The sequence below is a fragment of the Mus caroli genome, unplaced genomic scaffold, assembly GCF_978045245.1.
Source record: "Mus caroli unplaced genomic scaffold, Mus_caroli_1 scaffold_2, whole genome shotgun sequence".
Lineage (NCBI taxonomy): Eukaryota > Metazoa > Chordata > Mammalia > Rodentia > Muridae > Mus > Mus caroli.
In genome coordinates this window covers 4,216,018-4,504,375 of record NW_028227257.1, presented here as the reverse complement: position 1 = coordinate 4,504,375, position 288,358 = coordinate 4,216,018, and the positions used below count along the sequence as shown (strand labels likewise).

The following is a 288,358-nucleotide window of genomic DNA, read 5'->3' as shown; positions in this document are numbered from 1 at the left end:
GCTCCATCCAGGGGTAAACAGTGGAACTATTAAGGCTGGGGGAGGAGAGGCTACAGGTGGGGACATCCATGTGGAGACAAGTGGTGGGGAGGAGGTATGGGATGTGGAACAGTTGGATGGTGTATGGGGGGTGGGGTGTATAAAATCTGGAGTGTAAAAAATAAATAAATTAAAAAAAAAAAAAGACTACCAAGAGCCTCAAATCCAGACAAATTGCTGAGGTGCCTATTTAACATATCAAAGTGAACCTGGCTGTCAGGTTCTCCCAGCATCCCTGGTCTCTACTTGTTACAGGGTATGACTAGCATACCTTGCCCCCACTCTGAACTCCCCAGTCCAGGAGCTGGGGTGCCCTTTCCCCAGACTCTTGGTTGGTGACTCCCCTCTTGCTCGACCTCCCTGTCTCCCAACATGGCCCAGCACAGTTTGGCCATGTTCACTCTGGTCTCTCTCAGGTGTCTTTGCCTCTGGCCATGTTCTCCCTTTTATCTACAACAAACTTTCTCCTCCACCGTAACTAGGAACAGTCATGTTCTTCTATTTCTTATTTTCTTTTTCATTCAGAGACTAAACTAAGAAGGTAATGCGTTAACTTCTTTGGGGGAAATTCCATAGCATTGAGTCTGTGGAAATGGTTATTTTTACAACTTGTACAACCATTCTGGAAATCAGTTTGGTGGTTTCTCAGAAAACTTGGAATACTTCTACCTCATGACCCAACTCATGGCATTTCATTTTTAATGATTTATGGTGATCAAACACCACTAATCGTATGGTGAAATATGTTCAAACAGTTGCATTGGAAATGAATTCTTTCCCAAAAGTATTCTTAATACAAACACATCAGAAAATTGGACATGGTACTACCGGAGGATCCCACAATACCTCTACTGGGCATATATCCAGAAGATGTTCCAACTGGTAATAAGGACACATGCTCCACTATGTTCATAGCAGCCTTATTTATAATAGCCAGAAGCTGGAAAGAACCCAGATGCCCCTCAACAGAGGAATGGATACAAAAAATGTGGTACATTTACACAATGGAGTACTACTCATCTATTAAAAAGAATGAATTTATGAAATTCCTAGGCAAATGGATGGACCTGGAGGGCATCATCCTGAGTGAAGTAACCCAATCACAAAAGAACTCAAATGATATGTACTCACTGATAAGTGGATATTAGCCCAGAAACTTAGAATACCCATGATATAAGTTACAATTTGCAAAAAACATGAATCTCAAGAAGAATGAAGACCAAAGTGTGGATACTTTGCCCCTTCTTAGAATTGGGAACAAAACACCCATGGAAGAAGTTACAAAGACAAAGTTTGGAGCTGAGACAAAAGGATGGACCATCAAGAGACTGCCATATCCAGGGATCCATCCCATAATCAGCCTCAAAACCTGATACCATTGCATACACTAGCAAGATTGTGATGATAGGACCCTGATATAGCTGTCTCTAGCAAGACTATGCCAGGACCTAGCAAACACATAAGTGGATGCTCACAGTCAGCTATTGGATGGATCACAGGGCCCCCAATGGAGGAGCTAGAGAAAATACCCAAGGAGCTAAAGGGATCTGCAACCCTATAGGTGGAACAACATTATGAACTAACCAGTACCCGGAGCTCTTGACTCTAGCTGCATATGTATCAACAGATGGCCTAGTCAGCCATCACTGGAAAGAGAGGCCCATTGGACTTGCAAACTTTATATGCCCCAGTACAAGGGAATGCCAGGGCCAAAAAATGGGAGTGGGTGGGTAGGGGAGTGGGGGGGGGAGGGTATGGGGGACTTTTGGGATAGCATTGGAAATGTAAATGAGGAAAATACCTCATAAAAAATAAATAAATGGGTACTCTTACAAAAGCTAAAAAAAAAAAAGAAAAGAAATTCTAATTCAAATATAACCAACCATTGTAATAATTTCAATTATAAAGATTAAATCAAACATGTGGGTAAAAAAAATACAAACACAATTTTTTTTTTGCTCAAAATGAATCATATAGGCAGATGAATTTGTATGATTGTCAAAAATATTGGTGTTGCTTCTTTTTCACATCAAAATTGGTGAAGAGGCAGTAACCACGTGTCTTAGGGTTTTACTGCTGTGAACAGACACCATGACCAAGGCAAGTCTAATAAGGAAAACATTTAATTGGGGCAAGCTTACAGGTTCAGAGGTTCAGACCATTATCAAATCAGGAACATGGCAACATCCAGTCAGGCATGGTAGTAGAGGAGCCGAGAGTTCTACATCTTCATCTGAAGGCTGCTAGCAGAATTCTGACTTCTAGGCAGCTAGGATGAGGGTCTTATAGCCCATACCCACAGTGACACACTTACTCCATCAGGGCCACACCTTCTAATAATGCCACTTCCTGGGCCAAGAATATACAAACCATAACTCCACATGTAAAACCTTCCACAATGCATGTAAGGTTGTACTGTATATAACAAATCAGCTGTTATAATAAGTATTTTAGAAAGCTAACTATGTAAACATATCAACAAACACATACATTCAACATTGACTGCAGCAAGGCAGAAATAATACCCATTTACTTATGAATTTTGAACTGAGATCATATTTTTGAACTAGGAGGATGTGGAGACCTGCGTGGTTAGACAAGGCAAAAATGAGACTCTCAGTGTTTGGTGAAATGATGTAACCTGGAGAGGTTGCTCTAAATCAACTGGCAGCACTACTTAACAAGTGCTGGAGACCCCAGAGAACATAATGTTGAGTTGTGAATGGGGTTCAAAAAAGGGCATTTGGCAGACTTTGTAGAATTGTAAGTGATACCTGACAAGAGACTTGTACCTCTTAGAAATTTACCATCCTGGTTGTTTGAAATATCTCTTTTAAATTAATCAGGAGAGTCAGGGAAGGACACTTCATACTCATCAATATATATATATACCAAGATGATATCTTAATTCTGAATATCTATGGCCCAAACACAAGAAATTAAAAGAATCATTAGGTCATACTTCAAAAACCTGTACTCCACAAAATTGGAAAATCTTAATGAAATGGAGTATTTTCTAGACAGATACCACTTACCAAAGTTAAATCAAGATCAGGTAAACTGTTTTAACAGCCCTATAACCCCTAAAGAAATAGAAGCAGCCATTAAAATTCCCAATCAAAACCAACCAACCAACCAACCAAACAAACAAACAACCAAACAAAACCAAACCCAGGGCCAGCTGGTTTTAGTGCAGGATTCTACCAGACTTTCAAAGAAGAGATAATTCTAATACTTCTCAAACTATTACATAAAAAAGGAACAGAAAGAACACTGCCACACTCATTCTGTGAGTCCCTCAGCCATGCTGATACCCAAACCATAGAAAGACCCAACAAAGAAAGAGAACTTCAGACCAATTTCTCTTATGAACATTGATGCAAAAATACTCAATAAAATACTCACAAACCCAAACCCAGGAACACATCAAAGACATCATCCATCAAGATCAAGTAGGCCACTATCCCTGATCTCAAGCTGTTGTACAGAGCAATAGTGGTTAAAAATGATAATAATAAAGCTGCGAGGTATTGGCACAGAAACAGACATTGATCAATGGAATGAATTGACGACCCATAAATAAACCCACACACCTATGGACACTTGAGTTTTAAGAAGGCAAAACTATATACTGGAAGAAGGGAAAGATCTTCATCAAATGGTGCTGATCTAACTGGATGTAGAAGAATGAAAAGAGTCATCCTTATCACACCGCACAAAACTTTTAAGCCCAAGTGGATCAAGGACTTCAATATAAAACTGGGTACACTAAATCACATAGAAGAGGAAGTGGGAAGTAGCCTCGAGCACATTGGTACAAGAGATTTCCTGAACAGAACACCAATGGCTCAGGCTCTAAAAACCAACAATTGTTAAATGGGATCTCATGAAACTGAAAAGCATCTGTAAGGCAAAGACACTGTCAAAAGGACAAATTGGCAGCCCACAGATTGGGAAAGGATATTCACCAACCCTACATCTGACAGAGGTTTAATATCCAAAATTTATAAAAAAAAAAAAAAACAAAAAACCTTAAGTTAGACACCAACAACCAAAATAACCTAATTTTAAAAATGAGGTACAGAACTAAACAGAGTTCTCAACAGAGGAATGGCCAAGATGCACTTAAAGAAATGTTCAATGTCTTTAGTTATCAGGGAAATGCAAGTCAAAACAACGCTCAGATTCCATCTTATACCCATCAGAATAGCTAAGATCAAAAACTCAAGAGACAGCACATGCTGGCAAGAATGTGAAGAAAGGGGAAACACTCCTCCATCGCGGTGGGAGTGCAAATTTGTACAACCACCTTGGAAATAAATTTGGAGTCTTTTTAGAAAACTGGGAATAGCTATACCTCAAGACCCAGCTATACCACTTCTAGGCATATACCCGAAAGGTGCTCCATTATGCCACAAAGACACTCGCTCAATTATGTTCATAACAAGAAACTGGAAACAACATAGATGTTCCTCAACCAAAGAATGGGTAAAGAAAATGTGGCACATCTATACAATGGAATATCATTCAGCTATTTAAAAAAGAAATCATTATTTTTGAAGGCAAATGGATGGAACTTGAGAATATCATCCTGAGTGAGTTAACTGACTCCCCCAAAGGACATGCATGGTATGTTCTCACTTATAATTGGATATTAAACATAAAATACATATACCAGGTTACATTCCATAGACCCAAAGAAGCTAAACAAGGAGGAAGGCCCAAGGAAGGAATCTTGATTCTCACTTAGAAGGGAGAATAAAATAACCATAAGAGGCAGATGGAGGGAGGGAAATGGGAGGGAAGGTGATGGGGATGGGGATGGGGATGGGTTCAGGGTCAGGTGTATGGAAGAACAGGAGAGTGACTAGATGGCCATGAAAATAAATGGGAGTCTGTAACTAATGGGGGTGTATATATAAATGGCATGAAGTGACTGCTCCCAGCCTGCTAGCTGTGAGATGATGAGGATATCTGAGAATCTCAGCATGCAGAGACAAAGGGAAGGCATACTTTTTCATCAGAGGATCCTGATGTTCTGCGAAGTAAGCTGCATGCCTGAGGAAGTAGCTTTCATTATCATATGATCATTTCCCCCTTTCTCTTTCTTTATTTTCTTTTCCTCTTTCTTTCTTTCTTTCTTTCTTTCTTTCTTTCTTTCTTTCTTTCTTTCTTTCTTTCTTTCTTTCTTTCTTTCTTTCTTTCTTTCTCTCTCTCTCTCTCTCTCTCTCTTTCTTTCCTTTCTTTTCTTTCTTTCTTTCTTTCTTTCTTTCTTTCTTTCTTTCTTTCTTTCTTTCTCTCTCTCTTTCTTTCTCTCTTTCTTCTCTCTCTCTTTCTTTCTCTCTTTCTTCTCTCTCTCTCTCTCTCTCTCTCTCTCTCTCTCTCTCTTCCCTCCTCTCTTGTTTGGAATTATCTTTAATCATTTCTTTTTAGTCTATAGTCATTATCCCCTCCTGGTCAGCTCTTCAACATTTCCTCATCCTATTCCTCCTCCCCTGTCTCCAAGAGATTGTCCCCATACCCCCACCCCACTCCACCCTGCAAGGCCTCCCCACTCCCTGGAGTCTCAAGTCTCTCAAGAGTTAGGTGCATCTTCTCTCACTGAGGCCAGACCAGGCAGTTCTATGCTGTATATGTGTTGGGGGTCTGTACCAGCTAGAGAATGCTGATTGGTGGCTCAGTGTCTGAGAGATCTCAGGGGTCCAGGTTAGTTGAGACTACAGAGACAGACAGGCTGATCAATGTAACAGAATTGAAGAACCAGAAATAAAACCACACACTTATGGACACTTGATCTTTGACAAAGAAGCCAAAAATATACAATGGAAAAAAGAAAGCATTTTCAATAAATGGTGCTAGTCGAACTGACAGTTGGTATGTAGAAAAATGAAAATAGATCCGTATTTGTCACCTTGTACAAAGCTCAAGTCCAAGTGGATCAAGGACCTCAACATAAAACCAGATCGAACACTGAATCGAATCGCAGAAAAAGCGGGAATAAGCCTCAAACTCATTGGCACAGGGTGGGGGGCAAAGTGGCATTTCCTAAACAGAACTCCAATGGCTCAAGCTCTGAGATCAAGAATTGATAAATGGGACCTCATGAAACTGAAAAGCTTCTGTAAGGCAAAGGACATAGTCAATAGGGCAAATTGGCCACCTACAACTTGGAAAAAAGATCTTTACTAACCCCACATCTGATAGAGAAAATTCTTTTAATTAAACTGAGCAACATTTAAAAGAGTTGGACCACAGGCAGATTTCTCAGTCTGTAAGGAGGCTTAGGTCATGTTGAACCCAGATAAAATACTGTTTGAGAAGCAGAAGCTATTGATAATTAGAAGCTGTGAGAAATCTTTATTCTACCCAGAATTGCTCCTGTCTAAAGGAAATGCAGGGACAAAAAGTGGAGCAGAGACTGAAGAAAAGGCCATCTAGAGACTGCCCTACCTAGGGATCCATCCTATCTGCAGACACCAAACCCAGGCACTATTGCTTATGCCAAGAAGTGCTTGCTGACAGGAGCCTGGTATAACAGTTCCCTGAGAGGCTCTGCCAGAGCTTTACCAATACAGATGTGGATGCTTGCAGCCCACCATCAGACTGATCCTGGGGACCCCAATGGAGTAGTTAGGGAAAGGATGGAAGGAGCTGATGGGGTTTGCAACCACAGAGGAAGAACAAAAATATCAACCAACCAGATATTCCAGAGCTCTCAGGGACTAAACCACCAACCAGAGTGTACATATGGAGGGACCCATGGCTCCAGTTGCATATGTAGCAGAGGACTGCCTTATCTGGCATCGATGGGAATAGAGCCCCTTAATCCTGTGGAGGCTCAATGCCCCAGCATAGGGTAATGCTAGAGCTGTGAGGTGGGAGTAGGTGGGTGGGTGGATGACAACACCTCATAGAGGCAAAGGGCAGGGCCATGGGATATGGGGTTTGCGGAGGGGAAACCTGGAAGGGGAATAACAATTGAAATGTAATTAAATAAAATAATTAAACATAAAATTAGTACTTTTAAATTAGTAAAAAAGTAATTTTTAATTGGTAAAAAATTAGTAATTAAAAATGGTGGAGTATTCAATAAAGGATGCAATGGTTCACGTTACTCTGCATCCCTTGTGTCCTGATTGCTGTGACCCTACTCAGGGACCCCAAAGCAATAGACATTGACAAGTGGTACCTGAACCCGAGAAAGAAAGTTCTCAGGAGGGTTGGAATCTTTGGTAAGTAAACTTTTATTACAGAGAAATGGGACAAGCTAAATCTATTCCTTATATTTCTCTTTCACAGCACTTGCTTAAAAGTCATGGTGCTCAAGTTACACCATCCATTCAAATGTGTTTGTCTGTATGTTTGTGTGTAAGGTATATATTATGTATGTAAACATGCATGAATATTTGTGGAGTTGATTGTGATAGCCATAGTGTGGGTGTTTGTTTGAATGTTTGAATGTTTTAAATGTATATGTGTCTGTGCATATTTGCTTGTATGGAAGCTTATTAGTTCATTTCCTTTCTTTCCTCTCTGTTTCATAAAGAGTTAACCAGCTTAGCCAGAGAGGCTTCTGGCTGATTCATCAGAGAAAGGAGCACCAACAATAAATCCTTTCATTGAATTCCCCAATTCTAAACAGTCTGTGTTACTTGCTAGATACCAACACTTATAAAAGTACAGGTAGAGTTACGTTCTTAGCACAGAACAGCAAGAAAGAGTTAAGTTTCCCTCGTGCTTATTTAAGCATAAGGAGTTAAATAAAGCACAGAGAGTTATAACGTTTAATAAAGAAGAGCTAAAGAGGAAAGAAGTCAATGTTTGTTTGTTTTTTTTTTTTTTTTAACCATAGAATAAGCAAGAAAGTTTTTCGAACCTTTGAGAAGTTATCAGCGGGCATTCAATATAGTTAGAGAGCTACTAAAAGACCAGAGACTGTCAAGTAATAGTAATAGTCAAGAAACAAACATGGGAAATGGAAACAGCCATGAGCTTTTTGTATGAATGCTTCTTGTATAATATGCTCCGTTAAAATAGAGAAACAGCAATCACACAACTTTTTAGATCTTGCAGGGAAGATTTGTTCATGGTTTCCTGAGGAAGGGACAATAAATTAAGCAACCTGGAAGAAGGTTGGGATAAGACTTCAAGTTATTATAATGTGTATGAAACAGGTAAAGTGCCTGTAGGTACCTGTCTTAGTTAGGGTTTTACTGCTGTGAACAGACACCATAACCAAGGCAAGTCTTATAAAAACAACATTTAATTGGGGATGGCTTACAGGTTCACAGGTTCAGTCCATTATCATCAAGGTGGGAGCATGGCGGCATCCAGGCAGAGCTGAGAGTTCTACATCTTCATTCAAAGGTTGCTAGTGGAAGATTGACTTCCAGGCAATTAGGGTGAGGATCTTAAGCCCACATCCACAGTGACACACCTACTCCAACCAGGTCACACCTATTCCAACAAGGCCACACCTCCAAATGGTGTCACTCCCTGGCCCAAGAATATACAAACCATCACAATACCTTTAGTCTTTGAACCTTGATCAGGGCTAAGAGAGAGTAGTGGGTTTCAGGGAAGCTAAACCAGTCAGGGATGCTTTGGTGAAAGAAGAAAAGTGAAAATAAGCCGTTCCTTTGACTGTGGGCGTAGTCTCCAGCAGGCCCCACTCCAGGCCCTGATGCTCTGTCTTCAAGGCCTGAGTGCCTACCTGCTGACCCCCAGAGGGGCAGAGACATTGGTGGTCCTGTGGTTCAGAAGCAGGGAGAGAGATGAAGTGCTCTCACTCCTCCCTTCTCTGGTGGCTCCCTCCCTTCTCAGGAGCTCCCCAGCAAACAGTACAGCCTTTCAGACTTACCACTCTGTCAGGAGTAAATAGTTAGGATTCCTGGTTTTCATAAAGATGGCTTCAAACTTAGACTATACAAACTAACATATGTTATACAAATTAAATATAAATATAGACATTGAATATAATTTATATACATTAATATATTATATACAGTAAATATAAGTCAGCTGTGTTAAATATTAATTGTATATTTTAAATGAAAAATAGTATACATTAAATATAAAGTATACAGGATAGATGCAGATTATGTGCATTTAATATAAATTATAACACTGAATCTGACTTATATATGTTAATGTATACATGATACACCGTGAATAAAAATTATATGCATTAAATATTAATGATATACTTTAAATAAAATTATATGTTAAAATATAAATTAAATGAGTTATAGCTATAGAATATGAGTTATAATCTATATAATTTACATAATTGTGCATGTCCACAAGAACAGGAATTATGGATCCAGCCCTTGGGGCTCTAAAAATCAGATGTATATATAAAAAAAGGGGGGAGGTATTTCATGTTTCCCCCACATACTATAGTTACTTCAAAGTTCAGAATTTTAACATTGATCAGTGGAGCTTTGATAAGTTAATGGAACACTGGCAGTTTAAAATTCAGTCACAAACTCAGGATTTTAATTTCTCTTTGGTTGTTTTCTGAATATAAACTTAAAGATGCTTCTTATCATGATAAAAACAACTCTGTTCGATCTGTATATTCATAGCTGTGAACCTATAGCTTTTAAAACAGATATCTGTCAACTAAATTTCTAAAATATGGATTTCAATACAGTGGTAAATACTAATGTATATTTGTTTGTAAACTAAAGTTCACATAAGCTTCAGGGACTCAAGATTCCTAAGACTTGAATCCAGCTATTGCAGATCAAATGGACTCCAGATAAGTACACCTGCCTGTTCTTGAAAATGGGATTTTCCCTTGGTCTTGAGATTTCCTAGCTTCTACAGTTGTTAGACAAATTTAATTTCTGTTCCTAGTCCATATTTGACTCAGTAGATTTTCATCTGGCTGACAGACTTCATCCAGGGATCAGCTGTGGAGCTGTTCAACTCTGGACTTGCTGAAAGCTGATGTCAGCTAGTTCATCTGATGGGATTGCTCCTTGCCTTTCATCTGGATTAGCTTATTGGATGCTTTTCATAAATTCTCCATTGCCCAACCTTCGACTAGCATTTTAACCTGCCTGGGATTTTTCAGTGTCCTAATATCTTCAGGAAACAGATATAGAAGAGGGATTTGGCATACATTGTTCCAGTTTACTGGGTGAAATGCAAGGTCAAAAAGGAATCCCTGGGCATACTCTGAAAACAATCCCATGTCTCTTGTCAAATTTTGTAATGGCATATGTATCCTTGCCTCACATATTGACGATTGGGCAAATGAATGTTTCTATGTCTTTGAGAAATGGGGTGCTCATTTAACCTTTTAATCCTCTATAGATGGAACCTATAGAAATTGTATAGAAAAACGAAACCCCATTTGGATTGAGCAACGGCCTTTAACAAAGTAGAACCTGGATGCTGGCATTTACACAGATCCTTAAGTCACCTTGCAGATAGAAGCTGGGAGAAGTTATCTCATGCCATTTCTCTACAAAAATTCCAACACACTGGGAAAAAGAGAAAGCATACTTGTTTACCAGAGAATTCTGATATTCTGCTAAGTAACCTGCATGACTGAGGAAGTGGTCCTTAATGTAGTAGTAAATAATCAGTTCTGAGTTATTGGTGAATGTGCACTTCTCACCACCTGGATGCACAAGTAAACACACACACACACACACACACACACACACACACACACACACACACGCATGCACGCATACACGCACACAAGCACAACCTTCATATTTTAAATGCCTAACATGTTCAATGGTTGGACACTTTCAAATCTTCCTGCAGCCAACACAAACTCCCCTCCTGTGTTCCTGAGTTAACACTTTCTCAATCTATATTTTATCTTTGCTGTCCTGTTTCCTTCTTGGCAGTCCTCGAATGGGGCAGCTTTCCCTTTACACCTACATTTTGGCATTCTCACCCTCCTGCTCCTTCAAGGCACTGTCCTTCCTATACCCCACTCGTGGCAGATTCCCTTCTTCTCCTCTCCTGTGTTCCTTGCCCGGGAATCCTAAAAGTCCCGCCTCTTTCCCCTTGCCAAACATTGGCTGCTGACTTGTTATTGACCCATCAAACAACTGTTGGGAGCCTTCTGGTTTCTCTGGTTACTCTGCCACAGGACTCCATACCCAAATAGCGCGGGGAGGGAGGGAGCCTCCCAGGAATATGGACAGGCCTCTGAGTGCAGGTAGGATCACCACTGCTGCTCAGAGGAACCTGCCCTGAACCCTCAGGACACAGGAACTTAGGGTTGGCCTAGGACAGGGGTCTTCACGTCTCTATTTGTGCTGAGAGTTGATCCGGTGCCACAGAACCACATACCTAAATTCTTCCCAAAGAGAACTGGTCTCCCAGGAGTACTGACACACAAGCTTGGAAGAGGGACACTCCAAAGTCAGAGACAGTAATACCAGCTAACACCAGAGATTAAAAAAAAGGGTGAAAGGCAAACACAAACATAAGCAACAGAAAATAAGACTACTTGGCATCATCAGAACCCAGTTCTCCCACCACAGTAAACCCTGGTTACCCCAGCACACCAGAAAAGCAAGACTCTGATTTAAAATCACATCTCACGATGATGATAGAGGAATTTAAGTAGGACATAAATAACTCCCTTAAAGAACTATAAGAGATCACAGGTAAACAGGTAGAAGACATTAGAGAGGAAACAAACAATCAAAAAAAAATCCCTTAAAGAATTACAGGAAAACACAACCAAACAGGTGAAGGATCTGAACAAAACCATCCTGGATCAAAAATAAAAAATAAAAATAAAAATAAATAGAAACAATAAAGAAATCACAAAGGGGGAGAACACTGGGGATAAAAAACCTAGGAAAGAGATCAGGAGTCATGAATGCCAGCATCACCAATAGAATACAAGAGATAGGAGAGAGAATCTCAGGGGACAGAGATACCATAGAAAACATTGACACAACAGTCAAAGAAAATGCAAAATGTAAAAAGCTCCTAACGCAAAACATCCAGGAAATCCAGGACACAATGAGAAGACCAAACCTAAGGATAATATGTATAGAAGAGAGTGAAGATTCCCAACTTAAAGTGCCAGTAAATATCCTCAACAAAATTATAGAAGAAAACTTCCCTAACCTAAAGAGATGCCCATGAACATACAAGAAGCCTACAGAACTCCAAATAGATTGGACCAGAAAAGAAATTCCTACCATCACATAATACTCAAAACACCAAATGCGTAGAACAAAGAAGGAATAGTAAAAGTAGTAAGGGGAAAAGGTCAAGTAACATATAAAGGAAAGCCTATCAGAATTACAACAGACTTCTCACCAGAGACTATGAAAGATAGAAGATCCTGGACAGATCTCATACAGAACTCAGAGAACATGAATGCCAACCCAGACTACTAACCCCAGCAAAACTCTGAATTACCATAGATGGAGATCCCACGATATTCCATGACAAAACCAAATTTAAACAGTCTCTTTTGATAAATCCAGCCCTACTAAGGATAATAGATGTAAAACACCAACACAAGAAGGGAAACTACACCCTAGAAAAAAGCAAGAAAATAATCTTTCAACAAACCCAAATGAAGATAGCCACACAAACATAATTCCACCTCTAACAACAAAAATAACAGGAAGTAACAATCACTTTTCCTTATTATCTCTTAACATCAATGGACTCAGTTCCTCAATAAAATAACATAGACTGACAAACTGGATATGTAAATAGGACCCAACATTTTGCTTAACACAGGAAACCCACCTCAGTGTCAAAGACAGACACTACCTCTGAGTAAAGGGCTGGAAAACAATTTCCCAAGCAAATGGTACCAAGAGACAAGCTGGAGTAGCCGTTCTAATATCGGATAAAATTGACTTTCAACCAAAAGTCATCAAAGAAGATAAGGAAGGACACTTCATACTCATCAATGAAAAAAAATCTACCAAGGTGAACTCTCAATTCTCAACATCTATGCTTCAAGTGCAAGGGCACCCACATTCATAAAAGGAACTTTACTAAAGCTCAAAGCACACATTGCACCTCACACAATAATTGTGGGGGACTTCAACATCCCACTCTCATCAATGGACAGATCATAGAAAGACACAGTGAAACTAACAGAAGTTTTGGACCAAATGGATTTAACAGATATCTATAGAATATTTCATCCTAAATCAAAAGAATATACCTTCTTCTCAGCACCTCATGGTACCTTCTTCAAAATTGACTGTATAATTGGTCACAAATCAGACCTCAACAGATATAAGAAGATTGAAATAATCCCATGCCTCCTACCAGATCACTACAGATTAAGACTGGTATTCAATAGCAACAAAAACAACAGAAGCCCACATACACATGGAAGCTGAACAATGCTCTACTCAATGATTACTTGGTCAAGGATGAAATAAAAAAGAAAAGAGTTTTTAGAATTTAATGAAAATGAAGGAACAATATACCCAAACTTATGGAAGCAGTCTTTTTTTTAAATTTTTAATATTTTTATTACATATTTTCCTCAGTTACATTTCCAATGCTATCCCAAAAGTCCCCCATAGCGCCCCCCACTTCCCTACCCACCCATTCCCATTCTTTTGGCCCTGGCATTCCCCTATATTGGGGCATATAAAGTTTGCAAGTCCAATGGGCCTCTCTTTCCAATGATGGCCGACTAGGCCATCTTTCGATACATATGCAGCTAGAGACAAGAGCTCCGGGGTTCTGGTTAGTACATCATGTTGTTCCGACAATAGGGTTGCAGATCCCTTTAGCTCCTTGGGTATTTTCTCTAGCTTCTCCATTGGGAGCCCTGTGATCCATCCAATAGCTGACTGTGAGCATCCACTCCTGTGTTTGCTAGGCCCCGGCATCGTCTCACAAGAGACAGCTATATTTGGGTCCTTTCAGCAAAATCTTGCTAGTGTATGCAATGGTGTCAGCGTTTAGAAGCTGATTATGGGATGGATCCCTGGATTCGGCAGTCTCTAAATGGTCCATCCTTTCATCACAGCTACGAACTTTGTCTCTGTAACTCCTTCCCTGGGTGTTTTGTTCCCAATTCTAAGAAGGGGCACAGTGTCCACACTTTGGTCTTCATTCTTCTTGAGTTTCATGCGTTTAGTAAATTGTATCTTATATCTTGGGTATCCTAAGTTTTGGGCTAATATCCACTTATCAGTGAATACATATTGTGTGAGTTCTTTTGTGATTGTGTTACTTCACTCAAGATGATGCCCTCCAGGTCCATCCATTTGGCTAGGAATTTCATAAATTCATTCTTTTTAATAGCTGAGTAGTACTCCATTGTGTAAATGTACCATAATTTCTGTATCCATTCCTCTGTTGAGGGACATCTGGGTTCTTTCCAGCTTCTGGCTATTATAAATAGGGCTGCTATGAACATAGTGGAGCATGTGTCCTTTTTACCGGTTGGGACATCTTCTGGATATATGCCCAGGAGAGGTATTGCTGGATCCTCCGGTAGTACTATGTCCAATTTTCTGAGGAACCGCCAGACTGATTTCCAGAGTGGTTGTACAAGCTTGCAATCCCACCAACAATGGAGGAGTGTTCCTCTTTCTCCACATCCTCGCCAGCATCTGCTGTCACCTGAATTTTTGATCTTAGCCATTCTGACTGGTGTGAGGTGGAATCTCGGGGTTGTTTTGATTTGCATTTCCCTGATGATTAAGGATGTTGAACATTTTTTTCAGGTGCTTCTCTGCCATTCGGTATTCCTCAAGTGAGAATTCTTTGTTCAGTTCTGAGCCCCATTTTTTAATGGGGTTATTTGACTTTCTGGAGTCCACCTTCTTGAGTTCTTTATATATATTGGATATTAGTCCCTTATCTGATTTAGGATAGGTGAAGATCCTTTCCCAATCTGTTGGTGGTTTTTTTGTCTTATTGATGGTGTCTTTAGCCTTGCAGAAGCTTTGCAGTTTCATGAGGTCCCACTTGTCAATTCTCAATCTTACAGCACAAGCCATTACTGTTCTATTCAAGAATTTTTCCCCTGTGCCCATATCTTCAAGGCTTTTCCCCACTTTCTCCTCTATAAGTTTCAGTGTCTCTGGTTTTATGTGAAGTTTCTTGATCCACTTAGACTTGACCTTAGTACAAGGAGATAGGAATGGATCGATTCGCATTCTTCTACATGTTAACAACCAGTTGTGCCAGCACCATTTGTTGAAAATGCTGTCTTTCTTCCACTGGATGGTTTTAGCTCCCTTGTCGAAGATCAAGTGACCGTATGTGTGTGGGTTCATTTCTGGGTCTTCAATTCTATTCCATTGGTCTATTTGTCTGTCACTATACCAGTACCATGCAGTTTTTATCACAATTGCTCTGTAGTAGAGCTTTAGGTCCGGCATGGTGATTCCACCAGAGGTTCTTTTATCCTTGAGAAGAGTTTTTGCTATCCTAGGTTTTTTGTTATTCCAGATGAATTTGCAGATTGCACTTTCTAATTCGTTGAAGAATTGATTTGGAATTTTGATGGGGATTGCATTGAATCTGTAGATTGCTTTTGGCAAGATAGCCATTTTTACAATGTTGATCCTGCCAGTCCATGAGCATGGGAGATCTTTCCATCTTCTGAGATCTTCAATAATTTCTTTCTTCAGAGACTTGAAGTTTTTATTATACAGATCTTTCACTTCCTTAGTTAGAGTCACGCCAAGATATTTTATATTATTTGTGACTATTGAGAAGGGTGTTATTTCCCTAATTTCTTTCTCAGCCTGTTTATTCTTTGTGTAGAGAAAGGCCATTGATTTGTTTGAGTTAATTTTATATCCAGCTACTTCACCTAAGCTGTTTATCAGGCTTAGGAGTTCTCTGGTAGAATTTTTAGGGTCACTTATATATACTATCATATCATCTGCAAAAAGTGATATTTTGACTTCATCTTTTCCAATTTGTATCCCTTTGATCTCCTTTTGTTGTCGAATTGCTCTGGCTAGGACTTCAAGTACAATGTTGAATAGGTATGGAGAAAGTGGACAGCCTTGTCTAGTCCCTGATTTTAGAGGGATTGCTTCAAGCTTCTCACCATTTACTTTGATGTTGGCTACTGGTTTGCTGTAGATTGCTTTTATCATGTTTAGGTATGGGCCTTGAATTCCTGATCTTTCCAAGACTTTTATCATGAATGGGTGTTGGATCTTGTCAAATGCTTTTTCCGCATCTAACGAGATGACCATGTGGTTTTTGTCTTTGAGTTTGTTTATATACTGGATTACGTTGATGGATTTCTGTATATTGAACCATCCCTGCATCCCTGGGATGAAACCTACTTGGTCAGGATGGATGATTGTTTTGATGTGTTCTTGGATTCGGTTAGCAAGAACTTTATTGAGGATTTTTGCATCAATATTCATAAGGGATATTGGTCTGAAGTTTTCTATCTTTGTTGGGTCTTTTTGTGGTTTAGGTATCAGAGTAATTGTGGCTTCATAGAATGAGTTGGGTAGAGTACCTTCTGTTTCTATTTTGTGGAATAGTTTGTGAAGGACTGGGATTAGATCTTCTTTGAAGGTCTGATAGAACTCTGCACTAAACCCATCTGGTCCTGGGCTTTTTTTAGTTGGGAGACTATTAATGACTGCTTCTATTTCTTTGGGGGATATAGGGCTGTTTAGATCATTAACCTGATCTTGATTCAACTTTGGTACCTGGTATCTGTCTAGGAACTTCTCCATTTCATCCAGGTTCTCCAGTTTTGTTGAGTATAGCCTTTGGTAGAAGGATCTGATGGTGTTTTGGATGTCTTCAGGATCTGTTGTTATGTCTCCTTTTTCATTTCTGATTTTGTTAATTAGGATGCTTTCCCTGTGCCCTCTAGTGAGTCTGGCTAAGGGTTTATCTATCTTGTTGATTTTCTCAAAGAACCAGCTCCTTGATTGGTTGATTCTTTGAATAGTTCTTCTTGTTTCCACTTGGTTGATTTCGCCCCTGAGTTTGATTATTTCCTGCCGTCTACTCCTCTTGGGTGAATTTGCTTCCTTTTGTTCTAGTGCTTTTAGGTGTGTTGTCAAGCTGCTAATGTGTGCTCTCTCTAGTTTCCTTTTGGAGGCACTCAGAGCTATGAGTTTTCCTCTTAGAAATGCTTTCATTGCGTCCCATAAGTTTGGGTATGTTGTGGCTTCATTTTCATTGAACTCTAAAAAGGCCTTAATTTCTTTCTTTATTCCTTCCTTGACCAAGGTATCATTGAGAAGACTGTTGTTCAGTTTCCACGTGAAGGTTGGCTTTCTATTATTTATTTTGTTATTGAAGATCAGCCTTAGTCCATGGTGATCTGATAGGATGCATGGGACAATTTCAATATTTTTGTATCTTTTGAGGCCTGTTTTGTGACCAGTTATGTGGTCAGTTTTGGAGAAGATACCATGAGGTGCTGCAAAGAAGGAATATACTTTTGTTTTAGGATACAATGTTCTGTAGATATCTGCCAGATCCATTTGATTCATAATTTCTGTTAGTTTCACTGTGTCCCTGTTTAGTTTCTGTTTCCATGATCTGTCCATTGGTGAAAGTGGTGTGTTGAAGTCTCCCACTATTATTGTATGAGGTGCAATGTGTGCTTTGAGATTTACTAAAGTTTCTTTAATGAATGTGGCTGCCTTTGTATTTGGAGCATAGATATTCAGGATTGATAGTTCCTCTTGGAGGATTTTACCTTTGATGAGTATGAAGTGTCCCTCCCTGTCTTTTTTAATGACTTTGGGTTGGAAGTCAATCTTATCAGATATTAGAATGGCTACTCCAGCTTGTTTCTTCATACCATTTGCTTGGAAAATTGTTTTCCAGCCTTTCATTCTGAGGTAGTGTCTATCTTTTTCTCTGAGATGAGTTTCCTGTAAGCAGCAAAATGTTGGGTCTTGTTTGTGTAGCCAGTTTGTTAGTCTATGTCTTTTTATCGGGGAGTTGAGTCTATTGATATTAAGAGATATTAAGGAAAAGTAATTGTTGTTTCCTGTTATTTTTGTTGTTAAAGTTGGCATTCTGTTCTTGTGGCTGTCTTCTTTTAGGTTTGTTGAGGGATTACCTTCTTGTTGTTTCTAGGGCGTGGTTCCTGTCCTTGTATTGGTTTTTTTCTGTTATTATCCTTTGAAGGGCTGGATTCGTGGAGAGATAATGTGTGAATTTGGTTTTGTCGTGGAATACTTTGGTTTCTCCATCTATGTTAATTGAGAGTTTGGCTGGGTATAGTAGCCTGGGCTGGAGTTTGTGTTCTTTTAGTGTCTGTATAACATCCGTCCAGGATCTTCTGGCTTTCATAGTCTCTGGTGAGAAATCTGGTGTAATTCTGATAGGCTTGCCTTTATATGTTACTTGGCCTTTTTCTCTTACTGCTTTTAGTATTGTGTCTTTATTTAGAGCATTTGTTGTTCTGATTATTATGTGTCGGGAGGTATTTCTTTTCTGGTCCAGTCTATTTGGAGTTCTGTAGGCTTCTTGTATGTTCATGGGCATCTCTTTCTTTAGATTTGGGAAGTTTTCTTCTATAATTTTGTTGAAGATATTTGCTGGTCCTTTGAGTTGAAAATCTTCATTCTCATCCACTCCTATTATCCGTAGGTTTGGTCTTCTCATTGTGTCCTGTATTTCTTGGATGTTTTGAGTTAGGATCTTTTTGCATTTTACATTTTCCTTGATTGTTGTGCCGATGTTCTCTATGGAATCTTCTGCACCTGAGATTCTCTCTTCCATCTCTTGTATTCTGTTGCTGATGCTCGTATCTATGGTTCCAGATTTCTTTCCTAGGGTTTCTATCTCCAGTGTTGCCTCATTTTGGGTTTTCTTTATTGTGTCTACTTCCCTTTTTAGGTCTAGTATGGTTTTGTTCAATTCCATCATCTGTTTGGATGTGTTTTCCTGTTTTTCTGTAAGGACTTCTACCCGTTTGATTATGTTATCCTGTTTTTCTTTAAGGATTTGTAACTCTTTAGCAGTGTTCTCCTGCAATTCTTTAAGGGATTTTTGTGCTTCCTCTTTACTGTCTTCTACCTGTTTACCAGTGTTCCTTTGTATTTCTTTAAGTGTGTTATTAAAGTCCTTCTTGAAGTCCTGTACCATCATCATGAGATATGCTTTTAGATCCGTGTCTAGCTTTTCCGGTGTGTTGGGGTGCTCTGGACTGGGCGAAGTGGGAGTGCTGGGTTCTGATGATGGTGAGTGGTCTTCGTTTCTGTTAGTAAGATTATTACGTTTACCTTTCGCCATCTGGTAATCTCTGGGGTTAGTTGTTGTCGTTGTCACTGTTTAAAGATTGGAGCAGAAGCTGTGTTCCACTCACCAGCAGTCTCAAAATCCTGTGGCTGGGGTCCTGGGTAGCTGGCGGGTGTCAGCCGACCCTGCGCTCTAGCTACCCTGGTGCTGGTCCGGCCGGAAGAGGCCTGTGGTCCTACTCAGGCTGGGTTTTCTGCTTCCCTAACTAATGCAGTCTCAGGTCCCGCGCGCAATTGGATTGGAGCAGAAGCTGTGTTCCACTCACCAGAAGTCTTAAGATCCTGTGGCAGGTGTTGTGGGTAGCTGGCGAGTGTCAGCCGACCCTGCGCCCTAGCTACCCCGGTGCTTTTCTGACCGGAGAGGCTTGTGGCCCTACTGAGGCCGGATTTCTGCCTCCCCAACCAAAGCAGTCTCAGGTCCCGCGTGATTGGACTGGAGCAGAAGCTGTGTTCCACTCACCAGCAGTCTCAAAATCCTGTGGCGGGGGTCCTGGGTAGCTGGCGGGTGTCAGCCGACCCTGCGCTCTAGCTACACTGGTGCTGGTCCGGCCGGAAGTGCATGGAAGCAGTCTTAAGAGGAAAACACATACCTCTGAGTGCCACCAAAAAGAAACTGGAGAGTGCATACACTAGTAGTTTAATAGCATACCTGAAAGCCCTAGAAGAAAAAGAAGCAAAGAGGAGTAGATGGCAGGAAATAATCAAACTCAGGACTGAAATCGGCCAAGTAAAAACAAAAAGAATTATACAAAGAATAAACAAAACCAGGAGCTGGTTCTTTGAGAAAATGAACAAGATAGATAAACCCTTAGCCAGACTAACCAGAGAGCATAGAGAAGTGTCCAAATTAACAAATGCAGAAATGAAAAGGGATACATAACAACAGAAACTGAGAAAATTAAAAAAAAAAAACATCAGATTCTACTACAAAAGCCTATAGTCAACACAACTGAAAAATATGGATGAAATGGACAATTTTCTGGACAGATACCAAATACCAAAGTTAAATCAGGATCAGATAAACAATGTAAACAGCCCCATAACCCATTAAAAAAACAAAACAAAACAGAAATTGTCATTAATAGTCTCCCAACCAAAGGAAGTCCAGGACCAGATGGTTTTAGTGCAGAATTCTATCATACCTTCAAAGAAGACCTAATACTAATACTCTTCAAACTATTCAAAAAAATAGAAACAGAAAGGACACTACCCAACTCATTCTATGAAGCCACAATTATGCTGATATCAAAACTACACAATGACCCAACAAGGAAAGAGAACTTCAGACCAATTTTCCTTATAAATATTGATGTAAAAATACTCAATAAAATTCTTTCCAAGCAAATCCAAGAACACATCAAAATGAACATTCACTACTATCAAGTAGGCTTCATCCCAGGGATGCATGGATAGTTCAATATAAGAAAATATATCAATGTAATCCACTATATAAACAAACTCATAGGAAAAAAAAACACATGATCACTTCATTAGATGCTGAAAAGGATTTGAAAAAATGCAACATCCCTTCATGTTAAAAGTCTTGGAAAGATCAGGAATTCAAGGCCCATACCTAAACATAGTGAAAGCAATATACAGCAAACCAGTGGCCAACATTAAACTCAATGGAAAGAAATATGAAGCAATCCCACTAAAATCAGGGACTAGACAAAGCTGCCCTCTCCCTCCCTATCTATTCAATATAATACTTGAAGTTCTAGCTAGAGCAATTAGACAACAAAAGGAGGTCAAAGCAATACAAATTGCAAAGGAAGAAGTCAAACTATCACTATTTGCAGATGATATGATAGTATACTTAAGTGACCCCAAAAACTCCACTGGAGAACTCCTAAACCTGAAAAACAACTTCAGCTAAGTGAAAGATCTATATAATAAGAACTTCAAGTCTCTGAAGAAAGAAATCAAAGAAGATCTCAGAAGATGGAAAGATCTCCCATGCTCATGGATTAGCAGGATTAATATAATAAAAATGACCATCTTGCTGAAAGCAGTCTACTGATTCAATGCAATCACCATCAAAATTCCAACTCAATTCTTCATAAAGTTAGAAAGAGCAATTCACAATTTCATCTGGAATAATAAAAAACTGAGGATAGCAAAAACTATTCTCAACAATAAAAGAACTTTTGGGGGAATCAGCATCCCAGACCTTAAGCTGTAATGCAGAACAATAGTGATTAAAACTGCCTGGTACTGGTACAGCGACAGACGACAGGTAGATCAGTGGAATAGAATTGAAGACCCAGAAATGAACCCACACACCTATGGTCACTTGAACTTTGACAAAGGAGCTAAAACCATCCAGTGGAAAAAAGACAGCATATTCAACAAATTGTACTGGTTCAACTGGCAGTTAGCCTGTAGAAGAATGCAAATCAATTCATTCTTATCTCCTCTACAAAGCTCAAGTCCAAATGGATCAAGGACCTCCACATAAAATCAAATACACTGAAACTAATAGAAAGCAAAGTGTAGAAGAGCCTCAGCACATGGGCAAAGGGGAAATTTTCGTGAACAGAACACCAATAGCTTATGCTCTAAGATCAAGAATTGACCCTCTAATCTCAGCACTCGGGAGGCAGAGGCAGGCAGATTTCTGAGTTCGAGGCCAGCCTGATCTACAAAGTGAGTTCCAGGACAGCCAGGGCTATACAGAGAAACCCTGTCTCAAAAAACCAAAAACAAACAAATAATTGACAAATGGGACATCATAAAATTACAAAGCTTCTGTAAGGCAAAGGACACTGTCACTAGGACAAAATGGCAACCAAAAGATCTTTACCAATCCTACATAATAGAGAGCTAATATCCAACGTATACAAAGAACTCAAGAAGTTAAGAACTCCAACATGTAATAAGGACACTTGTTCCATTATGTTCATAGCAGTTTTATTTATAATAGCAAGAATCTGGAAAGAACCTGGATGTCCCTCAACAGAGGAATAGATACAGAAAATGTGGCACATTTACACAATGGAATACTACTCAGCCATTAAAAACAACGAATTCACGAAATTCTTGGGCAAATTGATGGAACTAGAAAATATCATCCTGAATGAGGTAACCCAATCACAGAAGAACACACATACTATACACTCACTGATAAGTGGATATTAGCCCAGAAGCCCGGAATACCCAGCTCAGAATACAATTCACAAACCAAATGAAGCTCGAGAAGAAGGAAGACCACACTATGGATACTTCAGTCCTTTTTAGAAGGGGGAACAAAATACCCATGGAAGGAGATACAGAGACAAAATGTGTAGCAGAGACTGAAGGAGAGACCATCCAGTGACTGCCCCACCTGGGGATCCATTGTGGATGCCAACAAGTGCTTGATGACAGGAGCCTGATATAGTTGTCTCCTGAGAGGCTCTGCCAGTGCCTGACATATTCAGAGGAGGATGCTCTCAGCCAACCATTGGACTGAACACAAGGTTTCCAATGAAGGAGTTAGAGAAAGTACCCAAGGAGCTGAAGGGGTTTGCAGCCCCATAGGAGGAACAACAATATGAACCAACCAGTACCTCCAGAGCTCCCAGGGACTAAACCACCAACCAAAGAGGGACCCATTGGCTCCAGCTACATATGTAGCAGAGGATGGCCTTGTTGGACATCAATCGGAGGAGAGTCCCTTCATCCTGAGAATGGTCAATAACCCAGTGTAGGGGAATCCCAAGACAGGGAAGTAGGAGTGGGTGGGTTGGTGAGCAGAGGAAGAGGGGATGTTTTCAGAGGGAAAACTAGAAAAGGGGATAACATTTGAAATGTAAAGAACATATCTAATAAAAGAAAGGAAGAAAGAAAGAAAGAAAGAAAGAAAGAAAGAAAGAAAGAAAGAAAGAAAGAAGAAAGAAATAAAAAGAAATCTAACTGTTGGCAGGGACATGCAGTGGCCATGTGAATTCCCATGTAAGCACAAATCAAACCTCCAACATCTCACCCCTTTTGTCCAATAAAAAAGGCTCTTTTCTCTCAGACATGCATTGAGCACGCATATAACAATTGTGTAAATTATAAAGTATGATAAATAATTAACATCTAGCCTATCATATTTGTCAACTTAGATAGAGTATTCTACCATCTATATTGACTTAAATAATTTACAATTCTATACTTGAGTTATGTTCTGACTTTAACTTGTATTACCATCTGAAGAACATCCTTTCTAATCTAAAACATCTTCTTCAATACTAAACAACTTAAGTTTGATTTCGAGACTATAATTAGTCTTCAACTCTATCATAAATCCAAGAATGAATTAAACATTAGGTGAATATATAGGAAAAAAAAACCCATAGCTCCCAAAACTTGTAGATACAAGCTGACAACCTGAACAGTTCCCTTTTCCTCAAAATGTTGGAGCATCTGACTTTAGCTTTTTGGCCTAGAATTGTCTAACAGACCTTGAATGAGGTAGGAACTATGAAGGACTAGCTCACTCTGTATTGGCAGAGCTAAGCTGTCCTTTCCTGGAAAGTATTTTTGTCTGTAGATTATTTTTAATTAGGACAATTTTTGTCCAGTGGCTATCTTGCCATAACTGGAGGAACTTCATATGGAGTTTTTGATGCTCAGTTTCTTTGAACCATGAAGAGGGTGCTGTCAGGAACACAAATGCCTCTAGTCAAATAATCTTTAATAATGAATATATATTAAATGTCATATTCTGTAGATCTCTTTAACTTCTTCCGGCTGAATTGGAGTGATAAAATTTTTAAGGAACTGAGGATGGGTAGAAAAATTAGCAAATTTTGTTAGACTTGTGAAAGCTAGTTTTAGCATCTGTTATACAGTCTCTGTATGCTTAGAAGGCTCAGGGTTTGACTGAAGTTCTGACTAAATATGTCTGAAAACCTGGAAGAACTGAGTCTATTGGGAATCAGGAGCCATTCCTGAAGATGTTCTAGAAGCAAGTCTCTGGACAGCATCAGACAGCAGGGAGCTGGAACAGCAGGTCATTTCAGTGTTCCCACAGATGAATCTTGTCAGAGCTGCAAATTCTGCAATATATTAATCTTCAAAATTTCAGTACTATTAAGGTATTTGTACAGATTGTGCAAGGTGTACATATCAGTTAAGGGTGAATTTTTGTTCCTTATTTGAGCAGGTGAAAGGCAACTATCTTTTTATGAGTCATATTATCAATAACCAATTTTAATATGTCTTCATTTATGTCATGTGAATGCTGGCACGATGAATCTTAAGGATTCTATAACCAACAAGATTTACTGTCTAATTTTAGCTAAAGTTTCATCTAAGAGACATTTTATGTTTAAGTCAGTTATAGGGCTGTTCCCATGTGAAGGAACCAGCAGATCATGTTACCTGTCCCAAATGATTTTTTTTCAAACTTTTTGTTGTTGTTGTTTTTGTTTGTTTTTTGAGACAGGGTTTCTCTGTATAGCCCTGGCTGCCCTGGAACTCACTCTGTAGACCAAGCTGGCCTCGAACTCAGAAATCCACCTGCCTCTGCCTCCCAAGTGCTGGGATTAAAGGCGTGTGCCACCACTGCCCGGACTTTTTCAAACTTTTATTTTTTGTAGCCAAGATCTTCAGGAGGTCTTCCTCTGTCAATTCTGATCCATATCCCTCTGGAAGGGGTTCAAAGCCTTTTCTCCTTTCCTGTCAACACAAATACAGAGCCTTTCTCCCAAAATAGCATGTCCTTGGTCTTGTAACCTGAAATTATTAATGGTACAGATTGAATTAAATTAATACCTTGACCTCTCTCCCAGAGGAATTTTAATATAACCACCAGATTTATAACCACATGAATTTTGATAATTAAAACAATTAAACGCAATTAAAACAATCTAAACAAATATTAATACCTTTTGAGATAGTGCTCCCACACCATCTCCTGCCCTGATCTACATGATATCAAGGTCTAAGTTATTTATTCATCTGCATACATAAACTCTCCCTTCTATGGAGATTGATATCTCTGTGAATACATATGTACCCTTTGTCTTTATATAACTTGAATTAATATGTTTTTATTATCTGTCTGAAATAAGGTCTTTTCACTTATCCCCTGCTTTTTGATCTATAATTTAAGATCAAAGGCTTCAATTATTTATTCATCTATTTATTTAACTTCAAATAAATTCCCTCTATTTACTGTATAAACCTATTTCCAGGTTCTAATTATTCCATAACAGGCTATGCAACCCCAGAAATCCCATGTAGACCACATTCACATTCAAAGATTCCGAGTATTGAAGACAAGACTTTTAATTTTTTTTTTCCTTAAAGCATTTTTCTTAATCACTCTTCCTTCTATCTCCCTTCTCTCTCGAATCTTTCTACATTTGAGATCAAAGGCCTGGATTTCTTTATGTATACTTAAAACCACTTAAACAATTCCCCTTATACTCCCCTTTTATCCTTAAAACTAATTAAATCAAATTTCATTCATCTCTATTCTTTGATTATCTACTTGTAGGAGGCAGGCAGCCTCTACCATCTGCCTCTCTTTCTGCCTTGACTAGGCTGTCTCTGCACAGCTGGAGCTCCTAGTGCCTCTGAGCCCAAACTCTTTGTATTAGTTCTGAACTATGGAAAGAAATCCCCACGTGGCTCAGGAAAAAAAATCGGTAGTCTCCTAAGAAGCCAGTTCTCCCCAACTCCTAATCTTACATCGAGGTGAGTGTGTATTCCATTTGGGAATCCCCAATTATTTTTTTAAAGTGAGTTCTTGTAGGGTTATGAGTCTGCTCTGCCACGGGGCTCGGCCACTCTGGGAGGCAGGATTCAGGAAATTGAACACACTTACCCCACCATGTCGCTGCACAGGTGTTGGGCCATAGGGCAACCCTGGGACACCGTTCTGGGGGTGGGGAAGGGCCTTCGATGAAGCCAGGGCTATTTGATTCTCCGGCTCTCAGACACCCAGACACCACTGGGAGCCGTAGAAAAACTGAGAACGGAGTGGGGGCGCTCAGGCTGGATCTGGCCCGGGGCCAGAGGGGGAAAAGGGGAGCTCCAGTTGGTCCTGCGGGGAGAGTTCTTTGGCTTGTAGGTGGTTGGCTTGATCTTGATGGCGGCTGTGGCTGGGATTACGGGAGATTAGATGGCTGTTCTGTAGGCGAAGGCTTTCCCCATTGTTCCCCACACCAAATTCCGATGAGAAGAGGCAGTCCATGAGTTTAAGGCATTTATTGTCATGGCAGAAAGTGGATGAGTAAAACCATACCCCACTTCTCATGGTGGACCTGAGGTTAAATACCTTTTGCAGGTGCCCACCATTTCGCCTGGTGCCCAGGAACAGGCGAAATGCCTACGTCCCTTCAAGGTCTCTGAGATTTCAAGCCTTAGCTCAGTTTGAGAACAAGGCTATCTTTAATGGTCCCACAAGTACTTCCACCAGGTTGGATTGCCATCTGTAGCAGTAATTAGTTAAACTGCTCTGAGCTCCCAGTGGGTGCCCATGCCTCTGCTACACCTGCCCAAATGTTTTGTTGGAGTCTCCATATGAAAGACACATGCACATCATTATTTTTAATATGCTTTACTTGATCAATGGCCAGGACACTCCTCAACTTCCATGTGGTTAACACACTTTTTCTTCTGATATTCCTGAGTTAATACTTGTTAAATCTATATTTTATCTTTTCTGCCCTGTTTGCTTCTGGGCAGCTTTCCCTTTACACCTACATTTCAGCCCTCTTACCCTCCTGCTCCTTCATGGAGCTTGTTCTATGCCCCTGTCATGACAGAATCCCTTCTTCTCCTCCCCTGTGTTTCTTGCCCGGGAATCCTAAAAGTCCTGCCTCTTTGCCCTTGCCCAGCCATTGGCCACTGGCTCTATATTGATCCCCCTGCCAAAAAAAAAAAAACAAAAAAAACAAACAAAAAACCAAAAAAACCCCCAAAAAACAAAAAAACCCAATCCCCCAATACCCCCCCCCCAAAAGAAAACCACCACAACTGTTGGCTGGCACTTGCAGCAGACATGCAAATTCTCATGTAAGCACAAATCAACCCTCCCCCACCTTCATGATTATTTTCTGGTGAGAAATATCTTTTAATTAACCTGAGCAACACTTAAAAGAATTGGTCTGCAGACAGATTTCTCAGTCTGTAAGGAGGTTTAGGTCACCTGGAGCCAGATAAACCCAGATAAACTACTGTTTGAGAAAAATAAGCTGTTGAGAATCAGATTTCTCAATCTTTGATCTGCATGCCTATAAAAGATGCTGTAAAATTCAATAAAGGATGCAGTGTTTCATGATTACTCGGCATCCCCTGTGTCCTGATTGCTATGACCACATCTAGGGACCCCAACGCCCTAGACATGGATAGGGATATGGAGGTGGGGGCATCTCTAGAAGGAGATAGAGACCTGGGATAATGGAGGCACTCAAGAATCAATGGAGGTGACCTTAGCTATGACACACTATACTGGGGATGTAAAGCCTGAAGAGGCCACCTCCTATAGCCAGACAGAAACCTAGTGGGGTGATAGAGACACAAACCCACCAAATAAACTTCTAAGCCAAAATTTATCCTGCTACAAGAAATGAAGGCACAGGGGATAGGGCAGAGACCAAGGGAATGGTCAACCAACAGGTGGCCCAAAGTGAGAAACAGCCCATGGGCGGGCACTGATTCCTGACACTATTGATGACACTCTGTTATGCTTGCAGGCAGGAACATGTTGTCCCCTATGAGGCTCTACCTAGCAGCTGACTTAGAAAGATACTGGCACCCACAATCAAACAGTGGAGCTTGGGTCTCTTATGGAAAAATAGGATGAAGGATGTGGGCCCCAAATTGGATAGGAACTCCACAGGAAGACCAACAGTATCAGCTAACCTGGATCTTTGGGATTCCCAGAGTCTGAACCAGCAACTAAAGAACATACACAGGCTGGATTTGGTCTCCCAGCTCATATGTAGCAGATGTGCAGCTTGGCCTTCATATGGATCCCAAACAACGGGAAAAGGGGTGGGGGGCTATTCCAAATGCGGTTGCCTGTACTTGGGATACGTTCTACTAGCTGGGCCGCTTTGTCTGGCCTCAGTGGGAGAGGAAGCACCTAGCCTTGCAGAGACTGGAAGTGCCTGGGTGGGGGAGGAATACCCAGGTGCCCCCACCTGATCAGAGGAGAAAATAAGGGGGGATGGAAGAAGGACTGTGGGAAGGGGTGACTTGGAGGTGGTCAGTGAGTGGGCTGTAAAGTGAATAAATAAAACAATAAAATTAAATTAAAACAAGAAAGTGTGGTTCATTTATACAATGGAATATTACTCTGATATTAAAAACAAGGACAACAAATGGATGCAGCTATAAAATATTATCCTGGGTTAGGTAACCCAGACTCAAGGATACTCATTTATAAGTGAATTTTAGCCATAAAGTATAGGGGACAACCATGGTACAATCCATAGACCCAAAGAAGCTAAATTACAAGGAGGGCACAAAGGAGGATGCTTGAATTCCACTCAGAGGGGGAAATAACAGTCTTCAGAGGTGAATGGAGAGAGGCAACTGTGTGGGAGATGGGAAAGTGGGGGGAATGTTGGGAGATCCTGTGCGCAGAGTGAAGGTGGAGAGAGAGAATTTGAAACAGAGGCAGGCTGTGGGATGGCATCTCTAGAATGTGCAAGAGACCTAGAATGGGGGAGGCTCCAAGGAGTCTATGAGGGTGACTAGCTGAGACTGATTCCTAGCAGTGGGTGATATGGAGCCTGAAGTGACCACCTCCTGTAGCTGGCAGGACTCCCAGTGAAGAAATGATGATATTAACTCATCTACAAAACCTTGTCTACAGGAGTTTCAGGGACAAAGGAGGAGCAGAGTCTGAGGGAATGGCCTACCAATGATGGGTCCAACTCTAGACCTATCCCATGGACAAGCACCAATCCCTGACATGATTACTGCTACTCTGTCATACTTACATACAGGAGTATAACCTTAATTTTTTTCAAGCCTTATTTTTAATGATGGTTCTTAAACACTTTAACCTCCTGTGTAGCCTACCACCCACCAAGCACCTGTCTTGCCTCATCATGTGCATCCAATCAGCCTGTGTCTTCAGAATCCCAACAAATCAAGCTCAACTATGCAATGCAAAGAGTACTGTATGCATGTCAGTAGCGAAGACTCCTTCATCACATGTCCTTTTATGTACTTGCTTTAGCAGAACATCCTCTCTCCTGTGTCTGCTTCACTGAAATATTTCTTCATGAGTCTGCCTTAGTCTTTCACCTGTGTCCACTTTAGGAAAACACTCCTTCATGTGTTTGCCCCAGCAAAACACCATCCAACCCAACTGATTCTCCAAAGAACCCTTAAGTTTGCACGTCACAGGAGTCTAGCATAAATGTCTTCTTAGAGGCTCCAGACAGCAGCTGACCAAAATGAAAGCTGCGACCCACAGCCAAACATTGGAGGGAGCTCCAGGAGTCTTGTGGAAGATTTGCAGGAAGGATTGCGGGTACTGGAGGGGATAAGAACTCCACAAGAAGACCAACAGAGTCAACTGACCTGGACCATTGGGGGTTCCCAGAGACTGAACAATCAATCAAAGAGCATTCATGAGCTGGACATGAGCCACCACCCCCAAATGTGTGTAGCCTATGTGCAGCTTGGTATTCATGCATGTTCCCCAACAACTGGAGCAGAGACAGTCCCTGAATCTGTTGCCTGTCTGTGGGGTTTGTTCCCCTAACTGAGCTGCTTATTCTTACAGAAATGATAGTAGCAGGAAAAAAGACTTGCGATTTATAATCTGAGAAGACAGTATTTTACGAATGCAATGTTTCAACTAATTTTATTTGTGCATCAGTGAGATGGCTCAGTAAGAATGGTTTACAGTGTGCAATGCTGGCAACCTGACACTGGTCACTGTATACACTGTATAAAGATGATCAAAGTAGACTCTACAATGTTGTCATTCAGTCTCCACATACCTTTCATGGCTTAAAAACCCATAATTACATTTTACACGTGCGCGCGCACACACACACATACACACACACACACACACACACACACAAACCAGAAATGCTTTAAATAAATTTAAATTATTTATTTAAAATAAATCTCATTGCTGTAATATTATCCAGCATCTCTAGACAACCCCCCTTTGATGGTATAATTCAAGATGAAGTGCCTAATGGGAACATAAAGAAGCATGGAACATCCAATAACATGTACATAGCCATAACAATCAAGATATGCTGTGAGATACACAGTTGATTACTGATTATCCGATTTTTATTTCACCTCTATCAGATACATGAAAATGTTGTTTTGGATACATATGAAGCATTTCTTGTTTGTCATATTCTCCTTCACATTAACATTGTTAAAATGTGTTCACAAAACAGGACACATCGGAGTGCCTCTTCTATGCTTTAACTTGTATTCAGCAGGCTGACACAGGAGAATCAAGAGGTAAAATGTAGCCTTGACTAATGACTGACATCCTAGCCAGGCTACATAACAAATCATAATATCTGAAGGGAATTTGTGACATGTGTGTTGTCACCTTCATGGTGATCCCACACCCCACTAAAGCCATAAGCCAAATTAAATTCTTTTATAGGCTGCCTTAGCAATTGAGTTTTATCACAGCAACAACAACAAAAAATGCACTAATACACATCCACAAAGTTCGACACCTGCTTGAAAATTTTCATGAAATTGAAGAGAACTTTTACAATTGCAAACAAAATACAGAGGGACATCACATCATACAGCCTCCACAGATTGTTGGCATTTTTTTTCTCCATAAACATAATCTCATGTGACAAATGCTTTACCCGAAAATCTTACTTTAGTATTCATCAGAAATTCATACAGGAGAGAAACCTTACAAATGCAGTGAATGTGACAAATGCTTTACCCGAAAATCCCACCTTAGTATTCATCAGAGAATTCATACAAGAGAGAAGCCTTACAAATGTAGTGAATGTGACAAATGCTTTACTGACAAAGGGTGTCTGAGAATTCATCACAGAATTCATACAGTAGAGAAACTTTACAAATAGTTAGTATGTGACAAATACAATACTCACAATGTCAGGCTGAGAAATCATCAGTTATTTCATACAGTAGAGAATCTTTATAAATGAAGTGAACGAGACAATCCTTTACCAAGATACATCATCCTAAAATTCATTAGAGAATACAGAAGAGAAACTTTTCAATTATATTGAAGGTATGACTCCTTTACTCTTGGCCTATTTCTTAGAATAACGGTTAATACTTACAGGCTAGAAACTTAACGCATGCATTATATGAAGAAATATTCTTGACTTCATTTCAGTTTAGACAAAACATCTAAGAAAGGGAAAGTATTTTAAGGGAAAGTATTTCTGTTGGGGAAAATGTGGCATATGTTTTATTCACGGTGTATTCTTGACAACACTTGAGGCTCCACACTAGAGAATTAGTATGATTATGAAAATCTTTCATTTTATTCATTGCATGAAAACTTTCATGCAATGTTCACATCTTAGGTAATGTCAACTCTTTATGCTGTGAGAAACTCTGAACATGTGGAAATGTAGAAAGCTTTTCATGACACCTTTTTATTTGTTCATCCTCAAATGTTACAAGATGAAGACAAGTTGTGAAGTCAGAAGATAGTATTGTGTAACACATTCATTGAGACAGAAAAAATCCATTTCAAAAGGGAACTATTTAAGGTCTTTAATACAACCCTCAAAATATCTAATAAAACTGGTAACACTCTGCATATTTAATTCAAATGAGCCAATTCAGAAAAATTTTACTTAAAAGATTATCTGGCAAACTGAGCCACCCAGACAGCATATTCTTTATCCTATAAGTATGCTTACAGATGTGGAGTGTGCTTCGAGTATCCAGTAATCATAATTCTTCTCAAATGCTTGCTTCACATTATAAGATAGCAACTGACTATGAGTCTCTTGTGATCTGGTCAACAAGTCCTTTCCTATTGTCCTGTAACTAACTCCAATAAAGCTGAAAGATTCTAAAAAAAAAAAAAAAAAAAAAAAAAACAAAACAAAAAAAAAACAAAACAACTTGTATAACTGAATGTGTGTTGCCTATAGATCTTACCAAATCTTTTATAGTCAGAGTCCCTTCAGTGTGGTTTGTTAGATCCTCAAAGACCACTGTGATATGCAAAGGATTTAAGATTGTTTACATACTGAACATTTTACTCTTATATAAAGAAACATAGAGTACAAAGTGTTGCCACACTGAGTACAATTATGGATTCCTCTGCAATATGACTTTTTCTCATAATATCTGAGAATATTGCTACATGCAATGATTTACCAATTTCATTTTCATAGGATTTCTATCCAGTATGTGTTATATATTTGTGGATAACTTGTGAAAGGCTTAGTCACATTGATTACATTGGTTTCTCTCCAATGTGGATATATATATATATATATATATATATATATATATATAACGACTCATAAGCAAATATTGGGTGTAGCAGTAGCTGGTTAATCTGCTCTACTCCTGGATGGCAACAGCTGTTTGACTTCCTCACTTCCCACCCAAATGCTCTGGATTCTAGAATGAAAGACACACACACACGCACACACACACACACACACACACACACACACACACTTATGTTTAATATGCCTAAATCATCTAAAAGACTGGGTCACTTCCACACTTCCATGTTGCTAATGCTTCCCCTCCTTAATTATTTCTTACTAAAGTCGATATCCCATCTTTGCTTCCCCAGACCCAAGTGGGGGAAGGGACCAAGGGACCATTCTTCTCCAGCTCTTACATGCCTGTTACTCTGTCTCCAACCTCTCTCAAGCCTGCGTCCTATTCCTCTCCTGGCATGACAATTCTCAATCCTTCTTCTTTGGTCCTCTTGTCTGGGAATCCTTAAGTTCTGCCTTTGATTCCTTGCCCAGCCATTAGCAGCTGGCAATTTTATTTACAAATTAGAACCAGCTGGGGGCAGGGACCCTCAGCATTAAAATTCTGGATCCTCATGCAATTTTGGAGCAGAGTTAACACACGTACTGCTGGGGACAGCACCATAACCGGGACTGCCAGCAGTAGGCCAGGATGGAGATATCTCAGAAGCCCACTGCAGCTCCTTGTAAAAAAGGATGGTATCTGGGATCCTGAGAAGCAGGAGACACATCCCTCCAGGGGACCCATCATCTGAAATAAGGGACTTCCTGCAGTACACCAGGATGGAGACACCTCAGTAGCCTGCAGCAGCCCTTTGAAAAAAACAGTGGTTCCCATTTCTCTTAACCTTAGCCCTGGACAATGGCTGTATAGATTTCATTTGTGAGTGACTGCTTTTCAGTTGTCCTTGGTGTGCATAATTATTCTATTATATCTGACTTTCCTATTCCTTTCTCTTTCAGCTCTGGTGAATTCTGTGAAACTAGATGTTCCTTGATGTAATGATTCTTAGACAATTAAAAATTAAGAGCCAGGCAGTGGTGGCGCACGCCTTTAATCCCAGCACTCGGGAGAGAGAGGCAGACAGATTTCTGAGTTAGAGGCCAGTCTGGTCTACAAAGTGAGTTCCAGGACAGCCAGGGCTATACAGAGAAACCCTGTCTAGAAAACAACAACAACAACAAAAATTAAGGCATAGGGGCACAACACAGCACTGTCCTAATAGTCCAGGTCCGTGATGTGTGATCTCATTTTGGAAACAATGCAATAATGGCATAATGGTAGTTCCAGATTAATGTTTGACTTGCAAAGAAAAGTTTGGGACCCCAAGAAAGGAAAGTTATTGAAGTTATGAAGCGGGTTTTGTACAACGTTTAAGAGTGGTTGGTTCCTAGATAAAATTATATACTAGGAAGACTAAGTCAAAACACTGGGACTCTTAGGAAGAGCCATTGTGTGCAGTGTGCAGCAGTAGAAAGCGAGTGGGATTAGTGAGTTAAGGGTTAACTTGATTCTTTCTGGCCATTGCCTGGCAGCTTTGCCCATGTCATTGATCATTAGAGCTTCACAAGAAAATGCAAGTAGCTGACTTCAGAGCTCTGAGGTGTAAGAAGTCAAAAGTTAAAGTCCAAATAATGATAATTTTGCAATTACTATTATTTTGGCTACACGCCTCTGAACAGGGGAAGCTTGAAACTTTGGGGAAGAATTGTAATTCTTAGCTCTCTGTGGGATGTGGTGATTCTTTTGAATTTGACTTGGCAATGATTATACAGTGCCTTTTTTTTTTTTCTACCTGCTTTTGGAGTATCAATAAAAGACCAGGGCAAGAAAAAGGCAAGAGAACTTGTGGAGGGCAAGTGAGAGAGCATGTGGAGAACGAGTGAAGAGAAAATGTGAGGTGTGTATGGAGAGCGTGTGTGAGTGAAAGGAGAGTGCATGTAGTGTGTGAGATGTGTGTGAGTGAAAGGGGATTGCAAGAGGTGTGTAGGAGTGTGGGAGTTCGAGAAAAAGAAAAGTACACAGGAGAAAAGCAGAGTGTGTGTACCCTCAGACTGCAGTATGAAAGAGGGGGGAGAGAGAGAGAGAGAGAGAGAGAGAGAGAGAGAGAGAGAGAGAGAGAGAGAGAGAGAGAAACTTTAAGCCTTGAAAAATTGCCTGTCAGTTTGTATCCAAAAAGTAGTCTGTTTTTATTTATTTTGCGCCTTCCAGATATCCCTGCTTCTAGTTGAGAATTCCAATCCTGTGTTGAGGCATTAGAACCAATCCACAACATTTCACCCTTTTTGTCCATTAAAAGGGCCTTTTTTCTTAGATATACATTGAACATAGTTATAACAGTTATATAAACTATAAGGGTTGATATACAGTAATAATGTCCAAACCATCAATTTTGTCAATTTAGGCACATTATTCTAACATTTATCCAAAACTTAAAAGAGTTTACAATTCTATCCCTGAATTATGTTTTTATTTTAACTTGAATTACCATCTGAAAGCCATCCTTTTAAAACTACATCATCTTCTTCAATGCTAAACAACTTAAGCTTGATTATGAGACTATAACTAGTCTTCAGCCACATCAGAAATCTGAGACCAAATTAAATATCACCTGAATTTATAGGAAGCACAAAAACATAGCTTCTAAAACTTAAACAAATAGCAGAGACAGTTGACTACCTGGACAGCCTCTTACTCCTCAAAACGTTGGAGCATCTGACTCCAAGTTCTGACCTAGAACCATCTGACAGACCTTAAATGAAGCAGGAATTATAGTGAAGGACTAGCTTACTCTGTCTTGGCAGAGCTAAGCTAGTGACCATCGCACATCGCATATCCTTTTCTGGATAGTATTTTTGCCTGTAGATGATTGAGGGTAATTCTTGCCCAGTGGCTACCTTGACACAACTGGAATAACTCCATATGGAGGCTATGATGTTCAATATCTTCTTTGAGGGGTATTGTCAGGAGCTGACACATCTAGTAAAAATTCTAGTAATCATGAAATGATTACAAATGCCAGATTCTGTGGATTTCTGGTGTTTTTGAAGGCTATCGATATATAAAATATATTTGAACTGCTAAGCCTTGACTACTCTCAGCTATTTCTATTTGAATAATATTGAAAACATCTTATTATAATTAAATCAGAAACTAATGTAACCATAGTTTACTACCTGGATCTTAACTTGCATTAATTAATCATCATAAACAGTTTGTAATAGTAGTTATTACAAGGGCAGGGTCTAAGCCTTGTATTCTTAAATGAAGGCACAATGCCTACCTAAGAGTATCAATATTAATTTCAAATTCTGTATCAATATACAAATATTTATACCAATGAAAACCTTAAATCTGTATCAATTAAATTCTGTACCAATGAAAGAAATTGTAACTTCAATTTTCATCAATAAAGATTTTTACCAAAGCAAGATTATGGCTATATAATGCTTTGTTCTAGAATAAATTTAGTAATCTATTCCATTAATTTCCTCCCTGTTTAAAATTATGACAATTTCCAAATTATCTCTTAAAATGCCAACCAATCCATAATTTATAAAATAACCATAACTAGACATTCAAACAAGGGTTCAGGATGATGAATCTCCACAACTTCTTCCTGCTTAATTGGGGTGATGAAAAGTTTTTAAGGAGTGGGCAGTTGTGGATTGCCCTGGTGATGCCTGTATTTTTATGTTAATTCCGCTCGGCCAGGAGGGACTCTCTGGATTGAGGAATGAGTCATGTAATCAGGTGACTTCTTGTGAACCTCTTCGAATGAATAAAGGGACTAGACCAATCACTGGGCGAGTAGGCAGGACTTCCATGTTGGACAAAGGAAAAGAAGGAGCAGGAGAAAGTCAGGGGCTTTTGAATGGGGATAACAAAAGGGCAAGATGTAGCCTCTAGTGTTTCCTGGCATGATGGATCTTCCAGGATTCGCCACCAGAGGAATTAGATTTAATATGGCTTACAAGATTAGGATTCTAGTTGTTGTGCCCAGAGCTTGAGTTACCATTGCTTTTGAACGAAGTTTGTGTGGTGTTTTCTTTCTTGCAGTGACGTGACTGGGTTCCAGAGAGAAAGGTGTGGTGGATGGATTTGCCTGATGTGCAACACAAAGGCTGTGGGGGTTTTGAAGCATGGGGCTCGTGTGATAGCGACCCGCTAGTGGGAACTTCGAGAGCTGGGAGGAGAGATTTTGGAGTTCTTAGTCAGAGAATCTGCTGAGATGAGAACACCCGGCTGGAGCCATATGGCCCGCCAGTGCCCGGTGTAGCACGGGAAAATGCTGTCTCTTTTTTTAATATTTCCCGCAACAGTGGGGTGGGGTAGAAACTTAGAAAAATTGGTTAGAGTTAAGAAAGCTAGCTTTAACCGGGTGGTAGTGGCGCACACCTTTGATCCCAGCACTTGGGAGGAAGAGGTAGGTGGATCTCTGTGAATTGAAGGCCAGCCTGGTCTACAGAGTGAGTTCCAGGACAACCAGAGCTACACAGAGAAACCCTGTCTTGAAAATTAAAAAAAAAAAAAAAAAAAGAAAGAAAAGAAAAAGAAAAGGAAAAAGAAAGCAAGCTAGCTTTATCATCTGTTATCGAGTCTCTGTATGCTTAGAAGAGACTTAGAAGGATTGTCTGGAGTTCCAGGTTATATCTGAAAGGCTGGATGAAGCGAGTTCATCAGGAATTAGCAGCTATGCTTGAAGCAAGTCTCTGGAAACAGCATCAGGAGGCAGGTAGTTGGAAAAACAGGCCATTTCAGCATACCCACTCATGAATCTTGTCAGAGCTGTGCATTCTGCAATATATGAATCTTTCAACCAAAATTTTAGTACTATTAAGATATTTATATATGGCTGTGCACTTTGCACAGCCCAATTAAGGATGAATTTTTGTTCCTTGTTTGAGCAGGTGAAAGACAACTAACCTTTGAGGAATTCATTTGACCAATAACCAATTGTAATAAATCTTCATTCATGCCATGTGAAGGACAGCACCATGAGTCTTAAGGATTCCATAACCAACAAGATTTATTGTCTAATTTTAGCTGAAGTTTTGGCTAGACACATTTTTATGTCTAAGCCAGTTACAGGGCTGTTCCCACGTGGAGAAATTAGCAAATTAAGTTATCTAACCTGTTTGATTTTCTCTCTCTTTTTTTTTTTATTTTTCTTTTCTGTAGCCAAGATCTTCAGGGGTCTTCTCTCATATCTGATCCATATCACCCCAGAGGGGATCCAAAGCCTTTTCTTCTTTCCTATTAACACAAATACTGAGCCTCTCTCCCCTTTCTCTTTATATAACTTGGATATCCTTTCCTATGAATTTAATTTCAATTAAATATCTATCTACTTACTGTATAAGCCTATTTCCAGGCTCTAAATTTGTCACACCAGGCTAAGGAATGCCCGAATTACCATGTAGCTCACATTCAAAGAACCAACATTCCTGCCCTGGCATAGACTTTTTCAAATTTTCTTTGAAGCATTTTTTTTCATTCATTTTCCATTGTGTGTAGATTAATACTTCTTATTATTTGTTTAGGTCAGGTTTCTCTCTATCTCCGTGCCTTTGTTTTCTACATTTGAGATCAAAGGCCTGGTTTTCTTTATTTCATACTTTAAAATGATTAAACAATTACCACAATATCTCTCCTTTATCCTCAAAAACAAACAAATCTCCTTTGTTTACTCAATTATAAGACACAGGCAGCCTCTACCACCCCACAACCCCCTTCTCTCTCTGTCTTCTGAGCAGCCTGTTGCTTTGCACAGCAGGGACTCATTGCACCTCCAAGCTCAAAGTCTCTGAGGCAGCCAGAAGCCTTTGAGAAGGGTTAAATCCCCACCTCCCAGCTTGTCTGGGTTGGCTTGGGGGACTTTGCTGTGTTCCAGCTCACCCCAGAATTATGCACATCAGGTCCGAATACCTTTTGTTCTGGTTCCAAACCTGTGCAGCTTGGGGAGGAACCAAATGGCTATCAAAACCCACAGCTCTGCTAAGAAACCAATTTTCCCCACCTTCTAATCTCACATCATGGCAGGTGTTCTCCATTTTAGTATCTCTATTTAAATTCTTACTCTAAATCTACAGGTTGGACACCATCTGTAGTGGTAGTTGGTGAATTGCCCCAAAACATGGTCAGGTTGTCACAGGAATACCCCACTCTGCTGGTACCAATTTGTCTTAGTCAGGGTTTCTATTCCTGCACAAACATCATCACCAAGGAGCAAGTTGGGAAGGAAAGGGTTTATTCGGCTTACACTTCCATACTGCTGTTCATCACCAAAGGAAGTCAGGACTGGAACTCAAGCAGGTCAGAAAGCAGGAGCTGATGCAAAGGCCATGGAGGGATGTTCTTTACTGGCTTGCTTCCCCTGGCTTGCTCAGCCTGCTCTCTTATAGAACCCAAGACTACCAGTCCAGAGATGGAACCACCCACAAGGGGCCTTTCCCCCTTGATCACTAATTGAGAAAATACCTTACAGTTGGCTCTCATGGAGGCATTTCCTCAACTGAAGCTCCTTTTTCTGTTATAACTCCAGCTGTGTCAAGTTGACACAAAACTAGGCAGTACACACAGTAAATAAAGTACAGAAGAAAAGCCTCTATCTCTAAATCCTGATTGGTGGGAAAACGTAGCTGTAACTTGGCACAGGAGTTTCTGGTTTTCAAACTAAAGAGCCCTATAACATTCTGGCTCACAGTGGGGAGGTGTGTGTTACAGGTCACACAGTAGGACCAAGTCTGTTCTCTGGCCATTATCCAGCCAGAGCTTTACTACAATAAATCCCTGTCATTTGCAGAGTTAAACTTACCTGAGTTTAAGTTGTGTTGGATCTCAGAGGACCCCATACCACAAAGGCTTTACCACATTGCTTACACTCATAGACTTTCTCTCCAATATGAACACTTTCATGATGATGAAGACTGTAGAAATGTGCAAAGGCTTCCCTATATTGAATGCATTCACAGGGTTTCTCTTTTGTGAAGATGAAGACTTGAGAAATTTGAAAAGGCTTCACCATATTAGATATATTCATAGATTTTTCTCTCCAGTATGGGTTCTCTCTCTCTCTTTTTAAATAAGGAAACAGGTTTCTTTTTTTTTAAATTTATTTATTATGTATAGTGTTCTACCTACATGTATGCCTGCCTGCCAGAAAAGGGTACCAGATCTCACTATAGATGGCTATGAGACACCATGTGGTTGCTAGGAATTGAATTCAGAACCTCTGGAAGAGCAGTCGGTGCTCTTAACCTCTGAGTCATCTCTCCAGTTCCCCTGCCCCCAGTCTGGATTGTTTTATGATGATGAAGACTATAGAAATGTGGGAAGGCTTCACCATATTAAATACACTCACAGGACTTTTCTACAGTATGTTTTTTTTCCCCATGTCTTTGAATAAGACTGACATACAAAGGCTTTACCTCATTTCTTATATTCATAAGGTTTTTCCCCAGTAGATGTTCTTTTATGTATTCAAAGATGATCATGATATGAAAATGATGTACCACATTGATAACATTCATAGGGTTTCTCAACTGTCTTATGTGTGCTTTTATGATATATAAGAGCACTTTTACATGAAAAGCCTCTACTACACTCATAGGGTTTCTCTACAGTATGTATTTGATGTATTTGAAGATGACTGTAATGTACAAAGGCTTTACCACATTGATGAAATTTATAGGGTTTCTCTCCAGTGTGTCTTCTTTGATTTACTTGGAGAGTACTGTGACTTGCAAAAGGTTTACCACGTTGCTTATATCCATAGGGTTTCTCTCCCGTGTGTCTTCCTTTATGTGTTAGACGATGACTGTTTTGTGCAAGGCTTTATTTACTACATTAGTTACATTCAGAGGGTTTCTCTCCATTATGTGTTCTTTTATGGATTTGAAGATGACTGTGATGTAAAAGTGCTTTACCACAGTGATGAAATTCATAGGGCCTCTCTGCTGTATGTGTTCATTTATGTATTTGGAGAGCACTGCTTTGTGAAAAAGCTTTACCATATTGGTTACATTCTAAAGCTTTCTCTCCATTATGTGTGTTCTTTTATGATATTGGAGACCACGACTTTGTGAAAAAGTTTTACCGCATTGGTTACATTCCTAGGGTTTCTCTCCTGTATGTGTTCTTTTATGAGACTGGAGGCCACTGCTGTGTGAAAAGGTTTTACCACACTGGTTACATTCAAAAGGTTTCTCTCCTGTATGTGTTTTTCTATGTATTTGGAGACCACTCCTTTGTGAAAAAGCTTTTCCACATTGGTGACACTCATAGGGTTTATCTTCATTATGTCTTCTTTTATGATACTGGAGACCATTGCTTTGTGAAAAAGCTTTACCACATTGGATACATTGATAGTGTTTCTCTCCATTATGTGTTCTTTTATGATATTGGAGAGCACTGCTTCCTGCAAAGGCTTTACCACACTGGTTACATTCATAGGGTCTCTCTCCTGTATGTGTTCTTTTATGATACTGGAGACCACTCCTTTGTGCAAAAGCTTTACCACATTGGTTACATTCATAGGGTCTCTCTCCTGTATGTGTTCTTTTATGATACTGGAGACCACTCCTTTGTGCAAAAGCTTTACCACATTGGTTACATTCATAGGGTTTCTCTCCATCATGTGTTCTTTCACGCCTTTCTGTATGACTCTGATATGCAAAGCCTTTACCGCGTTGAATAAACTCAGAGGGTTGTTCTCCAGTACAACTTCCTTCATGCCTGCAAATACAATTGGCACATGTGAAAGCTTTCTCACATTGATTATACTGGTGAGTCTTTTTATCTGTATTAACTCAATTTTCAATTTGGTTTAGCTGTAGAGAGCAATTGATCTTACAGTAATATCACTTTGCTTACATCAATGGTATTCCCCTTCATTATGGGTTGTTTTGAATCTTTGAAGATGCATGGGACTGGAAGAGCATTGATTACTTGGCTCACATTTATAGCATCCATTTTTGAGAGGTTAAACACATATTTGAAGAGAACAGGAAGAACTCACAGCTTTATTACTTATGATCGCAGTCATAAGTTTTGCTATCATGTGAATAATACTGCATTTGGAGCGTGAACCAAGGCAAACAAAAAAAAATTTCCACATCACTAGTACTCATATCGATTTCCAGCAGTTTGAGTTGGTAAATGTCCCCAGTAATGTTCGAAAACTAATTCTTTATTAACTTATAGCACATTTAGAATGTCTATTCAAAGTGTGGTGTATGGCACATCCTCTAATTGTTCTGGAAATGTGAAATGTGGCTTCTTCCAGTGCCCCTCTGCTCACAAGGCTTGTATCCATAGTAACATATGACAACCATATCAAAAGAGAATAACAAGTGAAAAGGTTCCACATTACATTCACACAGTTTGACTATTTTTTCCTCACATGGAAATGTTATAGGGATTAATGGTTTCTTTACAAAACCATTCTTGAATCATATGAACTGTCCATCTCATGAAACTTAGCAATGTTATTACAAGTATATGGTTAACAACAGATTTACTATAGATTATTTTGTTATTACAAGGTTTGGACATATACTTAACACCTAATCAATGTGTTTCTCTTTTGCAATAGCTAATGGTATGACATTGAACATTGAACAGAATAGCAGTTTCATAGCCTGGATTTATCTGGCTATGATTCAAATGGTGATATAACTGTTAAGCCATTGTTTCTGTGTCTTTATACTTAATGGAACACCTTGCAAACACGAATTAGATATCTGGCATTGACGTACATGGTTTTGTGAGATTTAATAATCATCCATAACTAAAAGCAGTACTTATTTTACACTATTTCTTTTCTTTAAAACTTGCAAGACATATTAAACTTTCTTTGGAGGCATATTCTTATCAGTTTCCACATGAAAATTACCTTCCATGCCTTCTAGAACTTTGAAAATGGTCTTCAATAGTATGGTCTTCCCAAATGTAGCCTAAAATATGGTACCAGAGAAAGTATGTTACATTGTTGGATATTAGGAAAATTTAAGTCACTAACTTGAGTGAACTTTAGAACCAGGGCTGATTCGATCACCTCGCTCTTCCTCATTTTCTACTGAAACTACAAAAATATATAACAATAACAAAGAAATGGCTGTTTTGTTTTTTCAAAAGGTGAAAGACAGTTTACTGTATTAATTATAACTGTGAGATTCTTATAGGTTTCCAGCATCACTCCTTTGTAGAGACTCTTCTGAGAAGAATCAAGCAAAGCCCACTCTTCCTGAGTGAAGTTCACCTTCACGTCATCATAGGTTATTGTATCCTAAAAGATCTGATACGTGTATATATAAGAAAGCATGATACTGACAACACTGCCAATGTATACTTCAAAATGAATAGTTGCTGACTGGCTTGCCCACCAACATAGTACTTCTTATCCAATAAGCAAACAGTCTTTCACAGATGAACAACAACAAAAAATAAGTAAATATAGAAGCAGATAAATGATTCCTGGGAACCTGGTGCCTCAGTGATAAGGTGTTGGATATGGAACTATGTAGAATGTTGCTAGACTTTCCCCACTTTCTGTTCCCTGAGACCCAACATGCAAGGGTGCCCTTAGGACTGCAGTTTCCTCACACCTGTCCATGTCACCTGCAGATACAAAAGACTATCTCCATCTCCCCTTCCCTTCTTGCCTCATGTCTGTGTCTTAGCCTCCAAGTATGGGCAGACACCCCCTACTCAACCACAGGCCAGGCCTTCAGAACTCTTGCCAGTCTATCCAAAGACCTATCCCACTATCTGTTACCTCAGACCTAATTCTCATAGTTCCTCAAAGCATTGCAACACAGTTTTATACCAGTACATACCACAAACCATCCCCACTGCCCTTCTTTTCCTCTCACATCTCTATGTCCCAGTTCCTGCTTGGGAGGATAGTCCTTCTGTCTTAATTAGGTGTTACTGCTGTGAACAGAAATTATGACCAAGGCAACTCATAAGAAGAACATTTAATTGGGACTTGGCTTACAGGATTAGAGGTTCAGTCCATTATCATCAAGGTGGAATCCAGGCATAGTGCAGGAGAAGCTGAGAGTTCTACATCTTCATCTGAAGGCTGCTAGAATACTTGCTTCCAGGCAGCTAGAATGAGGGTATTAAAGACCAAGCCCCCAGTGACACACCTACTCCAACAAGGTTACACCTACTCCAACAGGGGCACATCTTCTGAAAACTGCCATTCCCTGGACCAAGCATATACACTTTCTTAACCATAGGCTATGTTTGCCAGAAGACCACTTAGGCTATCCACAGAGCTACTACATGATTGTTAGAGGCAAGTTTTTTGAGTTTGCTTTAGCACTGAACTAGAACACAAGAGGCAGCTTTAGCTCTCTTCTGTCAATGTCCCGTGGATTGCTAAAATCATCTTTCCCTTAACCACCAGTGAGCATTTTCCCTTGAACACACCCACCAAACAGATCAGTAAAACAGCCAACAGTCAACCACCACACTCTCTGAAAATCCAGAGAGCAAAGAGAAAACCAGGAACCAAACTCCCACCCAAAGAAAGCAGCAGCTAGAGCTATATTCATACTAAACCTAGATGCCTAAACATCAGCTTAGAAAGATAATCAGTAAACAGCCAGGAAAATATGTCACCAAAAGAACAAAGCTATCCTCCCACAGCAGGTCCTGAGTATTTCAACACACCTGAAAGCACAAGAAAAAGACCTTAAAACCAACTATATGAAGATGATAGAGGTCCTTTAAGAGGAAATGGATAAATCCCTTTAAAAATTCAGGTAAACACAATCTAACAATTGTAGGAAACCAAGAAATTCCTTAAAGAAAGCCAAGAAAAACCAAGCTAACAGTTGAAGAATAAAACAACTGTTCATGACCTAAAAATGGATACAGAAACTGACCTGTCCAACAGGTCCAGTTATTCGAGGGTCTCGAGGGGACCTTCTCCTAAGAACCAAATGTGGGGTAGAGAGAGACAAGGATCTTGTGTGAATAACGACATGGAAACATTCTGAATTGCATCAAGACCCCAATGTATTAGCCAGGCCCAAGGTTTAAATGCACAAGCAAAAGGGGAAGTACAGATACTTATTAGTGGGAAGGGTGGGGCAATAGAATTGCACAAGCAAAGGAAGTACTTATCAGTGTGGGGGGGGAATAGAATTGCACATTCTTTAGGCAGTTACACAGGGAAGCAGGAACTTGGCGGTATCAGGGTGTGGTCAGGACATCGGTGATGACTTAGGTCTGGAACATTCTGTGGTTGTTCTCAGAATCAGTGTGTTGGTGGCCCGCTTTTGACCCCCTTTTCTTCTGGGGGGGGGAGAGGCCCAATTCAGAGATCAGGACAATTGTGTTGTCTTAATGGCTCCCAACAAGAAACAAAAACATGGTATAAGCTGAGGGAATCCCAGGAATAAAAAGCTTAAGGCTGCAAAGAGGCAAGGCTCACCCACAGACTAGAGATGGAAGAGAGAGAATGTCAGGTATCGGGGTACACTAGCCAGAATGTATACACAGAACAGAGCAAGTTACATCTAAACATTTCTAACAATTTCTAGCAGGAACATTAATTCCAAAGCTATATGTCATGGGCAAACTCTCAATAGTATTTTGAAGAAATAGTGTTCACATTGGCACAAATTTATCTTCTGTACTTACAACAAAGATACACGAATCATGAATATGTATGATATTTGTGAAAAATGTGGGGATGAAGAGAAAAAGCCAAAAACATAAGCCTAAAAATATTCAAGATTTTATCAATATACCTAAGTAATCTATACCAGGAAAAATGTGAACTTGACCAATGTTACCTGTGCTTGTATGTGTATACAAATTAAATAAACACAGATTTCATAATTCCTATAAAAGTAACTCTAAGTGACCCCTAAACTGTTGTAATGGCTTGTGATGGCCCAGGGAGTGGCACTATTAGGAGGTGTAGCCTTGTTGGAGTAGGTGCATCATTTTGGGCATAGGTTTTGAGACCCTCATCCTGGCAGCCAAGAAGTCAGTCTTCCACTAATAGCCTTCAGATAAAGATGTAGTACCATGCCTGCCTGGATGCTGCCATGCTCCTGCCTTAATAATAATGGACTGAACCTCTGAGCCTGTAAGCCAGCCTCAATTAAATGTTGTCCTTTACAAGACTTGCCTTGGTCATGGTGTCAGTTCACAGCCGTAAAACCCTAACTAAGACAACTGTTATATTTCTGACCCTCCAGCTACTATTGCTCTGTCTTCCACACAGAGAGGCCCCATGCTCTAGAGCTCTCTCTGTAAATGGAGGTGATCAGGAAGGCTCTGCAGCTCCTCATGCCTCCTTGTGCTTTCAGGCAAAACAAGCTCCGCTGAAGCCCACATACAAAACAATGTTGAATAATTTACTGTCTGTTTCCTGACACGTGGATTATGTTACAAGACATGGAATCTGTCCTATCCACCTACTCAGCACCATGCACACCTGAGAAACCTCTGCATATCAGAAGCTCCTTTTGTACCCTAGAGCTGAATTTCTGTGAATCATTTCATTGTAATAGGAAGGTAAAAGGATTCCTGTTGCGCTCACCTTGTCCAGCAAGAAAAGACACAACACGGTCGGATTCTTCTCAACAGCCTTTCTTTATTTCAGGAACACCTCTATGTTACGGTGGAACTCCGGAAACCCCGGGAGGACTGCTTATATCCACCCCAGCACTAGGGAGAGCTACATGTCCTCCTGGGATTTGTCAGTCTGTCGGCACTTTGATATGTAACACCCGCTCGGGAGGGGCTGGCGCCAGATTCGGGCTGGTGCCTGCGCAATGGCGTTGTTTACAGCGCCGGTGTACAGAGGTCGGTGCCATATTTTGGGCATGTGGCTGCCTACATCTCCCCCTTTTTTGTTTAATAATATGATGCTGGACTAGGTCTGGGCAAGTCTGTCCATTGGCCACGGCTCCTGTCTTAGGTCGATCCTTTCATGTCACAGCCTTACCCGTCCTAGGGTTACCCTATCGCCACTGGGCCCTGTGCCTTAGGTTGGTCTGTGCATAAGGAAAGTTGCCCGTCTCTGGATACCGCAGTGCTGTGTGACAGTAACTGCTAAATGACCTAGGGCGAACTCTACAAAAGAGGAACTAAACTTTAGGGGAGACGCCTTCTTTAATCGCCATCAATGCTTGGTACACCACTGCCTTATACTGAGTGTGCTCTCGTTTGAATCGACACAACAGCCAGACACAAAAGACACAACCCAGGAGGACCACTGCTCCCCAGGCCAACATTCTCACCCACTCCTTAAAATATGAGAAGGCATTGGTGATCCAGGAGGTGAAGTCCCCCAAGGTGACGGGGTCCAGTCGAGTGCTGTTGAGTTTTGCAATCTGGAGGAGCAGCTTTCTGGACAACTGCTCCGCTTTAGCCGACCAATTTCCTACTTAGATAAGAGGTGAATCTGTTCAAGAGACTGAGAGAAATTAGTTTATACAACTTTATACAAGGGGCACCTAATGGGCATAGGTGGCAAACATTTCAAAATCTACTATAGGCACAAAGGTGAGAAATTTCACAACCACAGCAGTATACCCTGCCAACATTCTGCTAACAAACATGTCCTTCCAGAACTATTACAATCTATATCTCTGTCGGGTTGAGTAATTTTCGCGTCAGCCTCTCTGGTACCCAAATCGGGTGTTCTTGACTTTGTGGAAAAACACAAACAGCTCCCCTGGATCTCGAAATAATGGGATCTGGGCCATACCATTTTCCAGTTAGGACATCTTTCCATTTGACATTCTGTTTAAGGATAGGCGAGGTCATGGCATGCCTATCTGCAGCCGAACGACCATGTTCATCCAGAATTAAAAAATTTAAAGTAAACAAGGCTAAAGATAATTGTTCTTTGGGTGGCTGGCCATGGGCGATTCCCCCTTTTTGTTTTTGTAAGAGTTCTTTTAAGGTTCGATATGCTCTTTCCACAATGCCTTGGCCCTGTGGATTGTAGGGAAGGCCAGTAGAGTGACTAACCACCTTCCTAAGAACATCAGAAGCCTCAGGTGTTAATTATCTCAATGAGGTAATATATGATTCTCTTTTTAAAATTTGAAATAAAGGTTTTAATTCTGAAGTAGGGATCCTTAAATAAGGTCTAATCCAATTTATATCTCCTAATAATTTTTGAAAATCATTTAATGTCTTTAGATGATCTTTTCTTATACTAATCTTCTGTGGGGTGACGCACCGTAGAGTAATAGTGGCTCCTAAATAATGACTAACATTAGACTGCTGTACTTTTTCTGGTGTAATAATCAAGCCATTATTTTTTAAAGTTTCATTAAGCAAGCCATAAGCTTGCTGTATACTTTCTTCTTCAGGTTCACAAATCACAATATCGTTCATATAGTGACAATTTTTAAGAGGGGAAACCATCTCTAACTGGTTGTAAAGCCTTTTTTACGTATAACTGACATATGGTAGGGCTATTTGTCATTCCTTGGGGGCAATACCCACACTTGATACCTTTTATCAGGCTCCATATGATTAATAGAAGGCAAGGTAAATGTAAATCTAGGTTGATCTTTCTTATTTAATGGGATGGAAAAGAAACAATCTTTAATATCTACTACTATAATTCTCCAATCCTTAGGTAGAGCCGAGAGTAGGGGGAGTCCTCTTTGTGCAGGACCCATAACTTGCATTTGTGCATTAATGGCTCTTAGGTCATGTAACAATCTCCATTTACCTGACTTTTTCTTTACAACAATAATAGGGGTATTCCAGGGTGATTGTGTGGGTTCCACATGTCCCAGGTCTAATTGTTCTTGCACTAATTCTTTAGCTGCTTTTAACTTCTCAGAGGGTAAAGGCCACTGAGGAACCCACACCACGTCCTCCATACGCCACGGAATGGGCAAAGGCTCCTCAGCAGCCTCTAGAAAAAACCCAGCCCTTTCTTGTCTGCTTTTTCTGTGGCTTTAACTGGTGAAATTCTACCTTGTAAAATTTTTCCAATACCTAGTCCAGGTATATATCCCATTCCTTTCATCATTTCCTTGCTTTTCTGAGAATAATTTACTGGATAGAATGCTTTTATCCGCTCCTGTATCCATTATACCTTGAAAGGTTTTTCCCTCTATTTGTAAAGATATGTACTTTCTTTTCAAACCTACTCTTTCTACCCTTTGTACACTGCTTTTACATATGACCTGTTTGCTTAGGTTTGTTCATGTTGTTTAGAATGACTCCAACCTTGAGTTTCCAATTTTAAGCTAACTTTCTGTTACAAGCAAAAGGCTGCCTGCCCCTTTAAGAGCTCCATTTGCAATCGTACTTGAGTCCCAGCCACCGTGCAGCTAACTAATCAGTTTTTGCTGTGCAGACTGAGACTGCTTTTTATATTTTTCAACATGAAACACAGAACAACAATCATTCAATCATCCAAACAAAAACAAACATGAATTGACAGACATATAGACAATTTGGTGCATCAAAACCAGACAATAGACGGGAATATAACTTGATGTCTCAAAGGGACACAGATATCCTATCCGGAGCTAAAAATATCTCCATAGGAGCCAGAGAGGAAGCAGGACGTCTCCCGTTTTCCTTCTGTCCCTAGGAGGGCTCTGAAATAGCTTATTTTCATTTGTTCTCCTTCTTTGGGAATTCTGCACAGTGGCTGCTTCTAATAGTTACTCCTCTTTCTCTGAGAGCTATCTTTAAGCCTTTGATGAAGGCTGCCTCTTTAGTCAAAGTCCTCGAGAGGAGGGTAAATTGACTTAATTTTTTGTTCTTCATTTTTTATATTATCATTTGTATCTTTATGTTATCCTCTATATCTTTATATTTTATATTCCTTTCTTTTTCTTATTTCTTTTTAAGCCTTTATCCTCTTCCGACACACTCTCTTGTTGCTCTATAAGGATTTTCTGACCTGTCCTGACTGCCTGACAATTCAAACAGTAACAGAGTCCATATATCAGAACAAACAAGACCAAAACTATCAGACCTACCCACAAAGGGTCAATGGGAGGAAAAAGCATAACTTATGAATCTTAACTTGTCCCAAAGCCGGGAACCTTATCATCTCAATCCTTTCTTTCCTTCCCTTCTTTCTTTCCTTTCCTTTGTTTTTTCTTTCCTTTTCTCTTTCTTTTTCTTTCCTCTTTCCTTTCCTTTCCTTTTTCTTTTCTTCACTATTTCCTTTTCTTTATCACTGATTCCTTTTATTTTTCCTCCCTTTTCTTTTCCTTTTTATCCCCCTTTAACCCAGGGATCAATTTTGGGAGACTTACCGGTACCACCGTTCCTCAGCTGAAGAGTTCTGAATCCATGATATCCTCCGTTCCCCATACGGGCCACCACTTTGTTGCGCTCACCTTGTCCAGCAAGAAAAGACACAACATGGTCGGATTCTTCTCAACAGCCTTTCTTTATTTCAGGAACACCTCTATGCTACGGTGGAACTCTGGAAACCCCGGGAGGACTGCTTATATCCACCCCAGCACTGGGGAGAGCTACGTGTCCTCCTGGGATTCGTCAGTCTGTTGGCACTTTGATATGTAACACCCGCTCAGGAGAGGCTGGCACCAGATTCGGGCTGGCGCCTGCGCAATGGCCTGTGCAATGGTGGTGTACCAGAGGTTGGCGCCATCTTTTGGGCATGCGGCTGCCTACAGATTCCAATCAAGTGTTTCTGAAGGATGGTCCCTATCAGCTCTTTTCTGCTAAATTATTTATAAAACCGTCCACACAAAACTGAATGTAGAAGGTTCACAAATCCTAGAAACAAAACTCTCACATTTCCAATGTCTTCCTGCTGTACAACAAAAGCAATGGCTGTGTGTACACACTGGAGAGTGACATTCAAGTACCACACCTTTCCACTGCCAGGGTTCTAGAGCCCCCCTGGGAATCCACACTCAGGAAGGGAAGGGTCAGAGGCAAAGGGGTTCTGCTATGACCACCACATGGACCAACAAAACCGCAGTCTGATAGTCCATCTCAGTCCCAGCAGATCAGACTTGGATAGCTCAGTAGACATGCTCCTCCTGACCTGGTGATGGAGACCCCCACACTCACCAGGGCATGGCTTGTGGTCTTCTTTAGAGGGTGCTACAAATGCATCTAAGGAGAATCCTGTAAAGACCCTGGGTTCACTGCTTTGAAAGTTTGGAGCTTGCCTGAGCTCCAATTCCAGCACTCAGAAGGCAATCCCCCTTCTTTAGGACACAAGATTTTGTTTTGTTGCTTCAGGCTGAGTTCAGGTAAACTGCAAGCACTTTCAACCTGATGACTATGAGACAAGGCTCAGAGCAAAGCAGGAAACACGTGTCAAACACCATGGAGCACTGTTGTTAATCAGCACATTGTCCTCAGTGGGTTGGTAAAACAAACAGAACAACAACAAACTCACACCTATATTAGTAAAGGTTCTCCAGATGAACAGAGCTGATAGACTGAATCTCAATTATGTATAAAATGGATTTATTAAAATAAATAAACCACAGGCTGTGGTTCAACTACTCCAACAATGGCTGTCTACCAGTGGAAAGTTGAAGAATGGAATAGTGGTCCAGTCCATGTGGCTGGATGTTTCAGTTGGTCTTCAGTATGTACCTGAATTTCCAAGAAATAGGCTGTAATGCGCCACCCCCCCCACAAAAAAATTGTACTTGCTAGGGGCAAGAAGACAAAGAGAAAGACCTACCATCTTCAATGTCCTCTATATATGTAGGGTGTCACCAGAAGCTATAGCCTAAATTAAAGGTGGATCTTATCACCTCAAAAGACCCAGATTAAAAGCACTTTCCCCAGGTCTGAAACTATAATTAATAAAAATCCCTCCCAGTACCCAACTCAGTTTTAGTTAATTAATTCCAAATGTGGCCAATTTGACTACCAAGAATAGCTAGCACAATAGACAAGACAGAACAGCTGGGAAAGATTTTTTCCTGTGGCAATGTCTTTCTTCCAAAAAGGAAGCATAGAGATTTTACTTTTGGAATCTGTATATATTCATACATAGCTTTGCCTACTTCTTTTGTATGATAATTAAATCTTCTTCTGAATATGGTCAGATATTAAAGCAGAGATATTTATGGGCATTCTTAGCTCAAAGTCATCCAGAATTATATGTAAATTATAAAAATTGTGGACAGAAATGCCTCTGGAAAGTTCATCTTGTACTACAAGGGCTTCACTGAAAATCAAGTAAATGACACTATGAAAGTGTGTGTGTGTGTGTGTGTGTGTGTGTGTGTGTGTGTGGTGTGTGTGCATGTGTTTGCACCCACAGAGGCCAGACAACCAAAGGAGATGCCTGGGACTGGAATTAGAGCAGAAGCAGTTTCTAGGGATGGAACCTGAATCCTTTGCAACAACATCAATTGCACTTAACTTCTAAGATATTCCTCTACTGAGTCTTTAAATTAAAATTTTATTTTTATACTTTTTAATTAAAATGTGTTATATCAGTTGTCCCCTTTGGTCCTAGCTCCATCACATCCCTAATACTTTCTAGTCAATTTCTTCCTACTGAAGTATGAGTGAATAAGTATGTTCCAAGATATGAATAAAGCATGTTGAGTCCATTTCAGTTGTTGGTGTGCATCTGATTTCAGACCTGACCACATTGCATCAATTGCATTGAATAACCACAGAGGGAGTTCAGTTTTCCTGAGGCTAATTGTCCCACTTGCAGAGAATTCTCTTTTTTAGTGAGCAGCAGGTTGTTGGGGGCACAGAAGTCCTTGCAAACACAGGTTACTAGGGAAACCAGGAATGTCAAATACACAGGGTTCTCTTCCCAATGATGGACATAAAATACTACTTTCAATGGGAAAGGCAGGAAGTAGATATTTTTAATGACCTGATGACCGACCTCCTTGCCATCTTTGGAGGCAGACCTCACTTCTGTTTTGCTACAGAGGTAGACCTAACTAACCCAAGTTCCCCAGAATGACTATTCCAGACCCTTTCTACCCTAGACTCTCGTCCATCATCTGGGTAGATGCCACATGCAGCTTGGTTAGCTGACCTCCATGCTATTGATCAGAGGCCACATTAAATTAAACCACCTTGGTCACCTGTACTTTGGAAAGGTTTCTATGTCGTCACACCTGAAGCTTTATTCTCTCCCTAGATGTAGACTGATTGAACTGATTGTTGTCTGTAAATCTTTTCCCAAATTGTACTGTGTTCTAAACATGCTGGCAAAGATCCCACATGTATTAGATTCCCCAAGTATCATCTAGGTTAACAAAGTAAGTCAAAGTGCACTGTGTTTCAATCCTCTTAACATCGTTTGCTTTCCCATGTGATACTTTCAGGGGTCCCTATAAGAGAAGTTACATAACCAGATGAACAAGAATGCCTTCAACACGATTAGAAAACTTGTGGTGAAAAATACCTCCAAAGCTAAGAGCACTGCAGTTTCTTTCTGAGTGTACATGTTTCGGTTCAACTACTTAAGGCAGCTCATTAGTATTTGTGAATCAAGTTCCTGGGGTTCCAAAACCATCTCCTATCCCTCCTAGTCTTCCTGGCCAATAAGCATGTGCAGGAAACAAAAACACACACAGAGGGAAAACAACCATACAAATAAAATAACAGTGAAAATTATTGAGTGTGTGTGTGTGTGTGAGAGAGAGAGAGAGAGAGAGAGAGAGACAGAGACAGAGACAGAGAGAGACAGCGAGAGACAGAGAGAGACAGAGAGAGACAGAGACAGAGAGACAGAGAGGCAGAGAGATACAGAGATAGAAAAGAGGCAGGGAGATCAACACACACACAGGAAAAGAAAAATACCTACTTTCACTGTGAAAGGCTGGGAGTGGATTTTATTAATGACCTGATGACCTCTTTGACATCTGTGGAGGAAAACCTCACCTATCTTGCTACAGAGGTAGACTTAACTAACCCAAATTCCCAAGAATGTTTATCCCATACTCTTTCTTCGCTAGACTCTTACCCATCCTTAGAAGAGATGCCACATGTAATTTGTGATTAACTGACCTCTATGCTATTGGTCAGAGGCCACATTAAATTCTAGGTCTTTCAGCTATAGAAACCACCCTCTTGGTCACTTATGCTTTGTAAAAGAGTTTCTATGTAGTCACAAATTATGCTTTATTGTATCTCTAGAAGTAGACTGATTGGATTGATTGTTACCTGTAAATCTTTTCCCAAATTAAACTGTGTCCTAAATAGGCTAGCAAAGATTCCCCAGTTACTAGATTCTCCCAGTGTGATCTAGGTTAACAAAGTCAATCTGCTCTGGGTTTCGGTTCTCCCGTCTTCCCATGGTTTACTTTCCTATGTGATACCTGCAGGGATCTATATAAAAGAAGTTGGTCCCTCGGGTGACCTAGAATGCCTTGGACAAGAATATTATCAGGAATAGAAAACTTAAGGTGGTGCATATGTGTCAGAGGCCTCATATCACCTAGTGCATGCTGCCTGGTTGGTGGCTCAGTGTCTGAGAGATCTCAGGGGTCCATGTTAGTTGAGACTGCTGGTCCTCCTGTGGAGTCGGCCTCCTCCTCAGCTTCTTCTAGTCTTCCCCCAATTCAACTACAGGGTTCCCCAGCTTCTGTTGGGTGTAAGTATCTGCATCTGACTCTTTCAGTTGCTTGTTGGGCCTCTTGGAGGGCAGCCATGTTATGTTCCTGTCTGTAAGTGCACCATAGCATCAGTAATAGTGTCAGGCCTTGGAGCCTCCCCTTGAGCTGGATCTCAATTTGGGCCAGTCACTGGACCTCCTTTCCCTCAGTCTCTTCTTCAGTTTTCTTTCTGTAGTTCTTTCAGACAGGAACAATTCTGGGTCAGTTTTTGACTGTGGGATGGCAACCCCATCCCTCCACTTGATGCCCTGTCTTTCTACTGGAGGCGGACTCTACAAGTTCCTTCTCCCCACTGTTGGACTTTTCATATAAGATTCCTCCTTTTGAGTCCTGAGCATGTCTCACCTCCCAGGTCTCTGGTATATTCTAGAAGGTTACCCTGCCTCTTACCTCCTGAAGTTGCCTGGTTCCATTATTTCTGCTGGCCTTCAGGGCTTTACTCCTGTTTTCCTCCCCTGCAATACCTGATCATGTACCCCTTTCCCCTCCCTGTCTCCTCTCCAGGTCCCTTCCTCCTTTTGCCCCACCCCCACCCACCATGATTGTTACCTTCTCCCTTCCAAGTGAGATTGAGGCATCCTTACTTGGGCCCTTCAATTTGTTTACCTTTTTGAGTTCTGGGAATTTGTCTGAACTCAATGAGAGAAAATGCACCTAACCCACAAGAGACTTGAGGCCCCAGGGACTGGGAAGGTCTGGTGGGGTGTGGGTGGGATGTGGGGGACATCCTATTGAGAGACTAGGAAGAAGGAATTGGAAGAGAATCTGTCGAAGGAAGGACTGCAAGGGGGAAAAGCACTGAACTGTAAAAAAGATATAATAATAATAATAATAAACAAAAAATATCCTTCATCAAAAAAGAAAAGAAAAGAAAAATAAAAAAAAGAAAGAAAACTTGGGGTGAAATATGCCTCCAAAGCTAAGAGCACTGCAGTTTCTTTCAGAGCACCTAGGTTTCCATCAAAGTACATAAAGCACCTTAATACTATTTGTAAAAATTAACTTCCAGAGGTTCCAAAACCATCTCCTAGCCTTCTTGACCTTTGTGGCCATCAGGCATCCACAGCAAACAAAAATACAGAGGCAAAACAACTATACAAATAAAATAACAGCTTAATTTCTCTGTGTGTGTGTGTGTGTGTGTGTGAGGAGAGAGAGAGAGAGAGAGAGAGAGAGAGAGAGAGAGAGAGAGAGAGAGGCTTATTGACAAGCTGAGCATAGCCATGCATTTCTCCCATCACAGCATTCAGAACACCAAGATAGGGAATTAACTGACTTTTAGGATAGCCAATGCTACATAACACACACACACACACACACACACACACACACACACACAGAGGGTAAAAGAAAAACAAAATTACTAACATAGATGGGGACAATACAATGACTCTTAAAGTCATTACATGTATTTAGCTCCAGTGCCTTACAATCATCTTCAGAAATGAATATTGCTAAGAATGATAGCATCTGCTATGAATCCCAGCAGTTTGGAGGCAAATTCATATCCATGAATTTGAGGCCACAATGGTCTACATTCTATAATATAACCCATCTCAAATGGACCTATTTATTAAAGGGTGGATCCTGTTGTGCTGGCAAGAACCAGGGATCAATGACCAAAATGATGTGATGTAAAGATTTATTTTATTTCTAGGCCAATCCTATGGTTTCCTCTGTATTAGGATCAAGAAGCAGCCCTGAGTCAAAGCAGAGAAACTTTTTATATTCAAACTCAAGGCTAAGATACATAGTAAGTGATTACAAAACTGGAATTGCTTTGCAGTTAGAAATTGAATTAATTGGCCAGTTCTAAAAACATACCATAAACAGTGGTAGCAATTTACACTATGCAAGTCTCAAGATTATAGAGGAAAAACAAGTAAAAATGACAAGTTGTCCTTTCCCTTAGGACATAATTAGAGAAAAGACCATAGTTAACAATATAGAAATTAATCAAATGTTATCTTTAGGATTAGGAATAGGAAGAAAAAAATAGTCAACTGGCCCTTAACAGACCTAATTTTGATTTATCTTTTTTTTTTTTTTTGAGACTAGGTCTCATTGAGAATATCAACTGATCTTGATTCACAAATTAAACTATAATATATCATATATATCGAATCAGTAATAAAGAGTAGAATATATTTAATCCTATACTTCTGGGCATTCCTAGCATGATGGTCTTCTATATAAAATGGAGTTGAGAAATTATTGGATATTGGTTGCATTGAAAGTAAAGGTGAAAGTTCTTAAAATGGTTGCTTCTTTAGGGAAGTCTATACCTGCCAATCTTGTATCAGTCCTAACTGTAAAGGCATGGGACAGATCATAAATGCTCTAGAGATAAAATTTGAAAAATATTCCTCTCTGTTTTCTACATTTGGAAGGAAAGATTTTCTGTGTTCTGATCTTCCACAGAATACTTCAGTATATTTATTTTTATTGTTATCATAAAACATACCATGGACAAAGCAAGTTAGAATTGAAGGCAATAAATCGGGCTTTTTAGTTCCAAAGTTTTAGAGTCAATAATGGAAGCATAAACACATGGTATCAGGCAGAGCTGAGAGCTCATGTTTTGACCTCCAGACAAGAGGGAGCTAGCAATGTGGGCATGATCAGAAAATATTAAAGCTTGAAAATGTACCCATGTGACTCCCCTCTTCCAAAAAGGCCACACCTAACATCCTTCCCAAACATTACCACAATCTAGAAAATATATATTCGAACATATGAGTCTATGGGATCCACTCTCATTTAACTACCATGTGTTTCTTCAAAAGCGAAAACAACTTTTTATCTGACCACACTGTACCATATCCTTAAGAGAGATTGTTGTTTTCAACCTACAATGTCACAAAAGAAACAAGCCTTACCAGAAAGAATCAGAGCATAGTAAAGAATGAACAGAACAAATGAACCCAAAATTCCACAGGGAAAACATCAAAACTTAGAGTTTCTTGTTCAGCAACTTGAGCAATTATGATGAAATTGCCTTAACCACAAGGTCTTAGGTATCCCTACTTTTTTTTAGTTCTGTCACCTGAAGCACACACAGATTCATTTCCAGAAACTCTACTATTTTCTTACAGATGTCCTCAAAGCTGGTCCTTGTATCTCAAATCTCTTATGGATAGTACTCTCTTTTGTTTTATTGAAAGTGGGTTAGTGGACTGCAGGATCATTCAGTGGTTGTTAAGAGCACTGCTCAAATGTGTTTCATTTCCTAGCACTCAAATGGCAGTTCACTAGTCTGTAACTACACTTCTATCAAAAACGTTGGGTATAAACTGGTACCTGGCAACCACTTGGATGGTTACATGAAGAAGACACTTTCTGTAAGTCCTGACATCTAGATTTAAAATGTAGTGGTAATCAAAATATACCCCTGTTGCCAAGGACCAAGCCTGGTCTCGGAGGGGCATTCTGAGAGAAGGGGTATCTGGGAACAGGAAAACCAAGAACTAGCAGTCAAATTGTGGGTCCAAGCTATCCATCTAGGCTCTGCAGGAGACAGCTTTCCATCCTCCTTTCTCTGTGTTCTGCTTTCTCTCTGATCTGCTTGCTCTAGAGATCTCCAGACAACTCTCTGTCTGTTCTGCTGGAGACTGTCCACCAAGCAGTTATCTCCTGCTATTCTAAAAAATTCACTTGATAGGTCATCTCCTGCATACCATTAAACAATCTATCATTATATCTATCCACCCAGTCATTTACTCCCAGTTTCCTTTTGATTATCTTAAGAAACAGCATCCTGTATCCACAGTAACTTAATTCTTACGAGACAGCAAGCACACATTTTCTTTTAACCTTACAAAAGCAGATATCTGCCTGCCTCTGTTAAGCACAGATGCTAAACTAGCTGGGTGACACCCAGTCCTAAAATTACCATTTGTACCACACCTGGGCCTAAACTTGCTCTGTCACAGGCTGATCCTGAAATCAGGAATCTGTCAGCCTTTGTAAGCATCATCATCATCATCAACAACAATAACAACAAAAACATTAGCCGAGTAAGATCACCTGTGATCATCACTCCCCAAATCTCTATCTCCTTCCTTAGTATCTTTCTGAGAAGTTGGCTTACAGCTCACCTGCTTTTGTTTCTTTAGACTCGTGAAGTTCCTCATAATTTATGTTACATCATTATTTATTGAGAAGTAATATATTTTTGAACCCATGTTTTAGAGGTCTGTTCCACAGTCTTAAGGGCTGTCTTGAAAGTCCCAGCATTTACCATTTTGCTGAGACATTAGGCACACCTTTGCTTTTGGACTTGTGCTGTCTCTGATCATCATGTACTCATTAATGTTAACAGGAAGAACATTCCTTAAAGGAGGGTTGTAAAATATGTACATTATTTTGCAAATAAGACTTAGCTCATGGTAGTCATTGACACTCTTGGAGGGCCACATTCACTGGTCCTGTGCCAGGGGCAGGAACCATGTCATTGTGTCCTAACCAAGTTCTTATATGGTTTCCAGGGGCAAAATAGAGCATCAGCAACTAGGCATAATATGATTGGTGGAACAGTGCACCCTTTAAACTGATTGGTCTTTAGGGAATGAGGTGACAGGGACTTCCCTTGTCTGAAAGGGGGCAATGGTCCATCCTGGGGAATGTGTCCTCACCTGCAAGTTGGTTCCTGCCCTGTGGTCTGAGAAATGTTAATTAGCCTCTCCCTTATGGAGGGGCAAGTGTTTCATGACCTTCCCAAAGTTCCTGAGTTGACCTTTTCAAGAGACCTTATTGCGAAGCTGAGGATAAATAAAGTAAGACTCTGGCAAGCATCAGCTTACAGGGAACCCCCTGAGTGAACAATGCAGAGCAGAAAATCGATGCAAAAAGCAAGAAGAACTTATTGTTTGAATGTTTTAGGATCGTCCTACACCTGAAGGAGAGGTGGTGACCTCCAGCAGCACATTTGTTCATTTTTTAATACAGTTTTCAGAGCAGCAGCAAGTAGACACAATATGACTAGTGGAACAGTGTATCCTTTAAAGAATTTGGTCTTTATGGAATGAGTTAGCAAGGGCTTTCCTTGGCTGCAGGGGCAGGGGAGGGGGTTCGGGGGTGGGCGGGGGGTGGGGGAGAGGTGTGTGTGTGGAGGGGATGGGACCTGTCTCTTCACCTTGAGGAATGTGTCTATGTGCTCTGGGCTTTCCTTATCTGCATGTGATCCACACTAGGTCCCATGTGGTCTGAGGAATTTAATTAAATTAGATTCTCCCTTCTGGAGCAGATGGGTACCTACATGTTCTATGACCATTCTCTTCCAGGAGGGGAGGGGTCTGATGGAATTTTCCAGAGTTGCTGAGCTCACCTTTTCAATAATAAGCAATAAGTTTCTTCAGTCCCAGCACTCAGAACTAAAATGAGATCACTGAGTTTTTGGATAGCCAATGTTACATATCAACACACACACACACACACACACGCATACTCACACACTCACAGGAAAAGAAAAACAAAATTAATAACATGATATAAAGAGTACTGGGGAATTAGGACAGTACAATAGCTCTTAAAGTCATTTCAGGTGTTTAGAACCAATGCCATACAATCATTTTCAAAAATGAATATAGTCAAACATAATAGCATGTGCCAGCAGTTTGGAGGCAAATTAATATCCATGAATTTGAGGACACAGTGCTCTACATAGTCACTTCTATAATATAAGTCACCTCGAACAGACCTTTTTTTTTTTTAATTAGATATGGTTGCACTGTCAAGAACCAAGAAACAATGACCTAAACGATGTGAAGTAAAAATTTTATTTCTAGGCCAATCTTGCACTCTCCTCTGAAGTAGGAGAGAATAGCAACCCTGAGTAAAAACAGAGGAATTTTTCATATTCAAACTCAAGGCCAAGGTACATATTAGGTGATTACAAAACTAGAATTGCTTTGCAGTTAGTAATTTAGTTAAAAACCTGGCAGCTCTAAAACCATACCATGAACACTGGAAACAATTTACACCATGTAAATCTCAAGATTATTGGGGAAAAACAAGTCAAAATGAAAAGTTGTCCTTTAACATAGAACATGATTAGAGAAAATACCATAGTAAACAATATAGAAATCACTGAATTTTTTTCTTTAGAATTAATTTGGAACAAGAAAAAGAATAGTCTTTAACTGGCCCTTTAAAATGTAGTTTAGAGCTGGGCGGTGGTGGCACGTGCCTTTAATCCCAGCACTTGGGAGGCAGAGGCAGGCGGATTTCTGAGTTCGAAGCCAGCCTGGTCTACAAAGTGAGTTCGAGGACAGCCATGGCTATACAGAGAAACCCTGTCTTGAAAAACCATATATATGTGTGTGTGTTTAGATTGTTTACCATCCTTTTTTTGAGACAGGTTCTCATTTAGAATGCAGCTGACCTTGACTCACTAAATAAACTACAATTTACAACACTTATTGGATCTGTAATAAAGAGTAGTATTTATTTAATCCTGTGTTTTGGGCCACCATTACTTAAATGAGAGTCTTCAATACAAGATGGACCTGATTCGTGGTTTGGTATTGGTTGGGTTAGAAGTAAAGGAGAATGTTCATAAAGGGGTTGCTTCTTCATTGAAGTCTGTAATTGTCAATCTTGGGATCATTCCTAACTTCAAAGACACAGGACAGATTATAACTGCTTTAGAGATAAAGTTTGAACAATATTCCATCCTGGTTCCTATAGTTGGAAGGGGTGACTTTCTGGGTTCTGACCTTCCACAAAACATGTGTGTATATTTACTTTTCTATTGTTATCATAAAACACAGCATGGACAAAGCAAATTATAACTTAAGGCATAAAATCAGGCTTACAGTTCCAAAGTGTTAGAGTCAATCATGGCAGCATAAACACATAGCATCAGGCAGAGATGAGAATTCATACTTTGAACCACAGGCAAGAGGTAGCTAGCAATATGGGCATGGTCAGAAGATGTTAAAACCTGAAAATGCACCCATGTGACAGACCTCTTGCAAAATGGCCACATGTATTTTCTCTGTCCCAAAGAACTCCACAAACTAAACATAAGTTTTCAAACATATGAGTCTATGGGAACCACTCTCATATAACTACTACAAGTTTTTTCAAAAGTGAAAACTACTTTTATCTCAGCACACTGTACCATATCCTCAAGAGAGCCCATTGTTTCCAGCATACAGTGTTATAAAAGAAACACACCTTACCAGAAAGAGTCAGAGGATAGGAAAAAAATGAATAGACCAAACAAGACCAAAATTCAGCAGGGAAAACACCAAAAGTTATAGCTTCTTGTTCAACAATTTGATATTATGATGAAATTGCCGTGACTCTAAGGTCTTAGGTATTCGCACTCCTCTAGCTGTGTCACCTCTCAAAGACATAGCTTTTTTTCTACAAATTCCACTACCTTCCTGCAGCTGTCTTCAAAGCTGGTCCTTGTATCTTGAATCTCTTGTGTATAGTAATCTCTTTTATTCTATTGAAAGTGGGTTAGTGGACTGCAAGGATCATTCAGTTGTTAAGTGCATGCACCGTTCAAACCCTTTTCCTTTCCTTGTACTCATGTGGCACTCACCATAGTCTGTAACTACACTTCCATAAGAGCTGTAAATCAAAATAGTTGGGTATTAGCTGGGACCTGGCATTGACTTGAATGGTTTCTGAAAGTCCTGACATCTAGCTTTAAAAATCAGTGATATAAAAATATACCTCTGTTGCCAAGAACCAAGCCTGACCTTAGAATGGGGTTCTGAAAGAAGGGGTGTCTGGGAGTAGTGAAATCCAACCCAATTGCTTTCTCTCTGTTTTGCTTTCTTTCTCTCTGACATGCTTTCTCTGGAGATCCTCAGGTCCCTCTCCCTCCCCATCCCCGTTGTTTCTTCTGGAGATGGTTCTCCAAGCAGTTCTCTCTTACTATTCTGGAAAATCCCCTAGCTAGCACATGAAATAACAATAGACTCTTCCCTCAAACATAAATTAAACATAGCCATAACAATTATCTAAATTACAAACAATGATATGTAATTAACATATTGTCCATCATATTGTCAATTAGAAAAAGTATTCTACCAGCTATAATGACTTAAAGAGTTTACAATTTCATGCCCATATTATGTTCTAACTTCCTTTTTTTCTTTTATTGAATATTTTCTTTATTTACATTTCAAATATTATTCCCTTTCACAGCTTCCCATCTGGAAACTCCTTGTCCCACCACACCTCACCTGCTTCTATAAGGGTGCTCTCCCACCCATCTTCCCTCTCCTGCCTACCCGCCCTGGCATTCACCTACACTGGGACATTAAGCCTTGACAGGACCAAGGGACTCTCCTCCCATTGATGTCTGACATTGCTATCCTCTGCTACATATGTGACTGGAGCCATCATCACTCAATTTGCACTCTTTGATTTGTGGTTTCTACCAGTTGTCCTGACTTAAAAAGTTTACAATTCTATACCTGAATTATGTTCTTACATTAAGTTGTATTACCATCTGAAAACCAAACTTCCTATATCATCTTCCTCAATGGTAAACAACTTAAGTATGATTATGCGACTATAACTAGTCTTCAAACACATCAGAAACTTGAGAATGACTTAAATATTACCTGACTATACAGGAAGCCCAGAAACATTCCTTCTAAGTCTTAATCAAATTTTAGAGACATCTCACTACCTGGACCATCCTGTATTCCTCAAAACAGTGGATCATCTGTCTTCAGCATTCTGGCCCTAAATCATCTGAAATAGCTTAAATAAAGCAGGAGTTATGACTGACTATTTTATTCTTTCTTGGCAGAGCTAAACTTTCAACTATCCTGCATCATATGTCCTTTCCTAGACAGTATTTTTTTTTCTGTAAATGAATAGGTCAAATTTTGTCCAGTGGCTACCTTGGATAATTGGAGCAACTCCATAAGGAAATTTTGATGCTCGATTTCTTCTTTGCACTGTAAAGAGAGTATTGTCAAGAGAAAACATGTCTCTAGTAAAATGATCTTTAGTAATTAAATAACATTAAATGTCATATTCTATGGATTTCTTATGTTTTTGAAGAATAGATGTTTATATAAAGTGTACCTGAACTGATAAATCTTGGCTATTCTCAGTTATTTATATTTGAATAATATTAAAAACAGGTCACTATAATTAAATCCAAATCTAATATATCCATGGTGTTATTATCTGGCCTTAAGTTGTACTACGTAGTCAACCTGGACAGCTTGTAATAGCAGATAAAGACAGTCTGAGTCTCAGACATATATTCCTAAATGAGTTGTATGGGCAAAATGCCTATCTAAGAGTAACTATTAATTTCAAATTTTGTAATAACATAAGAAATTTATACCAATGGAAACATTAAATCTGCATCAATCAATAAATTCTTTACCATTGTAATTTTCTTTTTTTCTTTCTTTATTTTTTAATATTTTTATTAGATATTTTCTTTATTTACATTTCAAATGCTATCCTGAAAGTTCCCTGTACCCTCCCCTGACCCTGCTCCCCTACCCACCCACTCTCACTTCTTGGCCCTGGCATTCCCCTCTCCTGGTGCATATAAAGTTTGTAAGACCTAGGGGCCTCTGTTCTCAATGATGGCCGACTAGGCCATCTTCTTCTACATATTCAGCTAGAGACATGAGCTCTGGGGGTACTGGTTAGTTCATATTGTTGTTCCTCCGATAGGGTTGCAGACCCCTTCAGTTCCTTGGGTACTTTCTCTAGCTCCTCCACTGGGAGCCCTGTGTTCCATCCATTGTAAAGTTCAATGGATATAAACTTCAATTTGTATCAAGTATATTTATTTCTATTATTATAAAATTGTGGTTATATGATGCTTTGCTTAGGAATAAATTTAGTAATCCATATAATCTACTTAATCATAGTATAAAATTATGACTATTTGCAAATTATCCCTTAAAATATCAACCTATTTACAATTTATAAAATAACTGTAACCTGATAAGCAAGCCAAGCACAGGGATGACCACTCTTCACAAATAATTCCTGCTGAATACAGTCAAAATGAAATTCTTTAAAGGGGTGGGGAAAGGGTAGGATATTTAGAAAAATTGGTTAGAAGTAAGAAAATTACCATTAGCCAGGCAGTGGTGGTGCACACCTTTAATCCCAGCACTTGGGAGGCAGAGGCAGGCAGATATCTGAGTTTGAGGCCAGCCTGGTCTACAGAGTGAGTTCCAGGGCAGCCAGAGCTACACAGAGAAATCTTGTCTTGGAAAAAAAAAAAGAACAACAACAAAAAAGAAAATTAGCTTTAGTTTCTTCTATCCAGGCCTTTTCTGTTCAGAGGGCACAGGATTTGACTGAAGTGCTGATTGGATCACTCTGAAAGGATGGATGAAGTGAAGTCATCTGAAATCTCCAGCTATTCCTGAAGTAGTTTTGGCAGCAATTCTCTGCAAACAACTTCAGGAGGCAGAGGGCTGGAAGACCAGGTCATTTCAGGTCTTGTCCAGTTTAATTTTCTTGAAATTTTCTTTTCTGTAACCAAAATCTTGTGGGTCTTCCCCTGTCTCATCTGATCCTAATACTCTGGAAGACCTCCAAAGCCCTTTCTCTTTTCCTTTCAAAACAAACATAGAGCCTCTCTCCCAAAATAGCATGTCACTTGTCCAGTAACTGGAAATCATTTAAGGTAGAGATTGGATTAATTTAATAGCTTTTCCGCACTCCCAGAAGAATTTTAAAATAATCATGAAACTCATAACCATATGCATTTTATAATTATTACTATTATTATATGTCCAATTCATCCCCTGCTATTTGACCTACCTGAGATCAAGGCCTATATTTATTCATTTATGCATTTCACTTAAATTGAATTCCTTTCTACTTACTGTATAAGGCCATTTCCAGGCTCTACATTTGTCATACCATGCTGAAAAATCCCAGAATCCCTATGTAGCCCATGTTCAACGATCCTGATTATTTGCCCTGGCATAGACATTTTTGAATTTTCTTTAAAGCATTTTTTTTAATCAATCACCCCTCTGTGTGTCTTTGTTTTCTATATATGAGATCAAAGGCTTGAATTTCTCCCTCCCCTCTCCTCTCCTCTCCTCTCCTCTCCTCTCCTCTCCTTTCCTTCTTTCTTTCTTTCTTTCTTTCTTTCTTTCTTTCTTTCTTTCTTTCTTTCTTTCTTTCTTTCTTTCTTTCATAGTTATTCAAGAAAGGGTTTTTTTTTTGTGTAGCCCTGAGTGTCCTGGAAATCATTCTGTAGACCAGGCTGGCCTTTAACTCAGAGATCCACCTACCTCTGCCTCCCAAGTGCTGGGATTAAAGGCATAGGCCACCACTGCCTGACTTGAATTTCTTTATTCCATATATATTTAAAAATATCTAAACAATTAGCATCATATTCTCCTCTAGCCTTACAAACAATTAAATCAAATTAATTTATCTCTCTCCTATGATTATCAGCTTGTTGGAGGCTGGTAACCTATATTGTCTGGCTCTTTCCGCCTTCATCTGAGCAGCCTGTCTATTTGAAGAGTAGTGGCTCCCAGCACCTCTAAGTCTAAATTTTGTATACTTCTAAACGTCTGACTAAAATCCCAACATGGCTTGGTCTAAATTTGTAACTTTCTCAGATGCCAATATTTCCCTTTTTCTAATCTTATATCATAGTCTGTGTATTCCATCCAAGATTCTCTAAATACTTTTTACAAATGAGTTATTGTCCCATGTTGGGTGCCATCTGTAGTGGTGAATTGTTAATTTGCTTGAGCTCCCAGCAGGTTGCTCATGTACTGCACCTGTCCAAGTGTTCTGGATTCATGAATAAAATGCACACACATGTCCATTTAATTTTCAATATGCCTAAGTAGCTCAATGGCTGTGCACTTCTAATCCTGCTGTCCACTACCACATACTTCTCTCCATAATCTTGAGTTAACATTTTCTAAATCTACTTATGATCTTTGCTGCCCCAGAATCAGCAGGGAACCTGCCTCTGAGGCTGCCTCCCTGGATACTTACATGTCAGCAAGCCTTTAATTCTGATCTCTCTGCTCCCTTCATGGCGATTATTTCTTTTCTTGTCTCCCTATTTCCTTGTTTGGTCAGTCTAAAAGTCCTGCCCCAATCTCCCTGCCTAGCCATTGGCTATACAGCAATTATTTATTACCAATAAAAGCCAGGTGGAAGCAGGGCTTTTGGATGCATGCATTTTGGGAGGAGAATTAAGACACAGCATTATACTCAATCCTCAACACATGCACGTAAGCATGGTCTTTGAACTTTCAGATGGTTTTACTATGAAAGAGCTGAATTGGTAACAGGCTGAGAATCTGCTGTAGAAATGCACAGTCTTTCCAGATACCTTCTAATTAATGATGCTCTATGCAAGCTTTGATTTGTTGGGTTTCATACAAATTTATTACTAAGGATAATTTTGGAAATAAAAATATAATTAAGAAATATTAATCAAATGCTAGAGTTTTCTAGATTTTTTTGTTTTTATACTATATTTATTGTTATTATATATACATATGGGTGTTTTGCCTGTATGTGTGAGGGTGTCAAATTGGCTGGAAAAGAAGTTACAGACAGTTGTGAGGTGCCATGTAGGTTCTGGGAACTGAACGTGGGACTTCTGCAAGAGTAGCCAATACTCTCAACCATTGAGCCAATTCTCCAGTTCCTAGATTTTTTTTAATTATCAGAATTCTAAGTGTATATAAAATTATGTATGATTATATACACTTCTCTTACCCCCTCTTCATCCCCCAAGTCCATCCAAAACAACCATCTCCTAATTATGTAATCTCCTCTTCTTGCTTCTCCTCTTCCCTACTAAGTCCATTAGGAATGCCTGCATGTGCCTGTCTGTGTGTGTGTTTGAGCATGTTAGTTCATTGTTGATGTGTCTCTTTGTCAGATATCATGTGACTTTGTGCAGTTTATATCTATATCTTCTATTCCAGCGCATCAATCTGTGTATGTATATGTGACAGTACCATTCTCATATCAATTAGTACAGCTTTGTAGTATATTTTGAAATCAAGTAAAGTGATGACCCTGCAATATTGCAGAACACAACGGCATTTTATACAAATACAATTATGGGGAGATTTTTTAATTAATAAGTTGCGCTGAAATTAAGTTTATAGAAACAAAGAAATCTTTAAACTAGTTTTATTTCACTCTTTGATTCTATATGGGCACATCCTCTACTCAACACACCCAAAAACATTGAGCAATACCACAAGAGGGCGAACAGCACTTTCCAAATCCAGACTTTCCCTGGAAATGGCAAGCTAGCTCTTTCTGGAGAAGTCCGTGCCCCTTGTGATTATTATTCTCCTCCTCCTCCTTCTCCTTTTATGTTATTGGATATTCTCTTTATTTAGATTTCAAATTTTATCCCCTTTCCAAGTTTCCCCTCCAGAAACCCCCTATCCATTTCCTCTCTTTCCCTGCTTCTAGAGGGGTGGTCCCACACCCATCTACTCCTGCCTACCAGTACAGGCATTCCCCTACACTGGAGCATCAAGTCTTCACAGACCAAGGGGTTCTTCTCCCATTGATGCCTGACAAGGCCATCCTTTGCTACATATGCGGCTGGAGCCATGGGTCGCTCCATGTGTACTCTTTGGTTGGTAATTTATTCCCTGGGATCTCTGGTGGGTCGGATTGGTGGAAATTGTTGCAAACCTGTTCAGCTACTTCTGTCCTTTCTCTAACTCCTCCATTGTGGCCCCTTTGTTTGGACCATTGTTTGGCTGTGAGTATCCACCACTGCACTCGTCAGGCTCTGGCAGAACCTCTTAGGAGACAGGTATATCAGGGTCCTGTCAGCAAGTATTTCTTTGCATCCACAACAGTGTCTGGGTTTGGTTACTGTGTATGGGATGGATTCCCCTGGGGTGAGGGGGGCAGTCTCTAGATGGCCTTTCCTTCTGTCTCTGCTCAACACCTTGTCTCTGTATTTTCTCCTGTGAGTATTTTCCTCCTCATCCTAAGAAAGACTTAAGCATACACCCTTTTGTCTTCCTTCTTCTTGTGCTTCATGTGGTCTGTGAATTGTATCTTGGGTATTTGAAGCTATTGAGCTAAAATTCACTTATCGGTGAGTGTATGCCATGTGAGTTCTTTTCTGTATAGTCTCTGATTTAGAATGGAATGTTCTATGAGTATCTGTTAAACCCATTTGGTCCATAACTTCTGTTAGTTTCACTGTGTCTGTTTAATTTGTGTTTCCATGATCTGTCCATTGATAAGAGTGGGGTGTTGAAGTATTCCACTATTATTGTGACAGGTGCAATTTGTGTGTCAGTAAAGCTTCTTTTATGAATGTGGGTGCCCTTGTATTTGGAGCATAGACATTGAGAATTGAGAGTTCTTCTTGATAGATTTTTCCTTTGATGAGTATGAAGTGTCCTTCCTTATATTTTTTGATAACTTTTGGTTGAAAGTTGATGTTATTGGATATTAGAATGGCCACTCCAGTTTGTGTCTTGGGAATCTTTTTTTTTAAATTGTTTTCCAGCACTTTTACTCTGAAGTAGTGTCTGTCTTTGGCCCTGATGTGCTGCATCCTGTTAATCAATCCAAGTCTTTTTTATTATTGAGTCCATTGATTTTAAGAGCTACTAAGGAATAGTGATTTTTACTACCTGTTATTTGTGCTGTTATTTTTATGTTTGTGTTGCTATCTTCTTTTGGGGTTCTTGAAAAAAGAACACTTTCTTGCTTTTTCTAGGGTGTACTTTCCCTGCATGTGTTGGTATTTTACATCTATTTTCCTTTGTAGACCTGGATTTGTGGAAAGGTGATGTGTAAATTTGTTTTTTTCACAGAATATCATGGTTTCTTCATCTATGGTAAATGAGAGTTTTGGTATAGTGACTGGGCTGGCATTTGTGTTCTCTGAGCATCTGTATGAGATTTTTAGATCTTCTAGCTTTCATAGTCTCTGGTGAGAAGTCTAGTGTAATTCTGATAGGTCTGCCTTCATAAGTTACTTGACCTTTTCCCCCTGACTGTTTTTATATTATTTCTTGGTTTAGTGCATTTGGTGTTTTGATTACTATGTGACAGGAGGAATATCTATTTTGGTCCAATCTCTTTGGAGTTCTGTAGGCTTCTTGTATGTTTATGGGTATCTATTTCTTTAGGTTAGGGGAGTTTTCTTCTATAATATTGTTGAAGATATTTACTAGCCCTTCAACTTGGGAATCTTCGCTCCGTTCTATACCTACTATCTTTTTGTTTGTTTGTTTGTTTGTTTGGTTTTTTTTGGGGGGGGGACAGGGCTTCTCTGTGTAGCCCTGGCTGTCCTGGAACTCACTCTGTAGACCATGCTGCCTCGAACTCAGAAATCCACCTGCCTCTGCCTCCCAAGTGCTGGGATTAAAGGCGTGTGCCACCACTGCCCGGCTATACCCTCTTATCCTTAGATTTGGTTTTCTCACTGTGTCCTAGATCTTCTGGATGTTTTGTGTTAGGAGCTTTTCACATTTTTGCATTTTCTTGAATGTTGAGTCAATGTTTTCTGTGGTATCTTCTGCACCTGTGATTCTCTTTTGTATCTCTTGTATCTCTTGTATTCTGTTGGTGATGCTTGTATCCATGACTCCTGATCTCTTTCCTGTTTTCTATCTCCAGGGTTGTCTCCCTTTGTGATTTATTGTTTCTATTTCCAGTGTTAGATTATGGATAGTTTTGTTCCTTTCCTTCACCTGTTTACACGTTTGGTTGTTGTATTAGTTAGGGTTTTACTGCTGTGAACAGACACTATGACCAAGGCAAGTCTTATAAAAAACAACATTTAATTGGGGCTGGCTTACAGGTTCAGTCCATTATCATCAAGGTGGTAGCATGGCAGTATCCAGGCAGGCATGGCACAGGAGGAGCTGAGAGTTCTATGTCTTCATCCAAAGGCTGCTAGTGGAAGACTGACCTCCAGGCAACTAGGGTGAGGATCCCATACCCACACCCACAGTGACACATCCATTCCAACCAGGCCACACCTATTCTAACAAGGCCACACCTTCAGATGGTGCCACTCCCTGGTTCAAGGATATACAAACCATCACATTCCACTCCCTGGTCCCCATAGACTTGTTCAAAAACATGAGTCTATGGGGGCCATACTTAAACATAGCATAATGCAAAATGCATTTAGTCCAACTTTCAAAGTCCTCATAGTCTATAGCAGTCTCAACAATGTTAAAAGTCCAAAGTTCAAGAACTCTTCTGAGATTCATTCAACTTAATTAACTGTAATCCCCAAAGCAAGGCAGGAAACCAGCTGGGCAAACTCCAAACTCTGCATCTCCGTGGCTAATGTCAAAGCAGTCTTCAGATCTCCACTCATTTTCATCTTTGTTGACTGCAACAAACTGCTTTCTCCTGGGCTGGTTCCACTCCCTGTGAGCAGCTTTCCTCAGCATGTGTCCCATGGCTCTGGCATCTTTAATACACTGGGGTGTTCCACTCCAACTAGGCTTCACCAATAGCCTCTCATAGGCTCTCTTCAGGGTGCCAAGCCTCAAATCCTTTGCATGACCCCTTCAATCCTGGGCCATCAACTACAGCTGAGGCTTCACCTTCTCCAATGGGCTTCCCTGGCCTCTCACAGTGCTAAGCCTCAGCTTCTCTCTATGATCCCTTCATTCCTTCACAAGCAGTACCACCTGAGTGACTCTTACACATTACCAAGTCCAGCCGCAGCATGAGCTACAACCTTATCTATCTCTGGAACACAGCTTCTTTGTGTTCCCAGAAAACAATTTCCAGAAGATTTCACCTCAACGATGCTGGTCTCTTCTTAATCACCGCTAATTCCTTAGCTCCAGCTAACCAGCATCAATTTTCCCAGTAGTTCCTTCCATTCTTAACTCTAGAGCCAGAGGCACAATGGCTGAAGCTGCCGAGTTCTGCTGCTTACAGGAATTAGAACATGATCCCCTTGTATTATTACATTATCACTAGCTTTATGTTTTCTAAATCCTTCATTGCCTAAGCTTGGCTATCCTGGTTCTTGCTCTGTAGATTGATCCTGAATGTAGAGATCAGCATGCTTGTCTCATGGGATTAAAGCTGTGTACCACCATGCCTGGATCTAATTTAGCTGGGTAGGATCTTGCCCCAAGGTCCCACTCCCTTGATCTTTATCTCCTAGAACACAAGATTTTGCTCCATTTCACTTCCTGGTACTCCTTTAATACTCAAACTATATATTTTATATTTTTCCTTTCTAAGCTTGCTATGCTTGTTCAAACTTTTCTTCATAAGACTTAACCAGAGAACAAAGTCTCTGGTGGGCTTCTTTGAAACTTCCTTTGTCAATGCAATTAATGCAGTTAATCCAAGTCTCTTAACCTTAGCCTCAGGCAGACTTTTCAGACAAGGGCAAAAAGTAGCCACATTCTTCACCAAACTACCACAAAACCAGTTTTTATGCCACATTCTGAAATTCTTCTCCTTTGAAATCTCTTGGGCCAGGTCAACACAGTTCAAATTACTCCCAGCAACAAAGTCTTCCATATTCCTACTAGGATGACCCATTAAGCCCCATTTAAAGCATTCCACTGCTTTCCAAATCCAAAGTCCCAAAATCCACATTCTTTCAAATAAAAGCATGGTCAGGCCTATCACAGCAATACCCCACTCCTGGTACCAATTTCTGTATTAGTTAGGGTTTTACTGCTGTGAACAGACACTATGACCAAGGCAAGTCTTATAAAAAACAACATTTAATTGGGGCTGGCTTACAGGTTCAGTCCATTATCATCAAGGTGGTAGCATGGCAGTATCCAGGCAGGCATGGCACAGGAGGAGCTGAGAGTTCTATATCTTCATCTAAAGGCTGCTAGTGGAAGACTGACCTCCAGGCAACTAGGGTGAGGATCCCATACCCACACCCACAGTGACACATCCATTCCAACCAGGCCACACCTATTCCAACAAGGCCATACCTTCAGATGGTGCCACTCCCTGGTTCAAGGATATACAAACCATCACAGTTGTGTTTTCCTGTAATTTTTCTTTTCTTTCTTTCTTTCTTTTTTTTTTTTTTTGATTTTTCAAGACAGGGTTTCTCTGTATAGCCCTGGCTGTCCTGGAGCTCACTGTGTAGACCCGGGTGGTCTCGAACTCAGAAATCCACCTGACTCTGCCTCCCAAGTTCTGAGATTAAAGGCATGCACCACCATGCCTGGCACTCCTGTAATTCTTTAGGGATTTTTTTTTCCTCTTTAAGGGCTTCCTGACAGAAACCACAAGGCTCCTGTCCCAGGCTGCTTTTAGGTTTCTGTGTCCTGAGGCTTTCAGGAGGGTCCCTGTGACCAGTAGTAATGGTTTTACCTGTGCTCACAGGTGTTTCAGTACTCCTGGGAGACTAGGTCTCTCCTGGCACTATTTTGGTAAGGATCTTACCAAATGTGGATCTTAAAGCAGCCAGACTCGCTTCTGCAGGTAGCCAGAAGCTGATGGTCTTCTGTCCTGGGAAGAGCCTAAGCATAGGAGTTGAATTTTTTCTTAATTACAAATAGGGGTGAGTTAATACTCTTGAGCTTGTGATCAAATTGAATACTGTAGCTAATGGAACATTGGCAGCGAATCTCTATTGTTAAGTTTCTTTTGTAATATTACAGCATAACCATAAGTTTGGAAAGCAAAACCCAATTTTTATCAGTGCAAACCATCTGTTCTCTTTAAAATCAATACCAAGAGCATTACTTTGCCATTACAAAGTTTGTTTACAAATTCATATATATGAATGCATGACAGTGCAGCTTTAAATCCTTATAAAAGAGATATTCTTTTCAATCCATTTTTATTAGTTTAGTTCTAGGATAAGAATTGCATAATATATTACTTGAATTTAGAAGTTTGTTTAGAGACCTGCTTTCCTGTGTTGGCTCATGCCATTAGTTGTTGTTTAGAATGACTCCAACCCTGAGTTACCAGTTTAAAGGTAACTTTCTGTTACCAATGTTCCAAATTTTTAATCATACCCAATGAGTTATAAGCCAATACTCCATTATGGAGACATGGAGTAAATATATTACTATTAAAACCAATAAGTAACAAACATGAAGTGGCTAAATGCCGCAGACCCTCTGGGTCCCTTTGTCTGCATGGAACTGGTCTCTGGTCACAGATGGGCAAAGAGTCGGTGAATGACAGACAGACCAACACACGAGATTGTGTACAATCTGAATGTAATTTGCCAAATTAAGCATCAAACTTTTTATACAGAAGAAAATAGGGAAGTTAGGTGACACATCGGCAAGGTACAAATGAGGTTACCGGATGCTTAATGACTCTTACACAAAACAGAGGAATGTAAACACAAAGACTGGCAAGAACTGGGCAATAAAACAACTGAGACAAAGTCAGCCCTATCTAAGGTCAGCTATAGTCTTAGAAGCCAGGTGTGAGGTCTTTACACTCCTAGGGCAAGGGCTTTCCCTCCCAAGTCATGGTTCTAATTAGGGAGTTCTGTTCTAGCTAACCATCTCATGAATAATGCAATACTCTAAAACCACAGCCTGATTTACTTCCTAAACCATTGTAAATTCCTGTATATGGGAGCAACTTGGCTTTTATTCTAAGTAATAGTGTAATACCAGAGGCAATTCTGAATGTCACTGAATAGGCAACATTCTTACTGAATTCCAAGCCCATGGTCAGCTCAAGGACTTTCTACGACATTGGAACACTGACGAAGGCTTAGCTATGTCAGAATTCAATCTTAAAAGGCACTTATAATAAGATAATACTAAAAGAGAGCACTTGGATCCATACACCAGACTAACGTGGGAATAGGGTATGAATATATGGGTTAATGAGAACGCCAAAGCTCCAGGAGGTGAGTTTCCATGAAACTCTTTGCCTCATGAGTGCTTCCAGGCCTCTCGGCCTGCCAAGCAGACTTCACTGGGGTGTGCATGGCAGCTACACACATCTCATATAATTAGAACAGAAAAAAATATTAATTTATCCCTTAAAATGACAACCAAACAATATAAAATAACCACACCCAAAAGTAAGGGATCAGCATGACAAGACTACACAATGTCGTCCTGCTGAATTTAAAGGGGTGAGTAGGGGTGCGAAAATTAGAAAACCTGGTTAGAATTAAGAAAGCTAGCTTAGCATTTGTTTTCCACTCTCTGCATGCTTAGAACACTCAGGTTTTGACTGAAGTTCAGTTATCTGTCTGAAAGGCTGGATGAACCAAGTCCATTTTGAGTCAGCAGCAATTTCTGAAACTGTTCTGGAAGCAAGTCTCTGGACAGTCTAAGGAGGCAGGTACCTGGAAAAAGAGGTCATCTCAACATCCCAACTAATGAATCTAGTTGGTGGGGCACATTCTGCAATATGTGACTCTTACAGCAACAATTTCAGTTCTATTAAGATATTCATATGGATTGTAAAAGGAGCACAGATCAGTTAAGAATTAATTTTTGCTCCTTGTTGGAGCAGGTGAAAGACAACTATTCTTTTATGTATAAATTTAATCAATAATAAATCTTCATTCATGTCATAGGAAGGATGACATGATTAATATTAAGTGTTCCATAATGAATAATATATATGTTCTAATTTTAGCTGAAGTTTTGTCTAGTGACTTTACATGTCTAGGCTAGTTACAGGGCTGTTTCCATGTGGAGAAACCAGCAAATCATGATGCCTGCCTGTTGGATTTTCTCAAACATTAATTTTTGGTAGCCAAGATCTTCAGGAGGTCTTCCCCTGTCACATCTGAACTATATCACTCTGGAAGGGGTCCAAGGCCATTTCTTCTTTGCTATTAGCACAAATGTAGATTCTCTCCCATAATACCACAGACTTTTAAATTTTTCTTTAAGGCACTTTTTCCATTCATTCTCCATTGTGTAGAAATTAACACCTCTAATTATTTATTGTGGTAGGTTATCACTCTAACTTCATGCCTTTGTTTCCTACATTTGAGATCAAAGCCTGGATTACCTTATTCCATGTATACTCAACCACTTTTTTTATTACATTTTTTTCATTTACATTTCAAATGCTATCCCCAAAGCTCCCTATACACCCCCCCGCCCTGGTCCCCAACCCACCCACACCTGCTTCCTGGCCCTGGCATTCCCCTGTAATGGGGCATATGAACTTTGTAATACCAATGGGCTCTTCTCCCATTGATAACCGACTAGGCCATCTTTTGCTACATATGCAACTAGAGGCATAGCTTGGGGGTGTGAGGGGGTACTGGTTACTTCATATTGTTGTTCTGGCTATAGGTTTGCAAACACCTTTAGCTCCTTGGGTACTTTCTCTAGCTCCTTCATTAGGGGGCCTGTGTTCCATCCAATAGATGACTGTGAGCATCCTCTTCTGTATTTGCCAGACATTGTCATAGATTCAGAAGAGAGAGCTATGTCAGGGTCCTGTCAGCAAAAGCTTTCTGGCATATGCAATAGTGTCTGGGTTTGGTGGTTGTTCATGGGATGGATCCCCGGGTGGCGCAGTCTCTGGATGGTCTTTTCTTCTGTCTTAGCTCCGAACTTTGTCTTTATAACTCCTTCCATGGGTATTTTGTTCCCCTTTTTAAGAAGGTTCAAAGGATCCGCACTTTGGTCTTCCTTTTTCTTGAGTTTCATGTGTTTTACAAATTGTATCTTGGATATTCTAAGTTTCTGGGATAATATCTGTTTATCAGTGAGTGCATACCATGTGTGTTCTTTTGTGATTGGGTTACCTCACTCAGGATGATAACCTCCAGATGCTTCTATTTGCCTAAGAATGTCATGAATTTGCAGGGCAGTGGTGGCGCATACCTTTAATCCCAGCACTTGGGAGGCAGAGGCAGGTGGACTTCTGAGTTTGAGGCCAGCCTGGTCTACAGAGTGAGTTCCAGGACAGGCAGAGCTACAAAGAGAAACCTTGTCTTGAAAAACCAAAAAAGGGCTCTCTGCTCCTCCCTGTTTTCAGAGACAGCCGCATCTTCTTGTGAAGTGCCAGCCTCGTCCCGTAGACAAAATGGTGAAGGTCGGTGTGAACGGATTTGGCCGTATTGGGCGCCTGGTCACCAGGGCTGCCATCTGCTCTCCACAAGGCAAAGTGGAGATTGTTGCCATCAACGACCCCTTCATTGACCTCAACTACATGGTCTACATGTTCCAGTATGACTCCACCCACGGCAAATTCAACGGCACAGTCAAGGCCGAGAATGGGAAGCTTGTCATCAATGGGAAGCCCATCACCATCTTCCAGGAGCGAGACCCCGCTAACATCAAATGGGGTGAGGCCGGTGCTGAGTATGTCGTAGAGTCTACTGGTGTCTTCACCACCATGGAGAAGGCCGGGGCCCACTTGAAGGGTGGAGCCAAAAGGGTCATTATCTCTGCCCCTTCTGCCGATGCCCCCATGTTTGTGATGGGTGTGAACCATGAGAAATATGACAACTCACTCAAGATTGAAAGCAATGCATCCTGCACCACCAACTGCTTAGCCCCCCTGGCCAAGGTCATCCATGACAACTTTGGCATTGTGGAAGGGCTCATGACCACGGTCCATGCCATCACTGCCACCCAGAAGACTGTGGATGGCCCCTCTGGAAAGCTGTGGCGTGATGGTCGTGGGGCTGCCCAGAACATCATCCCTGCATCCACTGGTGCTGCCAAGGCTGTGGGCAAGGTCATCCCAGAGCTGAACGGGAAGCTCACTGGCATGGCCTTCCCCGTTCCTACCCCCAATGTGTCCGTCGTGGATCTGATGTGCCGCCTGGAGAAACCTGCCAAGTATGATGACATCAAGAAGGTGGTGAAGCAGGCATCTGAGGGCCCACTGAAGGGCATCTTGGGCTACACTGAGGACCAGGTTGTCTCCTGCGACTTCAACAGCAACTCCCACTCTTCCACCTTCGATGCTGGGGCTGGCATTGCTCTCAATGACAACTTTGTCAAGCTCATTTCCTGGTATGACAATGAATACGGCTACAGCAACAGGGTGGTGGACCTCATGGCCTACATGGCCTCCAAGGAGTAAGAAACCCTGGACCACCCACCCCAGCAAGGACACTGAGAGCAAGAGAGAGGCCCTCGGTTGCTGAGGAGTCCCTATCCCAACTCTGAGGCCCCCAACACTGAGTATCTCCCTCACAATTTCCATCCCAGACCCCCATAATAACAGGAGGGGCCTAGGGAGCCCTCCCTACTCTCTTGAATACCATCAATAAAGTTCGCTGCACCCAAAAAAAAAAAAAAGAAAAAAAAAGAAAAACCAAAAAAGAAGAAGAAGGAGGAGGAGGAGGAGGAGGAGAAGGAGGAGGAGGAGGAGGAGAAGGAGGAGGAGGAAGAAGAAGGAAGAAGGAAGAAGGAAGAAGGAAGAAGGAAGAAGGAAGAAGGAAGAAGGAAGAAGGAAGTGCCCAGGAGTGGTATAGCTGGGTCCTCAGGTAGTACTATGTCCAATTTTCTGAGGAACCATAGTGGCTGTACCAGCTTGCAACCCCCCCAACAATGGAAGAATGATCCTCTTTCTCTTTGATCTTAGCCATTCTGCCTCGTGTGACGTGGAATCTCAGGGTTGTTTTGATTTGCATTTCTCTGATGATTAAGGATGTTGAACATTTTTTTCAGATGCTTCTCAGCCATTCGCTGTTCCACAGTTGAGAAATCTTTGTTTAGCTCTGTACCCCGTTTTTTAAATAGAGTTATTTGATTTTCTGGAGTCTAACTTCTTGAACTCTATATATATTGGATATTAGTCCTCTATCTGATTTAGGGTGGGTAAAGATACTTTCCAAATGTGTTGGTGGCATTTTTGTCTTATTGACAGTATCTTTTGTTTTACAGAAACTTTGCAATTGTATGAGGTCCCATTTATCAATTTTTGATCTTACAGCTCAAGTCATTGCTGTTCTGTTCAGGAATTTTTCCCCTGTGTCAATATCTTTGAGACTTTTCCCCATATTCTCCTCTATAAGTTTCAGTGTCTCTGGTTTTATGTGGATTCCTTGATCCATGTAGACTTGACCTTAGTACAAGTAGATAGGAATGGATCAATTCACACTCTTCTACATAATAACCACCAGTATTAGCAACACCATTTGTTGAAGATGCTGTCCTTTTTCCACTGGATGATTTCAGCTCCCTTGTCAAAGATCAAGTGACCATAGGTGTGTGAGTTCATTTCTGGGTCTTCAATTTTATTCCATTCATCTACCTGTCTGTTGTTGTACCAGTACCATGCAGTTTTCATCGCAATTGCTCTGTAGTACAGCTTTACGTCAGGCATGGTGATTCCACCAGAGGTTCTATTATCATTGAGAAGAGGTTTTGCTATCCTAGGTTTTTTGTTATTCTGGACGATTTTGCAAACTGCCTTGTGGGGAATTGCAGGCTGGTCTCCAGTCGAGCTGAGGTCTGAACCCCGATGGTCATAATTCACCTACATGACATGGTAGTCCTTCCCTCATGTTCCTGGTACTCTGGCCCCTGCCTAAGATACTACATTCCACAGCCCCCACAAGATAATTATGGTCAGTAGTCATGTAAGCAATGGCCCAAGCTTCTGACCTTCAGGCTAGACTCCTCCTCAGTTATCTGGCAACATAAACCATAAAAAGGGTGCTCAGCCCCCACCTCGCTCTTTTACCCTCTTATTCCTTTGTCCTCTCACCTCTCCCCTCTCTCACTTCTCTCTTCTCTTCCTTCTTTGTCTTCTTTCTTCCCCCCCCCCATCTTTCTCCTTTCTACCTTCTCTTTCCCCTGCATTTCTATAATAAAGCTCTTAAAACATAGAGTCTCTGCTCTGCTCCTTCAAGTTCAGCTGCGCACTCTGGTCAGTGTTGGGAACTTCTTTTCCCTTCCCTCTCTCCTACAACACTGGTGGCTTTAGCAAAGTAGCTCTAGGGGGGTACCCAGGCAGGGCTGTCCCTTGACCACACCCTGAAGAGTGGTATAGAGGAATGCCCACCCAGGGATGAGTGGATAGGGTAGATAGCAGCCCTCCCATGCCTGACTGACTAGAGAATATGGAAACTTTGTTGGGGCAGTGGGCGCTATTTTTCCTATCCCACTCTCTCCTAGGGCCCTGCCATGCCCTCCATCCCCTTTTTAATTTGCTCCCAACATTGTCCTTTCTAATTCACTGAAGAATTATTTTGGAATTTTGATGGGGATTGCATTGAATCTGTAGATTGCTTTCAGAAGCCATTTTTATTATAGTGATCCTGTCAATCCATGAGCATGGGAGATCTTTCCATCTTCTGAGATCTTCTTTAATTTCTTTCTTCAGAGACTTGAAGTTCTTATCATACAGATCTTTCACTACCTTAGTTAGAGTCACACCAAGGTATTTTATATTATTTGTGACTATTGTGAAAGGTGTTGTTTCCCTAATTTCTTTTTCAGCCTGTTTATCCTTTGTGTAGAGAAAGGCCATTGATTTGTTTGAGTTAATTTTATATCCAGCTACTGCACTGAAGCTGTTAACCAGGTTTAGGAATTCTCTGGTGGAATTTTTAGGATCACTTACATATACTATCATATCATCTGCAAATAGTGATATTTTGACTTCTTCCTTTCCAATTTGTATCCCATTGACCTCCTTTTATTGTCTAATTGTTCTGGGTAGGACATTGAGCAGAATAAATAGGGAGAAAGTGGGTAACCTTGTCTAGTCCCTGATTTTAGCAGGATTGCTTCCAGCTTCTCTCCATTTATGTGTATCAAGTGCCCTCCTTGTCTTTTTTGATAACTTTGGGTTGGAAGTCGATTTTATTCAATATTAGAATGGCTACTCCAGCTTGTTTCTTTGGACCATTTGCTTGGAAAATTGTTTTCCAGCCTTTTACCCTGAGGTAGTGTCTGTCTTTTTCCCTGAGATGGGTTTCCTGTTAGCAGCAAAAAGTTGGGTCCTGTTAATATAGCTCATCTGTTAGTCTATGTCTTTTTATTAGGGAGTTGAGTCTACTGATATTAAGAGATATTAAGGAAAAGTACTTGTTGCTTCCTGTTATATTTGTTGTTAGAGTTGGGATTCTGTTCTTCTGGCTGTCTTCCTTTAGGTTTGTTGAAGGCTTACTTTCTTTCTTTTTCTAGGGTGTCGTTTCTGTACTTCTGTTGGTGTTTTCCCTTTATTATTTTGTCATGGAATACTTAGGGTTCTCTGTCTATGGTAATTGAGAGTCTTGCTGTGTATAGTAGCCTGGGCTGGCATTTGTGTTCTCTTATGGTCTGTATAACATCTGTCCAGGATCTTCTGACTTTCATAGTCTCTGGTGAGAAGTATGGTGTAATTCTAGTAGGCCTGCCTCTATATGTTACTTGACCTATTTCCCTTACTGCTTTCAGTATTCTATCTTTATTTAGTGCATTTTGGTTCTGCTTATTAAGTGTTGGAGGAATTTATTTTCTGGTCCAGTGTATTTGGAGTTCTGTAGGTTCCTTGTATGTTCATGGGCATCTCTTTCTTTAGGTTAGGAAAGTTTTCTTCTATAACTTTGTTGAAGATATTTACTGGTCCTTTGATTTGAAATTCTCCATTCTCATCTACTCCTATTATCCATAGGTTTGGTCTTCTCATTGCATCCTAGATTTCCTGCTTGTATTGCATTTTGTATTTTCTTTGATTGTTGTGTCCATGTTCTCTATGGAATCTTCTGCACCTAAGATTCTTCTCCCTTCCATCTCTTGTATTCTTTTGCTGATGTTTGCATCTAAGGTTCCTGATTTATTTTCTAGGGTTTCTATCTACAGAGTTGTCTCCCTTTGGGTTTTCTCTATTGTTTCTACTTCCATTTTTAGATCTTGGATGGTTTTATTCAATTCCATCACCTCTTTGGTTGTGTTTTCAGGTAATTCTTTTTTTTTTTTTTTTTTTTTTTTTTTGGTTTTTTGAGACAGGGTTTCTCTGTGTAGTCGTGGCTGTCCGGGAACTCACTCTGTAGCCCAGGCTGGCCTCGAACTCAGAAATCCGCCTGCCTCTGCCTCCTGAGTGCTGGGATTAAAGGCGTGCGCCACCACGCCCGGCTTTCAGGTAATTCTTTAAGGGATTTTGGTGTTTCCTCTTTAAGGTCTTCTCCCTATTTAGCAGTGGTCTCCTGAATGTCTTTAATTGAGTTATTAATGTGCTTCTGAAAATCCTATATGAGTATCATGAGATAAGATTTTAGATCCGAATCTTGCTTTTCAGGTGTGTTAGCATATTCAGGACTCGATGTGGTGGGCATACTGGGTTCTTTTTTTTTTTTTTTTTGAGAGAAAAAAGATATTTATATCATTGTGTCACACATACACGGATAGAAGAAAACATGACAAGGGATCAGTGACTACAAAGGGTGTCTTCAACCATGACAGAGAAATAGTCAGGTAAAACGCCCCAGCCCCCATCCTAGCTACAAGCAAAATTAACAGGAAATGGCTCATAATAGGACTACCACAACTGTGGGGCTACAAGATTAAGTTTTTGGGACTGTGGGGTAATCATATATTTCTAAAACAAGACATTATAAAACAATAACCATGCACAGAATGATGAGTTAAGGTTTACTAACAATTAAAACCTCATCTTGAAAACATAGCATCAAGTCATTAAGAATATCCTGCCACAGACTGGGGGACAAACCTGCGGTATCTGCTTTGACACTGGTCATGCTAACGGAACAGACAAGAACTCTAACACCTCAATGATGGAAAAAGAGTTTAAGGTGGCAAAAAATTTTTTAAAAATATTTTTTATTTGGTATTTTCCTCATTTACATTTTCCCAAAAGGCCCCCATACCCTCCCCCCCCACTCCCCTACCCACCCACTCCCACTTTTTGGCCTTGGCTTTTCTCTGTACTGGGGCATATAAAGTTTGCAAGTCCAATGGGCCTCTCTTTCCAGTAATGGCTGACTAGGCCATCTTTTGATACATATGCAGCTAGAGTCAAGAGCTCCGGGGTACTGGTTAGTTCATAATGTTGTTCCACCTATAGGGTTGCAGATCCCTTTAGCTCCTTGGGTACTTTCTATAGCTCCTCCATTGGGGGCCCTGTGATCCATCCAATAGCTGACTATGAGCATCCACTTCTGTGTTTGCTAGGCCCCGGCATAGTCTCAGAAGAGACAGCTATATCAGGGTCCTTTCAGCAAAATCTTGCTAGTGTATGCAATGGTGTCAGTGTTTGGAAGCTGATTATGGGATGGATCCCTGGATATGGCAGTCTCTAGATGGTCCATCCTTTCATCCAAACTTTGTCTCTGTAGCTCCTTCCATGGGTGTTTTGTTCCCAATTCTAAGAAGGGGCAAAGTGTCCACACTTTGGTCTTCATTCTTCTTGAGTTTCATGCGTTTAGCAAATTGTATCTTATATCTTGGGTATCCTAAGTTTCTGAGCTAATATCCACTTATCAGTGAGTACATATTGTGTGAGTTCCTTTGAGATTGGGTTACCTCACTCAGGATGATGCCCTCCAGGTCCATCCATTTGCCTAGGAATTTCATAAATTCATTCTTTTTAATAGCTGAGTAGTACTCCATTGTGTAAATGTACCACATTTTCTGTATCCATTCCTCTGTTGAGGGGCACCTGGGTTCTTTCCAGCTTCTGGCTATTATAAATAAGGCTGCTATGAACATAGTTGAGTATGTGTCCTTACCAGTTGGAACATCTTCTGGATATATGCCCAGGGGAGGTATTGTGGATCCTCCAGTAGTACTATGTCAAATTTTCTAAGGAACCGCCAGACTGATTTCCAGAGTGGTTGTACAAGCTTGCAATCCCACCAACAATGGAAGACTGTTCCTCTTTCTCCACATCCTTGCCAGCATATGATGTCACCTGAATTTTTGATCTTAGCCATTCTGGCTGGTGTGAGGTGGAATTTCAACGTTGTTTTGATTTGCATTTCCCTGATGATTAAGGATGTTGAACATTTTTTCAGGTGCTTCTCTGCCATTCGGTATTCCTCAGGTGAGAATTCTTTGTTCAGCTCTGAGCCCCATTTTTTAATGAGGTTATTTGATTTTCTGGAGTCCACCTTCTTGAGTTCTTTATATATATTGGAAATTAGTCCCCTATCTGATTTAGGATAGGTAAAGATCCTTTCCCAATTTGTTGGTGGTCTTTTTGTCTTATTGACAGTGTCTTTTGCCTTGCAGAAGCTTTGCAACTTCATGAGGTCCCATTTATCGATTCTTGATCTTACAGCACAAGCCATTGCTGTTCTATTCAGGAATTTTTCCCCTGTACCCATATCTTCAAGGCTTTTCCCTACTTTCTCCTCTATAAGTTTCAGTGTCTCTGGTTTTATGTGGAGTTCCTTAATCCACTTAGATTTGACCTTAGTACAAGGAGATAGGAATGGATCAATTCACATTCTTCTACATGATAACCGGCAGTTGTGCCAGCACCATTTGTTGAAAATGCTGTCTTTTTTCCACTGGATGGTTTTAGCTCCCTTGTCAAAGATCAAGTGACCATAGGTGTGTGGGTTTATCTCTGGGTCTTCAATTCTGTTCCATTGGTCTACTTGTCTGTCACTATACCAGTACCATGCAGTTTTTTTTTTTTTTTATCACAATTGCTCTGTAGTACAACTTTAGGTCAGGCATAGGGATTCCACCAGAGGTTCTTTTATCCTTGAGAAGAGTTTTTGCTATCCTAGGTTTTTTGTTGTTCCAGATGAATTTGCAGATTGCCCTTTCTAATTCGTTGAAGAATTGAGTTGGAATTTTGATGGGGATTGCATTGCTTTTATCATGGTTAGGTATGGGCCTTGAATTCCTGATCTTTCCAAGACTTGTATCATGAATGGGTGTTGGATTTTGTGAAATGCTTGCTCTGCATCTAACGAGATGATCATGTGATTTTTGTCTTTGAGTTTGTTTATGTACTGAATTATGTTGATGGATTTCCATATATTGAACCATCCCTGTATCCCTGGGATGAAACCTACTTGGTCAGGATGGATGATTGTTTTGATGTGTTCTTGGATTCGGTTAGCTAGAACTTTATTGAGGATTTTTGCATCGATATTCATAAGGAAAATTGGTCTGAAGTTCTCTATCTTTGTTGGGTCTTTTTGTGGTTTAGGTATCAGAGTAATTGTGGCTTCATAGAATGAGTTGGGTAGAGTACCTTCTGTTTCTATTTTGTGGAATAGTTTGTGAAGAACTGGGATTAGATCTTCTTTGAAGGTCTGATAGAACTCTACACTAAACCCATCTGGTCCTGGGTTTTTTTTGGTTGGGAGACTATTAATGTCTGCTTCTATTTCTTTATGGGATATAGGACTGTTTAGATCATTAACCTGATCTTGATTTAACTTTGGTACCTGGTATCTGTCTAGAAACTTGTCCATTTCTTCCAGGTTCTCTAGTTTTGTTTAGTATAGTCTTTTGTAGAAGGATCTGATGGTGTTTTGGATATCTTCAGGATCTGTTTTTATGTCTCCCTTTTCATTTCTGATTTTGTTAATTAGGATGCTTTCCCTGTGCCCTCTAGTGAGTCTGGCTAAGGGTTTATCTATCTTGTTGATTTTCTCAAAGAACCAGCTCCTCAATTGGTTGATTTTGCCCCTGAATTTTATTATTTCCTGCCGTCTACTCCTCTTGGGTGAATTTGCTTCCTTTTGTTCTAGTGCTTTTAGGTTGTCTTGTTGTCAAGCTGCTAATGTGTGCTCTGTCTAGTTTCTTTTTGGAGGCACTCAGAGCTATGTGTTTTCCTCTTAGAAATGCTTTCATTGTGTCCCATAAGTTTGGGTATGTTGTGGCTTCATTTTCATTAAACTCCAAAAAGTCCCTAATTTCTTTCTTTATTCCTTCCTTGACCTAGGTATCATTTGCCTTTCACCATCTGGTAATCTCCGGTGTTAGATGTTCTAGCTGTCCCTGGATGGAGTTTGTTCCTCCTGTGATTCTTTAGCCTCTGTCAGCACTCCTTGGAGAACAACTCTCCCCTGTGCCCCAGTGGTCAGAACACACTGCAGGCAAGCTCTCCTCTTGCAGAGAAGGTGCACAGAAGTCTGGAACTCAGATCCACCTCCTGATTCCTGAGGTCAGAGCCCTTCCTAGAGGCTGACTCTCCTCTGGCAGGGAAGGTGTCCAGGGGTCTGGCTGTCAGCTCTGTCTTCTGGCTGAGGATGAAGACCTGAAGGGACCCTGTCCAAGAAGCTTGGTTGCTTCTGTCCTCCATCTGGTCTCCTGGATAAACTGGTCTCAGTGATCCCAAGATTCTGGGTGTGCTAGGGCCTGCCTTTGTCTTTTGGCCCTGTTGTTACTATCATAAGACCCTCTGGATTTTTTGTAACTGATGTTGCGTTCCACTCACCAGTGATCTCAAGGACCCGGGGTGTGCTAGGGGGCCTGGAGCATGGAGAGTCCTCTGGGGACCTTAGGGCCCTATGAGATCATGCCAAAGATGGCATGGGGGGGTGAGGGGTGGCGCCAACCAGAAGTAACCCCAGCCACTGGTCGGGCTGCTGTCCTTTGTCCCTGTTCCTGCTAGCACAAGATCCTCTGGATTTTTTGGAACTGATGTTGATTTCCACTGATCAGTGATCTCAAGAACCTGGGTGTGCTGGTGTGCCAGCCATGTGGAGAGTCCTCTGGAGACATTAGGGCCCTCCGCAGACATTGCCTCAAACACTCTTAGACAATTACCACTGTCTCATTTATCCTTAAAAGCAATTAAACAAATCTCATCGATTTCTATTCTTTTTTCTGATTATAGCTCTGGGCAGCCTCTACCATCTATCTACCTCGGTCTCTGCTTTATGAGCAGCCTGTATCTTTGTACTGCACCTCCATGCACAAACTATCTGAGACAAACAGAAATCTTTGAGAAGGGCCCATGGTAAATCCAGACCAACAAGGATGTCCAGATCAGCTTTGGGGATTTTGCTGAGTCCCAGCTCATTCCATGAACCCAAGAGTTATGCATACCAACTCGGCTCAACTTTTCTTTTAGTTGTGAACCTGCATAGCTTGGAGAGGAACAAGATGGCTCAGTCAAACCAGCGACTCCACTAAGAATTCACTTTCCCCATCCATTAATTTCACATCTTAGCATTTGTTTTTCATTTGAGAATCTCCAATTAGTTTTTAATACTGTGTTCCAGCTTATAGGTGTGATGCCTTCTGTAGACTCAGTTGGTTACTCTGCTCTACTATAGGATGCCACCTGTGTAAGTTCCTAGCTCAGCTTGCAAGTGCTTTGTAGTCTTAAATGAAAGATAAACATTATTTAATATGCCAAATCAGCTCTTTGGTTGGGACACTCCCAAACTTCCACATTGCTAATGGCTCCTCTGTGATACTCCTGAATTACTAAAATCTATAGCCCATCTTTGCTTCCCCAGAACCAATCAGAGGAGGGAACACTGGGGTCAATCTTCCTCAGCTCTTATGTGGCTGGTATTCTGTCTTTCCCAGCTCTCAAGCCAGCATCCAATTCCATTACTGGTATGGAGATCCTGTTTGTTCCCCTTGCCATGAATCCAAAAGTCCTGCCTGTGTCTCCTGCCTATCCATTGGCTGCTGGCATTTTTGTTTCCAAGTTACAGTCAGCTTGGGGCAGGGAATCTCAGTGTCTCACATGGAGGATTATCATGCAATTTGGGAACAATTAAACACGAGTAGCATGAGAACCAATACACAATCAGGAATGAGCAGAAAAACCAAACCAAACCAAACACCAGGCCCTAAGTATTGCCTTTTTCTTATTACCCTGCATTTACTCATATGGTGAAACTAAATTCAAGTTTCCAGGCATGGTGTATTGTGGAGATCCAACCTAACTTTACTCATATTTTGTTCTTGAAAACATAAAGACTGTCTCTAACAATGCTTTCTGCTTTTCATCTTGTTTGTGCTCCTCAAAACATAACACATGTTCTTTACCACCAAAGAACAAATCCATATGATTGGTTAAACTATAACACCCATATTCTATAACAGGTGACACTGTAAACTACATAAGCCACTATCCCTAAATCCTGATTGGTGTGAAAATGAAGCTATAATTTGGAAGGAATGTTTCTGTTTGTCCTTTTTTTTTAATACTTTTTTTTCTTTATTTCTTTATTGTCTAATCTATTTTTACAATCCAGACCTTATATCCATTGTCTTATTCAGGGTTTCTATTCCTGAACAAACATCATGACAAAGAAGCAAGTTTTGGAGGAAAGGGTTTATTGGGCTTATGACTACATACTGCTGTTCATCACCAAGGAAGTCAGGACTGGAACTCAAGCAGGTCAGGAAGCAGGAGCTGATGCAGAGGCCATGAATAGATGTGTCTTAACTGGCTTGCTTCTCCTGGCTTGCTCAGCCTGCTCTCTTATAGAACCCAAGTCTACCAGCCAAGAGAGATAGTCCCACCCACAAGGGGCCATTCCCGCTTGATCAGTAATTGAGTAAATGCCTTACAGCTGGATCTGGAGGAGGCATTTCTGAAGCTCTTTTCTCTGTGATAACTCCAGCTTGTGTCAAGTTGACACAAAACTAGCCAGTACAATTGACACCTTGTCAACTTGACACACAACACATCACTAGTAACCCTCAACCCTTAGTTTCTTATTCATCCCCAAGATATACACAACTTTGAAAGTCCCACAGTCTTTACATATTAAAAGTTCAATCCTTTAAAAATATCCAATAGCCTTTAAAATCCAAAGCCTTTTACAATTAAAACTCTCTTAACTGTAGAATCCACTAAAATATTTTTCTCCCTTCAAGAGGGAAAAATATGGGCTGGTGAGATGGCTCAGTGGGTAAGAGCACCCGACTGCTCTTCCGAAGGTCCAGAATTCAAATCCCAGCAACCACATGGTGGCTCACAACCATCCACAACAAGATCTGACTCCCTCTTTTGGAGTGTCTGAAGACAGCTACAGTGTACTTACATATATTAATAAAATAAATCTTTAAAAAAAAGAGGGAAAAATATTAGGGCACAGTCACAATCAAAAGCAAAAATTAAACTCTAATTGTCTAATGTCTGGGATCCAACTCACGATCTTTTGGGCTCCACCAAGGGCTTGGGTCAATTCTCCAGCCCTGTTCTTTGTAGCACCCAGCTTGTCCTCTAGGCTCCAGATGCCTGTACTTTACTGCTGCTGCTGTTCTTGGTGGTCATTCATGGTCCTGGCATCTCCAAAACACTGCATGACCCCTTAATTTCTGGGCCATCAATTGCACCTGAGGCTGCACCTTCACCAATGGCTTTGCATGGCCTCTCACAAGTCTGGGCCTCGGCTGCTCTGCATGATTCCTTCATGCCTTCAAAACCAGTACCATCTGGGAAACACTTACACATTACCAAGTCAAGCCACAGTAAAAGGTACAACCTTGCTATCTCTAGAACACTGCCTCTGTGCTCTCAGAAAACACTTCCCAGAAGATGCCACCTCAATGATGCTGATCTCTTCTTAATCACTGCTAAATTCTTAGCTCCAGCTAACTAGCATCAATATTCCCAGCAATGCAAAGTTTTCACTCTAGTAGTTCTGGTATCTTGTTAATCACAGCTGATTCTTCAGCCCTAGCTAACCAGAACCACAGAATCTTCACAATCCAAAATAGTAATGGCTCTGAAAAGAGTCTTTAATTTTCCCTCTGAAATTTCACAAGCCAGGCCTCCATCTTCTGCACTATTCTCAACATTATCTTCCAAGCTCCTACACAGCATCCCACAGAGTCATCACAGAGTTCTTAACACCGAATGGATCTTCTGGCCCAAAGTTCCAAAGTCCTTCCACAGTCCTCCCAAAACATGGTCATGTTGTCACCGGAATACCCCACTCCTGATACCAATTTGTCTTAGTCAGGGTTTCTTTTCTTTTCTTTTCTTTTCTTTTCTTTTCTTTTCTTTTCTTTTCTTTTCTTTTCTTTTCTTTTTCTTTTTCATTTTCTTTTTCTTTTTCTTTTTTTTTCTTTTTTTTTTTTTTTTTTGATTTTCCGAGAAAAGGTTTCTCTGTGTAGCCCTGGCTGTCCTGGAACTCACTGTATAGACCAGACTGGCCTCGAACTCAGAAATCCACCTGCCTCTGCCTCCCAAGTGCTGGGATTAAAGGCCTGCACCACCACACCTGGCTTAGTCAGGGTTTCTATTCCTGCAGAAACATCATGACCAAGAAACATTTGGGGAGGAAAGGGTTTAATCCAGCTTACACTTTCCACATTGCTGTTGATCTCCAAAGGATGTCAGGACTGTAACTCAAGCAAGACAGTAAGAAACATCTCTTGTATCCCCTTGGTCTCCTTTGTATGATTATTTTCATGATGATGATTTAGAAATGCTTAAAGACTTCCCCATATTGAATGCATTCATAGGGTTTCTCTTTCATAATGATGAAGTTTTGGGAAATCTGAAAAGGTTTCACCATATTATATTCCTAAATTTCTTTGCAGTATGGATTGTTTCATTGTGAAGACTCTAGAAATATTAAAAAAGCTTCACCATATTAAATACCCTCACAGGATTTTGTCTCTATTATGATTTTTGTGTGTGTCTTTGAATGACTGACAACTGTAGGCAATTTCACATGCATTACAGACATAGGGTTTCTCACCTCTGTCTACTTTCATGTATTTGAAGATCTTTATGTACAAGGCTTTGTCCCTTTGATAACTTTCATAGGGTTTCTCTCAAGTGTGTCTTCTTTTATTTACTTAGAGACTACTGTGGCTTATAAAACATTTACCACATTGCTTATATTCATAGGGTTTCTATCCAGTGTGTATACTTTTGTGTTGGGAGATGACTCTTTTGTACAATGACTTTACCTAATTAGTGATACTCAGAGGATTTCTTTCCACCTCATGTTCTTTATGGATTTGAAGATGATTGTGATGTAGAAGGGCTTTAGAACATTGACGATATTCATAGGGTTTCTCTCCTGTATGTGTTTATTTATATATTTGGAGACCACTGCTTTGTGAATAAGATGTAAAAGGACATTGCTAACATTCAAAAATCTCTCTCCTATACATGTTCTTTTATGATTTTGTTCATGACTGCTTTTTGAAAAAGTATAACCAATTGGTTGAAGTCAAAGCATTTCTCTCAACTATATGTGCTTTTATGTGTGTAAAGACGATTGGTTTTTGAAAAACCTTTACCACGTTGGTTACATTTAAATGGTTTCTCTCTGGCACATGTTCATTTACATACTTAGAGATCAATGCTTGCTGCAAAGGCTTTATAACATTAGATGCCTTCATAGAGTTTCTCTCCTGTATGTGTTCTTTCATGTCTTCTGAGATTACCATTATGTATAAAAGCTTTACCACATTGGTTACATTCATAGGGTTTCTCTCCTGTATGTGTTCGCTTATGTATTCGGAGGTGATCACTTTTTATAAAAGTTTTACCACATTGGTTACATTCATAGGGTTTCTCTCCTGTATGTGTTCGCTTATGTATTTGGAGGTCACCACTTCTTATAAAAGCTTTACCACATTGTTTACATTCATAGGGTTTCTCTCCTGTATGTGTTCGCTTATGTATTTGGAGGTCCGCACTTCTTATAAAAGCTTTACCACATTGGTTACATTCATAGGGCTTCTCTCCTGTATGTGTTCTCTTATGTATTTGGAGGTCCCCACGTCTTATAAAAGCTTTACCACATTGGTTACATTCATAGGGCTTCTCTCCTGTATGCGTTCGCTTATGTATTTGGAGGTCCGCACTTCTTATAAAAGCTTTACCACATTGGTTACATTCATAGGGTTTCTCTCCTGTATGTGTTCGCTTATGTATTTGGAGGTCTCCCCTTCTTATAAAAGCTTTACCACACTGTTTACAATCATAGGGTTTCTCTCCTGTATGTGTTCGCTTATGTATTTGGAAGTCACTCCTTACAGCAAAGGTTTTACCACATTGGTTACATTCATAGGGTTTCTCCCCTGTATTTCTTCGTTTATGTATTTGGAGATGACTGCTTATTACAAAGGCTTTACCACATTGGTTACAGCAATAGTCTTTCTCTCCATTATGTGTTCTTTCATGCCTTTGTCTAAGACTCTGATATGCAAAGGCTTTACCACATTGAATAAACTCAGAGGGTTGCACTGCAGTACAACTTCTTTCATGCCTGCAAATACAATTGACACACGTGAAATCTTTCTCACATTGATTGTACTGATGAGTCTTTTTATCTGTATGAATTTTTTTATAATTTGGCTTCATTGAAAAGAGCAATCTAATGTTAATATAATATGACTTTTACATTCAAAGGTGTTCTCCTTCATTATGGATTTTTTTTACATCTTTGAGGATACATGAAATGGGAACAGTACTAATTATCTGGCTCACATTTATAGCATACTTTTAAAAGGTTATTCACATATTTGAAAAAAACAGGAAGAACTCTGCATTCACAAATTTTTTTATGAGAGTAATACTACATTTGGAACATGAACAAATGCAAACAGAAGAAAATTTCTACTACCCTAATTCTTATTGTGATTTTCAGCAGTTTGAATTGGTATTTGTCCCCAATAATGTTGGAAAACTTATTATTTATAAACTTATAGCACATTTAGAATGTCTACTCATAGTGTGGTATACTGCATATCCTCTAATCGTTCTGGAAAAGTGAAAGGTGTGTGGCTTCTTTCAATGCCCCAATGCTCACAAGGCGTGTATCCATCCTAACCTATGACATCCATATCAAAAGAGAATAACAAGTGAATAAGTTTCATTTTATGTTCACACTGCTGACTTTTTTTGTCACAGAGATGTGGGACAGAGTTAAGGTTTTACCCCAAAACCATTCTTGAATCTTATGAACTGTCCATCTCACTAGATTTAACAATGTGATTACAAGTATTTCATTAAGCTCAGATATACTATGGATTATTTGCTTATTACTAAATTGTAGACATATACTTGTCACCTAATCACTCTGTGTTCCTTTTGCAATAGCTAAGCCATATGAGACTGAAGAGACTTGCACTTTTACAGCATGGCTCTACTAGGCTTGATTTAAACAATATTTTCAATAGCTAAGCGACATGAGACTGAAGAGACTTGAACTTTTACAGCATGGCTCTACTAGGATTGATTTAAACAATAATATATATGTTAAGCCATTATTTCTCTGTCTTTGAACTAATGGAATGCCTTGCAAAGTATAATTACATACCTGCTATAGACATATATGATTTTATGAAATTCAGTAAACATCCATAAGTGAAAGGAATGCTTATTGTACCCTAGTGGTTTTCTTTACAACCTGTAGCACACATTAAACTTTCTTCATAGGCATTTTCTCATCAGCTTGCAGAGGAAAATTACCTTCCATGACTTCTAGAAGTTTGGAAATGATCTTCACTTGTATGTACTTCCCAAATGTATCCTAAAACACAGCACCAGAGAAAGTATGTTACATTATTGGAAGTTAGGCAACATTTAAGTTACTAACTCCCTTGAACTTTAGAACCATGAGTGGTTTATTCACCTTATTCTTCCTCATTCTCAATTGAAATTATAAAAATAAATAACAATAACATAGACATTTTACAAAGCAAATAAAAAAATCATAATATTACCTATAGCTGAGAGATTCCTATAGGTCTCTAGCATCACATCTTTGTAGAGATTCTTCTGAGAAGGATCCAGCAAAGCCCATTCTTCTTGAGTGAAGTTCACATGCACATCATCATAGGTGACTAAATCCTAAAAAAATTGATAAGTGTGTACATAAAAAAATATGATAGAGACAAGAGTGTAAATGTGTACTTCCAAATGAGTATTTGCTGACTGCCCTGCCCACCCACATAGTACTTTTTATCAAGTCTTTCACAGTTGGACAACAAAAACTTAAGTAAATAAATGATCTCTGGGAACCTGATGCCATAGTATTAAGATGTTAATACATGGAACCATGTAGAATGCTGCTAGACCTTCCCCCATTTTTGCTCCCTGAGACCCAATATGCAAGAGTGCCCTTAGGACTGCAGTTTCGTCTCACCTGTCCATGCTACTTGCAGATACAAAAGACCTTTTCCATCTTCCCTTCCCTTCTAGCCACATGTCTGTGTCTTAGACCTCAAGTAAGGGCAGACACATCCTCCTCAACCATAGTCAGTCCTCCTGAAGACTAAGCAGTCTGTCTAAAGACCAAGCCCACTATCTCTTACCCTAGACACATTGCTCATAGTAGCCCACAGAGCAGCAAAACAATATCAGGGAGAGCTTCCTCTGTCCATTTCCATGTGACCAATTTTCCACTTTTCTTAAATAACTAAAGCAAATACATCAGGAACAATGTGATCTTGAGCAATGTTACCTGTGCTAGTGTGTGTATAGAAATAAAATAAAATCATATTTCCTGACTCCAATAAAATAACTCAAAGTGACTCCTAAACTGTTATAAATCTGACCCTCCAGATACTACTGATCTGTCTTCCAATCAGAGAGGCCCCATGCTCTAGGGCTCTCTCTGTCATTGTAGATGATCAGAAAGTTGGGCTATGGCTCTATAGGTGATCATGACCCCTAGTAATTTCAGGCAAAACCAGCCCCACTCCAGCCCATATACAAAACAATGCTTCCTTCCATATGCATCATGTTCCAATCTGTCCTATCCACCCACTCAGCACCATGCACACCTGAGAAACTTCTGCATGTCAGAAGCTCCTTTTGTAACCAAGAATTGAATTTCTGTGAATCATGCCATTTTGACAATAGGTAACAGAAAGGTAAAAGGAATCTAATCAAATATTTCTGAAGGATGATCATGATCAGCTCTTTACTACTAACTTCTAAACTCTTCATAAAATTAATCACACAAAACTGAATACAGAACAGTCACAAATTCTAGAAATCAAACCATTGTGTTTCTAATGCTGCCCTACTGCACAACAAAGGCAATGCTTGCATATTCACACTGCATAGTGACATATAAGTTCCATACCTTCCCACTCCCAGGGCTACCGAGCCCCCCTCACCCCTGTAAATCCATACTCAAGAAGGGTCAAAGGATAAGGGCCTCTGCTATGATAACCACATGGACCAACAGAACCACAATCTGACCCACAGTCCATTTAGGACCAGCAGATCAGACTCAAATAGCTCTGCAGACTTGCTCCTCCTGTACTATCAATGGACATTACTATAATAACCAGGGAATGGCTTGTGGTCTTCCAGGCAGCTTGTAACACATGCATCTGAGGAGAATCCTGCAAAGAACCTGCAAGCTACCTTCCCCTAGTGTTCCTGATGGTTAGGCCTGCCCAGAGTCCCTGAAGCTTGGAAAACCCAGCTGGGCCTCAGGGCAACAGCAGCTCCTTCACTGTAGGATCACAGAGCAAATGACTCAGACAGCTGAAACCTTCCAAGCTCTGCTGTTCCATCCTACATGCGGACACAGCCCTAGTCTGAAGAATTTACATTTAAAAGAATGTTCTAGTCCTGCAGACCAAGTATTTTATATTTAAAAGGCCCATGGTCCTTTCTTTGTATATTCAATTATGCATGCAATGTCCTGTGCAGCCATCTCTATTTCTTAATAGGAAAGTCATGCAGCTGAACTGAAATAAAATTCATACATTAACAATAATTTAAAAGTAAAAGTGGCTATGAATTTTAAAGCTAGAAGCAGTTAATGGGAGAGAAAAGGGAAGACAAAGAAGAAATAATAAGTAAAGGATAGCATTGCTCCTAGGTATGGTGGAGTAGATAGTATATTATACACAAAAGTGAGAACATAGCCAGACCTAGTTATATCTGGGATGGAATAGAGTAGACATGACCTTGAACCTTGTGGAGAGAGGAAGGAGGGGAGAAGCAAGAGTCAGACCAGGAGATCAGGATGATTAATGACAGATAAAAAGGCCAGTTCCCTCGGGAGGCAGAGGCAGGCGGATTTCTGAGTTCGAGGCCAGCCTGGTCTACAAAGTGAGTGCCAGGACAGCCAGGGCTACACAGAGAAACCCTGTCTCGAAAAACCAAAAAAAAAAAAAAAAAAAAAAAAAAAAAAAAAGGCCAGTTCCCAAATGATTTGATTCTATAAGGAATGGCAGCTGGGAGATTGGCAGCCCTTCTCCTGGGGTAGATGGTGAGGTATGCCAGCAATATGCTGTAACACAGAGGGACTGTGATCTCATTTGTCATTGCCCTAATCTGGGAAATGCCCGAAGATGGCCAGTATGGAATTTTACTGATTGTGCAAAATTGATTACTTGATCCTCACGGTGAATGTCAACTACTGCCAAAGCAGAAAGGCCTCACCTACCTTATTCCTCCTCCTTTTCTGTGCTGCAAGTATACCAGCTTCAAAGTTGATCAGTGAACTCAACCTTATACCTGTCCCTCTTTATTTATAATCCCCTAATTTGTAACCCTGTAACCCAGGGAGGTTACACAACACTCATTCCCTGGTGTCTTTTGTCTCACTGATCAGTCAGAACCCAGTTTGTAGGACTGTTTTCGAAGCCCTGGGCGGCAGAGGCTGGATTAGGAGTTCAAAGTCTGATTACATGGCATAAAGAAAGTAGGAGCTACAGGAGATGTTTCTCTAAACAGACATATATAAAATCTCTTTAAAAATAAGAATGAGCCGGGCAGTGGTGGTACACACCTTTAATCCCAGCACCAGGGAGGCAGAGGTAGGTGGATTTCTGTGTTCGAGGCCTGCCTGGTCTACAGAGTGAATTCCAGGACAGCGAGGGCTACACAGAGAAACCCTGTCTCAAAAAAAAAAAAAAAATAGGAATGAAATTCTTAAATTTGGGGAAATATTGGGGAACAGAAACAAGTAAGAGATCAATATGCATAAGAAAAATGAAATTTAAAAAGGATTACCAAAGATTAACTTTTTAATAAGATAAATATAATTAACAAATATATCACTGTACTGATTTGAAAAAAAATCAGGCCCTTCCTGGTAGAAAGAATGGCATTAATGAGAGTGTTTGACCTTGCCCCTATGTGCTTTGTTAACTACTGAGATCTATAATCTGACACACACACAGATAACTAGTGGCATGTGTTTTACATTTCTGAGCTCAATTAAATATGTCAACAAGGATTGCACAAATCTACATAATAGAGATACTAAAATGGGAATTCATTACCCACTGGCTCAAACTAACCTGCCCAAATAAAACACCCTTCAATCTAGGTTTACTAAATTACATGCATAAATGAATGCAGTCTGTGAAGTTACAAAATCATTCTCACTGCCTGAATCAGGTCCTTCTCCATAACCGTCACCCCTGCAGCATACTCCCTTTTCCTTTGGTCTGTGACCTAGCTCTTGTCTGCACTGCTTTACCTGACAGTGTAAACAGTAAGCTGTTCCTCTGGTTCTCATCCTGCCACGTGTATTACCACACACAAGCCCCTGCCACAAAGGTTTTGTCCAGATGCTGCAAGATAATAAATTTATTCAGAGGCTACAGCCTGGTCCAAGGAGAGACTAGGTCCACAAAGGAGCACACAGGTGGCCCCATATGCCTGGCTGATGCTTACCATCCATGCGCTGGAAAGACCTACTACACAGGCATCCTTCGCTAAGAAGCTTGCTCCCCCGTCTTTATGGGAGATGACTTTGTACTTACCATGTCTGAAGTTCTGAGCTTGCCTGAGTTACCCTCGCAGCACTCACTGAAGACAGTAAGAACGCAACACATAGAAACACTCAGTTCACCTGAGTTACAGAGAGGAACTCGAGGGCTTAGTACCAGGAAGAGCCACCTCCTGTTCTGACTGGCAGCTCCGTGTGGAGTTTCTGATTGGCTACTGAGTCTTGAATGACATGAGCACCACCCTTAGGGTTAGAGTGGGTTGAAGGGACACAGCTTAGTGGTTCCAGCCTCGGCCAATCCTTTTCTAGATCTGCAGCTTTGTTCTACAGTAGCTAGTGTGTCTCCTCCAATAGCCGACCTGTCTTTCCTCCCGCCAATTCCTTGGGAGGAGCTAAGATTCCAGAGCAATGCTGTTTACCTGCCTGCTTCTCCACTTTGTGGGCAGTGCCCCTTTATTCACTGCTGTGCAAATTTAGAACTTGCCTGATGTCTAAGCACTGCACTCAGGAGGCACTTCTCCTTCTTCCTCCTAGAATCAAGCTGAATAGCTTGCATAGCCCATCAGTCAGCTTACATTGGAGTTAACAATTTGTCCCACAAGTGGACAGTTGGCCAGGATATTAGCAATTAAAGAAATTAAAGAGCGATTTTAGGAAACAAGATTTTGTTCTGTGGCTTTCGACTGGGTTCAGGTCCACTGCATGTATGTTCCACGTGAAGGTTATGAGCAAGCTTCAGAACAGAGCAGGAAGCACATAACAGACACGGTGGCTTTGCTGGCTTTCCTTGTTTTAATGTGTATAAGGCATGGATGGAGAACCAAAATACAGAGGCAGAATAACCATACAAATAAAATTCTTTGAGAGAGAGAGAGAGAGAGAGAGAGAGAGAGAGAGAGAGAGAGAGAGAGAGAGAGAGAGAGAGAGAGCGGGAGGGAGGGAGAGGGAGAGGGGGGAGGAAAGGAAGAAGGAGAATAAAGAGAGAGTAGAGGTAAAAGAGAAGATAGAGAGGAAAAGAAAAACAAAATGAATAACTAAGATAATGAAAGCACTGAAGAATTGGGACAATGCAATAATTCTTACAGTCATTTCAGGTGTTTAGAATCAGTACCTTACAATCATGTTAAAAATGAATATTGCCAAGCATGGTAGTATGTGCTATCAATCCCAGAAGTTTGGAGGCAAATTCATATTCCTGAATTTCAGGCCACACTGGTCTCCATAGTCACTTCCATAATATAACCCATTTCAAAAAGGCCTAGTTTTTAAAAGGGTAGATATGTTTACACTGTCAAGAACCAGGAAGAAATGACCAAAATGATGTGAAGTAAAAATGTATTTTATTTCCAGGTCAATCTTTCATTCTCCTCTTAATTAGGAGAGATATTCAGCCCAGAGTACAAACAGAGAAACTTTTTGTAGTCAAATTCAAGGGTAAGATGCATACTAATTATCACAAACTGGAATTGCTTTGCAGTTAATAATACAAATAAAATCTGCAGTTTTAAAAACATACCATGAACAGTCAAAGCAATTTATACTGTGTAATTCTCAAGATTATAGAGGAAAAACAAGTCAAAATGACAATTTGGCCTTTAACTTGGGACATGATTAGAGAAAACACCATTATTAACAATATAGAATTAATCAAACTTTACCTTTAGGATTAATTTGGAACAGAAAATAAAAAATAGTTCTTTACAGACCCTTAAAAATATAATTGTGATGTTTATCATTGTTGCTGTTTTTGAGAGAGGGCCTTATTTAGAATGCCATCCAAACTTGATTCATTAAATATACCATAATTTACAACATTTATTGAATGTGTAATAAAGAGTACTATAATGCCCAAGTGTAAGGGAGTGCCAGGGCAGGGAGGCAGGAGTGAGTGGTTGGAGGAACACCCTCAAAGAAGCAGGGGCAAGGGTAGGGAATAGTGAATTGGAAGGATAGAACTGAGAGAGGGGATAACATTTGAAATGTAAATAAGGAAAATATTCAATAAAAAATAAGGAGCTGTCAAAAAAAGAAGGAGTAGTATGTATGTAATCCTATGCTTTTGGGCCTCAATTCTTTACATGCATCTTCAACATTAGATGGAGTTGAAAAATTATTTGGTATTGGTTGGGTTATAAGTAAAGGAGAATGTTCTTAAAATGATTGCTTTTTCAGAGAAATATATAATTGTCAATCTTGGAATTGCTGATAATTTCAACGGAATGGAATAGATCATAGTGCCCTAGAGATAGTTGGAATAGTGTTCCTCCCTGTTTTCTGAAGTTAGAAGTGATGGTTTTCTGTGTTCTGATTTTCCATGCAACTCTTTTGTACATTTATTTTCTATTGATATCATAAAACACACCATAGACAAAAGAAATTATAATTGAAGGCATCAATTTGGGCTTACAGTTCCAAAGCATTAGAGTTAATAGTGACAGTGTAATCACATGACATCCCGTAGAGCTGAGAGCTCATATTTTGAACCTGAGACAAGAGGTAGCTAGCAAAGTGAGCATGGTCAGAAGATATTAAAACCTGAATATGCACCCATATGACACATCTTTCCAAAAGGCCACACCTGTGCTCCTTGAATACAGTCCACCCAACTAAAAAATAAGTATTGAAACATATAAGTCGATGGGAGCCATTCTCATTTAACTGTCACATGTTTTTTCAACATAGACAGTTGAAGTCATAGAAGTCAAAGACAGTTGAACACATAGAAGTCAAAACTACTTTATATCTGTCCACACTGTACCATATGCTTAAGAGAGATTGTTATCTTTCATAAATCCAATGTCACAAAAGAAATGATCCTTAGCAGAAATAATCAGAACATAGGAAAAAATGAACTGACCAAATGAGACCAAAATTTAACAGTGAAAACAACAGAACTTATAACTTCCAGTTCAGCATCTTGGGATTATGGTGAAATTGCCTTAACCACAAGGTTTTAGGTACTCCCACTTCTCCAGCTCTGTCACTTGCAGCACACATAGCTTCTTTTCAGCAAGCTCCATTAACCATTTGTAGCTTTCCTCAAAGCTGGTCCTTGAAGATCTAATATCTCTTGTACAGACAGTACTTTATTTTATTTTATTGAAAGTGGGTTAGTTGGCATGCAGGGATCATTCAGTGGTTAAGAGCACTGTTCAAACCCATTACTTTTCCTAGGTCTCACATCGCTGATCAACATGGTCTTTACACTTCCATAAGAACCATAAATCAAAATAGTTGGGTAGAAGCTAGTATTGGCATTGCTTTGGATGTTAACATAAATGAGACCTTTCCTATAAGTTCTGATATAGATTAAAAATTTAGTGGCATAAAAATATTCCTCTGTTGCCAAGTTCCAATCCTGGGCTAGAAGGAGTGTTCTGAGTGAAGGGCTATCTGGGAGCATCTAAAATAAAGGGAAGGCAGTTGATTCATCACTACAAGGTAACAACCTATGCTCTGCTGGAAACAGTTTTCTACCCTGCGTTCATTCCATTCTGTGCTCATTTTATCTGATCAGCCTCTCTGGAGATCTTCAAGCAGCTCTCCATGAGAATCTTCTACAAGAAATTCTCTCTTGCTATTCTAAAAACTTATCTCGGTAGGTCATCTCTTGGAGATCAGAGTCCAGTCTTTTATTTTACATACCAATCCAATCATTTACTCCAACTTTCCTTGTGATTATCTTAAAAATGTGAATACCTAACCACACACCTGATTCTTGGCAGAAAACAAGTAGACATTTTCTTTTAATATTGCAGAAGAACTTAGAGATCTGCCTGCCTCTGTTAAGCACAGATGCTAAACTAGGTGGGTGCAACCCAGTCCTGAAATTACCATTTCCAAAACACCTGGGCTTAACCTTGATCTGTTCCAGGCTGATATTGAACCCAGGAATCTGTTTGGCTTTGTAAATATAAAAAACAGCTATAACAAAAAAATAAATAAATAAATAAATAAATAAATAAATAAATAAATAAATAAAAAGGGCGGTGGTGGCGCACGCCTTTAATCCCAGCACTTGGGAGGCAGAGGCAGGCGGATTTCTGAGTTCGAGGCCAGCCTGGTCTACAAAGTGAGTTCCAGGACAGCCAGGGCTATACAGAGAAACCCTGTCTCGAAAAACAAAAACAAACAAACAAACAAAAAACAGCTATAACAACAAAAAGTTATCTGGGTTGAATCTCTTGTGAGCACCACTCTCTAAGTCTCATTATCTTCTATATCCTTCCTCAGTATCTGTCTGATAAGTTGGCTCACAGCACACCTACTTTCTTTCCTTTAGATTTGTGAAGCCCCTCATAGTTCAATTTGCATCATTGTTTTTTGAGGAATTACATATTTGGAACCTAAGATTTTAGAATTCTTTTCCAGAGCCTTAAGGGCTGTCCTGAAGTTTGCAGCATTTACCATTTTACTGAGACATTAGCCACCCCTTTGCCTCCTGGTCTTGTAGCCATAATGGAATCATTAATATTAACAGCAAAGACATTATTTAAAGCAATATTGTAATGGTCTGTATATTCTTGGACCACAGAGTGGCACCATTTGGAGGTGTAGCCTTGTTGGAATAGGTGTGACCTGGTTGGAGTATGTCACAGTGAGTGTGGACTTAATACTCTCACGCTATGTGCCTGCAAGGCAGTCTTCCACTAGCAGCTGTTGGATGAAGACATAGAACTCTCAGCTCTGCCTGCACCATGACTGTCTGGATGCCACCATGCTCCCACCTTGATGATAATGGACTAAAGCTATGAACCCATAAGCCAGCCCCAATTAAATGTTTTTTGTTTTTTTTTTTAATAAGACTTCCTTGGTCATGTTGTCTGTTCATAGCATTAAAACCCTGACTAAGACATCTTGTGTTCTCCTGAAGGGAAGTATTTACAGAGACAAAGTTTGGAGCAGAGGCTGAAAGGATGTCCATCCAAGACTGCCCAATCTAGGGATCCATCCCATAAACAACCACCAAAACCAGACACTGCTGTACATGCCAACAAGAGTTTGCTGACAGGATCCTTCAGTCTCTGCTCCAAACTTTGTCTCTGTAAACCCTTCCACGGTTATTTTGTTCTCCCTTCTAACAATTGAAGTATCCACACTTTGGTCTTCCTTCTTGAGCTTTAAATGTTTTGCAAATAGTATCTTAGGTACTCTGAGATTCTGGGCTAATATCCACTTATCAGTGAGTGCATATCATGTGTGTTGTTTTGTGATTGGGTTACCTCACTCAGGATGATATCCTCCAGATCCATCCATTTGCCTAAGAATTTCATAAAGTCACTGTTTTTAATAGCTGAGTAGTACTCAGTTGTGTAAATGTACCACATTTTCTGTATCCATTCCTCTGTTGAGGGGCACCTGGGTTCTTTCCAGCTCTGGCTATTATAAATAAGGCTGCTATGAACATAGTGGAGTATGTGTCCTTATTACAAATTGGAACATCTTCTGGGTATATGCCCAGGAGTAGTATTATTGGATCTTCTGGTAGTACTATGTAATAGTAGTATTATGGGGAACCACCAAACTGATTTCCAGAGTGGTTGTAAAAGCTTGATACCCACCAGCAATGGAGGAGTGTTCCTCTTTCTCAACATCCTCACCAGCATATGCTATCTCCTGAATTTTTGATCTTAGCCATTCTGACCAGTGTGAAGTGGAATCTCAGGGTTGTTTTGATTTGCATTTCCCTGATGATTAAGGATGTTGAACATTTTTTCAGGTTCTTATCAGATATTCTGTATTCCTCAGTTGAGAATTCTTTGTGTAGCTTTGTACCCCATTTTTAATAGGGTTATTTAGTTTTCTGGAGTCCACCTTCTTGAGTTCTTTAAATGTATTGGATATTAGTCCCCTATCTGATTTAATATTGGTAAATATATTTTCCCAATCTGTTGTTAGCCTTTCTGTCTTATTGACAGTGTCCTTTGCCTTACAGAAGCTTTGCAATTTCATGAGGTCCCATTTGTTGATTCGAAATCTTACAGCACAAGCCATTGCTGATCTGTTCAGGAATTTTTCCCCTATTCCCATATCATTGAGGCTCTTGCACATGTTCCTTTCTATCAGTGTCAGTGTCTCTGGTTTTATGTGGAGTTCCTTTGTTGCGGCCTGCCCGCAGTACACAACACGAAAGGTTCAACTGAGAATGGCAGTTCGAGCTAAAAAGAGAGGAATCTAGACGGGGTGGAAGAAAGAACGGAGCTAAGACAAAATTCTGATCAAAGCTCAATTTTACTATTTCCAGACACTCAGTTATAAAGGAAGGGGGAGGGAACCCGATTTCCCGCCAAGTAACTCAGGGTCCAGTAGCAGGACGAACACGTGTGTGCCTCCAGGCAGCAAAGGCAGATTCCAGCAGTAGGTGTGGCAGGACGAATGAGCAGGAAGCTCCACCCTTGAGCAAGCAGGTTCCAGGCTGGGGGAAGGGAGGCCACATTCCTTGATCCACTTACACCTGAGTTTTGTACAAGGAGATGAGAATGGATAATTTTGCATTCTTCTACATTCTACCCACCACTTGAGGTAGCACCATTTGTTGAAAATGTTTTCCTTTTTCCACTGGATGGTTTTTGCTCCTTTGTCAAAGATCAAGTGACTTCCTCCTTTCCAGTATGAATCCCCTTAATTTCCTTTTGTTACCTAATTGCTCTAGCTAGGATTTCACATACTATGTTGAATAGATAGGGAGAGAGAGTGGGCAGCCTTGTCTAGTCCCTGATTTCAGTGAGATTGCTTCAAGTTTCTCTCCATTTAGTTTGATGTTGGCTACTGGTTTGCTGTATATTGCTTTTATTATGTTTAGGTATGGGCCTTGAATTCCTGATCTTTCAAATACTTTTCTCATGAATGGATGTTGGATTTTGTCAAATGCTTTCTCAGCATCTAATGAGATGATCATGTGGTTTTTGTCTTTGAGTTTGTTTATATAGTGTATTTTGTTGATGAATTTCCATATATTAAACCATTCGTGCATCTCTGGTATGAAGCCTACTTGATCATGAGGGATGATCATGTTGATGTTCTTGGATTCTGGCTAAGGGTTTATCTATATTGATGGTTTCCTCAAAGAACCAGCTCCTGGTCTGGTTGATTCTTTGTATAGTTCTCTTCATTTCCACTTGGTTGATTTCAGCCCTGAGTTTGATTATTTCCTGCCATCTACTCCTCTTGGGTGAATTTGTTTCCTTTTGTTCTAGAGCTTTTAGATGTGCCGTCAAGCTGCTAGGGTGTGCTCTCTCTAGTTTCTTTTTGTTGGCACTCAGAGCTATGAGTTTTCCTCTTAGGACTGCTTTCATTGTGCCTCATAAGTTTGGGTATGTTGTGGCTTCATTTTCATTAAACTCTAAAACGTCTTTAATTTCTTTAATTCTTCCTTGACCAAGTTATTGAGTAAAGTGTTGTTCAGGTTCCACATGAATGTTGGCTTTCTATTATTTATGTTGTTACTGAAGATCAGCCTTCATCTGTGGTGTTCTGATAGGATGCATGGAATCATTTCAATATTTTTGTTCTGTTGAGGCCTGTTTTGTGACCAGACCAGTCAGTTTTGTTCAGTTTATGGACTGTTTTGGAGAAGGTACCATGAGGTGCTGAGAAGAAGATAAATCCTTTTGTTTCAGGATGAAATGTTCTACAGACAATTGTTAAAATTGGTTCATAACTTCTGTTAGTTTCACTGTTTCTCTGTTTAGTTTCCATTTCCAGGATCTGTTCATTGATGAGAGTTGGGTATTAATGTCCCCCACTATTATTGTGTGAGGTGTGATGTGTGCTTTGAGTTTTAGCAAAGTTTCTTTAATGAATGTGGATGCTCCTGCATTTGGAGCATAGATGTTCATAATTGAGAGTTCATCTTGGTAAATTTTACCTTTGATGAGTAAGAAGTGTACCTCCTTATCATTTTTGAGAACTATAAGCTAAAAGTCAATTTTTATTCAAATGGTCCCAGCTTGTTTCTTGGGACCATTTGCTTGGAAAATTGTTTTCCAGCCTTTTACTCTAAGGGTCTGTCTTTGTCCTGGAGGTGGGTTTCCTGTATGCAGCAATACGTTGGGTCCTGCTTATGTAACCTGTCTTTTAGATATTAAGAGATATTAAAGAAAAGTAATTGTTGTTTCCTGTTATTTTTGTTGTTAGAATTGGTATTCTGTCCTTGTGGCTATGTTCTTTTAGGTTTGTTGAAGGACTACTTTCTTGCTTTTTCTAGGGTGTAGTTTCTGTCCTTGTATTGGAGTTTTCTCTTTATTATCCTTTGAAGGGCTGAATTTGAGGGTGTGTGAATTTGTGTGAATTTGGTTTTGTCATGGAATACTTTGATTTCTCCATCTATGGTAACTGAGAGTTTTGCTGGGTATAGTAGCCTGGGCTGGCACATGTTTTCTCTTATGGTCTGTACAACATCTGTCCAGGATCTTGTTGCTTTCATAGTCTCTCGTGAGAACTCTGGTGTAATTCTAATAGGTCTGTCTTTATGTTACTTGACCCTTTTCCCTTACTGCTTTTAATATTCTATCTTTATTTAGTGCATTTGTTCTGATTATTACATGTAGGGAGGAATTTCTTTTCTGGTCCAGTGTATTATGAGTTCTGTAGGCTTCTTGTATGTTCATGGGCATCTCTTTCTTTAGGTTAGGGGTGTTTTCTTCTATAATTTTGTTGAAGATATTTACTGGCCCTTTAAGTTGAAAATCTTCATTTGCATCTATACATATTATCCTTAGGTTTGGTCTCCTCATTGTGTCCTGGATTTCCTGGATGTTTTGGGTTAGGATATTTTTGCATTTTACACATCCTTTTATTTTTGTGTCCATGATTTCTAAGGAATCTTCTGCACCTGAGATTCTCTCTCCCATCACTTGTTTTCTGTTGGTGATGCTCAAATCTATGACTCATGATTTCTTTCCTAGGATTTCTATCTCCAGAGCTGTCTCCCTTTGGGTTTTCCTTATTGTTTCTACTTCCATTTTTAGGACTTGGATGGTTTTCTTCCATTCCTTCACCTGTTTATTTGCGTTTTCCTATAGTTCCTTAAGGGATTTTTGTGTTTCCTATTTAAGGACTTCTAGCGGTTTAACTGTGTTGTCCTGTTTTTCTTTAAGGGAATTATTAATGTCCTTCTTGAAATCCTTTACCAGCATCACGAGATATGGTTTGTTGGGTTATCCAGGGTTTGCTGTGGTGGTATTACAGGTTTCTGATGATGCCAAGTGTTTTTGGTTTCTGTTGGTAAGATTCTTATGTTTGCCTTTTGCCGTCTGATAATCTCTGGTGTTAGATGTTCTAGCTGTCTCTGACTGGAGTTTGTTCCTTCTGTGTGTCTGTTAGCCTCTGTCAGTACTCCTGGGAGACCAGCTCTCTCCTGAGTTCATGGGTCAGAGCACTCCCTATAGGCCAACTCTCCTCTGTCAGGAAAGGTGCACAGAGGACTGAGGATCAGCTCCACCTCCTGGCTGAGAATGAAGGACTGAAGGGATCCTGTCCAAGAACCTCTGTTCCTTCTGTAACCCACATGCTCTCCTGTGTGGACCCGCCTCAAAGACACCCTGGATAGAAAATCAGCAATAGCATTTCTACAAACCAGGAGAAGCCTGGTAAAAAGAGAGCCCAAAAATCAATCCAGGCATATATAGTCAACAAAATTTTGTCCCCAAAGTACTCTTTGAGTCATCTCTTTAACCACTCTGGGCCCGGTTTTTTTTTTTTTCATTTATTTTTAAAGGTTCTTAATGGTTAGACTTTCTTTTTAGTTCTTTGTATATTCTATGATTCTCTTTCAGATGAGCATCTGGCAGAGATGCCTCTCCTGTCTTGTGAGCCTCTCCTCTTCACTCATCTGACACTTCAGAGTTCGGCTGCATAGGGTCCCCTTTGTCAGTAATTGCTCTCATCCTCTGCAGCACCAGGGTCCTGTTTACAAATTCCTCTCCTGTACTTCTATGTTGATGCAGATTTGTTGATGTTTCTGCTGCAGCCTTGGAGTACAAAGTCCTGTGTTGATGTCCTTGAGCCAATTGGAATTAAGTTCTGTGCAGGATGAAAAGATTGGTTTCTTTTTCCTGAATATTGATTGTCAGATGTAGGGGTGCATGTAGGAATGTGTATGACTGTGGGGATGTGTTTTTGCATGTGTGTGGAGATGTATGTGATCCTGTTTGTGATTGAGCATGTAGGTAGGGTGCATGTGTATGTGTGAGCATGCGGTTTGCACATGCATATGCGTGTGTGTGTGTGTGTCTGTGCATGTCTGCATGTATGTGTGTCATCTGGTGTTTGTGGGTGTTTGTGTATGTGAGTGTGAGCAAATGTGCTTGGGTTACATGTGTGAATGTGTGTATGAGAATATGGGGCAGTGCATGTCTGAATGTCTGTCTGTGAAGTTGTTTTGGGGGTGCATTTGTGTTTGTGTGAGCATGTGGGGGAAAGAGTTTCTTGTGTGTATGTGTTTGTATGTGTGTGGAAGGGAGCATGTGTGCAAGTGATGGTCAGGTATGTGGTGTGCATTTGTGTGTTTGCATGTTTATGTGTAAGTATGTGTGCATATGTGGGTGTGAGCTTGTGACCGAGAATGGGAGATGCATGTGTGTATGTTTCTGCATGTGACAGGTGCATAAACATGTGCATGTATGTGTGTGAGAGCATGTGAGTGGGGTTCATGTATGAATGTGTGTGTTTGTGTGTGTATGTGTATGTGTGTGTGTGTGTGTGTGTGTGTGTGTGTGTCTTTGTCAGAGATAATGTGACCTTATGCAGTTATATCTGGATCTTCTATTCCAGTGGTTCAATCTGTGTCTGGTTATGTGTCAGTACCATTCTGACTTTTATTACTTCAGCTTTGTAGCATAATTTGAAATCAAGTATGGTGATGACCTGAATACATCCGAACACGGGGGTATTTTAAACAAATAAAATCACTGGTAGATTTTCTTATTAATAAGTTAAATGAATTATTTGAAAACACAGAAACCTTTAAAATAGTTTTATTTCACACCTTGTTTCTAGCTGGTACCACCTGCATGACTCAACCAAAAAACATTGAGCAATATTTGAGGTCGCCACAAGAGGGCAACCAAACCCTTCCTGATTTGTGGGATTTTCAGGGAATGGGAGAGGGAGGGGGTAAGGGGGGAATGGCAAGCTAGCTTTATGGGAAGCCCCTGCTTTGTTTTTCTTTGGACAAACTCTGTCACTTTTGCCCTTGTCATTCCTGCATCCACTTTTCATCTTAGACAGGCACATCCTTGAAGTCTGTACATTAGCACCAGCTCTGATTTCCCAACACTGAGGTTGGATCCTGGCTCCATGGCAGTGACAGTTCACAAGATGTCACAGGAGCTTCTCATGTGTCAACTACCCAAGGCACTGACCCTGGACAATGATTACAGCAAGTTCTTAATGGGGGTGTTTGTTGTTAAATGTATCCTGGGGAGATGTGAAGGAACTTCTTTTCCTTTCAGATAGAGCATGTTGAGAGATAGGAGATGGCTCCACCCAAGTATTGCTTTGGAGCATCAGTGGGTTTTCTTGTTGCTGCGAATAAATACCCAAGAAAAATATTTTAGGATTATGTGAAGGAAAGTTTTATCTTGGCCCATGATTGTTGGAAGTCCATCATGGTGTGAAAGGCAGTGTTGGAAGTGGGAGACAGGATGGGGAGGACAGCGAGATAGGTAGGAGGAGGCAGAGGCAAGTGATTAAGAAGGGAACTAGTGGGAAGAGGGAGGCAAGAGGGGAGAGGGAGCTAGGTAGGAGAGGAATGCAGGGTTTGGTGTTGAAAGTAGCCTGTCACATTTCATCTTTTGTCCCGACATAGGGAGATTAAAAAGTGTTCCTCTCATTTTCCACCTTAGCTGGGCCAACATTTGGAGCCATTTCATTCTGGGTGCTTTGATCTTTTTTTTTTTTTTTTGCTTCTCTCAAACTCCCAAAAACAACCAAAACTTTGTCTCTGAAGTGATTTCAAGCCCAGTGAATGGGAGAGAAATTATTATTGAGCTTTTCAGATTATGGTTGATATAGTCAGCTAGCTGAGTCACTAACAAAGCAACCCAACATGGGTGATGCCTTGGAGGAGCTGAATCCCTGGAGTTTGCTATACTGCTTGCAGGCAGTGCTATGAGGGAGTCATCTCTCCCTTAGGAACTGGTTCTTGCTTATACAACCCCATTGGGAACATTGTGAGTCCCATAACCTCCTTCTGACTTAGTTTCAGATTGGAGGTAATATACAGCTGTGAGTCAAGCCTGGGTTAGCATAGTAGGAATCTGCTGTTTCCTGGCTGGAGAAATGAATGATGCTTGACAGAGAGTGAGACTGAGGGAGGCTGTCCATCAAGAGATAGACTAGTGAGATGTGTGCACTTGGCATTCTTTGGACAATGCCTTTCATGCCATATATACTTTATGTTTCATTTTTTAAAATCCTCAAAAGAGAAACAAAATGTTTAAATTTATTAGTACATCTCAATGCTATTCTTACAATAAAATACCCTAGGGAAAGCAAATGGGAAAGAAAGGGTCATTTTAGCTCATAGTTCCGTAGTATGGTTCATGATGGTATAATGTTGCAGTGTCAAGAGCCTGCGACAAGAGTGCACACCTATTGATAGTCAAGAGCAGAGAGTGCTCAGAGCATTTTTGCAATAAGCAAATAATCCATAGTGTATCTGAGCTTAATGATATACTTGTAAGGACATTGCTAAATTTAATGAGATGGACAGTTCATAAGATTCAAGAATGGTTTTGTGGTAAAGCCTTAACTCTGTCCCACATCTCTGTGACAAAAAACAGTCAGCTGTGTGAATATAAAATGGAACTTATTCACTTGTTATTCTCTTTTGATATGGATGTCATAGGTTAGGATGGATATAAGCCTTGTGAGCATATGGGTATTGAAAGAAGCCACACACCTTTCACATTTCCAGAACAATTAGAGGATATGTAGTATACCACACTTTGAGTAGACATTCTAAATGTGCTATAAGTTTATAAATAATTAGTTTCCCCACATTACTGGAGACAAATACCAACTCATACTGCTGAAAATCACAATAAGAATTAGGGTAGTAGAAATTTTCTTCTGTTTGCATTTGTTCATGTTCCAAATGTAGTAATACTCTCATTATAAAAAAAATGTGAATGCAGTGTGCTAACACTCTGAGTTCTTCTGGTTTTTTCTTTTTTTCAAATTTGTGAATAACCTTATATGGAAAAAGTATGCTATAAATGTGAGCCAAATAATCAGTACTGTTCCCATTTCATGTATCCTTAAAGATGTAAAACAATCCATAATGAAGCAGAACACCTTTGAATGTAAAAGTCATATTATGTTAACATTAGATTGCTCTTTTCAATGAAAACAAATAATAAAAGAATTCATACAGATAAAAAGACTCATCAGTACACTCAATGTGAGAAAGATTTCACATGTGCCAATTGTATTTGCAGGCATGAAAGAAGTTATATTGCAGTGCAACCCTCTCAGTTTATTCAATGTGGTAAAGCCTTTGCATATCAGAGTCTTAGACAAAGGCATTAAAGAACACATAATGGAGAGAAAGACTATTACTGTAACCAATGTGGTAAAGCCTTTGTAATAAGCAGTCATCTCCGAATACATAAACGAAGAAATACAGGGGAGAAACCCTATGAATATAACCAGTGTTGTAAAACCGTTACTGGAAGGAGTGACCTCCAAATACATAAGCAAACACATACAGGAGAGAAGCCCTATGAATGTAATCAATGTGGTAAAACTTTTATATGAAGTGGTGACCTCCAAATACATAAGCGAACACATACAGGAGAGAAACCCTATGAATGTAACCTATGTGGTAAAACTTATATAAGAAGTGGTCACCTCCAAATACATAAGTGAACACATACAGGAGAGAAACCCTATGAATGTAACCAGTGTGGTAAAGCTTTTATAAGAAGTACGGACCTCCAAATACATAAGAGAACACATACAGGAGAGAAGCCCTATGAATGTAACCAATGTGGTAAAGCTTTTATAAGAAGTTGGGACCTCCAAATACATAAGAGAACACATACAGGAGAGAAACCCTATGAATGTAACCAATGTGGTAAAGCCTTTGCAAAAAGGGATAAACTCCAAATACATGAGCGAATACATACAGGAGAGAAGCCCTATGAATATAACCAGTGTGGTAAAGCTTTTATAAGAAGTACAGACCTCCAAATACATAAGAGAACACATACAGAAGAGAAGCACTTTGAATGTAACCAATGTGGTAAAACTTTTATAAGAAGTGATCACTTCCAAATACATAAGTGAACACATACAGGAGAGAAACCCTATGAATGTGACCAATGTGGTAAAGCTTTTATACATAGTGGTAACCTCAAAAGACATAAAAGAACACATACAGAAAAGAAGCTCTATGAAGGCATCTAATGTTATAGAGCCTTTGCAACAAGTATTGATCTCGAAGTATGTAAATGATCACATACCAGAAGAACCTTTTAAATGTAACCAGCATAGTAAAGCTTTTTCAAAAACCAATCATCTTTACACACAAAAAAGAACATATAGTTGAGACAAATGCTTTGATTTCAACCTATGTCGTTAAACTTTTTCAAAACCCAGTCATCAACAAAATCATAAAAGAACATGTATAGGAGAGAGATATTTGAATGTTAGCAATGGTGCTTTTACACCTAATTCACAAAGCAGTGGCCTCCAAATATACAAAGGAACACATACAGGAGAGAAACCCTATGAATATCGTCAATGTTCTAAAGCCCTTCTACATAACAATCATCTTCAAATCCATAAAGAACATGAGGTGGAGCAAAATCCTCTGATTATCACTAATTAGCTAAAGCAGTTGTACAAAAGAATTATCTCCCAACACAAAAGTATACACACTGGACAGAAACCCTAAGAATATAAGCAATGTGGTAAATGTTTTATAAGCCACATTAGTCTCTAAGTAAATAAAAGAAGACACACTTGAGAGAAACGCTATGAAATTTATCAAAGGGACAAAGCCTTGTACATAAGATCTTCAAATACATGAAAGTAGACATAGAGGTGAGAAACCCTATGTCTGTAATGCATGTGGTATTGCCTATACTTGTCAGTCATATTCAAAGACACACAAAAAAATCATAATAGAGACAAAATCCTGTAAGAGTATTTAATATGGTGAAGCTTTTTGAATATATCTAGAGTCATCACAATGAAACAATCCATACTGCAAAGAAATTTAGGAATATAATATGGTGAAACCTTTTCAGATTTCCCAAAGCTTCATCATTATGAAGAGAAACCCTATGAATGCATTCAATATGGGTAAGCCTTTAATCATTTCTAAATCACCATTGTGAAAATAATCATACAAAGGAGATCAAGGGGATACAAGAAATGTTTCTTACTGTCTTAGTTGAGTTACAGTCATGACATCCTTTGCAGATCAACAGCAATGTGGACAGTGTAAGCTGGATTAAACCCTTTCCTCCCCAACTGTTTCTTGGTCATGATGTTTGTGCAGGAATAGAAACCGTGACTAAGACAAATTGGTATCAGGAGTGGGGTATTACTGTGACAACCTGACCATGTTTTGGGAGGACTGTGAAAGGACTTTGGAACTTTGGACTAGAAGATCCATTCTGTGTTAAGAACTCTATGGGATGTTGTGTAGGAGCTTGGAAGATAATGTTGAGAACAGTGCAGAAGATGGAGGCCTGGCTTATGAAATTTCAGAGGGAAAATTAAAGACTCTTTTCAGGGCCGTTAAAGTTTTGGATTGTGAAGGTTCTGGTAAGCTAGGGCTGAAGAATCAGCTGTGATTAACAAGATACCAGAACTACTAGAGTGAAAACTTTGCATTGCTGGGGCTATTGATGCTGGTTAGCTGGAGCTAAAAAATTAGCAGTGATTAAGAAGAGACCAGCATCATTGAGGTGGCATCTTCTGAGAAGTGTTTTCTGAGAGCACAGAGGCAGTGTTCTAGAGATAGCCAAGGTTGTACCTTGTGCTGTGGCTGGACTTGGTAATATGTAAGAGTTACCCAGGTGGTACTGGTTTTTAAGCATAAAGGGATCATGCAGAGCATCTGAGGCCCAGCACTGTGAGAGACCATAGAAGGCCATGGGTGAAGGTGTAGCCTCAGGTGCAATTGATGGCCCAGAAATTAAGGGGTCATGCAGTGTTTTGGAGATGCCAGGACCATGAATGACCACCAAGAACAGCAGCAGCAGTAAAGTACAGGCATCTGGAGCCTAGAGGACAAGCTGTGTGCTACAAAGGACTGGGCTGGAGAAAAGACCCAAGCCCTTGGAGTTGTCCAAGGGATCATGAGTTGCATCCCAGACATTAGACAGTTGGAGTTTAATTTTTGCTTTTGATTGTGACTGTGCCCTGATAGTTTTCCCTCTTGAAGGGAGAAAATGTTTTAGTGGATTCCACAGTTAAGGGACTTTTAATTGTAAAAGGCTTTGGATTTTAAAGGATATTGGATATTTTTAAAGGATTGTACCTTTAATACATAAAGATTGTGGGACTTTCAAAGTTGTGTATATCTTGGGGATGAAGAAGAAACTAAGGATTGAGGCTTAGTTGTGATGTGTTTGTGTGTCAAGATGACAAGGTGTCAATTGTACTGGCTAGTTTTGTGTCAACTTGACACAAGCTGGAATTATCACAGAGAAAGGAAGTTCAGTTGGGGAAATGCCTCCACAAGATCCAGCTATAAGGCATTTTCTCAATTAGTGATCAAGGGGGGAATGTCCCATGTGCATGGGACCATCTCTGGGCTGGTAGACTTGGATTCTATAAGAGAGCAGGCTGAGCAAGCCAGGAGAAGCAAGCCAGTTAAGACACATTCCTCCATGGCCTCTGCATCAGCTCCTGCTTCTTGACCTGCTTGAGCTCCAGTCCTGACTTCCTTGGTGATGAACAGCAGTATGCAATCATAAGCCCGATAAACCCTTTCCTCTAAAACTTGCTTCTTTGTCATGATGTTTGTGCAGGAATAGAAACCCTGAATAAGACAACGGGTATAAGGTCTGGTTTGTAAAAATAGATTAGATAATAAAGAAATAAAGAAAATAGTATTAAAAAAAAAGGAGGAACAGACAGAAACATTCCTTCCAAATTATAGCTTCATTTTCACACCAATCAGGATTTAGGGATAGGGGCTTATGTAGTTTACAGTGTCAACTGTTATAGAATAAGGGTGTTATAGTATAACCAATCATATGGATTTGTTCTTTGGTGGTAAAGAACAGGTGTTATGTTTTGAGTAGCACAAACAAGATGAAAAGCAAAAAGCATTGTCAGAGATAGTCATTATGACTGTTAGAGACTGTTAGAGACAGCCACAATACCCCATGCCTGGATACTTGAACTTATTTTCACCATATGAGTAAATGCAGGGTAATAACAAAAAAGCAATACTTAGAGCCTGGTGTTTGGTTTGGTTTGGTTTGGTTTTTCTGCTTATTCCCAATTGTGTATTGGTTCTCATGCTACTTCTGTTAAATTGTTCCCAAATTGAATGATAATCCTGTATTGGGACACTGAGATTTCCTGCCCCAAGCTGATTGTAAATGGGAAACAAAAGTGCCAGCAGCTGATGGCTAATCAGGAGACAAATGTAGGACTTTTGGGTTCATGATAAGAGGAACAAAGAGGATCTCAGCCCACCACAGTGAGTTCTGAATATGCCAAGACACCCGAAAAGCAAGATTCGGATCTAAAACCATATCTCATGATGCTCATATAGGATTTGGAGAAGCACATTAATAACTCACTTAAAGACATTCAGGAGAACACTGCTAAACAGGTAGAAGACATTAAAGAGGAAACACAAAAATCCCTTAAAGAATTACAGGAAAACACAACCAAAGAGGTGATGGGATTGAACAAAACCGTCCAAGATCTAAAAATGGAAGTAGAAACAATAAAGAAAACTCAAAGGGAGACAACTCTGTAGATAGAAACCCTAGGAAATAGATCAGGAACCTTAGATGCAAGCATCAGCAACAGAATACAAGAGATGGAAGGGAGAATCTTAGGTGCAGAAGATTCCATAGAGAACATGGACACAACAATCAAAGGAAATGCAAAATGCAAACAGATCCTAACTCAAAACATGCAGGAAATCCAGGACGCAATGAGAAGATCAAACCTACTAATAATAGGTAGATGAGAATGGAGTATTTCAAATCAAAGGACCAGTAAATATCTTTAACAAAATTATAGAAGAAAATTTTCCTAACCTAAAGAAAGAGATGCCCATGAACATACAAGGGACCTACAGAACTTCAAGTAGACTGGACCAGAAAATAAATTCCCCCATCACTTAATAAGCAGAACCAAAATGCACTAAATAAAGATAGAATATTTAAAGCAGTAAGGTAAAAAGGTCAAGTAACATATAGAGGCAGGCCTACTAGAATTACACCATACTTCTCACCAGAGACTATGAAAGTCAGAAGATCCTGGACAGATGTTATACAGACCCTAAGAGAACAAAAATATCAGCCCAGGCTACTATACACAGCAAAACACTCAATTACCATAGACGGAGAACCCTAAGTATTCCATGACAAAATAATAATGGGAAAACACCAACAGAAGGACAGAAACTACACCGTAGAAAAAGAAAGAAAGCCTTCAACAAACCTAAAAGAAGACAGCCACAAGAACAGAATCCCAACTCTAACAACAAATATAACAGGAAGCAACAAGTACTTTTCCTTAATATCTCTTAATATCAGTAGACTCAACTCCCCAATAAAAGGACATAGACTAACAGACTAGCTACAGAAACAGGACCCAACTTTTTGCTGCTAACAGGAAACCCATCTCAGGGGAAAAGACAGACACTACCTCAGGGTAAAAGGCTGGAAAATGATTTTCCAAGCAAATGGTCCAAAGAAACAAGCTGGAGTAGCCATTGTAATATTGAAGAAAATCGACTTACAACTCAAAGTTATCAAAAAAGACAAGGAGTGGCACTTCATACACATCAAATGTAAAATCTTTCAAGATGAACTCTTAATTCTAAATATCCATGCTCCAAATGCAAGAGCATCCACATCTATTAAATTAACTACAGTAACGGTCAAAGCAAATATTGCACCTCACACCATAATAGTGGGAGACTTCAACACACAACTCTCATCAAGGAATAGATCCTGGAAACAGAAACTAAACAGAGATACATTGAAACTAACAGAACTTATGAAAAGAATGGATTTAACAGATGTTTACAGAATATTTTATCCTAAAACAAAAGGATATAATTTCTTCTCAGCACCTCATGGCACCTTTTCCCAAATCAACCATATAAATGGTCACAAAACAGACCTCAGCTGATACAAAATTCTGAAATTATCCCACACATACTATCAGATCACCACGGACTAAGGCTGATCGTTAATAACAACATATATAATAGAAAGCCAATGTTCACATGGAAGCTGAAGAACACACTACTCAAGGAAAAAATAAATTAAGAAATTAAAGACTTTTTGGAGTTTAATGAAAATGAAGCCACAACATACCCAAATTGATGGGACACAATGAAAGCAGTCCTAAGAGGAAAAATCATAGCTCTTATTGCCTCCAAAAAGAAACTAGAGAGGGCACACACTAGCAGTTTGACAGCACACCTAAAAGATCTAGAACAGAAGGAAACAAATTTACCCAAGAGGAGTAGATGGTAGGAAATAATGAAACTCAGGGCTGAAATCAACCAAGTGGAAACAAAGAGAACTATACAAAGAATCATCCAATCTAGGAGCTGGTTCTTTGAGAAAATCAACAAGATAGATGAACCCTTAGCCAAACTCACTAGAGGACACAGGGACAGTGTCCTACTTAACAAAATCAAAAATGAAAAGGGAGACATAACAACAGAACCTGAGGAAATAAAAAACAGCATAAACTACTACCACAAAAGACTAAACTCAACAAAACTGGAAAACCTGGATGAAATGGACAAATTTCTAGACAGATACCAGATAACAAAGTTAAGTCAGGATCAGATTAATGACCTAAACAGTCCCATATCCCCTAAAGCAATAGAAGCCGTCATTAATAGTCTCCCAACAACAACAACAACAACAAAGACCAGGACCAGATAGGATTAGTGCAGAGTTCTTTCAGCCTTTCAAAGAAGACCTAATTCCAATTCTCCTCACACTATTCCACAAAATAGAAACAGAAAGTACTCTACCCAGTTCATTCTGTGAAGCCAAGGTTACTCTGATACCTAAACCACATAAAGACCAAACATAGAGAGCTTCAGACCAATTTCCCTTATGAATATTCAAGCAAAAATACTCAATAAAATTCTCACTAACTGAATCCAAGACCTCATCAAAACAATCATCCATCATGATCAAATAGGCTTCATTCCAGGGATGCAGGGATGGTTTAATATACAGAAATCCATCAACATAATCCACTATATAAACAAACTCATAGACAAAAACCACATTATCGTCTTGTTAGATGCTCAGAAAGCAGTTGACAAAATCTAACACTCATGCATGATAAAAGTCTTGGAAAGAGCAGGAATTCAAGGTCCATACCTAAACATAATAAAATCAATCTACATCAAACTAGGTAGCCAACATCAAAGTAAATGGAGAGAAGCTGGAAACAATCCTGCTAAAATCAGGGACTAGACAAGGCTGCCCACTTTCTCCCTACCTATTCAATATAGTACTCAAAGTCCTACCCAGAACAATTAGACAACAAAAGGAGGTCAATGGGATACAAATTGGAAAGGAAGAAGTCAAAATATCACTATTTGCAGATGGTATGATAGCATATGTAAGTGATCCTAAAAATTCCACCAGGGAACTCCTAAACCTGATAAACAGCTTCAGTGCAGTATCTGGTTATAAAATTTACTCAAACAAATCAATGGCCTTTCTCTACACAAAGGATAAACAGGCTGAGAAAGAAATTAGGGAAACAACACCCTTCACAATAGTCACAAATAATATAAAATACCTTGGTGTGACTCTAACTAAGGAAGTGAAAGATCTGTATGATAACAACTTCAAGGCTCTGAAGAAATGAAAGAAGATCTCAGAAGATGGAAAGATCTCCCATGCTCATGGATTGGCATGATCACTATAGTAAAAATGGCTTGCCGAAAGCAATCTACAGATTCAGTGAAATCCCCATCAAAATTCCAAATTAATTCTTCAGCGAATTAGAAAGGGCAATGTTGGGAGCAAAATAAGAAGGGGATGGAGGGCCCTCCAGGGCCCTAGGGAGAGAGTGGGATAGGAAAAATATGCCCACTGTCCCGCCAAAGTTTCCCTATTCTCTAGTCAGTCAGGCATGGGAGGGCTGCTATCTACCCTATCCACTCATCCCTGTGTGGGCATTCCTCTATCCCACTCTTCAGGGGGTGATCAAGGGACGGCCCTGCCTGGGTACCCCCCTGGAGCTACTTTGTTAAAGCCACCAGGGTTGTAGGATAGAGGGAAGGGGGAAGAAGTTCCCAACACTGACCAGAGTGCACAGAGGAACTTGAAAGAGCAGAGCAGAGACTCTATGTTTTAAGAGCTTTATTATAGAAATGCAGGGGAAAGAGAGAAGGTACAAAGGAGGGAGGGAGGGGGAGAGGGGGGAGAGAGAGAGAGAGAGAGAGAGAGAGAGAGAGAGAGAGAGAGAGAGAGAGAGAGAGAGAGAGAGAGAGGGAAAGAAGACAAAGGGAAGAGGCAAAGGAATAAGAGGTTGAAAGAGCGAGGTGGGGGCTGAGCACCCCTTTTTATGGTCTACACTGTTGCTCGGTAACTGGGGAGGAGTCTAGCCTGAAGGTCAGAAGCTTGGGCCATTGCTTACGTGACTACTGACCATGCTTCTGTTGTGGGGGCTGTGGGATGTGGTACCTTAGGCAGGGGCCAGAGTACCAGTAGCATGAGGGAAAGACTACCAACTACCATGACATGTAGGTGAATTATGACCATCGGGGTTCAGACTTCAGCGAGACTGGAGATCCGACTGCAATTCCCCACAGGACAATTTGCAAATTCATCCAGAATAACAAAAAACCTAGGATAGCAAAAACTCTTCTCAATGATAAAAGAACCTCTTGTGGAATGACTATGCCTGACCTAAAGCTGTACTACCAGGGAATTTTGAGAAAAACTGAATGGTACTGGTACAGCAACAGACAGGTAGATGAATGCAATAAAATTGAAGACCCAGTAATGAACACACACCTATGGTCACTTGATCTTTGACAAGGGAGCTAAAAATCACCCAGTGGAAAAAAGACAGCATCTTCAACAAATGGTGTTGGTAATTACTGGTGGTTATTATGTAGAAGAATGCGAATTAATCCATTTCGATCTCTTTGTACTAAGGTCAAGTCGACGTGGATCAAGGAACTCCATGTAAAACTAGAGACACTGGAACTTATAGAGGAGGATGTGGGGAAAAGTCTCAAAGATATTGGAACAGGGGAAAATTTCCTGGACAGAACAGCAATGGCTTGTGCTGTAAGATCAAAAATTGATAAATGGGACCTCATACAATTGCAAAGTTTCTGTAAGGCAAAAGATACTGTCAATAAGACAAAAATGCCACCAACACATTTGGAAAGTATCTTTACCTATCCTAAATCAGATAGAGGACTAATATCCAATATATATAAAGAGCTCAAGAAGTTGGACTCCAGAAATTCAAATAACTCTATTAAAAACAAACAAAAAGCTCTTCCGGCCGGACCAGCACCGGAGTAGCTAGAGCACAGGGTCGGCTGACACCCGCCAGCTACCCACGACCCCTGCCACAGGATTTTGAGACTGCTGGTGAGTGGAACACAGCTTCTGCTCCAGTCCAATCACGCAGGACCTGAGACTGCTTTGGTTGGGGAGGCAGAAATCTGGCCTTAGTAGGGCCACAAGCCTCTCCGGTCAGAAAAGCGCCGGGGTAGCTAGGGCGCAGGGTCGGCTGACACTCGCCAGCTACCCACAACACCCGCCACAGGATCTTAAGACTTCTGGTGAGTGGAACACAGCTTCTGCTCCAATCCAATTGCGCGCAGGACCTGAGACTGCATTAGTTAGGGAAGCAGAAAACCGGCCTGAGTAGGACCACAGGCCTCTTCCGGCCGGACCAGCACCAGGGTAGCTAGAGCGCAGGGTCGCCTGACACCCCCCAGCTACCCACGACCCCCGCCACAGGATTTTGAGACTGTTGGTGAGTGGAACACAGCTTCTGCTCCAATCTTTAAACAGTGACAACGACAACAACTAACCCCAGAGATTACCAGATGGCGAAAGGTAAATGTAATAATCTTACTAACAGAAACCAAGACCACTCACCATCATCAGAACCCAGCACTCCCACGTCGCCCAGTCCAGGGCACCCCAACACACCAGAAAAGCTAGACACAGATCTAAAAGCATATCTCATGATGATGGTAGAGGACTTCAAGAAGGACTTTAATAACACACTTAAAGAAATACAAAGGAACACTGGTAAACAGGTAGAAGACAGTAAAGAGGAAGCACAAAAATCCCTTAAAGAATTGCAGGAGAACACTGCTAAAGAGTTACAAATCCTTAAAGAAAAACAGGATAACATAATCAAACGGGTAGAAGTCCTTACAGAAACACAGGAAAACACATCCAAACAGATGATGGAAATGAACAAAACCATACTAGACCTAAAAAGGGAAGTAGACATAATAAAGAAAACCCAAAATGAGGCAACACTGGAGATAGAAACCCTAGGAAAGAAATCTGGAACCATAGATACGAGCATCAGCAACAGAATACAAGAGATGGAAGAGAGAATCTCAGGTGCAGAAGATTCCATAGAGAACATCGGCACAACAATCAAGGATAATGTAAAACGCAAAAAGATCCTAACTCAAAACATCCAAGAAATACAGGACACAATGAGAAGACCAAACCTATGGATAATAGGAGTGGATGAGAATGAAGATTTTCAACTCAAAGGACCAGCAAACATCTTCAACAAAATTATAGAAGAAAACTTCCCAAACCTAAAGAAAGAGATGCCCATGAACATACAAGAAGCCTACAGAACTCCAAATAGACTGGACCAGAAAAGAAATACCTCCCGACACATAATAATCAGAACAACAAATGCACTAAATAAAGATAGAATACTAAAAGCAGTAAGAGAAAAAGGCCAAGTAACATATAAAGGCAAGCCTATCAGAATTACACCAGATTTTGCACCAGAGACTATGAAAGCCAGAAGATCCTGGACAGATGTTATACAGACACTAAAAGAACACAAATTCCAGCCCAGGCTACTATACCCAGCCAAACTCTCAATTACCATAGATGGAGAAACCAAAGTATTCCACGAGAAAACCAAATTCACACATTATCTCTCCACGAATCCAGCCCTTCAAAGGATAATAACAGGAAAAAACCAATACAAGGACAGGAACCATGCCCTAGAAACAACAAGAAGGTAATCCCTCAACAAACCTAAAAGAAGACAGCCACAAGAACAGAATGCCAACTTTAACAACAAAAATAACAGGAAACAACAATTACTTTTCCTTAATATCTCTTAATATCAATGGACTCAACTCCCCAATAAAAAGACATAGACTAACAAACTGGCTACACAAACAAGACCCAACATTTTGCTGCTTACAGGAAACTCATCTCAGAGAAAAAGATAGACACTACCTCAGAATGAAAGGCTGGAAAAGAATTTTCCAAGCAAATGGTATGAAGAAACAAGCTGGAGTAGCCATTCTAATATCTGATAAGATTGACTTCCAACCCAAAGTCATCAAAAAAGACAGGGAGGGGCACTTCATACTCATCAAAGGTAAAATCCTCCAAGAGGAACTATCAATCCTGAATATCTATGCTCCAAATACAAAGGCAGCCACATTCATTAAAGAAACTTTAGTAAAGCTCAAAGCACACATTGCACCTCATACAATAATAGTGGGAGACTTCAACACACCACTTTCACCAATGGACAGATCATGGAAACAGAAACTAAACAGGGACACAGTGAAACTAACAGAAGTTATGAATCAAATGGATCTGGCAGATATCTACAGAACATTCTATCCTAAAACAAAAGGATATACCTTCTTCTCAGCACCTCATGGTACCTTCTCCAAAATTGACCACATAATTGGTCACAAAGCAGGCCTCAACAGATACAAAAATATTGAAATTGTCCCATGCATCCTATCAGATCACCATGGACTAAGGCTGATCTTCAATAACAAAATAAATAATAGAAAGCCAACCTTCACGTGGAAACTGAACAACACTCTTCTCAATGATACCTTGGTCAAGGAAGGAATAAAGAAAGAAATTAAGGACTTTTTAGAGTTCAATGAAAATGAAGCCACAACATACCCAAACTTATGGGACGCAATGAAAGCATTTCTAAGAGGAAAACTCATAGCTCTGAGTGCCTCCAAAAGGAAACTAGAGAGAGCACACATTAGCAGCTTGACAACATACCTAAAAGCACTAGAACAAAAGGAAGCAAATTCACCCAAGAGGAGTAGACGGCAGGAAATAATCAAACTCAGGGGCGAAATCAACCAAGTGGAAACAAGAAGAACTATTCAAAGAATCAACCAATCAAGGAGCTGGTTCTTTGAGAAAATCAACAAGATAGATAAACCCTTAGCCAGACTCACTAGAGGGCACAGGGAAAGCATCCTAATTAACAAAATCAGAAATGAAAAAGGAGACATAACAACAGATCCTGAAGACATCCAAAACACCATCAGATCCTTCTACCAAAGGCTATACTCAACAAAACTGGAGAACCTGGATGAAATGGAGAAGTTCCTAGACAGATACCAGGTACCAAAGTTGAATCAAGATCAGGTTAATGTTCTAAACAGCCCTATATCCCCCAAAGAAATAGAAGCAGTCATTAATAGTCTCCCAACTAAAAAAAGCCCAGGACCAGATGGGTTTAGTGCACAGTTCTATCAGACCTTCAAAGAAGATCTAATCCCAGTTCTTCACAAACTATTCCACAAAATAGAAACAGAAGGTACTCTACCCAACTCATTCTATGAAGCCACAATTACTCTGATACCTAAACCACAAAAAGACCCAACAAAGATAGAAAACTTCAGACCAATATCCCTTATGAATATTGATGCAAAAATCCTCAATAAAGTTCTTGCTAACCGAATCCAAGAACACATCAAAACAATCATCCATCCTGACCAAGTAGGTTTCATCCCAGGGATGCAGGGATGGTTCAATATACGGAAATCCATCAACGTAATCCAGTATATAAACAAACTCAAAGACAAAAACCACATGGTCATCTCGTTAGATGCGGAAAAAGCATTTGACAAGATCCAACACCCATTCATGATAAAAGTCTTGGAAAGATCAGGAATTCAAGGCCCATACCTAAACATGATAAAAGCAATCTACAGCAAACCAGTAGCCAACATCAAAGTAAATGGTGAGAAGCTTGAAGCAATCCCTCTAAAATCAGGGACTAGACAAGGCTGTCCACTTTCTCCATACCTATTCAACATTGTACTTGAAGTCCTAGCCAGAGCAATTCGACAACAAAAGGAGATCAAAGGGATACAAATTGGAAAAGATGAAGTCAAAATATCACTTTTTGCAGATGATATGATAGTATATATAAGTGACCCTAAAAATTCCATCAGAGAACTCCTAAGCCTGATAAACAGCTTCGGTGAAGTAGCTGGATATGAAATTAACTCAAACAAATCAATGGCCTTTCTCTACACAAAGAATAAACAGGCTGAGAAAGAAATTAGGGAAACAACACCCTTCTCAATAGTCACAAATAATATAAAATATCTTGGCGTGACTCTAACTAAGGAAGTGAAAGATCTGTATAATAAAAACTTCAAGTCTCTGAAGAAAGAAATTCTAGAAGATCTCAGAAGATGGAAAGATCTCCCATGCTCATGGATTGGCAGGATCAACATTGTAAAAATGGCTATCTTGCCAAAAGCAATCTACAGATTCAATGCAATCCCCATCAAAATTCCAACTCAATTCTTCAACGAATTAGAAAGTGCAATCTGCAAATTCATCTGGAATAACAAAAAACCTAGGATAGCAAAAACTCTTCTCAAGGATAAAAGAACCTCTGGTGGAATCACCATGCCGGACCTAAAGCTTTACTACAGAGCAATTGTGATAAAAACTGCATGGTACTGGTATAGTGACAGACAAATAGACCAATGGAATAGAATTGAAGACCCAGAAATGAACCCACACACCTACGGTCACTTGATCTTCGACAAGGGAGCTAAAAACATCCAGTGGAAGAAAGACAGCATTTTCAACAAATGGTGCTGGCACAACTGGTTGTTAACATGTAGAAGAATGCGAATCGATCCATTCCTATCTCCTTGTATTAAGGTCAAGTCTAAGTGGATCAAGGAACTTCACATAAAACCAGAGACACTGAAACTTATAGAGGAGAAAGTGGGGAAAAGCCTTGAAGATATGGGCACAGGGGAAAAATTCTTGAATAGAACAGTAATGGCTTGTGCTGTAAGATCGAGAATTGACAAGTGGGACCTCATGAAACTGCAAAGCTTCTGCAAGGCTAAAGACACCATCAATAAGACAAAAAAAAAAAAACACCAACAGATTGGGAAAGGATCTTCACCTATCCTAAATCAGATAAGGGACTAATATCCAATATATATAAAGAACTCAAGAAGGTGGACTCCAGAAAGTCAAATAACCCCATTAAAAAATGGGGCTCAGAACTGAACAAAGAATTCTCACCTGAGGAATACCGAATGGCAGAGAAGCACCTGAAAAAATGTTCAACATCCTTAATCATCAGGGAAATGCAAATCAAAACAACCCTGAGATTCCACCTCACACCAGTCAGAATGGCTAAGATCAAAAATTCAGGTGACAGCAGATGCTGGCGAGGATGTGGAGAAAGAGGAACACTCCTCCATTGTTGGTGGGATTGCAAACTTGTACAACCACTCTGGAAATCAGTCTGGCGGTTCCTCAGAAAATTGGACATAGTACTACCGGAGGATCCAGCAATACCTCTCCTGGGCATATATCCAGAAGATGTCCCAACCGGTAAAAAGGACACATGCTCCACTATGTTCATAGCAGCCCTATTTATAATAGCCAGAAGCTGGAAAGAACCCAGATGTCCCTCAACAGAGGAATGGATACAGAAATTATGGTACATTTACACAATGGAGTACTACTCAGCTATTAAAAAGAATGAATTTATGAAATTCCTAGCCAAATGGATGGGCCTGGAGGGCATCATCTTGAGTGAAGTAACACAATCACAAAAGAACTCACACAATATGTATTCACTGATAAGTGGATATTAGCCCAAAACTTAGGATACCCAAGATATAAGATACAATTTACTAAACGCATGAAACTCAAGAAGAATGAAGACCAAAGTGTGGACACTGTGCCCCTTCTTAGAATTGGGAACAAAACACCCAGGGAAGGAGTTACAGAGACAAAGTTCATAGCTGTGATGAAAGGATGGACCATTTAGAGACTGCCGTATCCAGGGATCCTTCCCATAAGCAGCTTCTAAACGCTGACACCATTGCATACACTAGCAAGATTTTGCTGAAAGGACCCAAATACAGCTGTCTCTTGTGAGACGATGCCGGGGCCTAGCAAACACAGGAGTGGATGTTAACAGTCAGCTATTGGATGTATCACAGGGCTCCCAATGGAGAAGCTAGAGAAAGTACCCAAGGAGCTAAAGGGATCTGCAACCCTATTGTTGGAACAACATGATGTACTAACCAGAACCCCGGAGCTGTTGTCTCTAGCTGCATATGTATCGAAAGATGGTCTAGTCGGCCATCATTGGAAAGAGAGGCCCATTGGACTTGCAAACTTTATATGCCCCAATATAGGGGAATGCCAGGGCCAAAAGAATGGGAATGGGTGGGTAGGGAAGTGGGGGGCGCTATGGGGGACTTTTGGGATAGCATTGGAAATGTAATTGAGGAAAATATGTAATAAAAATATTAAAAATTAAAAAAAAAATAAAATGGCACCCTAACGATGCAAAAACAAACAAACAAACAAACAAACAAACACCGGGGTACAGAGCTAAACAAAGATTTCTCAACTGAGGAACACCAAATGGCTGAGAAGCATCTGAAAAAATCCTTAACCATCCTTAACCATCAGGGAAATGCAAATCAAAACAACCCTGAGATTCCACCTCACACCAGACAGAATGGCTAAGATCAAAATTCTGGTGAGAGCAGATGCTGGCAAGGATGTGGAGAAAGAGGAACATTCTTCCATTGTTGGGGATTGCAAGCTGGTACAGCCACTCTGGAAATCAGTATGGTGGCTCCTCAGAAAATTGGACATAGTACTACCTGAGGACCCAGCTATACCACTCCTTGGAATATATACCCAAAAGATGCTCCAAAATATAACAAGGATACATGTTCCACTATGTTCATAGCATTCTTATTTATAATAGCGAGAAGCTGGAAAGAACACAAATGTCCCTCAAGAGGAATGGATACAGAAAATGTGGTACATTTATACAATGGAGTACTACTCAATAATTAAAAACAATGCGTTCATGACATTCTTTTTGGAGTTTTCTTCTTCTTTTCTCCTTCTCCTTCTTCTTCTTCTTTTTGGTTTTTCAAGACAAGGTTTCTCTGTGCTGCCCTGGGTGTCCTGGAACTCATTCTGTAGACCAGGCTGAACTCGAACTCAGAAATCCACCTGCTTCTGCCTCCCAAGTGCTGGGATTAAAGGCATGTGCCACCACTACCCTGTGAATTCATGAAAATCTTAGGCAAATGGGTGCATCTGGAGGATATCATCCTGAGTGAGGTAGCTCAATCACAAAAGAACACACATGGTATGCACTCACTGATAAACAGATATTATCTCAGAAACGTAGAATATCCAAGATACAATTTGTAAAACACATGAAACTCAGGAAAAAGGAAGACCAAAGTGCGGATCCTTTGAACCTTCTTAGAAGAAGGAGCAAAATACCCATGGAAGGAGTTATAGAGACAAAGTTCAGAGCTAAGACAGAAGAAAAGACCATCCAGAGACTGCCCCACCAGGGGATCCATCCCATGAACAACCACCAAACACAGACACTATTGCATATGTCAGAAAGCTTTTAATGACAGAACCCTGACATAGCTCTTTATTCTGAGTCTATGACAATGCCTGGAAAATACAGAAGGGGATGCTCACAGTCATCTATTGGATGGAACACAGGCCCCCTAATGAAGGAGCTAGAGAAAGTACCCAAGGAGCTAAAGGTGTTTGCAAAACTATAGGCAGAACAACAATATGAACTAACCAGTACCTCCCACCCAGAGCTATACCTCTAGTCACATATGTAGTAAAGGATGGCCTAGTTGGCTATCAATGGGAGAAGACCCCCTTGTTATTGTGAAGATCATATGCCCCATTACAGGGGAATGCCAGGGCCAGGAAGCAGGTGTGGGTGGGTTGAGGACCAGGGCAGGGGGAAGGGTATAGGGGGCTCTGGGGATGGCATTTGAAATGTAAATGAAAAAATATCTAATAAAAAATGGTTGAGTATACATGGAATAAGGTAATCCAGGCTTTGATCTCAAATGTAGGAAACAAAGGCATGAAGTTAGAGTGAAAACCTACCACAATAAATAATTAGAATCGTTAATTTCTAGACAATGGAAAATGAATGGAAAAACTGTCTTAAAGAAAAATTTAAAAGTCTATGGTATTATGGGAGAGAATCTATATTTGTGCTAATAGCAAGGAAGAAATTGCCTTGAACCCGTTCCATAGTGATATAGTTCAGATGTGACAGGGGAAGACCCCTGAAGATCTTGGCTACCAAAAATTAATGTTTGAGAAAATCCAACAGGCAGGCATCATGATTTGCTGATTCCTCCACATGGGAACAGACCTGTAAGTAGCCTAGACATGTAAAGTCGCTAGCCAAAACTTCAGCTAAAATGAGAACATATATATTATTCTTTATGGAACACTTAATATTCATCATGTCATCCATCCTATGACATGAATGAATATTTTTTATTGATTAAATTAACACATAAAAGAATAGTTGTCTTTCACCTGCTCTAACAAGGAGCAAAAATTAATTCTTAACTGATCTGTGCTCCTTTCACAATCCATATGAATATCTTAATAGAACTGAAATAGTTACTGTAAGAGTCACATATTGCAGAATGTGACCCACCAACTAGATTCATTACTTGGGACATTGAGATGACCTCTTTTTCCAGGTACCTATCTCCTTATACTGTTTCCAGAGACTTGCTTCTAGAACAGTTTCAGAAATTGCTGCTGACTCAAAATGGACTTGGTTCATCCAAACTTTCAGACAGATAACTGAACTTCAGTCAAAACCTGAGTGTTCTAAGCATGCAGAGACTGGAAAACAAATGCCTTCTTAATTCTAACCAGGTTTTCAAATTTTTGCACCCCTACTCACCCCTTTAAACTCAGCAGGACGACATTGTGCAGTCTTGTCATGCTGATCCCTTACTTTTGGGTGTGGTTATTTTTATAAATTATGGTTTGGTTGTCATTTTAAGGGATAAATTAATATCTTTTTTCTGTTCTAATTATATGAGATGCGTGTAGCCACGTCATGTTTGATACTTACTGGTGTTAATAGTAATATATTTACTCCATATCTCCATTATCGAGTATTGGCTTATAACTCATTGGGTATGATTAAAAATTTGGAACATTGGTAACAAAAAGTTACCTGAAAACTGGTAACTCAGGGATGGATTCATTCTAAACAACTAATGGCATGAGCCAACCCAGGAGGGCAGGTCGGTCTCTAAACATACTTCTAAATGCAAGTAATATATTATGTGATTCTTATCCTAGAACTAAACTAATAAAAATGGATAAAAAAGAATATCTCTTTTATGAGGTATTAAAGCTGTACTGTCATGCATTCATATATATATGAACTTGTAAACAAACTTTGTAATGACAAAGTAATGCTCTTGGTATTGATTTTAAAGAGAACAGATGGTTTGCACTGATAAAAACTGGGGTTTGCTTTCCAAAATTAGGGTTATGCTGTAATATTACAAAAAAACTTAACAATAGAGTTTCACTGCCAATGTTTCATTAGCTACAATATTCAATTTGATCACAAGCTCAAGAGTATTAACTCACTCATATTTGTAATTAAGAAAAAAATCAACTCCCATGCTTAGGCTCTTCCCAGGACAGAAGACCATCAGCTTCTGGTTACCTGCAGAAGAGAGTCTGGCTGCTTTAAGATCCACATTTGGTAAGATCCTTACCAAAATAGCGCCAGGAGAGAGTTAGTCTCCCAGGAGTACTACAACACCTGTGAGCACAGGTAAAACCATTACTACTGGTCACAGGGACCCTCCTGAAAGCCTCAGGACACAGAAACCTAGAAGCAGCCTGGGACAGGAGCCTTGTGGTTTCTGTCAGGAAGCCCTTAAAGAAGAAAAAAAATCCCTTAAAGAATTACAGGACGCTGGGCGTGGTGGCACACACCTTTAATCACAGCACTTGGGAGGCAGAGGCAGGTGTATTTCTGAGTTTGAGGCCAGCCTGGTCTACAGAGTGAGCTCCAGGACAGCCAGGGCTATCTAGAGAAACCCTGCCTTGAAAAACCAGAAAAAAAATTACAGGAAAACACAACCGAACATGTAAACAGGTGAAGGAAAGGAACAAAACTATCCATAATCTAACACTGGAAATAGAAACAATAAATCACAAAGGGAGACAACCCTGGATATAGGAAACAGGAAAGAGGTCAGGAGTCATAGATACAAGCATCAGCAACAGAATACAAGAGATACAAGAGATACAAAAGAGAATCACAGGTGCAGAAAATACCACAGAAAACATTGACTCAACGTTCAAGAAAATGCAAAAATGCAAAAAGCTCCTAACACAAAACATCCAGAAGATCTAGGACACAATGAGAAAACCAAATCTAAGGATAAGAGGTATAGCTGGACAGTGGTGGCACACAACTTTAATCCCAGCACTTGGGAGGCAGAGGCAGGTGGATTTCTGAGTTCAAGGCCGGCCTGGTCTACAGAGTGATCTCCAGGACAGCCAGGGCTCCACAGAGAAACCCTGTCCCAAACAAAACAAAACAAAACAAAACAAAACAAAACAAAACAAAACAAAACAAACAAAAAGATATTAGGTATAGAAGGGAGTGAAGATTCCCAAGTTGATGGGCCAGTAAATATCTTCAACAAAATTATAGAAGAAAACTCCTCTAAGCTAAGGAGATAGATACTCATAAACATACAAGAAGCCTACATACCTCCAAAGAGATTGGACCAAAATAGATATTCCTCCTGTCACATAGTAATCAAAACACCAAATGCAGTAAACCAAGAAATAATAATAAAAGCAGTCAGGAGAAAAATGTCAAGTAACTTATGAAGGCAGACCTATCAGACATACACTAGACTTCTCACCAGAGACTATGAAAGCTAGAAGATCTTAGAAATCTCATACAGATGCTCAGAGAACACAAATGCCAGCCCAGTCTACAGTCCCCAGCAAAACTCTCAATTACAATAGATGAAGAAACCATGATATTCTGTGACAAAACCAAATTTACACATCACCTTTCCACAAATCCAGGTCTACAAAGGAAAATAGATGGGAAATGCCAACACATGGAGGGAAAGTACACTCTAGAAAAAGCAAGAAAGTGTTCTTTTGCCAGGCTTGGTGGTGCATGCTTGTAATCCCAGCACTTGTGGGGCAGAGACAGGGGGATTTCTGAATTCGAGGCCAGCCTGGTCTACAAAGTGAGTTCCAGGACAGTCAGGGCTATACAGAGAAACTCTAGTCTCGAAAAACCAAAAAAAAAAAAAAAAAAAAAAGTGTTCTTTTTTTCAGCAACCCCAAAAGAAGATAGCAACACAAACATAAAAATAACATCACAAATAACAGGTAGTAACAATCACTATTCCTTAGTAGCTCTTAACATCAATGGACTCAATTCCCCAATAAAAAACTTGGATCCATAAACAAGATGCAGAATTTTGCTGCATACAGGAAATACACATCAGTACCAAAAACAGACATTACCTCAGAGTAAAAGTCCTGGAAAACAATTAAAAAAAAAAAAAAGATTCCCCAGACACAAGCTGGAGTGGCCATTCTAATATCCAATAAAATCAACTTCCAACCAAAAGTTATCAAAAAATATATGAGGAAGGATACTTCATACTCATCAGAGGAAAAATCTATCATGAAGAACTCTCAATTCTCAATGTCTATGCTCCAAATACAAGGGCACCCACATTCATAAAAGAAACTTTACTAATGCACAAATAGTGGAATACTTCAACACCCCACTCTCATCAATGGACAGATCATGGAAACACAAGCTAAATGTAGACACAATGAAATTAACAGAAGTTATGGAATAATTGGATTTAACAGATACTCATAGAACATTCCATTCTAAATCAGAGAATATACACAAAAGAACTCACATAGTATACACTCACTGATAAGTGGATTTTAGCTCAATAGCTTCAAATACCCAAGATACAATTCACAGACCACATGAAACACAGGAAGAAGGAAAACCAAAGTGTGTATGCTTAAGTCTTTCTTAGAATGGGGAGGAAAATACTCACAGGAGAAAATACAGAGACAAGGTGTTGAGCAGAGACAGAAGGAAAGGCCATCTAGAGACTGCCCCCCCCCTAACTTGGGGGAATCCATCCCATATACAGTCACCAAACCCAGACACTATTGTGGATGCAAAGAAATACTTGCTGACAGGACCCTGATATACCTGTCTCCTAAGAGGTTCTGTGTGGCCTCCCTTCCCCCAGCCTGGAACCTGCTTGCTCAAGGGTGGAGCTACCTGCTCATTCGTCCTGCCACGCCTACTGCTGGAACCTGCCTTTGCTGCCTGGAGGCACACACGTGTTCATCCTGCTACTGGACCCTGAGTTACTTGGCGGGATATTGGGTTCCCTCCCCCTTCCTTTATAACTGAGTGTCTGGAAATAGTAAAATTGAGCCTTGATCAGAACGTTTGTTGTCTTGGCTCCATTCTTTCTTCCGCCCCGTCTAGATTCCTCTCTTTTCAGTTCGAACTGCCATTCTCAGTTGAACCGTTCGTGTTGTGGACTGCGGGCAGGCCGCAACAGTTGGCACCAGAACTGGGACCTGAAGAATGGCAGAGGGATGCTAAGAGAAACGACTGCTGTGTGGAGCTCCACAAGAAAGGAAAGGATCTTCTTATCGGAGGAGCATCGGAGCAACGGATAGGTACACATGCTAGCGCTAGCCTAAAATTTCAGTTTTGTAAAGTGTTGCTGAGGATGCGGTAGGATACGAATCAAGTTTGAATCAGTGCTGACCCAACCCTGTTTCTGCTTGGGGTCAGTAGTTCGTTAATCGGAACTAGATACGGAGACAGGAGGTGTGCCGCAGCTTTTTAGAAAGCTACTTAGGTGGAAGAAGAAAGGGTTTAAAGTCATGGATCAGGCGGTTGTTTTTAGTTTTCAGGAGTTGCTTCAGGCCAGAGGAGTAAGGCTTGAAGTACAATTAGTAAGACATTTTTTAGATAAGATAGATAGCTGTTGTCCATGGTTCAAAGAAGAAGAAACGATAGATTGTGGAACCTGGGAGAAAGTTGGTGAGGCCTTGAATATCGCTCAGACAGATAATTTTACCCTAGGTCTCTGGGCGCTTGTAAATGATGCTATAAAAGATGCAACTTTTCCAGGGCTAAATCACCCTCAGGCAGAGCTTGTGGTATCTCAGGAGGAGTGCCTATCAGAGAAGGCCTCCTCAGAAAAAGATCTTCTTAACTCAAAGATTGATTAATGTGATTCCTATCCTAAATAGTAAAATTTAAGATAAGATATAAAGCAATGCCTCTTTATTAAAGCGTTAAAGCTTGCTTTAATAGGTATTCATAGGTATTAATTGATATCCAAACTTCATAATATGATAGTAATGCTTCTAATATTGATTTTAACAGTGATAAATTGTTTTAAACATAGGTTTTACTTTCCCAAAGTTGTAGATATTATCCTAACCTTGCACAAAAACTTAAAAATTATGGTTAAAACTGCCATTGTTCCATTGACTGCAGCTTGCAGTTTGATTGCAAATTTAAGATTAATGCTCAGATTAAAAAGGATTTTACCTTTGAGTCAATACAGGGCTCTGGGCAGCCCCAGAGCAGCTTGTGGCCCTTTCTTTTGTTTTGCAAACAATGCCTAAAAAAGTTTTTCCCTGTGTTCAAGAAAATTTCTTTTTAACAGTGTTACAGATCTATTCAGATGTTTAAAATAATGCTTAAATTCAAAGATTTTTGCTTCTAGTAAACTGGTAATCACTAAAAAATTTTGCCTCTACGTATGGCTAATATAGCTTTACATTATGTAAGAAAAATGTTTATTGTTTCTGCTTCTTTACAAGAAGCCAAAAGTTTTAATCTTTCAGTATATATTGTTTCCTAAGTGGAAAGTATTTTATTAACTAATGCTTCTCAAGGGAAGTTTACCTTAAATCCTTGCTCTCACCCAAAAGATTCAGAGACTGTATATTCAGACTTAGTAAAATTAGTCATTTAATAGAGTCATAATGATTTTTCACTCTTCTTCAGTGTGACCAGCCATTCTAACTCAATCTTAGACTGGTCTAATATTCAGTTCAATTATTAGAGATTCCTATATTCTAAATTACCTAGCAAAGTTAATTCAGAGCATTTCCCCCAAGGTCACCAAAGGCTCATCTTGCCTTCACCTTATTTGTCCTAAACTTTTTGCAAACTGACATTAAAGGTCAGTCTGCAGCGGAACGCCACTGGCACCCAGTTACTTCTAATTCTTATGCATTGGTAAAATGGAAGGACACCCTAACTAATAAATGGAAGGGTCCAGATCCAGTTCTAATCTGGGGAAGAGGCTCGGTTTGTGTTTTTTCACGAGATGAAGATGAAGCACGGTGGCTACCAGAGAGATTAATTCGTCAGGTAAACACAGATTCTGTCTCTTCTCGTAAGTATCATTCTAAAGACTAAAATTCCTCTTGTGCTTAGAATTCAAATGTGAGTGGAAGCTCCCAAGAAACTGTTTTCCTCTGAGCCAAATCCCCTACAAGAGGCCGGAGATTAGCTTTAGTTTTACAATTTGCATCTAAATAAAGTACCTTGACTTCTCCAAACAGAAAATTTACATTGTTACACTCTCATTGTTTAGATTTCTTCCTTTTCTCAAGCAGGTCAATCTACATTCTCCGGTTCTCCGCCCCTAAGAGCAAACAGGTGGTACTGCTAATCTCCCTTCCAAGGACATCCCAGCATGTGGTTTTCAGTCTAAGATAAGATTTAGATTTACCAGGAGAGCTAGGGAAGTAGAAATTTCATATATAGTTACAGAGATTAGTTCTTATTTTGATAGAGATGGGCTTAGTCCCTTAACTGGCCTCTGGCTTTTCACCCTTGCTGTTACTGCAAGGTGTCCTTAGTTCCTCAGGCTATTGGGAATAGCAGGTATGAAGAGGAAAGATTTTCAGCTCTATTTTAACCAAAATTAATGGTGTTAATACTGACATAATTCTTGTCTAGGCCTTGCTAAATCTGAGGTTGACAAGTCTCATATAGAGACCGCGCATAATTCAGAACTGCGATACTGATTCATAATCATATGAATACAGTATGGGTACCGCTTGGCGCAGGAGATTACTGCGGAGGGAAGGTACAGCTTGACCGTTTCTGAGTTCCCTGTGCGACACACCTGATTTGAAAGAGGTTGGTATCTGACTCCAGCTAAAAACCAAAAATACTTAAGGCTCTGCCTCCCCTCCCCAAAAGATACCAAGAGCCACAGATGTGAGTTGTTATAACACTCACGGGAGGAATCAGGTCAATGTCCACCCAAGTCAAGGTTAAAGGCCCACTCATCTATGGATGAAAAGAATCATTTGATCACCTCTGTTAAGCATTGCCTATTTAAACTTAATTAATAGGGGGAGAGAGGTTGGAGACCTTGCTGTCGTAAGGGCAGGCCCTTCACTGCCTCCCACCCAAATAAAAAAGCCAACTGGCCTTGTACTAAAGAGCTGGTCTTACCCCCTTCTCCCTGTTTCCCCTGCCTGTCACCCAACATTGCGGAGGATTATCAGCTCAGTGTTATTCTAAATTTGTTTAGTTAAACTCAGCCAGGGTTCCAACGCCCTACTTAAAATGCAAACAGGTAGCTACCTATTCAGCACTAATTAGCATTATAAAGTCAGAGCCTATTCTGTTGTTAGTGGTTTACTAGGATAATAAAGACAGTCTTAGCCAAATACAGTTTACCATTAGAAAAGTTAGGGAATCCCACGGAAACAGGTTTTTTCTTTAGCCCTAAGAACTCAGGCAGAACTATTGAACATAAATAATTTTTCTGCCTCAGGCCACCCCCTTTTTTGTTTGTTTGTTTGCTTTGTTAACTAATGGGAGGAGATGTGGCCTCCCTTGCCCCAGCCTGGAACCTGCTTGCTCAAGGGTGGAGCTACCTGCTCATTCGTCCTGCCACGCCTACTGCTGGAACCTGCCTTTGCTGCCTGGAGGCACACACGTGTTCATCCTGCTACTGGACCCTGAGTTACTTGGCGGGATATTGGGTTCCCTCCCCCTTCCTTTATAACTGAGTGTCTGGAAATAGTAAAATTGAGCCTTGATCAGAACGTTTGTTGTCTTGGCTCCATTCTTTCTTCCGCCCCGTCTAGATTCCTCTCTTTTCAGTTCGAACTGCCATTCTCAGTTGAACCGTTCGTGTTGTGGACTGCGGGCAGGCCGCAACAGTTCTGCCAGAGCCTGACAAGTACAGTGGTGGATACTCACAGCCAAACAATGGTCCAAACAAGGGGCCACAATGGAGGAGTTAGAGAAAGGACAGAAGTAGCTGAACAGGTTAGCATCAATTTCCACCAATCAGACCCACCAGAGATCCCAGGGACTAAATTACCAAACAAAGAGTACACATGGAGCGACCCATGGCTCCAGCCGCATATGTAGCAAGAAATACAAAGCCCCTTGGTCTTTGAAGACTTGATGCTCCAGTGTAGGGGAAAGCCTGGGCTGGTAGGCAGGTGTAGATGGGTGTGGGACCACCCCTCTATAAACAGGGAAAGAGGGGATGGGATAAGGAGTTTCTGGAGGGGAAACTTGGAAAGGGGATATCATTTGAAATCTAAATAAAGAAAATATCCAATAACAGAAAAGGACTAGAAGGAGGAGGAGAAGGAGAGGAAAGGGGAGGAGGAGGAGGAGGAAGAGGACTACGACGATTACAACGATAATGACAAGACAGGGACTTCTCCAGAAAGAGCTAGCTTGCCATTTCCAGGGAAACTCTGGATCTGGAAAGTGCTCTTCGCCCTCTTGTGTTGAGCAGAATGTGTGCCCGTATAGAATCAAGGAGTGAAATAAAACTATTTTAAAGATTTCTTTGTTTCTAAAAATTTCATTTCAGTGCACTTTTAATAAAAAATCTGCCCATAATTGTATTTGTATAAAATGCCGCTGTGTTCTGCAATATTGCAGGGTCATAACTTTACCTGATTTCAAAATATGCTACAATGCTGTACTAATAGATATCAGAATGGTACTGTCACATATACATACACAGATTGATGCACTGGAATAGAAGATATAGATATAAACTGCACAAAGTCACATGATACCTGACAAAGACACACACACATTAACAATGAACTAACATGCTCAAACACACACACAAACACACTCATATACTCACATGCACCTGCCACATACTGCAACACAAACATACCTGCCTCTACTAAAATCACATGCTCATAACCATGCACCAACATAAATATTCTCACAAGTAAATACACACCACATACAGGACCCCACATACACACATGCAACCCACCACACACATACATACACATGCACACCCCTATACATATATTCATCCATACACATGCACCCCCAAATACCCCAACACAGAGACATGTACACAGGCACTGCCCCATAAGCTCATACACACATGCATATGTGCAACCCAAACACAAATGCTCAAACACACATACACATTTACACACCTACACACATGATGAATCTCATATATGCACACATGCACACATATACACATGCTCACACATATACACATGCACCCTGACAAATGCACATGTGCAAATCCTCCATACATACATACTCTCACATACACATCTATACCCCACTCTCATGCTCAAACACACACATGAGCACATACATCCCCATACGCATGCTAATACACACACATAAACGCACACACATTCACACACATGCCTATAAGCACACCTAAAGGTGAAGATAAATATTCAGGAAAATGAAGCCACATATTCTCATCCAGTCCAGAACTTAATTCCAATCAGATCAAGGACATCAACACACAACCTCACATTCCAAGGCTGCACCAAAAACAGCAAAGAATCTACATCTACACAGAAGTACAGCAGAGGAATTTCTAAACAAGACCCTGAGGGTTCAGAGGATGAGTGCAATTACTGACAAAGGGGACCACATGCAGCTAAAACTTCTGTACACTGAAGTGTCAGGAGAGTGAAGAGGAGAGGTCCACAAAACAGGAGAGGCATCTCTGTCAGATGCTCATATGAAAGAAGATGAGTGGATAGAATATCCAAAGAAATAAAAAGGGAGTCTAACTTTTGAGAGCCTTTAAAAATAAATGAAAAAAAAATGGTCATAGAGATGCTAAAGTGATGACTCACAGACTACTTTTGTGGAGGACCTGGATTCAATTTCTCAGTGCCAACATAGTGGCTCAGAACAGTCTGAATTGTCAGTACAAAGGTTCCACTGTCACCATCTGACTTACAAGGGAACCAGGCATCCATATGATACACATACAAAAGGGCAAAACACTCATATGCATAGAATATTTTTTTTCTTAAATTAGAAAAAGAGTGGCTTAACCAGGTGTGGGCAGGTGAAAATGGAGAAAAACAAAGGGTGTGTGAGAAAGTTAAGCCAAAAATAGCTTTGTAGAAAAGCTAGGCAACAACCTACTATCGCACAGTTCTACACTCAACTGAAGGGATATTGGCAGCTGAGAGATGGGGGTCATTCTATATTGAGGATGAGGTGACTGGCAGATTTCCATTCTCCCATAAAGGGCCCAACACCCAGTCACATGCAGGCATTCCTAATGGACTTAGAAGGGAAGAGGAGAAGCAAGAGGAGGAGATTACATAATTAGGAGATGGTTGTTTTGGATGGACTTGGGGGATGAAGAGGGGGTATGAGAGGTGTATCTTATAATATATAATTTTATATACACTTAGAATTCTGATAATTAAAAAAATATAGGAACTGGAGAAATGGCTCAGTGGTTTAGAGTAATGGCTACTCTTGCAGAAGTCTCACATTCAATTCCCAGAACCTACATGGCACCTCACAACTGTCTGTAACTTCTGTTCCAGCCAATTTGACACCATCACACATACATTCAAAACACCAATATATATAATATAAAAATCAATATAGTATAAAAAGAAAAAATCTAGAAAACTCTAGCGTTTGATCATTATTTCTTCATAATTATATTTTCATTTCCAAAATTATACTTAGCAATCAATTTGTATGAAACCCAACAAATCAAACCTTGCATAGAGCATCATTAATTAGAAGGTATCTGGAAAGACTGTGCATTTCTACAGCAGACTCTCAGCCTGTTACCAACACAGCTCTTTCAAAGTAAAACCATCTGAAAGTTCAAAGACAAAGCTTACGTGCATGTGTTGAGGATTGAGTATAATGCTATGTCTTAATGCACCTCCCAAAATGCATGCTTCCAAAAGCCCTGCCTCCACCTGGCTTTTATTGGTAATAAATATTTGCTGTATAGCCAGTGGCTGGGCAGGAGAGGAGATGGGGCAGAACTTGTAGATTGGCCAAACAAAGAAATAAGGGAGACAAAAAAAAGAAAGAATCTCCATGAAAGGAGCAGAGAGATCAGAATTAAAGGCTTGCTGACATATAAGTATCCAGGGAGGCAGACTCAGAAGCTACTCCCCTGCTTTATTCTGGGGAAGCAAAGATCATAAGTAGATTTAGAAAATGTTAACTCAAGATTATGGAGAGAAGGATGTGGTAGTGGACAGCAAGATTAGAAGTGCACAGCCATTGAGCTACTTAGGCATATTAAAAATTAAATGGGCATGTGTGTGCTTTTTATTCATGAATCCAGAACACTTGGACAGGTGCAGTACATGAGCAACTTGCTGGAAGCTCAAGTGAATTAACAATTCACCACTACAGATGGCACCCAACATGGGACAAGAACTCATTTGTAAAAATTATTTAGAGAGTCTGGGATGGAATACACAGACCATGATATAAGATTAGAAGGGAAATATTGGCTTCTGAGCAGGTTACAAATTTAGACTAAGCTGTGTGGGGATTTTATTCAGAAGTTTAGAAGTATACAAAGTGTAGGCTTAGAGGTGCTGGGAGTCACTACTGTTTAAATAGTCAGGCTGCTCAGGTGAAGGCAGAGATAGGCAGACAATACAAGTTACTAGCCTCCAACAAGCTGAAAATCACAGGAGAGAGATAAATTAATTTTGATTTAATTGTTTATAAGGTTAGGGGAGAATATAATGGTAATTTTTTAGATATTTTAAAATATATATGGAATAAAGAAATTCAAGCCAGGCAGTGGTGGCCCATGCCTTTAATCCCAGCACTTGGGAGGCAGAGGCAGGCAGATCTCTGAGTTGAAGGCCAGCCTGGTCTACAGAATGAGTTCCAGGACAACCAGGGCTATACAGAGAAACCCTGTCTCAAAAAAACCATAAAAAAAGAAAAGGAAGGAAGGAAGGAAGGAAGGAAGGAAGGAAGGAAGGAAGGAAGGAAGGGAGTAAGGATGGACCAAAGGAAGAAAGGAAGAAAGAAAGGAAGGGAGAAAGGAAGGAAGAAAGAAAGAAAGAAGGAAGGGAGGGAGGGAGGGAGGGAGGGAGGGAGGGAGGGAGGGAGGGAGGGAGGAAAGGAAGGAAGGAAGGAAGGAAGGAAGGAAGAAAGAAAGAAAGAAAGAAAGAAAGAAAGAAAGAAAGAAAGAAAGAAAGAAAGAAAGACTTCAAGTACATATGTATCAAAAGATGGCCTAGTCGGCCATCACTGGAAAGAGAGGCCCATTGGACTTGGAAACTTTATATGCCCCCAGTACAGGGGAATGTCAGGGCCAAAAGTGGGAGTGTGTGGGTAGGGGAGTGTGTGTGTGGGGTGTATTGGGGACTTTTTGGATAGCATTGGAAATGTAAATGAGGAAAATACCTAATTAAAAAATTAATTCTAAAAAAAAAAAAAGATTTAAAGGGTTTTTTTTTTTCATGTTTACAAACTATTGAACTTTGTTTTCTAAAAACATCTAACCATTGTCTCAAGAATCTAGTCCTGGCTTGCTTTTCTGTTGTGTGATAAAACACTGACTAAACACAATAGGGGAAGGAAAGGGTTTATTTTGCTTACTAGTTGATCACTGAGGGAAGCCAGAGCAAGAACTCCAACAAGTCCTGAGGGGCAGGAAGTAAAGCAGAGGCCATGGAAAAACAGTGCTTGCTGGCTTTCTCCCATTGGCTTACTCAGCCTGCTTTCTTATACAACCCAGGACCATCTGCCCATTGATGGAACCTCCCACAATGACCTGGGCCCTCCCAAGTCAATCATCAATCAAAAATTGACCCCACAGAGTTGCCTACAGGACAATCTGATGGTGACAACTCCACAAATTAAGATTTCTTCTTTCCAGATAAGTCTAGCTTCTGTTAAGCTGACAAAATAAAATTTTAAAATAAATCTAATAAGTACAACACTCTTGTTTCAATATAATTAAAAATGAAAAAAAACCTGTTAAAATTAAAAAAGAAAGAAAGAAAGAAAGAAAGAAAGAAAGAAAGAAAGAAAGAAAGAAAGAAAGAAAGAAAGAAAGAGGAATTCAAGCCTTTGATCTCATTTATAGAAAACAAAGACACACAGCGGAGTGATTGATTGAGAAAAATGCTTTAAAGAAAATTCAAAAATGTCTATGCCAGGGCAAATAAACAGAAACTTTGAACATGGGCTACATAGGGATTCTGGGATTGTTCAGCCTGGTATGACAAATGTAGAGCCTGGAAATGGCCTTATACATTACATAGAAAGGAATTCAATTGACGTGATATGCATAAATGAATAAATATAGGCCTTGATCTCAGGTAGGTCAAAGAGAAGTGGATGAATTAGGCATATAATAATAATAATCATTTATATTGTATTCATTGCTTTTAGTTATTTTAATTATAAAAATGCATATGGTTATGAGTTTCAGGGTAATACTAAATTCTTCTGGGAGTGGGGAAAAGCTTTTAAATTAATCCAGTCTCTACCTTAAATGAGTTCCAGTTACTGGACAAGTGACATGCTATTTTGGGAGAGAGGCTCTATGTTTATTTTGACAGGAAAAGAGAAAGGTCTTTGGAGGTCTTCCAGAATATTAGGATCAGATGAGACAGGGGAAGACCCACAAGATTTTGGCTACAGAAAAGAAAATTTCAAGAAAATTAAACTGGACAAGACCCTGAAATGACCTGGTCTTCCAGCCCTCTGCCTCCTGAAGTTGTTTGCAGAGAATTGCTGCCAAAACTACTTCAGGAATAGCTGGTGATTTCAGATAACCTCACTTCATCCATCCTTTCAGAGTGATCCAGTCAGCACTTCAGTCAAATCCTGTGCCCTCTGCACAGATAAGGCCTGGATACAAGAAACTAAAGCTAATTTTCTTTTTTGTTGTTGTTGTTTTTTTTTTTTTTCCGAGACAAGGTTTCTCTGTGTAGCTCTGGGCTGCCCTGGAACTCACTCTGTAGAACAGGCTGGCCTCAAACTCAGATATCTGCCTGCCTCTGCCTCCCGAGTGCTGGGATCAAAGGTGTGCACCACCACTACCTGGCTAATGGTAATTTTCTTACATCTAACCAATTTTTCTAAATTTTCTATCCTTCCCCCACCCTTTAAAGAATTTCATTTTGACTGTAGTCAGCAGGAATTATTTGAAGAGTGGTCATCCTTGTCCTTGGCTTGCTTATCAGATTATGGTTATTTTATAAATTTTAAATAGGTTGACATTTTAAGGGATAATTTGCAAATGGTCACAATTTTGTACTAGGATTAAGTAGATTAGATGGATTACTAAATTTATTCCTAAGCAAAGCATCATATAACCACAATTTTATAATAGTAGAAAGAAATGAACTTGATACAAATTGAACTTACAACTTTACAATGCATGGAACACAGGGCCCCCAATGGAGGAGTTAAAGTACCCAAGGAGCTGAAGGGTTCTGCAACCATATAGGTGGAACAACAATATGAACTAACCAGTACCCCGGGAGCTCGTCTCTCTAGCTGCATATGTAGCTGAAGATGGCCTAGTCAGCCATCGTTGGGAAGAGAGTCCCCTAGGTCTTACAAATGTTATATGCCCCATTACAGGGGAACACCAGGGCCAAGAAGTGTCAGTAGGTGGGTAGGAGAGCAAGGTGGTTGGAGGATATAGGGAACTTTCAGGATAGCATTTGAAATGTAAATAAAGAAAATATCTAATAAAATATTAAAAAAGAAAAAATTACAATGGTAAGGATATATTTGATGCAGATTTAATGCTTCCATTGGTATAAATTTCTTATGTTGTTACAAAATTTGAAATTAATAGTTACTCTTAGATAGGCATTTTGCCCATACAACTCATTTAGGAATATATGTCTCAGACTCACACCATCTTTATCTGCTCTTACAAGCTGTTCAGGTTGACTACGTAGTACAACATAAGGGCCATATAATAACCTCATGGATATATTAGATTTGGATTTAATTAGAGTGAACTGTTTTTAATATTATTGAAATAGGAATAAATGAGAATAGCCAAGATTTTACAGTTCAGATATACTGTATATAAATATCTATTCTTCAACATCAGAAACCCATAGAATATGGCATTTAATGTTATTTAATTACTAAAGATCATTTAACTAGAGACATGTTTTCTCCTGACAATACTCTCTTCACAGTGCAAAGAAGAAATTGAGCATCAAAATCTCCTTATGGAGTTGTTCCAGTTATCCAAGATAGCCACTGGGTAAAATTGGACCTATTCATTTACAGAAAAAGAAATACTGTCCAGGAAACGACATATGATGCAGGATAGTTGACAGTTTATCTCTACCAAGACAGAATAAAATAGTCATAAGTCCTGCTTTATCCAAGATATGTCAGATGATTTAGGGCCAGAATGCTGAAGACAGATGACCCACGGTTTTGAGGAATAGAGGATGGTGCAGGTAGTCAGATGTCTCTGCAATTTGATTAAGACTTGGAAGGAATGTTTCTGGGCTTTCTGTATAGTCAGGTAATATTTAAGTCATTCTCGAGTTTCTGATGTGTTTGAAGACTAGTTATAGCCGCATAATCAAACTTGAGTTGTTTACCATTGAGGAAGATGATATAAGAAGTTTGGTTTTCAGATGGTAATGCAACTTAATATAAGAACATAATTCGTGTATAGAATTTTAAATTCTTTAAATCAGGATATCTAGTAGAAACCACAAATCAAAGAGTGCACATGGAGTGTTGATGGCTCCAGTAACATATGTAGCAGAGGATGACCATATTCAGCATCAATGGGAGGACAGTCCCTTGGTCCTGTGAAAGCTCAATGCCCCAGTGTAGGTGAATGCCAGGGTACTGGGTAGGCAGGAGAGGGAGGATAGGTGGGAGAGCACCCTCATAGAGGCAGGTGAGGTGGGGTGGGAAAGGAGTTTCCAGATGGGAAGCTGTGAAAGGGAATAACATTTGAAATGTAAATATTGAACATATTCAATAAAAGAGAAAAATGGGAGTTAGTTTTCATGGTAGTACAACTTAAAGTTAGAACATAATTTGGATATAAATTTGTAAACTCTTTAAGTCGGGATAGATAGGAGAATACTTTTTATAATTCACAATATGATGGACTAGATGTTAATTACATATCATTGTTTGTATTTTAGATAATTGTTATGATTATGTTCAATTTATGTTTGTGGGAAGAACCTTTTGTTATTGGACAGAAAGAGTGAGATGCTGGGAATTTATTCTAAAGCTTCATCTTAATTCATGCTTCCAGATGGTGAAGGTCTCTGCCTCAACTGTCTTTCATTAGTAATAAAGAATTGCCATAGAACCAATGATTGGGCAGAGAGATGGAGGTGGTACTTTTAGATTGGGAAGGCAAGAGACCTAAGGGAACAAAGACAGACAGAATTGCTATGTATGGCAGGTGAGTAGAGCGATCCTGTCCTCATATAAGAATCTAGTGAAATGGCTCCAAGGACAACATTTACTTTTTTGGTCTTAAGAACCAAAAAAAAAAAAAAAAAAAAATTTTTTTTTGAGAAAATGATGACTCAGAAATATATAAGTGGACTATGTGCTAGGTATGGGAATGTTTAGAAGTGCTAAGCCCAGAGCTGGCAAGGTGGCTCAGTAGGTAAAAACATTGACTGCTCTTCTGAAGGTATTGAGTTCAAATCCCAGCAAACACATGGTGGCTCACAACCACCTGTAATGAAATCTGATGCTCACTTTTGGTGAGTCTCAAGTCAGCTACAGTGTACTTATGTATAATAAAAAAAATTTTAAAAAAAGCTTGGCAGTGGTGGAACATGCCTTTAATCCCAGCACTTGGAAGGCCAGCCTGGTCTATAGACTGAGTTACAGGACAGCCAGAGTTATACAAAGAAACCCTGTCTCACAAAACCAAAAAGAGGGTGCGGGGCAATCCTCAACAATTGAGCTAGATAGGCATTAAAAATTGAACTGTCCTGTATGTTTTCATTCATGAACCTAGCTCTTGGAACCTAGGTCTTAAGCAGATTAACAATTTACCAACAGATGCATGTGGATTTTGTATATACACATGTGCTTGCCACTGTGTTCATTTAACAGGTATCCTGTTCTGTTGGGAGCTATTAAGACAACACTATTGTCCTGATCTCTGAATTGGACCTCTGCCCCCAAGAAGAAAAGGGGGTCAAAAGCAGGCCACTGATGCACTGTTCCGAGAACAACCACAGAATGTTCCAGCCCTAAGTCAGCGCCGGATGTCCTGACCACAAGATGTACCCTGATACCACCATGTTCCTGCTTCCCAATGTAGTCACCAAAAGAAAAATTTCCGCTGCCCCATCCGTCCTGCTGAGAAGTGTTTCCTCCTTTGCTTGTGCATTTCCGCTGCACCATTCCTACTGCTGAGAAGTACTTCCCCTTTTGCTTGTGCATTTAAGCTTTGAGCCTTGCGAATATAGTGACACCTTGATGCTATTCAGAATGGTTCAGTGTCGTTCCTTGCACTTGGTGTCTGTCTTTTCTCCCCCCCCCATTTGGTTCTTAGGAGAAGGTCCCCTCGAGACCCTCGAATAACTGGACCTGCTGGATGGGTAAAGTGGCACCTGAGAGGTAAGCCTGGGCATTCAGTTGTCCCATTCACCATGTGGAATGTTATGTCCAAAGAGACAGTTTTTAGTCAAGAGATGAAGGGGTCTCTTTAGGAGAGAGGGATGAGAGTTAAGAAAAAGGATTTAATAATTTTTTTTTGTTTGTTTTGTGGACAAGAGATGTCCATGGCTGGTACTGAATGATCCTGAAATACACCCTTTAAGTTGGAATAAAGTAGGCAAAGATATCAATGCTTTAATAAAACAATGAGAAGATGTCCCTGAGTACTTTTTAGCTATTGAGGAATCATCAGAGATCTCCTTAAACAGGCAGAAAAGGGCAGAAAAGGCGATCGCCTCCTAGCCCTTACTGAAGATTTTTTAGAAAACTCTGATCGCCGTCTTGCAAAAGCGAAACTAAGCCTCTGGAGAATCATCAGTCTCGGCCGTCATCGATTATCTATGTCCTGGTCCCTAAGGACTCCCTGCCTTCCCCTCTTTCTCCCCAAATTAAATTAGATTCTAGAAAAGGGTCTACTGCTTGACCCCCTGTTAGACCAAAAAGAATTTACCCCATTTTGTATAAGGAGTTGTCAGATGAACCCCTCGATCCTGCCTCAGAGGTAGAATTGGACGAGGAAGCCTTTAAATATAAACAAGACCACTATGGTCCAGGGCCTGGTGCCTATATTGCCATGGAGCCCTTTAAACACCACCCCCTCCTTACTTGCCCCCCATTCCCCCTACCGCTCATCCCATATCGCTGGCTTCTCCTTCTGTTCAGAATTACTTCAAACTAAAAGAGAGCTTCAGACTCAGATTACCAATCTTAAAGATGCTCTAGGGCTTCAAAAGGAGCTACAAGACCTCAGTCTAGAGACTGAGAGTCTACAAAGAGCCCTCATGGGGGAACCTTCAAGGTCCCATCTCAAAAAATCCTCAAACTGGCCGCAAAGGTCCCTCTCAGAAACAAGGGAATAAAAAATTGGCTTTTCCTGTCCTCACTCGAGCTCAAGCCCATCAGGCTACTCCAGGTCATGAGGACGCCCCCCCCCACTGGCTCCTCCGATAAAGATGGGGGGACCAGAGAGTGATGAGGAGGAGGATCAAGCAAATTCTGATTCCAATGAGGGTGGCATGTCCCCCCATGAATAAAGTTGTTCAGTCTGTCCTCACTAGAAGCCAATATTTAACTTGGAAGTCAGAGATTGTAGACAGAGGAGAAAATTTGGCTGCAAATAATAGAAAGAATTCTACTAGTAAGACAGCCTCCTGGACTGCTGATAAAATCTGTGGTAAAGGCAATTTCGCTGCAGACTTAAAACAATTAGGGCTCTCCCCTTATATCCTTGCCCAGACAGCACAGGTGGCCCTGGGAGCTTGGCGCAATGTCCCTGCTGCAGGGGCGCTAACTACGCCCCTAACCAAGATTATACAAGGGCCCCAATGCGCAGTTCATTGCCAGATTGCAGGAAGCAGCTGAGAGAATTTTAGGACCTGTGGAAAGTGAGGGTCTGTTGGTCTGATAATTTGCTCTTGAAAACACCAATTCGGCATGTAGGGCTGCCCTGAGAGGTAAAACCAAGAGTTTAGATATAAATGGTATGATCAAGCTTTGTAATGAGGTAGATGTGTTTTCCCAACAAGTTTCTAAGTCTATTAACCTGGCTATTGTAGCTGCCTTACAACTAAATAAAGGAGGAAAAAACTTGCTATAGATGCAACCAACCTGGACATTTTGCTAGAGGATGCCCTACACAAAAACAGAGCACCCTAGTCTCAACCATGCCTGATACCCAACAAAACTCCCCCTCCCCCTCCAGTCTTTGCCCTAAGTGCAAGACAGGTCGCCATTGGGCAAGAGATTGCCGATCTAATACTGATATCAATGGCCACCCACTACCTGCGGACCAGGGAAATGGCCAGAGGGCCCTTCTGCAGGGCCTGTCTCCCCGATAACAACTGCAGATAACCCCCTAGCCCCCACGGGAGATTGTACAGGGCCACGACAGGGAACGAAGTGTTGAACCTGTATTCCTCCACCACCAGAATTATAACTCCTGAGGAGGGAACAGTGGTCATCAAAACAGGAGAATTTGGGTCCCCTCCCCCAAAGACGTTTTTTCTCATAATCAGCCGAGTGTCCAGACTTTTACAAGGCCTAATGGTGACTCCTACAGTGGTTGACACCGACTACCATGGGGAGATAAAAATCTTAGTCACCGCCTTGCAGGGACCACTTACCCTTAGGGCTGGAGAGCGCATAGCCCAAGCCCTACCATTCCCACTATTCGGCCATTTCCCTTATATGAAAGAGGGGCAAGGGCCATCCTCCCCGGGATCTGCAGAAGTCTACTGAGCACATAAAATAACCGATTCATGGCCCATGCTGACTTTGTTTCTAGAGGGCAAACAGTTTCAAGGGCTCCTGGATACTGGGGCTGATGCAACAGTAATTTCCTCAACACATTGTCCTGCAGCCTGGCCCTTACATCCCACTAAGGGATGGTGTAATCCACTGATCCTAAAATTTACTGCTAAGGGGAGGAACTTAGAGGCTTGGAAAAGTTCTCACCCTCTTGCCTGGGGCCTAAGATTGTATCAAGATAACTATTATAATGGCCTGACCTTTAAGGTTCAGCTTCTTAAAACCATCCCTAACAATCATAAAGCATCCATAGGACCTAATCCCCAATTACATCACCCTAAACCCCCAAACAATTCCCGACTTCCAGGTACTCCCCCCCGTTCCTGCCCCAGGGCATGCTAAGACCCTATTTCAGCCCACTCTCCCTGCGGGGGGCCCCCCTCTTCCACTGATTTACTGTGGTCTATATTGAATGCTTCTGCTTTAGCCTTGTTGGATAAGACACAAAGAGATAATGCGTCAGAATTTGAAGTTGTTGGATGTGCTTTTCTGCTTCCCTGCCCTTTCATGAGGGCATAGCCTTATTTGGAAATTTTACCCTGCTTTCAGATGCTAGGCGGCTTCCTTTCGAGTCAGTTCAGCTTACCTTGACAGAACTCTCTGGGATAGGAAGTTGTGTGTTGGACCCAAGTATGCTTCTTCCCCGGCCCTTGCTAGAGATTTGCAATAACATGTTTAGAGTAAATAAAAATGGGTTTTCTTATGTATCTTATCTATCTTATCATTTCTTATCAAAAATGATACCTTTTTGTCATGTTCCACGGGTCTTACACGGTACATTATTATACAAGATTTTATAAATAATAGAGATTATTGTGTCTTGGTTCAGGATTTTCCAAATTTTAGTATTCATGAGTCAGATGACTTACTGAATTTTTGGGGTCGAAGTGCCTCCTTGCCATCCTGCCACAAATGAGAGCCTATCTTGGCAGTGACCCTTGCAGTCCTTCTCAGCCAGGGTGCTGCTGGGACCGCAATCATGGCCCTTGTGTCATCTCAACAGAATGCGCCCAATTACCATCTGCTCAATGAGGTTATTAGCCAAAATATAGAAAATATAAAAAGGGGCCTAGATGATCTTACTGATTCCTTGGTCTCCCTTTCAGAAGTTGCCCTTCAAAATAGAAGGGGATTAGATTTGCTCTTTCTACAACAAGGAGGCTTATGCGCTGCACTTAAGGAAGAATGCTGCATATATGTTGATAAAACTGGATTAGTTAAAGATAGCATTGCCAAGGTTACTGCCAGTTTAGAAAAAAGAAAAAGAGAGAGAGAGAACAAGAGTCATGTTATCAAAATTGGTTTTCAACCTCCCCCTGGCTTTCAACCTTGTTGCCCTCCCTTTTGGGGCCCCTATTGGGACTCCTATTATTGATTTCCTTTGGTCCTTGGGCATTTCAGAAATTGACCCGATTTGTTAAATCTCAAAATGATTCATCTCTTTCAAAGGCATCTGTTTCAGTTCATTACCATCAGCTGGATGTTGGCGATAACAAGCAGGTTACTGGAGAAGAGTCAGACATGGATACCTCTTCATCACCCTCGTCTCGGGGAGAGAGACTCAATTTTCATAAAATGCTTAAGTAAGATCATTCCCCTTCCCTAAATTCGACCATCAGTCTCATGCCATGAATCATTTATAGATTGCTGTAGTCTTTGCTTCTGACATGGTAATATACATTCTCGCCACATTGGAAACTAAACAGTCATCCCAGGCTAGATACATCGAAAAATTGGAACTTAAAGCTGTCGCCCGTGAGAGTTGTAAGACTAAGTACTGCACAGAGATTAGTCTGGAAGCTGTTAGACAGTCTCTGAGAGTCATGTCTGATTGTATGAAGGTTGAGTGCCCTAGGGTCCTTCCCCCAGGAAAAACAGCACAGGAGCAGATCGAGGTTACTCTGAGTAAAAATCTGTGGGCCTGAGAGTCAATCCTGTACATGACCCCTAGCATTGCACACTGGGGATCAGACCTCTACCTCTACCCACAGAGCTTGCTTCGTTCCTAAATCCCTTGGCTAGCCCAGGTTACACCCAACAGACTTGAACCATTAATTCAAGCCTCACAGATGACTTGTCCTTGTGTCCTTCATGGTTTTAGAGAATCACGTGGTGAGTAAACAGACATTTAGGCAGTCGTTAAAAACGTGGCTACAAATTTATTATCCAATATGCCTTTTTAAAAATATTAAAACGGGGGAGATGTTGGGAGCTAATGTCCTGATCTCTGAATTGGGCCTCTCTCCCGAGAAGAAAAGGGGGTCAGAAGCAGGCCACCAACGCACCGTTCTGAGAACAACCACAGAATGTTCCAGCCCTAAGTCAGCGCCGGATGTCCTGACCACAATATGTACCATGATACCACCAAGTTCCTGCTTTCTAGTGTAGTCGCCAAAAGAAAAATTTCCGCTTCCCCTTCCCTCCTGCTGAGAAGTGCTTCCTCCCTTGCTTGTGCATTTCTGCTGCCCTGTTCCTCCTGCTGAGAAGTACTTCCCCTTTTGCTTGTGCATTTAAGCCTTGAGCCTTGCTAATACAGTGACACCTTGATGCTATTCAGAATGGTTCCATGTCGTTACTTGCACTTGGTGTTCGTCTTTTCTCGCCCCCCACCATTTGGTTCTTAGGAAAAGGTCCCCTCATGTGGGAAGCCACATGTGCCGTTGCAGGGTGGTGCTGGCTTCCGCTGGCCACAATGCATACATAGGTAGTAAAGTTTTTTTGCCAAGATGAGGTTCTGAGAATTAACCAAAATTAACCAATCAGATGAGAGACAAGTTAACCAATCAGATGAGAGACAAGTTAACCAATCAGATCAGAGAGAAGTTAACCAATCAGATGAAGGCATGGAAATGAGCTGGTAAGCATAACCCAAGCACAACCAATCCGGGTGTGAGACACGCCTCTCCTAGGCCTATATAAGCAGCACCAGTTCTGGGCTTGGGGCCTCTTCGCCTCTTCAATCAAGCTCTCCCAATAAACGTGTGCAGAAGGATCCTGTTGCAGTGTCGTTCTTGCTGGCCAGTCGGGTGCACACAGGACCCTTGAGACCCTTGAATAACTGGACCTGCTGGATGGGTCACTGTTCCTTTCCTATCTCCTTGTACTTTTGTGGTTGGGTTTTTCAAAGTGCCTGGAAGCAGGCTGGCAGCCAGGAAGCCCCAGGGTTTTTCCTGTGTTTGCTCTCCCAATGCTGAGATTACAGGTATGCATACAACCACCCTTGATGTTTACCTGTGTGCTGGGAGTCAGAGTCTCTTGCGTGCGTCCGACTCGACCAGCAAGAAAAGAACTGCTATTTCTTTTCAAGGAAAAATTTTTGATTGACAAGGTGAAAAAACTATAGGAAATGTGAGGTCCGGATGACACCAGGGCACGCTGCGTTTAGCAGTAGCATTGCCAACAGGCCATCGTGATCTTTTGGGAATAGTCACCTTTCCCTTTATCATAATAGTGGTGATGTTTATAGGTGAAGTTATATTATTTCCAACATCACCTGAGCCTAATTGCGCTCCTTGGATGACTTGCGTTAAAGCATTAAGTAACACTCCAGAGCTCACTTTATTTTGGATAATGGAATCTGCCCAATTAGAGATAATCTTTTTCTTTAAAAATATACAGGGTGTAAAAGGTTTATCCACATTATGCACAAAGCATAGTGTACAATTTAAATGAAAACTCGTACTATTATACACCTGTGGCTCTTGAGGAGTTTGTCGTGCACAAGGCGCATCCAGAAAACATTCTGTTGCATAAAATAAAGGCAAGGTAGAAGAATTGGAATGTACCAGTAAAGGTAATGGCCATGATCTTACTATGGCCCACAAAGGTATACTTATCCCGGTCTCAATCATCAGGAGCAGGAGGATCATCTTGGGGTTCATCTTGCTCTTTCATGGTCCTTGTCAGTCGCGTCAGGACCCAAAGTGGATTTTCTTCACCCTGTGAAAAAACACAAATAGCTCCCCGGGATCTGATTAAGATAGGATCCAGGCCATACCATTTATTATCAAGGACATTTTTCCATTTGACCATTTCATTGGGCGATTGAGGCCATTGTCTGTGTCTTTCAGCTGGTGATCTTCCAGCATCATCCAATTTTAAAAAATTAAGAGTAAATATTATAAGGGATAGAGCCATCTTTGGTGTCATAGCCTCTATTCCCCCTTTCTGTTTTTGCAAATATTGTTTCAAAGTACGATGGGCTCTTTCAATGATGCCTTGGCCCTATGGATTATAGGGCAGTCCAGTAATATGTTTCACTTGTATTTGTTTTCAAAATTGGCTAAATTTAGAAGAAGTATATGCAGGACCATTATCTGTCTTTAGCTCTAGGGGCTTACCCCATGCAGCCCAAGCCTCTAAGCAGTGAGATATGACATGAACTGCTTTTTCCCCTGACAAGGGAGAGGCATGTAGGACACCAGAACTGGTATCAATAGAAACATGTACATATTGTAATTTCCCAAAAGCTGGGATATGCGTGACATCCATTTGCCAAACATCTAGGGGTCACAGTCCGTGAGGATTAACGCCCACAAAAGGTGCATTAATAAATTCTACACACCTACCACACTGTAGGACAATATCTCGAGCTTCTGTTCGTGTGAGCTTAAATTTTTGTCGTAATGTAGAAGCAGGGACATGATAAAGTTGATGAAAATTTTTTGCACTTTCTATAGAATTTTGTGATAGGAAAACCATATCTCTGGTGGCTGAATCAGCAATTGCATTTCCCTTAACCATAGGTCCAGGTAATGATGTATGTGCTCTAATATGTTGAATATAAAAGGGATGCTCATGCATCAAAATACAATTTTGTATTTTCATCAAAATTTCAGATACTGGACTAGACTGCTTAAAATTTCCAGCAGTCTCTAACATTAGTACAGCATTAACCACATAAACAGAATCAGAGATAATATTTATGGGCATAAAAAATCTTTTAAAGACTTCTAAAACCACCAAACATTCTACCAATTGAGGGGCTCCTGGTGTAAATTGCAACCTTACAGCCTTTTCATTAATCACATAACTTCCAATTCCTGTTTTGGATCCATCGGTATAAATATCAATGGCTCCCTTTATAGGAGTATTAGCTGTTACCTTTGGAAATATCACTGGATGCAATAACAGAAAATGTAATAAAGGATGTTTAGGATAATGATTATCAATTAAACCAGAATAACTGCATCTAAGAATAGCCCATTCATCTATAGTTGCACACAATGTTTGCATTTGTGCAGCAGTATAGGGAACAATTATGCTACCATATATTTTTCCAAAGTGAGTAATTGAACTTTTTATACCTTTATGGGCCATATTTGCCACCATGGTAGGATAATGCTCTATAGTCTTATTAGGGGATATATGTGGATGTATCCATATTAAAGAACCATCTTTCCATAATACAGCAGTTAGTAAATTTATAGTTCATAATATGCATAGGCAAAAAGGTTTTTGCTCATTTATACGATTTAGCTGTGCTGTTTGGATCGCTTCTTCTACCTTCCTAAGAACATCAGAAGCTTCAGGTGGTAATTGTCTCAATGAGGTAATATGTGATTCTCCTTCTAAAATTTGAAATAAAGGTTTTAATTCTGAAGTAGGGATCCTTAAATAAGGTCGAATCCAATTTATATCTCCTAATAATTTTTGAAAATCATTTAGTGTCTTTAGATGATCTTTTCTAGATGATACTAATCTTTTGTGGGGTGACACACCGTAAAGTAATAGTGGCTCCTAAAAATTGACTAACATTAGACTGCTGTACCTTTTCTGGTGCAATAATCAAGCCATTATTTTTTAAAGTTTCATTAAGCAAGCCATAAGCTCGCTGTATACTTTCTTCTTCAGGTCCACAAATCACAATGTCGTCCATATAATGACAAATTTTTAAGGAGGGGAAACCATCTCTAACTGGTTGTAAAGCTTTTCCTATATATAATTGACATATGGTAGGGCTATTTGCCATTTCTTGTGGTAACACTCGCCATTGATACCTTTTATCAGGTTCCATATGATTAACAGAAGGTAGAGTAAATGCAAATTTAGGTTTATCTTTCTTATTTAATGGAATGGAAAAGAAACAATCCTTAATATCTACTACTATAATTCTCCAATCCTTAGGTGGAGCTGAAAGTAGGGGGAGTCCTCTTTGTACAGGACCCATAACTTGCATTTGTGCATTGATGGCTCTGAGGTCATGTAACAAAATCCATTTACCTGACTTTTTCTTTACAACAAAAATAGGGGTGTTCCAGGGTGATTGTGTGGGTTCCACATGCCCCAGGTCTAATTGTTCTTGTACTAACTCTTTAGCTGCTTTTAACTTCTCAGAAGGTAAAGGCCACTGAGGCACCCACACCGTGTCCTCCGTACACCACGAATGGGCAAAGGCTCTTCAGCGGCCCCTAGAAAAAACCCAGCCCTTTCTTATCTGCTTTTACTGTGGCTTTAACTGGTGAAATTCTACCTTGTAAATTTTTTTCCTAGGCCTAGTCCAGGTATATATCCCATTCCTTTCATCATTTCCTTGCTTTTCTGAGAATAATCATTAGTCAGTATAAAGTTCATGGCTGACATCACATCTCTTCCCCATAAGTTTACAGGTAAAGGGAGTACATAAGGTTGAAAAAGCCCTGTCCTTCCTTCTTTATCTTTCCATTGTAAGGATTTCACACTTATAGTTGGGGTAGCCTCATATCCTAATCCTTGTAAGCTATGTGACGATTGATTAACAGGCCAAGAAGCAGGCCACCAATTACTGGATATAATGCTTTTATCTGCTCCTATATCCATTATGCCTTGAAAGGTTTTTCCTTCTATTTGTAATGGTAAAGTGAGACGATTATCCAAATCTAAAGATATGTATGCCACATTAGTTCCTGTAGAACCAAGTCCCTCATCTCCTCAGGAATCCTGGCTACTAGGGAACATGTTATGCAAACTAGGAAGAATCAGCAATTGAGCAATGCGATCTCCAGGAGAAATGGCTACGATACCTCGGGGTGCAGAACACATAATCTTAACTTGTCCCTCATAATCTGAGTCTATAACTCCAGGATGTATCACTAATCCTTTCAAAGCTGAAGAGGACCTACCCAACAGTAGGTCCACTGTATCCTTTGGTAAGGGACCTCTAAAATCTGATGAAATAGGTTGGCATCCCATTTGAGGTGTAAGAATTACTCTGGAGGTGGCACAGATGTCCAATCCTGCTGAACCCGGAGTGGCTCTCCTCGGTCTTTGGGTGGCCTCATAGACACTGTGGTCTGGAGTGCCCCATACATTTGGGGGCCCTGGGGACTGGGGCCCCTCACTCCGTTTTTTGGCTGTTGTACTTTAAACTGAGGTATTGACCTTCCCTTTATATCTCTGACTGATCTACATTCATTTGCCCAATGTCTTCCTTTCCCACATTTTGGGCAAGTACCTGGTACTGCCTTTTCAAATCTACTCTTTCTACCCTTTGTACACTGCTTTTGCATATGACCTGTTTGTCCACAATTATAGCAGGTTATTTCTTTTGTTTTTGCCATCAAACCTGCGGCAGCCAGCCCTGCATTTGAAAGTGGTCCTCCTATTTCTCTACATGCTTTCATCCACGCCTGTAGTCCTTTCACTTTCCAAGGTGTGATAGCATTTCTGCATTCTTTAGTACATTGCTCATAAACTAATTGTTCAATTAGCGGCAATGTGGCCTCAGAATCACCAAATATGTGCCCTGCTGCTTCCATCATGAGAGCCACAAATTCAGAGAATGGCTCATTAATTCCCTGAATGATTTTTGTCAAATTACCAGATACCTCTCCTCAATTAGGCAATGCTTTCCAAGCTTTCACTGCAGCCTGATTGATTTGATCATAGACCTGCACTGGGTATCCTAATTGATTGTTTGTCCATATACCCTGACCTGTAAGCATTTCAAAGCTCCATGCTGGTTGCCCTGCAGTAGCATTAGCACGGGTCTGACTCAAACACAGATCATGCCATATAGACTTCCAATCTAGATACTGTCCCATTGTAAGACATGCCTTTACTACACTCATCCAATCCGAGGGAGTCATGGCATTGTGAGCCAGTCTTTCAATCTGGGACTGAGTAAATGAGGCATTAACTCCGTAGGTCCTTACTGACTCTACTAACTCTTTCACTTGTTTATGCAATATTGGCTCATAATACCGCTGTTGAGCTTGATTCTGAAAAACAGGAAAAGCCTGACATATTTTTCGCAACCCTCTAGGAGTACAAAAAGAGTGGCCATTGCCAATTGCTTACTTATCTGTATAAGGCGGAGGAGGTGGGGGAGCACCAAAAGTCCTCCCTATTGGACCAGATCTTTCCACCTCATACTCTGCAGCAGCCTCCTCCAAATCTTCCTCCTCCCCTGCTGATAATTCTGAGTCCTCTGAGCAAGATAATTCTAATAATTCAAAGTCCTCGAGAGGAGGGTAAATTGACTTAATTTTCTGTTCTTTCTTTCTTTATTTTTTTTTTTTCGAGACAGGGTTTCTCTGTGTAGCCCTGGCTGTCCTGGCACTCACTTCGTAGACCAGGCTGGCCTCGAACTCAAAAATCCGCCTGCCTCTGCCTCCCGAGTGCTGGGATTAAAGGCATGCGCCACCACGCCCGGCTTGTTCTTTATTTTTTATACTATCTTTTGTATCTTTACTTTTTTGGTTTCTTTTCCTTTTCTCCTTTTATTTCTTTCCCTTTACTTATCTTTCTATGCGCGCCTTCTTTTTCATATCTCTCTGTTTCTGACATACTTTCCTGTTGCTCCTGTAAAAGTCGCTGCCCTTCCTTAACAGCTTGCTCACATTTCTTATTCTGGATACAAGCCTTAATTAATTTCCATAACGGCCTTGTTCCTGCCTTTACTTTCCCTTCAGCTTCCTCTCTCACTATATCTCTCCCTAACTTTTCCCAACTAGGTAGCATCAGAGACCCAGTGGGGGCAAACCAAGGAGCGAGTCTATCTCTTTTAAAAACCTGCTCACTGTACTTTCAGAAATCTTTAAACCTCTTTCTTTAAGCAAGGCTTGCACCGGCCCTACTAAAGGAATAGACTGGCCAGTACCCATTATCGTCCTGGACTAAAGCATTATCTACGTGAAATTATTCCCAGCAGATACACTCGTGCCTGGGGCGGTGACAGTTAAGGCAAAGGCATACTATCAAGGCAAAAAAAAAAGCGAGCAGCACAACCCCAGCGACAATTATTGGATCTATTCCATAGGAAAGCATACCTCTCAGAGACTCATATCAATTTCTTTATACTTACCGGTACCACCGTTCCTCAGCTGAAGAGTTCTGAATCCGTGCAGTCGAATCCTTCTCAGCAGTCTGTTTTGCAGGAACACTTTATTAACACCGTTCCCCAGCTGAAGAGTTCTGAATCCACGCCGGATCCTTCTCAGCAGTCTGTTTTACGGGAACACTTCATTAACCGCTCCTTCCCTGTGATGCAGTTCTGAATCCTCGCTGTAGCAGGGGGTCTTCACTCATGCCTGAAGATGTCTCGTCCCGGGTTTTGGCACCACTTCTTGCGCGCGTCCAGCTCGACCAGCAAGAACTACGCTGCAACAGGATCCTTCTGCACACGTTTATTGGGAGAGCTTGATTGTAGAGGCGAAGAGACCCCGAGCCCAGAACTGGTGCTGCTTATATAGGCCTAGGAGAGGCATATCTCACACCCGGATTGGTTATGCACTATGCCTCATTTGCATGTTCCTCATCTGATTGGTTACTCTCTCTCAGTATCTCACAGTACCTCATTAACATACCTCATTTGCATGTCTCACATCTGATTGGTTATTCTCTCAGTACCTCATTATCCTACCTCATTTGCATGTCTCACATCTGATTGGTTATTCTCTCAGTACTTTGCAGAGCCTCCTTATCATGCCCGGGCCAGGCAGTGTTTTGGCGAAAAACTTTACTGCATAAGTAAGCATTGGTCGTTTGCCCAAACTTTAGCGTGGTGGTTAGCAGTAGCCTTCGCCACTCTGCAACGGCACATGTGGCTTCCCACAAGAGTCATGTTCCCAAGTTCCTGCATCTGGTGCACTGGCACTCAGACACCTCCCAAGCCCCCAAAGAGTTGCATGTTTCTTCCAGTGGAAACCCAACATCACTCTCACTTTTGTTACTCACAAGTCCACTCCTTGTTGACAGCAAGTGTGTTGGAGATTTGTTGTAATTTTTTGTCTTAATTAGGCACACATCTTAACTCCCAAAATCCCACCTGAATCTGAATGTACAGACGCTGAGGGTCCCTATCGCCAATTGTTTTTTGATTAATCAATAAAAACACAATGATCAATACCTTATGAGGATGAAAGAGGCAGGACTTTTATGTAGCAGTAATTAGTTAATCTGATTTGCTCCTGCAGGGTCATATGGACTTGCCCAGGACCTCTCTGAATTAGCAAATGAAGTGCACACACACACACACACACACACACACACACACACACACACAGTGAATTTAACATTGCCTTGGCCAGCTCAAAGACTGGGCAGTTTTACCCTCCCTGCTCCTAACAAATGCCTTCCTTCATTACTTCTGAATTAGCATCTTTTAAAATGTATATTTCATCACTGCTTCTGCAAACTCATTGGGGAAGTGGTTTATGTGGCCACTTTTCCTGATTCTCAAATGCTAGAGGGGGTTTACGTCTGGTCTTTCTTCTTCCCCATCATGGTGATCGCTACCTTTTTCCTCTCTCCCATTTCCTAGCCTGTACAAATCTAAAGGTCCTGGCTGAGTCTATCTGCCCAGCCATGGACTGCTGGCTCTTTATTGATCAAATATGGGAACAAGACCCTCAGTTTTTGGACACACAGATTCCCATTTTGAGGGAATGGATCAATTCAAAGCAACAGAACCAATCCCCAAAACGTTTAGGATTCTCTGACAAAGAATACTGACAACAAGAAGAAGGGATTCCTACATGAGAGGCTCAGAGTCCACAGTCCACGCCATGGCAGGGAATCCGAGGAAAGATAGAATTAAGAACTCATCAACAAGTAAGAGACAAGGAAGCAGTCCCAAGGGCCAGTCACAAGATTGGGACTGGAGCAGCAAAATAAAACAGAAATTTAGAAAATATTAACTAAGGGATATTAGAGAGGAATGTGTGCTAGCCATTGGGAGGTTTGTAAGTGTTCAGCAATTGAGGTAGAAAAGGCATATAAAAATCAAACTAATATGCATGTGTCTTTCATGGGTGAATCCAGAGTATGCTGAAGGGTGGCTAGAGGCATGATCACTCACCAGGATCATAGACTGGCATTTAACTATTTAAAGCTACATATGGCTACAACCTGGTAGGCAAGAATTCACTATTAAAAATTATTTACGGAGGGCATCATTCTTGAGTGAGGTAACACAATCACAAAAGAACTCACACAATATGTATTCACTGATAAGTGGATATTAGCCCAAAACTTAGGATACCCAAGATATAAGATACAATTTGCTAAACGCATGAAACTCAAGAAGAATGAAGACCAAAGTGTGGACACTGTGCCCCTTCTTAGAATTGGGAACAAAACATCCAGGGAAGGAGTTACAGAGACAAAGTTTGGAGCTGTGATGAAAGGATGGACCATTTAGAGACTGCCGTATCCAGGGATCCATCCCATAATCAGCTTCTAAACGCTGACACCATTGCATACACTAGCAAGATTTTGCTGAAAGGACCCAAATACAGCTGTCTCTTGTGAGATGATGCCGGGGCCTAGCAAACACAGGAGTGGATGTTCACAGTCAGCTATTGGATGTATCACAGGGCTCCCAATGGAGAAGCTAGAGAAAGTACCCAAGGAGCTAAAGGGATCTGCAACCCTATTGTTGGAACAACATGATGTACTAACCAGTACCCTGGAGCTCTTGTCTCTAGCTGCATATGTATCGAAAGATGGCCTAGTCGGCCATCACTGGAAAGAGAGGCCCATTGGACTTGCAAACTTTATATGCCCCAATATAGGGGAATGCCAGGGCCAAAAGAATGGGAATGGGTGGGTAGGGAAGTGGGGGGCGCTATGGGGGACTTTTGGGATAGCATTGGAAATGTAATTGAGGAAAATATGTAATAAAAATATTAAAAATTAAAAAAAATAAAAATTATTTACATATTCTCATATTGAATACACACATGCCATGATATAAGATTAGGAGTTGGAGGCCAGACAGTGGTGGTGTAGGCCTTTAATCCCAGCACTTGGGAGGCAGAGGCAGGGAGATTTCTGAGTTTGAGGACAGCCTTGCCTCAGAGTGAGTTCCAGGACAGACAGGGTTACACAGAAAAACCCTGTCTTGAAAAAGATTAGGAGTTGGTGAGAATTGATTTCTTAGGAGGGTACAAATTTTGCCCCAGTCACTTGGAGATTTCTTTCCACGGGTTGGAACTATACAAAGAGTTTGAGGTCAGAAGTGCTGGGAGAGGGCGTGGTGGCGCATGCCTTTAATCCCAGCACTCGGGAGGCAGAGGCAGGCGGATTTCTGAGTTCGAGGCCAGCCTGGTCTACAAAGTGAGTGCCAGGACAGCCAGGGCTACACAGAGAAACCCTGTCTCAAAAAAACCAAAAAAAAAAAAAAAAGTGCTGGGAGCCCCAGCTATGCAAAAAAGACCAGCAGCTTAAAGTTCCAGCAGAGACAGATGGTAGAAGCTGCCTGACTCCTGCAACCAGATAAATGAAAAATAGTAATCAGTGAAATGGGATTTCATTGTTTTGAAGGATAGCAGGGAGTATAAAGGTGAGCTTTTTAAGTATACTTGGAAAAAAGAAATCTAGGCCTTTGACCTCAAATGTAAAAAACAAAGACACACAGATAGAAGGGAGATGGAATGAAAAAAAAATGCTTTAAAGAAAATTCAAATGCATTTATGACAGAGCAAACACTTAGATTCTTTTGAATGTGATCCATACAGAATTCTGGGATTGTTCATGCACATATGACAATTTTTGAGCTGGGAAATAGTATTATACAATAAGGACACAGGAATTTAATGAAAGTACATGGGTGAGTAAAAAATTTGAAGGTTTTGAACTTAAATTATAGGTCAAATGATAACAGGGGATAATTGGAAAACCTCATCTCAGACAGATGATAGAAATTTATGTTAATTCAAGTTATATCGTCATAAAGGGGACATATTTAGTAACAGATATATTAATCTCTATAGAAAGGAAAATTTAAGTATATATTTGAATACATATCTTAGGTCTTGATCACATGGAGGTCTGGGTAGGAGTTGGTGGGGGAGCACTATGTCAACATATAATATTTGTTTAGATTGATTTAATTTCTTTAAATAGTTTTGATTATCAAAATGCACCTGGTGTTCAGTTTGTTGGTTATGTTAAAATTCCTCTGAGAGAGGAGTTGAGCTATTCAATTACTCTAATATATACCTTAAATGATTTCCAGCCATTGGACCAAATATATGCTGTTTTGGGAAAGAGGCTCTGTATTTGTGTTAACAGGAAAGGGACAAATGATATGGACCCCTTACAGAGTGATATATATCAAATTTGATAAGGGAAAACCCTGTAAATGTCTTGGCTATAGAAAAGAAAACTTCCAAAAAAAAAATGTAACAGCACTTGATTTGTTCAGTCCCACAGGCTAGCTGTTTCATCTTGTCTTCTGGATGAGCTGGGATCCAGAAGTAGGTTGAAACCGTGCAGGCAAGTAACTGCAAGCAGGGAAAGAAGAGGGAGTCTTCTTAAAATATCCTCATGTAGACCTCGGGAGATGGTGTGAATCATATTAAAGGTATGTACCATCCTGCTTGAATCTGGAACTTTCTTTGAACATGCTGGCCTTAAACTCAGTGATCTGCTTGCCTCAATCTTCTGGGATTGAAGGTATGAACTACTTTTCCTGGGCCTAAGATTTTCACGGTCACTATATCTCAAGCTCTCCATGTCAAGACGCAATCAGAAACCTGTGCCTTCTTCCCTCAAAATCTGGGTCACATGTTTAGTCTCCATTTCTGGGTTCTAGTTCATTCCATTTATAGTCAAGCTGACAACCAGGATTAGCCATCACAGGCACCTGTAATGAAATAGCAACAGGACAGTCGACCAGCAAGAACGACACGACCACCAGTCCTTCTAACAGCAGTTTATTCAGCAAACTTCAGTCTTCCTTTCTCTTCTTTCTCCTCATCTATCTCTCCCACGAACCCTGGGCCTCTCACTCTTATATACTCTCAGTTCCCATCCACTCACAGCAGGCCACGTCACCTCACCAGGTACGCAGCTTCAGCTAATCAGGGCAGCAGGGGCATATCTACACCAAAATGGATTCACCAGTATCCTGGTACACCTGCACAGCTCTCATGATGGTTGTGGCTTATATTCAGGTGAGGAAGTCAGGTGCAAGTCATAAGACTTAGCTGCAGTCCCTGGCACCTTCTTGGGACTGCCACCACACTCGCTCCTGACACAGTAGAAGTGCTTTGGGGTTCTCCTTTTTTTTTTATAACATTTGAATCCTGTTGCCTAATCCACATCTCACTGTTCTTGTTTTAGTATTAAAATAATCGTTTAGCCATGCATAGTGGCACATTCCTTAATCCCACCAATTTGTAGCTAGAGGCAGGTGGATATCTGGGAATCTGAAGCCACTCTGGTCTACACAGTGATTTTCAAGATGTCCAATATGCCCTCACCTTTCATGTGGGCAGCCTGCCATCTCTGTCACCATCTGAGTAGTACCCTGGATTTCCTATTGACACCCAAAGGCCCTATTAATTTAGGGAGCCTCTATATACTTACAAATTAATGCAACGTTTTGTTTTAGTTTTGCACCTTCCCATTTATTCACAGTGTGCTGCATGGCTCTTTTCAGTTATGAACTTTTGCTTCATTTTATTAAAGGCTTATTTTGCATTTGTTGCTAAGGCTCCTCTTCAATCACCGATGTAATAGTTCCAGAGATTCAATATAAAGGCGGTCTTAGTTGGGTGTCCATTTTTGTGAAGTGGCTCCATGACCAAGGCAACTTTGATAAAGGCAGAATTTATTTGGGGGTGTCTAATCGTTTCAGAGGTTCAAGCCACTATCATCATTGCAAGAGGCATGGCAGCATTCAAGCAGACATGATGCTAGAGAAGGAGCTGAGAGTTCTCCATCTTGTACTAAAGTTATCCAGAAGACTGTCTCCCAGGCAACTAGGAGGATGTTCTCAAAGCCCATTCCCACAGTAACACACTTCCTGCAACAAGGATATTCTGCCTAACAGTGCTGCTTTTTGAGCTAAGCTCCTGAAAACAGCATAGAGCCCATCATGCATATATGGGCAAACCATACTTAACTGTAGTCTATAATTCTTCTCTTCTTCTCAAACATGTTTACCTCTACAAATAATCCCATCTTTTTCTGTATCCATGCATTGAAACATGCTGACCTCCCTTTGAACTTGGTCTTCTCACATGGTAAACATAAAGATCTTTTGTTTCCAGTGGTGAGGAGACATTTACAACTCTTGTCTATCAATTCCCTGTTGATGTTTTTACATACTTTTTAGAATTTTGCTTTCTCCTTCTTTAACTCTTCTCAGAGATTGGGCATTCTCTACACACTACAGAGTATATTGGAGGTAGAGAGTTCACTCTTTATTTAAAGCTCTTGCATTGCAAGTGAAAGAGCTCAACATAAAAACTAGGCCTTAGACCCAGGCTTGAGAATGTGACCTCTGTGACTCAATGCTCCGTGGTATGCTAATCATAAAACAGATAGCAACATTCCTTGTGACCCACCCGCTTCCTGGGTTCTGGGGGTGTTCTTTCAAAGAAAGTCACCCTGACCCACCCTGACCTTTGCTGGAACCCCCTATGCAAATGTGCTATTGCTAGAGGCTCATTTGTAACTGTCTTGACTTTCTACTTCCTTGTGACTCTTAACCCGTATTTTTGGTGTTTTTCTCCTCACCCCTTTGAGTTGTGGTTTCTTCCTTTAAATACCCCCTTACCTTGCTACTCGGGGTGCTGGGGTCCTGTACCCCTGGGTGGTGTATGACTGTGGGCCCGAGAGCACTCTTGAAAATAAAAGTCCTCTTGCAGTTTGCAGCAAGATAGTTTCTTTTTTTTTTTAATTTTTAATATTTTTATTACATATTTTCCTCAATTACATTTCCAATGCTATCCCAAAAGTCCCCCATAGCGCCCCCCACTTCCCTACCCACCCATTCCCATTCTTTTGGCCCTGGCATTCCCCTATATTGGGGCATATAAAGTTTGCAAGTCCAATGGGCCTCTCTTTCCATTGATGGCCTACTAGGCCATCTTTCGATACATATGCAGCTAGAGACAACAGCTCCGGGGTTCTGGTTAGTACATCATGTTGTTCCAACAATAGGGTTGCAGATCCCTTTAGCTCCTTGGTTACTTTCTCTAGCTTCTCCATTGGGAGCCCTGTGATACATCCAATAGCTGACTGTGAACATCCACTCCTGTGTTTGCTAGGCCCCGGCATCATCTCACAAGAGACAGCTATATTTGGGTCCTTTCAGCAAAATCTTGCTAGTGTATGCAATGGTGTCAGCGTTTAGAAGCTGATTATGGGATGGATCCCTGGATACAGCAGTCTCTAAATGGTCCATCCTTTCATCACAGCTACGAACTTTGTCTCTGTAACTCCTTCCCTGGGTGTTTTGTTCCCAATTCTAAGAAGGGGCACAGTGTCCACATTTTGGTCTTCATTCTTCTTGAGTTTCATGCGTTTAGCAAATTGTATCTTATATCTTGGGTATCCTAAGTTTTGGGCTAATATCCACTTATCAGTGAATACATATTGTGTGAGTTCTTTTGTGATTGTGTTACTTCACTCAAGATGATGCCCTCCAGGTCCATCCATTTGGCTAGGAATTTCATAAATTCATTCTTTTTAATAGCTGAGTAGTACTCCATTGTGTAAATGTACCATAATTTCTGTATCCATTCCTCTGTTGAGGGACATCTGGGTTCTTTCCAGCTTCTGGCTATTATAAATAGGGCTGCTATGAACATAGTGGAGCATGTGTCCTTTTTACCGGTTGGGACATCTTCTGGATATATGCCCAGGAGAGGTATTGCTGGATCCTCCGGTAGTACTATGTCCAATTTTCTGAGGAACCGCCAGACTGATTTCCAGAGTGGTTGTACAAGCTTGCAATCCCACCAACAATGGAGAAGTGTTCCTCTTTCTCCACATCCTCGCCAGCATCTGCTGTCACCTGAATTTTTGATCTTAGCCATTCTGACTGGTGTGAGGTGGAATCTCAGGGTTGTTTTGATTTGCATTTCCCTGATGATTAAGGATGTTGAACATTTTTTCAGGTGCTTCTCTGCCATTCGGTATTCCTCAGGTGAGAATTCTTTGTTCAGTTCTGAGCCCCATTTTTTAATGGGGTTATTTGACTTTCTGGAGTCCACCTTCTTGAGTTCTTTATATATATTGGATATTAGTCCCTTATCTGATTTAGGATAGGTGAAGATCCTTTCCCAATCTGTTGGTGGTTTTTTTTGTCTTATTGATGGTGTCTTTAGCCTTGCAGAAGCTTTGTAGTTTCATGAGGTCCCACTTGTCAATTCTCGATCTTACAGCACAAGCCATTACTGTTCTATTCAGGAATTTTTCCCCTGTGCCCATATCTTCAAGGCTTTTCCCCACTTTCTCCTCTATAAGTTTCAGTGTCTCTGGTTTTATGTGAAGTTCCTTGATCCACTTAGACTTGACCTTAGTACAAGGAGATAGGAATGGATCGATTCGCATTCTTCTACATGTTAACAACCAGTTGTGCCAGCACCATTTGTTGAAAATGCTGTCTTTCTTCCACTGGATGTTTTTAGCTCCCTTGTCGAAGATCAAGTGACCGTAGGTGTGTGGGTTCATTTCTGGATCTTCAATTCTATTCCATTGGTCTATTTGTCTGTCACTATACCAGTACCATGCAGTTTATATCACAATTGCTCTGTAGTAGAGCTTTAGGTCCGGCATGGTGATTCCACAGGAGGTTCTTTTATCCTTGAGAAGAGTTTTTGCTATCCTAGGTTTTTTGTTATTCCAGATGAATTTGCAGATTGCACTTTCTAATTCGTTGAAGAATTGATTTGGAATTTTGATGGGGATTGCATTGAATCTGTAGATTGCTTTTGGCAAGATAGCCATTTTTACAATGTTGATCCTGCCAATCCATGAGCATGGGAGATCTTTCCATCTTCTGAGATCTTCTATAATTTCTTTCTTCAGAGACTTGAAGTTTTTATTATACAGATCTTTCACTTCCTTAGTTAGAGTCACGCCAAGATATTTTATATTATTTGTGACTATTGAGAAGGGTGTTGTTTCCCTAATTTCTTTCTCAGCCTGTTTATTCTTTGTGTAGAGAAAGGCCATTGATTTGTTTGAGTTAATTTTATATCCAGCTACTTCACCGAAGCTGTTTATCAGGCTTAGGAGTTCTCTGGTGGAATTTTTAGGGTCACTTATATATACTATCATATCATCTGCAAAGAGTGATATTTTGACTTCATCTTTTCCAATTTGTATCCCTTTGATCTCCTTTTGTTGTCGAATTGCTCTGGCTAGAACTTCAAGTACAATGTTGAATAGGTATGGAGAAAGTGGACAGCCTTGTCTAGTCCCTGATTTTAGAGGGATTGCTTCAAGCTTCTCACCATTTACTTTGATGTTGGCTACTGGTTTGCTGTAGATTGCTTTTATCATGTTTAGGTATGGGCCTTGAATTCCTGATCTTTCCAAGACTTTTATCATGAATGGGTGTTGGATCTTGTCAAATGCTTTTTCCGCATCTAACGAGATGACCATGTGGTTTTTATCTTTGAGTTTGTTTATATACTGGATTACGTTGATGGATTTCCGTATATTGAACCATCCCTGCATCCCTGGGATGAAACCTACTTGGTCAGGATGGATGATTGTTTTGATGTGTTCTTGGATTCGGTTAGCAAGAACTTTATTGAGGATTTTTGCATCAATATTCATAAGGGATATTGGTCTGAAGTTTTCTATCTTTGTTGGGTCTTTTTGTGGTTTAGGTATCAGAGTAATTGTGGCTTCATAGAATGAGTTGGGTACCTTCTGTTTTTATTTTGTGGAATAGTTTGTGAAGAACTGGGATTAGATCTTCTTTGAAGGTCTGATAGAACTCTGCACTAAACCCATCTGGTCCTGGGCTTTTTTTAGTTGGGAGACTATTAATGACTGCTTCTATTTCTTTGGGGGATATAGGGCTGTTTAGATCATTAACCTGATCTTGATTCAACTTTGGTACCTGGTATCTGTCTAGGAACTTCTCCATTTCATCCAGGATCTTCAGTTTTGTTGAGTATAGTCTTTGGTAGAAGGATCTGATGGTGTTTTGGATGTCTTCAGGATCTGTTGTTATGTCTCCTTTTTCATTTCTGATTTTGTTAATTAGGATGCTTTCCCTGTGCCCTCTAGTGAGTCTGGTTAAGGGTTTATCTATCTTGTTGATTTTCTCAAAGAACCAGCTCCTTGATTGGTTAATTCTTTGAATAGTTTTTCTTGTTTCCACTTGGTTGATTTCGCCCCTGAGTTTGATTATTTCCTGCCGTCTCCTCCTCTTGGTTGAATTTGCTTCCTTTTGTTCTAGTGCTTTTAGTGCTTTTAGGTATGTTGTCAAGCTGCTAATGTGTGCTCTCTCTAGTTTCCTTTTGGAGGCACTCAGAGCTATGAGTTTTCCTCTTAGAAATGCTTTCATTGCGTCCCATAAATTTGGGTATGTTGTGGCTTCATTTTCATTGAACTCTTAAAAAGTCCTTAATTTCTTTCTTTATTCCTTCCTTGACCAAGGTATCATTGAGAAGAGTGTTGTTCAGTTTCCACGTGAAGGTTGGCTTTCTATTATTTATTTTGTTATTGAAGATCAGCCTTAGTCCATGGTGATCTGATAGGATGCATGGGACAATTTCAATATTTTTGTATCTGTTGAGGCCTGTTTTGTGACCAATTATGTGGTCAATTTTGGAGAAGGTACCGTGAGGTGCTGAGAAGAAGGTATATCCTTTTGTTTTAGGATAGAATATTCTGTAGATATCTGCCAGATCCATTTGATTCATAATTTCTGTTAGTTTCACTGTGTCCCTGTTTAGTTTCTGTTTCCATGATCTGTCCATTGGTGAAAGTGGTGTGTTGAAGTCTCCCACTATTATTGTATGAGGTGCAATGTGTGCTTTGAGATTTACTAAAGTTTCTTTAATGAATGTGGCTGCCTTTGTATTTGGAGCATAGATATTCAGGATTGATAGTTCCTCTTGGAGGATTTTAACTTTGATGAGTATGAAGTGTCCCTCCCTGTCTTTTTTGATGACTTTGGGTTGGAAGTCAATCTTATCAGATATTGGAATGGCTACTCCAGCTTGTTTCTTCATACCATTTGCTTGGAAAATTGTTTTCCAGCCTTTCATTCTGAGGTAGTGTCTATCTTTTTCTCTGAGATGAGTTTCCTGTAAGCAGCAAAATGTTGGGTCTTGTTTGTGTAGCCAGTTTGTTAGTCTATGTCTTTTTATCGGGGAGTTGAGTCCATTGATATTAAGAGATATTAAGGAAAAGTAATTGTTGTTTCCTGTTATTTTTGTTGTTAAAGTTGGCATTCTGTTCTTGTGGCTGTCTTCTTTTAGGTTTGTTGAGGGATTACCTTCTTGTTGTTTCTAGGGCGTGGTTCCTGTCCTTGTATTGGTTTTTTTCTGTTATTATCCTTTGAAGGGCTGGATTCGTGGAGAGATAATGTGTGAATTTGGTTTTGTCGTGGAATACTTTGGTTTCTCCATCTATGTTAATTGAGAGTTTGGCTGGGTATAGTAGCCTGGGCTGGAATTTGTGTTCTTTTAGTGTCTGTATAACATCCGTCCAGGATCTTCTGGCTCTCATAGTCTCTGGTGAAAAATCTGGTGTAATTCTGATAGGCTTGCCTTTATATGTTACTTGGCCTTTTTCTCTTACTGCTTTTAGTATTCTATCTTTATTTAGAGCATTTGTTGTTCTGATTATTATGTGTCGGGAGGTATTTGTTTTCTGGTCCAGTCTATTTGGAGTTCTGTAGGCTTCTTGTATGTTCATGGGCATCTCTTTCTTTAGATTTGGGAAGTTTTCTTCTATAATTTTGTTGAAGATGTTTGCTGGTCCTTTGAGTTGAAAATCTTCATTCTCATCCACTCCTATTATCCGTAGGTTTGGTCTTCTCATTGTGTCCTGTATTTCTTGGATGTTTTTAGTTAGGATCTTTTTGCATTTTACATTTTCCTTGATTGTTGTGCCGATGTTCTCTATGGAATCTTCTGCACCTGAGATTCTCTCTTCCATCTCTTGTATTCTGTTGCTGATGCTGGTATCTATGGTTCCAGATTTCTTTCCTAGGGTTTCTATCTCCAGTGTTGCCTCATTTTGGGTTTTCTTTATTGTGTCTACTTCCCTTTTTAGGTCTAGTATGGTTTTGTTCATTTCCATCATCTGTTTGGATGTGTTTTCCTGTTTTTCATTAAGGACTTCTACCTGTTTGATTATGTTATCCTGTTTTTCTTTAAGGATTTGTAACTCTTTAGCAGTGTTCTCCTGCAATTCTTTAAGGGATTTTTGTGCTTCCTCTTTACTGTCTTCTACCTGTTTACCAGCGTTCCTTTGTATTTCTTTAAGTGTGTTATTAAACTCCTTCTTGAAGTCCTCTACCATCATCAGGAGATATGCTTTTAGATCCGTGTCTAGCTTTTCCGGTGTGTTGGGGTGCCCTGGACTGGGCGAAGTGGGAGTGCTGGGTTCTGATGATGGTGAGTGGTCTTGGTTTCTGTTAGTAAGATTATTACGTTTACCTTTCGTCATCTGGTAATCTCTGGGGTTAGTTGTTGTCGTTGTCACTGTTTAAAGATTGGAGCAGAAGCTGTGTTCCACTCACCAGCAGTCTCAAAATCCTGTGGCTGGGGTCGTGGGTAGCTGGCTGTACCCCGGTGCTGGTCCAGCCGGAAGAGGCCTGTGGTCCTACTCAGGCCGGTTTTCTGCTTCCCTAACTAATGCAGTCTCAGGTCCCGCGCGCAATTGGATTGGAGCAGAAGCTGTGTTCCACTCTCCAGAAGTCTTAAGATCCTGTGGCGGGTGTTGTGGGCAGCTGGCGAGTGTCAGCCGACCCTGTGCCCTAGCTACCCAGGTGCTTTTCTGACCGGAAGAGGCTTGTGGCCCTATGTAGGCCGGATTTCTCTCTCCCCAACCAGAGCAGTCTCAGGTCCCGCGTGATTGGACTGGAGCAGAAGCTGTGTTCCACTCACCAGCAGTCTCAAAATCCTGTGGTGGGGGTCGTGGGTAGCTGGCAGGTGTCAGCCGACCCTGCGCTCTAGCTCCCCTGGTGCTGATCCGGCGGGATGAGGCCGCAATTGGATTGGAGCAGAAGCTGTGTTCCACTCACCAGAAGTCTTAAGATCCTGTGGCGGGTGTTGTGGGTAGCTGGCGAGTGTCAGCCGACCCTGCGCCCTAGCTTCCCAGGTGCTTTTCTGACCGGAAGAGCGCAAGATAGTTTCTAATGAGTTATTTGGGGTGTTGCCTCTCCTGAGTCAGAACGTGGGGGAGTCCTCACGTTGTGGTTCTTTCACAAGCATCAACACAGGGACCTAAGTTCAGATCCCAAGTACTCATAAAATCTGAGAGTGGTAGCACTTACTGTAATCCCAGCACTGGTAAGGCAGAGACAGGAGAAACCTCAGGGCTTGCCTGCAAGCTCGTCTTCTCAGGTTCAGAGAGAGAACTGGCTGAATACAGAAGGTGGGGTATGAATGAAGAAGGCACCCAACCTTGATCCCTACATGCATGTGAACATACAAGAACTAAAGAGAGAGATAATGAAACTAACAGACACTATGAATCAAATAGACTTAACAAACATCTATAGGATGTTCCACCCAAACACAATGCAATATAACTTCTTCTCAGCACCTCATGAATTCTCCTCCAAATAGAACCATGTAGTCACGCACAAAGCAAGTTTCAACAGATAAAGAAAATTGAAGTGGGACTGGAAAGATGGCTCAGCAGTTAAGAACACTGATTGCTCTTCTGAAAATTCTGAGTTCAAATCCCAGCAACCACATGGTGGCTCTCAACTGTTGTGAATATCCCTGGAGCTAATTATATTAGATGTTAATTCTCTTCTCCTGTGAATGGTTGTGAACAAGGAATGAGTCAGCACTCAGGTGATTTCCTGTAAACCGGCTTCCCACCTTCATTTGTAAAATAAAGGAAAGCTGATGATTGAGCAGATAAAAGGGAAGGTGGAGCAGAAGGTGAGAGACAGAAGGAGAAAATGTGAGAGGGAGAGGATGCAGAGGAGGAGGAAGAAGAAAAGCAGAGAAGAAGCACATGGCCTGGAGAAACCCAAATTCTAAAGGATCGGTCTCATAGATGGCGAAGATGGCCGTGTAGCAGTAGATCTCCCCAATCTAAGCACACAGCTTGTATTCATATTAATGGTGTTGTGTTATCATTGACAGGACATATTTGGGTTGGAGATTTACCACAACACACAACCATCAGAATGAGACCTGATGTCCTCTTCTGGTGCATATAACTATAGTATACTTACATATAATAATCAATAAAACTTCAGGCTGGAGCAAGCAGGTCCGGAGCAATCATGGCTGATCAAAGTAAGCAACCTTCACTCCCAACAACCAGGTGATGGTTCACAACCATCAGTACAGCCACATTGTACCCATATACATAAAATAATAAATAAATAAAATAAATAAATAAATAAATAAATAAATCTTTGAAAAAAGAAAGAAAATTGAAGTAATAGTATCATATCAGACACCGTGAATAAAGCTGGATTTCAACAACAACACAAAACCTAAATTGTAAATACTCTTGGAGATTGAACACCTCAATGATCTCTGGAAAGGAAAGAAAAAAAGATATTAAATACTGTATAAAATTCAATGCAAATGAAGGCACAACATACCAAAATTTATGGGATCAATGAAAGCAGCCCTAAGAGAAAAATATATAGTGCTAAGTGCCTTTAAAAAGTACCCCCAGAGCTCATATCTCTAGCTGCATATGTAACAGAAGATGACCTAGTCTGGCATCACTGGGAAGAGAGGCCCCTTGGTATTACAAACTTTATATGCCCCAGTACAGGGGAATGCCAGGGCCAATAAGTGGGAGTGGGTGGGTAGGGAAGCAGAGTGGAGATAGGGTATAGGGAACTTTCAGGATAGCATTTGAAATATATATATAAAGAAAGTATCTTAAAAAAAAGTTATAATGCCAGCGATTTAAAAGTACACATGCCAGGAGTGGTGGTGCATGCGTTTAATCCCAGCACTTGGGAGGCAGAGGCAGGCGGATTTCTGAGTTCAAGGCCAGCCTGGTCTACAGAGTGAGTTCCAGGACAGCCAGGGCTATACAGAGAAACCCTGTCTCAAAAAAAAAAATTACACATGAAAGCTCTGGGGGGAGAGGGGGTGTGAAGAAGCAAGCACACCAAAGAGGACTAGAAGGCAGGAAATAATCAAAATCAGGGATGAAGTCAATCATTAGCAAAAAACAATACAAAGCATCAAAACACCAAGAGCTGATTTGACAAAATAAACAAGATAAACACACACTTAGCCAAACTAAGTGACTAAGAAACAGAGAAACAGCCTCCAAATAAACAAAGACAGTAATGAATAGGGAGACATAAAAACTGACACTGAGGAATTTAAAAGAATTATTAGGTCTTCCTTCAAATGCTTGTACTCCACAAAATTGGAAAATCTTAATGAAATGTAAATTTTCTAGATGAATATCACTTATCAAGGATAAATCAAGATCAGGTAAACTATATAAACAGTTCTATAACACCTAAAGAAATAGAAGCAGTCATTAAAACTCTCCCAACCTGTAAAAACCCATGTCCAGATACTTTTGGTGCAAAATTGTATCAGAATTTTCAAGAAAAGCTAATTCCAATACTCAAAGTATTCTGCAAAGTAGAAACAGATAAAAAAAAAACTGTCAAGCTTATTCTGCCAGGACACAGTAACTCTGATACTTAAAGCACACATAGACTCAACAAAGAAAGAGAACTTCAGACCTATTTCTCATATTAACATTGATGCAAAACTCAATAGAATAATTTCAAACTAGATTCAAAGCACATCAAAGACATCATTCATCATGAACAAAAGGCTCCAGCCCAGGATTGCAGGACCCTTCAATAAACAAAAATCCATCAACTTAATCCACCACATTAAAAAAAAAAACTGCAAGAAAAAAAAATCACATGAATATCTCATCAGACTCTTTAAAATCATTTGATAAAATTCAACTGCCCATCATTTTACAGGTATTAGATAAATCAAGGATACAATGCATGTACCTAAACATAATTAAAGCAACTTACAGCAAGACAATCCCCAACTGAAAGACCCACAATGTGAGGACTTCCCCATGTTCTGACTCAGGAGAGGCAGCACCCCAAATCACTCACGAGAAATGGTCTTGCTGCAATCTGCAAGAGGACTTTTGTTCAAGAGTGCTCTTGGGCCCACAGTCATACACCACGCAGGGGTAGAGGATCGTGGCACCCCGAGTAGCTGGGTAAGGGGGTATTTAATGAAAGAAACCACAACTCAAGGAATTGGGGAGGGCTTTGTTGGAAAATACCAAATATACCAGTTAAGAGTCACAAGGAAGTGCAAAGTCTCAAGAGTCACAAGGAATACCTGGTAATTGTGTGGGGGTTATTTCTCAAGACAGTGTCTAAGAGCCCCTAACAATAGCACATATGCATAGCAGGTTCCAGCAGTGGTCAGGGTGGGTCAGGGTGGGTCAGGGTGACATTCTTTGAGTGAACACTCCTTGAACACAGGAAGCAGGTGGGTAGAGGAATGTCGCTATCTGTTTTATGAATAGCATACCTTGGAGCATTGAGTCACAGAGGTCACATTCTCAAGCCTGGGCCTAAAGGCCTAGAATTTTGCTTTTACGTTATACTTTTTCGCAACATGAAATTAAATGGAGAGAAAATTTAACAATTCCACTAAATTCAGGGACAAAACAAGGCTACCCATTTTTTCTGTATCTATTCAATATAGTTATAGACATTCTAGCTAGAGCAATAACACCACTAAAGGAGATACTAATTAAAAAAAAAAACAAGATATCACTATCCACAGATGACATGATAGTGAAAGATCCTGACAGAATGTAAAAGGACACAGAAGCCCTGAAATTGGCAAGATAGACGTCAGTGTTAGCAGAACTAGCTTCACTGATTTAAAAAAATAGAGGTGCACAATGCTCTGGCCACTCCTTGAACCTGTGTGTCTGCCAATGTTTTAACCGTTACTTGACCCATATGTGTGCCCACTGATGAAGCCCATTGCCAGGTGTTTGTGATATTGGTTGCTGAGAAAGAGTCAGAAAAATCTCCCCAGCAACCACAGCCCGGCCAATCCTGAGTTGCTACACCTGCACCAGACTCTTTCCTTGTACCCCTCCCATACCCATTTCTTGAGAATAGACATTGTTTAGATCTGGAAATCCCCTACTCCCCCCTTCTCCTTTCTCCCCTGAGGGCCTATAAAAACTGGGATCTCTTTCCTCTCGAGGTCGACTCCTCTACCCCTGCGTGGGATATGAGTCGTCCCCAGAGCTCTGGCTTTCCCTGAATAAAGCCTCATGTGGTTTGCAACAGGCTCGGTCTATCGTGAGTTCTTGGGTGTCTGCTATTGTCCTGAGGCCTGAGTGAGGGGCTCCTTTCAGAGGGGCTCGTCCGGGATTGGCATGACCACCCACGTCTCCGAAGACCCACTTGGAGGTGAAATTTTTTGTCTAAAAATATTTCTGTGAGCCGGTGAGGTTCAGTGCTGAAATTTGCAGCTGCTACATTTCCTGAGAAATGGAGACCTGTGCCTCTGGATGAGGCACTGAGTGTGAACAGCAGACGTGATGGAATCACCAGCTGCTGCTCACTCTGGGGGACACCCTGAGCGAGGGGAAGGACTCCAGGAGTCCGTCTGGGGTGGGAAGTGAAGAGTTAGTAGTCTTCCTAGATTGGAAGACTTAAGCACTTCACCGACTTTTTTTGCATTTCTGAGTTGGTTTGTCCATTAGAAGACGGCATTTGTCAGTGTATATTTGTTTTTTGTGTCAGTTTTCAGGCATTTGTCAGTGTATGTTTGTTTTTTTGTGTCTGTTTTCAGGCATTTGTCAGTGTGTGTTTGTTGTTTGTGTCTGTTTTCAGGTATTTGGTAGTGTGTGTGTGCGTGTTTTGTGTCTGTTTTCCGTGATATTGGACAGACTGTAACGACCCCCCCCCCAAGTTTGACTTTAGACCACTGAACTGAAGTTAGATCAATGGCCCATAATCTTTCAGTAGAAATTAAGAAGGGATCTTGGCAGACTTTCTGTGCCTCCGAGTGGCCAACTTTTAATGTAAAATGGTCACTGGAGGGGCCTTTCGCTTGACTCTTATCTTTGAAGTTAAAGCCATTGTTTTTCAGAGCGGACCTGGGTCCCACTCGGATCAACAGCCTTACCTCATTCAGAATTCACTGCCATAAATCAAACCATGGATTCCCCCACGCCTTTCAGAGCCCTCCCCCGGCTGCTCCCATGCACGCGAGTGGGTCAGCATAGTTCCCTCATTTTCTGCCCTAAGAAGCAGTCCCTGCACCCGGCTCTGAGATTGCTAAAGGCACAGTCTGAGGACCGAGGACCTGCAGCTGGGACCTGGAGCCAACAATCCCAGAGTCCCCCAGCAGATGAAGCTCCTGACACCACTTCTGCATTTTCCTTTGCGAGCTGTGGGCAACCCGCCCACAGACAGGCAGTCTCTGCAGACCCTCCAATATTGACCTTTCTCATCGGCTGATCTGTACAATTGGAATGCTGGGTTCCCTCTGGACTGACCAGATTAGAACTACAACATGGCTCAAGGTAAGGAGAGGTTGACAGTTTACTGGCAGGGCTCTAGTCTAAAGGGAGAGATGAGACACCCCACCAATTTTGCTCAGGTAAGAGAAGTGATGCCAGGCCCTACAGAGTCCCCGTCTGTTTTTCTAGAAAGATTGATAGAAGCTTATAGATATTATACTCCTTTTAACCCGACTTCTGAGGGTCAACAATCCACGGTTGCTATGGCTTTTAAAGATTACATGCCATGGCTTTACAAGATTTAGTTAAGGAGGCAGAAAAGGTATATCACAAGAGAGAAACAGAGGAAGAGAAGAGAAAGAGGGAAAATCAAGAAGAAGAAGAGAGGGAGAATAAGAGGGAAAGAAGACAGGAGAGAAATTTAAGCAGGATTTTGGCCGCAGTAGTAGGGGAATGTAAAGGAAGGAACAGGCCAGAGAATAGACAGACAGGGTACCTGGGCATCAAGGAACCCAGACCTGAAGGAAGAAGATCTGTCCAGAACATTTTAGAGAAGGACCAATGTGCCTATTGCAAGGAAAAAGGACATTGGGCACGGGAATGACCAAAGAAGAAGGGAAGGGCCCCTAAGGTCCTGACACTGAAAGATGATGAATAGGGGAGACGGGGCTCGGACCCCCTCCCCGAGCCTAGGGTAACCCTGATGGTGGAGGAGACTCCCATGGACTTTTTAATTGACACAGGGGCAGAGCATTCTGTGTTGAAACATCCACTGAGAAAATTTAAAAATAAAAGAACCATAGTGATTGGAGCCACTGGTCAGAAACAATACCCCTGGACCTCTTCATGCACTGTAGATCTGGGGAAAGGCCAAGCGAGTCATTCCTTCTTGGTCATTCCTGAGTGTCCCACACCGCTTCTAGGAAGAGATCTTCTGTCTAAATTAAAGGCCCAGATCAGATTTACCCAAGAAGGCCTGAGAGTAAGTTGGAAATCTCCCACCTCCGTAGTCTTAGCCCTGCAGCTTGAGGAAGAATACCGATTGCATGAAGGAATAAAGCAAACGGAGGTGCCAGACCTAAAAGATTGGTTGACTGCTTTCCCTAGAGCATCGGCAGAGACTGGAGGTATGGGAATGGCTGTCAGAGTCCCCCTGTGGTTGTGGGACTGAAGACAGATGCAACCCCTATAGGAGTGCCACAATACCAAATGAGCTGTGAAGCAAGAGAAGGAATCAGGCCACATATTCAGAGACTATTACAATTAGGTATTTTGGTACCTTGCCAGTCACCCTGGAATACTCCTTTACTGCTGGTAAAGAAACCTGGCACGAGTGACTACTGACAAGTCCAAGACCTGAGAGAGGTCAATAAGAGGGTCCAAGATATTCACCCAACTGTTCCTAATCCCTATGACCTCCTCAGCTCACTCCCTCCTGAGCGAAAATGGTATCGCTCCAGCCAGCCCATATTCACCTTTGAGTGGAGAGATCCTGACACTGGACAAACAGGACAATTGACCTGGACACGGTTACCCCAGGGGTTAAAAAACTCCCCACCCTTTTTGATGAGGCTCTACATGGAGATTTAGCCTCCTTCCAAGCTGAAAACTCCCAGGTGACTCTGCTTCAATATGTTGATGATTTGCTCCTTGCTGCAACCACGGAGAGAGAATGCTGGCAGGGGACCAAGAGATTGCTAGCAGAACTGGGTGAGTTGGGTTACCGGGCCTCTGCTAAAAAAAAGCCCAGCTATGCCAGACAGAAGTAGTCTACTTGGGATATACCCTCCGGGATGGAAAACTGTGGCTGACGGAGGCTAGAAAAAGGACTGTGACTCAAATACCAACACCGGCTACTCCAAGACAGGTGAGAGAATTCTTGGGCACTGCTGGGTTTTGCAGACTTTGGATACATGGGTTTGCAACACTGTCCGCCCCCCTGTAACCCCTGACCAAGGAAAGTGGAGAATTCAGATGGACATCAGAACATCAGAAAGCCTTTGAAAATATTAAGGAGGCCCTGCTGACTGCGCCAGCCTTGGCATTGCCAGATCTAACCAAGCCCTTCATCCTCTATGTTGATGAGAGGGCAGGGGTGGCCAGAGGAGTTCTTACTCAGGCTCAAGGGCCATAGAAGAGGCTGGTGGCATATTTGTCTAAGAAGCTGGACCCAGTGGCCAGCAGATGGCCCACATGTTTAAAGGCCGTTGCTGCAGTAGCCCTACTCATTAAGGATGCTGACAAATTAACTCTGGGACAGCAAATAACTGTGGTAGCCCCCCACTCTCTTAAAAGCATTATCCGCCAGCCCCCAGACCAATAGATGACAAATGCCTGGATGATTCACTACCAGAGTCTGCTGCTGACTGAACAGGTCGTATTTACTCCTTCTGCTATTCTCAACCCTGCCACCTTCCTGCCTGCAAAGTGATTTACGTGACCAGCCATGGCCAGGTGTTCCAAACTGATACACAGACGGAAGCAGTTTCCTAGTGGAAGTAAGAAGATGGCAGGGGCAGCAGTGGTAGATGGTAAGCGAGTCGTGTGGGCTGCAGCCTGCCAGAAGGTACGTCAGCTCAAAAAGCTGAATTAATTGCCCTGACCCAGGCCCTTCGGATGACTGAGGGGCCATCAACATTTACACCGATAGCAGGTATGCTTTTGCTACAGCCCACGTCCACGGTGCCATCTATAGACAACGAGGGTTGCTGACGTCAGCAGGCAAGGGCATAAAAAATAAAGAGGAGATTCTGGGCCTCCTTGAGGCTATTCATCTGCCTGCCAAAGTGGCCATTATACATTGTCCTGGACATCAAAAAGGACACAATGCTGTGACAAGGGGAAATAACATGGCTGATGTTAAAGCTAAACAGGCTGCACTCGGCCCTAAGATACTGCCCTTCAGGACTAAATACTGCCCTTCAGGACTCAACAGATAGAACCTCTCCAGAAAGTTGCTCTGCCAGAACCACAAAAAGAAGGGAAAAGATTTATTGAAAATATACATCTGCTGTCCCACCTGGGAGTCAAACTCTGCAAACACTGATCAAAGCATCTACTTTTTATGTTTTAAGACTCTCTGATGTTGCAGAAACAGTAGTTAAGAACTGTGTACGTGTGCCATGACTAATGCAGGACATTCAAGATATCCTTCAGGGAGAAGACTACAAGGAGATCACCCTGGAGCCTATTGGGAAGTAGATTTTATTGAAGTAAAGCCATCTAAGTATGGTAATAAAGATCTTTTAGTTTTTATAGATACCTTTTCAGGATGGGTGGAGGCCTACCCAACAAAAAAAGAAACTGCCAATGTTGTGGTTAAGAAAATCCTAGAAGAAAATTTTCCATGGTTTGGAATACTTAAGGTAATACGGTCTGACAATGGACCCACCTTTGTTGCCCAGGTAAGTCAGGGACTGGCCATCCAACTGGGGATTGATTAGAAATTACATTGTGCTTATAGACCCCAGAGTTCAGTACAGGTAGAAAGGATGACTAGAACTCTAAAGAAATTTGACTAAATTAATCTTAGAGACCGGCAGGAGTTACTGGACAGCCCTCCTTCCCTTTGCCTTGTTCCGCATCAGGAACACACTGGGAACATTTAAGCTCACTCCATATGAAATCCTGTACAGGGGGGCCTCCCCCGCTCACTGAAGTAGAGAGAGTGTTAGATCCTTTAAAATTTAACCCTGGTCCTTCATTGTTTACATGCATGAAAGCCCTAGAAGTGGTCAGAAACACCACCTGAGAGCAGCTCAAAGAGGCCTACGAACCAGGAGACTTGATGTTACCACACCGGTTCCAGGTGGGAGATGCAGTTCTCATCTGATGACATCAAGCTGAGAATCTAAAACCTTGTTAGAAAGGCCCTTGCATCATGCTGCTGACCACCCCCACTGCTGTCAAAGTAGAAGGCATCTCTGCTTAAATTCATGCCTCTCACGTAAAGTGAGCTCCTGAAGAATAAATCCCCTTGGTTGACCACCCTCATTTCTACTCTGATAGACCCTCTAATAATTTTGCTCTTACTGCTTACATGTGGCTCAATAGTTCTTAATAAATTGGTGACCTTTATTAGAGAGAAGATTGGTGCCGTCCAGCTGTTAGTACTAAGACAACAATACCAGTCTCTGCAGAACCTTAAAGAAGAGATTGAAGTTTAGTTCTAAGTTTAGAACTAGTAACTAGAAAAAGTGGGGAATGAAAGATCCTGACAGAATGTAAAAGGACACAGAAGCCCTGAAATTGGCAAGATAGATGTCAGTGTTAGCAGAACTAGCTTCACTGATTAAAAAAATAGAGGTGCACAATGCTCTGGCCACTCCTTGAACCTGTGTGTCTGCCAATGTTTTAACCGTTACTTGACCCATGTGTGTGCCCACTGATGAAGCCCATTGCCAGGTGTTAGTGATATTGGTTGCTGAGAAAGAGTCAGAAAAATTTCCCCAGCAACCACAGCCCGGCCAATCCTGAGTTGCTACACCTGCACCAGACTCTTTCCTTGTACCCCTCCATACCCATTTCTTGAGAATAGACATTGTTTAGATCTGGAAATCCCCCACTCCCCCTTCTCCTTTCTCCCCTGAGGGCCTATAAAAACTGGGATCTCTTTCCTCTCGAGGTCGACTCCTCTACCCCTTCGTGTGATATGAGTCGTCTCCAGAGCTCTGGCTTTCCCCGAATAAAGCCTTATGTGGTGTGCAACAAGCTTAGCCTATTGTGAGTTCTTGGGTGTCCACTACTGTCCTGCGGCCTGAGCAAGGGGCTCCTTTTGGAGTTTTTCAATAGCATACATAAGGACTACAAAATTTTTTTACAGGAGAACTCCCAGAGTTAATAAACACCTTCAAAAAATGGCTGCATACAAAATTAACTCCAAGAAATCAGTATCTCTCCTTTATACAAATGATAAAGGGGCCAAGAAATTAGGGAAACTGCACTCTTTATAATAGTCACAAATAATAGAACATGTCTTGGTATAACTCTAACCAAGCAAGTGAAAGATCTGTATGACAAGAACTTCAAACCCATAAGAAAAAAAATTGAAGACGATAACATTTACATAATTTTTAGTTGCATACAAAATTAACTCTAAGAAATTAGTATCTCTCCTTTATACAAATGACAAAGGGGCCAAGAAATTAGGGAAACTACACTCTTTATTTATTTAATTTGTTTGTTTGTTTGTTTGTTTGTTTGTTTTTCAAGACAGGGTTTCTCTGTATAGCCCTGGCGGTCCTGGAACTCATTCTGTAGACCAGGCTGGCCTCTGACTCAGAAATCCACCTGCCTCTGCCTCTCAAGTGCTGGGATTAAAGGTGTGTGCCACCATGCCGGGCCCTAACTGCACTCTTTATAATAGTCACAAATAATAGAATATGTCTTGGTATAACTCTAACCAAGCAAGTGAAAGATCTATATGACAAGAAATTCAAACCCATAAGGAAAAAAATTTGAAGAAGATAACAGAAGACAAAAATATTTTCCATGCTAATGGATCAGTAAGATTAACATAGTGAAAATGGCCATCTTACCAAAACCAATTTAAAGATTCTATGCAATATCCATTACAACGCCAACTCAATTTTTTATAAAACTTGAAAGAACACTTCTCAACTTCACATGGAAATCAAAATACCCAAGATATCCAAAACGCCCTGAATAATAGCATGTCGGAAGGAATCACCATCCCTAACCTCAAGCTGTAGTCCAGAGCAATAGTGATAAGTGCAGGATATTGGTACAGAAACAGACACGTTGAACAATGGAATGAATTGAATTTCCAAAAATAACCCACACACCTATGGACACTTAATTTTTTATACAGAAGGCAAAACCATACAATGTAAAAGAGAAAACATCTTCAACAAATGCTGTTGGTATAATTGGAGATAGAAAATGAAAATAGATACGTACTTATCACCCTGCACAAAACTCAAGTCCAAGTGGATGAAAGGCAACATAAAATAGGACACACTATATCTTATAGAAGAGAAAGGGTGAAATAGCCTTGAAAACATCGGTACAAGAGACAAGTTCCTGAACAGAACACCTATGACTCAGACTTTAAGATCAACTATTATTAAATGGGACCTCATGAAACTCAAAAGTTTCTGTAAAGCAAAGGACACTCTTAATGGGACAAAGCCACAGCCCACAGATACAAAACGTTTCTTCACCAATTGTACATCTCAAAGAGGACAAACATCCAAAATAGAAATTAGACACCAAAACAACAAATAACCCAATTTAAAAAGGGTCCCAGAACTGAACAGAAAATTCTCAACAGAGGATTCTCCAATGTCTGATGTTCAGAAATAATGAGGGCGAGTCTAACTATGCAATAGGAAGAGGTGAGTTTCATGAGGCATGCAGAAAAGCCTTACATTTGTTCTGGTCAGCACCAGCCCAGTGCCACCTTGAGAGCACACTCACCTCTCATGGTTCCTGGAGGACTCTCTGCATCACAGGCACCCTAGCACACCCAGGATCTTGTGATCACTGGTGAGTGGAATGCAACAACTGTTCCAAAACAACCAAGAGTGGTCTGTTCAAGCAGGAACAGGGACACAGCAAACCCGCCTGACCGATGGCTGGGGTTCTTTCTCATCAGTGTCAGCCCCCATGCCTCTTTGGGCGTGAACTCATTGGATGGTCCCACTTTCCCCAGAGGACTCTCCATGCCCCAGGTGCCCTAGCACACCCAGGATCTTAGGATCACTGAGGAGAGTTGGCCTCGAGAGAGGACTCTGACACCAGGACTCAGGTAAGAGCACCATCTTTATCCGGGGTCTCTCAGAGACCAGTCCGAGCAAGAGAGCACAACAGAGCTTCATGGAAAGGGTTCCAACAGGCCTTCATCCTCAGCCAGGAGGAAGAGCTGAGACCCAGACCTCTGAGCACATACCACTCAGAATCATCAGAAACCAGTATGTGGCACCACAGCGAGTCCTGGATACCCCGATACACCGAAAAAGCAATATTCGAATTAAAAATCATATCTTATGATGCTAGTAGAGGATTTTAAGAAGGGCATTGATAACTCGCTTAAAGAATTAGAGGAGAACACTGCTAAACAGGTAGAAGACTTTAGGAGGAAGCACAAAAATCCCTCAAAGAATTACAGGAGAACACTGCTAAACAGGTAGAAGTCGTTAAAGAGGAAACACAAAAAGCCCTTAAAGAATTACAGGAAAACACACCCCAACAAGTGATGGAGTTGAACAAAACCATGCAATATCTAAACTGGAAGTAGAAACAATAAAGAAAAACCAAAGGGAGACAACTCTGGAGATAGAAATCCTAGGAAAGAAATCAGGAACCATAGATGTGAGCATCAGCAACAAATACACATGAAATAAGAGAGAATCTCAGGTTCAGAAGACTCTATAGAAAACATGATCACAACAATCAAAGAAAATGCAAAATGCAAAATGATTCTAACTCAAAATAATTCAGGAAATCTAGGACACAATGAGAAGACCAAACCTAAGGATAATAGGTATAGATGAGAATGAAGATTTTTCAACTTAAAGGACCAGTAAATATCTTCAACAAAATTATAGAAGAAAATTTCTCTAACCAAAAGAAAGAGATGCCCATGAACATACAAGAAGTCTACAGAACTCCAAATAGAGTGAACCAGAAAAGAAATTTCTCCTGACACATAATAATCAGAACAACAAATGCACTAAATATAGACAGAATATTAAAAGCAGTAAGGGAAGAAGTTCAAGTAACATAAAGGCAGACCTATTAGAATTACTCCAGACTTCTCACCAGAGACTATGAAAGCCAGAAGATCCTGGACAGATGTTGTACAGACCCTAAGAGAACACAAATGCCAGCCCAGGCTACTGTACCCAGCAAAACTCTCAATTACCATAGATGAAGAAACCAAACAATTCCATTACAAAACCAAAGTCACACAATATCTTTCAATGAATCCATCCCTTCAAAGGATAATAAAGGGAAAACCTCAACACAAGGAGGGAAATTATGCCCTAGAAAAAGCAAGAAAGTAATCCTTCAACAAACATAAAAGAATATAGCTGCAAGAACCGAATCCCAACTATAACAACAAAAATAACAGGAAGCAACAATTACTGTTCCTTAATATTTCTTAATATCAATGGACTCAATATCCCAATAAAAAGACCAACAGACTGGCTACATAAAAAGGACCCAACATTTTGCTACATAGAGGAAACCCACCTTAGGGTGAAGAGAGACACTACCTCAGAGTAAAAGGCTGGAAAACAATTTTCCAAGCAAATGGTCCAAAGAAACAAGCTGGAGTAGCCATTCTAATATCGAATAAAATCACTTTCAACCAAAAGTTATCAAAAAAGACAAGGAGGGGCACGTCATACACATCAAAGGTAAAATCTTCCAAGATGAACTCTCAATTCTGAATATCTATGCTCCAAATGCAGGGGCATCCATATTCATTAAAGAAACTTAACATCAAAGAACACATTGCACCTCACACAATAATAGTGGAAGACTTCAACACCCCAATCTCATCAATGGACAGATCCTGGAAATAGAAACTAAACAGGGACAGTGAAACTAACAGAAGTTATGAAACAAATGGATTTAACATATATCTACAGAACATTTTATCCTAAAACAAAAGGATATACCTTCTTCTCAGCACCTCATGGTACCTTCTCCAAAATTGACCAGTAATCAGTCACAAAACAGGCCTCAACTGGTACAAAAATATTGAAATAATCCCATGCATCCTATCAGATCACCACGGACTAAGGCTGATCTTCAATAACAACATAAGTAATAGGAAGCCAACATTAAGATGGAAGCTGAAAACAACACTCTACTCAAGGATAACTTGGTCAAGGAAGGAATAAGGAAAGAGATTAAAGACTTTTTAGAGTTGAATGAAAAGGAAGCTACAGCATACCCAAAGTTATGGGACACAATGAAAGCATTTCTAAGAGGGAAACTGATAGCTCTGAGTGCTAGCAAAAAGAAACTAGAGAGACCATATACTAGCAGCTTGACAGCACACCTAAGAGCTCTAGAACAAAGGGAAACAAATTCACCCAAGAGGAGTAGATGGCAGGAAACAATCAAACTTAAGGCTGAAATCAACAAAGTGGAAACAAAAAGAATTATTCAAAAAATCAAACAAACCAGGAGCTGGTCCTTGGAGAAAATCAACAAGATAGATAAACCCTTAGCCAGAATAACTAGAGGGCACAAGGACAGTATCCTAATTAACAAAATCAGAAATGCAAAGGGAGACATAACAACAGAATCTGAGGAAATCCAAAATATAGTCAGATCCTACTACAAAAGGCTACTATACTCAAGAAAACTGGAAAACCTGCACAAAATGGACAATTTTCTAGACTGATACCAGGTACCTAAGTTAAATCAGGATCAGATTAACAAAAGCTTGTCCTGCTGAGGGATCCTTCAGGTCTGCTCTACCTTCCCTTCCTGTCCTGCTGTGCTAGGGTTGGGTTGGAGAGCCCAGGCCAGAGCTTGTAAGAAAGAGAGCATAATTATCAGAGACACCTCCACCTCCATGGTAGACTTTCCGGGGTTCACAAATGCCTCCTGGAACAACAGGATAGTTCAGATTCAAAATAAAAAAAGTTAATTCTGCAGGCAAATGTCAGTGATCACGACCTAGTAAAACAGACTAGATTATTGCACTTCATGCTCTTATAAAATAATACTGTCATTGTTTTTTTTTTTTTTCAATAATAGAACAAAGGAAGTTAGGAATAGAAGCATTCAAAATGTACTAGTTGAAGCATGACTTAGGTGTGTTATGTTGAAAGGAAATAAAACTTGAGACCTGTGATTCATGTAATGTATGTCAAATAGCCCAAAGAGTTGTTTGTGAGCTTGGAAACCTGGGACTGAGAACATAGCAGAGCAGACCAGGACATGAACGGGAAGGCCCGTCGCCTCCCTATTTCCCACCACTCTGACCTAAGTTAAATGTTAACAGGCTGCTGATGTTTAAATGGACCAATCGTGTGAAACTGCACCAATTCCTCCCCCAGCCCCACTCCTTTTCTATAAAAACCCCTAGCTTCCAAGCCTCGTGCTCCGCCATTAAAATACCTCCTGTTGTTACATCAAGGTGTTGTGTTCTGTTCGTGATTCTTGGGTGCACCCCAAATCGGGGGTTGAGTGGGGGTTTCCCCACTAGGTTCTTTCATTGTCAAATTGGGGAAACTCCTCTTATAGAACTCAGACTGGACATCATGACAATATTAGTCTCTCCATGGGTGAACTCTAAAGTAGAGTGACGGGGCTGGTGAGATGGCTCAGTGGGTAAGAGCACCCGACTGCTCTTCCGAAGGTCCAGAGTTCAAATCCCAGCAACCACATGGTGGCTCACAACCATCCACAACGAGATCTGGCGCCCTCTTCTGGAGTGTCTGAAGACAGCTACAGTGTACTTACATATAAATAAATAGGTCTTAAAAAACAAAACAAAACAAAACAACCCCAAAACATTTATTAAAAAATAAATAAATAAAGTAGAGTGACCATGGGGACTAAGATCTTACAAGTTCATACAGACCCCAAGAACAGACAACACTCAATGTCATCATGGAGTTTATGTTTCCTTACTACTCTGTTGGCTTGGCTCAGTTGGAAATGGAAAGGTCCTTCGAGTGGATCATGATCTATATTAGTGACAACTAAGTCATTTCTCTTCTGTTTTAGAAAGAAAATCTAAGTGCAATATGATTTTATAGACAGGGTAACATCAGTACTTGTTCCCTTATGTGGTGGCCAGAATGTTATGCAGAAAAAGACGAATGCACTTTCTCTTTATGTTATCTAGATCACATTATATTCAGTGGATAGGATTATCGCCAATTTAGATTGTGGTAAGATTAAGGGAGAGTTTCCCTTGGAATTTAAAAGATATATTTCAAACAACCAAGATGGAGATTTTTTATTATGTTTACTCTTTTATTATACTCCAGTCATTATCCCCCTCCCATTCCACCTTATTACAGTTTTTCATCCTCCCCCACACCCCCAGACATCTCCCTGAGGTTGTTCTCACACCCACACCCATACCAAAACATCCTGCCAGGCCTCCCCAATAACTGGGTCTTCAAGTTTCTCAAGGATTAGGTGTGTCTTCCCTCACTGAGTCCAGGCCTGGCAGTTCTCCTCTGTATTTTTATTGGGGACCTTGGACCAGCTAGTGTATGCTGCTTGGTTGCTGGCTTAGAGTCTGAGAGATTCCAAGGGATTTCCAAGAAACCAAGGTCGAGGTTTCTTGAGACTGCTAGTCTTCCTGTGGGGTTGTAAAACTCTGGGGAGCCTTAGCTTACCAGGGACCCATGAGTGAACCATGTGGAGCCAGGATCTATGCAAAAAGCAAGAGGAATTTATTGATCCAGTGGCTGGGGTCATCCCAGACCCTAAGGAGAGGCGGTGACCCCCTGTGCCCATTCGGCTAGTTTTTATATGGTTTCCAGGGACAAAACAGAGCATCAGCAATCAGGCACAATATGATTGGTGGAACAGTGCACTATTTAAGCCGATTTGTCTTTAGGGAATGAGGTGACAAGGATTTTCCTTGTCTGAAGGTGGGCCTAAGTTCTGTCCTGTGGAATGTGTTCCCACTCCCAGGTTGGTCCCTGCCCTGTGGTCTGTGGAATGTTAAGTGACCTCTGCCTTCTGTAGGGGCAAGTGTTTCATGACCTTCCCAAAGTTCCTAAGCTGACTTTTTCAGGGTCATCCTCCTCAACCTTTTCAGCTTTTCCCTAGTTCAACCACAAACGTCCGTGACTTCAAACTATTGGATGGGTGTAAATATCTGCTCAGTCAGCTGCTTGTTGGTCCTCTCAGGAGGCAGCCTTACTAGGCTCCTGGCTATAAGCACACTGTAGAATCAGTAATAGTGTCAGGCCTTGGAACCTCCCCATGAGAAGGGTCCCAATTTGTGCTGGTCACTGAACTGCCTTCCCCTCAGTCTCTTTTCCATTTTTGTCCTTGCAGTTCTATTAGACAGGAACAATTCTGGGTCAGAATTTTTGTCTTTTGGATGACAATCCCATCCCTCCACGTGATGCCCAGTCATTATACTGGAGGTGGAGTCTACACGTTCCCTCTCCCCACTTTTGTTCATTTCATCTATGGTCCCTCCCTTTGTGTCTTGGGATTCTCTCACCTCTACCAGGAATTTAGTACAGTCTAGAGGGTCAAGTGACCCCCCCCCCCAGCTGGTCCAGTTATTTGAGGGTCTCGAGGGGAAGATCTCAGTTTTAGCTTTTTGTAGACTGGTTGGCTGTTGGTGTCCAACCCTTCATCGGGGGACATGCGACCCTCATCGGAATCAGAGTTTGCTTAATCCTCCTCCTCATCACTCTCGGGTTTCCTCTGATCTTTATCGGAGGAGCCAGTGGGGGGGTCCTCATGACCTGGAGCAGCCTGATGGGCTCGAGATCGGGTGAGGACAGGGAAAGTCAATTTTTCATTCCCTTGTTTCAGAGAGGGACCTTTGCGGCCAGTTTGAGGATTTTTTGAGATAGGACCTAGAAGGTTCCCCATGAGGGCTCTTTGAAGACTTTGAGTCTCTAGACTGAGGTCTTGTAGCTCCTTTTGAAGCCCTAGAACATCTTTTAAGATTGGTAATCTGAGTCTGAAGTTCTCTTTTAGTTTGAAGTAATCGCTGAATGGATGAAGAAGCCAGAGATATGGGATGAGCGGTAGGGGGGATGGGGGGCAAGTAAGGAGGAGGGTGGAAATTGATGGGCTCAATGGTAAGATAGGCACCGGGCCCAGGACCATAGTGGTCTTGTTCATATTTAAAGGCTCCGTCATCCAATTCTGCCTCCGAGGCAGGATCGAGGGGTTCATCTGACAACTCCTTATACAAAATGGGGTAAATCCTTTTTGGTCTAATAGGGGGTCGAGCAGTAACCCCTTTTCTAGAATTTAATGTAACTTGGGGAGAAGGAGGGGAAGGCAGGGAGTCCTTAGGGACCGGGGCATCGATAATTGATGATGGCCGAGACTGATGATTCGCCTGCGGCTTAGTTTTGCTTTTTCAAGATAGCAATTGGGAATTTTCTAAAAAATCTTCAGTAAGGGCTAGGAGGCAAGCGCCTTCTCTGCCCTCTTCTACCTGTTTAAGGAGATCTCTGAGATTCCCCAAAAAGGACTCAGGGACATCTTCTCTTTGTTTTATTAAACTATTGATTTCTTTGCCTACTTTATTCCAGGTTAAAGGGTTTATTTCAGGACCATTGAATACCAGCCATGGACATCTTTACATCTTTATGTATTGCTCAATGTTTTGGGGGTGTGTTGAGCAGGTGGTGCCAAAAAACAACAGGAGTGAAATAAAACTATTTGAAAGGTTTCTTTGCTTTCATAAACTTCATTTCAATGCAGCTTATTAATTAAAATATACCTGTGAATGTATTTGAATAAAATACACTGTGTTCTGTGATATTACAGGGTCATTAACTTACCTGATATCAAATTATATGACAAGGCTGTAGTAATAGAAATCACCATGGTACTAACACTTAACCAGACACAGATTGAAGCACTGGAATAGAACATCCACATATAACTGCATGAAGTCACATTATCTATGACAAAGACACACACAATTTTACACATGAACCCCCACTTACATGCTGTCACTCACACCACACATTCACATGTATCTGCCACATGCTGAAACATACACACACACATGCCTGTACTCTAGCTACATGGTCAAAGCCACACATGCACATATACACCAACATAAACATGCTCACACACAAAGGCAAACCACATACCTGACCCCTGCTTACACATGTAGAACACCACACACAAACGCACACAAACGCATACATGAAACCCCGACTCCCCACATGCTCACACACACACACATACATCCCCCAAATGCCCTCACACACAGACATGCACATATGCACTGCCCCATATGCTCATACACACATGCACACATATAACCCAAACACATGTACACACACAGGTGATGACACACATAAATGTACACATGGACCCCCACATGCATGTGCATGTGCAATCGCTATACACACATACACATGCCCTCCCGCCCATATGCTCATAGATACACATAAACATACACATCTCCATACACATACTAACACACACACATACACGTACCCCCACACTAATACACATGTGTACATGCTCCCCTAAAGCCGACAATCAATATTTAGGAAAATAAAGCCACATCTTCTCATCCTGTACAGAACTTAATCCCGGCCGGATCAAAAACATCAACACACGATCCCACACTCCAAGACTGCACCAGAACCAGCAAAGAATCTGCATCAACATAGAAGTATGGGAGTGGGATTTATAAAAAGGACCCTGGTGGTGCAGAGGATGAAAGCAATTACTTTCAAAGGGAAGCACATGCAGCAGGAAGGGGAGAATGGAGTAAATCAAAGGGTAGGTGAGTGGGTTTAGCCAAAAAATGGCTGTGTAAAAAAGCCAGGCAGCAACCTACTACCTCATAGATCTACTCTCAGTTGAGGAGCTATTTGCAGCTGAGAGATGTGGGTCATTCTGTTTTGAGGATGAGGTGACTGGCCAATTGCCCATTCTCCAGTAAATGGCCCCACAGTCAGGCACATGCAGGCATTGCTAAATGGACTTAGTAGGGAAGAAGAGAAGCAAGAGGAGGAGGAGATTACATAGTTAGGAGATGTGTTGGGAGCTATTAAGACATCTCTGAATTGGGCCTCTCCCCCCGAGAAGAAAAGGGGGTCAAAAGCGGGCCACCGACACACCGATTCTGAGAATGTTCCAGCCCTACCGATTCCGAGAATGTTCCAGCCCTAAGCCATCGCCCATGTCCTGACCACACCCTGATACCATCAAGTTCCTGCTTCCCTGTGTAGCTGCCAAAAGAAAGAATTTCTATTGCCCCCCCTCCCATAAGTACTTCTCCTTTTGCTTGTATTATCCTACCCCTCCCACTGATAAGTATCTGTACTTCCCCTTTTGCTTGTGCATTTAAGCCTTAGACCTTTTTCAGTAGATTCGGGGCTTTGATACATTCCAGAATGGTTTCCATGTCGTTATTCGTACAAGGCCCTCGTCTCTCTCTACCCCCCATTTGGTTCTTAGGAGGAGGTCCCCTCGTGACACTCGAATAACTGGACCTGCTGGACGGGTCAAGTGGCGCCCGGCATGGAGCACGAGGTACGACCGCCATTCAGACAACGGATTAAAGAGGTACCGCGCAGACAGTGAGACAGTGGAACAGTCCCCGGCCACTTCGCTTGAGTGTCGTGGACGGACGTAGGGGGGTAAGCCTAGGCATTCAGTTGTTGTCCTATCAACCATGGGGAATTTAGGTCAAGAGATGAAGGGTTCTCTTAAGGAGAGAGGGATAAGAGTTTAAAAAAAAGTATTTAATAAAATATTTTTGTTTTGTGGACGAGAGATGTCCATGGCTGGTATTGAATGGTTCTTAGAATAAAGTAGGCAAAGATATTAATGCTTTGATAAAACAAGGAGAAGATGTCCCTGAGTCCTTTTTAGCAACTGAGGAATCATCAGAGATCTTCTTAAACAGGTAGAAGAGGGCAAAGAAGGTGCTCGCTTCCTAGCCCTTACTGAAGATTTTTTAGAAAACTCCCGATCGCCGTCTTGCAAAAGCAAAACTAATCCGCCCGTACACAGTATCTATATTAGAAGGTTTAGCAAGAGAAGGCTACTTGATACCCAATGAATGAAATAAAGTTGTTCAGTCTGTCCTCACTAGAGGCCAATATTTAACTTAAAAGTCAGAGTTTGTAAAAGACAGCCTCCTGGACTGCTGATAAAATCTGTGGTAAAGGCAATTTCGCTGCAGACATAAAACAATTAGGACTCTCCCCTGGTGTCCTTGCCCAGACGGTACAAGCGGCCCTGAGAGCTTGGCACAATGTCCCTGCAGCTGGGGCGCTAACTATGCCCCTAACCAAGATTATACAAGGGCCCCAAGAGTCCTATGCGCAGTTCGTTGCCAGATTGCAGGAAGCAGCTGAGAAAATTTTGGGACCTGAGAAAAGTGAGGGTGTGTTAGTCCGACAACTTCATCTTTTTTTTTTTTAATTTTTAATATTTTATTACATATTTTCCTCAGTTACATTTCCAATGCTATCCCAAAAGTCCCCCATACCGCCCCCCACTTCCCTACCCACCCATTCCCATTCTTTTGGCCCTGGCATTCCCCTATATTGGGGCATATAAAGTTTGCAAGTCCAATGGGCCTCTCTTTCCAATGATGGCCGACTAGACCATCTTTCGATACATATGCAGCTAGAGACAAGAGCTCCGGGGTTCTGGTTAGTACATCATGTTGTTCCAATAATAGGGTTGCAGATCCCTTTAGCTCCTTGGGTACTTTCTCTAGCTTCTCCATTGGGAGCCCTGTGATACATCCAATAGCTGACTGTGAACATCCACTCCTGTGTTTGCTAGGCCCCAGCATCATCTCACAAGAGACAGCTGTATTTGGGTCCTTTCAGCAAAATCTTGCTAGTGTATGCAATGGTGTCAGTGTTTAGAAGCTGCTTATGGGAAGGATCCCTGGATATGGCAGTCTCTAAATGGTCCATCCTTTCATCACAGCTACGAACTTTGTCTCTGTAACTCCTTCCCTGGGTGTTTTGTTCCCAATTCTAAGGGGCACAGTGTCCACACTTTGGTCTTCATTCTTCTTGAGTTTCATGCGTTTAGTAAATTGTATCTTATATCTTGGGTATCCTAAGTTTTGGGCTAATATCCACTTATCAGTGAATACATATTGTGTGAGTTCTTTTGTGATTGTGTTACTTCACTCAAGATGATGCCCTCCAGGTCCATCCATTTGGCTAGGAATTTCATAAATTCATTCTTTTTAATAGCTGAGTAGTACTCCATTGTGTAAATGTACCATAATTTCTGTATCCATTCCTCTGTTGAGGGACATCTGGGTTCTTTCCAGCTTCTGGCTATTATAAATAGGGCTGCTATGAACATGGTGGAGCATTTGTTCTTTTTACCGGTTGGGACATCTTCTGGATATATGCCCAGGAGAGGTATTGCTGGATCCTCCAGTAGTACTATGTCCAATTTTCTGAGGAACCGCCAGACTGATTTCCAGAGTGGTTGTACAAGCTTGCAAACCCACCAACAATAGAGGAGTGTTCCTCTTTCTCCACATCCTCGCCAGCATCTGCTGTCACCTGAATTTTTGATCTTAGCCATTCTGACTGGTGTGAGGTGGAATCTCAGGGTTGTTTTGATTTGCATTTCCCTGATGATTAAGGATGTTGAACATTTTTTCAGATGCTTCTCTGCCATTCGGTATTCCTCAGGTGAGAATTCTTTGTTCAGTTCTGAGCCCCATTTTTTAATGGGGTTATTTGACTTTCTGGAGTCCACCTTCTTGAGTTCTTTATATATATTGGATATTAGTCCCTTATCTGATTTAGGATAGGTGAAGATCCTTTCCCAATCTGTTGGTGGTTTTTTTGTCTTATTGATGGTGTCTTTAGCCTTGCAGAAGCTTTGCATTTTCATGAGGTCCCACTTGTCAATTCTCGATCTTACAGCACAAGCCATTACTGTTCTATTCAAGAATTTTTCCCCTGTGCCCATATCTTCAAGGCTTTTCCCCACTTTCTCCTCTATAAGTTTCAGTGTCTCTGGTTTTATGTGAAGTTCCTTGATCCACTTAGACTTGACCTTAGTACAAGGAGATAGGAATGGATCGATTCGCATTCTTCTACATGTTAACAACCAGTTGTGCCAGCACCATTTGTTGAAAATGCTGTCTTTCTTCCACTGGATGTTTTTAGCTCCCTTGTCGAAGATCAAGTGACCGTAGGTGTGTGGGTTCATTTCTGGGTCTTCAATTCTATTCCATTGGTCTATTTGTCTGTCACTATACCAGTACCATGCAGTTTTTATCACAATTGCTCTGTAGTAAAGCTTTAGGTCCGGCATGGTGATTCCACCAGAGGTTCTTTTATCCTTGAGAAGAGTTTTTGCTATCTTAGGTTTTTTGTTATTCCAGATGAATTTGCAGATTGCACTTTCTAATTCGTTGAAGAATTGATTTGGAATTTTGATGGGGATTGCATTGAATCTGTAGATTGCTTTTGGCAAGATAGCCATTTTTACAATGTTGATCCTGCCAATCCATGAGCATGGGAGATCTTTCCATCTTCTGAGATCTTCTATAATTTCTTTCTTCAGAGACTTGAAGTTTTTATTATACAGATCTTTCACTTCCTTAGTTAGAGTCACGCCAAGATATTTTATATTATTTGTGACTATTGAGAAGGGTGTTGTTTCCCTAATTTCTTTCTCAGCCTGTTTATTCTTTGTGTAGAGAAAGGCCATTGATTTGTTTGAGTTAATTTCATATCCAGCTACTTCACCGAAGCTGTTTCTCAGGCTTAGGAGTTCTCTGATGGAATTTTTAGGGTCACTTATATATACTATCATATCATCTGCAAAAAGTGATATTTTGACTTCATCTTTTCCAATTTGTATCCCTTTGATCTCCTTTTGTTGTCGAATTGCTCTGGCTAGGACTTCAAGTACAATGTTGAATAGGTATGGAGAAAGTGGACAGCCTTTTCTAGTCCCTGATTTTAGAGGGATTGCTTCAAGCTTCTCACCATTTACTTTGATGTTGGCTACTGGTTTGCTGTAGATTGCTTTTATCATGTTTAGGTATGGGCCTTGAATTCCTGATCTTTCCAAAACTTTTATCATGAATGGGTGTTGGATCTTGTCAAACGCTTTTTCCACATCTAACGAGATGACCATGTGGTTTTTGTCTTTGAGTTTGTTTATATACTGGATTACGTTGATGGATTTCCGTATATTGAACCATTTCTGCATCCCTGGGATGAAACCTACTTCGTCAGGATGGATGATTGTTTTGATGTGTTCTTGGATTCGGTTAGCAAGAACTTTATTGAGGATTTTTGCATCAATATTCATAAGGGATATTGGTCTGAAGTTTTCTATCTTTGTTGGGTCTTTTTGTGGTTTAGGTATCAGAGTAATTGTGGCTTCATAGAATGAGTTGGGTAGAGTACCTTCTGTTTCTATTTTGTGGAATAGTTTGTGAAGGACTGGGATTAGATCTTCTTTGAAGGTCTGATAGAACTCTGCACTAAACCCATCTGGTCCTGGGCTTTTTTTAGTTGGGAGACTATTAATGACTGCTTCTATTTCTTTGGGGGATATAGGGCTGTTTAGATCATTAACCTGATCTTGATTCAACTTTGGTACCTGGTATCTGTCTAGGAACTTCTCCATTTCATCCAGGTTCTCCAGTTTTGTTGAGTATAGCCTTTGGTAGAAGGATCTGATGGTGTTTTGGATGTCTTCAGGATCTGTTGTTATGTCTCCTTTTTCATTTCTGATTTTGTTAATTAGGATGCTTTCCCTGTGCCCTCTAGTGAGTCTGGCTAAGGGTTTATCTATCTTGTTGATTTTCTCAAAGAACCAGCTCCTTGATTGGTTGATTCTTTGAATAGTTCTTCTTGTTTCCACTTGGTTGATTTCGCCCCTGAGTTTGATTATTTCCTGCCGTCTACTCCTCTTGGGTGAATTTGCTTCCTTTTGTTCTAGTGCTTTTAGGTATGTTGTCAAGCTGCTAATGTGTGCTCTCTCTAGTTTCCTTTTGGAGGCACTCAGAGCTATGAGTTTTCCTCTTAGAAATGCTTTCATTGCGTCCCATAAGTTTGGGTATGTTGTGGCTTCATTTTCATTGAACTCTAAAAAGTCCTTAATTTCTTTCTTTATTCCTTCCTTGACCAAGGTATCATTGAGAAGTGTGTTGTTCAGTTTCCCCGTGAAGATTGGCTTTCTATTATTTATTTTGTTATTGAAGATCAGCCTTAGTCCATGGTGATCTGATAGGATGCATGGGACAATTTCAATATTTTTGTATCTGTTGAGTCCTGTTTTGTGACCAATTATGTGGTCAATTTTGGAGAAGGTACCATGAGGTGCTGAAAAGAAGGTATATCCTTTTGTTTTAGGATACAATGTTCTGTAGATATCTGCCAGATCCATTTGATTCATAATTTCTGTTAGTTTCACTGTGTCCCTGTTTAGTTTATGTTTCCATGATCTGTCCATTGGTGAAAGTGGTGTGTTGAAATCTCCCACTATTATTGTATGAGGTGCAATGTGTGCTTTGAGATTTACTAAAGTTTCTTTAATGAATGTGGCTGCCTTTGTATTTGGAGCATAGATATTCAGGATTGATAGTTCCTCTTGGAGGATTTTACCTTTGATGAGTATGAAGTGTCCCTCCCTGTCTTTTTTAATGACTTTGGGTTGGAAGTCAATCTTATCAGATATTAGAATGGCTACTCCAGCTTGTTTCTTCATACCATTTGCTTGGAAAATTGTTTTCCAGCCTTTCATTCTGAGGTAGTGTCTATCTTTTTCTCTGAGATGAGTTTCCTGTAAGCATCAAAATGTTGGGTCTTGTTTGTGTAGCCAGTTTGTTAGTCTATGTCTTTTTATCAGGGAGTCGAGTCCATTGATATTAAGAGATATTAAGGAAAAGTAATTGTTGTTTCCTGTTATTTTTGTTGTTTAAGTTGGCATTCTGTTCTTGTGGCTGTCTTCTTTTAGGTTTGTTGAGGGATTACCTTCTTGTTGTTTCTAGGGCGTGGTTCCTGTCCTTGTATTGGTTTTTTTTCTGTTATTATCCTTTGAAGGGCTGGATTCGTGGAGAGATAATGTGTGAATTTGGTTTTGTCCTGGAATACTTTGGTTTCTCCATCTATGTTAATTGAGAGTTTGGCTGGGTATAGTAGCCTGGGCTGGAGTTTGTGTTCTTTTAGTGTCTGTATAACATCCGTCCAGGATCTTCTGGCTTTCATAGTCTCTGGTGAGAAATCTGGTGTAATTCTGATAGGCTTGCCTTTATATGTTACTTGGCCTTTTTCTCTTACTGCTTTTAGTATTCTGTCTTTTTTAGAGCATTTGTTGTTCTGATTATTATGTGTCGGGAGGTATTTCTTTTCTGGTCCAGTCTATTTGGAGTTCTGTAGGCTTCTTGTATGTTCATGGGCATCTCTTTCTTTAGATTTGGGAAGTTTTCTTCTATAATTTTGTTGAAGATGTTTGCTGGTCCTTTGAGTTGAAAATCTTCATTCTCATCCACTCCTATTATCCGTAGGTTTGGTCTTCTCATTGTGTCCTGTATTTCTTGAATGTTTTGAGTTAGGATCTTTTTGCATTTTACATTTTCCTTGATTGTTGTGCCGATGTTCTCTATGGAATCTTCTGCACCTGAGATTCTCTCTTCCATCTCTTGTATTCTGTTGCTGATGCTGGTATCTATGGTTCCAGATTTCTTTCCTAGGGTTTCTATCTCCAGTGTTGCCTCATTTTGGGTTTTCTTTATTGTGTCTACTTTCCTTTTTAGTTCTAGTATGGTTTTGTTCAATTCCATCATCTGTTTGGATGTGTTTTCCTGTTTTTCTGTAAGGACTTCTACCCGTTTGATTATGTTATCCTGTTTTTTTTTTTAAGGATTTGTAACTCTTTAGCAGTGTTCTCCTGCAATTCTTTAAGGGATTTTTGTGCTTCCTCTTTACTGTCTTCTACCTGTTTACCAGTGTTCCTTTGTATTTCTTTAAGTGTGTTATTAAAGTCCTTCTTGAAGTCCTCTACCATCATCATGAGATATGCTTTTAGATCCGTGTCTAGCTTTTCCGGTGTGTTGGGGTGCCCTGGACTGGGTGAAGTGGGAGTGCTGGGTTCTGATGATGGTGAGTGGTCTTGGTTTCTGTTAGTAAGATTATTACGTTTACCTTTCGCCATCTGGTAATCTCTGGGGTTAGTTGTTGTCGTTGTCACTGTTTAAAGATTGGAGCGGAAGCTGTATTCCACTCACCAGCAGTCTCAAAATCCTGTGGCGGGGGTCGTGGGTAGCTGGCGGGTGTCAGCCGACCCTGAGCTCTAGCTACCCCGGTGCTGGTCCGGCCGGAAGAGGCCTGTGGTCCTACTCAGGCCGGTTTTCTGCTTCCCTAACTAATGCAAGTCTCAGGTCCCGCGCGCAATTGGATTGGAGCAGAAGCTGTGTTCCACTCACCAGAAGTCTTAAGATCCTGTGGCGGGTATTGTGGGTAGCTGGCGAGTGTCAGCTGACCCTGCGCCCTAGCTACCCTGGCGCTTTTCTGACCGGAGAGGCTTGTGGCCCTACTGAGGCCAGATTTCTGCCTCCCCAACCAAAGCAGTCTCAGGTCCCGCGTGATTGGACTGGAGCAGAAGCTGTGTTCCACTCATCAGCAGTCTCAAAATCCTGTGGCAGGGGTCCTGGGTAGCTGGCAGGTGTGACCCTGCGCTCTAGCTACCCCGGTGCTGGTCCGGCCGGAAGAGCCGACAACTTCATCTTAAAAACGCCAATTCGGCATGTAGGGCTGCCCTGAGAGGTAAAACCAAAAGTTAAATATAAATGGTATGATCAAGCTTTGTAATAAGGTAGATGTGTTTTCTCAACAAGTTTCTAAGTCTATTAACCTGGCCATTGGGGCTGCTCTAACTCCAGCTCCAAGATTGGTGCCGAGCCCCATTGGCCCGAGTTAGAAGTAGACATCTGTGTCCTCACATTGGGTGCAGATGCCTCCTGGGGCACACCTGATCATTATATGCCTCAACTAACAGCAATTAACTCAGGTAAATTTGGGCCCCCTCCCCAAAAGACGTTTTTCCTCATCATCGGCCGAGTGTCCAGACTTACAAGGCCTAACGGTGACTCCTACAGTGGTTAACACGGACCATGGGGAGATAAAAATCTTAGTCTCTGCCACGCAGGGACCACTTACCCCTTAGGGCTAGAGAGCACATAGCCCAAGCCCTACAACTCCCACTATTCAGCCATTTCTCTTATATGAAAGAGGAGCAAGGACCATCCTTCCCGAGATCCTTGGAAGTCTACTGGGCACAGAAAATAACCAATTCATGGCCCATGCTGACTTTGTTTCTAGAGGGCAAACAGTTTCAAGGGCTCCTGAATACTGGGGCAGATGCGACAGTAATTTCCTTAACACATTGGCCTGCAGCCTGGCCCTTATAGCCAACTAAGGGATGGTGTAATCCACTGATCATAAAATTTACTGCTAAAGGGAGGAACTTAGAGGCTTAGGAAAGTTCTCACCCTCTCACCTGGGGCCTAAGATTGTATCAAGATAACGATGACAATGGTCTGACCTTTAAGGCTCAGCTTCTTAAAACCACCCCTAACAATCATAAAGCATCCATAGGACTTCCAGGTACCCACCCCCCTGTTCCTGCCCCAGGGCATGCTATGACCCTGTTTCAGCCCACTCTCCCTGCCGGGAGGCCCCCCTCTTCCACTGATTTACTGTGGTCTACATTAAATGCTTCTGCTTTAGCCTTGTTAAATAAGACACAAAGAGATAATGTGTCAGAATTTGAAGATTGTTGGATGTGCTTTTCTGCTTCCCCGCCCTTTTATGAGGACATAGCCTTATTTAAACATTTTACCCTGCTTTCAGATACTAGGCAGCTTCCCTTCGAGTCAGTTTATTTAGCTTACCTTGACAGAACTCTCTGGGGTAAAAAGTTGTGTGTTGGGCCCAGACATGCTTCCGCCAAGGCCCTTGCTAGAGATTTGCAATAACACGTTTAGGAGTAAATAAAAATGGGTTTTAAAGAGACTTCATAAAGGTCAAAATATAGCTCAATTCTTACTGTTATCTTATTACAAATCCCCAATCCTACATTGTGTCAAAAAATTCATAGATTAGATTTTATTAAAAGTTAAGAAATCATTTCCTAAAACATATATAATTCATTTTGTCAATAGTGTTTTTGTTGGTTGCAAAAAATAGAGTGTTCTTGCAGATGGCTATAAAATATTTGACTAAGTATGGACTGATAATGGCTTCAAAAAAGATTTAGCATGGTAAACTTTTAGGCTATTTGAGACATTTAGTGTATAGAGATTGTGTGTTTTCTCAAATTTGCCCTAGGATTAAATAAATTAGAAGTTTTGGATGCTTGCCAGAAATTGTTAGAAAATTTTAGATTTTAATCTTGGTTTGACAAGCTACCTCTTACAAGCAGGAAACGAGGGATAGAAAAAAATGGATTTTAGAACTCTCCCAGGGACAGAGAGAAATCGGGGGACGCCCTGTTTTATTCTCTCTGGCTCCTACAGGAGAAGCTCTCTACCCTCTTTCTATTGTCTATGGTTGGTGCACCAATCACGTGTCAATTCATGTATGTTTCTGTTTTGTGGTCTGAATGATTGTCTCGTTGTCTGAATGACTGACTGTTATGTTTCATGTTAAAGAAAAAAAAATGGTTAAAACTTTACCTGCTGAATCACTCTCAGTTTGCACAATCGAGGCTGAGAGGCCCCTCCCTTTAGCCAAAAATCAAGCACAGCAGGAGAGGTCCTGCTGAAAAACTTGTTTTTAAAGAAAAGGAATCTGCAACCTCTTAGTTCTAAGGCAAATAAGCTGATAGTTGTTTTTTCCTAAAAAGTTCTCTGCAATTTTGTGATTATTGTGTTTAGCAAATGACAAAGTGTATTTTTATCTTATAAGTATAGCTATAAAAAGTAAAAAATATTCTTTGATTGATCTAAATTTATAAGATTCGTGTAGCCACTCCATTTGGTTTTTGACTGGTCTTAAAGGCATAAATATGATCTGCATATCTTGGTCATAGAGAATTGGCTTATAAGTTTTTTGGGTATGATTAAAAAGGTGTAACACTGGTTACAAAGTTAGCTTAAGTAGTAACTCAGGGCTAGAGTCATTTTCTTTTTTTTTTTTTTTTTTTTTTTTTTTGGTTTTTTCGAGACAGGGTTTCTCTGTGTAGCCCTGGCTGTCCTGGAACTCACTTTGTAGACCAGGCTGGCCTCGAACTCAGAAATCCGCCTGCCTCTGCCTCCCGAGTGCTGGGATTAAAGGCGTGTGCCACCACGCCCGGCTTAGAGTCATTTTCAAACAAAAGCACCTGGCATAAACCAGCCCAGAAAACTAGTCCCCTAAAAATACTCCTAAATTGAGATAACATTTTATGTAATCCTTATCCTAGAAAGTAGACTTAGAGATAAGATTTTAAAACAATGTCTCTTTAATAGAACATTAAAATTTGCACTCATGAATTGACAGTCAAACTTCGTAATGCGATAGTGATGTTTCTAGTATTGATTTTAAGGAGAATAAATTGTTTAAAATTGGGTCTTGCTTTCCAAACGTTATAGATATATTCTAATATTCCAACGGAAACTTAAAGATTATGGTTAAAATTGCCAGTGTTCCATGGACTGCAGCTTACAGTTTGATTTCAAATTTAAGATCTTTAATTCACCCAAATATTGTAATTAAGATAATTATAAGAGTAATCATCTTTAAGAAAGAGTATCAAAAATTAGAGGCATAGACAGTTAAATTGTTCCTCTAAATTCCTTATTACAGAAAGGCCAAAATGCTCAGATTAAAAAATATTTTACGTTTGAGTTAATGCAGGGCTCAAGGCAGCCCCAGAAAAGCTTGTAACCTTCTTTTATCTTGCAAACAGTGCCTGAGAAAGTTTCCCGTGTTCAAAAGAATTTCTTTTTAGCTTTGTTACAGATCTGTTCAGATGTTTAAAATAATGCTTAAATTCGAAGAGTTTTGCTTTTAATGAACTGGTGATCACTAGATAATTTTGCCTGTAGGTATGGCTAACATAGCTTTACAATATGTAAAAATTTTTATTGTCTGCTTCAATACAAAAAACAAAGTTTAAATCTTTCAGTATATATTGTTTCCTAAGTAAAAAGTATTCTATTAGCCAATGCCTCTAAAGGAAAGTTTAAAGTTCTGGGGAATAATTGTTGCTCCATAAGATTCAGAGACAATATTTTTAATATTTAGAGTTTTAGTTATACTGGAAAATTGTGGTACAAATTTGCTTCAAAATTTTTATTTTCAAAAAGAAATGTTTTGTCAACAATTTAATGTTACACATGTTACTGAGATATTTTATAATTCTCAAAGACAAGATATTGTAAAACTTTAAAAACTATACCTTCTTTAAAAACAAACAGCCGGACTTGGTGGCGCACACCTTTAGTCCCAGCACTTGGGAGGCAGAGGCAGGCGGATTTATGAGTTCGAGGCCAGCCTGGTCTACAAAGTGAGCTCCAGGACAGCCAGAGCTATAAAGAGAAACCCTGTCTTGAAAAACCAAAAAAATAAAATAAAATAAAATAAAATAAAATAAAATAAAATAAAATAAAATAAAAAATAAAAACAAAGAAGGGGGGAATTGTATCCCCGTGCACATTATTTGGATCACATTTTATTTTTGGAAAAACTGGATATAATAGTGTCTAGGGCAGATAAAAAGGATACACTTATTGGCACATGCCATGATCCTGTTCAGATACTTAATATGGGGGGAAGAGGGAAGGTTTCTGCTTTTTCCACAGAATGCTACAAGAGCATGCTAGCTTCCAATGTGACAGGCTGACCTGTGAGTGCCCTGACAGTGGTGACCAGAAAGCTGTGTTGAGTGCACAAAAGAGGAAAAATCAGAGAGCAGCCACTTACAAACAGATGAAGAAACTTCGTATCTCCACCATGGGCTGCAGGAAGGAGTACCAACCTGGTGCCAACTTAAAATAAAAACAACTAAAAAAGCTAACTTGGGAGGCAAAAAGACTGGTACAAAAAATGTACATGATGCTTTCGTTAGAGACACTGTTTTTTGGCCATTCAGGCCAGCTCCTTATAGTTATGAAAGTTTGTGTACCTTACCTATATGCTTTATTGTTAGATAATTTTAAGAGTTAAGATCACCAATCTTGGCAAGTCTTTTTATATTCATTGTAATTCTTGTCAATTAACTAATTGTGTAGATCCTAATTTAGATAAGGAATCTACTGTTATGTTTTTGTAAGAGACCTGCTTATGTTTTACTGCCTATTAGAGTTAGAAAACGATCCTTGGTTTAAAAATCTGGGAATGCAAACTCTAAAAAGGTATCTACCATGGCTTTAGATCAGCAGCTACATAGTGCCCATTTTGTTAATGATAAGCATAGGAATATTTCCATAGCTTTGTCAGAACAACATAGTATATAGATAAAAATTTAGAGACAAAAGAGGTCTTAGAAGTAGTAATCTTAGCACAAGACAGGATATAGCATCCTAGAAAGTCCTTGAGCTGACCATGGGCTTAGAATTCAGGGAGAGTGTTGCCTATTCAGTGACATTCAGAATTGCCTCTGGCATTACACTAACGCTTGGAATAAAAGCTAGGTCACTGCCTTACACAGGAATTTACCATCTACTAGGAAAAAGAAAGTTTGAGACCTAAAGAGGAACCAGAGTAGATACTTAGAACTATAGATAGCTGAGTTACACCCATACACACGTATTTACAATGGCCTAGAGGAAAGGTAGACTAACAAAACTGGTTTTTCAACCTCCCCCTGGCTTTCGACCTTGTTGTCCTCCCTTTTGGGGCCCCTATTGGGACTCCTACTATTGATTTCCTTCGGTCCTTGGACATTTCAGAAATTGACCCGATTTGTTAAATCTCAAATTGATTCATCTCTTTCAAGCGCATTTGTTTCAGTTCATTACCATTGGCTGGACGTTGGCGATAACAAGCAGGTTAATGGAGAAGAGGCAGACATGGATGCCACTTTATCATCCTCTTCTCAGGGAGAGAGACTCAATTTCCATAAAATGCTTAAGTATCATTCCCCTCCCCCTAGATTCGGCCATCAGTCTCATGCCACAAATCATTTATAGATTGCCGTAGTCTGTGTTTCCGACATGGTAATATACATTCTCGCCACATTGGAAAATAAACAGTCATCCCAGGCTAGACACATCAAAAAATTAGAACTTGAAGCTGTCGCCCGTGAGAGCTGTAAGACTAAGTACTGCACAGAGATTAGTCTGGAAGCTGTTAGACAGTCTCTGAGAGGCATGTCTGATTGCATGAAGGTTGAGTGCCCTAGAGTCCTTCCCCCAGGAAAAACAGCATGGGAGCAGGTCAGGGTTACTCTGGGTAGAAGTCTGTGGGCCTAAGAGTCAATCCTGTACATGGCCCCTAACATTGCACACTGGGGATCAGACCTCTACCTCTACCCACGGAGCTTGCTTCGTTCCTAAATCCCTTGGCTGGCCCAGGTTATACCCAACAGACTGGGACCATTAATTCAAGCCTCATAGATGACTTGTCCTTGTGTCCTTCTTGGTCTTAGAGAATCACCCGGTGAGCAAACAGACGTTTAGGTGATCGTTAAAAACGTGACTACAAATTTATTATACAATATGCCTTTATAAAAATATTAAAACGGGGGAGATGTTGGGAGCTATTAAGACATCTCTGAATTGGGCCTCTCCCCCCGAGAAGAAAAGGGGGTCAAAAGCGGGCCACCGACACACCGATTCCGAGAATGTTCCAGCCCTAAGCCATCGCCGATGTCCTGACCACACCCTGATACCACCAAGTTCCTGCTTCCCCGTGTAGCTGCCAAAAGAAAGAATTTCTATTGCTCCCCTCCCATAAGTACTTCTCCTTTTGCTTGTATTATCCTAACCCTCCCACTGATAAGTATCTGTACTTCCCCTTTTGCTTGTGCATTTAAGCCTTAGACCTTTTTCAATAGATTCGGGGCTTTGATACATTCCAGAACGGTTTCCGTGTCGTTATTCGTACAAGGCCCTCGTCTCTCTCTTCCCCCCATTTGGTTCTTAGGAGGAGGTCCCCTCGTGACCCTCGAATAACTGGACCTGCTGGACGGGTCAGAGATGGTTGTTTTAAGTGGATTTAGGGGCTGAAGAGGGGAAGAAAGGGGTGTATATAATCATATATAACTTTATATACATTTAGAATTCTGAGAATAAAAAAGATTCTAGGGACCGAAGAAATGACTCAATGGTTAAGAGTACTGGAGACTCATCCAAAAGTCCTAGGTTCAATTTACAGAACCTACACGACAACTTACAACTGTCTGTAATTTTTGTTCCAGAGAATTAACACATGCAGGCAAAACACCCAAGTATATAAAATAAAAATAAATATGATGTAAAATGAAAAATTCTAGAAATCTGTTGATTTTGATTAATATTTTTTTTTACCAATTACATTTTGATATCCAAAATTATCCTTAGCAATCAATTTGTATGAAAACAAACAAACCCAAAGCTTGCATAGAGCATCATTAATTAGAAAGTATCTGGAAAGACTGGGCATTTCTATAGAAGATTCTTAGCCTGGTACCAGCTGTGCTCTTTCAAAGTAATCCCATCTGAAGGTTCGAAGACTGTGCTTAAATGTGTATGTTGGAGACTGAATATGATCCTGTGTCTTAATCTGCCTCCCAAAATTGATGTTATCAAGATGCTAAGTGACCCTACCTCCAGCTGTCCTTGAATGGTAACAAATGATTTCAGTACAGCCAATGGCTAGGCAGTAAGATAGAGGCAGATCTTTTAGATGGCACAATCAAGGAATGAGGTGGGGCATGGAAAGGAAGAATCACCATGAAGGGAGCAGAGAGATCAGAATTAAAGACATGTAGACTTCTGAGTATCTAGGGAAGTAGCCACAGGGGCTACTCTCCTATTTGGTTCTGAGGAAGCAAAGATTATAAGGAGCTTTAGAAAATGATAACTCAAGATTATGGAGAGAAATATGTGCTAGTGGACTGCAGGATTAGAAGGGCACAGCCATTGAGCTACTTAGGCATATTAAAAATTAAATGGACATATGTGTGCTTTTTATTCATGAATCCAGAACACTTGGACAGGTGCAGTACATGAGCATCCTGCTGGGAGCTCAAGTGAATTAACAATTCACCAATACAGATGGCACCCAACATGGGACAAGAACTCATTTTTAAAAATTATTTAGAGAGTCTGGGATGGAATACACAGACCATCATATAAGATTAGAAGAAGGGAAATACTGGATTTTGAGCAGGTTACAAATTTAGACCAAGCCATGTAAGGATTTTGTTTGGAAGTTTAGAACTATACAAAGAGTTTAGGCTTAGAGGTGCTGGGAGTCACTACTGTTCAAATAGACAGGCTGCTTAGATGAAGACAGAGAGAGGCAGACAATATAGACTACTGGACTCCAACAAGCGGATAATCACAAGAGAGAGATAAATTAATTTTGGGGTTTTTGTTGTTGTTGTTTTGTTTTTTTTGTTGTTGTAGTTTTGTTCTTTTGGGGGGTTTTTTGTTTTGTTTTTTTCGAGACTGGGTTTCTCTTTTTAGCACTGGCTGTCCTGGAACTCACTCTGTAGACCAGGATGGCCTCAAACTCAGAAATCTGCCTGTCTCTGCCTCCCAAGTGCTGGGATTAAAGGTGTGTACCACCACTGCACAGTGATAAATTAATTTTGATTTAATTGTTTGTAAGGTTAGAGGATAATATAATGGTAATTGTTTAAATAGTTTTAAGTATATATGGAATAAAGAAATTCAAGCCTTTGATCTCATATATAGAAAACAAATACACACAGAAGGATCATTGGTTGAGAAAAATGCTTTAAAGAAAGTTCAAAAATATCTATGCCAGGGCAAATAATCAGGATCTTTGAACATGGCCTACCTGGGGATTCTTGGATTGTTCAGCCTGATATAACAAATGCAGAGCCTGGAAATAGGCTCATACAGTATGCAGAAAGGAATGCAATAGAAGTGATGAACGACCCCCGTTTTGGGGGAGACTCTCGCTCAAGTCCCGGGATGAGGCAATGCCCCAGTAACTCTAAAGAAAAAGTACTTGATGCAATGTTGCATGAGGTTTATTCGGGTATCAGAATACTAAGGCCGAGCTCGTAACCCACACAGGGGCAGAGAAGATCGACCCCCAGCAGTTGCAGTTGAGGGTTTTTAAAGAATAAACCGCAAAGTGAATGGGAGGATAAGACAACAAAAAATGGGGAAGCTGAGTAAACATCTTAAGAATGAGGATGGTGAATTACAGCTCATCTCTCAACATCATAAGAATGGGGATGGTGAATTATGGCTCATCTCTCACGAAAGGGTTACAGAATACCTTTGGCAAACATTCTAGGTCCCTTACACTATGGGTCAGGCGCCTTGGTGGGTCACCCAGTGGTCATCATTCTCTTAGGCTGAAGGCAAAAAACCAAAGAACTCCCTGCTGGGTTTTGTTTCTAGGGGTCTAAGAAACACATTGAGTTGGGGTCCTACATTCCACACTCCTACTAGTAAATAGTTCTAATCATAAAACAAGAAAAATTAAACCTCTGACTCAGTATAGCCCGTATCAGCCTGTTCTAGTTTTTGATATTGTTGGCGCAGCATAAGAACTTGTACATTGGGCTGGTGAGATGGCTCAGTGGGTAAGAGCACCCGACTGCTCTTCCGAAGGTCCAGAGTTCAAATCCCAGCAACCACATGGTGGCTCACAACCATCCGTAACGAGATCTGGCGCCCTCTTCTGGAGTGTCTGAAGACAGCTACAGTGTACTTACATATAATAAATAAATAAATAAATCAAAAAAAAAAAAAAAAAAAAAGAACTTGTACATTGCCGGCATGATGGCGCACACATTTAATCTCAGGACTTGGGAGGCAGAGGCAGGCACATTTCTGAGTTCGAGGCCAGCCTGGTCTACAGAGTGAGTTCCAGGACAGCCAGGACTACACAGAGAAAGCCTGTCTCAAAAAACAAAACAAAACAACAACAAAAAAAAAGAACCTGTACAGCACTGATCTGCTCTCTGACAAAAAGCCATTATCTTGTTAATTATGAAGGGGCCTATCGTAAATAAAAGAAGCAAAACTAATAAGGGGCCAATGAGGGCAGATATTAAAGTAGTCATTCATAGGGATTTTGTGAACCAACCTTCAAATCATCCTTCATTAGTCTCTCACTCTCATTTTCGTTTTTTCTAACCTTTCTTTGAGTTTGGCTATAGAGTCTCTAATTGCCCCTAAATGGTCAATAGAGAAGCAGCATTCTTTTCAAGCTGCTCTGACTAGCTGGGTAAGGGGGTATTTAAAGGCAGAAACCACAACTCAAGGTGGTGGGGAGGGCATTGTTGGGAAATACCCAAAATACCAGTTAAGAGGCATGAGGAAGTGGAAAGTCAAGACAGTTTTCTATGAATCTCAATAACAATAGCACAATTGCATAGCAGGTTCCAGGACCTGTCAGGGTTGGTCAGGGTGACTTTCTATGAAGAAACACTCCCTGAACCCAGGAAGTGGGTGGGTGGAGGAATGTTGCTATCAGTTTTATGATCAGCATGCCTTGGAGCATTGAGTCACATAGGTCAAATTCTCAAGCCTGGGCTTAAAGGCCTAGAATTTTTTGTTTTTATGTTTCACTTTTTCATTCCTGACTTATACATGTTAGTAGTTTTAATCTTAGAACTAGACACTATCTTCTCTCTGACACACTGGATCCTTTAGGGCATGGTACTCTTGTCTCAAAACTAAAAGCTGCACTGCACTAATTCTTATACTAATAAAGGTGATAACACACATGGACCTATAATTACAAGCAGAAGCAAAATCAAAAGGGGTCCCATAAGGGCAGAAAGGAGGGTGGTCAAGAGCACAAGATAAGGTTTTCTGCATGGTGGCGTCTAATGTAGACTGAATCTCTAACTTGGAAGCAATATGGGGCTTACAAGTCTCCTTCTCTTGAGTAGGCCTTCTGGAGCTCCTCCTTTGCTTGCTGTCTCATCCACTCGAGCGCCTTGGGCCGAGAGAACAAAGGCTGGGAAAGCATCATGTCAGCACTATGTACAGAGGCTATTTCTAACAGTGGATCCCACGACCACCTATGAGTGATTTATAGGGGATTGAAAGATCCTGACAGAATGTAAAAGGTCACAGAAGCCCTAAAATTGGCAAAAGAGATTTCATTGTTAGTAGAACTAGCTTTACTGATTTAGAAAAATAGAGGGGCACAATGCTCTGGCTGTTCCTCGAACCTGTGTGGCTGCCAATGTTCTGACCAGGTTTGTGCCCATTGCTGAACCTCACTGCCAGGCATCTGTGATATTGGTTGCTATATTGGTTGCTGGGAAAGAGTCAGAAAATCTCCCCAGCAACCACAGTAAGGGCTAATCTGGAGTTGCTGCACCTTCATTAGACTCCTTCCTTGTTTCCCTGCCATACCCATTTCTTGAGGAATCAATCATTTTAGAATAGACATTGTTTAGATCTGGAAAACCCCTACTTCCGCCCTTCTCCTTTCCCCCTTAAGGACCTATAAAAACTGAAACCCCTTTTCCCTCAAGGTCGACTCCTCTACCCCTATGTGGGATACAAGTCATCCCCAGAGCTCTGGCTTTCCCTGAATAAAGCCTATTGTGGTTTGCATCAAGCTTGGTCTCTCGTGAGTTCTTGGAGGTCTCCTATTATCCCAAGACCTGAGCGAGGGGCTCCTCTAGGAGTCTTTCAGGATCAGTTCAAACTGTCCAGGGGTGTTTCTAACCCTGAAGAGCACAAAGGGTAGGAGAGCTATCTAATCATCACCGCCAGTCTCTGCTGTCAATTTGTTAAGGGTCTCTTAAATGGATCTATTTATCTTCTCTACCCATCCTGAGCTTTGGGGCCTGTATGCACAGTGTAATTTCCAATCAATCCCCAATATCTTGGCCAGTCTCTGACTTACCTGGGCAACAAAGGCAGGTTGCTTATCAGACCTAATTACCATGGGTATCCCAAACCTCAGGAAGATTTCTTCTAAGATCTTCTTGGCTACCACATTGGCCATCTCAGTCTTGGTAGGAAAAGCTTCTACCCAGCTTGAAAAGGTGTCTATAAACACTAATAAGTACTTGTCATACTTGGCTGGCTTTACTTCAGTCTTACCTCAGGAGGCATGCCGGAAGGATTAGCATTAACCAGCTGGCAAGACACACAACATTTGACCATGGAGTTAGCCACTCCATGCTCAAACTTTGTTTGGTCCTTATGTGGTTTAGGTATCACAGTAAATGTGGCTTCACAGAATGAATTGGGTAGGGTACTTTCTGTTTCTATTTTGTGGAATAATTGTAGGAGAATTGGAATTAGGTCTTCTTTGAAAGTCTGATAGAACTATGCACTAATCCTATCTGGTTCTAGGCTTTTGTTGTTGTTGTTGGGAGACTATTAATGACTGCTTCTCTCTCTTTAGGGTTTATGGGACTGTTTAGGTCATTAATATGATCCTGATTTAAATGTGGTACCTGGTAACTGTCCAGAAATTTGTCCATTTCATCCAGGTTTTCCAGTTTTCTTGAGTTTAGTGTTTTCTAGTAGGATCTGATGATGTTTTTATTTCCTCGGGTTCTGTTGTTATGTCTCCCTTTTCATTTCTGATTTTGTTAAGTACGATACTATCCCTGTGTCCTCTTTTTTGGCTTAAGGGTTCATCTATCTCTCCTGTGTCCCAATGGTCAGAACACTCTCTGCAGGCAAGCTCTCCTCTTGCAGAGAAGGTGCACAGAAGTCTGGAGTTCAGATCCACCTCTTGATTCCTGGGGTCAGAGCCCTCCCTGGAGGCCAACTCCCCTCTGGCAGGGAAGGTTTCCAGGGTTCTGGGTGTTAGGTCTGTCTTCTGGTTGAGAATGAAGGCCTGAAGGGAACTTGTTCAAGAAGCTTGGTTGCTTCTGCTGCCCACTTGCTCTCCTGCATAAACTGGTCTCAGTGATCCCCAGATTCTTGATGTGCTAGGGCCTTCCTTTGTCCTTTGACCCTGTTCCTGCTACCACAAGACCCTATGGATTTTTTGGAAGTGATGTTGCATTCCACTCACCAGTGATCTCAAGGACACGGGTGTGCTAGGGGGCCTGCAGCATGGAGAGGCCTCTGGGGACCTTTGGGCCCTCTGCCAAGATCTTGACGAAGATGGCATGGAGGGGAGAGGGTGGCGCCGACCAGAAGTTAACCCCAGTCGTTGGTCAGGCTGTTGTCCTTTGTCCCTGTTCCTGCTATCACAAGACCCTCTGGATTTTTTTGGAACTTATATTGCCTTCCACTCACCAGTGCTCTCAAGGTCCTACATGTGCTAGGGTGCCAGCCATGTGGAGAGTCCTCTGGAGACATTAGGGCCCTCCACAGAGATCGCCTCAAACACTCTTAAACAATCACCACCTGTTCATTTTTCCTTAAAAGAAATTGAACAAATCTCATCGATTTCTCTCTATTCTTTTTTCTGATTATAGCTCTGGGCAGCCTCTACCATCTACCTCTGTATCTGCTTTCTGAGCAGCCTGTGTCTTTGTACTGCACCTCCAAGCTCAAACTATCTGAGACAGACAGAAATCTTTGAGATGGGCTCATGGTAGAGAAGGGCTCATGGTAAATCCAAACCAACAAGGATGTCTGGATCAGCTTGGCGCATTTTTCTGAGTACCAGCTCATTCCAGGAATGATTATGCAAAATTGATTACTTGACTCCTCAATGTGAATGTCAACTACTGCCAAAGCAGAAAGGCCTCACTCACCTACCTTATTCCTCCTCCTTTTCTGTGCTGCAAGTATACCAGCTTCAAAGTTGGTCAGTGAACTCAACTTTATACCTGTCCTTCTTTATTTGTAATCCCCTAATTTCTAACCCTGTAACCCAGAGAGGTTAGACAACACTCATTCCCTGGTGTCTTTTGTCTCACTGATCAGTCAGAACACAGACTCAAAGCAGTTGTAGGAATGTTTTCCAAGCCCTGGGCAGCAGAGGCTGCATTAGGAGTTCAAAGCAAGTCTTAACTACATGGCATAAAGAAAGTAGGAGCTACAGGAAATGTTTTTCTAAACAGACAGATATGAAATCTCTTTAAAAACAGGAATGAAATTCTTAATTTTGGGGCAATATTGGAGAAAAGAAACACTTAAGAGATCACCTATGGAGAGTGAAAATGCAATTTAAAACCTAATACCAAAAATTAACTTTTTAAAAAGAAAATGATAAATGAAAAAATATATTACTCTACTGATTTGAAAAAGATCATGCCCTTCCTGGTAGAAGGAATGGTATTAATAAGATAGTGTTTGACCATGCCCCTGTGTGCTTTGTTAACTACAGAGATCTATAATGTGACACACACAGCTACAGCTAATGGCATGTGTTTTATATTTCTGAGCTCACTTAAATATATCACCAAGGATTGCACATATCTCATGATACAGATCTTAAAATGGGAATTCATTTCCCACTGGCTCAAGCTAACCTGCCCAAAATAAACACCCACCAATCAAGTTTTACTAATAACCATTCTCTGTTGTGAACTTCTTTCTCAATTTATGATTTGATTTTTTTGTGTGAACTTTTAGTGTACTCTGTAACATGTGATCAGGTATTCTGAAAGATGTATAAGTACAGAGGACAAAGAGATAAGGAAACGAGAAAGGAGAAGTCTTTTGCCCTTCCCCACTTAGGATCTTTGCGCTTTTCCTCTTAGGTAGCTTTCATAGGTAACTTTTGACAACTTAGTAATAAACTCCATAACCACTCCTTTGTGTGTCCCATTTTCTTCCTGTGACTTCAGACTTGCAGGCTAAAACTTAGAGCCCAGCAGTTCCTTCTGAGATAGAGCAAAGGCCACACTGCTTAATCCTCAGCTGTTAGGCTACAGGTGATAATCACAGAAGCCATCAGTCTTCCACCCTCAGAAAGAGCAAGAAAAGTTTTAGGCTCAGGTGCACATAGCAAGTCTTAACTACATGGCATAAGGAAAGCCTGAGCTACAGATGTTGCTCTAAACAGAAAGATATGAAATCTCTTTAGAAATAGGAATGAAATTATTGATTTCTGGGAAATATTGGAGAATAGGAAGAAGTAAGAGGTCAGAGCAACTATGCATAAAGAAAATAAAATTTAAAAAACTAACACCAAAAATTGACTCTTTAAAAATATAAATATAATTGATAAAATATGTCACTGTACTGATTTGAAAAAGATCAGGCCTATCTTGGTAGAAGGAAAGGCATTAATGAGATAGTGATTGACCTTGTCCCTAAGTGCTCTGTTAACTACTGAGATCTATAATGTGACATACACAGCTACAGCAAATGGCATGTGTTTTACATTTCTGAGCTCAATTAAATATGTCAACAAGGATTGCACAAATCTACATAATACAGATCCTAAAATGGGAATTCATTACCCACTGGCTCAAGCTAACCTGCCCAAATGAAACACCCACTAACCTAGCTTTACTAAATTATAAATCCATAAATGAATGCAGTCTGTGAAGCTACAAAATCATTCTCACTCCCTGAATCAGGTCCTTCTCCATAACGGTGACCCCTGCAGCATACTCCCTTTTCCTTTGATCTGTGACCCAGATCTTGTCTGCAGTGTTTTACCTGACAGTGTGCACAGTAAGCTGTTCCTCTGGTTCTCATCTTGCCAAGTATATTTCCACACACAAGCCCCTGGCACAAAGGTTTTGACAAGATGCAGTCTTATAATAAAGTTACTCAGAGGCCACAGCTGGGACCAAAAGGAGAGAGTAGGTCCACAAAGGACCTCACAGATGTCCCCATCTGTCTGCCTGATGCTGACAATCCAGCCTCTGGGTAGAGATTATTACACAAGCATCCTTTGCTAAGATGTTTGCTCCTCCTCTTTGTGGGAGATGACGTTGCACTTACCATGTCTGAAGTTCTAAGCTTGCCTGAGCTAACCTCACAGCAACTAGCAAAAATAAAACAAACCTATCCCACAGAAACACTGAGATCAGCTGAGTTACACAGAGGAACATGCAGGTTTTGTACCTAAAAGAGTCACCTCCTCTTCTGACTGGCAGCTCCCTGTGGAGGTTCTAATTGACTATTGAGACTTGAGTGAAGTGAACATCACCCTTAGTGTCAGAGTGTGCTGTGGAGATGCAGCCCACTGGTACCAATCTGGGCCAATCCTTTTCCAGATCTGCAGATTTGCAGTTCAGTAGCACCAGTGTGTCTCCTCCAATAGTCTGTTCTCTCGCCAAGCCCTTGGGAGAGGCTAAGATTCCTTATCCTTGCTGCCTAAGTGCCTGCATCTCCCCTTTCTGGGCAGTGCCCCTGGGTTCACTGCTTTGAAAGTTTGGAGCTTGCCTGAGCTCCAATTCCAGCGCACAGGAGGCAATTTCCCTTCTTCCTCCTGGAATCAAGCTGGATAGCTTACATTCCAACAGCAAGCAGCTTACACCGGAGTTACCAAACTGTTCACAGGTGGTCAGTGCCCGAATATTAGTAACTGATGAGAGATTTTAGGACATAAGATTTTGTTTTGTGACTTCAGGCTGGGTTCAGGTAAACTGCAAGTACTTTTCACCCAATGGCTATGAAACAAGGCTCACAGCAATGCAGGACACATGTCAGACACTGTGAAGCACTCTTTAATCAGCACAGTGTTCTTAGTGGTTTGGTAAATTAAACATAACAACAACAAACCCACACCTATATTGGTAAAATATATCACTGTACTGATTTGAAAAAGATCAGGCCTTTCTTGGTTGAAGGAATGATATTAATAAGATAGTATTTGACCTTGCCCCATGTGCTTTGTTAACTACTGAGATCTATAATCTGACACACACAGCTACAGCTAATGGCATGTGTTTTACATTTCTGATACATAACATCTATATAGTACAGATCCTAAAACAGAAATTCATTATCACTAGCTCAAGCTAACCTGTACAAATTAAGTACCCACCAATCTAGTTTTATTTAATCACATGCATTATTTAATACATGCTGTTAAATTACAAAATTATTCACCCTGCCTAACTCTTATCCTTCACTAGAATGGTGACACCTGGAGCAGATTCTCTTATGGTTTTATCTATGATCTAACTATCTCCCGCCCTGTTTCATCTGACAGAGATAACAGTAAACCATTGCTCCTGTTCTTATCTAAAGGTGGAAGAAATGGAGAGTTCATTATATGACACAAATGAATAATTATAAAACACGGTTTTGCTACATTCTTTAACTCAAGAATTTAGAAATTTCCATCAAGAGGAAAGCAAGGTCATTGTCCTGGGGAGCAGCAGACCAGGATCAAGGCTTCCTGAGTCAACATAGTTGTTTTATAAACATCTCTATATGGGGAAGAAGAGACAGCTCTCCCAGAATTAAGATGTCATCCCAGAGAGAAATCGCTCCATATACAACTAAAATATTAAGTAGGAAAATTTTCTTAATGGCAGCATGGATTCAGCTCTGGCTAATGCTCAAAGACGAGCCAGCCAAAAGCAGATTTTGGATTCCACACATGCTCTCACCCATAAGTTTCTTTCCAGTTCAGTCCCCAGGTTATTTTGAACAATTTAAATATGGACTGGAGATTACAAGTCCTACTTAAGACTGCTAGGATATTTACACAACAAAGACCCCCAGAATCATTTATTAAGTGCTTCAGAGCCCTGAAATAGCAAGCCATTTCTCAGTGATGGGTTCCTGAGTTGGAGGTCCCAGAAGATGAGAAAAATAGCAAAAGTAGAAGGTAGAATTTACAACAGCTGCAGTGGGGAGAGCTTACACAAGCTATGTCTTATGCCAAGTAAACTTTTTAAGAGTAGCATCTTGTGCCAAGTGTGGTGGGGCACTCCTTTAATCCCAGCACTCCGGGGAGGCAGAAGCAGGTGGATTTCTGAATTCAAGGCCAGCCTGGTCTACAAAGGGAGTTCCAGGACAGCCATGGCTACACAGAGAAACCCTGTCTCAAAAAACAAAAACAAAAGAAGAGTAGCATCTTGTATCCTACTTACAGGGGATAAGTGGAAAGAAATGGAGACCTCTATGAAGTCTTTAGAAACTTGCATACACTGGGACAAACTCAGAAGTCTAATAAAACAACACTGCACAAGGGAACCTGCCAAGTATCTAAAAAATCATGACCAACCAAGCCCCCAGTGGACTTGGGACTGAGAACCATATCGCCACATTGTGGAGAAACCTGGAATCTCAGGATCTGAAGCTTCTCCTCCCAGAAGCCCTAGCCACACCATTGCACCTCTCCTAATGCTAATCCTGACTTAGGAGAAAGAGCACTATTTTGTATTCAATGCACCAGGGCCTTAGGTCAAGCTCCTAAGGCTTCAGGCTCCAGGCTCTTAAAGGTCTGGAATTTAGGATTCAGGTATGCAATTCTCCACACATTAGGATCAAGCTTTATTTGAGTGGACCAGCCCTCAACACAATAGTATTTTTCCTTTCAAAGAACTGTCACCAGCTGTAGTCCTGCCCTGGAGGAAAAATTATGCTTTTTTTCATGAAGGAAAAGAAAATTATGGATGAGAGCATATGTGGAATCCAAAATCTGTCTTTGCCTGGCTCGTCTTTGAGCAATATTCACAGCTGAATCTATGCTGTCATTAAGGAAATTTTCCCAATTAATATTTTAGTTGTATATGGAGTGATTACTTTCTGGGATGACATCTTAATTCTGGGAAAAAAAATAGATCTTTATGGCACACCAGGCCTTAAGGTTGGTTGTGACCCTATAATGCCATTTTGTGAGGCTTGTTAGGGGCCTGTTCTTTGATATCACCATAGGTCTAATGCCTGACTGTATAGCAGATTTGTCCCTTTTGTTAAGATTTGGAGACAAATTTCTGATAACCATGGTAAATAAACATGCATATGGCTATACTAACCTTCAAGAGGGCTGCTTAGCATACTACATACCTGTCAGGTGTTTTACAGGCAGCCCTACCTCAGCTACATCATACTTAGTGTCACTTAATATTTCCTAAGCATTGGTAAATCCGTAACATCATCAACTCTACTCCTGTACATCACAGCTTAATATTGGAGTGCTACCCAACACATAATATGTCTTCTGCAGCCTGCACCTACATGTTAACTGCTAATGGCAGAACTTATAGAAGATAATATAGAAACAAGGGCTGTCAAGTACATTTCTCCAGAGTAGCCCCTCCTGCAAAAATTTTTTTTCTACTTCTTCTGTTTTTTGGGTTTTTTTTTTTTGTTTTTTGTTTTTTGTTTTTATTTTTTTCTCTCGATACAGGGTTTCTCTGCTCTGGCTTTCCTGGAACTCACCTTGTAGAACAGGCTGGTCTGGAAGGCAGAAATCTGCCTGCCTCTGACTCCTGAGTTCTGGGATTAAAGGCGTGTGTCAACACCCCCGGCTTCCTGCAAATGTTTTGTGAAGATGCAGCCCAATAATAAATTTATTCAGAGGCCAAAGCCGGGTCCAAGAGGAGACTAGGTCCACAGGTGGCCTCATCTAGCTCCCTGCTACTTAACATCCAGCTGATGGGAAGACCCACTACACATGCATTTTCTGCTGGGCTGCTTGCTCCTCCTCTCTGTGGGAGATGATCTTGCACTTACCATGTTTGGAGTTCTGAGCTTGCGAGGTCTTCTCACATCACTCAGTAGAGGCACACAAACACATCACATAGAAATGCAAAGGTCTGCTGAATTACATGGAGAAGGAAGTTGCTGGCTTGGAACCTAGAATGGACGCCTCCTCTTCTAACCGGTAGCTCCAGGTCGAGATTCTGATTGGCTGGAGCGTATTGAGTGACATGATCACTGCCCTTAGGGTTATAGTGTACTGAAGGAACTCAGTTCCAACCTGGGCCAATCCTTTTCCAGATCTAGAGATTCATGGTTCAGTAGTACTAATGCCTCCATTCCAGTAACCTACTTGGGTCCTCCTGCCAAGCCCCTGGGAGTAACTAAGATTCCAGATCCATGCTGCTTAATTAATTGTCTGTTACTTCCCTTTGTGGGCAGTGTCTCTGTGTTTACTGTTTTGCAAATTTGGAGTGAAAGACCCACAACGTGAGGACTCCCCCACGTTCTGACTCAGGAGAGGCGACACCCCAAATCACACAAGAAACGGTCTTGCTGCAACTGCAAGAGGATTTTTATTCAAGAGCGCTCTCGGGCCCATGGGCATACACCACGCAGGGGTAGAGGACCATGGCGCCCCGAGTAGCTGAGTAAGGGGGTATTTAAAGGAAGAAACCACAACTCAAGGAGGTGGGGAGGGCGTTGTTGGAAAATACCAAAAATACCAGTTAAGAGTCACAAGGAAGTGCAAAGTCACAAGTGTCAGGTTATCTCTCAAGACAGTTTCTAAGAGCCCCTAACAATCTAAGAGCCCCTAAAGGTAGCACATTTGCATTGCAGGTTCCAGCAATGGTCAGGGTGGGTCAGGGTGACTTTCTTTGAATGAACACTCTTTGAACCCAGGAAGCGGGTGGGTGGAGGAAGGAATGTTGCTATCTGTTTTATGACCAGCACCTGGAGCACTAAGCCACAAAGACCACACTCCCAAGCCTGGGCCTAAAAGCCTCGAATTTTGCTATACTTCTTCAGGAGCTCATCTGAACTCCAATCACAGCACTCCAAAGGCACATCTCCTTCTTCCTCCTAGAATCAAGCTGGATAGCTTATATAGCTCTTGAATCAGTTTACATTGGAGTTACCGATGTGCCCCACAAGTGGACAGATGCCAGAATATTAGCAATTAAAGAGAGATTTTAAGAAACAAGATTTTGGTCTGTCTTCTGGCTGGGTTTAGGTCACCTGCAAGTATGTTCCATATGATGGTTATGAGTCAAGCTTCAGAACAGAGCAGGAAACTCATGAAAGACATGGTGCACTTCCTGGCTTTCCTGGCCTTTGTGGCCATCAGGCAATGACAAAAACAAAAATCAACCATACAAATAAAATAATAGCTTAATTTCTTAGAGAGAGAGAGAGAGAGAGAGAGAGAGAGAGAGAGAGAGAGAGAGAGAGAGAGAGAGGGAGAGAGAGAGAGGGAGAAGGAGAGAGAGAGAGACATTTAAAGACAGCACTGAAGAATTGGGACAATACAATAACTCTTAAAGTCATTTCAGATGTTTAGAATCAGTGCCTTACAATCATTTTCAAAATGAATATTGTCAAGCATGACAGTATGTGCTATCAATTGCAGTAGTGTGGATACAAATTCATATTCATGAATTTGAGGCCACACTCCTCTACATAGTCTCTTCCATAATATAAACCATCTCAAATAGGCTTAGTTTCTTTAAATGGCAGATACAGTTACACTGTCAAGAACCAGGAAACAACGACCTAAATGATATGAAGTAAAAATTTATTCTATTTCCAGGCCAATCTCACAGTCTCCTCTGAATTCAGAGAGATAATCAGCTGTGAGTAAAAACAGAGAACCTTTTTGGAGTCAAACTCAAGGCTAAGATGAATAGTAACTATTACAAAACTGGAATTGCCTTGCAGTTAGTAATACAATTAAAATCCGCAATTCATAAAACCTACCATGCCGGGCATTGATGTTGCATGCTTTTAGTCCCAGCACACGGGAGGCAGAGGAATGCAGATTTCCCAGTTGAAGGCCAGCCTGGTCTACCGAGTGAGTCCAGGATAGCCAGGGCTACAGAGAAACCCTGACTTGACCCGTCCAGCAGGTCCAGTTATTCGAGGGTCACGAGGGGACCTCCTCCTAAGAAACAAATGGGGGGTAGAGAGGGACGAGGGCCTTGTACGAATAATGACACAGAAACCGTTCTGGAATGTATCAAGGCCCCAATATTTTGAGAAAGGCCCAAGGCTTAAATGCACAAGCAAAAGGGGAAGTACAGATACTTATCAGTGGGAGGGGCAGGGCAATACAAGCAAAAGGAGAAGTTCTTATGGGAGGGGGGGCAATAGAAATTCTTTTTTTTTTTTTTTTTTTTTTGGCAGTTATACGGGGAAGCAGGAACTTGGTGGTATCAGGGTGTGGTCAGGACATCGGAGATGGCTTAGGGCTGGAACATTCTCGGAATCGGTAGGGCTGGAACATTCTCGGAATCAGTGTGTGGGTGGCCCACTTTTGACCCCCTTTTCTTCTCAGGGGGAGAGGCCCAATTCAGAGATCAAGAGTTGTCGTAATAGCTCCCAACACTGTCTCGCAAAAAAACTAATAAATAAATAAATAAATAAATAAAAAACATCCCATGAACAGAGGAACACTGTAAACAATTTATACTATGTAAATCTTAAGATTATAGAGGAAAAACTAGTCAAAATGACAATTTGTCCATTAACTCGGGACATTAGAGACAACATCCATAGTTAACAATATAGAATTACTCATATTTTATCTTTAGGATTAATTTGGAACCGGAAATAAAAAATAGCCCTTAACTTGCCCTTAACAAGTAAAATTGTGATTGTTTATCTGTGTTGTTGTTATTTCTCAGACACAGCCTTATTTAGAATACCAGAGTCACTAAATAAACGATAATAAAAACAATTAAATCAAAATTAATTTATCTCTGTTCTTTGATTATCTGCTTCTTGGAGGCCAGCAGCCTGTATTATCTTCCTCTCTTTGCCGTACTCTGGGCAGCCTATTTGAACAGCAGTGACTCCCAGCACCTCTAAATCTAAACTCTTTGGATAGTCCAGAACTCTGGGAAGAAATCTCCACATGGCTTAGGCAAAATCTGTACCTTGCTAAAAAGCCAATCCTCCCCTCCTTCTAATCTTATATCATGGTGTGTGTATTCCATCCCAGAATCTCTAAGTAACTTTTAATAGTACTTTCCCCATGTTGCCATCTGTAGAGGTGAATTGTTAATTTGCTTAAGCTCCCATCAGGTGGCGCATGTACTACACCCGCCCAAGAGTTCTGGATTCCTGAATAAAAGACACACATGTCAGTTTAATCTTTAATATGCCTAAATAGCTCAATTTCTGTGCACTTCTAATCTTCCCAATGGCTAGCACATACTTCTCTCCAATTCTTTCTTTCTTTTTTTTTGTTTTTTGTTTTGTTTTGTTTTTTGAGACAGGGTTTCTCTGTATAACTCTGACTGTCCTGGAACTCACCCTGTAGACCAGGCTGGCCTTGTAGCCTTGAACTCAGAAATCCACCTGCCTCTGCCTCTGCCTCCCCAGTGCTGGGATTAAAGGCATGTGCCTCCATGCCTGGCTCTCTCCCTATTCTTAAGTTATCGTTTTCTAAATATACTTAGCTTATTTGCTTTCCCTGACCCAAGTGGGGGAGCAGCTCCTGGGCCTGCTTCCCTGGGTAATTCTATGTTGACCTGCCTTTACTTCTGATATCTCTGCTCCCTTCATAGCGATTCTTTCTTTGTCCCCCTTATTCCCTTGCTTGTGCAATCTAAAAGTCCTGCTTGCATTTCCCTGTGCAGCCATTGGCTGAACGGCAATCATTTATTATCAATCAAAGCCAGCTGGAGGCAGGGCTATTGAGCCTCTCAGAGCAAGCATTTTGGGCGGAAAATTAAGACATAGCATAATACTCAACCTGCAATACATGCACATAACCAGGGTCTTTGAACCTTCAGATGGGTTAATATTGAAAGAGCACAGCTGGCACCAGACTGAGAATCTGCTATAAAAATGCACAGTCTTTCCAGATACCTTCTAATTAATGATGCTCTATGCAAGCTTTGGGTTTGTTTGTTTTTCATAAAAAATAATTGCTAAGGAATATAATGTTGAAAATGAAAATGTAATTATTAAGATGAAATACTGATCTGACTCTACTGTTTTGTAGATTTTTTTCTGTTTTATAATGTGTTTATTTTATGTTATATATATGGGTGTTTTGTCTGCACGTATGAGGGTGTAAAATTGACTGAAACAGAAGTTACAGACAGTTGTGAGCTGCCATGCTGTTTCTGGGAATTAAACGTGGGACTTCTGCAAGAGTAGCCAGTACTCTCAACCATTGAGCCATTTCTCCAGTCCCTAGAGTTTTTGTTTAAATGTCAGAATTCTAAATGTATATACTATGAAATATAATTATATATCCCTCGTTCCCCCTCCACAGCCCACAGATCCATCCAGAGCAACCATCTCCTCACTATGTAATCTCCTCCTCCTTGGCCTTCTCCTTCGGATCCCTACTGAGTCCATTTAGCAATGCCTGCATGTGTCTGACTGTGGGGCCTGTTATTGGAGAATGGGCAGCCTTCCAGTCACCTCATCCTCAATAAAGAATGACCCCGATCTCTCAGCTGCAAATAGCCCTTCAGTTGAGGGTAGAACTATGAGAAATGTTTGGCTATTCTACATAGCCAATTTTGGCTTAACCCTCTCACCCACCCTCTGATTGTCCTCATTTCAGCTGATTAAACCTTCCATTTTCTAATAAAGAAAAAAATTATTTTATTATTCTACGTGTATGAGTGTTTTGCCTTTTTGTATGTTTATCATATGCATTCCTGATTCCCTCATAGGACAGAAGTGGACAATGAATCTTTTGTACTGGAGTTTTATACAGTTCTGAGCCAATGTGTAGACACAGAGAATACAGGTTCTCTGCAAAAGTAGTCTTTTTATTTTAAATATATTTTTATTAGATATTTTCTTCAGTTACATTTCAAATGCTACCCCCTTTCCTAGTTTCCACTCTGGAAATCCCCTATAACCTCCGTCCTCAGCCTGCTCCCCAATCCACCCACTCCTTCCTCCTGACCTTGGCTTTCCCCTATACTGGGGCATAGAATCTTTGCAAGACCAATGGCCTCTCCTCACATTGATGGCTTACTAGGCCATAAGACAGGAGTACCACCATGTATTTTCTTTGATATTATTTTCTTTGATTATTATATTTTCTGGCCTCGAACTCAGAAATCTGCCTGCCTCTGCCTCCGGAGTGCTGGGATTAAACACATGCGCCACCACGCCTGGTTTCATTTTCATTAAACCCTAAAACATCTTTACTTTCTTTCTTTATTTCTTCCTTGACCAAGTTATCATTGAGTAGAGTGTTGTTCAGGTTCAACGTGAATGTTGGCTTTCTATTATTTATGTTGTTACTGAAGATCAGCCTTCATCTGTGGTCTTCCGATAGGATGCATAGGATTATTTCAGTATTTTGGTATCTGTTGAGGCCTGTTTTGTGACCGATTATATGGTCAGTTTTGGAGAAGGTATAATGAGTTGCTGAGAATAAGGTAAATCCTTTCGTTTTAGGATGAAATGTTCTACAGACATCTGTTAAATCCATTTGTTTCATAACTTCTGTTAGTTTCACTGTTTCTCTGTTAAGAAAATATTCTAAGATTCCACAATACCTAGTCTTTGAGGATAATAAGGAATCCCAGTAATATGATTAATATTACATTGTTAACAAAACATCTCAAATCTCTGACTGTAATGGCCAGTAACTCCATGTCATTTTGAACATCCAGTATAGAAAAATAATGTAGGCAATGACAAGTTTCATATTTAGTTGCTTCTCTTGTTAAAGCAGTTCCAAATAGATAGCCTGAGAAGGTATCAATAGTCATACCTGCCACGAATTGAATCCAGTGGGCTCATCTCAATCCGTGGGAATCAGGGGTTCCAGCAGTTGGCATAGAGTCGGCGGGAATTGACAGATAGACACAGATATGAGAGAGTGTGGTGGGTCTGAATGTAATTTTTTGTTTGTTTGTTTGTTTTCGAGACAGGGTTTCTCTGTGTAGCCCTGGCTGTCCTGGAAGTCACTTTGTAGACCAGGCTGGCCTCGAACTCAGAAATCTGCCTGCCTCTGCCTCCCGAGTGCTGGGATTAAAGGCATGCGCCACTACGCCCGGGTGAATGTAATTTGTTAAATCGAGCATCAAACTTTTTATACAGAAGAAAATAGGAAAATTCAGTGACACTCCAGCAAGGCACAATGAGATTACTGAATTCTTACACAAAACAGAGGAATGCAAACACTGAAGGACTGACCAGAGGAACCAACTGGGATAAAATTCAGTGTTAACAACTGGGATCAAAAACAGCTCCACCTAAGGTCCACTTAATCTTAGAAGCCAGGGGCAAGGGCTTCGTGCCCTTGCCATAGTTCCTATTGTAGTGGGTGGAGGAAGGAATGTCACTATCTGTTTTATGACCAGCACACCTAGGAGCATTGAGCCACAAAGGCCACACTCCCAAGCCTGGGCCCAAAGGCCTAGAATTTTGTTTTTACATTTTACTTTGTCAAAAGCACACAGTTATTCGGGCCTGTTGCGCTTCTCATTACTGGATTGGATGTAGCACATATGTACATTGTTTAACATTTTTTAAATTCAGATATATAAGTAACGTCTATTTGCCATAACTGAGTAGGTACGAGTCCTAGAGGATTACCTCAAGAGGATTAACACCTTTGTGTGGTACAGGAAGAAATTGAGGACACTGATGAAAGTCTTTACAATTTGACATGAACATTCTCTAGAAATACCAAATTGTTGTCTCAACCTATTGCTTTTTAATGATGGAAAGAATGAGAGTGTTTGGCTGAACTGTTCCTGTGTAATGCCTATACTCTGCCTAATATGCAAACCTGCTGAGGCATTGCCCTCATTAAGGGGTCTGGGCAATCCACTATGAGCTTTTAAATGTCCTATAACCTAAGGAAGAGTACATGCTCTTAAATTAAGTTGCATTTGCATAAATAATTCCAAAATTTGAGAACTAGCCGCAACTAAAAATGGAACAAAATCAAGCAATTGTAAGCCATGAGGTATATACTGGCCATCAGTATATAAACTCAAAGCTTGATTTTTTTTCAATGTTTCAAAAACAGTGGCTATAGTACATTATTCAAATATTTGTGAAGCAGGGGGGAAACTCAAGAGAATAAACATATGATGCAAGTACATATGCTACCTTCCCTTTAGATGAGCTGTCTATAAACACAATAAATGCATTCTCTATCAGCTGCCTGTGTAAATTTACAGGAAACACAAAAGTATGCATAAAGGCAAATTCTAACAACTTGCCTTTTGGATAATAATTATCAAATTTGCCTAAAATGTTTGCACATTCAATAGACTAAATATAAGCATTCTTCAGTAACCAATTTCAAAGCTGAAATAAATAAATATTTCATCAGGTTCTTTTCCAAAATACTTTTGTGATTCTATCCTACAATTGTGTATCAACATAGCTACAGTTTCATAGTAGGGTGTGCAAACTTTACTTGGAGATGAAGAAAGATGAATACACATTAATGGTTCCTTTGGCTAAAAGACTGCTGTGAAATAGTCAACAATTGAACTTAGTCTATATATCGGTTGTTGGCTAATAGCTTCCTCTACTTTTAGCAAAACTTTTCATTCCTCATCAGTTAATTTTCCAGGTTAATTAGGATTTGCATTTCCCTTGAGAAATAACAAACAGACATTCAAGTTCTTCTGTGGCAAGCTTAAGGTGAGGTCTTAGCCAACTAACATTTCCTAACAGCTTTTGAAAATCATTTAAATTAAGTAAACTATCTTTTCTTATTTGAAGATTCTGGTCAACAATTTCTTTAGGATATAACTGATGGCCCAAATCTTGAAAAGGATTGTCCTTGAATCTTTTCTTCCCCAAAATTTTAAAGCTTTTTTTTTTTAAGATTTATTTATTTATTTATTTATTTATTACATGTAAGTACACTGTAGCTGTCTTCATACACTCCAGAAGAAGGCATCAGATCTCATTAAGGATGGTTGTAAGCCACCATGTGGTTGCTGGGATTTGAACTCAGTACCTTCAGAAGAGCAGTCAGTGCTCTTAACCGCTGAGCCATCTCACCAGCTCAAGCTTTTTGTATCATAACAAAGGCCTATAGTAATACTCTTTCAGAGGAGGAATCTAATAAAATATCCATATCATGATCAATAAACACAGTAGGATTCAAAGTCCTAACCACTTATATCGAAGCAGAAACACATTTTTGACAAAATGTAGGGCTACTGACCCTTCGTTGAGCAATTCCATTGAAAGGAGTCCAATGATATCACTTCGTGGCTTATTTAAAATTACAAGCGATACATCAAATGCAAACCTTTTACAACCCTCAAGATACAAAGGAATACTATAAAAGTGATCTTTTAAGTCAATAATAATCTTACACCTATTTTTTTTGAAACATCAGCTAAAGTATAAGTAAGCCAGTTTTGAATGTGCTCTTTTTTTTTTAAAGATTTATTTATTTAATGTAAGTACACTGTAGCTGTCTTCAGACACACCAGAAGAGGGCATCAGATCTCATTACAGGTGGTTGTGAGCAACCATGTGGTTGCTGGGATTTGAACTTCGGACCTTCGGAAAAGCAGTCGGGTGCTCTTACCCACTGAGCAATCTCACCAGCCCTTCAATGTCTTCTTAAGTCCCAGGTTCATTATCCTTTCATACATTTGAGGTTTTGAACTTTCTTTTGGGTCATTGGAATAACCAGTCCTTTGGAGGTAAGGGAGTACATCAGCTCCAGTGCCTACTAATCCTTCCAAACAGTTTTCTTCTATTAGTAATTTAAGGTTAGGTCTCTAAATAGCAACAGATTGGACCCAGTACACATTAGTGAAACCAAAGCCACCTTGTCCTCTCACACATTTAGCAGATGCAAGTAAACTAAATTAAGTTGAACAATTCTTTTGTTAGCAGGTACAGTTATAATGGGGCAGCGATAATTCTAATTTCTCCTGCATAATCATTGTCTATAGTATGTGAATAGATCTGCAGTATTTTTATAATACTGCTGCTTCAGTCCAGAAGTTATCTCTGGTCCTTGGAGGCAATGGGCCAAAAACTCCTGTAGGCAGTGTTTGGACCCCCATTTCTGAGGTCAGTACTGGTGATCCTAAAACTCAGTAATCTCCCTGCCTCTGTGCTCTGATTTGGTTCTCTGTCCATACCTGATGACCACAAAGGCCAGGAAAGCCAGCAAGGCCACAATATCTGTCTTGTGTTTCCTGCTCTGTGCTGTAGTTTGCTCATAACCATACGTGGAACATACTTGTAGTTGACCTGAACCCAGTCAGAAGCCACAGAACAAAATCTTGTTTCCTAAAATCTCTCTTTAATTTCTTTAACAGCTAATATCCTGGCCAACCGCCCACTTGCAGGACAAATTGGTGACTCCAATGTGAGCTGATTGATGGGCTATGCAAGCTATTCAGCTTGATTCTCGGAGGAAGGAGAAGTGCCCCCTGAGTGCAGTGCTTAGACATCAGGCAAGTTCTAAATTTGCACAGCAGTGAACAAAGGGCAGAAGCAGGCAGGTAAGCAGCATTGATCTGGAATTTTAGCCCCTCCCAAGGAATTGGCAGGAGAACAGACAGATCAGCTATTGGAGGAGACTCACTACTGCTTTTGACCTACAAAGCCGCATATCTGAAAAAGGATTGGCCCAGGCTGGAACCACTAAGCTGTGTCCTTTTAACACACTCTAACCTTAAGGGTGGTGCTCATGTCATTCAAGACTCAGTAGCCAATCAGAACCCCCACATGGAGCTGCCAGTCAGAAGAGGAGGTGGCTCTTCCTGGTACTAAGCTCTCAAGTTCCTCTCTGTAACTCAGGTGACCTGAGTGTTTCTATGTGTTGTGTTCTGTCTTCAGTGAGTGCTGCGAGGGTAGCTCAGGCAAGCTCAGAACTTCAGACATGGTAAGTGCAAAGTCATCTCCTGTAAAGATGGGGAGCAAGCTTCTTAGCAAAGGATGCCTGTGTGGTAGGTCTTAACAGCGCATGGATGGTAAGCATCAGCCAGGTATATGGGGCCACCTGTGCCCTCCTTTGTGGACCTAGTCTCCACTTGGACCCTGCTGTAGACTCTGAATATCTTTATTGTCTGGCAGCATCTGGACAAAACCTTTCTGTCAGGGGCTTGTGTGTGGAGAAATACACTTGGCAGGATGAGAACCAGAGGAACAGCTTACTGTGTACACTGTCAGGTAAAACAGTGCAGACAAGCGCTAGGTCACAGATCAAAGGAAAAGGGAGTGTGCTGCAGGGGTCACGGTTATGGAGAAGGATCTGATTCAGGGAATGAGAATGATTTTGTGACTTCTCAGACTGCATTCATTTCTGGACGTAATTTAGTAAAACTAGATTGGTGGGTGTTTTGTTTGGACAGGATAGCTCGAGCCAGTGGGTAATGAATTCCCATTTTAGGATCTGTGTTATGTAGATTTGTGCAATCCTTTTTGACATATTTAATTGAGCTCTGAAATGTAAAACACATGCCATTCGCTGTAGCTGTGTATGTCACGTTATGGATCTCAGTAGTTAACAAAGCACTTAGGGGCAAGGTCAAACACTATCTCATTAATGCCATTCCTTCTACCAAGAAAGGCCTGATCTTTTTCTAATCAGTACAGTGACATATTTTTAAAAATTATATATTTCCTCTTTTTAAAAGATTTATTTATTTATTACATGTAAATACACTGTAGCAGTTTTCAGACACTCCAGAAGAGGGCATCAGATTTCCTTATGGATGGTTGTGAGCCACCATGTGGTTGCTGGAATTTGACTCAGGACCTTTTGATGAGCAGTTGGTGCTCTTAACCACTGAGCCATCTCTCCAGCCCTTGGTATTACTTTTCAAATTCCATTTTATTTATGCATAGGTGCCCTGATCTCTTACTTGTTTCTATTCTCCAATGTTTCCCAGAAATCAATAGATTCATTCCTATTTGTAAAGAAATTACATATCTGTCTGTTTTCAGCAACATCTGTAGTTCAGGCTTTCCTTATGCCATGTAGTTAATACTTGCTTTGAGCATCTGAGTCTAAATCCTTTCTTGCTCTTTCTGAGGGTGGAAGACTGATGGCTTCTGTGATTATCACCTGTAGCCTAACAGCTGAGGATTAAGCAGTGTGGCCTTTGCTCTATCTCAGAAGGAACTGCTGGGCTCTAACTTTTAGCCTGCAAGTCTGAAGTCACAGGAAGAAAATGGGACGCTCAAAGAAGTGGTTATGGAGTTTATTATTAAGTTGTCACAAGTTACCTATGAAAGCTACCTAAGAATAAAGCGAAAAGATCCTAAGTGGGGAAGGGCAAAAAACTTCTCCTTTCTCTTTTCCTTATCTCTTTGTCCTCACTACTCATACATCTTTCAGTGTACATGATCACACGTCATTAGTTTCCTTTTTATGACCTTTGGTAAATGGTTTTACAACCTCTTGGAATGTGCTCTGAGTAGGAGAAAGTCTGGTTACTACCTAAGAGCAATTAATTATGATGCTTGGGAGACTGATGGAGTTTTCTTTGCAGTTTTGAGTATCAGAAATTTACCTAATAGCCGTCCGACTATAAACAGTTTAATTATCACTGAAACAATTTTAGGAATTCTTATCGGATTGCCATTCAGACTTAAGTCATCTATCTGTCTATATAACATTACTAGAAAACATTACATCTTTGTAGATCTGTAGAGTTCTGCTCTAAACGGGTGTGCCTCTACATAGTGATTGTTATATATCTTTAATAATAACAGGAAAAGAATATTCATCGCAGGAATATTTCATAAAAGGAATCCATTACAGGCTTGCTTAATAAGGGCACAGATGTTGCAGATTATATAATAATTGTTCGAACATATTCAGGATGGAAAGGTGGCTCAGTGGTTAAGATCACTGACTGTTCCCCTGAAGGTCCTGAGTTCAATTTCTAGCAACAATATGGTGGCTCACAAGCATCTGTATTGAGATTTAACTCCCTCTTATTGAGTGTCTGAAGACAGCTACAGTGTACTTACATATAATAATTAAATAAATCCTTTTTAAAAAAAAGTATTTGAACATTTCTGGATGATCACCTGCTAGATATTAGCTTGTCCCATTATGGCTCTGGACAACACACTTTCAATAAAATAAGAGAATACTATCCTGAAGGTATTAGAGTTACAAGGGCCAGCTTTGAGGAAAGCCACAAGCAGGAAATGGAATTTACTGAAAAGAAGTTATGTGTGCTGCAGGTGACAGAGCTGGAGAAGTGAGAGTATGGAAAACCATGTGGCTAAGGCAATGCCATCATAATCTCACAATGCTGAACAAGAAGCTATAAGCTTTGTTGTTTTCACTGTTAAATTTTGGTGTCTTTGGTCAGTTTGTTTTTCCAGATGATTTGATTATTTCTGCTAAGGATTGTTTCTTTTGTGACCTTGGAGGTGCAAAAGATAACAATCTCTCTTAAGCATATGGTACAGTGTGGACAGATAAAAAGTAGTTTTCACTTTTGAAAAAAACATGTGGTAGTTAAATGATAATGGCTCCCATTGGCTTATATGTTTGAATAGTTTTTTTAAAAAAGATTTATTTAATTATTATATGTAAGTACACTGTAGCTGTCTTCAGACACTCCATAAGGGAGAGTCAAATCTCAGCACAGATGATTGTGAGCCACCATATGGTTGCTAGGATTTGAACTCAGGACCTTCAGGAGAGCAGTCAGTGCTTTTAGCCACTGAGCCACCTGTCCATTCTCCATGTGTTCGAATACTTATTTTTTTACTTTATCGGACTGATTATGAAGGATTTAACATCTTCTGACCATGCCCTCTTTGCTAGCTACCTCTTGTCTAGGTTCAAAATATGAGCTCTCAACTCTATCTGATGCCATGTGTTTATCCTGCCAGTATTGACTCTAAGGCTTTGGAACAGTAAGCCCAAAATGAGCCTTCAATTATAATTTCCTTTGTCTATGGTGTTCTTCATGAGATCAACAGAAAAGAAATATACAGAAGAGTTCCATGGAAAATCATAATATCATCCCTTCCAACTATAGAAACCAAGGAGGAATATTTTTCAAACTATCTCTAGGTCAGTATGGTCTGTCCCATACTTTGAAATTAGGAGTAATCCCAAGATTGACAATTATCTACTTCCCTTAAAAAGGAATCCTTTTAAGAACATTCTCCTCTATTTATAACCCAACCAATTCCAAATAACATTCCTGCTCCATCTTGTTTTGAAGACTTGTGTAAGGAATGGAGGCCCAAAAGCACAGGAGTAAATATATACTACCAACTTTTTTTTTTTTTGAGAGCTCACTTATTTTTCATTGAATATTTTCTTTATTTACATTTCAAATACTATCCCCTTTCTCAGTTCCCTTCCCCCAGTCTCCCTGTCTGAGAAATAAGAGCAACCAAGATAAACAATCACAATTATATTTGTTAAGGGCCAGTTAAGGGCTATTGTTTATTTCCTGTTCCAAATTAATCCTAAAGGTAAAATATGAGTAATTCTATATTGTTATCTATGGATGTTTTCTCTAATGTCCCAAGTTAAAGGACAACTTCTCATTTTGACTTTTTTTTTCCTCTATAGTCTTGAGATTTACATAGTATAACTTGTTTCCACTGTTCATGGTATGTTTTATTTATTTATTTTGTTATTTTTGAGACAGGGTTTCTCTGTGTAGCCCTGGCTATCCTGGACTCACTCAGTAGACCAGGCTGGCCTTCAATTGGTAAATCTGCCTGCCTCTGCCTCCCGAGTGCTGGGACTACAAGCATGCACCATTTTTGCCCGGCATGGTAGGTTTTATGAACTGCAGATGTTAATTGTATTACCAACTGCAAGGCAAATCCAGTTTTGTAATGGTTACTATTCATCTTAGCCTTGAGTTTGACTCCAAAGAGTTTGTCTGTTTTTATTCACAGCTGATTATCTCTCTGAATTCAGAGGAGACTGCGAGATTGGCCTGGAAATACAATAAATTTTTACCTCATATCATTTAGGTCATTGCTTCCTAGTTCTTGACAGTGTAACTGTATCTACCCTTTAAAAAACTAAGCCTATTTGATATGGTTTATATTATGGAAGAGGCTATGTAGACAAGTGTGGCCTCAAATTCAGGAATAAGAATTTGCCTACACACTTCTGGGATTGATAGCACATATTATCATGCTTGGCAATATCATTTTGAAAATGATTGTAAGGCACTGATTCTAAACACCTGAAATGACTGTAAGAGTTATTGTATTGTACCAATTCTTCAGTGCTCTCTTTAAATGTTATTCTTTCTCTCTCTTTTTTTCTTTCTCTCTCTCTCTGTCTCTCTCAAAGAAGTTCAGCTGTTACTTTATTTGTGTGGTTATTTTGCCTCTGTATTTTTTGTTTCTGTCTGTGCCTGATGGCCACAAAGGCCAGGAAAGACAGGAAGGCCACCATGTCTGTCATGTGTTTCCTGCTCTGTTCTGAAGCTTGTCTCATAACCATCATGTGGACTTGCAGGTGACCTAAACCCAGCCTGATCACAGAACAAAATCTTGTTCCCTAAAATCTCTCTTTAATTGCTAACATTCTAGTCACCTGTCCACTTGTGGGCACATTGGTAACTCCAATGTAAGCTGATTCATGGGCTATGTAAGATATTCAGCTTGATTCTAGGAGGAAGAAGGAGGCATGCATAGAGAGTGCTGTGGTTGGAGTTCAAATGAGCTCCAAATTTGCAAAACAGTGAACACAGAGACACTGCCCACAAAGGGAAGTAACAGACAATTGAGCACCTTGGGTCTGGAATCTTAGTTACTCCCAGGGGAGGGGCTTTTTGGAGGATGCACAGGTAGGTTATTGGAGCAAAGGCACTAGTGCTACTGAACCTTGAATTTCTAGATCTGGAAAAAGATTCGCCCAGGTTTGAACTGTGTCCCATCAGCACACCCTAACCCTAAGAGAAGTGAATATGTCACTCAAGACTCTTGAGCCAATAAGAATCTCCACACAGCTGCCAGTCAGAATAGGAGGCAGCTCTTCCTTGTTCCAAGCCTGCAACTTCCCCCTGTAATTCAGTCTGCCTTTGTTTTTCTGTTGAATGTGTTTTGAGTGCCTCTACTGAGTGATGTGAGGGGACCTTGCAAACTCAGAATTCCAGACTTGGTAAGTGCAACGTCATCTCCCACAGAGAGGAGGCGCAAGCACCTTAACAAAAATACACTTGTGGTACCAATTCCCAGCGCCTGGATGGTAAGAAGCAGGCAGCTAGAAGACACCACCTGTGAGGTCCTTTGTGGGCCTGGTCTCCTCTTGGACCCAGCTGTGGCCTCTGAATAACTTTATTATTAGGCTGCATGTGCACAAAACATTTGAAGGAGGGGCTACTGTGGAGAAATGTACTTGGCAGGATGACAAACTTGACAGGCCTTGTTTCTGTATTATCTTCTCTACGTTCTGCCCTTAGCAGTTAACATGTAGGTGCAAGATCCATTTGGAGTTGTTTTTGTGGAGGTTGTAGAAGACATTTTATGTGCTGGGTAGCACTCCACTATTAAGCTCTGATGTACAAGAGTAGAGTTGATGATGTTATGGATTCATCAATGCTTAGGTAATATTAAGTGACACTAAGTAGAATGTAGCTGAGGTAGGGCTGCCTGTAAAACACCTGACAGGTATGTAGCATGCTAAGCAGTCTGGTTAAAGGTTAATATAGTCATATACATGTTTATTTAACAGGAGTATCAGAAATTTGTATCCAAACCATACCAAATGGGACAAATCTGCTATACAGTCAGGCATTAGACCTATGCTGATATCAAAGAACAGGCCCCTAACAAGCTACTCACAATGGCATTATAGGGTCACAACCAACCTTAAGGCCTAGTGTGCCATAAAGATCTGTTTTCCTTCATGGAAAAAGCATACTTTTGCCTCCAGGGCAGAACTACACCTGGCGACAGCTTTGTGAAAGGAAAAATACTATTGTGTTGAGGGCTGGTCTGTGGGAAGCCACATGTGCCGTTGCAAAGTGGCACAGGCTTCTGCTGGCCACCACGCATACATAGGCAGGAAAGTTTTTTGCCAAGATGAGGTTTTGAGAATTGACCAATCAGAAGAGAGAGAAATTGACCAATCAGAAGAGAGAGAAAGTAACCAATCAGATAAGAGAGAAAGTAACCAATCAGATAAGAGAGAAAGTAATCAATCAGATGTAGGAATGCAAATGAGGTTGTAAGCAACAACCAAACACAACACAATCTGGGTGTGAGACACGCCTCTCCTAGGCCTATATAAAGCAGCACCAGGGCTGGGCTGAGGGTCTTTTCGCCTCTGCAATCATTTTTGGGATAAATATTACTGGTTGCTGTTGTGGAGAAGGTGGCATTTTCACCTTTGCCATAATAAAATAGAAATGTGTGTAGAAAAAAAAAAAATCAAGCTCTCCCAATAAACGCATGCAGAAGGATCCTGTTGCAGCGTCGTTCTTGCTGGTCGAGTCGGACGCGCGTAAGACTGGTCCACTCAAATAAGGCTTGATCTTAATGTGTGGAGAACTGCATATCTCAGTCCTAAATTCCAGACCTTTAAGAGCCTGGAGCCTTAAGCCTTAGGAGCTTGACCTAAGGCCCTGTTGCATTGAATACAAAATAGTGCTCTTTCTTTTAAGCCAAGATTAGCATTAGGAGAGGTGGCAATGGTCTGTGGCTAGGGCTTCTGGGAGGAGAAGCTTCAGACCCTGAGATTCCAACTTTTTCCACAATGTGGCTATATGGTTTTCAGTTCCAAGTCCACCGGGGGCTTGGTCAGTCATGGTTTTTTGATACTTGGCAGTTCCTTTTTGCAGTGTTGTTTTATTAGACTTCTGAGTTTGTCCCAGTGTATGCTATTTTCTGCAGACTTCATAGAGGTCTCCAGTTCTTTCCACTTATTCATGTAAATAGGATACAAGATGCTCCTCTTAAAAAGTTTACTTGGCATAAGACATAGCTTGTGTAAGCTCTCCCTACTTCAGCTGTTGTAAATTCTACCTTCTACTTTTGCTATTTTCCTCATCATCTGGAACCTTCAACTCAGGAACCCATCACTGAGAAATGGCTTGCTATTTCAGGGCTCTGAGGCACTTAATAAATGTTCTGGGGGTCTTTGCTTTGTATATCTCCTAGCTGTCTTAAGTAGGACTTGTAATCTCCAGTCCATATTTAAATTGTTCAAAATAACCTGGGGACTGAACTGGAAAGGAGCTTATGGATGAGAGCGTGTGTGGAATCCAAAAAACCTGTTTTTGGCTGGCTGGTCTTTGAGCATTAGCCACAGCAGAATCCATGATGCCATTAATTTTTTTACTAATTAATATTTTAGTTGTATATGGAGTGATTTCTCTCTGGGATGGCATGCTAATTCTGGGAGAGCTGTCTCTTCTTCTCCTTATAGAGATGTTTCTAAGACAAGCTATGTTGACTCAGGAAGCCTTTATCCTGGTCTGCTGCTCCCCAGGACAATGACCTTGCTTTCCTTTGATGGAAATTCATAAATTCTTGAGTTAAAGAATGTAGCAAAACCGTGTTTTATAATTGTTCATTTGAGTCATATAATGAACTCTCCATTTCTTCCACCTTTAGATAAGGACAGGAGCAATGGTTTACTGTTATCTCTGTCAGATGAAACAGGGCGGGAGATTGTTAGATCATAGATAAGACCATAAGAGAATCTGCTCCAGGTGTCACCATTCTAGTGAAGGATAAGAGTTAGGCAGGGTGAATAATTTTGTAATTTAACAGCATGTATTAAATAATGTGCCGCAGACCCTCTGGGTCCCTGTGTCTGCGTGGAACGGGTCCCCCGACGCGGGTGGGCAAAACGTGGATGGCGAGTGACAAACAGACACACACAGGAGAGTTCGTGTGTAGAATCTGAATGTAATTTTACAATTCGAGCTTCAGACTTTTTATACAGAAGACAATAAAGAAGTTGGGTGACATACCCCCAAGGTACAAATGAGGTAACCGGATGCTTAATGATTCTTACACAGAACAGAGGAATGAAAACGCAACAGGTCTAACAGGAACCACCTGGGATAAAATTCATTGATAACAGCTGGGATCAATAAGGGCTCCACCTAAGATTCACTAATCTTAGAAGCCAGGGGCAAGGGCTTCGCGCCCTTGCCATAGTTCCTATTTTAGTCTCTTGTATAGTCCACCTTCCCCTTAGACCATTGTAAATACTTGTGTATGGGTGTAACTCTGTTACATTTCTAAGTGTCTATTCTGGTTTCTCCTTTGGTCTGAAACTTCCTTATTCCTAGTGATGGTAAATTCCTGTGTAAGGGAGTGACTTAGCTTTTACAATCTTACTGAATTCTAAGGCCTCGATCTTGGTCAAGGATGCCCTTGGACTTTTGGGACACTGGCGAAAGGGTTTAGCCATTTCGGAATTCTAACTTAGAAGGCACTTATAATAGGAAAATACTGGAAGAGAGCACATGGATCCATACACTAGACTAACTCGGGAATGGAACACGGGAATGAAAAATTACTGTATGGGTAGGGAATGCCAGACTCCAGGAGGAAGGTTTCCTTGAAACCCCTTTGCCTCATGAGTGACCTTTAAGCCTTTCGGCTTGTCCAGTTGACTCGACCGGGGCGTAGCATTTCTCCCTTTTTTTATTTTTCAGCCGAAGTTCCAGGATGTCCCGCCTCATCGTAGCTACGGACCTCAGGAGCACTCTAAGGATGAGTGGAAACACCACAATTACTAGTAAAACAATGCCAAAAATAATAACAAGTAAAAGAATATATTGAACCCAATCCAAGGGGTTCAACGCACTGAGGTTGTTTTTCAAATCTCTAGCCAATTCATCAGTGTTCCAAGTGTCCAAGTGACTTTTACTAATATCTGAAATTTCTGCCTTTAACTGTTCGAAGTCATGAGAAATATCAGTATCTTTATCTATAATATGCAGCTCTGACAAGGCTATAGAGATGTTCTTATGCATATCATTCACAAAATGAGCGGTATGCAGTTGCTGAACTAAGGCTGTGGTGGACAATACAAAAGAAGTTAAAATTGCAATTAAGGCAGTAATTCCTAAAATCAGTGCTGCTACAAATCTCTTAGGTCTAATAAGTTCGTTTAGTCTTTTTAAAGTTTGCAATCCTGAATTCTCGAACCAAGGCACATTTCCTAACTCCACAGGCTGCAAAACATAAGCTGGTCTTTTTAACAAAATCATAACAGTAGATTCCTTATCTAAATTAGGATTTACACAGTTAGTTAAATGACAAGGGTTACAATGAATATGAAAAGACTTGCCAAGATTAGTGATCTTGACTCTTAAAATTATTTAACAACAAGCAAACAGATAAGGTACACAAGCTTTTACAGCTATAGGGGAGTTGGCCTGAATGGCCAAAAACAGTCTCTGATGAAATCTTGTCCAATACTTTGTAGCAGTCCCTCCACCTCACGAGTCAGCTTTTTTAGTTGTCTCCAAGTTGACACCAGGTGGCTCTCCTTGTTGTAGCCCATGGCGGAGATAGGAAGAGTTTCTTTATTTTCTTGTGTGTGCTCTCTCCGATTTCTCCTTCTCTGTGCCTTCAATACAGCTTTCTTGTCACCACTGTCAGGGCACTGTCAGTTCCTACTCACAGGTCAGCCTGTCACATTGAAAGCTAGCATGCTCTTGTAGCATTCTGTGGAAAGAACAGAAACACTTCCCCTTTCCCCAATATTAAGTATCTGAACGGAATCATGCCATGTGCCAATAAGTGGATCCCTTAATCTCATGAGTATGCCTGATTGTAGGGTGCCATAGACACTCAGCGAGATTTTTGGCATCTAAATTTAATTAATATTTTTTGAAGATATAGATTTAAAGTTCCACAGTACTGTTTTCTTGAAAATTATAAAAATCTCAGTAACATGGATAACATTAAATTGTTGACAAAACATCTCAAATGCTTGGCCGTAATAGCCAGTTTTAATTTGATTTGGAATATCAAGCAAAAGGAATCAACACAGGCAATGACTAACTATACTTTTTAGAAAGACTAAAAAGGTATCAATAGTCACATGTGCATATTTTATTTTACTAAAATCAAAAATGAGTATCCATTTGCAATAATTGATTAAGTATAAGTCCTCGGGAATTAACACCAATGTGTGGAACAGGTAGAAACTGAGGACACTGAGAGCAAATCTTTACAATATGACATGTACGTTTATTTATTTATTTATTTAAAATACCAAATTATTATCTCAAGCCATTACTATTTTGATGATGTAAAGAATGAGATTATATGGCCAATTATTTTTGTATAAGATCCATAATCTACCTGTGACATAAATTTAGCGTGGCATTGCCTTAAGAGGTCTTTTCCAGGCAATCTTTAACATTTTAAAACACCATCTATAGCACATAATTTAATTATCTGTGCTGAAACAGGCGGAAACTCAAAAGAATAAACATGTGATCCAATTCACATATACTTTTCTCCCATAGAAAGGTTGTTTTTAAATACAGTAAATGGGATGCATGCATGTATGATATAAAAGCATGCAAATAAGCAATTTTTAACTTATTTTTTGGATGAGTATCAATTTTATTTAAAATGATGGTATGCAATAGGTCAAATATCAATATTCTGCAATAACCAATTGCTGTTTGGAACAAGGAATTCTTAATTATTAATTAACACCACAGCAGCCTTATAATAGGATGTTAAAACTTTGAGGTGAAGAAGGATGATTTTACATTAATGTTTTTTCTTGCCAAAGAATAGCTGTGGACACATTTAATAACAATAACTAGAATATGTAGCTAATATTTGATTACCACCAATTACAATCGATACCAATAGATTACAGAAGTTTCCTCTACTTTCTGTTAAAGCCTTTTTGGTTCTCATCAGTTTATTTGAATCTCACTTGATAGTACCTAATAAAGGCTTAGGTTTTCCTGTGGTGAGTTTAAGGTGAGGTCTTAGCCAATTAACATTTCTTGGAAGCTTTTAAAAATAAAATTTTGAAGCAAATTTGTACTACAATTTTTCAGTATAACTAAAAAGATATAGCCTCTGAATCTTATGAAGCAACAATTACTCTCTAGAACTTTAAAGCTCACTGTGTGAAAAACAAAGATTTAAGGTAAACTTTCCTTTAGAGGCATTAGCTAATAAAATACTTTTCACTTAGGAAACAATATACACTGAAAGATTCAAAATCTTAGCTCCTTGTATTGAAGTCTGGACAATGAAAATTTCTTACCTAATGTAAGACTATATTAGCCATACTTAGAGGCAAAACCCTTTAATGGTCACCAGTCCACTAGAAGTAAACTCTTTACAAATGGAAAAAATAAACTTTCAAATCTATAATAATTTTATATGAAGTAGGCAAACTATCTTGTAATTCCTTTATAAGTTTTACAGCCTGATTAACCTTTTATAAATCTTGAATTTAGACTTTATTATGAACAACACCTGGGTAGATCTGAAAAGAAAATGTTGTTTAGCTAATCTCCCTGAAGGCAGGGAGGGGTGAAGTTTCAAGAACTCCCCTAGGCGCAGTCTGTAAAACACAAGAAACTTTGCACAAGCTTCTCTGAGGCTACTCTAAGCTTTGTATTAACCCAAAATGTATATATTTTCTAAACTGAGCATCTTGGCCCTCCTGTAATGAGGACAGATTCCAGAGGAACAATTTAACTGTCTGTCCATGCCTCTAATTTTGGACAATCTTTTTTAAGATGACTTATACCTTAAACATTTTCTTTTATAACCTTTTATGGTCCTGTAAGGCCACAACCATAGCCAAACTGATTGTGTGAGGGTCTAATTTCTACACCAAGACGAATATATCTAGTTAACTCTGCCTTGCTTTGTATGGCTGAATGGCCAAAGTGAGCGCCATTAGCACTCTCATAAGATGATTACTCTTGTAACAATCTTAATTATGGGTGAGTTAAAAAATCTTAAGCTTTCGATCAAACTGCAAACTGCAGTCAATGGGACACTGGCAATTTTAACCAGAATTTTTAAGTTTCCGTTGCAATATTAGAATATATCTTTAACTTTTGGAAAGCAAGACCCAATTTTAAGCAATTTATTTATTTTAAGATCAATACTAGAAACATCACTATCACGCTACGAAGTTTGGCTGTTAATTCATGAATGCATGACAGTGCCAATTTTAATGTTCTATTAAAGACACATTGTTTTAAAATCTTATCTCTATAAGTCTACTTTTTAGGATAAGAGTTACATAATATTATCTTAATTTAGAAGTGTCTTTAGAGGACTAGTTTTCTGGGCTGGTTTATGCCAGGTGCTTTTGTTTGAAAATGACTCTAGCCCTGAGTTACTACTTAAGCTAACTTTGTAACCAGTGTTATACCTTTGTAATCATACCCAAATAACCTATAAGCCAATTCTCTGTGACCAAGATATGCAGATCATATTTATACCTTTAAGACCAACCAAAAACCAAATGAAGTGGCTACACGAATCTTACAAATTTAGATCAAAGAATTTTACTTTTTATAGCTATACTTATAAGATAAAAAAGCCATTTGTCATTTGCTAAACATAATAATCACAAAATTGCAGAGACTTTTTAAGGAAAACAACTATCAGCTTATTTGCTTTAGAACTAAAAGGTTGCAGATTCCTTTTCTTTAAAAAACAAGTTTTTTCAGCAGGAACTCTTCTGCTGTGCTTGATTTTTGGCTAAAGGGAGGGGCCTCTCAGCCTTAGTTGTGCAGACTGAGAGTGATTCAGCAGGTAAAGTTTTAACCTTTTTTTTTTTTTTTTTCAACATGAAACATAAAACAGTCAGTCATTCAGACAACGAAACAATCATTCAGACAATGAAACAAAAAACAAACATGAATTGACACGTGATTGGTGCACCAACCTAAGACAATAGAAAGAGGGTAGAGACTTCTCCTGTAGGGGCCAGAGAGAATAAAACAGGGCGTCCCCCGATTTCTCTCTGTCCCTGGGAGAGTTCTAAAATCCATTTTCCTCTATTCCTTCCTTTCTTCTGCTTGTAAGAGGCAGCTTGTCAAACCAAGATTAAAATCTAAAAATTTTAAACAATTTTTGGCAAGCATCCAAAACTTCTAATTTATTTAATCTGAGGGCAAAATTTTTTGAGAAAACACACAATCTCTATACACTAAATGTCTCAATTAGCCTAAAAGTTTACCATGCTGAATCTTGAGTCCACACTTTGTCAAATATTTTATAGCCATCTGCAAGAACGCTCTCTATTTTCTGCAACCAACAAAAACACCATTGACAAAATGAATTATATATGTCTTAGGAAATGATTTTTTAACTTCTAATAAAACCTAATCTATGAGTTTTTTTTTTTTTTTGACACAATGTGGGATTGGGGAGCTGTAAATAAGGTAACAGTAAGAATTGAGCTATATTTTGACCTTTATGAAGTCTCCTTTTATACTTTAACCATAATTTAACCATAACTTTTAAATTTACCTAAAGTATCAGAATCCACCACTTGAAGTTTTTCATATAACTGGAGCTGTGTCCTATAATGAGCTCTACAGTTCCTGAACGGGGCTAAGAGACTGCCCCTTTAGTTTTTTTTTTTTTTTTTTTTTTTGCCTTACCCGCTTCTTTTTTGAGCGGAGTGTCATCTTTGTGAAACTTTGATTTACACTCATTTTTCCAATGTCCTCTTTTGCCGCATCGTGGGCAGGGACCCAAAGGAAGGCTTTTCTTGTTTCCTGAGAGATTTTTACAATCCTTTCTCAGGTGTCCCGGATTTCCACACCGGAAACATGTAGCTCCATAGTTCTTTGTCTTACCTGCTTTTCTATTGAGCAGAGTCCCATCCTTACGGGACTTGAATTTACATTCACTTTTCCAGTGTTTGTCACAATGCTGGAAAGGACCCAAAGTAATGCTCTTCGTGTCTCCTGAGAGATTTTTACAATCTCTCAGATGCCCCGGATTTTTACAACCGAAACATGTAATCCCATCAGTAGCGCCAAATGTCTTCCTTTTCCTTGCTGTGGCGTAAGCTATCTCCTGCATTACAGCCAGTGAGGCATCTACACATGCTTTAATATAATCTTGTAGGGAACTTGCCTTATGGATTAGTCTGTTTAGGTCTTGGCACAAGGTATTCACGTATTCCCAAGCCGATTGTTTTATTAATACATCAGTCCCTTCCGAGGGAGGAAGCATCCTAGAAACTGCCTCTTCCAATCTAGCCACAAAACCTTCATAAGACTCATCATGCTTTTGCCTAATTCCTGAAAGGACTGTGAACTTAGCCCCAGGTGGAGGTAAACTCTGCCAGCTGGATACAGCTATCTGATTAATTTTCTCCAACACTGCCTTAGGAATATTCAGTTGCGCTGCTGGTTTAGCATAGTCTTTTTGCCCAAGCATAGGCACTGTGGGTTTACCTCCATTTCTCGATGAAGATCTTTCCTGAACTAACTTTCTGGCTCTTTCTTCATACTCTGTTCTCCAGAGAATGAAATCTCCGGGAGCAAGGGTAGCTTTCGCGGTCTGATGCCAATCATAAGGGGTGAGCCACTGGCTAGCTACTGCATCCAGAATCTGTAAAGTATAAGTTGCAGTAGGGCCCAGCGTTTTTACTGCTGACTGCAATTCCTTAAGAGTTTTTAACGGCAAAGGTTTCCATTGCGGCTCACTCCCTTCTTTGTAAATTACCAGGTAAGTGAGTGTGAGATCTCCTAGTAAAGACTCCTCCTCACTGCTGTCTTGGTAGCTGCGAAAACAATTTCTTCTCCCCTTAAATTCACACTTTCTCATTCCCTCAGTAATATCCCCTTCATCATCACCTTCATTGTCAGTAGTCTCTGATTCACTTTCCTCTAGCCTTCTCCCTTTCTTGCCTGTACAGTTCAATTTCTTATTACTAGTAGACGGTTCCCTCTTCTGATCATCAGAGGGCTCTGAAGGAGCTTCCTCTGCAAGGAATTCTAGATCTGTTTTCTCAGTCAAAAGATTCCTCATTTGTTGCCACAGAATAAGGGCATTGGTGGGGATATCCCTAGATGGATTTTCCTCATGGAACTTTTTTATATCCTTACCTACACGCTTCCAATCTTCTAATATTAAGCTTCCCTCCTCTGGAAACCAGGGACTGATTTTTTGCACGAAATCATAAAATTCTTGTAAAGATTTATCCGAGACCTTTAGGTCTCTTCCAGACAACATGTGCTTGAAGACCAACAGAAACATCCTCTTCCCTTTCGATTCTGACTGCCCCATGAATAAAAACTTACTCGTCCTTTAACTGGTCCACGAACCAGCCCGTCTGCAGCACAGTCACGACGAGCTCCTGGCTTTGCCTGAGAAAATAAAGAATAGAAAGAAAAAGAAAGAGAAAGAAAAAGACTAACCTGCTCGGGGGTCCCTGTTCGGGCGCCAGCTGCCGCAGACCCTCTGGGTCCCTGTGTCTGCGTGGAACGGGTCCCCCGACGCGGGTGGGCAAAACGTGGATGGCGAGTGACAAACAGACACACACAGGAGAGTTCGTGTGTAGAATCTGAATGTAATTTTACAATTCGAGCTTCAGACTTTTTATACAGAAGACAATAAAGAAGTTGGGTGACATACCCCCAAGGTACAAATGAGGTAACCGGATGCTTAATGATTCTTACACAGAACAGAGGAATGAAAACGCAACAGGTCTAACAGGAACCACCTGGGATAAAATTCATTGATAACAGCTGGGATCAATAAGGGCTCCACCTAAGATTCACTAATCTTAGAAGCCAGGGGCAAGGGCTTCGCGCCCTTGCCATAGTTCCTATTTTAGTCTCTTGTATAGTCCACCTTCCCCTTAGACCATTGTAAATACTTGTGTATGGGTGTAACTCTGTTACATTTCTAAGTGTCTATTCTGGTTTCTCCTTTGGTCTGAAACTTCCTTATTCCTAGTGATGGTAAATTCCTGTGTAAGGGAGTGACTTAGCTTTTACAATCTTACTGAATTCTAAGGCCTCGATCTTGGTCAAGGATGCCCTTGGACTTTTGGGACACTGGCGAAAGGGTTTAGCCATTTCGGAATTCTAACTTAGAAGGCACTTATAATAGGAAAATACTGGAAGAGAGCACATGGATCCATACACTAGACTAACTCGGGAATGGAACACGGGAATGAAAAATTACTGTATGGGTAGGGAATGCCAGACTCCAGGAGGAAGGTTTCCTTGAAACCCCTTTGCCTCATGAGTGACCTTTAAGCCTTTCGGCTTGTCCAGTTGACTCGACCGGGGCGTAGCAATAATGCATGTGATTAAATAAAACTAGATTGGTGGGTACTTAAATTGTACAGGTTATCTTGAGCCAGTGATAATGAATTTCTGTTTTAGGATCTGTACTATATAGATGTTATGTATCAGAAATGTAAAACACATGCCATTAGCTGTAGCTGTGTGTGTCACGTTATAGATCTCAGTAGTTAACAAAGCACATGGGGCAAGGTCAAACACTATCTTATTAATATCATTCCTTCAACCAAGAAAGGCCTGATCTTTTTCAAATCAGTACAGTGATATATTTTCCCAATATAGCTGTGGGTTTGTTGTTCTTATGTTTGTTTTACCAAACCACTGAGGACAATGTGCTGATTAACAAGAGTGCTCCAACGTGTCTAACATGTGTCCTGCTTTGCTCTGAGCCTTGTCTCATACCCATTGGGTGGAAAGTACTTGCAGTTTACCTGAACCAAGCCTGAAGCCACAAAACAAAATCTTGTGTCCTAAAATCTCTCTTCAGTTACTAATATTCTGGCACTGACCACCTGTGGACAGTTTGGTAACTCCAGTGTCAGCTGATTGATGGGGAATGTAAGGTATCCAGCTTGATTCCAGGAGGAAGAAGGGGAATTGCCTCCTGAGTGCTGGATTTGGAGCTCAGGAAAGCTCCAAACTTTCAAAGCAGTGAACCCAGGGGCACTGTCCAGAAAGGGGAGAGGCAGGCACTTAGGCAGAAAGGATCAGGAATCTTAGCCTCTCCCAAGGGCTTGTTGAGAGAACAGACTATTAGAGGAGACACACTGGTGCTACTGAATTGCAAATCTGCAGATCTGGAAAAGGATTGGCCCAGGCTGGAACCACTCTGTGGTGTCCCTTCAGCACACTCTAACCCTAAGGGTGGTGCTCATGTCAATAAGACTCAATAGCCATCAGAACCTCCACAAGGAGTTGCCAGTCAGAAGAGGCAGTGACACTTCCAGGTACCAAGCCTGCATGTTCCTCTGTGTAACTCAGCTGATCTCAGTGTTTCTGTGGGATCAGTTTGTTTTATTTTTGCTAGTTGCTGTGAGGTTGGCTCAGGCAAACTTAGAACTTCAGACATGGTAAGTACAACTTCATTTCCCACAAAAAGGAGGAGCAAGCATTTTAGCAAAGGATGCTTGTGTAATATCTCTTCCCAGAGGCTGGATTGCCAGCATCAGGCAGACAGATGGGGACATCTGTGAGGTCCTTTGTGGACCTACTCTCTCCTTTTGGTCCCAGCTGTGGCCTCTGAGTAACTTTATTATAAGACTGCATCTTGTCAAAACCTTTGTGGCAGGGGCTTGTCTGTGGAAATATACTTGGCAGGATGAGAACCAGAGGAACAGATTACTGTGTACTGTCAGGTAAAACAGTGCTGACAAGAGCTAGGTCACAGACCAAAGGAAAAGGGAGTATGCTACAGGGGTCATAATTATGGAGAAGGACCTGATTCAGGGAGTGAGAATTATTTTGTAACTTTACAGACTGTATTCATTTATGGATATAATTTAGTAAAGCTAGGTTAGTGGGTGTTTCATTTGGGCAGGTTAGCTTGAGCCAGTGGGTAATGAATTCCCATTTTAGGATCTGTATTATGTAGATTTGTGCAATCCTTGTTGACATATTTAATTGAGCTCAGAAATGTAAAGCACATGCCTTTAGGTGTCTCTGTGTGTGTCACGTTGTAGACATCAGTAGTTAACAAAGCACTTAGGGGCAAGGTCAAACACTATCTTATTAATGCCATTCCTTCTACCAAGAAGGGCCTGATCTTTTTTAAATCAGTACAGTGACATATTTTATCAATTATATTTATCTTTTTAAAGAGTTAATTTTTGGTGTTATTTTTTTAAAATTTTTATTTTCTTTATGCATAGGTGCTCTGACCTCTTACTTCTTCCTATTCTCCAATATTTCCCAGAAATCAATAATTTCATTCCTACTTCTAAAGAGATTACATATCTGTCAGTTTAGAGCAACATCTGTAGTTCAGGCTTTCCTTATGCCGTTCAGTTAACACTTGCTTTGAGCACCTGACCCTAAATCCTTTCTTGCTCTTTCTGAGGGTAGAACACTGATGGCTTCGGTGATTAACACCTGTAACCTAACAGCTGAGGATTAAGCAGTGTGGCCTTTGCTCTATCTCAAAAGGAACTGCTGGGCTCTAACTTTTAGCCTGCAAGTCAGAAGTCACAGGAAAAAAATGGGACACTCAAAGAAGTGGTTATGGAGTTTATTACTAAGTTGTCAAAAGTTACCTATGAAAGCTACCTAAGAGGAAAAGCGTAAAGATCCTAAGTGGGGAAGGGCAAAAGACTTCTCCTTTCTCTTTTCCTTATCTCTTTAACCTCTGTACTTATACATCTTTCAGAATACCTGATTACATGTTACAGAGTACACTACAAGTTCACACAAAAAGTCAAATCATAAATTGATAAAGAATTTCACAACAGAGAATGGTTATTAGTAAAACTTGATTGGTGGGTGTTTATTTTGGGCAGGTTAGCTTGAGCCAGTGGGTAAGATATTCCCATTTTAAGATCTGTATTATGAGATGTGCAAACCTTGGTGATATATTTAAGTGAGCTCAGAAATATAAAACACATGCCATTAGCTGTAGCTGTGTGTGTCACATTATAGATCTCTGTAGTTAACAAAGCTCATAGGGGCAAGGTCAAACACTATCTTATTAATGCCATTCCTTCTACCAGGAAGGGCATGATCTTTTTCAAATCAGTAGAGTAATATATTTTTTCATTTATCATTTTCTTTTTAAAAAGTTAATTTTTGGTATTAGGTTTTAAATTGCATTTTCACTCTCCATAGGTGATCTCTTAAGTGTTTCTTTTCTCCAATATTGCCCCAAAATTAAGAATTTCATTCCTGTTTTTAAAGAGATTTCATATCTGTCTGTTTAGAAAAACATTTCCTGTAGCTCCTACTTTCTTTATGCCATGTAGTTTTAAGACTTGCTTTGAACTCCTAATGCAGCCTCTGCTGCCCAGGGCTTGGAAAACATTCCTACAACTGCTTTGAGTCTGTGTTCTGACTGATCAGTGAGACAAAAGACACCAGGGAATGAGTGTTGTCTAACCTCCCTGGGTTGCAGGGTTACAAATTAGGTGATTACACATAAAGAGGGACAGGTATAAGAGTTGAGTTCACTGACCAACTTTGAAGCTGGTATACTTGCAGCACAGAAGAGGAGGAGGAATAAGGTAGGTGAGGCCTTTCTGCTTGGCCAGTAGTTGACATTCACCGTGAGGAGTCAAGGAATCAATTTTACACAATCAGTAGAATTCCATACTGGCCATCTTGGGACATTTCCCAGATTAGGGCAATGACGAATGAGATCACAGGCCCTCTCTGTTACAGCATATTGCTGGCATACCTCACCATCTACCCCAGGAGTAGGATTGCCAATCTCCCAGCTGCCATTCCTCATGCAATCCAATCATTTGGTAACTGGCCTTTTCATCTATCATTAATCATGTTGATCTGGCTCTTGCTTCTGCCCTCCTTCCTCTCTCCACAAGGTCCCAGGTCATGTCTACTCTATATTATCCCAGGTATAACTGGGTCTGGCTATGTTCTCACTTTTGTGTATAATATACTTTCTCCTCCACCATACCTAGGAGCAGTGATGCCTTTACATTTTATTTCTACTTTTTCTTCCTTTTTCTAGCCCAATAAAAGTCATAGTCACTTTCACTTTTAAATTATTGTTAATGTATGAATTTGATTGCAGGTTGGCTGTAGGACTTCTCCAGTAAGATGTAGAGATGGCTGTAGTGGGTATTTCATGCATAATTGAATATACAAAGAAAGGAACCTGGGCTTTTAAAATGGAAAATATTGGTCTGCAGGACTAGAACATTCTTTTATATGTAAATTTTCCAGACTAGGGCTGTGTCAGCTTTTAGGGTGTAAACACAGAGCATGGAAGGTTTCAGCAGTCTGAGTCATTAGCTCTGTGATCCTACAGTGGAGGAGCTGCTGTTGCCCTGAGGCCCAGCTGGATTTTCCATCCTAATGAGGGACTATGGACAGGCCTAACAATCAGGAACACTAGTGGAAGGTAGCTTACAGGTTCTTTACAGGATTCTCCTCAGATGCATGTGTTACAAGCTGCCTGGAAGTCCACAAGCCATCCCCTGGTTATTATAAAAATATCCATTGACAGTACAGGAGGAGCAAGTCTGCAGAGCTATTTGAGTCTGATCTGCTGGTTCTAAATGGACTGTGGGTCAGAGTGTGGTTCTGTTGGTCCATGTGGTGATCATAGCAGAGGCCCTTGTCCTTTGACTCTTCCTGAGTGTGGATTTACAGGTTTGGGAGTGGCTCGGTAGCCCTGGAGTGTCAAGGTATGGAAATTAAATGTCCCTATGCAGTGTGTATATACAGGCATTGCCTTTGGTGTGCCCTAGGACAACATTGGAAAAGTAATGGTTTGATTTCTAGAATTCCTGACCCTTCTGTATTCAGTTTTGTGTGACTAATTTTTTAAATAGTTTAGAAAGTAGTAGTAAAGAGCTGATAGCGATCTTCCTTCAGAAATATTTGATTAGATTCCTTTTACCTTTCTGTTACCTATTGTCAAAATGGCATGATTCACAGAAATTCAATTCTTGTTACAAAAGGAGCTTCTGACATACAGAAGTTTCTCAGGTGTTGATGATGCTGGGTAGGTTGATAGGACAGATTGGAACATAATGCATATGGGAGGAAGCAGACATTAAATTATCATTCAGCATTGTTTTGTATATGGTCTCTTGTGGGCCTGGTTTAGCCTGAAAGTACTATAGATCAATAGCTCAACTTTCTGATCATCTACAATGACAGAGAGAGCTCTAGAGCATGGGGCCTCTCTGCTTGGAAGACAGATCAGTAGTAACTGGAGGGTCAGATTTATAACAGTTTAGGGGTGACTTTGAGTTATTTTTATTGGAGTCAGGAAATATGATTTTATTTTATTTCTATACATACACTAGCACAGGTAACATTGGTCAAGTTCACATTGTTCCTGATGTATTTGCCTTAGTTATTTAAGAAAAGTGGAAAATTGGCCACATGGAAATGGGCAGAGGAAGCTTTCCCTGATATTGTGTTGCAGTTCTGTGGGCTACTCTGAGAATTATGTCTAGGATAACAGATAGTGGGCTCTTTCTTTAGACAGACTGCTTGTTCTTCGGGAGAATTGGCTATGGTTGATAAGGGGGTGTCTGTCCATACTTGGGGGCTAAGAAGGGAAGGGGACATGTGGGAAGAAGGGAGGGGAGATGGAAATGGTCTTTTGTATATACAGGTAACATGGATAGGTGAGAGGAAACTGCAGTTTTAAGGGAACTCTTGCATATTAGATCTCAGGGAACAAAAATGTGGAAGGTCTACCAGCATTCTACATGGTTCCATACACAACATCTTAATGCTAAGACATCAGGTTCCCAGAGATCATTTATTTACTTAAGTATTGTTGTCTAACTGTGAAAGACTGGATAAAAATACTATGTGGGTAGGCAGGGCATTCAGCAAATATTTATTTTGAAGTACATCTTTACAGTGTTGTCTGTATCATATTTTAAGGTACACTAATGTGGGATCTTTTAGGATTTAGTCACCTATGATGACGTGAAGGTGAACTTCACTCCGGAAGAGTGGGCTTTGCTGGATCCTTCTCAGAAGAGTCTCTACAAAGATGTGATGCTAGAGACCTATAGGAATCTCACAGCTATAGGTAATATTGTGATTTTTTTATTTACTTTATAACATGTATGTACAACTGTTTCTTTGTTATTGTTATTGTTTTTGTAATTTCAATTGAGAATGAGGAAGAATATGGTGAATAAATCACTCATGGTTTTAAAGTTCAATGGAGTTAGTAACTTAAATACTGTTTAATTGCCAATAATGTAACATACTTTCTCTGGTACTGGGTTTAGGTTACATTTGGGAAGAACATACAATTGAAGACCATTTTCAAACTTCTAGAAGTCATGGAAGGTAATTTTCCTCTACAAGTTGATGAGAAAATGCCTATGATGAAAGTTTAACGTGTGCTACAGGTTGTAAAGAAAACCACTAGGGTAAAATAAGCACTGCTTTCAGTGATGGATGTTTACTGACTTTCATAAAATCATATATGTCTATGGCATGTATGTAATTATTGTTTGCAAGACATTCCATTAGTTCAAAGACAGAGAAATAATGGCTTAACAGATATGTTACTGTTTAAATCAAGCCTAGTACAGCCATGCTGTACAAGTGAGAGTGTCTTCAGTCTTATATCGCTTAGTTATTGCAAAAGCAACACACAGTGATTAGGTGACAAGTATATGTCTAAAACCTAGTATTCAGCAAATAATCCATAGTATATTTGAGCTTAATGATATACTTGTAATAACATTGCTAAATTTAGTGAGATGAACAGTTCATAAGATTCAAGAATGGTTTTGTAGAAAAACCTTAATCTCTGTACCACATCTCTGTGACAAAAAAAGTCAGCTGTGAATGTAACATGGAATTTTCACTTGTTATTCTCTTTTGATGTGGATGTCAAAGGTTAGGAAAGATACAAGCCTTGTGAGCATTGGGGTATTGAAAGAAGCTACATACCTTTCACTTTTACAGAACAATTAGAGGATATGCAGTATAACATACTTTGAGCACCAATCTAAATGTGCTATAAGTTTATAAATAATTTGTTTCCGAACATTGCTGGGGATATTTACCAACTCAAACTGCTGAAAATAGTAATGAGAATTAAGGCAGTAGAAATTTTTTTCTTTTGCATTTGTTCATAATCCAAATGTAGTATTACTCTCATGATAACAAAATTTGTGAATGCAATCATTGTGCAAACACTGTGAGTTTTTCCTGTTTTTCAAATACGTGAGTAACCTTTTATAGAAAAAGTATGTTATAAATGTGAGCCAGATAATCAGTACTGTTCCCATTTCATGTATCCTTGAAGATGTAAAACAATCCATAATTTAGTAGAACTCCTTTGACTGTAAACAAAGTAATATTATGTTAATAGTAGATTGCCCTTTTCAATGAAATCAAATTTTAAAAGAATTCATACAGATAAAAAGACTCATCAGTATAATCAATGTAAGAAACATTTCACATGTGCCAATTGTATTTGCAGCCATGAAAGAAGTTGTTCTGCAGAGCAACCCTCTGAGATTATTCAATGTGGTACAGCCTTTGCATATGAGAGACATAGTCAAAGGCATGAAATAAAACATACTGGAGAGAAACACCATGACTGTAACCAATGTGGTAAAGCTTTTATAAGAAGGAGTAACCTCCAAGTACATCAGCGAACACATACAGGAGAGAAATCCTATGAATGTAACCAATGTGGTAAAGCCTTTACAAGAAGTTGTGACCTCCAAAAACATAAACGAACACATACAGGAGAGAAACCCTATGAATGTAACCAATGTGGTAAAGCCTTTGCAGTAATCTATACTCTCCAAATCCATAAACGAACACATACAGGAGAGAAACCCTATGAATGTAAACAATGTGGTAAAGCCTTTTCACAAAGGAGTAATCTCCAAAAACATAAGAGAACACATACAGGAGAGAAACCATATGAATGTAAAGAATGTGGTAAAGCCTTTTCACAAAGCAGTAATCTCCAAATCCATAAGCGAACACATACAGGAGAGAAACCCTATGAATGTAAACAATGTGGTAAAGCCTTTGCAGAAAGCAGTCATCTCCGACTACATAAACGAACACATACAGGAGAGAAACCATATGAATGTAAACAATGTGGTAAAGCCTTTGCAGAAAGCAGTCATCTCCAAATCCATAAGCAAACACATATAGGAGAGAAACCCTATGAATGTAAACAATGTGGTAAAGCTTTTGCAAGAAGTGGTGGCCTCCAAAAACATAAACAAACACATACAGGGGAGAGACCCAATGAATGTAACTAGTGTGGTAAAGCCTTTGCAGGAAGCAGTGGTCTCAAATGCCATATAAGATCACATACAAGAGAGACACCATATGAATGTAACCAATGTGGTAAAGCCTTTGCAGGAAGGAGTGACCTTTAAAGAGAAAAGACCATACAGGAGAGAAACTCTATGGAGGTATCTAATATTATAAAGCCTTTGCAGCAAGCATTGATCTCCAAGTACATAAATGAACATATACCAAGAGGAACCTTTTTTTTTTTTTGGAAAGGGGGGGGGGAAGGAGAGAGAAGGAGGACTAGAGAGTAAGAAAGGTTTAGACAGAGGAGAGGAACCTTTTAAATGTAACCAATGTGGTAAAGCTTTTTCGAAAACCAATAGTCTTTACACACATAAAAGCACATATAGTTGAGAGAAATGCTTTGATTTTAACTAATGTGGTTAAACTTTTTCAAAAAGCAGTCATCAACAAAATCATAAAAGAACACGTATAGGAGAGAGATTTTTGAATGTTTGCAATGGTGCTTTTACACCTTTTTTACAAAGGTAGTGGCCTCCAAATATATAAAGGGACAAGTACAGGAGAGAAACCCCATGAATATTGGCAATGTTTTAAAGCCCTTCTACATCACAATCATCTTCAAATCCATAAAGAACATGAGGTGGAGAGAAATCCTCTGAATAACACTAATTAGGTAAAGCAATTGTACAAAAGTGTCATCTCCCAACACAAAAGTATACACACTGGATAGAAACCCTATGAATATAAGAAGTGTGGTAAACATTTTATAAGTCACAGTAGTCCCTAAGTAAATAAAAGGAGACATAGTTGAGAGAAACCCCATGAAAGTTATCAAATGAACAAAGCCTTGAAGATTAAAATCTTCAAATACATAAAAGAAGACATAGAGGTGAGGAACCCTATGTTTACAAGCCATGTGATATTGCTTTCATTTGTCAGTCATATTCAAAGACACAAAAGAAAACATAATGTAGACAAAATGCTGAGTGTATTTAATATGGTGAAGATTTTTGAATATTTCTAGAGTCTTCACAATGAAACAATCCATACTGCAAAGAAATTTAGGAATATACTATGGTGAAACCTTTTCAGATTTCCCAAATCTTCATCATTATGAACGAGAAACCCATGAATGCATTCAATATGGGGAAGCCTTTAAACATTTCTAATTCTTCATCATCATGAAAATAATCATACAAAGGAGATCAAGGGGATACAAGGCATGTTTCTTATTGTCTTGCTTGAGTTACAGTCCTGACATAATTTGGTAATAAATATCAATGTGGAAAGTGTGAACTGGATTAAACTCTTTCCTCCCCAACTGCTTCTTCATCATAATGTTTCTGCAGGAATAGAAACCCTGACTAAGATATGTTGGTATCAGGAGTGGGGTATTCCTGTGACAACTTGACCATGTTTTAGGAGGACTGTGGAAGGACTTTGTAACTTTGGGCCAGAAGATCCATTCTGTGTTAAGAACTCTGTGGGATGTTGTATAGGAGCTTGGAAGATAATGTTGAGAACAGTGCAGAAGATGAAGGCCTGGCTTGTGAAATTTCACAGGAAAAATTAAAGACTCTTTTGAGGCCCATTGCTATTTTGGATTGTGAAGATTCTGTGGTTCTGGATAGTTAGGGCTGATGAATCAGCTGTGATTAACAAGATACCAGAACTTCTAGAATGAAAACTTTGCATTACTGGGACTATTGATGCTGGTTAGCTGAAGCTAAGAAGTTAGCAGTGATTAAGAAGAAACCAGCATCATTGAGGTGGCATCATCTGGAAAGTATTTTCTGAGAGCACAGAGGCAGTGTTCTAGAGATAGTCAAGGTTGTACCTTGTGCTGTGCCTGGACTTGGTAATGTGTTAGAGTTACCCACATGGTACTGGTTTTGAAGGCATGAAGGGATAATGCAGAGCAGCAAATGCCCTGCCCTGTGAGAGGCCTTGGAAGGCCATTGGTGAAGGGGCAAACTCAGGTGAAATTGATGTCCCAGTACTGAAGATATCATGCAGTGTTTTGGAGTTGCTAGTTCCATGAATGACCAAGAACAGCAGCAACAGTAAAGTACAGGCATCTGGAGCCTAGAGGACAAGCTGTGTGCTACAAAGGACAGAGCTGGAGAAGTGACCCAAGCCCTTGGAGGAGCCCAAAAGATGGTGAGTTGGATCGCAGACATTGGACAGTTAGGGTTTAATTTTTGCTTTTGATTGTGACTGTGCGCTAATATTTTTCCCCCTTGAATGGAGAAAATATTTTAGTGGATTCCATAGTTAATAGACTTTTAATTGTAAAAGGCTTTAGATTTTAAAGGATATTGGATATTTTAAAAGGATTGAACTTTTACTATGTAAAGACTGTGGGACTTTCAAATTTGCTTAGAACTTAGGGATGAATAAGAAACTAAGGGTTGAGGCTTAGTTGTGATGTGTTTGTCAAGTTGACAAGGGGTCAATTGTACTGGCTAGTTTTGTGTCAATGTGACACAAGCTGGAGTTATCACAGAGAAAGGAGCTTCAGTTGGGGAAATGTCTCCATGAGATTCAGCTGTAAGACATTTTCTCAATTTGTGATCAAGGGGAAAGGCCCCTTGTGGGTGGGACCATCTCTCTGGGCTGGTAGTCTTGGGTTCTATAAGAGAGCAGTCTGAGAAAGCCAGGTGAAGCAAGCCAGTAAAGAAACATCCCTCCATGGCCTCTGCATCAGATCCTTTTTCTTGACCTGCTTGAGTTCCAGTCCTGACTTTCCTGGTGGTGAACAGCAAGCAGTATGAAAGTATAAGCCGAATAAACCCTTTCCTCCCCAACTTGCTTCTTGGTCATGATGTTTGTGCAGGAATAGAAACCCTGAATAAGACAAGGGGTAGAAAGTGTGGATTGTATAAAAACCGATTAGACACTAAGAAATCAAGAAATAAAATGATTTTTTTAAAAAAGGAGGGACAGACAGAAACATTCCTTCCAAATTATAGCTTAATTTTCACACCAATCAGGATTTAGGGATAGCGGCTTATGTAATTTACAGTGTCAACTGTTATAGAATATGGGTGTTATAGTTTTACCAATCATGTGGATTTGTACTTTGGTGGTAAAGTACAGGTCTTATGTTTTTTGTTTTGTTTTTTTTTCACTGTTTTTTTTTTATTACATATTTTCCTCAATTACATTTCCAATGCTATCCCAAAAGTCCCCCATACCGCCCCCCACTTCCCTACCCTCCCATTCCCATTCTTTTGGCCCTGGCATTCCCCTATATTGGGGCATATAAAGTTTGCAAGTCCAATGGGCCTCTCTTTCCAGTGATGGCCAACTAGGCCATCTTTCGATACATATGCAGCTAGAGACAAGAGCTCCGGGGTACTGGTTAGTTCATCATGTTGTTCCAACTATCGGGTTGCAGATCCCTTTAGCTCCTTGGGTACTTTCTCTAGCTTCTCCATTGGGAGCCCTGTGATCCATCCAATAGCTGACTGTGAGCATCCACTCCTGTGTTTGCTAGGCCCCTGCATAGTCTCACAAGAGACAGCTATCTTTGGGTCCTTTCAGCAAAATCTTGCTAGTGTATGCAATGGTGTCAGCGTTTAGAAGCTGATTATGGGATGGATCCCTGGATACGGCAGTCTCTAGATGGTCCATCCTTTCATCACAGCTCCAAACTTTGTCTCTGTAACTCCTTCCCTGGGTGTTTTGTTCCCAATTCTAAGAAGGGGCACAGTCTCCACATTTTGGTCTTCATTCTTCTTGAGTTTCATGCGTTTAGCAAATTGTATCTTATATCTTGGGTATCCTAAGTTTTGGGCTAATATCCACTTATCAGTGAATACATATTGTGTGAGTTCCTTTGTGATTGTGTTACCTCACTCAAGATGATGCCCTCCAGGTCCATCCATTTGGCTAGGAATTTCATAAATTCATTCTTTTTAATAGCTGAGTAGTACTCCATTGTGTAAATGTACCATAATTTCTGTATCCATTCCTCTGTTGAGGGACATCTGGGTTCTTTCCAGCTTCTGGCTATTATAAATAGGGCTGCTATGAACATAGTGGAGCATGTGTCCTTCTTACCGGTTGGGACATCTTCTGGATATATGCCCAGAAGAGGTATTGCTGGATCCTCCGGTAGTACTATGTCCAATTTTCTGAGGAACTGCCAGACTGATTTCCAGAGTGGTTGTACAAGCTTGCAATCCCACCAACAATGGAGAAGTGTTCCTCTTTCTCCACATCCTCGCCAGCATCTGCTGTCACCTGAATTTTTGATCTTAGCCATTGTGACTGGTGTGAGGTGGAATCTCAGGGTTGTTTTGATTTGCATTTCCCTGATGATTAAGGATGTTGAACATTTTTTAAGGTGCTTCTCTGACATTCGGTATTCCTCAGGTGAGAATTCTTTGTTCAGTTCTGAGCCCCATTTTTAATGGGGTTATTTGACTTTCTGGAGTCCACCTTCTTGAGTTCTTTATATATATTGGATATTAGTCCCTTGTCTGATTTAGGATAGGTGAAGATCCTTTCCCAATCTGTTGGTGGTTTTTTTGTTTTATTGATGGTGTCTTTAGCCTTGCAGAAGCTTTGTAGTTTCATGAGGTCCCATTTGTCAATTCTCGATCTTACAGCACAAGCCATTACTGTTCTATTCAGGAATTTTTCCCCTGTGCCCATATCTTCAAGGCTTTTCCCCACTTTCTCCTCTATAAGTTTCAGTGTCTCTGGTTTTATGTGAAGTTCCTTGATCCACTTAGACTTGACCTTAGTACAAGGAGATAGGAATGGATCGATTCACATTCTTCTACATGTTAACAACCAGTTGTGCCAGCACCATTTGTTGAAAATGCTGTCTTTCTTCCACTGGATGTTTTTAGCTCCCTTGTCGAAGATCAAGTGACCGTAGGTGTGTGGGTTCATTTCTGGGTCTTCAATTCTATTCCATTGGTCTATTTGTCTGTCACTATACCAATACCATGCAGTTTTTATCACAATTGCTCTGTAGTAGAGCTTTAAGTCCGGCATGGTGATTCCACCAGAGGTTCTTTTATCCTTGAGAAGAGTTTTTGCTATCCTAGGTTTTTTGTTATTCCAGATGAATTTGCAGATTGCACTTTCTAATTCGTTGAAGAATTGATTTGGAATTTTGATGGGGATTGCATTGAATCTGTAGATTGCTTTTGGCAAGATAGCCATTTTTACAATGTTGATCCTGCCAATCCATGAGCATGGGAGATCTTTCCATCTTCTGAGATCTTCTATAATTTCTTTCTTCAGAGACTTGAAGTTTTTATTATACAGATCTTTCACTTCCTTAGTTAGAGTCACGCCAAGATATTTTATATTATTTGTGACTATTGAGAAGGGTGTTGTTTCCCTAATTTCTTTCTCAGCCTGTTTATTCTTTGTGTAGAGAAAGGCCATTGATTTGTTTGAGTTAATTTTATATCCAGCTACTTCACCGAAGCTGTTTATCAGGCTTAGGAGTTCTCTGATGGAATTTTTAGGGTCACTTATATATACTATCATATCATCTGCAAAAAGTGATATTTTGACTTCATCTTTTCCAATTTGTATCCCTTTGATCTCCTTTTGTTGTCGAATTGCTCTGGCTAGGACTTCAAGTACAATGTTGAATAGGTATGGAGAAAGTGGACAGCCTTGTCTAGTCCCTGATTTTAGAGGGATTGCTTCAAGCTTCTCACCATTTACTTTGATGTTGGCTACTGGTTTGCTGTAGATTTCTTTTATCATGTTTAGGTATGGGCCTTGAATTCCTGATCTTTCCAAGACTTTTATCATGAATGGGTGTTGGATCTTGTCAAATGCTTTTTCCGCATCTAACGAGATGACCATGTGGTTTTTGTCTATGAGTTTGTTTATATACTGGATTACGTTGATGGATTTCTGTATATTGAACCATCCCTGCATCCCTGGGATGAAACCTACTTGGTCAGGATGGATGATTGTTTTGATGTGTTCTTGGATTCGGTTAGCAAGAACTTTATTGAGGATTTTTGCATCAATATTCATAAGGGATATTGGTCTGAAGTTTTCTATCTTTGTTGGGTCTTTTTGTGGTTTAGGTATCAGAGTAATTGTGGCTTCATAGAATGAGTTGGGTAGAGTACCTTCTGTTTCTATTTTGTGGAATAGTTTGTGAAGAACTGGGATTAGAAAGAAGTTTGAAGGTCTGATAGAACTCTGCACTAAACCCATCTGGTCCTGGGCTTTTTTTAGTTGGGAGACTATTAATGACTGCTTCTATTTCTTTGGGGGATATAGGGCTGTTTAGATCATTAACCTGATCTTGATTCAACTTTGGTACCTGGTATCTGTCTAGGAACTTCTCCATTTCATCCAGGTTCTCCAGTTTTGTTGAGTATAGCCTTTGGTAGAAGGATCTGATGGTGTTTTGGATGTCTTCAGGATCTGTTGTTATGTCTCCTTTTTCATTTCTGATTTTGTTAATTAGGGTGCTTTCCCTGTGCCCTCTAGTGAGTCTGGCTAAGGGTTTATCTATCTTGTTGATTTTCTCAAAGAACCAGCTCCTTGATTGGTTGATTCTTTGAATAGTTCTTCTTGTTTCCACTTGGTTGATTTCGCCCCTGAGTTTGATTATTTCCTGCCGTCTACTCCTCTTGGGTGAATTTGCTTCCTTTTGTTCTAGTGCTTTTAGGTATGTTGTCAAGCTGCTAATGTGTGCTCTCTCTAGTTTCCTTTTGGAGGCACTCAGAGCTATGAGTTTTCCTCTTAGAAATGCTTTCATTGCGTCCCATAAGTTTGGGTATGTTGTGGCTTCATTTTCATTGAACTCTAAAAAGTCCTTAATTTCTTTCTTTATTCCTTTCTTGACCAAGGTATCATTGAGAAGAGTGTTGTTCAGTTTCCACGTGAAGGTTGGCTTTCTATTATTTATTTTGTTATTGAAGATCAGCCTTAGTCCATGGTGATCTGATAGGATGCATGGGACAATTTCAATATTTTTGTATCTGTTGAGGCCTGTTTTGTGACCAATTATGTGGTCAATTTTGGAGAAGGTACCATGAGGTGCTGAAAAGAAGGTATATCCTTTTGTTTTAGGATAGAATGTTCTGTAGGTATCTGCCAGATCCATTTGATTCATAATTTCTGTTAGTTTCAATGTGTCCCTGTTTAGTTTCTGTTTCCATGATCTGTCCATTGGTGAAAGTGGTGTGTTGAAGTCTCCCACTATTATTGTATGAGGTGCAATGTGTGCTTTGAGATTTACTAAAGTTTCTTTAATGAATGTGGCTGCCTTTGTATTTGGAGCATAGATATTCAGGATTGATAGTTCCTCTTGGAGGATTTTACCTTTGATGAGTATGAAGTGTCCTCCCTGTCTTTTTTAATGACTTTGGGTTGGAAGTCAATCTTATCAGATATTAGAATGGCTACTCCAGCTTGTTTCTTCATACCATTTGCTTGGAAAATTGTTTTCCAGCCTTTCATTCTGAGGTAGTGTCTATCTTTTTCTCTGAGATGAGTTTCCTGTAAGCAGCAAAATGTTGGGTCTTGTTTGTGTAGCCAGTTTGTTAGTCTATGTCTTTTTATCGGGGAGTTGAGTCCATTGATATTAAGAGATATTAAGGAAATGTAATTGTTGTTTCCTGTTATTTTTGTTGTTAAAGTTGGCATTCTGTTCTTGTGGCTGTCTTCTTTTAGGTTTGTTGAGGGATTACCTTCTTGTTGTTTCTAGGGCGTGGTTCCTGTCCTTGTATTGGTTTTTTTCTGTTATTATCCTTTGAAGGGCTGGATTCGTGGAGAGATAATGTGTGAATTTGGTTTTGTCGTGGAATACTTTGGTTTCTCCATCTAAGTTAATTGAGAGTTTGGCTGGGTATAGTAGCCTGGGCTGGAGTTTGTGTTCTTTTAGTGTCTGTATAACATCCGTCCAGGATCTTCTGGCTTTCGTAGTCTCTGGTGAGAAATCTGGTGTAATTCTGATAGGCTTGCCTTTATATGTTACTTGGCCTTTTTCTCTTACTGCTTTTAGTATTCTGTCTTTATTTAGAGCATTTGTTGTTCTGATTATTATGTGTCGGGAGGTATTTCTTTTCTGGTCCAGTCTATTTGGAGTTCTGTAGGCTTCTTGTATGTTCATGGGCATCTCTTTCTTTAGATTTGGGAAGTTTTCTTCTATAATTTTGTTGAAGATATTTGCTGGTCCTTTGAGTTGAAAATCTTCATTCTCATCCACTCCTATTATCCGTAGGTTTGGTCTTCTCATTGTGTCCTGTATTTCTTGGATGTTTTGAGTTAGGATCTTTTTGCATTTTACATTTTCCTTGATTGTTGTGCCGATGTTCTCTATGGAATCTTCTGCACCTGAGATTCTCTCTTCCATCTCTTGTATTCTGTTGCTGATGCTCGTATCTATGGTTCCAGATTTCTTTCCTAGGGTTTCTATCTCCAGTGTTGCCTCATTTTGGGTTTTCTTTATTGTGTCTACTTCCCTTTTTAGGTCTAGTATGGTTTTGTTCAATTCCATCATCTGTTTGGATGTGTTTTCCTGTTTTTCTGTAAGGACTTCTACCCGTTTGATTATGTTATCCTGTTTTTCTTTAAGGATTTGTAACTCTTTAGCAGTGTTCTCCTGCAATTCTTTAAGGGATTTTTGTGCTTCCTCTTTACTGTCTTCTACCTGTTTACCAGTGTTCCTTTGTATTTCTTTAAGTGTGTTATTAAAGTCCTTCTTGAAGTCCTCTACCATCATCATGAGATATGCTTTTAGATCCGTGTCTAGCTTTTCCGGTGTGTTGGGGTGCCCTGGACTGGGCGAAGTGGGAGTGCTGGGTTCTGATGATGGTGAGTGGTCTTGGTTTCTGTTAGTAAGATTATTACGTTTACCTTTCGCCATCTGGTAATCTCTGGGGTTACTTGTTGTCGTTGTCACTGTTTAAAGATTGGTGCAGAAGCTGTGTTCCACTCACCAACAGTCTCAAAATCCTGTGGCGGGGGTCGTGGGTAGCTGGGGGGTGTCAGCCGACCCTGCGCTCTAGCTACTCCAGTGCTGGTCCGGCCGGAAGAGGCCTGTGGTCCTACTCAGGCCGGTTTTCTGCTTCCCTAACTAATGCAGTCTCAGGTCCCGCGCGCAATTGGATTGGAGCAGAAGCTGTGTTCCACTCACCAGAAGTCTTAAGATCCTGTGGCGGGTGTTGTGGGTAGCTGGCGAGTGTCAGCCGACCCTGTGCCCTAGCTACCCGGGTGCTTTTCTGACCAGAGAGGCTTGTGGCCCTACTGAGGCCGGATTTCTGCCTCCCCAACCAAAGCAGTCTCAGGTCCCGCGTGATTGGACTGGAGCAGAAGCTGTGTTCCACTCACCAGCAGTCTCAAAATCCTGTGGCAGGGGTCGTGGGTAGCTGGCGGGTGTCAGCCAACCCTGTGCTCTATCTACCCCGGTGCTGGTCCGGCCGGAAGAGCTGTTTGTTTGTTTTTAATAGAGTTATTTGAATTTCTGGAGTCCAACTTCTTGAGCTCTTTATATATATTGGATATTAGTCCTCTATCTGATTTAGGATAGGTAAAGATACTTTCCAAATGTGTTGGTGGCATTTTTGTCTTATTGACAGTATCTTTTGCCTTACAGAAACTTTGCAATTGTATGAGATCCCATTTATCAATTTTTGATCTTACAGCACAAGCCATTGCTGTTCTGTCCAGGAAATTTTCCCCTGTTCCAATATCTTTGAGACTTTTCCCCACATCCTCCTCTATAAGTTCCAGTGTCTCTAGTTTTACGTGGAGTTCCTTGATCCACGTCGACTTGACCTTAGTACAAAGAGATAGAAATGGATTAATTCGCACTCTTCTACATAATAACCACCAGTAATTACCAACACCATTTGTTGAGGATGCTGTCTTTTTTCCACTGGGTGATTTTTAGCTCCCTTGTCAAAGATCAAGTGACCATAGGTGTGTGTTCATTACTAGGTCTTCAATTTTATTCCATTCATCTACCTGTCTGTTGCTGTACCAGTACCATGCAGTTTTTCTCAAAATTCCCTGGTAGTACAGCTTTAGGTCAGGCATAGTCATTCCACAAGAGGTTCTTTTATCATTGAGAAGAGTTTTTGCTATCCTAGGTTTTTTGTTATTCTGGATGAATTTGCAAATTGTCCTGTGGGGAATTGCAGGCGGATCTCCAGTCTCGCTGAAGTCTGAACCCCGATGGTCATAATTCACCTACATGTCATGGTAGTTGGTAGTCTTTCCCTCATGCTACTGGTACTCTGGCCCCTGCCTAAGGTACCACATCCCACAGCCCCCACAACAGAAGCATGGTCAGTAGTCACGTAAGCAATGGCCCAAGCTTCTGACCTTCAGGCTAGACTCCTCCCCAGTTACTGAGCAACAGTGTAGACCATAAAAAGGGGTGCTCAGCCCCCACCTCGCTCTTTCAACCTCTTATTCCTTTGCCTCTTCCCTTTGTCTTCTTTCCTTTTCTCTCTCTCTCTCTCTCTCTCTCTCTCTCTCTCTCTCTCTCTCTCTCTCTCTCTCTCTCTCTCTCTCTCCCCCTCTCCCCCTCCCTCCCTCCTTTGTACCTTCTCTCTTTCCCCTGCATTTCTATAATAAAGCTCTTAAAACATAGAGTCTCTGCTCTGCTCTTTCAAGTTCCTCTGTGCACTCTGGTCAGTGTTGGGAACTTCTTCCCCCTTCCCTCTATCCTACAACCCTGGTGGCTTTAACAAAGTAGCTCCAGGGGGGTACCCAGGCAGGGCCGTCCCTTGATCACCCCCTGAAGAGTGGGATAGAGGAATGCCCACACAGGGATGAGTGGATAGGGTAGATAGCAGCCCTCCCATGCCTGACTGACTAGAGAATAGGGAAACTTTGGCGGGACAGTGGGCATATTTTTCCTATCCCACTCTCTCCCTAGGGCCCTGGAGGGCCCTCCATCCCCTTCTTATTTTGCTCCCAACATTGCCCTTTCTAATTCGCTGAAGAATTAATTTGGAATTTTGATGGGGATTTCACTGAATCTGTAGATTGCTTTCGGCAAGCCATTTTTACTATAATGATCATGCCAATCCATGAGCATGGGAGATCTTTCCATCTTCTGAGATCTTCTTTCATTTCTTCAGAGCCTTGAAGTTGTTATCATACAGATCTTTCACTTCCTTAGTTAGAGTCACACCAAGGTATTTTATATTATTTGTGACTATTGTGAAGGGTGTTGTTTCCCTAATTTCTTTCTCAGCCTGTTTATCCTTTGTGTAGAGAAAGGCCATTGATTTGTTTGAGTAAATTTTATAACCAGATACTGCACTGAAGCTGTTTATCAGGTTTAGGAGTTCCCTGGTGGAATTTTTAGGATCACTTACATATACTATCATACCATCTGCAAATAGTGATATTTTGACTTCTTCCTTTCCAATTTGTATCCCATTGACCTCCTTTTGTTGTCTAATTGTTCTGGGTAGGACTTTGAGTACTATATTGAATAGGTAGGGAGAAAGTGGACAGCCTTGTCTAGTCCCTGATTTTAGCAGGATTGTTTCCAGCTTCTCTCCATTTACTTTGATGTTGGCTACCTAGTTTGATGTAGATTGATTTTATTATGTTTAGGTATGGACCTTGAATTCCTGCTCTTTCCAAGACTTTTATCATGCATGAGTGTTAGATTTTGTCAACTGCTTTCTGAGCATCTAACAAGACGATAATGTGGTTTTTGTCTATGAGTTTGTTTATATAGTGGATTATGTTGATGGATTTCTGTATATTAAACCATCCCTGCATCCCTGGAATGAAGCCTATTTGATCATGATGGATGATTGTTTTGATGAGGTCTTGGATTCAGTTAGTGAGAATTTTATTGAGTATTTTTGCATGAATATTCATAAGGGAAATTGGTCTGAAGCTCTCTATGTTTGGTCTTTATGTGGTTTAGGTATCAGAGTAACCTTGGCTTCACAGAATGAACTGGGTAGAGTACCTTCTGTTTCTATTTTGTGGAATAGTGTGAGGAGAATTGGAATTAGGTCTTCTTTGAAAGGCTGAAAGAACTCTGCACTAATCCTATCTGGTCCTGGTCTTTGTTGTTGTTGTTGTTGTTGGGAGACTATTAATGACGGCTTCTATTGCTTTAGGGGATATGGGACTGTTTAGGTCATTAATCTGATCCTGACTTAACTTTGTTATCTGGTATCTGTCTAGAAATTTGTCCATTTCATCCAGGTTTTCCAGTTTTGTTGAGTTTAGTCTTTTGTGGTAGTAGTTTATGCTGTTTTTTATTTCCTCAGGTTCTGTTGTTATGTCTCCCTTTTCATTTTTGATTTTGTTAAGTAGGACACTGTCCCTGTGTCCTCTAGTGAGTTTGGCTAAGGGTTCATCTATCTTGTTGATTTTCTCAAAGAACCAGCTCCTAGATTGGATGATTCTTTGTATAGTTCTCTTTGTTTCCACTTGGTTGATTTCAGCCCTGAGTTTCATTATTTCCTACCATCTACTCCTCTTGGGTAAATTTGTTTCCTTCTGTTCTAGATCTTTTAGGTGTGCTGTCAAACTGCTAGTGTGTGCCCTCTCTAGTTTCTTTTTGGAGGCAATAAGAGCTATGATTTTTCCTCTTAGGACTGCTTTCATTGTGTCCCATCAATTTGGGTATGTTGTGGCTTCATTTTCATTAAACTCCAAAAAGTCTTTAATTTCTTAATTTATTTTTTCCTTGAGTAGTGTGTTCTTCAGCTTCCATGTGAACATTGGCTTTCTATTATATATGTTGTTATTAACGATCAGCCTTAGTCCGTGGTGATCTGATAGTATGTGTTGGATAATTTCAGAATTTTGTATCAGCTGAGGTCTGTTTTGTGACCATTTATATGGTTGATTTGGGAAAACGTGCCATGAGGTGCTGAGAAGAAATTATATCCTTTTGTTTTAGGATAAAATATTCTGTAAACATCTGTTAAATCCATTCTTTTCATAAGTTCTGTTAGTTTCAATGTATCTCTGTTTAGTTTCTGTTTCCAGGATCTATTCCTTGATGAGAGTTGTGTGTTGAAGTCTCCCACTATTATGGTGTGAGGTGCAATATTTGCTTTGACCGTTACTGTAGTTAATTTAATAGATGTGGATGCTCTTGCATTTGGAGCATGGATATTTAGAATTAAGAGTTCATCTTGAAAGATTTTACATTTGATGTGTATGAAGTGCCACTCCTTGTCTTTTTTGATAACTTTGAGTTGTAAGTCGATTTTCTTCAATATTACAATGGCTACTCCAGCTTGTTTCTTTGGACCATTTGCTTGGAAAATCATTTTCCAGCCTTTTACCCTGAGGTAGTGTCTGTCTTTTCCCCTGAGATGGGTTTCCTGTTAGCAGCAAAAAGTTGGGTCCTGTTTCTGTAGCTAGTCTGTTAGTCTATGTCCTTTTATTGGGGAGTTGAGACTACTGATATTAAGAGATATTAAGGAAAAGTACTTGTTGCTTCCTGTTATATTTGTTGTTAGAGTTGGGATTCTGTTCTTGTGGCTGTCTTCTTTTAGGTTTGTTGAAGGCTTTCTTTCTTTTTCTACGGTGTAGTTTCTGTCCTTCTGTTGGTGTTTTCCCATTATTATTTTGTCATGGAATACTTAGGGTTCTCCGTCTATGGTAATTGAGTGTTTTGGTGTATATAGTAGCCTGGGCTGACATTTGTGTTCTCTTAGGGTCTGTATAACATCTGTCCAGGATCTTCTGACTTTCATAGTCTCTGGTGAGAAGTATGGTGTAATTCTAGTAGGCCTGCCTCTATATGTTACTTGACCTTTTTACCTTACTGCTTTAAATATTCTATCTTTATTTAGTGCATTTTGGTTCTGCTTATTAAGTGATGGGGGAATTTATTTTCTGGTCCAGTCTACTTGAAGTTCTGTAGGTCCCTTGTATGTTCATGGGCATCTCTTTCTTTAGGTTAGGAAAATTTTCTTCTATAATTTTGTTAAAGATATTTACTGGTCCTTTGATTTGAAATACTCCATTCTCATCTACCTATTATTAGTAGGTTTGATCTTCTCATTGCGTCCTGGATTTCCTGCATGTTTTGAGTTAGGATCTGTTTGCATTTTGCATTTCCTTTGATTGTTGTGTCCATGTTCTCTATGGAATCTTCTGCACCTAAGATTCTCCCTTCCATCTCTTGTATTCTGTTGCTGATGCTTGCATCTAAGGTTCCTGATCTATTTCCTATGGTTTCTATCTACAGAGTTGTCTCCCTTTGAGTTTTCTTTATTGTTTCTACTTCCATTTTTAGATCTTGGACGGTTTTGTTCAATCCCATCACCTCTTTGGTTGTGTTTTCCTGTAATTCTTTAAGGGATTTTTGTGTTTCCTCTTTAATGTCTTCTACCTGTTTAGCAGTGTTCTCCTGAATGTCTTTAAGTGAGTTATTAATGTGCTTCTCCAAATCCTATATGAGCATCATGAGATATGGTTTTAGATCCGAATCTTGCTTTTTGGGTGTCTTGGCATATTCAGAACTCGCTGTGGTGGGCTGAGATCCTCTTTGTTCCTCTTGTCATGAACCCAAAAGTCCTACATTTGTCTCCTGATTAGCCATCAGCTGCTGGCACTTTTGTTTCCCATTTACAATCAGCTTGGGGCAGGAAATCTCAGTGTCCCAATACAGGATTATCATGCAATTTGGGAACAATTTAACAGAAGTAGCATGAGAACCAATACACAATTGGGAATAAGCAGAAAAACCAAACCAAACCAAACCAAACACCAGGCTCTAAGTATTGCTTTTTTGTTATTACCCTGCATTTACTCATATGGTGAAAATAAGTTCAAGTATCCAGGCATGGGGTATTGTGGCTGTCTCTAACAGTCTCTAACAGTCATAATGACTATCTCTGACAATGCTTTTTGCTTTTCATCTTGTTTGTGCTACTCAAAACATAACACCTGTTCTTTACCACCAAAGAACAAATCCATATGATTGGTTATACTATAACACCCTTATTCTATAACAGTTGACACTGTAAACTACATAATCCTCTATCCCTAAATCCTGATTGGTGTGAAAATGAAGCTATAATTTGGATGGAATGTTTCTGTCTGTTCCTCCTTTTTTTTTAATACTATTTTCTTTATTTCTTTATTATCTAATCTATTTTTACAAACCAGACCTTATACCCGTTGTCTTATTCAGGGTTTCTATTCCTGCACAAACATCATGACAAAGAAGCAAGTTTTAGAGGAAAGGGTTTATCGGGCTTATGATTGCATACTGCTGTTCATCACCAAGGAAGTCAGGACTGGAGCTCAAGCAGGTCAAGAAGCAGGAGCTGATGCAGAGGCCATGGAGGAATGTGTCTTAACTGGCTTGCTTCTCCTGGCTTGCTCAGCCTGCTCTCTTATAGAATCCAAGTCTACCAGCCCAGAGATGGTCCCATGCACATGGGACATTCCCCCCTTGATCACTAATTGAGAAAATGCCTTATAGCTGGATCTTGTGGAGGCATTTCCCCAACTGAACTTCCTTTCTCTGTGATAATTCCAGCTTGTGTCAAGTTGACACAAAACTAGCCAGTACAATTGACACCTTGTCATCTTGACACACAAACACATCACAACTAAGCCTCAATCCTTAGTTTCTTCTTCATCCCCAAGATATACACAACTTTGAAAGTCCCACAATCTTTATGTATTAAAAGTACAATCCTTTAAAAATATCCAATATCCTTTAAAATCCAAAGCCTTTTACAATTAAAAGTCCCTTAACTGTGGAATCCACTAAAACATTTTCTCCCTTCAAGAGGGAAAACTATCAGGGCACAGTCACAATCAAAAGCAAAAATTAAACTCCAACTGTCTAATGTCTGGGATGCAACTCATGATCTCTTGGACAACTCCAAGGGCTTGGTTCTCTTCTCCAGCCCAGTCCTTTGTAGCACACAGCTTGTCCTCTAGGCTCCAGATGCCTGTACTTTACTGCTGCTGCTGTTCTTGGTGGTCATTCATGGTCCTGGCATCTTCAAAACACTGCATGACCCCTCAATTTCTGGGCCATCAATTGCACCTGAGGCTGCACCTTCACCAATGGCCTTCTATGGTCTCTCACAGTGCTGGGCCTCAGATGCTCTGCATGATCCCTTTATGCTTAAAAACCAGTACCACCTGGGTAACTCTTACATATTACCAAGTCCAGCCACAGCACAAGGTACAACCTTGGCTATCTCTAGAACACTGCCTCTGTGCTCTCAGAAAACACTTCTCAGAAGATGCCACCTCAATGATGCTGGTCTCTTCTTAATCACTGCTAATTTTTTAGCTCCAGCTAACCAGCATCAATAGCCCCAGCAATGCAAAGTTTTCACTCTAGTAGTTCTGGTATCTTGTTAATCACAGCTGATTCTTCAGCCCTAGCTTACCAGAACCTTCACAATCCAAAACTTTAACGGCCCTGAAAAGAGTCTTTAATTTTCCCTCTGAAATTTCATAAGCCAGGCCTCCATCTTCTGCACTGTTCTCAACATTATCTTCCAAGCTCCTACACAACATCCCATAGAGTTCTTAACACAGAATGGATCTTCTAGTCCAAAGTTCCAAAGTCCTTTCACAGTCCTCCCAAAACATGGTCAGGTTGTCACAGGAATACCCCACTCCTGATACCAATTTGTCTTAGTCACGGTTTCTAGTCCTGCACAAACATCATGACCAAGAAACAGTTGGGGAGGAAAGGGTTTAATCCAGCTTACACTGTCCACATTGCTGTTGATCTGCAAAGGATGTCATGACTGTAACTCAACTAAGACAGTAAGAAACATTTCTTGTATCCCCTTGATCTCCTTTGTATGATTATTTTCACAATGGTGATTTAGAAATGATTAAAGGCTTACCCATATTGAATGCATTCATAGGGTTTCTCTTCATAATGATGAAGCTTTGGGAAATCTGAAAAGGTTTCACCATATTATATTCCTAAATTTCTTTGCAGTATAGATTGTTTCATTGTGATGACTCTAGATATATTCAAAAAGCTTCACCATATTAAATACTCTTACAGGATTTTGTCTCTATTATGATTTTTTTGTGTGTCTTTGAATATGACTGACAAGTATAGGCAATACCACATGCATTACAGACATAGGGTTTCTCACCTCTATGTCTACTTTCATGTATTTGAAGATCTTATGTACAAGGCTTTGTCCCTTTGATAAATTTCATAGCGTTTCTCTCAAGTGTGTCTTCTTTTATTTACTTAGAGACTAATGTGGCTTATAAAACATTTACCACATTGCTTATATTCTTAGGGTTTCTGTCCAGTGTGTATACTTTTGTGTTGGGAGATAATTCTTTTGTACAACTGCTTTAGCTAATTAGTGATAATCAGAGGATTTTGCTCCACCTCATGTTCTTTATGGATTTGAAGATGATTGTTATGTAGAAGGGCTTTAGAACATTGACGATATTCATAGGGTTTCTCTCCTGTATGTGTTCCTTTGTATATTTGGAGGCCACTGCTTTGTGAATTAGGTGTAAAAGCACCATTGCTAACATTCAAATATCTCTCTCCTATACATGTTCTTTTATGATTTTGTTGATGACTGGGTTTTGAAAAAGTTTAACGACATTGGTTGAAATCAAAGCATTTGTCTCAACTATATGTTCTTTTTTGTGTGTAAAGATGATTGGTTTTTGAAAAAGCTTTACTATGCTGGTTACATTTAAAAGGTTCTACTAGTATGTGATCATTTACATACTTCGAGATCAATACTTGTTGCAAAGGCTCTATAACATTAGATGCCTTCATAGAGCTTCTCTTCTGTATGTGTTCTTTTATGTCTTTTGAGGTTACCACTATGTATAAAAGCTTTACCACATTGGTCACATTCATAGGGTTTCTCTCCTGTATGTGTTCACTTATGTATTTGGAAGTGATCACTTCTTATAAAAGTTTTACCACATTGGTTACATTCAAAGTGCTTCTCTCCTGTATGTGTTCTCTTATGTATTTGGAGGTCTGTACTTCTTATAAAAGCTTTACCACACTGGTTATATTCATAGGGCTTCTCTCCTGTATGTATTCGCTCATGTATTTGGAGTTTATCCCTTTTTGCAAAGGCTTTACCACATTGGTTACATTCAAAGGGCTTCTCTCCTGTATGTGTTCTCTTATGTATTTGGAGGTCCAACTTCTTATAAAAGCTTTACCACACTGGTTACATTCATAGGGTTTCTCTCCTGTATGTGTTCACTTATGTATTTGGAGGTGACCACTTCTTATATAAGTTTTACCACATTGGTTACATTCATAGGGTTTCTCTCCTGTATGTGTTCGCTTATGTATTTGGAGGTCACTACTTCATATAAAAGTTTTACCACATTGATTACATTCATAGGGCTTCTCTCCTGTATGTGTTTGCTTATGTATTTGGAGGTCACTCCTTCCAGTAACGGTTTTACAACACTGGTTATATTCATAGGGTTTCTCCCCTGTATTTCTTCGTTTATGTATTCGGAGATGACTGCTTATTACAAAGGCTTTACCACATTGGTTACAGTAATAGTCTTTCTCTCCATTATGTGTTCTTTAATGCCTTTGTCTAAGACTCTGATATGCAAAGGCTTTACCACATTGAATAAACTGAGAGGGTTGCACTGCAATACAACTTCTTTCATGCCTGCAAATACAATTGGCACATGTGAAATCTTTCTCACATTGAGTGTACTGATGAGTCTTTTTATCTGTATGAATTCTTTTATTATTTGTTTTCATTGAAAAGAGCAATCTAATGTTAACATAATATGACTTTTACATTCAAAGGTGTTCTGCTTCATTATGGATTGTTTTACATCTTTAAGGATACATGAAATGGGAACAGTACTGATTATTTGGCTCACATTTATAGCATACTTTTTCCATATAAGGTTATTCACAAATTTGAAAAAAAAAAAACCAGAAGAACTCAGAATGTTAGCACACTGCATTCACATTTTTTTATAATGAGAGTATTACTACATTTGGAACATGAACAAATGCAAACAGAAGAAAATTTCTACTACCCTAATTCTTATTGTGATTTTCAGCAGTATGAGTTGGTATTTGTCCCCAGTAATGTGGGGAAACTAATTATTTATAAACTTATAGCACATTTAGAATGTCTACTCAAAGTGTGGTATACTACATATCCTCTAATTGTTCTGGAAATGTGAAAGGTGTGTGGCTTCTTTCAATACCCATATACTCACAAGGCTTATATCCATCCTAACCTATGACATCCATATCAAAAGAGAATAACAAGTGAATAAGTTCCATTTTATATTCACACAGCTGACTGTTTTTTGTCACAGAGATGTGGGACAGAGTTAAGGCTTTACCACAAAACCATTCTTGAATCTTATGAACTGTCCATCTCATTAAATTTAGCAATGTCCTTACAAGTATATCATTAAGCTCAGATACACTATGGATTATTTGCTTATTGCAAAAATGCTCTGAGCACTCTCTGCTCTTGACTATCAATAGGTGTGCACTCTTGTCGCTCTTGACACTGCAACATTATACCATCATGAACCATACTACGGAACTATGAGCTAAAATGACCCTTTCTTTCCCATTTGCTTTCCCTAGGGTATTTTATTGTAAGAATAGCATTGAGATGTACTAATAAATTTAAACATTTTGTTTCTCTTTTGAGGATTTTTAAAAATGAAGCATAAAGTATATATGGCATGAAAGGCATTGTCCAAAGAATGCCAAGTGCACACATCTCACTAGTCTATCTCTTGATGGACAGCCTCCCTCAGTCTCACTCTCTGTCAAGCATCATTCATTTCTCCAGCCAGGAAACAGCAGATTCCTACTATGCTAACCCAGGCTTGACTCACAGCTGTATATTACCTCCAATCTGAAACTAAGTCAGAAGGAGGTTATGGGACTCACAATGTTCCCAATGGGGTTGTATAAGCAAGAACCAGTTCCTAAGGGAGAGATGACTCCCTCTTAGCACTGCCTGCAAGCAGTATAGCAAACTCCAGGGATTCAGCTACTCCAAGGCATCACCCATGTTGGGTTGTTTTGTTAGTGACTCAGCTAGCTGACTATATCAACCATAATCTGAAAAGCTCAATAATAATTTCTCTCCCATTCACTGGGCTTGAAATCACTTCAGAGACAAAGTTTTGGTTGTTTTGGGGAGTTTGAGGGAAGCAAAAAAAAAAAAAAAAAGATCAAAGCACCCAGAATGAAATGGCTCCAAATGTTGGCCCAGCTAAGGTGGAAAATGAGAGGAACACTTTTTAATCTCCCTATGTCGGGACAAAAGATGAAATGTGACAGGCTGCTTTCAACACCAAACCCTGCATTCCTCTCCTACCTAGCTCCCTCTCCCCTCTTGCCTCCCTCTTCCCACTAGTTCCCTTCTTAATCACTTGCCTCTGCCTCCTCCTACCTATCTCGCTGTCCTCCCCATCCTGTCTCCCACTTTCAACACTGCCTTTCACACCATGATGGACTTCCAACAATCATGGGCCAAGATAAAACTTTCCTTCACATAATCCTAAAATATTTTTCTTGGGTATTTATTCGCAGCAACAAGAAAACCCACTGATGCTCCAAAGCAATACTTGGGTGGAGCCATCTCCTATCTCTCAACATGCTCTATCTGAAAGGAAAAGAAGTTCCTTCACATCTCCCCAGGATACATTTAACAACAAACACCCCCATTAAGAACTTGCTGTAATCATTGTCCAGGGTCAGTGCCTTGGGTAGTTGACACATGAGAAGCTCCTGTGACATCTTGTGAACTGTCACTGACATGGAGCCAGGATCCAACCTCAGTGTTGGGAAATCAGAGCTGGTGCTAATGTACAGACTTCAAGGATGTGCCTGTCTAAGATGAAAAGTGGATGCAGGAAGGACAAGGGCAAAAGTGACAGAGTTTGTCCAAAGAAAAACGAAGCAGGGGCTTCCCATAAAGCTAGCTTGCCATTCTGCCCTTACCCCCTCCCTCTCCCATTCCCTGAAAATCCCACAAATCAGGAAGGTTTTGGTTGCCCTCTTGTGGCGACCTCAAATATTGCTCAATGTTTTTTGGTTGAGTCATGCAGGTGGTACCAGCTAGAAACAAGGTGTGAAATAAAACTATTTTAAAGGTTTCTGTGTTTTCAAATAATTTATTTAACTTATTAATAAGAAAATCTACCAGTGATTTTATTTGTTTAAAATACCCCCGTGTTCGGATGTATTGCAGGTCATCACCATACTTGATTTCAAATTATGCTACAAAGCTGAAGTAATAAAAGTCAGAATGGTACTGACACATAACCAGACACAGATGGAACCACTGGAATAGAAGATCCAGATATAACTGCATAAGGTCACATTATCTCTGACAAAGACACACACACACACACACACACACACACACACACACACACATACACATACACACACAAACACACACATTCATACATGAACCCCACTCACATGCTCTCACACACATACATGCACATGTTTATGCACCTGTCACATGCAGAAACATACACACATGCATCTCCCATTCTCGGTCACAAGCTCACACCCACATATGCACACATACTTACACATAAACATGCTAACACACAAATGCACACCACATACCTGACCATCACTTACACACATGCTCCCTTCCACACACATACAAACACATACACACAAGAAACTCTTTCCCCCACATGCTCACACAAACACAAATGCACCCCCAAAACAACTTCACAGACAGACATTCAGACATGCACTGCCCCATATTCTCATACACAAATTCACACATGTAACCCAAGCACATTTGCTCACACTCACATGCACAAACACCCACAAACACCAGATGACACACATACATGCAGACATGCACAGACACACACACACACACGCATATGCATGTGCAAACCGCATGCTCACACATACACATGCACCCTACCTACATGCTCAATCACAAACAGGATCACATACATCTACACACACATGCAAAAACACATCCCCACAGTCATACACATTCCTACATGCACCCCTACATCTGACAATCAATATTCAGGAAAAAGAAACCAATCTTTTCATCCTGCACAGAACTTAATTCCAATTGGCTCAAGGACATCAACACAGGACTTTGTACTCCAAGGCTGCAGCAGAAACATCAACAAATCTGCATCAACATAGAAGTACAGGAGAGGAATTTGTAAACAGGACCCTGGTGCTGCAGAGGATGAGGGCAATTACTGACAAAGGGGACCCTATGCAGTCGAACTCTGAAGTGTCAGATGAGTGAAGAGGAGAGGCTCACAAGACAGGAGAGGCATCTCTGCCAGATGCTCATCTGAAAGAGGATCATAGAATATACAAAGAACTAAAAAGAAAGTCTAACCATTAAGAACCTTTAAAAATAAATGAAAAAAAAAAAAAAAAAAAACGGGCCCAGAGTGGTTAAAGAGATGACTCAAAGAGTACTTTGGGGACAAAATTTTGTTCACTATATATGCCTGGATTGATTTTTGGGCTCTCTTTTTACCAGGCTTCTCCTGGTTTGTAGAAATGCTATTGCTGATTTTCTATCCAGGGTGTCTTTGAGGCGGGTCCACACAGGAGAGCATGTGGGTTACAGAAGGAACAGAGGTTCTTGGACAGGATCCCTTCAGTCCTTCATTCTCAGCCAGGAGGTGGAGCTGATCCTCAGTCCTCAGTGCACCTTTCCTGACAGAGGAGAGTTGGCCTATAGGGAGTGCTCTGACCCATGAACTCAGGAGAGAGCTGGTCTCCCAGGAGTACTGACAGAGGCTAACAGACACACAGAAGGAACAAACTCCAGTCAGAGACAGCTAGAACATCTAACACCAGAGATTATCAGACGGCAAAAGGCAAACATAAGAATCTTACCAACAGGGAGGGACACTTCATACTCATCAAAGGTAAAATCCTCCAAGAGGAACTATCAATCCTGAATATCTATGCTCCAAATACAAAGGCAGCCACATTCATTAAAGAAACTTTAGTAAATCTCAAAGCACACATTGCACCTCATACAATAATAGTGGGAGACTTCAACACACCACTTTCACCAATGGACAGATCATGGAAACAGAAACTAAACAGGGACACATTGAAACTAACAGAAATTATGAATCAAATGGATCTGGCAGATACCTACAGAACATTCTATCCTAAAACAAAAGGATATACCTTCTTTTCAGCACCTCATGGTACCTTCTCCAAAATTGACCACATAATTGGTCACAAAACAGGCCTCAACAGATACAAAAATATTGAAATTGTCCCATGCATCCTATCAGATCACCATGGACTAAGGCTGATCTTCAATAACAAAATAAATAATAGAAAGCCAACCTTCACGTGGAAACTGAACAACACTCTTCTCAATGATACCTTGGTCAAGGAAGGAATAAAGAAAGAAATTAAGGACTTTTTAGAGTTCAATGAAAATGAAGCCACAACATACCCAAACTTATGGGACGCAATGAAAGCATTTCTAAGAGGAAAACTCATAGCTCTGAGTGCCTCCAAAAGGAAACTAGAGAGAGCACACATTAGCAGCTTGACAACATACCTAAAAGCACTAGAACAAAAGGAAGCAAATTCACCCAAGAGGAGTAGACGGCAGGAAATAATCAAACTCAGGGGCGAAATCAACCAAGTGGAAACAAGAAGAACTATTCAAAGAATCAACCAATCAAGGAGCTGGTTCTTTGAGAAAATCAACAAGATAGATAAACCCTTAGCCAGACTCACTAGAGGGCACAGGGAAAGCATCCTAATTAACAAAATCAGAAATGAAAAAGGAGACATAACAACAGATCCTGAAGACATCCAAAACACCATCAGATCCTTCTACCAAAGGCTATACTCAACAAAACTGGAGAACCTGGATGAAATGGAGAAGTTCCTAGACAGATACCAGGTACCAAAGTTGAACCAAGATCAGGTTAATGATCTAAACAACCCTATATCCCCCAAAGAAATAGAAGCAGTCATTAATAGTCTCCCAACCAAAAAAAGCCCAGGACCAGATGGGTTTAGTGCAGAGTTCTATCAGACCTTCAAAGAAGATCTAATCCCAGTTCTTCACAAACTATTCCACAAAATAGAAACAGAAGGTACGCTACCCAACTCATTCTATGAAGCCACAATTACTCTGATACCTAAACCACAAAAAGACCCAACAAAGATAGAAAACTTCAGACCAATATCCCTTATGAATATTGATGCAAAAATCCTCAATAAAGTTCTTGCTAACCGAATCCAAGAACACATCAAAACAATCATCCATCCTGACCAAGTAGGTTTCATCCCAGGGATGCAGGGATGGTTCAATATACGGAAATCCATCAACGTAATCCAGTATATAAACAAACTCAAAGACAAAAACCACATGGTCATCTCGTTAGATGCAGAAAAAGCATTTGACAAGATCCAACACCCATTCATGATAAAAGTCTTGGAAAGATCAGGAATTCAAGGCCCATACCTAAACATGATAAAAGCAATCTATAGCAAACCAGTAGCCAACATCAAAGTAAATGGTGAGAAGCTTGAAGCAATCCCTCTAAAATCAGGGACTAGACAAGGCTGTCCACTTTCTCCATACCTATTCAACATTGTACTTGAAGTCCTAGCCAGAGCAATTCGACAACAAAAGGAGATCAAAGGGATACAAATTGGAAAAGATGAAGTCAAAATATCACTCTTTGCAGATGATATGATAGTATATATAAGTGACCCTAAAAATTCCACCAGAGAACTCCTAAGCCTGATAAACAGCTTCGGTGAAGTAGCTGGATATAAAATTAACTCAAACAAATCAATGGCCTTTCTCTACACAAAGAATAAACAGGCTGAGAAAGAAATTAGGGAAACAACACCCTTCTCAATAGTCACAAATAATATAAAATATCTTGGCGTGACTCTAACTAAGGTCTTATGTTTTGAGGAGCACAATGAACAGCAGAAAGCATTGTTACAGACAGTAATTATGTTTTCAAGAAGAAAATATGAGTAAAGTGAGGTTGGATCTCTCAAAGACCCTATGCTTGGAAACTTAAACTTAGTTTCACCATATGAGTAACTGCAGGGTAATAACAAAAGGGCAATACTTGTTTTCTCTTCTGGTCTCAGGCACTGAGGGAGCCGCTGGTTACCCTCAGGGCGGCGTGCAGGTCTGGGGAAGCCCAGAACTGATCTCGTGTATTTCCTGAAGGTGCAGACATGGCCAAGTCCAAGAACCACACCACACACAACCAGTCCTGCAAATGGCACAGAAATGGCATCAAGAAACCCCGGTCGCAAAGATACGAATCTCTTAAGGGGGTTGACCCCAAGTTCCTGAGGAACATGCGCTTTGCCAAGAAGCACAACAAGAAAGGCCTGAAGAAGATGCAGGCCAACAGTGCAAAGGCAGTGAGTGCTCGTGCAGAGGCCATCAAGGCCCTGGTGAAGCCTCAGGCCAAGCCCAAGATGCCAAAAGGCCCCAAACTCAAGTGGCTGGCTTTCATCACTTACCCTAAGCTTGGGACGCAGATTCGAAGCTACATGGCCAAGGGTCAGAGGCTCTGCCAACCAAAGCCTAAGGTCCAAACCAAGACAGGGGCCAAAGCTCCAGCTAAGGCCCAGGCTTCAGCTCCAGCCCAGGCTCCCAAAGGTGCTCAGGACCCCAAAGGTACACAGGCCCCTGTGAAGGCCCCATAGAAAAGGCTCCTACCAGTGTGAAGACAGAAGGACTGCTGTGACACACTTCCCCACACACTATTTGCAGATGACCAGTGTCCTATGCTGCTCTTACAAATAAACTCAGGCAAGATCTGTTAAAAAAAAAAAAAGGCAATACTTAGGGCCTGGTGTTTGTTTTGGTTTGGTTTTTCTGCTTATTCCCAATTGTGTATTGGTTCTCATGCTACTCCTGTTAAATTGTTCCCAAATTGCATGATAATCCCGTATTGGAACACTGAGATTCCCTGCCCCAAGCTGATTGTAAATGGGAAACAGAAGTGCCAGTAGCCAATGGCTAGGCAGGAGACAAAGGCAGGACTTTTGGATTCATGGCAATGGGAACAAACAGGATCTCCATACCAGTAAAGGAATTGGATGCCAGCTTGAGAGCTGGGAAAGACAGAATACCAGCCGCATAATAGATGGGGAAGAGTAACCCGAGTGTTCCCTCCTCTGATTGGTTCTGGGGTAGCAAAGTTGGGCTATAGATTTAGGAAATTAGGTGTACCACAGGGGAGGCAATAGCAATGTGGATGTTTGGGAGTGTCCCAGCCAATGACCTGATTTGGCATATTAAATATAGCTGTTTGTCTTTCATTTCAGACTCCAAAGCACTTGCAAGCTGAGCTAGGAACTTGCACAGGTGGCATCCTATAGTAGAGTAGAGTAGAGTAGAGTAGAGTAGAGTAGAGTAGAGTAGAGTAGAGTAGAGTAACCAACTGAGTCTACAGAAGGCATCACACCTATAGGCTGGAATGCAGTATTAAAAACTAATTGGACATTCTCAAATGAAAAACAACTGCTAAGATGTGAAATTAAGAGATGAGGAAAATTGGATTCTTAGCAGAATCACTGGTTTTGCTGAGACATCTGATTCCTCACCAAGCTGGGCAGGTTCACAACTAAAACAAAAGTTGAGCTGAATTGGTATGCTTAATTCTTGTGCTTCTGGAATGAGATGGGTCTCAGCAAAATCCCCCAAGCTGATCCAGACATCCTTGTTAGTCTGGATTTACCACGAACTCTTCTTAAAGATTACTGTCTGTCTCATATAGTTTGAACTTGGAGGTGCATTACAAAGAGACAGGCTTCCCAGAAAGCAGAGACAGAGGTAGATGGTAGACGCTGCCCAGAGGTATAATCAGAAAAAAGAATAGATAGAAATCGATGAGATTTGTTTAATTTCTTTTAAGGATAAATAAGCAGGTAGTGATTGTTTATGAGTGTTTGAGGTGATCTCTGCTGAGGGCCCTAATGTTTCCAGAGGACTCTCCACATGACTGGCACACTAGCACACCCAGGTCCTTGAGATCACTGGTGAGTGGAGCACAACATAACTTCCAAAAAATCCAGAGGGTCTTGTGCTAGCAGGAACAGGGACAAAGGACAAAAGCCTGACCAGAAGCTGAGGTTAACTTCTGGTCGTCGCCACCCTCCCCACCACCCCATGCCATCTTTGTCAAGATCTCGGCAGAGGCCCCAAAGGTCCCCAGAGGCCTCTGCATGCTGCAGACACAAGAGAGAGTTGGTCTCCCAAGAGTCCTGACAGAGGCTAAAGAATCACAGGAGGAACAAACTCCAACCAGAGACAGCTAGAATATGTAATACAAGAGACTACCAGATGGCGAAAGGCAAAGGAAAGAAACTAACAGAAACCAGGACCACCTGGAATTATCAGAATCCAGTATGCCCACCACAGTGAGTCCTGAATATGCCAACACACCTGAAAAGCAAGATTGAGGTCTAAAATCATTTCTCTTGATGCTGGTATAGGATTTTCAGAAGTGCATTAATAACTCACTTAAAGAAATTCAGAACACTGCTAAACAGGTCGAAGCCCTTAAATAGGAAGCGCAAAAATCCCTCAAGGAATTACAGGAAATCACTTCTAAACAGGTAGCAGACCTTAAAAAGGAAACATAAATATCCCTTAAAGAACTACAGGAAAACAAAACCAAAGGGGTGATGAAATTGAACAAAACCATGCAAGATCTAAAAATGGAAGTAGAATCGATTTTAAAAACCCAGAGGTAGACAACTCTGTAGAAAGAATCCTAGGAAAGAAATCAGGAACCTTAGCTGCAAGCATCAGCAACAGAATACAAGAGATGGAAGGGAGAATCTCAGGTACAGAAGATTCCATAGAGAACATGGTCACAACAATCAAAGAATATGCAAGGAGATCCTAACCCAAAACATGCAGGAAATCCAGCATGCAATGGGAAGACCAAATCTACAAATAATAGGTAGATGACAATGGAAAATTTTCAAATCAAAGGACCGGTAAATATCTTCATCACAATTATAGAAGAAAACTTCCCTAACCTAACGAAAGAGATGGCCATGAACATACAAAGAAACTACAGAACTCCAAATAGACTGGACCAGAAAAGAAATTTCTCCCGACACTAAAAAATCAGAACAACAAATGCACTAAATAAAGATAGAATATTGAAAGGAGTAAGGGAAAAAGGTCAAGAAACATATAGAGGCAGGCCTATTAGAATTACATCAGACTTCTCACCAGAGACTTTGAAAGCCAGAAGATCCTGGACAGATGTTATACAGACCCTAAGAGAACACAAATGCCAGCCCAGGGTACTGTACCCAGCAAAACTCTCCATTACCATAGATGGAGAACCCTAAGTATTCCACAAGAAAACCAAGTTCACACAATACCTTTCCATGAACCCAGCCCTTCAGAGGATAATAATGGGAAAACACCAACACAAGGACAGAAACTAAGCCCTAGAAAAAGCAAGAAAGTAAGCCTTCAACAAACCTAAAGGAAGACAGCCACAAGAACAGAATCTGAACTCTAACAACAAAAATAACAGGAAGCAACAAGTACTTTTTCTCATTATATCTTAATATCAATGGCTCAATTCCCTAATAAAAAGACATAGACTAACAGACTGGCTACATAAACAGGACCCAACTTTTTGCTGCTAACATGAAACCCATCTCAGGGAAAAAGACAGACACTACCTCAGGGAAAGGCTGGAAAACAATTTTCCAAATAAATGGTCTGAAGAAACAAGCTGGAGTAGCCATTCTAATATGGAATAAAATCAACTTCTAACCTAAAGTTATCAAAAAAAAAAGACAAGGAGGTGCATACATGCCCCAAAGCTGAGGACAGGTAGAGAAGATAAATAGAACCATTAAAGAGGCCCTTAACAAATTGACCGCAGAGACTAGCACTAATGATTAGGTAGCTCTCCTACCCTTTGTGCTCTTCAGGGTTAGAAACACCCCTGGACAGTTTGGACTAACCCTGAAAGACTCCGAGAGGAGCCCCTCACTCAGGCGTCGGGATAGTAGCAGACCCCCTAAGAACTCATGAGAGACCAAACTTGATGCAAACCACAGGAGGCTTTATTCGGGGAAAGCCAGAGCTATGGGGACGACTCATATCCCACGCAGGGTTAGAGGAATCGACACTGAGGTAAAAGGGGTTTCAGTGCTTATAGGTCCTTAAGGGGGAAAGGAGAAGGGTGGAAGTAGGGGATTTTCAGATCTAAACAATGTTTATTCTAAAATGATTGATTCCTCTTGAAATGGGTATGGGAGGGAAACATGGAAGAAGTCTAATGAAGGTGCAACAACTCCAGATTGGCCCCTACTGTGGTTGCTGGGGAGATTTTCCGACTCTTTCCTATCAACCATAAAGCAAACAATATCACAGACACCTGGCATTGAGGTGCAGCAATGGGCACACACCTTGTCAGAACATTGAAAGACACACAGGTTCGAGGAGCAGCCAGAACATTGTGCACCCCTATTTTTCTAAGTCAGTGAAGCTAGTTTTACTAACAATGAAATCTACTTTGCCAATTTTAGGGCTTCTGTGGCCTTTTACATTCTGTCAGGATCTTTCAACCCCCTATTAATCACTCTAAGGGAGGTTGGGGGGCTCCGCTGGTAGAAATAGCCTCTGTACATAGTGCTGACATGCTGCTTTCCCAGCCTTTGTCCTCTAGGCTCAAGGAGCTGAAGTGGGTGAGACAGGGAGCAGAGAAGCAGCTCCAGAAGGCCTACTCAAGAGAAGAAGACTTGCAAGCCCCACATAAGTTCCAAGTTAGAGATTTGGTCTACATTAGATGCCACCATGCAGAAAACCTTATCTTGTACTCTTGACCACCCTACTTTCTACCCTTATGGGACCCCTTTTGATTTTGCTTCTGCTTTTAATTATAGGTCCATGTGTGTTATCGCCTTTATTAGAACATGAATTAGTGCAGTGCCGCTTTTAGTTTTGAGACAACAGTACCATGCCCTAAAGGATCAAGTGTGTCAGACAGAAGATAGTGTCTAGTTCTAAGATTAAAACTACTAACAAGTAGAAGTCGGGAATGAAAAAGTGAAACCCACCCTTTGATTTATCCCATTCTCCCCTTCCTTTCCCCAGTTCAGTGCTGCAGACCCTCTGGTCCCCTGTGCCTGCATGGAAAAGAGTCTCTAGAGTAGGTGGGCAAAGCTTAGGATGAAGTGACAAACAGAGACACACACAAGAGAGGTGTTGAATCTGAATGTAATTTCTGATTGAGCATGAGACTATTATATTACAGCGAATTATCAGGAGCTCCAAATCACAAGTAAGACAAGGTACACTAAAATTTACCAGATACAACAGAACGGAATTTGCAGGAACTAATTAAATGTTTACATTAGTGATAACAAGCCCTGCCTGGGATAAGCCTAATGCCAGGCAAGAATTTCACGCTTTAGAGTTAATAGCACCAGGGGGTTTAACTCTTGACAAGCCTCAAGAATAATGGGGTATCACGGAGCTCTAAATTCTTAGGTCTTGTAAAACTTTATCTTGTCTGGAGAATTCCTTACTTATCAGGATAGTATATCAATTTGCTCTTGACATGGAATGTAGTCGGTAGTAAAGATTTCTATCTCAGTGAGATTCCCAGGCTCTTTCTGAGTAAATGGCTCTAATTTATAGTTTTATTGTAGTGCTTAATTAGTTACTGAATGGGTTAAACTCCTTGCTGCTATCTGGGATCTTGGAACACTGGGAAAGACTTTAGCTATGTTAGAATTCAATCTAAAAAGGCATTACAAGAAGGTAATAGAAAATAGAGAGCACGTGAATCCATACACTAGACTAATGCGGGGGTGGAAAATTGATTTTATGGTTTATATGGATTAGGGAGAGGGTGCCAGACCCCGGGATGAGAGTTTCCTTGAAACTCACTGGTTCATGTGTCAGCTTCCCAGCTTTTGCTTTGTCAAACTGACTCAATCAAAGTACGTGGCAGTTCAGCCTTTCTTTTTCTAATTAAAAATTATTTTTATTATTCTATGTGTTTGAGTGTTTTGCCTGTTTGTATGTGTACTGCATGCATGCCTGGTTCCCTCATAGGTCAGTAGTGGGCAGTGAATCATTTGCACTGTGGTTTTAGATAGTTCTGTGCCACTGTGTTGGCACTGAGAATTGAATCCAGGTCCTCTGCAAAAGTATTCTTTGAGCCATCTCTTTAGCCTCTCTCTCTCTCTCTCTCTCTCTCTCTCTCTCTCTCTCTCTCTCTCTCTCTCTCTCTCTCTTTGTTTTTCAAGACAAGGTTTCTCTGTGTAGCCCTGGTTGTCCTGGAACTCACTCTGTAGTCAAGGCTGGCCTCGAAATTAGAAATGTACCTGCCTCTGCCTTCCAAGTGCTGAGATTAAAGTTGTGTGCCACCACTGCCCGACTTTCCTTAGCTTCCCAATGCCTGTTTTTTATTTTTTCCTTTATTTTTCTAAGTTTTTAATGGTTAGACTTCCTTTAAGTTCTTTGTATATTCTATCCACTGATCTTCCAGATGAGCATCTGGCAGAGATAGCTCTCCTGTTTTGTGGGCCTCTCCTCTTCACTCACCTGACAGGTCACTCTACAGAAGTTCTAGCTGCATGTGGTTCCCTTTGAAAGTAATTACTTTCATTCTCTGCACCACCAGGGTCCTGTTTAGAAATCCCACTCCCATACTTCTATGTTGATGAAGATTCTTTGCTGGTTCTGGTGCAGTTTTGGAGTGTGGGGTCATGTGGTGATGGTTTTGATGCGACTGGGATTAAGTTCTGTGCAGGATGAGATGTGGCTTTATTTTCCTAAATATTGATTGCCGGCTTTAGGGGAGCATGTAGGCATGTGTATTAGTGTGGGGGTACGTGTATGTGTGTTAGTATGTGTATGGTGATGTGTGTGTTTATGTGTATCTATGAGCATATGGGCAGGAGGGCATGTGTATGTGTGTGTGGAGGGATTGCACATGCATGTGGGGCTGTATGTTTGCATTTATGTGTGTCATCACCTGTGTGTGTACATGTGTTTGGGTTACATGTGTGCATGTGTGTATGAGCATATAGGGCAGTGCATATGTGCATGTCTGTGTGTGAGGGCAATTGGGGGGTTGCATGAGTGTGTGTGAGCATGTGGGGACTGGGGGTTTCATGTGTGTTTGTGTGTAGTGTTCTACATGTGTATAAGCAGGGATCAGGTATATGGTTTGCCTTTGTGTGTGAACATGTTTATGTGGGTGTATGTGTGCCTGTGTGGCTGTGACCATGTGGCTGGAGTACAGGCATGTGTGTGTGTGTGTGTGTGTGTGTGTGTGTGTGTGTGTGTTTGTGTTTCAGCATGTTGCGGTACATGTGTATGTGTGGTGTGTTTGAGAGCATTTAAGTAGGGGTTCATGTGTAAAATTGTGTGTGTGTTTGTCATAGATAATGTGAGTTCATGCAGTTATATGTGGATCTTCTATTCCAGTGCTTCAAACTGTGTTTGGTTATGTGTTAGTACCATGCTGATTTCTATTACTATAGCCTTGTCATATAATTTGATATCAGGTAAGATGATGACCCTGTAATACCACAGAACACAGTGGTATTTTATTCAAATACAAACACAGGTACATTTTTTATTAATAAGCTGCACTGAAATGAAGTTTATGAAAGCAAAGAAACCTTTCAAATAGTTTTTTATTTCACTCCTGTTGTTTTCTGGTACCACCTGTTCAACACCCCCCAAAATATCCCCTCAAGAGGGCAACAAGAACCTTCCTGACCCATGGTTACTCAGGGAGTGTGGGAGGGTGTAATTGGAGAAGCCCCTACCTTGTTTTTCTTTATACAAACAGTGTCACTTTTGCCCGTGTCCTCTTTGAAACCATTTTTCATCTTTTATAGACATTTCCCTGTAGTCTGCCCACTTAGCACCAGCTCTGATGTCCCAACACTGAGGTGGGATCCTGGCTCCATGGCAGTGACAGTTCATAGGATGTCCCTGGATCTTCTCACTTGTCAATTAAGAAATTGGGTTTAGGTCAGGCGCTCATCCTGGATGATGATACAAACAGGTGACTTGTGGGGCATTTGTGATTCTATGTTTCCCAGGGAGATGTGAAGGAACTTCTGTTCCTCCCAGATAGAGGACGTTGAGAGATAGGAGATGGCTTCATCCAAATATTACTTGGTGCATCAGTGATATTTCTTGTTGATTTGAATAAATATCCAACAAAAATATCTTAGAAGTATGGAAAGGAAAGTTTTATCTTGTTTTGTTGGAGTCTATCACGGTGAGAAAGGCAGAAGTCTATCATGGTGAGAAAGCGAGATTCAGGTTGAGGAGGGCTGGGGGGCATTTGGGGATGAGTGGGAGACAGGTGAGAGTGGGATGCAGATGGGGAGAGAGAGGCAGGGTTGGAAGTTGAAAGTACCCTGTCGTATTCCATCTGTGGTCCAAATAGATGAAGATGAAAGGTTTTCCTCTCACTTTCTCCTTAAGCTGGGCCACCAGTTGGAGGCATTCCATTTTGGGTGGCTCTTCAGTGCTTTTGGAAGCTTCTGTCAAAACACCCAAACAAATGCAGAACTGTGTCTCTTGCCGAGGAAGGGGAGGAATATTTTCATTGTTCTTGTAGGAACATGGTTGACATAGTCAGCTACTTGCATCTCTAACAAAGCCACCCAACATGAGTGATGCCTTGGGGAGCTGAATCCCTGGAGTTTGCTACACTGATTGCAGGCTTCTCTACCAGAGAGTTTTCTCTCCTTCAGCAATCAGTTCTTCCTTATACAACTCCATTGAGACCCCTGAGTCCCATAACCTCCTTCTGAGTTAGTTTCAGATTGGAGGTAATGCCTTCTCATCAACACTGCTTTGAGCCACACCAGGGTTAGTAGAGTAGGAATCTGCAGTTTCCTCGCTGGAGAAATGAAGAGTTCCTGAAAGAGGCCGAGAGTGAGGGAGGGTTTCCTCAAAAGAACTATACCAGTGAGGAGATGTGTGCACATGGCATTCTTTGGACAACCCCTTTCATGCCATATATATTTAAGTTTCATTTTAAAAAATCCTCAAAACAGAAACAAAATGCTTAAATGTAAGGATAAGCCTCTTTGCTATAGTCAAAATAAAATATCCTAATAAAAGAAACTTGGGAAAGTAAAAGTGATGTTAGCTCACAGTTTCCGGATATGGGCCATTATTGGATGATGTGATGGTATCAAGAGCCTGAGACAAGAGTTCACACATATCCAAAGTCAAGGGCAGAGAGTGCTCAGAGCATGTGTGCTAGTGCACAATTCACTTTCTTCATTTTTAAAGAACCTGGATCCCTGCCTAGAGAATGGAGTCACTCATGGTGGTGAGTCTCTTCTTAGTTAACATAATTGTGACAGTATCACACAAATATAGTCAGAGGCTAACCTGATTCAGATGAGAACTCCTTGAGACTTTCCTCCCAGGTGGATCTAGGTTGTGCCAAGTTGACAATTAAAAGGATACATCATACCCTCATCTTTTTTATGGTAGTGAAGACAAACAAAAGACAACAAGTGTTCTGGTCTATGGAGAAACTGGAGCCCGTGTGCATTTTTGGAGGATCGTGAGAGGATCTGATATCTATAGAAAATGGTATGGTGACTTCCAAAGGGCCACTAACAACTGAATTAACATGATAGCCCACAGTTCTGCTTAAAAGAACTGAAAACCAAGTGTCATATAGCTTTCCACACCCAGGCTCATCACAACTGTATTCTCAAGACCTTGAAGTAGAAGCAGCCAGAGTTCCTTTAGAGAGGTGAAGAAGTAAGCAAAACATGATCTATGCAGATAACGTAATGTCTGTCATGACACTGGCCACAAAGTGGATGAACTCTGAAGTCTCTCCATTTTTTTTTTATTGCTGTGAAAAAACACCAAACAAAAGCATCATAAAGAAAAGTTTATTGGGGACTTACACTTTCAAGGTAAATGCAATAAGAGTTTGTGGCCATTGTTGGAGGATATTCAATCACATGATGAACCTCAAGATTGTGAAAAAAACTTGTTCCTTGTTGTGCTGCGGCTCAGCTCTAGCATACAACTTTCATACTAAGTAGGAGCTTTCTGTAAACAGGAGTAAATAAAGTTGACCATAGGTTAATAGGCAAGCAAGTTGCCAGTTGAGAGGCAATGAACACAGGATGTGGAAATAAGGCCATTAGTTGAAGAGTATTTAGAACAGCTTGGAGGTGGGGAAAGGGCCCTTTCCCTCTGGGAAGTCAGTTGAGGAAGTTAAGCTGGGTTCTTTCTCTGCCTCTCTGGTCTTGAAGGCATTCACAACTTCATCATCCTCCTCAGTCTTCATTGGTAAAACTGAATATCTGGGAAGTTGTTTTTTTTTTTAAACAAACAAAAAACCAAAGGATCATAATGGCAGGAAATGTGGCAATCTGTAGGTTGCATGGAGTTGCCTTAGTAGGTAGACATTACATCTTGATCTAGTATCAAAGTAGAAAATAAGGACAAGGTAGGAAAAAAAAAACCACTCAGATTGGCTGGGTTTAGGAAAACCTCAAAGTCTGCCTGCCACCACTGACACACCTCCTCTAACAGGGCCACATCCCCAATCCTTCCTAAATTTCCCACCATCTAGGCACCAAGTATTCAAACATATAAGTGTATTGCAATGATTCTCATTTAAAACCCCTGGAGGTCCTTATGCTAAGTGAAATGAGCCAGCCACAAAATGAACAACAAACACTTCTTGATCCTTAGAGCTAGCAAATACACAGATTTGGAATCAAGAATAGGAGACCAAAAATTGGGTGAATAATATAAATTTAATGTTTCCATAAACACACAGGATGAGTTTGAAAGATCAATGATGCTCTGTAGATGTTTTGTGGGGTTTGTACATCATTTTCTTAACACTACTGAACTGGATACTTGAATGTGGTAAGATGATAAAACATAGATCCTATATACTTTACTCCAAGTAAAAAGAACAATGATAATAAGAGTGGAAGGAGGAGCAGGAAGAGAAGCAGGAGGATAATGAAGCAATGAGGAGGAAGAGGAGGAAGAAGGGGAGCAGGAGGAAAAATAGAGGAAGATGGGGGTCATCAGGGCAGCCAGGACACAGAAGTTAGGTAGATGGACAACAGGAGGAATTCTTAACTGCTCCATCTTGAGAAAAGTCTAGCCTCTAAATCACAAATAGAATCATGTTGAGTGAGGAGACCAGATCTTGATCCACACAGAAAGGGCACAGACTCCCGTAGGGCACACAGCTTTGGGTGAGTCCCCAGACCTGTCTCTCTGAGAAAGATGTTGTGTAGAATGATGTTTTACCCATAGAGATGCAAGTGGACCAGGCTGTAAATAGCTCAGATGGTAAAGAACATACCTTGTGTGATGGTTTGAATATGCTTCCTCCAGGGTGTAGAATTATTAGAAAGTATGGCCCTGTTCAAGTACAGGTGGCCTTATTGGAATAGATGTATCACTATAGGTATGGGCAGTAAGATCACCATCCTCGCTGCCTGGAAGCCAGTATTCCACTACCAGCATTCAGATGAAGATGTAGAACTCTCATCTCCTCTTGTACCATGCCAGACTGGATGCTGCCATGTTCCTCTTTTCAAGATAATGGACTCAAACTCTGAATCTTTAAGTCAACTCCAATTCATTGATGTCCTTTATAAGATTTTCCTTGATCATGGTGTCCATTCACAGCAGTAAAACCATAAGGTACATTGTAAGCATGAAGACTTGAGTTGACTCCAAGCATCAATTAGAAGAGTGTGACCCCAGACAAATATCTCAGTCTGCAAGTTGGTTTAGGTCAACTTGTGTCCAGATAAACTACTGGTTGAATAACAGAAGCTGTTATGAATTAGAAGCTGTGAGAAATATATCTTCTGCTTGCCTATAAATGATCCTAGAGAATTCAATAATATATAAAGAGATGCACCATTTCTCTGTTTCCCCTGTGTCCTGATTGCTGCAACCCTACCAAGGGACCCACACACACTAGATTATGACAGAAGTGAGGAGGTAGGGGACATCTCCAGAAGGAATAAGAGACCTGGGGTAACAGACACACCCAAGAATCAATCGGGGTAATCATTTCTGTGACTCACTTCATTGGGGATATATAATCTGAAGTGGCCACCTATATCCAGACAGAAACCCCAGTGGAATGGT

At 40.5% G+C, this 288,358-nt stretch overlaps 1 protein-coding gene and 6 pseudogenes across 1 annotated transcript; 4 read left to right on the top strand and 3 right to left on the bottom strand.

Annotated features, from left to right (window-relative positions):
• Positions 1-40,649: 40,649 nt before the first annotated feature.
• On the bottom strand, positions 40,650-75,135 carry LOC110287790 (uncharacterized; annotated as a pseudogene).
• Positions 75,136-76,227: 1,092 nt separating this feature from the next.
• LOC147005714 (glyceraldehyde-3-phosphate dehydrogenase pseudogene) lies at positions 76,228-77,487 on the top strand (annotated as a pseudogene).
• Positions 77,488-90,421: 12,934 nt separating this feature from the next.
• Positions 90,422-96,424, bottom strand: LOC110287976 (uncharacterized). Its single transcript, XM_085835233.1, has 5 exons — positions 96,401-96,424; positions 92,767-92,893; positions 92,513-92,573; positions 91,210-91,307; positions 90,422-91,041 (listed from the first exon to the last, which is right to left on the bottom strand). The coding sequence occupies exons 1-5, from the start codon at positions 96,422-96,424 to the stop codon at positions 90,422-90,424; spliced, it is 930 nt and encodes a 309-aa protein (XP_085691359.1).
• Positions 96,425-108,153: 11,729 nt separating this feature from the next.
• LOC147005711 (zinc finger protein 711-like) lies at positions 108,154-272,798 on the bottom strand (annotated as a pseudogene).
• LOC147005713 (uncharacterized) lies at positions 110,094-177,687 on the top strand (annotated as a pseudogene).
• LOC147005712 (uncharacterized) lies at positions 248,955-251,892 on the top strand (annotated as a pseudogene).
• Positions 272,799-276,369: 3,571 nt separating the features above from the next.
• On the top strand, positions 276,370-276,905 carry LOC147005710 (large ribosomal subunit protein eL29 pseudogene; annotated as a pseudogene).
• Positions 276,906-288,358: the final 11,453 nt, after the last annotated feature.

Bases quoted from the DNA above. Each gene is read 5' to 3' on its own strand.
- LOC110287976 (XM_085835233.1), bottom strand. From the start codon at position 96,424: ATGGAGAAGGACCTGATTCAGGCA. The intron at 92,574-92,766 runs GTAATATTATGA...GCTGTGTTTTAG, and splicing joins TAGGAATCTCTCAGCTATAG to GATACATTTGGGAAGTACAT. The intron at 91,308-92,512 runs GTAATTTTCCTC...TTGTATTTGCAG, and splicing joins ACTTCTAGAAGTCATGGAAG to GCATGAAAGAAGTTGTACTG.